This window comes from Falco punctatus (genome assembly GCF_963210335.1).
Source record: "Falco punctatus genome assembly, chromosome: 3".
Taxonomy (NCBI): domain Eukaryota; kingdom Metazoa; phylum Chordata; class Aves; order Falconiformes; family Falconidae; genus Falco; species Falco punctatus.
Genome location: NC_137582.1, coordinates 20734070 through 20989617, shown reverse-complemented (window position 1 = coordinate 20989617; position 255548 = coordinate 20734070). Strand labels below are relative to the sequence as shown.

The window sequence follows — 255548 nt, the reverse complement described above, 5'->3', positions numbered from 1 at the left end:
CCAGGCAGGGCATCCTGGCTTTGGGGGCAGCACTGCTGCTCACAGGTGGCAGGGCTCTTCATATCCAGGATGTTACTGTGGTCTTTTCCCAGCACTTTTTGTGGCATGCACACACAGCCCAAAGCTGACAGGATGTAACCACATGCACACTTGGTGCTTTAGACTTTTCAGACACACATCCTGGTTTCTGCTCTGGTGGGGCTCACTGCTGCCCGTGTGCAGCTGCTTCCTACTGCCTCCCCATCACTCCAAAAGCTGATGCCCCTGCTCCTCTCCCAGCAGCCCTGCACCTGTTAAGCCTCCCTCCCAGACTCCTTTTGATTAGCCTAAATGCTTTTGGGCAGTAGATGCTTCCTTGCTTAAATCAGTCGGAAGACGGGGAATGCTTGTTTCACTAAGCTACCCCTTAATCCTTTAACAGGAAGCTTTTATCTGGCATAACCGGGGAGTGAAACACACAGGACAAAGGCTTGTTAGCAGAAAATATTGCACCGTTGTGTTTTCTTTGGCAGCTCAGCGGCAGACTGCAACACTTTATAGACATGCGTATGTCAAAGCAAGCCATGCCGCGAGGCTGGATGCAGCCTGCTGGGAGTAGGGAAGGGAGGGAAACTGGAGATGGATCTGGGATGAGATGTTGCAATCTGCAACTGCCCCACATGCATTATTAAATCTGCACTTTTAGATATAAAAACAGTGTGGGACTGTCAACACTGAAGATGTCAGTCACAGGTAGAAATTGCCTGGCGTCCTGCAGTTCTTATTTGCATGAAATCAAATATAGTAGGAGGAAATCTGCCTGCAGCAGACTTTCAATTTACGTCAGTCTGCCAAACTCTTCAGCAAAAGCAAGCTGCTGTGTGAACACTTAGTCATCGCCTTCATTTAACATCCAGTGGGTGTAATGTTTGGCAGCCTAGTCCTCTGAAAAGACAGCCCTGGCATCTCATTTTAGCACATTATGCCATTATATTGTGTGCTGTAGTTTCCCGCTGTAAGGAAAGCAAGGAAAACACATAACTGTATGTGCACAAGGGGCACACAGTCAAAGCTGGCTTGTCTGAGGCAAGCAGAGTGCCTGTGACTAAAAAGCTGGAGGGTGGGACATACAGCAGGTAAAGCCAGGGTAGAGCTGGGACTGCCTGAGCGGGCTCGGGCTCAGAGACTAACACCCCCTCCAGCTGAGGAGCCTGTTTCCAACCCTGATCCTGGAAGGAAGCAAAAAAGACTGTCCACATGGCTTGATCAGAGAAAGAAATACGAGCGGCATTGCTCTGCTGCACTCAGCACAACTTGGAAAGTTGTTCTTCATTCTTGCTTGTTTTGGTGCTCTGTGTCTTCTCTCCTTGGTGGTGTTCAGACCATTGGTGCTGCAGCTACAGGGAGCACGGCCAGTCCCTTGGGCTTTGCTGGCCCTCCCCAGGGGCGCTGGCTGAGCCACACCACGGCTCACAAACGGTCTGACTGGTGGAGACTGGAGGTTGCCCAGTGCCTGAGCTGGAGGATCTTGGGAATGTCCTCAGAATGGACTTAGTTATCTTTTCAGACACCAAAACTCATTCCAAATCTGATCCTACTGGGAACCAAAGATGGGTTTTCAAGGATACCTGGGTAGATGTATGACACCAAGTGCAAGTTTAGAAAGTACCAAAGTGCGCAACATTGATGTTTGCTAAATCTTCATCAGCAATTTTTCAATAAATGCTGTGATGTTGCATTTATATCTGCAAGTGCTAAATATCTGTTTAGGTCCTTAGGTGCTTAATATCTGTGCAATCTAAAATCCAAGGCCCAGATGGATCTTCAAGGGTGCCAAGCTTTCAGTGATATTCATGTATTTGCCAATTAAGAGCAAGACTCATGCAACGACAACTGAGGCACCACAACACCTAGCTTTTAGACCTCCCTGGTGCAGAACTCAAAATAAGAGTGGGAATACAGAGATCACAGCCATCCTGGTAAATTAAACATATCCAGAAGCATGCTGGCACAAGGGCTGGCTGGCAATGAAGCTTTTGCAGAGGCAGGAAGCCACATGCAGACTGCCTCATCGGAGAGGCTCTGGACCATTCCTGCTCCCAGGTTGTGACTAGATGCACTTTGGCAGACCGAGAGATGGCACGAGCCAAAAAAGTTTCCAGGAAACATTTGGATGATTTAAAAGTGCACACAACTGAATTACAGTTTCCCTAGAGGATCCCTGGCACTCCGTAGTCGACCAGCACAGAGAGAGTATTGGACCATCTTTACAGCCCTTGGCAGGGACCAACAGTGGTGGGAAGAAGAGACCTTTCATCCACCTTCACTAGGTGCCCTGACTGCTAGGCTGCAGCACAGCAGACTTACTTGTGTTGTCTTCTCAATGCCTCAGGAACCTCGATTTTTTTTGTGCATGCAGCTGCTTTCTTGCTATTCTTTTCAACCCCAGGCAGCTCCCTGCTTGGCTGGCCAGCCACTGTCTGTCTTAGATGTTTATCTGCCTCTGGGCAGTTTATGCGGAACCTGAATAGCACAGAATATGAGGCGGAAAATCCTGTGAGATCTTCTCTGTTGTGTGCTCAGCTAAGAGACAGCAAAAGCCCTCGCTTACGTTTTGTGCCATTTAAAATGTTATCCCTAGAAAAACTGGATGGAGCTAATGTGATGCCTATGAAACCTTATAATGGCCTGTGATGACATGAGCATCCCTGAAATTTCACTAGTGCTGAGGGTGAGGAGGTGGCCGTTTTTATTTACAGCTAGCCTGTGACCTGATCCTGTGAAAGTATGCTTGTTAATAGGCTTGATATGAGTGGGATTATTCTCATTACTCCAGTAAAGAGAGCCCACCAACCGAATAAACATTGGCAGGATCAAGTAGCAGATGAGTCATCTTTTCCAAACACAAAAAGCCAGTGAGCCAGTAAATAAACATGTTAGTCAAATTAACTATCACACACAAATGCCGTATATATTTAAAACAAACTTGGGACAGCCACCACTGCATACTAAAATACTGTTTAGATCTCTGTCCTAACACAAGCGTCTCCAGCTAACACTGTCCCAACGCACAGCAATCCCCCGTCCACAGCTGTCCCCAGCCAGGGGAACGCTCCTCCTAATCCAAACCATGTGCCATCTGAGCGCCAGCAGATAAACTAATGGAGTCCAGCAAGACAAACATCTGTGGGGTTAACTTCTGCTCTCCTTTGCATCCTCTACAACCTGTTTGAAGTCTGTGGGGTCATACTAAGTAAACTAGAGGGGAATTGTGTTCACAATGTCTCTGCTGTAAAAATAACACTACCAGATTCCCCCATGGACATTTCAAATAACTTCCAAGAATCAGTAAATCATTAAATTAATAAAATAATGTTTAAGCCGGTAACTCTTCCCTGAGGGTTTAAAACCTTTTTGTTTTAAAAAACAAAACCTAAAATTAAGTAGGTGAACATCTCCTGAGTAACTTCCAGAGGACCAAACAGGAACTGTCTGATAAGGTCATGCCACGGTTAATTAGACCTCACCTATGGGAAAGTTTTACCAACATTCAGTCCACATTTTTCTTGCTAGGTTTTACCCTACAGCTCCTTGCTGGCTCCATCGCTGGCATCCTTTACAGTAAGGAACTGATCACATCAAGAGTCTTTGAAGGCCTGATTCAGTGCCCACTGGAGCAGTGGGAGCACTCCCAGTTACTACAACATGGTTACTGGTCTGGGTATCCTGGCCCTGCCCTCTAGTCAAAGCAGAAAGATGTGTTGTCACAGGTAGGTACGAGGTCTAGTCCTCCAGCAGGAAGCTGGTGGACTTATGTCCAAGAACTTTGATTTAGGATCATTCTGGGCAACAGCTAGTGCCTGTTTTTCAGTGAGGCTGAGAAAGTCAATATGTGTAACGTGCTCATTGTCTGTAAAAGTCAGACACATGTAGGGATAAACACATGCTCAGCACTGGGGAAAACAGAGCTGTTTGGGCAGTTTTGATGAATATGCATACCATCACTCCATATGGATATTGCGCCTTCCAAAAGAGAGCGCTGTGTGGTTTGTATGGACTTTTGTCGCCAGAGCTGTCAACTTCTAAATCATAATGAATCCATTTTTTGGGGTCTTTTTTTCCTCTCATCACTGGCTTAATCCACTAAGACAAATTTTTCACATTGTATTTCATTCTTAGAAGAAAACTGCAGGTAACAATGATGCTTGTTGAGATTCCTTTATCTCAAACCTTATTTTGACAGCACTGTAAATTAATTACAGGACCGGGTTTGGCTGTACTGTTAGCCATTGGTCCCATTTTCATGGTGATTTTGACACTATCTCTAGTACCGTCTTCAAAGCTCCGTATGGGCTGGATGCCATGTGGTTTAACAGTGAGCTTTCTCATTGAAATCCATACAAGTCTAGCACATGGGCAATTTCACAGCATGGAAATGATGTTTCCAAAAATGTACAGTGTCGATATCTTTTCCTTGGGCATGGGGCCCACTCGCTGCCTTCTGAGCTGAAAAACACTCCAGTTGTAGCAGTGGCTTTGCGCAACTTATTTAAGGAGCAGTCTCAGCTGCTGCAGACTTAATAGCTCCACTGATTTCTGTTTCCACCTGATAAAATTACAGCTCGTTTGTTTGCTTGTTGGTTTCATTTAAGGTTTGAATTGTGCTGATGATCCTCACAAGATCCATTTCCTTCTGCATCTTTCATTGAGACATCGGTGCTGAATTGGGTTGAGCTGCGATGCGGGAACTCTTCGTCTTAAAACAAATGTTGGGTGAAATTGTGATGCAGGCTCTGGCAAGGAGAGGAGGGTGATGGCCTTTGGTGGGGCTCCAGCTCTGAGACCTGGTCATTTGTCCCTCAGCCCTCTTACCTGTGCCACAGGAGAGCTGACAAGATAATGAATTTTTTTGATCTGGGAATAAAATCACAGTATTGGAACCCAACACAGTCACAGCACTGAATTCTTCCTGATCATTTAGTAAGGCAAAACACACCAGAACAAAGCAAATGTAAAATGTTACTGTTCTTACTTTGTAGAGCTACTTCGTAGCCGTATAGAATTTTTCTCCACATGGTTTGATTTCAGCAGTCCAAGGGCACAGCATGCATGGCAATGGAGTATCAGACTGTGTCATTTTAATATGGAGTTTTAGCTGTGTTTCATTTCAGTAATATTTCACAGGAGGCCTCTATGACTGACAGGTACCATATAAATAAAATATATGATCATTTCAAAAGCATAACCCGTGGGTTGCTCTCTTGTGCTGACTACAACATTTGCTACTAACATTCTTCCTCAGCCATAAATACAATGAATCAATGAAGCTGCTGGACAAGGTGGGTTTTAAACCAGTCTATAAACTAAACATGTAAAAGAAGTATATAAACCATAAGGTAGAGTACATATATATATGCACCAGTTACTCACTCACTGTCACTTATTCACATGGTGCAAGATACCAAGTTCTTCCTTCTCAATCATATACTTTTAACAAATGTAAAAATAAATCACCAGTAAAAATAAATCAAGTGACTCAGTTGCCCACATACTGTGAACTGTGATATGCCCTACTTGTCAGTAGGTGTCATGCAACACCACAGTTTTTAAACCCCAGGCTTGCATAAATATGTTCCTTAAACTGGATATTCATCTCCAAATGGGTTTTGCTCTTTTTTTAAGGTCATAAATATTCTCATCTGGGTGATGAACAAGTGTAAAGTGAGTATCCGGTAATGACGAACTTCAATTAATTCCCCTCTTTTTGGTTATGCAGTTGGTTGTGTTTGGAAAGGCAGCAGTAGCCAACACAGCAGTGAGCTGTGTAGGCAGGGTAGCAGAGAAGAAGGGAGCCCTTGCTGGAGAGACTAAGCACGAAGGCACAAAGCCTAATACCTTCTCACCTTTGTATTACCTTTTCTTTCCCCTTTTCTCTCCATGCCCCCAATAGTCCAATAAAAAACTTTTTTCTCTCATAGCTGCAAACACAACTCAAGAATGTCATCATACAGATTAGCCAGCTCAATTTTTCTCTAATCCAATCAATAAAATGACCATGCTGTCTCCCTGCTCCAATTTAAGATCGAGGGTGATAACCTGAAAGAAGTAAATCCCAGCCCGCTGCTGATCAGACCTTAGGGTATCATTTTGTTTGGTTGCTGCTTCCACAGCTAGGTCATATGCACATCAAACCTACAAACACAGCAATGAAGCTAAATGGGGGGTGGGAATAAAAGTTGATTTTTACAGATTTTAGGCTGATTGGAGCCCTCAAAAAGCTCATCAGATGCCCCGTGGTTAAGAAAGTGGCTGGGTGACTGGTAGGAAGGAGGAGGGTTCAGTCACATGCCCAACATTACATGTGCAAGTGACATGACAGATCACAGTGATTTATGTTTCTGTGCCCCAAAACCTAGGTCAGTCCACAGCCCTGAGAGGTTCAGACTGCCCTGAGACAAGGCGTTAGATACAGCAGTTGAGATCAGCCTGGCATTTCCATTCCAGTTCCCTCTGGCTTATTCCTGATAACACTTTGAATGTCTATTGATCAAACAGAATTTTTTCTATTTGCTCCTGCAATCGAAATCTCATTTGATTTGTTGGCATGAAGCCATCACCAGTCTTTATTATGAAGAAAAAATTTGTTTCCAACATCTATAAAGAAGAAAATTGTTGCAACTTTTTTTTTTTTTTTTTTTTTTTTTTTTTTTAAAACAGCTTTAATGCCAAAGCAGCTGGGGGAAGCAAGTCTGAATTTGTCAGACAGATAGATAGCCCTCATTGTAGAGAAGTGTCTTGGAGTGTTCCGGTTAAAATTGGTTTTGATTTGCCAGAGTTAAGAGCTGTTGAGAATTGCACATGCAGTAAATGTTTTAACACTGATAATGCTGAGTTGGGAACTGGCAGAAGCTCGCTGCTGCCGTAGCTGCGGTCTGGCCAAGTTTGCTGAGGCATAGGATGTAGGAGGCCCCCAGAGGCTATAAACCAAAGGGGCCAGGTGGAGGGATCCTGACCACTAAATGAAGTGAACAGGAGCCAAAAAAGTGCCAAAGCCCCCAGGGGGATCTGACCTCTCAGACCTCTATTAAATCCAGCCCTAAGACAGGCTGATTTTTTTTTTTTCTTCTCCTGCATAGAGTCACACTCTCTAGGGAAGATGTCATGCTGGTGTTGCCAGTAAGGCAGCAAAGCACTCTGACAGCATATTGATTTTGTGCAATGTAAGATACTTCATGGAAAGAGAAAGATTTACCATGTGACTGATAGACAGAAAGGCAGGTAGCTGTGTAATCAGAGAAAATGGAGTCTACTAGAAGCATCTTATTTATGGTTGTTTATTGTGAAAACACAGAGCACCCAAGAAGGACTGTTATTTTGTCTTTAAAAGCTCTTGGAACAGCTTCCCAGCACCGCATGCCGTATTGCAGTTAGTGAACTATTGGACTAAGTAACTTGAACCAATGTTTTGTTAACAGATTATGTATTACTAGTAGCATATTTATTGATCTATCACTTGAACTGTGGCCAAATCTTGATTCCAGTCAGAACATCTGGGGTAGCTATAAACTGTACAATGTACAGCACCAGTACAGCATCACCCTCTTCCCCAAAGAGCACATCACCACCTATTTATGTCATTGTTTCTGCATCCTGTATATGGCTACAGGATACCCCTCTATAGGTCCAACACTGGTTGGACCTCCAACATGCTGGTGAGGAGAGAGAAGGCATGGATGGTGGTAACATAGTTGTCTGTAAGGTTGTCAGTAAAATCTGTAGATTGAGAAAAGGATGTAAAAGTGGAGCATTCAAACAACTGAAATATACAGAGATGCAGAAATACGGAGACTGAAAGACAGAACTTAATTCATGAGATGTATTCAAATGAATGTCTGCAGATACACAATTTCCAGACATATTACAAGGCAGCAGAAAGAGGAGGGTGGATATGCATTTGCAGAGATATCCAGTTCTCTAAGCATGAGAAAATATGTAAATATAACAAATAGCTCAGAGCAGCAGAACTAATGCAGGCTGCTTTCTTATGGATTTGTGTCCTTGCTTGACTATACAGCATATAATAACGTGTGAGCTCCAAATGACTGTTGCCCATGTCTAGGAACCTGACAGGGTTTTCTAGCATCTGACAAAGGGTTAGACAAAGCTTGTGCTGCAACCTTTCCTTCAGTGGAGATGACAGCACAGCTCTTTCCTCTACTTGGCTGCCAATTTAAGATAAATCTGTAGGGATACAGTACCTCTGAGATTGTCAAATATGGTTGAAATTAGTCCAGAGGTTGAAAATTTATTAGTAACACATATACATATATACATACACACGTGCAGTGTGTGCTTGCAGAAGCATGGGCTCATAGGAAGACAAACTAAGAGGTCTCTGATCTCGAAGCTCCTCATTCCCAGTGTGAAGCAAAACAGCAGAATGTAGTTTACTAAAATATTCATCGGTGCCTTCTTAATTTTAAATCTGGTTCTTTCTATAGAAGAAAAAAAGAGGTGCCCCTCTCAAGAGCTGAACAAGAGTCAAATGTGCAACTGATCATAGATTTGAAAGCTGGAGGACAATTACACTCCTGTAGTCCCATGTCCTGTATCACTCATGACAAAGAGTGTACAGGTGAGGTAGTTCCCACATGCACAAAGCACAGTTAGTGCCGTAAGCTGAATAAGAATTTGGCAAGACTATATCTGGGAGTCCCACACCCAGTTCTACTGTCATGTGATAACGAAGAAGGATTCAACCTGGAACGGGGTAGAGCAGGCCTCATGAGATGCTCAGGGATTTTGGCATTTATTTTTTGAGAGGAGACTTGTTTAGCTTAGCAAAATAGAGGTTGAGAGAGAATATGGTAATTCTCCATAAAAATATCAGAGAGGTAAGTGTGAGCACAGCAGAAGTACTGGTTAAATGTAGAGATTGTTGCTAGCGTTAGACGTCACAGTTGTAAGATAATCTTCCAAAATTAGACTAAAAGTGGAAAGAAGCTACTTAGTGAGCAGAAAAGTCAATTCCTGGATCTGCATTTTAACACAAGTAGAAGTAAACAACAAACTCAGGTTAAGATGTAGCTTAATAACAGATTTTCAGGAGGGTGTTTGACACAGTGATATGTGACTAGTAAAACCTGCAACCCAAGATGTTCTCGATCATCATGAGGTTCTAAAGGACTTCATTCTCCAGTTCGGAGGATGGAAATTTGGAGTTGAGCTTTACATTATGTTGGAAAAACAATGTGACATAGGGTAGCTCTGCAGTGCAAAGTCACATTCAGCATTGAAGGAGGATTGGGATCTACCCAGGAATGAAGGGGAATTTAGGCCCCTTCCCCTACACACCACACCAAGTGGCATACCATGCAAGCTTCCAAGTGATGTGGTTGCAGCCCTATCACTGCCCCCACTTAGCCTAGCACCATGTCAACTCCTGTTAAAGGCTATCCCATTAGCAAGAAGCACAGTGCTCTAACCTGTTTCATTACTCTATCCTTGTGTTTGCTCATGCCCCTTTACTGGGTTTGTAAAATGTGTATAGGCTACAAGTGGCAGAAAGAGTTTGACTAAAAATATAATTAAGAGAATTCTGTACAAAGCAGATACGATTACTGTGGAAGGCCATAATGACAATGCTGTTGGACACGCATAATTGAATGTCACTAAGCCACCCAACAGCATTCCATGTTATGTGGATTTGATTTCTTTTTCCTGGATACTGCTGAACAGATTGGTGGGAGTTTGAGGGGAAGAAAAGAGAAAGAATTATATTCTGACTTGCACTCTAGATGCTAAGCCCCACCTTTCAACAGCTTTCTACCCTGAGATTGTTTCTCCTGGTGTGTAGTTGTAGGAGAAACCTCATTCCTAGTGTGGCATATAGGCTGTATTTCGGTCTCTCTTTGTGTTTATCAGTAACATAAATCTCTCTTCTTACAGTGCAGAACATCTCTCGGAGGCAGGAACTCATTGCCCACATGCTGCAGCAGTTGGAGAGGCATGCCTACTAATTACTGGCACTCTGCAGCACTTACATCAACATTTGCTGTTGCAAGTAATAATAATGAGCTACAGCATGGTTTGGATCACACAACCAATAGCCTCCTTCCTACTTCTTGGTTTTCACCCTAGTTTGTTCCTTTTACTTTCCACCCTGATCACCTCTCTCATCCCTGGGCCATGAACAGGCTCCAGGTCTGACAAAGCTTCCAAGTTGGAATGAAGGAAAATAAAGGCACTAACCCTGTCTGGAAATTTGTCTGAGATGGAGATTTCCCCTGAGCCACTATCGCTTATTTCAAAAAGTATGTTCAGGTTAATGTTTCTCCAAGGTATGGCAACCCTGGCTGTGACAGCATGGGCTGGTCTTACAGAACAGTTTTCCTATATCAGGTGAGCAGGAAACCTTTGTAGATCATAGGCAGAGAAAACTTGTTTTATGTCCATCCAGTTCTGAGGTGTTTGCCATCTTCATTCAGACTAAAAAGGTATCATGGGAGCTGATGGTGCACTGAGTTACCGGAGTGAATCAGCAAGGTCTGTTTAAATGAATGGAGATCTAATGCTTTAAAATACATGTGAATGTTAGGAGAACGGAGATTTTATATGGTTAGCTCTTCGTGGTGGCCTTTTCATCTTGGCAGGTTCCTCATAAGCATGTAGTATCAGCAAAAGCTGGACGACTTACAGACAGCTGTGGTGGATACTTCAGGACACCGCAGCAGCCTTGACTGTCCTTGTAACAGACATTTACTTCCAGGTGCTTCATAGGTTATTTCACAGAAACTGATGTCTGTAGTCTGAGAGCTACTGCTAATGTGCTGGACTCACTCGTGTGTTGCTCTGGTTTGTGACAACGCCACCCTGCCTGAAGCAGGACACTGCACCAGCAAGAAGAGCAGAGCATGGTGGGTGCCTTCCTCCTTTTCTGTCCCTGCTCACCTTTCCACCCAAGTGATCTCGGAGAAGTCAGCTTTCTCTGCATGCCAGTGGGAGCAATTGCCAATCCATCTGAGGCAAAGCCCAGCTAGCATCAGCTCAGGAACTCCCCACCTTTTCCTGCAGTACATCAAGAAATTAGATGTAACATCAGCAACTCCAGGTCACATTGTCTTCTCAGGCTGGGCTACACAAAGAATGACTGCCAAAAGATGCCTAAGCCCTCACCCCAGATCGCCCCTCACAAGAAAGTTACTTCCTTATTGCTTTTCTACCTGGTAGACCAAATCACCTTCTTCTTTCTATCCACAGGCCCCCTTAGTCCCTCTTTAGTCAAATTAAAGTACACTAGCAGTCTGGAGACTCACAGAGACAATTTCAGCAACATGTGCTTGGCTCCTGCGGCAAGTCCATGGAGGGCACTCACATGCAGCTACACAAAGCGAAGCAAAGTATGTCCTATGCAGCATGTGAAGCCTAAAGTTTAGCACTTTATTTTCTATTCTCTTTTCTTTCTTATTTTGATTAATACTTAAAAAAACCACTTCCAGACTGAAATAATTGCCAGTATCTTGACTAGCAACTTACATTTTCAGGTTTAAGAAGCTAACGTTAATCATAACAGCAGTCCAAAGGGGCGTGTTGCCCAATATGCTATTTCTGAGAAAAAGCAAGGGAAGAGCACAGCCACATGTACTGGTACTGCCACAAAATAACCTCCCTGCCTCCAGCAGCCTGGGGACTACACAGGATGTGCAGGCAGGTTTTCTATGAATGTTAATGTGATATATGCTCTTTATTTTTAGTCAGCCAGCACATATAAGAAGCTCCTAGGATTTTAGTTTACTCAAGTAGGAGGCAAAAAGATTTTCAGACATTATTTATTTCTATATATAAAGAGAAAAGTACTGTTTATTTCCCCCAATGAATTCCTATTTTCCTCTTATTCTTAAGGTTCTCCATGCTGGAAAAGCAAATATACCTGTGAGTTAAACACATGTCTTTAGTTGAAACTGATATGATAAAGACTTACTGGGAGGAAAAAAAAAAAGAAGAGGTAAAATGCTGTCTCAGTTGAGCCTGATTTTTCCAAAATAAAAATCCATACTGACAAATACTTGTTGAATCAGAAGATGAATGTTTAAACAGCCAGGTAAGCAGTGTTAGTTTGCTAGCTGTTTGCCCAAATCAGACCCAAGATTTTTAATAGTGCCAAAGGTGAGTGTTCATAGGTACGAAAGAAAGTCTGTACAATGCATAACAGGAAATTTTAGTGGTCCTAAATTATGCCACATTCTCTGAGTGTCCTTTCTTGGCACTTGTATATTGATCTGCTACAGACATATGTGCTATAACATAGTTAAGTTTCCTAATTTGAAATATTACTGAGTCTTCAGCTCCCACTGATCTCAGTGTTTAGGTTTCTGGGGAAAAAAAAAACAACAAAACAAAACAAGAAAAAGATTTGGCTGTCTTTTCAGGAGTCTAGATATGGAGACAGAAAAATGGATACTCAAATCCTGGCACCAGATGTCTGATGGCATGTTTGGAGAATTAGTAAGACTGGATAGACAAGAAAAATCGAGAGAAAGGCTTCACCCAGTATAATAGGAATGTATCTGCAAGCAATTATTATGTCATTATAATTTCACAAACAATACGTATTAACCAGTACGCAAATCTCAGTAAGTGCTAAATGAAATGTTAGCCGTTATATTCCAAATGCTTTATCACATGAGACGTTTTGTGACATCAGAAACTAGTTTTCCTTCCACTCAATTATCTCTATTAACTGGTAATGTATACTGAATCCCTGCCATGCGTTTTGTAATGCTGATCCTCATTAACTGAGTAAACAGAAATACAGCCTCATTGGCAAGGCGACTCAAGTGACCAGAAAGCAGAGATCACTCTGGCCAGAGATCATCCATCATCCGTCCCTGTGCCAGGGTATGAAGTTAGCATGCAATTAATAGGCACTTAGGGAGAGCTGGACTACAGATGGGGTCCAGAGCAAGCACAACACTTCCACAAAAGCCCACAGCTATGGCAGGGTGCAAGACTTTGCTTTATAGGAAGCATTTGACAGTATCAGGTGATTTCAATCCCCCCAAAATCTGAAGCAATTTGTAAAGCAAAATGACATAAACCCAAAAAGCACAGAGCACACAAACGCGTAACTCACTTTTGTTTTCTCCTAGTCTCCCAGCAGTACAAAATTGGACAATTATCCTTCTCTTGAGATATTTGAATTATAAATGACATTTCTAGATCTCTGTAAATGTGTAATTCTCACACTGTCATGTAGCAGGCCTGATGCTTATTAACTTTGACCTCATGTATAAAATTCTATCAAACCAAGGACCTGCTTCAGCAAAACATTTAAACACGTGCTTAAGCTTAAGTGCTGCAATGAAGTTGGTGGGAGTAAAGCTCATATTTAAATACTTTGCAAAGTGGGGTGTCATTATGAGTTGAAAAGCAGTCCTGGACTGCAACTGCTCTGACTCCAGAGTGTCTGCGTCTGCTTTGTCTCACTCTGGAGTGTTTTGAATGACCAAGCAGGGAGCACAGCTGTGCAGAAACAGCCCCTGCCCCAAAATCCACCAACTTCAGTTCTGCTGGCCTCTCTCCTTCGTTCAGTATAATTGCATGAGCACAGCTTGATTCTCTTCTCACTTCTGTAAGTGTAAATCACAAGTAAATCCTCTGAGGAGAGGACTGCATAGTGGAAACAGGGAGAGACTGAGGCCAGCTCTTCTCTCTGTAGGTACTCAGTAAAATCTCACCAGCGCTGGAAAAACAATCCCTAGAAAAAAAAGAAAAAAGGAAAAAGGTTTCTGTAAAACTGTCACGCACAACAGCTCAAGATTTCCTACTGTGCTTCTGTCATCACCTTCTGATCACCCTTTAACTTTGTAGCTTATCTAATTCTTCCTGAGTTTGCTGAGCCTGCTTGTCCCCTGACAACACTTTAGTGTAAATCCACCGACTGCAGTTACACACAATTTACACCAGCAGGAGCGGGTGAGTGGAGAAACGGCCCTGGTGGCCCTTACCTTCCCACCACTGAGCATTTTTAACACACAAAGACTAAGGATCACACCCGGCAGCTTGTCCCTTGTGGGTTGGGTTGTACAGGCATGGAGTCCATTATGGGATTTATTAACAGAGAAGGTGGTGATGGCAGTGCTGTTCTTCCTGAAATTTGCATAAAATCTGTGCAGAAAGAGGGAGAAAAATTGTGAACATCTGGCTATACCCATAGCAGGTACAGAATTCCATTATCGTGTTGGCACAAGCCTGTGAGCATGGCACTGCTAAATAATTCATTAAATTAGCAGAAGTTGCACGCGGAAGATGTACACTAATTTAACGCAGAGGAACACTGTTCTCTATGGCAGAACAAGCTTTACAAGAATGAGGTATTTACCACCTGATGTCGAACCAAAGCCTAGAAGGATGTTGCTCTTCTTCCAGTGTATTTAGTAAGTGATAGAAGCTCCGAGGATACTCATTGCCCAGTCCTGTCGATGTTCATTCTGCATCATAGGGAAGAAGGATGGCTGCTTTCCCTTCCCATGGCAGTTGTGTTACTGGGCTACAGAGAGACCCTGCCCAAGCACCGTCAAGACAGAAAGTGTGATACAGTCAGGACTGACACTGTGTCACTCACTTGGCATAGCAGCTCTCCCAGCATCACTCTCTAGATGAAGCTGATGAACAGCTCTCAGCTAGGCAAGACACGTGGCTTCTGCCCACCTTGAATTCTTCCATTGTGTGGGTGTTGCGTCTCCCAGTCTCTGGACAAGAACCACAAGGCCAGCATGGTGAAACTTGAGCAGGAGGCTCAGTAGGGAGCACAGAGCTCCCCAGGGCCAGATCCAGAACACAAGAGCGCAGGCTGAGGTTCTTCATGGTCACAGAAGAGCTGCGAGCAAGTTCCGGGGCCAGAACTTCTGCTGCAGTTCAATACATCTCCCCATGCAGGAAAAGCCTTTCCTCTCTCTGTGTAATGAGATGTCTTGATGTCTTTGGTGTCTGCAAGCAGTTCAGGTACTCACAAGATTAAGCCATAGAAGAATCTGCTTAAACAGCAACAAGAGCATAACCAGAAATCAGCATCAGCTGGAGAACCCAGACAGAAGCACAATGTTGGCCATTTATTCATGATTAATTCAACCATCTCTAATTTGCCTAACATACAGAATTTGCATTTATCTGAATTTGCTATAATAGCTTTCATGCAGCATGATATCTGCTCCATGCAAAACCCATTTCTCATCTCTTCATAATCTAAGTATTTCCAGCCTTTTTCTTTCCTTTTTTTTTCTGTCTCTCTTTATTTTTAAGGCAATGAAATCAAGTACAGTTCCTCTCTATTGTTTCGCAAACAACTGTTGAGTAAAAGAGCAAAACCGTGTCAGATCTCCATATCACCTGAATGAATGCCATTCTCAGAAAGGACAGTGCTTTCATCTTAATTGCTAGATAGCAACAAAAGTGTTGGAGTTCAGCACTTCAATATAAATCAATGATGGAAAAAAATCATAACCATTTACTAGAAAAGAGAGTATCTTTTATTGTGGGTATTTTATAATGCTGCAAAGAAGGGAGAATTACACAGCCTACTTGCTCTGCTAACACAGTATTTATAAATCCCTATTATGCCAGTTTCCAGAATTTAAAACTTTTTTTCTATTCTTGAGCAATTTTCAAAGTGGTATGTGTTCTGATAAACACTTGAAATGCAGATACCTTGCAATACCCAGCACTTGTGAGTTTACAAATGAGCTGTACAAAGCACTTGTAATTTAAATCTTATTTTTTAAAAAACATACGCAGCTCTGAGACTGCAGAGCTATAAAATAGCAGTCTGAATAGGCATGTGACTCACTGAAATGCATTTAATGTCAGGGCTTTCATTATTTAACATGAAACCTGGCCAGCATGGCTGGCCCCACTCCAGTGGGCACTACAATTCCCCAAATGAACCCCCCATAATCATGTAGCCTGATCTAGTGGTTGCTTAGCCTGGTGTAGTGGTTGCAACGCTAAAAAGGGGACTAGTGATCTGAAATATCCTGCCTTACCTGAGAGCTTCACCTCAGAGATGGGGGAAGCAACTAAAAGTCTATTGAGTATCCAGAAGCAGAGGTGCCTAAGACCACGGACACCAGTGGGTATCACCCTTCCCAAGAGAGAACTTTCTATCAGAGAACATTAAACTGAGATTTGCTTTTAAAAAGACCAGTCTCTAATTAAATAGGATTAGTATATCTTGTGAGTCAAGATTAATCTTTCTGGCTAAAATGCCAAGACTTTATTATAAACAAAACCAGGCTTTTCCATATGTCTGTGGTGATCTTCACTGTGAGGGTGTTGAAGCAGTGGCACAGGCTGCCCAGAGAAGCTGCGGGTGCTCCATCCCTAGAATTGTTCAGAGCCAGGCTGGATGGGGCTTTGAGCAACCTGGTCTGGTGGAAGGTGTCCCTGCCCATGGCAGGGGGGTTGGAACCAGATGATCTTTAAGGTCCCCTCCAACCCAAACCATTCTATGATTCTATGTATGTTTTATATACATATATACACCTATAAAAGTGTTTTAAATGTGTACCCACAAGCCAGTGTGAACCACTTTCCTTAGTATTTGAAGTTGATATCCAAACTTCTCCAGCAGCTGGTCTCTGTATCCAATTAGTTTTCTTGACAGGACCTGAATATTAAGTTGTTGTGGGTTTTAATTAAATATTGAAGAATTATGGTGACATGGCATGACAGCCTACTGCAAAATAATTTACAATATCCTGTTACATTGTTATTTTAAAACAATTTTCCTAGCATGTTTAATCTTCTTAAAACCTGCTGCTAAATGAAATTACTGTATTTTGCTATATATCAAATAATGATAAATGGCATCTTGCATTTACTTGTGCCTTCCACATCTAAGAAGCAGAGTACTCACTCCTTACCTGCCTCCCTCCTTCTCTTAAAAAGAAAAACATTGCTTTCAGATCAGTACAGATCCTCAAGGGTGTCACTTATATTTTAAAAACCAGGCTTACACTGAATATGTGCTATTACTGTCAAAGGCAGAGAGGTCAAAAAGGATATTACAAATCTGTACAAACGTTCTTTTGTCTAGCAGGTCGGGTCAAAAAGTGCCCATTCATGTGTCTGACATTTTGATGCAGTTTGTGCATTGGCTGATAAATGAATCACAAAATCCACCATTCAACAACAATTAGGTGTGTAATAAAATGGGTTGGATCCTGTCCTCCCTTTCAGCTGCAAAACCCCACAGAGCATGATGAAATTCCTTGGGTAAGTGCAACCCAGAGAAGGATTTACCTGGTGAGTACCAGTATCCGCAGTTACTGTGTCAACCTAGTTGGAAATATATAGAGAGCTGGGCTGATCTTTCTTTTCAGTTTTTTTTGCAGTGTGCATCACCTCATTAGCCAAGCAGTGATCCACTGTGCTTATCCTTCCACACATCCTGAGATCCTGTGTTTAAAATAGACCTTCATGATACCAGTATTTGAGTATCACTGGCCACCTGAATGATGGTAGAATTGAATTTTTTGATCAGCTTTGTTTGAACTAAACCAGAAGAGGAACATTAGATCTCTGAGCACACAGCATATTTTTCAAAGGTTAGAATGATCTTTTTTCCTGCACAAGCAGGAAAAAATGCAGAGTTAATTTTGACAGCGCAGACACTGCTGCCATTGTGCAGGCAGAAACTCGAACTTCCCAGCTGTCTTGCTGGCTCAACACTCCATTAGATGTTTGAAAGGGAAGAATACATGCTGGAAATTTTGTTGGGAGGAATAGCTCAAGGGCAGAATGTTAGACTGCTTTCACAAACAGCATTCTGGAAGCCACATTACTACTACTACTACTACTACTACTACTACGACGACGACTACTAAGATGACGATGACGACAATAACGACAACTACTACCGTTATTATTATTATTGTTACTGTTATAGTCATAATTTCTGTTTGCCCCTTTATAATCTCCAGCTTCCAGGGACATGATGACACACTGCTATTTCTCAAAACCATAACCGTAAGCATGGCAAATGAAACTTGTGCCAGCATCATCAACAGAAGCAGCTAAAAGCATGCAGCACTGGTGCCGTTTTTTAGCTTTATGAGGGCTATAGCATACAGATGGTTCGGCTTGCTCCCTCCTCCTCAGACCACAAGGAGCAGGGACTGCCCAGGCAATGTCAGCCTGCTCCACCTCTGGAGGAAAAACATCTCAGCAACAAATGCAGGGCGGGCAGGAACTATTTGTGGGCACTGTGATCTTCTCTTCCCCACCTGCAAACCCCCATTCAATCTCTACAGTGATATTTTGTGCCTGCCTCGGTAGATGATTCCCACAGCTCATGTGCTGCCCACAGAGCTGGGGACGCACGAGTCCATATCTAGTGCCTGGCTGACACCCTCCTCCCAGCTGGTGTCGTCTCAGGCATGGACTTGAGCAGAGCTCTGGTACTTCTAAGGAGATCCCCATAGAGTGACATACCTTTGTGCAACCCTACCATCACACAGTGTTTGGCCAGGCTGTCCATAGACAAGTCCAAAAGTTTCCTCTCCAGAAGGTACCCCCAGCTCAGTTTTTGGGACTAAGTAGTGAAGTGGATAATATGAAGGCAAGCTATCTGCAGGTTTTAATAGCTTTGCTGAGCACACAGGTCATGAAGAGCGTCAGAATTCAATTTACTGTATAATTTTGGATTATCAAGACAGACGTTGCTTGCTACAGCAAGAAATGCCAAACCGAGCGATGCCATGCTAACCTGCAGCTGGAAAACAGGCAAGGTAGAGGTGCCTGTGAGCCAGCCTGCACGTCACTGCAGAAATCCTGCTCAGTGTCAGTCTTATCTGGTACGATGTAAGGGGCATCTGTCTTCTAAAGCCAAAATAGACAGAAAACTGAATTATTTCAATCCAGCTGCAAACACAGCAACAGAGAGAAGGATCAGGAAACAACGGCATGGATTAAACATCTTCCCACAACGGGGCTGTTTCTCCATGGCACTGCATGGCCCTGCAGAGAGGCGATCCATGCTAATGACAGCCCTGTGCACAGCACAGGTGACATCTTCGTGCTGGAACAGAGGAAAGAAGTTTTACTCTCCCTACTTTCCCCTTAATGTATACTCATCTTTCAAACTAAGTGACTCGGATTGGTGCCATGGAAGTGCTTTGGGGAGCCCATGTGACGAAAGCTTTAAAAGCATAAAGGGAACTATTAGTTTTTATGAATCCCAAAAGGCTATTCTGAGAGTTGCCCAAAGGGAACACGAGTAATACTTGAGAAGAAGAAATATTATTTTTCAATAAGGTAAAAAATATTTACTATCTGCCAGTGATGGGCACTGAATGATTTGTGGATATCACTTTGACAGCACAGTATTTAAGGATGCATTTCACCCTACGTAGGTAATCATCAGAGCAGTATATCAAAACCTAAAAATCTCCTGCTGGTATAGATATTGACTGCATCTGAAAACAAATACATGTATAACTCACCATATATAACTTACCTTAAATCTGTGTGATTTTTAAGTATGTGCATACATACTGTTGGACAAAACTCACAGCTGATATGTTTTGTTTCTCAAGAAAGAAAAATCAAGGCTCTACTTCACATCAGATGTGGAAAATTTAGATGCCTTTCTCATTATTTACTTAGGTAGGGTGGCTGTACTCCATCCTGCCAACTGATGAATAAAAGCTTCCTCCATAGTCAGAGCAGAGCAAAAGGTAGCCCTAGGGATAATTCATCTTCTCTATCTTAGATCTTGTTTTCGGATGGGAGGGGTTGCTCTCTGGAGGTGCCTACCTCTCACCACTTGATGCTGATGAGTTGCTTAGCCCAGAGACCACAGAAGGGAAGTAAAAATAATGTCTACTGGTAAAACAGATGTATTAATATTTTGCATTTATTTAAAAAATATTTTCTCAATGTTCTGGAGCAGCATCCTTATAGCTTGTAGATCTGTGCAAAACACCCATGAACAGTTTTTTCCTCCACTGGTTTTAATCCACTTACACTCCAGCCCAGTGGACTGCATTTCTAATTCTGGCTTCCACTGAACTCAAACGGATCAGGAAGGCTGTGGGTATCACTTTTCAGTATACAAGAGTATTCAAAGCCCCAAGTTTTTAATGGTTCCACAGCAAGCAACTTAAATCCCTTCAGCTCCTCACTTTTTTTCTCCCAAATGTTACGTTTCTTTTCAAATTGGTTTGAAATAGCAAATTTAAACAAAGACTTCACATTTGCAGCGAAGATGTTGTGTAGATGTGCATGTAAAACTCTAGGCCACTTGAGTGATGTTATTCTTCTGAGTGCATTGCCCAGTAGTAGCACTGGACCTCTGGAAACCTAATTACACACTTCTGGATTATTCACAGGAGTGAAGCCTAAAAGATCAGTCTCCCATAATGAGAGATCACTTCACCCAAACCTGACATGTAGCCACCTCTGATATGGATTTTGGTAGCATTTAATAGCGCACAGGAAGATAACCCAACTAAATTAGGACAAGAAGTGGAAAAAGAATAATGCTGCCAACAGGAACTCCAGGGAGACTGTAAGGCAGATTGCAGCTACCCAAGCTGTAATGGGGCCAAGGGGCCAGGGGGACTGCTGTCGGTAGCACAATAGTGGCTGCACTGTTACAGTGACCTGAAGGTACTAAAACCTGGTTTCTCTCTTACACCTTGCATTAAACTGCACACCCCCCTTTATAACTGGCACAGGTGGGAGTCAAGAGCAATACCTCTGAGTCAGTTCTCTAGTTTGCAAAAGGGCCAGTGTAGGCTGCTGCCTGGGTGCATCCTATGCAGCAGGTGACCCAGCTGACCTTGTCTGGCTGTGTGCTCAGAAGGGAGGACTTCAAGCTCTAGGAAGTAATCTGCAGCTATTACATTTGCTATTACTTTTCCAGTGCTTGCTTGCTTTATGGAGCTGTCTGGGGCCATTAGGAAGTTTCTGGATTGTACGAGACTTTTAAACACTTTGGGTACCTATGAATAAACTGAGCCACATGAAATCATAGCCTAAAGGAAATTAAGAGTCAGAGTCTAATACTGCATGCATGCCTGAAAAAATCTGTGAGTACACCAGCAAGCTTAGATGCCCTCTCTTCATACCAAATTCCTAGTGAGCCCTTGGTTGCTTTTATCATTTTCTGTTGCTCAGCTTCAACCTGAGAGTATTTAAAATGACCACAGCACAGGCACCTGAGCTGGCAGGGCTAGAAAGCATCAGTTTCAGCCTCTTAAATATGAAAAGACTTCAAGCTCTTCTGAAATAAGCCTTTTGTTGGCTGCTCAGAGCAACACAGAAAGTGCTAGCAGGAACATGAAGTTGGCTCCTTAACACCAGGAATGCAATTGTTCAGGCATCCCATGACACACCAGAATACAAATTAATATTAATGAGAAAGCTCCCTCTGCTGTACTTCTCTTCAGCATTAATTTCTCAGCCATGTTCTGTGAGCCTGAAACCACAAGTGGAGTCCATGCAAAGAGAAAGTCTGGCATTTCACAGGGGTGAGAAGCTTGGAGCCCAAATCCACCCCCGCTGGGAGGGTTCCCTTGCTCTTTGTTGATGGAACAGTTATTCCCTGTCAATGCTAACTTGTTGCATGAGGACTTGCATATGGTTTCTGCAGTTGTCTGAGATGTGCTGCATACCTAGCAGTGACCCACTTCACTTATTTACTCCTTCACCAGTAGTGTGATACATCTGGTGTAAGGCATTTGAATTGTAGCCCAGAGGTTCATACAGTGCTTCAAATAACAGAGCTGACCGTGAGAAAACAGATTTTTTTCTCCAGGTCTGGGGCTGGCTTCCCAAAGACTACCAAACAAAGTTCACAATGTGATGGATCATTCAAATGATTCACATCTTTGGCCCAAAAATATCTTAATAACTGCTTAAAGCCCTCAATAAAATATGTACTCAGTAACTGTACTCTTCTGCTGGAACTGGACCTCTCTAAAACTAGGGCAAAGCTTATCTGTGGAGGAGACAGAGCTGGTCAGCCTGCAACTGTGGAATGAGCTCCCTCAAGACTTAAGGTCCCCATTTCTCTAACCTTGCCTTCTCTAAAATAAATACAGAGCAATGTGTGCATTTTTCAAAGAAAACAAAGCCAAACAAAACCAAACCAATTAAGCTGTACCTAAATAAGGGCACACACTTCCCTCCAGAGGAGGGGAGAAGAGTGAACATCACATGAAAGATATTAATCTCATCACTTAAGGCATCAGTGCAAGGCATTCAGATACTGTCAAGATGAACTTACGCATATTCAAAATCTGAGCTATTCAGCCAATTTTTTGAATGGTCAGCTGTGATACTTTAACTTCTCCCTTAAAACCACTTTGGAACTGGAAAACTGAAATGTCCTCCCTTTTGGTAGGGGAGATCAAGGGAGTTATTGACATCTAAAACTGACACAAATTAGTAGGAACTGTAGTAAAAATAGAAAAAGGTGATGCCTGAAATACCTATGATGTATTTTTTGGAAGCCAGCACAGCTTTTATAAAGGTAAGTCCTGCCTTAGAATTCCATGATAGGCCTTTGAACAAGGTGGAAATAGGTGGGTGAAGGGGCTGCAGTCAATAAAGGCTTCTCCTTTGCCAGAGGGTTTTGTGCGTGTAATTTTTCTGGACGGTTTCACTGAACACCCAACAAGTTAATGGGAGGGGAAGTAATAATAATGTCTTGTACAGAAAACCTCTGAGCTGAAAACAGTTGAAAGCTGTTCTCAGTATCGTGTATGTTTGTCTTATCCTTACATCTTCATTATACAAGCATCTTCACTCTTTCTTACACATACAAGGGTACCAAACTACATAAGCCTTTGATTTGTCTGTTTGCCATTTTATTGGGCTGTTGATCATTTCAGCACCTTTCATGAATTGGCAATAAAGGATCATCATCAGAGTAAGAAACGAAGTGGGGAATTAGGTTGTGAATGAGTTTGAATCTTTCTTTTCCCAATTTTCTTCCCACTGGACTTTAAATGGCAGTCACTCTACTTCTCTACTTCAATGATGTGATGTGAAAGACTGAGAGGTGCCTTGACTTTGCAGTAATGAGCAACAGTAGACACCCTATTTATAGAGAAGGCAGGAAAAAATGCATTGTAGGAATACAGACATGGTCTGTCCTTGGTTTTATGAAAGATAAAGAACAGAATTTACTTCAGCAGAGTGTTTTAATGACTCCCAGGTTGAAAGCAGGGTAAAGAAATGCTACCTGGAAGCATAGCAGTGCGCAATAACACAGTGACAATGAATCTCTTTCTTTTAATACGATCATCTGTGGTTCTGTTGACATAGCCCTGTAAGCCGTGTTCCTGTGAAGTAATGGAAGAAAAACCTGGGTTACAATTTCCAGGCTCTCAGAGAAATCCAGTTATAGCTTGATATGACTTCTATCATGCCCCTACTAGCATTAGTAGCCTGCAAGAAAAAAAAACTTAGAGCCCTTCAAAAAGCTATTTAAGAGAGATCTGCAGTGAAAACAAACCCATGTGAGCTCTAGTCTAGGTTAAGGACTATCTCTGTTAGCAGGGGTTAAACAATTTTCTTCAGAAGTATAAGGTAGACAAATCCTGCTGCAATTCCTTTAGCTGCAAATAGACATCTACTATCTTTGAGATGTTTTTGGGTACCCAGGACAACCACATGAGACTGCCAGATGAGACTCCAAGTTTCCAAGGGGCCCATCACTTTCGAAGGGTCGGCCACGGAGAAAGGTGTACCGAGGGCATCTGCGGTGGCTCAATGAACTTACTTTGTTTTTTACAGCCACAGAATGATTCAAGCTAGATTGAGCTGCTTTGGGTTTTGACTCCTGAGGACCAGAATGAGAGCAGAGGCCTGCCCCACCAGTCAGTATAGATAGGAGCTCTGGCCTTTGCAGTGATAGAAGAAAGCTGTTCTGCTAGCTGTGAATCACTGCCCACTGACAAGGCCCTTCAGCTTCACGAAGCTGATGATCTTTTCTTCTCAAAGCTGTGCTGTGAGCCACTCTTCTGTGCAGTAAATCAGATGCCTTTTATCTCAAGCCCAGTGCCTGTGTGAAAAAGTAACAATATACATGGCTCTACTTTGGGCTACAGCAACCGTGAGATGCAGCCACATTGCAAGGAGCAGGTTCCAGAAACTAAGGCAGAATCAATGTCAAGCTGCAAACAGTGCAAGAGCCATTTCTGTTGGACCGCCTTCAGCATTGATTCGATTTTCTTCTATTTTTACCCGTTTTATTGTGGTTTTATGTAAAGGGCTCAGAAAATCACTAGTAGATAAGTGCCCTGGAAATACAAATATAAAAATATACTTATGTTCCTATTTTTCAAATCACTTCTTAGAAGCCAAGTCTTGTGGCCACAAGAAAGGTACATTGCACATGTTAGTAAGTGCGTACAGGAGACACTGAAGTGAAGCTGGGGTCTGCTAAGGAAAGCCCATGATAAAATGAGAAAGGCTAAGAACCTCTGGGAAAGCTTTAAATATAATTAAAACATGGAAAGGAGAATGTCAAATGGATTAAGGTTAATGGTTCATGAACTGTCACAGCTTGTTCATGAAGAGCATTAATGGTTTTATCAGAAAAGAGTGGAAAAGGGGAGTGTGCAGCAATCTCTTCTGAGGCAATCTGCAGAGTGCTAGCTACCGACCTCAAAGGCATTTCTTGACCAGGTCAAGAGTGGCCACCTAAAGACTACAGTATATTAAGATGAGGAGGAAAAAAGTCTTAGAAACATGGTTCTGCATCCTGAAATCTGATTGAACCTCACTTGGCTTTCAGTTTGATCCAAAAGAAACTGTAGCCGGAAGCTTGGACAGACTTGAAATATTATCTCAGAGCATCTCTTTCAGCTCCCTCCTGCATTATTTGACACTGTCTTTTGATACCACTGTTCTTGTCTCAGTGATTTCAGACACAGCTGGCTTTCCTCCAGGCAAATGCTGGCTGGGGAGCTGGGGGAGAGGCCACTGAGGCCTCTGAGGAAAAGCCCTTGTACATTCTGTGCATGGAGAGGAAATCCTAACGGTGTCCACATCATGTGGAGGGGTGGGAAAGAGGGTGCAGGGGCCATACTGGGGAGCCAGATAAGAAATGGAAATCCCAAATCTGGCATAAAATGTGAAATAAAACCCCAAAACAGTAATACGTTAAGAAATTATTCAGAAATTTAAAGGTTCTGGTTTCTTCAGGGAATTAGTAACACAAAAGTCAGCCTGATTTTGCTTAGCAGAAGAGAAACAATACCTAGCTGACAAGATAGCTCCAAGTACAGGAGATGACTAGTTAGATTACTCTGAACAAAGGCGCTGTGGTGACAGCAAAGTTTCCTTTCCTGTGTCTCAGGGTCTTAACAGATGTTTACTGAGAGCAGTTTTTTTCCACTTGGTCTTTTCAAAAATTTAGTTCAAAGGAGTTAGGAATTTGCGACCATCAACATAACAAAAGAAGCAATAAACTTATGCATATCAAGGCTGATGTGTCAAAAGCTCCAAAGACCCAAGCAAGCAATACAGTGATGTGCTATGATACAAATAAGATGCTGTAATCCATCTCAATAAATTCTTTTTATTACATAGTCAGTGTCTCCAAAAAACACACCTTCTGAAGAGAAAGCTTCTCTAATAGAGAAAGGTTTCCCTTATGAAAAGATGTATCTGTTTTACAGGTATTCCAAGTGCTTTTTGTTAATTGGACTTTTTTGCATTAGCAATACCATTCCTATCCTAGTTTCATTTGCCATGGTGTCATTTCTATCATAATAATTAAGCAGACTGGGGTTTATTTATTTATTTATTTATTTATTTATTTATTTGCACTCAGATGTAGAACCACCCTGTAAATTACAGGCAGGCCCTTTCATCTTGACTTTTCAGTTGTGGAAACAGAGACACCTTCACCTTCATGGAGATAAGACCAATATTTTCAAAGTGATCACTGCTAGTCCACATCTCTCGCTGATATGAATTCACTGAGCTTGTTTATTTCTGTTTCCACATTTTGGCCTAATTTAGCTGCTTTACTATCACAGACTAGCTTCACATTAAAGACGGCAGCAAAGCGTGTGCTTCCTGATTTGTTACCCTCCAAAAATGTTCTCTATTTTTAAAGGAGTGGGATCAAGCAAAGACAGGAGTTACAGTAAGGGTAGGGTGAATATGTTTGAAGATGCATTGTGCTGTAATGAGCCAGAGCTGCCACTGCACACTTTAAAACCTGAACAGCAATTAGTAGGAATGTCATCCACCTGTGACAGCTGCAGTGTGGGTGAGGGTCACCCTAGTGAGGGTCACAGATTTCCTCAGGTTTGGTATGAGAAATCAAATTATTTTTATAGATTTACTGTTGCACTGGGAGCTGTTTATGGCAGTCAATGGGTGAAACAGAAGACCCCATATTTTTGGTGAATTATTATAAAAAATGACAATTGTATTTCAAGAAAAGAAGTAATCCCTCTGGTACTGTCACCCAAGCTTTTGAATTCAGTCTACAAGCTCATGGGCAAGCAATGCAACTTTTGTCTGTGCTACAAGCGTAACAATTGCCATAGCCAGTAGTGTTCTGCATCATGGACTTGCTTCAACTTCTGAAACATCACAAGGCTAATGCCAAGGAACCACCTGAGAGGTACAGTTGTGAGGCAGCCAGAATATCATTAAAGCAAGGTCCACAATCATAAGAAAGAAGATGCTTCTCTCATCATATTTCATAGAAAAACATATTAGTTGGACAGCGGCCACTTATGTCCAGTAAGGGCCATCTGCCTCATTACCCAATATCACACACCAGCTGCTGTGCGTACAACTTGAGCAAAAAAGGGTAAAAATCAGCCTCTCCCTCTTCAGTGCTCTGTAAAAGAGACATGATCGTGTCCGTTGGTATACCCTCATAGCAAGAGGCGAGGATGATTTGACCCAGCCTTCTTACATGGATTTTAGTGTTAAAGCAGTGAAGCTAATCTCCAGCAGTGTTCTTCCATCCATCCAGACACTAAGGTACTTAACTGACTCTAGTTGCCATGATTAGTTTAGCTGTGAACACTAAGGCATGCAGACAGAAATATGATACTACCGAGACTTTGGACTTAGGCCAGTCAGTCATAAAGGCAGGGGAGTTAGAAAGTATTTTCCAAGCGAGGAGGCACACATACATCTGGGTAAGTTAGTGCGAGCAGTAAAGGATGGGCAGATAGCCACAACTTCTGAGGCACACATGTATTATTTTAAAACAGTTTTCCTTCAGTATGTCTGTCACACCCAAATTTATTATCTTCACATAAAACTCATTCCTTTCACAGAACTGGCTTCTAGTCATCTCTTTCTAAATTATATGGGTTTCTCTAGCACAGTTTTGCTGTTTGGGAGAGGCACTGTAATCATCTGGAGTTACAAGGCCAATTCACAGAGAAATAATTCTTGCAGAAGCTCAGTATTAGGGTGGTAATATGCCTTAGGCTCAGTATTCCTACGTCTGGAAGATTCTGAATTTCACTGGAGAGGCGTACTCTCAAGAGCTAAAGAAATGTCTGTCTCTATGGGAGGTTCACTTGCCACGAACTTGGTAAGTTATGGCCCGTCTGTGCTACTGGTCTTGTGCCATGCTGTTATCAGCAAACAGCATTTATCCACCTTTGTGCATGCTTTGGGATCTCAGGATACAAACTGGTGATCACAGAAGAAAATCAAAAAGGCAATTTGATATCATTGTGAACAGGGCTGTTAAATTCCTCTGGGCGGTGGCCTCTCTCGGCACAGACTAAGTTCTTGCACATTGTTTGAGTATGATCCATGTCTGTTTTGGTCCAAATGCCTGAAAAATTACATGAGAAGGAGAAACAGGGGATAAAAGGCTAAAGGAAAAGCTCATGAGAATAGACCATCTCTTTTAGTATTGCAGCTGCTTAGCTAGAGACCCTTCTCAGCTGGCCACCCTCTCCCAGGGTGCCACCAGACATGTCCTGTGGGTCCAGAGTCATAGTAGTGACCCACAGCCTGTCTGAAGAGGCACAGCCCAGGCTCAGCTTCTGGAATACTTGTCCTGAGAGGAAGATAACAGTTTAATGTGACAAACTGGTTCTGGAGACCCCCGTTTCCCTCTGCCTGTACATGAACCCCTTTCCCTCCAGCTCTCTTAAAGGTAACCCAAGCCAGTACTTCCAGCTTGCTTTTCCACTTACTTTTTGAGTTGCCCTTGACTGAACCAACTACACATGTAGAGAAATGTCAGGTTTGATACTGCTGAACACTTCTTCATGGGTTACGGAAACCTGCTGAACCAACTAGAGGCCAAATTGTCCCGTTAACATATGGGCCTCTTGTGCTTCAGGCGGGTGAGTAATCACTTCGGGCATGTTTCTGTCACTTGGAAAGAGCAGCGTGCCCAGAAGCCGGGACCGTGCTGGGCCTGGCCTCCCACCCTGCCACCAGCACCTGGAAGAAGGCAGCTCTCCCAGTGCCTCCCACGCCGCCGCCAGCACCTGGAGGAAGGATTCTCTCCTGATGCCTCAGCGAGAGGCCCCAGCGCTGCCTCAGCCTGCGCTTGCAGGCGCACGAGGAGTGGGGCTGGCAGCGAGGCCGCGCTGGGCCACCATTAGCCCACAGAGCGGGCAGCTCCACTAGCCAGCCAGCCCGCTGGCTTCCCGGCTCCGACACGCTTCGGAGAGTACAGCTGGAAAGTAAGGACTGGCAGAACAACTGCCAACAGTTTTTAGCTTGTCGTGAGCATGCTGTGTTCTCCTCTGGTTTGGAAATCACGTCGAATCAAGCTATCTTTCATGAAGCTCGTATGTGTGCCAGAACGGTGTACCTGCAGATGCTCTCTGCAGCAGGTGCATCCCCCGTATGGCGTTTGAAATTGCGGAGTGAAATAATGGGAAGGCAAAGCTCCTGTTCTGATCTTTCCTAGCAAGCCCAGAAGACAAAGGGATAACTAGCAATAAAATCCCAAGCTTCCCTCTGACGGTCTTAACAACAGAGGAAAACGCCTGTATTGAAACACCCGAGGAGAGCCGAAGGGAGGAGGAAAGCTGTGCTGGAACAGGCAGCAAAGAGTCCCAGAGCAGCTCCTGGCACCCGTCTGGGCTGCACTGGGCTCACCAGCCACACTCAGAGCCTTCACCCCCAGCACAGCTATGCCACTGCGTCCAGCTTCCTACTTTTTGTCCCTGGCAAATAAGTTGAGGAAGCATTGTATTCAGTCTCATCATGGGGCAAGCAAAAGGGTCAATCCATCACTGCCACGCAGTATCACCAGCTTTCTGATGTTGCCTCGTTTTTAAACAGGACTTGAAACATTTCTGACCCAGACCATCAATTATTACCATGTGCTGCTCAGTGGCCTTCCTCAAACATGTCTGCAGCACTGCAGCACCTGTAGATGGTTTCGATATACCGCAGCCACTACTTAGCCACAGGTTAACTCAGATGGTCTCCTTCCCTCTTTGCAGTCAGTTTGCTTGCTTTCCAACTGGTAGCTCAGCAATTGCATTTTTTCCCCTTTGACTTAACAACCCCTGTCCTTTCCCACCTAGTAGATCTGTGTGCTTGTCTGAGGGTTTCGATAATAAGAATAGTAGGAATCCTAACCAGCCCTAAACATTCTCTCAAGCCATACAATTTGTAAAGCTCTCAGCTCCTTCACTGAGAAGCTTTCATGGTCAATTAAAGCAAGGATTGTCAAGATGTCTGCTTTCAAAGTCCAGAAATTTCTTTGGTTTGGCACTTTTTAAAGAATATGATTTTTAGAAAGACTACAACTGTTGAACAGCCGAAAAAGTTGACTCTCTTCAGATTTACTCGTAATGATAGGGAACTTGGTTTTCTGTCACATTGTTCTCTATTCAGACAATTGGTGGATATTTATGATAACTCCCAAGTTTCATACATTGTGGGAGGGATGGCTATCCATCTGAGAACACCCACTGAGTGTGTATTTTCTGCAGTTATTATTTGAATTGTCCAAACTCCCTACAACCCCCAGTACGTCTATATAAACCAGACAGGGGCTGCCAGAGGAGGCTGCTTCTGATTTATCAGATGGCTATCTCTGCAATCTGGAAGACTACATAAACTCAGAGAATTGCAGTGATTTCCCAAGATCATTTATAGCATGTGTAGTAAAAGCTCCTTCTGACGCCCAGCCCAGTACCCTAATGAGAGAAATCAAAGCATTTCTTGGTTTAGGTGGTGGGGGAATGTTGGTTACTGATATTCAGTGTTCATCTTTTCAATCAACAGAAATAATATCTTGAGATAGAGATGACCAACAATTTTCAAAGTAACAGAGAAGTGTAGATATCATCAATAGATGAGATTAGAGAGATGTTGTCTGTATTGCATTTATAACTGGCCTGCATTACAATGAACATATGCAGTTTAATGCAGTTAAAGATAATCTGTATCGCTTGCTAAACACATTCCATCAGTTTTACATTTATGCAGCTAAAGGCAAATGTTTAAACATTTGGTTAATGCACCATATGTCTAAAATGTTTTAGTTCCATCTGACATTTAAAAAATATTTTTATTTCAGTGGTAGCTCACTGAGTAAATTCATTTTTTCTAAAGCTGAGTATCCCATACTCCCTTTTGCCACAGCATTCCTGGACCTGTCTGCCATGATGTCTTAATTTTTTGGCTCACTAATCTAATTCAATCTAATGTAATTGGTTTGGCAGCTCTATTAACATATTTTTTTTTTTTTTTTTTTTTTTTTGCATGTAGGTGCTAAATGAGGCAGAATGTGTGCATGGTATGTGAAGCTGCCTTTTTCCACTTGCCCATTTTAAAGCATGATTGCAATTTTATGGACAGGGGCAAGAAAAGTGGGACAACACAGCCCCTCTGTGCAACCCACCTGGCAGCAAATGAAGCATCCTTCATGGTAGATTAGCAGTGAAGCCTGCTGGCAAGCAATGGCACAGTGCAGATCAGGATCAACTTGGTGCAGGCTGCTCAGGGTGACTAATGTGCATGAAAACTGGACCTCAATAAGACGACGTTATGCAGGCAAATATAGAGACAAGAGAGACAATGCAGAGCAAGAGACCATCTTACCTCATCCAAGGGAATTGAGATAATGGCTGGGAACCTTCATGACTGCAGGCTGTGCTTTGGACTCCTCATAAAAACATTAGGCAAAAATATCCAAGCAGGTATTATTAGTTCAGTGTTTTCATTTGATGACTGCTTTTTCACACGTAACTAACATTCTACTTCCCAAAAAGCTGTAGCTCTCTGAGAAGTGCTGTACTGAGGGCAACAGTGCAATGAGTTTTTCACTAGGACACCAAAGCCATTATAACAAATATCAAAACAGCAAGTCAGCCTAAACGTTTAATGAAGCGAGATTCAAACATAGCTTAATAGATTTTCTTCAAAACTTCACAGAAACATCCTTCTTGGTTCTGAAAGAAAATCTTCTAGTTTTCTGTCTGGATCAATTTTGTAAATTAAAATTTACTGCTGAAACCTCATCACGCAACATTGCAAGGAAGATTTATTAGTGTGGTACTAAAATCAGAGTTGGTGCTCTGACTGCAGTGATAGCAAAACAAACTCTCTGCTAATGTTACTTCGTTTAGATCCTGGGTGCCATGCAGAAAGGATACTTCGCCTGACGCCACAATCAGGCTGCTCCAAGAGGTAGATTAATTTAGATTCAATGGATTTATGCCATGAGAGAATTTAGCCCAATATTCCTCACTCTGGCTTCTACCTAGGGAAATATTCTAAGATTAATTTTAAGTGGGTTTTGACTGATTTTATTTATTAAATTTCAATAGAAGACCTTGCTGGAGAAAGGAGGAGATCAGCTTTTCTCAGCACAATCCAATTTAGATGATTGTCAGAACAAGAGCAGGTGGGTTTGAAAAAAAAAAAAAGGTAAATATTTTTCAGAACTTAGGGACAATTCCTTCTTCACAGATAGCAAGGCACCGCTTGGTCATGATGGAGTGCAATTTCCACAGGTATGTCTTTGCCTCTGTGGACATCAACATTGGTTTCCCCAACGTCAGTGGAAGGAGGCATTAAGCAAGAAGTTTGCACGGCTGCAGGTTCAAGCCACAAAGGATGAGCAGGACTTTAAGATCAATTTACACAAATGCTTGACAGAGAAGGCAAACGGTGGGTTTAATCAGATCTGCCTTGGACTCAGGGAGAGACTGGGCAACTTCTTGGTTTCAGCTCCCCTGCCGACCTCTGTGCAGCACAGGCTGCTTTGCTGTCACCTCCTCTAATACAGATCCTGCCCTCTTGGCAAAGGAGTAAAGTCCCTCTGCAAGACACTGCTTTATACAAATGCTGGCAAGTGAATCCTGATAAAGTAATCAATCAGTCTAACAGAATGAAAGCCCTGTGTACTAAAAGGTGATGTGAAATTATTGCCTAACCTATTAAAGGAATAAGCCTGCTGTAGCCCAATTACACCTTCACTATATACAATGAAATAGCTTTCAAGCAATTCCTCAACAAAGGAATAAACCTGTCATGAAAGAAAAATTTATTGTTCATCAAGGCTATGTATTCAGGAAGTAAGACTTCCCTCAGGGTCACGTTGGTAGTAACTCAGCATGAGATTAAAGGAAATTAGAGGGAGTCTTCATTGCATTTTACATTTTCCCTTTGTGAGCTACGAAATGTCTATCTGAATCCCTAAATTCCAACCAGCAAATGATTATTCAGTGGAAAACAAAAGTTTAAATTGATAAATACAAAGAAAAAAGTTTATATATGTACAACTTTTTACTTTGTAAGAACCTGCTTCCTAAAAATAATCTTCTTAATAGTTACAGCAGCTAAAAAACTGAAGTAACTACACTGACTTTTGAAAAAATATTCTCCTGATTTGCACTGGTGTAGCTGAGAGTTTAGTCTGGTCTGTTTTCAATATGAAGTTTTCAGACTCCAGGTTCCTGTAGCCATCTATAATTCTGTTTGTAGCCTAACAAAGAAATTGTGAGGTTAAATAGTTCTAATGATTTTCAGCATTAAGTATAATTCCTCTATCAATCTGTGCAAAAAAAGATATACTAAAATAGAAAGGGTCATATCACAGGCTCTTGGTTAGCTGAGCAGCATCTAAAAGTCACAGGTAGAAAAGGTTGTGAAATAGGCTTAAATACTGATTGGATGCCTGGTCTCATTCCGAAAAGTTTAAACTGTATATTCCCCGTGAGCTTCAATCGCTAAAATCTTTTCTAACAGCTTTTCCAGTCTATGCAGGCAACTGTATCTCTCACTAACTGCTTATCTAATCAAGTTGTAATTAGCATGGTTTTCTTTAGAGAAAAATAAAAAATGACCCAATGCTATGTTATAGAAGATGCACATTTGGCGAAAGGAAGAAATGCAAGAGATTTGAGAACTGTCATTTACAAAATGAGTGATGCTTTTCCCATCATGGGTTTTTGTGAAGATCAGTGGAACAATTGCTCCAGATAAATATGATTCCTGAATCATTTAACAATCATTTTAAGGAGAGCAGGTTCTGCTTCTGAGCAATTAGAGGTATGATTAGAAATCACAGAGCTGCTGAGCAGGGAAAGTGAAGCTAGTTATAATTCTGCTCTTCCACAATGGGGTGAAGAATTGCCATATAATTAAGCTTCTTCAAGCTTTTATGGAAATATTTATGAAATTAGAACATCTTTTAAATAAATTACTGGCCTATTTATTATTCAAAAAATGTCGCATTGACAAAATATTCACCCTGGCTTGATTGTTAAACTTGTTCGTGAGTCAGGCTCAGCAAACAGTCAGAAGCTAAAATGCTGAACATTACAACCACAGGACATTTTCAGTCTGTGCTGACTACATGACCCTATCAACTCAGGCAGAAGAGACAAAACATACTGGGATCACAGCAAGTGGAATGGGGAAAATGTGCCTCCCCAGCATTGTCTTCCCTTACCCTGACTACACAAAGGCTGTCAAACAAACACTATGTGAATTACGGGTCCCCTTAGTTCAGAGAGAATATTGCAGAGCTGCAGGGCTACAGGAAAGCAAGGCAGGTCAATAGACACAATAAAAGTACTTGAAACATTCTCCTAGGAGAAGATATTGCAATGATTGGAGTTATTTATCTGAAAGTCCCAGTTCATGAATAGGAACCAGTTAGCTTAGGATGGCTGAAGTGGTTCAGACCTCCAGACATTGGCTCTGCCTTCTTGGAAGACGTATTTGTGTAGCAGTACTATCAGAGAAGTTTGTAGAGCTACTGCTGAGCACCATGGTGCAGGTCAGCTGGAGTGGGGACCACTAGGGCCAGCTCCCTTCTGGGCTGTGACATAAAGACCTTAGAGAAGGCAGAAAGGACATTTGTGCTCTTTCTGTCTCAAGGCACAAGCTGTAGGCAGGATTGGAGGTGGTAGGAAGGCAAACACTGAAACAACTCAAATACAAGAGCAAATTTCTTCCTGACAAGTGCACGTGTGCTACAGAGGATCATTGAAAGTGAGAAGGTGAAAGAATTAGGTGTGAATACTGCTCTGTTAAAGATAGCGTCAGTGAAAATTACTACAGTTTTGACTTTCACTGAAACCAGTAATAATCTTTCTTATGCTTACTTTGCAGTCTTACTCCATTGCTGGAGCCAATCTGTAATGAATAGCAGGCAGACAACTCCTAAAGCAGTAGCTCTCATACACGGAAGTCTTCTGGCACCTTCCTTTAAAAGGAGGATGATGGGACACTTCTAGATGTCCTGTCAGAGCTGGCCGACTGTACTGCCCCTTGTGCCCATTGCCAGCCCCAGGATGGTCTGCAGAGCCCCTCTGCTCAGGGTCACAGTGAAAGGATGAAGCAATGGTCACAGGTTGCAGCAAGAGAAACTCCAACCCAGCACAAGGAAAGAAGACCTCGTAGCAGGAGCAGGGGCCTAGAGGCACAGTGCCACCTCCCTCTTTGTAGGTATTCAAAACCAGCCTGGACAGGGCTTTGAGCAACCTGGAGTAAGTTAGTCCAGCTTTGAGCAGGAGACTAGAGCAGCTGGTTCCTCCTGTCACATACTCGCACATACTTTACCACAGATCCAGATTAAACATTGATACCTCAATATTAGTGAGACTTCTCCTGTGAGATGCTGGAAGGAAAGATGGAAGATTGACTCAACACAGGAATGACAGTGTGGACTAGTCCTGGACTCTACAAGGTTTTATGTGTGGGAGAAGAGCTGACGCTGGACACCACCTGCTCTATAGACTGTGGATGGAGGGGAAGGAAAGCAATGTGTGACAGCACTGCAGGTGTCTATCACGATAGCTTGATTCTTGATTTGCTAATGGATCTACTTTAGAGAGAAGGGAGTTAAATAAAGATTAATCTTTGTATTCTTAGGGAACTGAGAAAGAAATGTAGAACAACCTTTTGCCAATTCACTGATACACTTTCCTCACTATGCCTGGTAAAAGGCAATAATAATCACCCTACAGAGACTCAAGGAAAGTCATCAGTGTGCATTGTTCCCATTTGATTTTTCATCATTTCTGTCTATCTCCTGCCACAAATCATCTGAAATTGTCTCCATTCATTAGAAAAGAATATAATTAGGGATCATATGAAAACATTTCTTTTTATAAAGAGCACTAACTCTGCAAATGTCTGGTAGATCAAGAACATTTTCCAGATTCCCAGGCCCCACTGGAATGAAACTGAACCTGAATTATTTTTCAGAGATCCACAAACCTCCAACATTTTCATTTTATTTCAGTATTTTTTTGCTGTCCCTACTGATCTCAGAAACTCATGCCCCCAAGGCATGGAACAATCAACTTTTCTGTTATTATTTGAAAAGAGATATATGTTCCATATTTTTAAATAGCAATGTGATAATAAGGCGGAGGTTTATTTGACTCACAGATAGCAGAAGCTGCAGTTCCCCTCAGCAGAATAACCACAGCTTCCCAGGCTGCAAAGTTTACATGACATCCTTGCACATCCTATGCAGATTTATGGGCAAGGCCATCTGCAAGACTATTTTAGAAAAATGATTGTGTAATTCTAGAAATCGGGGCTCCCAAAAAGCAATCTAGTATGTATTACAAAAAAAAAAAAATATTGAAAGAGTTTATGCTCTGAAAAAAGATTAAAATTCATCTGATCACAAGGAACTTGTCTAACAGTGTCTGTATGAGTACTCACACGGCTTGTGTAGTGCACAAGACATTACAATGGCTTCATGCACTGGTGCTAAATGCAGGCAGACTTGACTGCTGTTTATCACTCCACTGCTTTCATTCAAGTCTCCAAACATGCAGCAGTCATACTTGGATGCAGCATTTCTTTATATCTTTTTGGCCACTTAGTCTCCTTTTAAAAACACCATCACATCCTCAGCAGATGCAGTTCTTTGCTCTTCCCTGTAGTTTCATGATATACTACCAAAGTGTAAGCCCTCGGCTTTTCAGACTATTAAAACTCCCTTTTATATTCTGTGGGCATCAGGTGTTCAGTGTGAATGAGATCAGGACACCTACACGTTACGCAAGCACAAATACAAAGTGCAGCACAGTTATTTTCTGACTTAAGAACTGTAGTGTAGCCACTGACTTTTTCTCCCTCCATTCCCGTTATTTTTGTGAGCAGCATATGAAGGCACTAGTTCTGCACATACTCCAGTGAAGACAGCAGGATATCTTTTTCTCCTTTGACTTCAGTAAGGATGAGATTTATTCCATGAAATCTAAATGATTTTGAGAAAATAATATTAATTTTAAAGATAGCTGCATAAATCTGATCAACAGCAAATTTCAGATCAATCTATTTTAAAATGTCCCATTTCTGACCGAGTCTCATACTCCAGAGCTGCTCATCCAGAGTTGTTTACCACTGTTGATGTCAGCAAAACTTGCCATTTTACACCAATTAAGGATCTGTGTCAATTTACAAAGCAAAATCATATAAAAGTGATTCTCATTTATTCTGTGACCTTCCCTTACAAAATTAGTCACCCAGTGTGAGTTATTTCCATTTAATACGTTTTCCCCATTATGATCAATAATAGAAGCAGAGAGCAGATGAGAAGATATTGTAGCTATACTGGCAAATTTTCCCAAGAGATTTGAACGACTGGTTTCTCACAAATACTACATTTTTAAAGCAGTCTTACATGTTTTAACTGTGATGGGTAACGTAGCTCGCTAGACCATCACTGCAAAGCAGAGCCTGAAGCTCTAAAACTTTGAAACTAATGATCTAAAATTTCACAGAGAGAACCACAGGCTACATAGTGGGTCTGTGTTTCTGTTACAGTAAAATATTTTTATGTAAACCAAAATGACACATATAATTTCATGAATAGATCATAGACCACGGGAAAAGCGGTGTAGCCAGTATGTATTTATACAAAACATCTCTTGCAAGATGCAGTGTGACTGCTGGGAGTCTATCTTTCCCTGTCATGTCAGTCTAAGTGTATGCATCACATTGGATGGGCTAAATTCATTTTACTTATTTTCTCATCCCAAGAAATTCAGCCTGATGATGAAAAAAAAAAATGTCCTTTTTGTTTTCATACCAATTCTTATAAACATTTGATAATTTTTTGTTATTGTTTTTAAATGTCTTCACTGACTTTTGACAGGCTAGAAAGGTCACCAAACAATTTCAAAAGAGTTGTCTGATGATTTTCCTATTGTGTTGGTGAGCAACATCTTTATTTTGAATTCATGAACAGCAAAACACGTTTTATTTTTCTTTCCCCACAGGCAGCCTCAACACCATGAGTACTTGGGATTTCTGTTTCACATTGGAAACTTAAGTAAATCATTTCAAGCTCACTATTTACACATTTTACTCTGCTTCAGAAATGAAATAGAAGTTTACTGAGCTGGTCACAATGTTCCTTCATATAAAAATAGTTAAGGGTTGTACGTTAAGGAAGTACAGGCTGGGATAACAGTTATGACACAGACCAGCAACAGAGTACAGCAGGTTATCCAAAGCTTCTGGCCAAAAGTCCACTGGGGCAACATTTCTAGTGGTAGAATAAGGATAAGTTCTGGGTTTGGTTCTGCATCTTGTAACATGCACGCTAGGGATGTGCAAGGGATGTCTCTGCCCAGTGTAGGCTGGGGTGGGATGGAATAACTCCCTCCCTGAAACTCACCAACACCCATTTACATTGCTCAGTGCAAAAGCAGAGACTCCATCCCAGACTAAACCAGTACACCTGGCTAGAGGCAGGAGACAGGCTACTCTCAAAAAATCTCACATGAGCATGAATTTGGAAGCAAAAATGCTTGCAGCTGGAGTGAGGAAGGGGACATCTGTCCTGCTTACTGCATGCTGCTGAAGAGGCCACCCACCTGGGAGACTGAGCTCATCAGCCATGTGGCCCATGCACTAGTAGCTCTGCCAGCAGGTATCACCAGCACATGCTGTCCTTCAACCCCTGGCTGGACCCCAATACCTACAAAGTAGTTGTGTCACCTCGTACGGCCACCCAAATTACACTGCAAGCAATGCACAGTGAGGGAGCCAGAGTCACAGCATGGGCAGGCATGAGGCGTGCCAGGCTTGGGCATCTTCTCACAGCTGCCCATTGACTGCTGTGGAGCCACAGACAAAAATCTCCACTGTCTGAGTGGCAGACAATGTCCTTCACTGGAGGCTTTATTCTGTGATCTTCATGGGCGGTAAAGAGATGGAGAGGGAAATGCTTGTCACCCGCCAGGAATTATTAATGCTTTCCTTTATGAAATGAGAAAGGCATGTATGAGCAATCACTAAACACAAACTAGATGGCTAGATCAAGGGGCTGCTGGTCTGGCAGGGTGCCATTTCCTATTTTGCTATGAGTTTTCAAGGGGGCCCTCCAACAGTTCCATGAATCCTCAGATTTTCTTCCCTAGTTAGCACGGGCCGTCTGGGTAAGGGCAGCAACTGCCCCTCTTACAAGCTATGAGCTCTTCCAAGCAGTGAAGAAGTAGCTACTGACACTTTGCTTTTCCAGAAATCATGTCAAGTACAGGGATATGGAGCTGAGGTTAAAGTCATCAGCCTGCTTTTAGAAAACTGGATCTCTGTAAATATTATATGTACATATTATACATATTACATGCATGTATCCATTTGCAAAAAGAATAAAGATGCACAATAAAGTAACAGTCTGGAATACTTAAAGTTGTTTTGCCTTATTTTTTAATCACTATTCTTCTCTAGAGAAAACCAAACTGGGAAGGGTGGGGGGAGCTCTTGAAAGAGAACAAGAGGCAAACTAGATATCCAAAGGCAGGATAGGTTTCTGATTAGACTGCGAGAAGGAGCAGGTTACAGCTGTGTCTTTAATTTATGACTAGGTACTTTTTTTTTTTTTTTAACACTCTGTCCAATTATCCTGATATTTTTTAAAAAAATCTATAAATCCACAGGTATTCAGTAAAATATTCCATGAAATATGGGGGTGTTGGGGGGTTATAAAATGCTTTGAAATACTCCAACAGGGAAAATTTCTGTGCTGAAGCAAAGGAGCAGCCTTCTACACTGTAACCAGAACTTCTAAGAATGAAAGTCCTGAGTGAAACAAACATCGCACAGAGCTGAGACCCTAAATAACTTAAGTGCAAGTATTAAGGAAGTGAAAAGCATACCAGAAATTTCTTTAAAAAAACAACAAGCAATAAACAACAAACGCAAGAGCAAATCTGTCTGTGATTCTTCTCTAGGAAAGGCATTGTACTTTATACTTGAAAATCCCATGTAAAATTCAAGGAAACAAGACTACTCCCACCCTTTAAAAAAATGCGCACCAGCTCTTCTGGACATCTATAACCCAGGAGTGACAACTGGCCTTTGTTTTGCCAGTTGTTCAATTCTGGCAAGTACTTCATTGTATATGATCTAAGATTTTGTTATGGGAAGAAACCAGTGGATTCAGGAACATTGTGCAACCCCCAAAAGAGCCAGTCAGTGTGGTTCTATGATTCTGTGTCTCCCATGGCCTAGATATGTTATTTAGCCTTCTCTTCCTCAGACCCTTGCTTGTGAAATGGGTGAAAGGATGCTGTCCTCCTCGAAGAGCTTTTGTGTGAGAAAGACATTGAACAGATAGTACCACACCCATGCTTTTTGGTAACTCAGATACTATATGCATACAACATGAATAGCAAAGCTGCACAGCAGGGAAGCTGTGGATGCAGCCCGCGTGGCAGAAGGACTTCTGGGTTGCTCCATTGCTCCTATATTCCCCAAACAGATGAGAGGAGCAGGATTTAAAAGAAAATGGAGTCTTGGGTATTTGCAGGTTTCCTAGCATGGGTATCAGACTTCCAGTAGTCAGCATTTTAGAGAACAGCAATATTAGAAAGCAATTTAGGAAAGAAAAAAAGAAAAGGAGAATGTGATACTAGAAATAACAAAGAAGTCAAATGTTCTTGTGCTCCTGCTAGATGAAATGCAGCAAATTCAGATTTAACAAAAAGTAATCAAAGATAAGACTATAAGTCATAAAACCCAGCAGGTACTGTACTAAGACAGACACAAATCTTGCTGCATGGGGTGGCTGCTGTAACAAAAGAAAACCACACCAAAGAGGAAAAAGCCAAGGAAAGGGTGAAATTAAGAGTACACAAGAACTTGAGGTAAACAATAGAACTTTTTTCAAATATATAAAGAAGAGGACAGCAAAGGAATCATTAGGGCCTCCCAGAGACAGAAGAGGTAAGCATTACAGAAAAATTAAATGAACTTTTTGATTCCCTGTTCATGAGGGAGGAGAATGAACTGTTACCAAAGAGAGAAATGCACTTTCCCAAGTGAGAAAAATGAAACACAAAAAAAAGAACTCAAGGTCAAAGAATAAAAAGTGATAAAGCAATTGATTCTGAGAATGTTTCTGAGACTCTGAGGCTGAACAGGTCCCATTCCACTCATTGGGAAGAGCACAGCAAGGAGTCCCTTAAACTGAGTTAGCCTGGATTTACGAAGGTATATAACTCCTGATCAAACTGATTGCTTTCTATGACAAAATAACTGGATTTGCGGACAAGGAGAGATCAGTGGACATCACTTATGTCAACATTAGCAAGGCTTTTGGCAGTGTCTCCAACAACATTCTTGTAGGAGTTGGGAGCTATGGTCTGGATGGGTGGACAACCAGATGGGTAAAAATTGTTGGGAGGGTTAGACTCAGAGGAGAGTGGTTAATGGGTTGTACTCAGAGTCACGCTGGGGCTCGCTGGCTTTACTGCAGAGGCTCTGGAGAGTCCTGGTGGACATCATGCTGCCCATGCATCAGGAGCGTGCCCTGGCAGCAAAGGCAGCTAATGGCATCCTGGGCTGTGCTACGGGGACCATAGCCAGGAACCTGAAGGAAGTTCCTGTTCAGCACCTGTTGGACCACACCTAGACACTGTGTTCTTTTGAGCCCCCTCAGTACAAGAAAGGCATTAAAAAACTGAAGAACAAATTCTCAGGAGCTGGAGCACTAGGATTGTTCAGCCTGGAGAAGAGGTGGCTTCAGGTAGACCTGACAGGAGGACCTGTGAGAATGTCATCAAGAAGATCAGCAAGCTCTTCACAGCAATGCATGGTGGGCAGATGAGAGACACCAGGCATAAATTAGAACAAGAAAGGTTGAAATTGGGTATTAGGAAAAACCTTTTCCCCATGAGGACAATCGGGTATTGGAGCAGGTTACCCAGAGAACTTGTGTAGTCTCCCTCCTGGGAGGTTTTCAAGCCTAAACCAGATAAAGCCCTGAGCAACCTGATCTGATTTTACATGTGGCCTTTCTTTGAGCTGAGTTTGAACCCGAGACCTCTTGAGGTCCCTTTCAGTCTGAATTACCCTGTCATCCTATGACCTGTGGGGTTCAAAGAGGAGCCAGCTGAGAAAAGAGCAATGGAAGGCTCCATTAGACCTTGGAAACTCAGACGTGAGAAATAGCATCAGTGCCAATTAAAGACAAGATTAGGAACAGAGATTAACCAGCAAGATAGGAAAAAAGGAGCATATAGGATCAAGGGTAGAGTCTACAGTTCAAGGCAGAAAAGTTGTTTCTACGAGACTGTCCTTGGCTTGTGGAGATATGGAGAAGTCTCAGCGAAAGTTCTCCCCTGTGGTTAAAACCATACTATTCCCTGCCCAGCTGCTGTAAAAATACAGACAACCAACAACCCAGCAACAAGGGCGCTTACCAAAGCAGGGGCAGCCTTCTAGGAGCTAAGGGCATGATGATGGCGACTGTGTTGAAGATACACAGATAGGTCCATGTGCATGTTCTCTCCAGCAAACACCTGTGGTCCAGGCCTGGACCTGTCTGAGACAAATTTTCTACCTCTGGTGAAACCACCCACCAGAGAAGCTCACCAGCTGGAGCAGCCACCACAGCAGGAACCATGCGGAAACCTTCCACCATTTTTACCAGTTTTCTTCATCTTGAGTTAAATGTCTACTTGCCATGGTGGGCTAGTAAACGCAAACACACTGATTCTGCCTGGAGAAATCCCTGGGAAACCCCAGCTGCTAAAGGCTGGAAAAGTATCCTAAAGTATTGCTGCTGTTCTGTCCTATTCCTATGAGGGACTGGGCTGGGTAGACCTTTTTCCTGTTATCTTTTGTAATCTTTTGTCCCAGGTGATTTTGATTTCTATCCATAATACTGGGGGGGGGGGAGACGGGATGGGACGGGGGGACACACGAGGACGGACGGAAATTATTCCAGTAATGCAGGGACTTTGTCAGACTATATTCACAGTAATAAGGGGCTGTTAGATCTTCAGATAAATGCAGATCACGAAAAACCATGTGTTCTTAAGCTTGTAAATAATTACATTTTAAAATGCCATAAAGAGAAGTCAATAAACCCATTCCCAGGAGATCAGCAAAGAGCATTGTCCAAAGATTATAACCCAAGACTGGGGTCATTCTCAATAGATGGCTGTCTCATTTCCCTTTCAAAGAAGCGGCCGTATATCACACTGCAACTCGTCGCAGAAGTGTAATAAACAATACACATTCATTAACCTGCAGAAAAGAAATGAGAAGGGATAAAACATGCTGATGAAACAAAAATAAGTCAGCCTAGCCAAGACAGGAGGTTGTAAGGAGCTCCAAATGGACTAAACCAAACTAGGTAATTGAACAGTAGCATACTAGATGAAACTCAGCCTAGACATGTGGTTTGCGGGAAACAGTTTAAAACTACTTGTAAACATTTATGTTCTCTGAATTAGTTGTAACCTCCAAGGAAAAAGATAAACGCATTATTGTGGGCAGCTTAATGAAGACATGTATTCAATGTGCAGCAGCAGCAATCAAAAAAAAAAAAAAAAAAGTAAAAAGCTAGGGGATATTGAGCTGGAACAGACAGAGAATAATACAGAGAACATTGGAATCAATGAGACATCCTCAGCCTTGCCAAGTCAATAGACATTTGTTTTGTATGCCACCTCTCCTGAAATCCACAGCCCAAAGCAACCTAATTGCAGAATTAAATAATAACAAGGGGAGATAAATTTGATTCTCTGTTCACAAATTGAGTAAAGAGCAAAGGGTTGAAGTGAAGTCTGGATGAGGGCTGCAGTCCTTCACAACTGGTGGACAATTTCTGCCTAGAGATGATCAGAGACAGAGGAACAGATAAGCAAGGAAGCAAAGAAAAATACAGTCCTGCTCTGACTGTTGAGTGGGAAGCAGTGTGAGTAGATGGCTAGGTTGGTTTGTGGGTATGTATTCCCATACATAGTAAAAAAAAAAAATAATATATAACGGATTATCAGAGGTGAACCCCAAGGGAATCATAGTCACTGGTTCAGTGGTTGCAGTGGTGGACCTCAAGCGAGGCAGCCAGGGTTGAAAGTCAGCTGTTTCAACTTTCTGTGCCCATTCATCATATCCCCTTTTTTGCCTGTTTTTTCCCCTTTGGCTATATATTTTGTAGGTTACAAACCATTTCTTTATGTTTTCTGTATGTTTGTGCAGAATGGGAAAAACACAGGGTATTAACCATGAAACAAATACACAGAACAATGCTGACAGGCTCAGAGCAAGACAGCTGAACATCTGATCTGTCAAGGCCATGTCATATATGTGCAGTTTTACAGTGGTAGTAATAAGGTATATGTGCAGACTCAAAAGGAGGAAAAAAAAATGCAAGGATACTACCGAGATAACAAACAGCAAAACTAATGGGAAGCCTGAGTTAAGGAGGCTTCATGAAACCTAGGCAATAGTAGGTAAACCTCAGATGAATGCAGTCGAAGGCAAAGTAATGATGCTGAATTCTACTCGAGTGGTTCACATTCACACTTTTAAAGGTGGAAAGGAATCACTATCCTCATGGTACAGATGAGAAAAATAAGAAAGCAGTTAAAGATCATCCACAAAGTCATAGAGTCAGGCATTAGTACATAGGGGAATGAAACAGCTTTGCAGTGACCTACCAACAGACTACACTGCAGAAAAGTCACTGAAATGTTCTATTATGAGAAACACCATTAATGTGCTCAGAAAAAATCCAGTTAGAGGTGAGCTGCAAAAAGTGAAAAGGTGAATAAGGGAAAAAAAAAAAAAAAAAAAAAAAAAAAAAAAAAAAAGTGTCCTGAAAATGGCACTAACTTGGGTCACCTCATTTCAAGAGCGATGTAGCAGAAACAGAACTGATCAAGAAAGAATAAAGAGGTTGAATTGGCACTTCTCAGCTTTTGGGTTGTAACCCCAAGAAAGGGTACAAAAGTCGAAGCAAGAGGGCAAGCTGAAGGAGGACTGGCAGCGTAATACGCTGCGAGTTTAACTTCAGTCTAAGGCAATCTCACTCGCCCTTTGCCTACACATCCCACCTTTGGCATCAATCTTGCACAGCACACACTTGGGTCCACTGTATAAGTTTGGCATTAGTATCACGGATATATATTTTATTCTTACATGCAGAGTAAATTTAAATGTTTCAGGAACTTTTATTTTTCTATTCTAAGTAAAGGAATTTAAATCTGAAAAGGTTGCATGGAATTAAATTAGAGAAAAGATCAGCACGGGCAGATATTTGGAAGGAAAAATAAATCAGATATTGAAGGTGGATCTATTTTGTACCTGTTTGTAACTGAAAATATACAGAAAAATAAAAAGGAAAATCTTACTAAGATAAAAAATATTTTAAATTTGGAACTGGATCCAAAAAAACCCTACAGTTTTTATTTACTAAAATTCTCTTTTGAAAGAGTGGAAGAAGGGGGGGTGGGGAAGGAGGAGAAGAAAGACGTTGGAAAGAAGAATGAACATTATTTCTTAAAGAAAGAAGCTCCAGTTTAAATTTGACTTTGTCTAATACAGAGATGATGACCTGTTAAAACAAGTTAAAAAGGAAAATTCAAAAGTGGTCCTCTTAAAGTAAACACTTAATATTGTTTGCTTCTATCTGCCTTCCTGTCAAAAGGGAGAAAAGGAAAAGGGTAGAAACTGAAGTAAGATTAATTCTTTTTCCTCTCACTTAAAAAAAGGCAACTTTACAATCTAATTTTGAAATTAAAAATGGCATAAAGTAATTTGAGCAGATCCTATGTGATCAAAGAGAAAGTGTCACCTTGGTCACAGCCACACAGGTCACTGTCTGGGGTAAGAGTTGAGGAAAGACACATAGGATCTTTTCCTACAGTCATAATCCCATTTGTACAATGAAGTGGTAAAGCATTATGTGGTAGAAATCCAGAAATTTCAGAAAACTGAAATGGAAACCATGTCCCCTGTCACAGCACTCCCCAAACTATCAAGCTACAACGAGGTCTTTTACCATCTCATACCAGCACACTCTTCATGCCAGTCCCTCTGCTGCCTTCTCCTCATCTCACCTCATCCAGGACGCATATCCTGTCTTCTCTTGCTTTTTCCTCTCTCTCTTCTTCCTTGGCTGCCTAACATCGTAACAGAACAGCCACAGCTGCACCTTATCTACATCAGCCAACCCACCGCCCCTGAAGCCAGCCCACAGCTGTATGTTATCAATATTAATTAACCCAGCTTCGTTCCTCTGCAGTTCTCCCTGCAGGACCTACTGCTTCCATGTTTAAACCTATTCCTTCCTTTCAGTGCTGTCTTGGCTTCCATCTCAGTGCTCCCTCCTCCGAGCACTTCTCAAAGTAAAACAGTTGACTAGATTAATTTAACCTGAAACTGTCATCCAACTATAAAATCTATATTATTCCCAAGGTGGTAAGTTCTTTTCTTTCACTGTCCTAATGGTACTTGAAGACAAGAGTGAATCTGGATTGTAATAAACATAAAATATTCCCAAACCCTTTTTTCCATACACAGCTGTCCTGAATACACGCCACATCCAGGTCTTACATGACAGAGAAGTGCTTGAGCAGTCATGGCCTCTGACCACCTGCACGTCAGTTTGACTTGCTGAGCAACTGAAAGACCTTTGCTTGTGTTGCTTTGCTTGTGCTGTTGATGTTGAATGGCTCTTTCTCGTTTGCTAAAAGATATTAAAGTCAAGAAGCTTCTGCAAAACTCCACCATCATCCTCTGTTGTCTGAAGGCACTATCCTCACTGCTGCTGGTACCGTTTAAATACAGTGGGTTTAGCTTTTTTTCCACTTTTCTTCCACATCACTGTCTGTGATCTCCTGTTATATCATATTGTTGGGACGAATTTGCTTATTGACTCCTCCTTAATGGTCTTACTTTTTCATCTAAAAAACCCTTTTTAGATGTGTTTCTCTAAAATATTGGGAGATTGAGGAAATTCCTTTCTGCCTCAGTCAGGTAAGTAAAAAAAGCCACGGCTATGCTAACGGAAGGAAGACACAGCAGCTCTCCTCAAATTGACATTCACCTCCCACAATGAAGTGACCTTGCAAGAGGCTCCATCCATCTGGGCAGAGCAGAGTGCTGAGCCCTCCATGCAGACTGTCCACAGGGCAGAAATGGGGCAGTCAACAGCAGCAAAGGCAGGCAGGACATTTGGGACATACTGCACTTCTTTAGCAACGTGACTGCTGACTTCCTGATCCAGCAGTGCAAAGCTGTTGCAGGCTCCCAGGTCACTATATCCACCCTCTGGAGCACACCAGCCAGGTCCACCTTCCATACTGGTTGAACACCAGCAAGATCCACACCTCCTTTGAGTCCCATGCAATGCACCTTAGACCCTAAGACAGAATTAGTATTTTTGGTGTTGTCTCAGAGACACACAGTGGGGCCTGTGCTGCAGCCACCAAAGCTCCACTTCGTAGTGTGAAAAAGAAGGCGCGTGTTGCCTCTGCTGCACCATGGCACGAGAGCACCTGGTATGTTTTTGGGTGAAGACTCCATTATCCAGCTTAATATATGTCAGTAACTATTGTCATGGGTGACTTGCCATCTTCCACACTGAGAGAAGTGAGTCAGTCCCAGAAAGAGCACCCAGTTCCCCCACTTATTTTTCAAAATAAGTTTCAGGCAACTGAACTCCTTTAGATGCTATGGACTGACAATATCTATCTTACTTTCATATTGAAAATGCCACATCTGGTCCCAAGCCTTCCCTAAACAGTTGCCTCATATTAGCTGTAACACATTTCTTGGTTAAAAAGAAGAAATAAAAGAATAGTTTTTTAGCCTTGTTAGTCAATTGAGCAAGGGATTTGGAGTCTGTAATACACTATTGCCCAAGAATCTTTTCAGAAACCAGAAATATAAAACTGAAGCATAAACCAAACCCAACCCTTAGAACCATGGATCCTAATGTTTCCTGGTGCTGTGTTTTCATAATGTCTGTGTATCGTAGCCAGGACAAACAATATGTCATCGCAGTTTCTTTCTCCCTCTCTGCCCTGTTGTTTTTCAGTGGAAGATGCCCTGCCCTACATTTACACTGCTCCAGCAGTTGTTCAGTTATAACTTGCTGCAGGAAGCATCCTGGCAAGATGCTCATCCCCAAGAGAAGGGGATGTTACTTCTCTGAAGCACCTAGAAATTAATCGGCTGCTCTGAGTATGCCTGTGCAGGCAGGATGAGCAAATCAAGTCCCTTTTGCTCTTGTCTGGGCTTGTATTATATATTTTATCCCTCAGGGACTCATGTAAAGGATACAGACAATAAATGGATGACTTTTAAGCAGATTCCAGACCAGAGGGAGTTAATGCAACTGTACATAACTGCCCCCAGTCAAGAAGACATCCTCCTGGGAGAGAAATGCACTCCTGGTACAGCAGCTTATCATTACTGTTCCTGGAATATATACACTCCTCTTGTATCAGTTCTTGGTAGCTTCCTTCTATTGTACTCCACTCCCATTTCAGAAATGGAATAGCACTCCAAAGAACTGATTGCTTAGGATCGTCATAGAGGTAAGAAATATTTCTGGAAATCAGTTTCCCCAAATATACAAGATTTTGATGCAGAAGTCTGGGTTTGGTAAAGTCTTGCTGCTTCTCAATTATGCAGTAAAGCGGTACTAAACACAAGGAGGTTGAAAGAATGCCCAAGGTCACAACGGGAATCAGTATCTCAGGTTGAGTGAAGTGTACAAACATGTGAGCTCTGATTTTCGTCATCTAGCTATTGGACAACGCTTTATTTCCAGCTACTATTGATTTACACCCTTCTACCCTCAGAATCCATCTGGCATTTTGTTAATTCAATACCCAATAGCTCATAATGATCCTGCTAAAGATAGACTGCTACGGGGCAGTCAAATTCCATGAAATGATTGTGTAGAAGTGTGATCAGGAAGTCATTTTTCTTACATAGTCTGATATATAATTCCTCAGCCCAAAGAAACTTTTTGCTCAGCTAAGTTTTATGTTGAGCTGGTAAAAAAAAAATTCAGTGGAAGAGCTTTCTGGCAGAAATAGCTGACTACATTCAAACAGAATGGTTTTCAGGAAAGATTTTTTACTTTTTTTTTTTAAAAAAAAAATTTCAGTAGGATCCTGTTGAGATTTTCCATTTTGATAAGATGGATTTTTTTTTCCCTAAAATGGGAAAGAAAGAAGGAAGGAAGGAAGAAAAGAAAAAAAAAAAAGAAAGAGAGAAAGAGAGAAAGAGAAAGAAAGAAAGAAAGAAAGAAAGAAAAAGAGAGAGAAGGAGAGACGGGGAGAGAGAGAAAGAAGGAAGGAAGGAAAGAAAGAAAGAAAGAAGGAAAGAAAGAAAGAAAGAAAAAGGGAGAGAAAGAAGGAAGGAAAGAAAGAAAAAGAAAGAAAGAGAGAACGAGAAAGAAAGAAAGAAGGAAAGAAGCAAAGAAGGAAGGAAGAAAGGAAAAAAAGAAGGAAGGAAGCAAAGAAGCAAACAAACTGCTCAAGAGGCATGACTATTGGGAAGATATCCTTAAAAGAGATGCTGATCAAAAAAAAGATGGAATTTTATCACACTGTTCATTTTCCAGGTTCCTTGGATGACACAACATGTCAACCAGCACCACTCACATTATTTGCCACGACAGACCCAGCCTGACGCAGTGAATCACAGTCACCCAGGGCACGTGACTGGCAGTCATTAATATAGCGGGGCTGGTAAATCACTGGTTTTCATTTACACCGACATACCGTGCACAGGCAAAAGCTGGGGTTGCACACGCAGCCAGCTGCTCTTGGTTTGTTTGCAGATTCAGAGACCGCAATAGCAAGGGACAGAAAGCCCCTTTCAGCACTCCTATTTCTTTCCAATTCTCCATGCAAAATGACTAGAGATTTCCATTAAAACATCAAAATATCTTTCTGGGTGTAAGACCAACTCTGCATAAGATAAAGAAATAAGAACTGTATAAACAGTCTTAGCATTCAAAAGCCTTTCCAAGCCAATTGCAGTATAATGAATTCAGTGCAAATTTGTGCTGACCTTGGATACAAAATGATCTCTTTCTGCCAATAATTTGCATAGTGGATATTGCTTTTGAGTCAGGAATACTGTAAATTGCAGTGTGAAGGTTTTAAAGGATGAAAAGAAAGCAGAGACTGAGTCTCAGCTCAGAGAGACCTACATGAGCAGGAGGGACACCAACAGAATCAGCAGAATTTTCTTCCTCAAGTGACGAGAGAATTGCATTGTTTTTGAGGAGCAAACGCCTTTGTGTTTATTCATGTATGTTAATCCATCTGCATGATCTGGCTGGAAGATCATAAAGTAAATTGTACATAGCGCAGAGAAGACAGAAAATGGCTGTTCTAGCTACACCTGCTGCGCTGACAGCCAAATGCTTTCTCATCAACCTGGGTGCACCTTTGTGCTTAGGGCAGGGGCTGGTGTGGATCTGGGCATCTCATTCCACACACTTGTGATCCAGCTGGATCCAGAACCAGCCTGCATGAAAGCAGAATGGAAAGGAGAAGGAATATGTAGAGCATAAATTGTGGTTGCTATTTCTCTGTCTCTTTTAAACACATATAACTGTTCAGAGAGCTATTCATACTACATGATCTTAATCTAGTTCAGTCATAATAAACATCATCTCGTGTTTGTAGAACACCTTTGTCCCATAGGATCTGAAAGTACTTAACAGAATTGTACTGTTTTCCTGGATAGATTCATTTTTATTCAATAACATCATAATAAGCCTTGTACAGCCAGAGACTTTTTAAGTGAATCTTTAGATGTGTCAGCCCTTGCCCAAGAGAATTTCACTAAATATGCCTAGATCATTGATTCATGCAATTCTGGACCTCTTCCACTTTATTCTGAAAAGCCAATATTTTTGAAGGGTTTGGTATAGGAATGTTAGAACAGTATGTTGGTAAAGACAGCTCTTCTGAGGGGATATGAATGCTAGCACCAGCATAACACTGTAAATATTAGGAGGCTATTGCTCATGACAGAGGGGTAGATGACGTAAAATGAGGGCCTGACTAAGCACATGCATTGTTTAATGGGTGGGCACTTCTAACAGCACGGAAGGGTTTCCTGCTACACGGCATGACACAAGAGATGTCAACAAACACAACGTGGTTTACAAACCATGCTTGACTGGCTGCCTGAAGGCATATTCCACCACCTTCCCCAAATCCTGAGTGACGAAAGCACGGGAGCACACAGCACTGTGGAGCACCACAGGGGAAAGGATTGGGTAAGGTTTCAGAGGAGACATGGCAATGGAGCCCCACCTCTGTCCATGGCATGTGGCACTGTGGATGTCACAGAGGCCAATGGGACCCCTCATACTTGATGGTGCTTTTGTCACCCTGTAGGCTCAGAAAGGAGCCACGTTCAGATGTCTAGCGCCTCTACTGCCAAGGGCTTTCCCTGTCATCCCTGTCCTCCTCATCTGCACAGTGGTGAAAAAACACCCTGCTTACGATGGTGACATGATGGGCTTTGAGAGGATGCGGTGCAAAGCACTGGGTAAATGTAAATGACAGCCAGGTCACCAAGAGTAAAGAGCATTTGACCTTTCTTCCTCTGTTTGCACAGGGGAGGGAAGAGAAGGGGGCTGGCTTCAAAATAGAGATGAGCTATTTCTGTTTATATTATTGGTGCTGATGATTCTTCCAGATGAGCTGAGAACAAAGGACTCAGACATACACTTCTGCCCAAACTATAGTAATAGGTCACTTCACAATGTCTTTGCAGTCACAGAACAGTGGCCAAGTGACACCCTGCCTTCTGACGCCTTGGCCTTTAACTGATACTGGCAGTGTAGGCAGACTGCAGACACTTTGCCTGTGAATAGTCTAGGCAGTATAGACAGGCTGCCAACACCCTGCCCCTGCCTGACATCAGTAGTGTAGGCAGGATAGTGCCCACATGATTCATGTTAGGTACGCTTCTCTCAAGTTGCACTGCATCACTGGCTGCTGCTGACGCACAAGAGCCATGGCATTGCCTACGACCCTGTGTTTGATATCAGTGATTGGTTGAATCACTGTATTGGTGCGCTGTTGCTCATCTTTCCTACTACCTCAATAAAGCTTTGTTTTATAAAGTGTTGTCAGGCTCCAGTACTGTTTGGACCACACCAAGTTAGGTGGAAACAGTTAGCAATCTTAGAGCACAGCAAGGGTTTTGAATGAAGATGCAAAAACAAGGGTTAGAAGGTTTATGTGCAAGGAAGATTTAGTACTTCCAAGCACCCAGTCAATGTTGCAAAATTATCTCAGCAACATGTGTTAGGCTCATGACAGGGTCAGAATGGTTCAGCTTCCTTCCATAGTTTAAAAACAAGCAAACAAACAAACAAAAGCCCCTTTCTCTAGTACCCCGCAGCCTCATTCTTCAAAATATCCCTGGAAAATGGTACCCTAGAGCTGTCCCTTGACAGAATAAATCTTACAGTGCATCTCATAACAGGGGACATTTATTGGGAAGTCCCTGGACCTGAACTTTCTAATCCTGCAGCATGTGATCCTTATAACTTGTTGGGCCTGAGAAAATGTTCTCTAAGTTAGTTGGATTTCCCTAATTAATTACAGTGGAGTTTGCAGGTTGCTTTTACTGGGAACTCCTTGGAAATCCTTAGAGAACAAGAGGCTTTAAGCCCTCAGTGGTAGAAAGGAGGGATGACTTTTGGGGGTGCTTGTGAATGCCAAGCTCCAAAAGAAACAAGTTTTGAGGTAGGTCGTGGGGGAGACCAGACACAACCATTCAAACCCACATACTTTCTTACAGAAAACATCTTCATTTATTTCACCTAAGGACAGAACAAAAGAGAAAAGCAAAGGGAGACAGAGACTCACACAGATCTGCTACAGGACTGCCGAGTTCTTGAGCAAGACCAGTGAGCCCTCTGGCCTCTTTCTTGCATATTCTTTGTCCCAGTCATACAAGATGGATAACTACACATGCTGCAGGGTAGGTGCTGAAAGGAGAACTACACAAGTCTTTGTTCTGTGCTTTGGAGCCAAAATCTATGCTACAAATGGCGGAGATTAATATTATTATTTCCAAGATAAAGTCCTGTATGGAGCTAATAGAACTATTTTTTATCAGGACACTCTTTCCTCTAACCCCAAGGTTACTGCTGAAAGCTTTGTATTTTTTTCATTTCTTGCTGGCGTACAGCAATGGAGAAGGAAAATTACTGCTATACACACAGGTGGTCTGAAAGTTCAGAGAGCAGAGGTAGATGGTCAAGGATGTTAAATAGACATGGTATCTTGCAAGCAGATGGCCAAATTTGTAAGATAGAAGCAGTCACCGTAAGAGCCACACAATCTTGGTCCAATGTCACTCGCAGCGTGCCTTCATCAATAGCTGAGAAAGGGCTGCTTGTCCAACACCCTGATGGCATCCCATCCGACACCACAGGCTGGTTAACTAACAGCACGTTGCAGTGGGTGATGTGGAGCAGCAAAAGGAAGCAGCTGCAATACGGGATGTGCAAACTAGGCCAGAACTTGCTGAGTATGAGGTTATTTGCTCCTAGCCTCCTAGAGAAAAAGTAATAGTTGCCCGATACAACCACATGGGTTGGATGAACTGGGACAGCTACCAGGAACCAGATGATACTCCCATGCTGGGCAAGAAGCTGACCCAACCTGACAATTTTTGTGTTGCAACCACCATGCCAGGCTTGAGAGGGGTGATTTTTCAATCGGATTCATCTCTGAAGACCTTTCTAAGCTTAATTTTACTGCTTTTGCCTAAGGGAGGGTAACAAACATGACTGCTGAAATTTCTGCCTTCTGAAGGCTAAAAATATAGGTGAAAGAAAACTTCATTTCAAACACTTAAAGCTGCTCTGTTTTCAGAAAGGAATCCAAGTATTCATGTTCCTACCATGGTGTGCACGGAATAAATTAAGCACTCATGCTCACTTCTTGCTCTCAGTGCTTAGAGGAGAACTCAGGTACTAAACCTATTAGTAAATGGAGAGGAGGACAAAAGACGGTGAACCCAAATTTGACAGTGCTAAAGCTGAAAGTACTGCTGCTAGTCATTGCAGCCAAAAATCACATTTTACAGATGAGTGTTACCAGACTCTTGTTCAGCAGTGCCCGGTGATTCGGCACACCGTGTCCATGCTGCTGGCTAGACCACTGCGCAGCACAAGTGGGACTTACAGTGAGGGTGAAAAGACCTGAAAGCTGCTTGCTTGAAACAGCCCCTGTGACGCTGACATTGCAGCTAGTTAATTGCTTACCTTCAACGTTACTATTGATGGCAGACTGACAAGAAGCCTGGGAACAGCCTAGGATGGAGTCTTCCCTTGTTAGCCCCCATGCCACCCACAAAAAGGGATGTTCTTCAGCTGCACAAGCATTCTGGTTTGCCTTCGTGGCCAGACAAGTAGGAGGGCTGGCCATAAGCAGCAGCGTGCCCAGGGCCAGAGATCAGCAGGGCTGCTTGAGGGAGAGGAATGCTGATGAAAAGAGATGTCACTTGGCCACTGAGTGATCTTTGCCAACCTGAGCTTAGCAGGAAGGTTGTTGCTTCTCTTTAAGACCAGAGAGAGGGCTTGAATGGCTGAGAACTTGCCTGCTTTCTTCTAGATATATTAATTGGTCTGATAGAAAAACACCTCTCCCTATGACCTTCATTTCATGCAGAATGTAAACAACCCTTAACATAAACAGCAAACTCCATCTACATGATGATTATTTAGTATTAAGTGAAAATGGAATATGCTGCTTTATATTAGCTGCACAGGAAGGCAATGACAGCTATTAATGGTCTACACAGACTCAACACAGAACAATACCAGCAGACACAAAACCATGGTGGAGCTGGCCTTATGGACACGTGGCTTCAGTTCCCAGTCAGGTGCAGGCAAATTCCTCACTCCTGGATGTAAAATAGGGGTAATATTGCTTCTCACATCCCAGGAGTTTCAAGGGGACCAATGGCCTGATGCTTGCAGAGTCTTCGGCAGCCACAGGCACAGAACTTTTGCTGCTGGTGGTCTGTATTTTTGAAAGCAGCAGACACAGGGACATTTCAGAGAACCTGTATTGAGCTGGTGCACATATGTCACAGCACTCTCCAAACTATCAAGCTGCAACAAGGTCTTTTACCATCTCATACCAGCACACTCTTCATGCCAGTCCCTCTGCTGCCTTCACCTCATCCAAGGCCCACTCTCTCTTCTCTTGCTTCTTCCTCTCTCGCTTCTTCCTCAGCTGCTCTCTTCATTGGCTGCCCAACCACTTCACAGAACAGCCACAGCTGCACCTTATCTACATCAGCCAACCCGCCGCCCCTGAAGCCAGCCCACAGCTGTATGTTATCAATGTTAATTAACCCAGCTTCATTCCTCTACACACATGGAGTGGTTCTCTGTTCAGATGTCTGGAGACTGGGGCTTCAGATGGTCCATCTCACAGGAGTGAGCACCAGGGTGTCCCTTGCACTCACCATTGGGGAAGGCTACCAGGAGCAATGGGTCAAGGCAACAGCTTCTGTCGTCCCCAGGCACTGGGTTTGAGGCAGGTCTGGAGTGGACCCACAGCTGCTGGCCACCTGCACCACATGCAATAGCAACCTGGAACTGCTGTCAGCACAAGCTGAACCCAAATTCAGCAAACATCTACTTATCTCAGTCCTTGCACACCCTCTTTATCACAGTCTAGAGGTAAAGAAACTGTATACTTGAGATAAGGAGGGTATCCACCGCTGGGACCCAGGAGGTCAAGAGTTTCACTGTGGTAGGTGCCAACCAGGAATTCCCCTGCCTGATGAACTTCCTGACAGGGCAGCACCAAAGGAGAGCTGGCAGCTACTAAGGTCAGAGAGAGCACAAACCAAGTATTCCCAACCATAAATAATAACTTTATTCTTGTTCTTTGCACAACATCAATAAAATTGTATAAACCTACTCTTTGCACACAGCAATAGCTGATCAACAGTAAAAGCAACTTCTTACCACAAGCAGGCATTTTTATGGCACCAGTTAAAGTGCAAGATGAACTAAAAGGGGACACCCCCACAATAATTTCAGCATGTTTGTATGTTTAAAAGCTGAGTGGTACTCTTTGTTTCTAGTCTTGATCTTCAGAGCCACACCACAAGCACTGGAGCCTGAGAAGCCTCCTGCCACCCTGCATGCAGCACCAGGCTGTGTGGAAACATCCACCTATTCACCCTGGTGCCAACCCTGCCTTCCCGAGCATGCTCCCTGTGTGGCTGCATCCGATGAGCAAGGAAGGGGTGATGCCAGGTAGGCAGAGCTGGCTGCTGGGATAAACAAGCCCCATGATGAACATGGCAAAGGAGCTCAGGAAACTATTTCAAAGCAGAGGCTTCATGGAGTAAGTGGTAAGGCACTTCATCCCCTCCTCAGGCCATCAGCAGCAGCTGAATTTGGGAGAACAATGCATCCAGAGCAAGGGCTTTGGCTCAGCACTCACTCCTTCTTGGCTGGAGAGAGCCCTTTTCCATCGACTGTCATGGATCCGGGCAGTCTTTACTCAGGTTTCCACAGATGGCAACAAGTCAAGGGGCCCAGGCAGAGAAAGTAATTAACTTTTCCATGCAAGCTGGATCTACCATTTATGGAGCCGACTGGTGCGCTCAATGTATATCACAGGCCTGGCCTTTGGAGGGATTTCAGGAAGGCAGAGGGACATATTTTATCCATCAGTCTTCTGATTTCTGTGCTGGTACAGCCAGAGTTGCAGCAGTAGATCTGCAGGCTTTAAGGCCAGTGGGATTGTTACGGTCGTCTCATCTGCCCGCCTGTGCAAGGGAGCCCATCAGTTTTCCCTGGCGATGCCCTCATCCAGCCCAACGCCGTGCAGTTTGGTGAGACTGTACTCCTTGGAAAGACAGCCAGGCCTGATTTACAGGCTCTGAGTGATGGAGATTCCCTCCCATCCCTGGGTAACCTGTTCCAATAATGAATTATGAGAAGGAAGGGAGCCATTTAGTCGATGGTATTTGTGTACGATGATTTTACATGTTGCAACAGTGCCCACTGCAGTAAGTAAATTGCCCCCTGGCTTTCATAAACATCATCTGTACACAAACATTATCCAGAGCAACTGTATGGCAGAGAAATTCTCCAGTGTAAGATAATGTCATCTCCACAGCAATAAGAAAGGTAAAACAGTACATACCAGCTGGGAAAGAGGGAGAGGCGACAAACAGCAGCCAGCTGTAAAATGACCGTGTCAGGGCTACAGCTGCTTGGGTCTGCCTGATTTAAAGCACCAGCCCTGCAAAGGCATGCTGAGGAAACTAATTCTGTAAGAGAGTAAATTCATACCCAGAAAAATTACGAGGCACCCGGAGGTCAAGCTTGTTCTGTGGGGTGCCTTTATAAGACAGCCACCAGCAGAAAAAATGTCAGAAATTAAGTTCTATCTAATCAGATGGAATTGGCAATAAAGCCAGGACTGCTCCATTTATTTATTTATTACATTAGGTCCAAGGCAACAAGAGCCCTTTTTCTTTCTAAATTTGGATGTATTTATAGCCCGTTCTTCATTAGTGCTTTCTAACCTCCATCTTGGAGCGCTTTGCAGAGGAAGCTGATGGCATCGTTCCGGTTTTACTGGCGGAGAAACTGATGCTCAGAAATCGAGAAGTGATTTTGCCAAATTCTTGCAACATCCCAGTAATAGAACAGAGAAGGGAACATGGCCCCACTGCATCATATCCCTTCCTTGTGTCCTCTCAAGCTGTGCCCAGCAGGAGAAAAGCCCTGTCATTTCAGCGTAAATCTATCACTACAAACCAGGCACAGTCAGACTGAATGGTCCATTTCGACCATAGCCAACTCCTGCCTACATCTCTGAAGACTGCAACACCCTTCTCCACCAGACAATGAAGGGGATCAATATTTTTGCTCATGCAATGTAGACTGATCTAATCGTGCTGTAGGAAGTTATGCAGCGCTCAAGCGTCTCTAGGTTAGGTTATGTGATCTCTCAGTTGAGAGATGGGACAGAACTGCTGTAGGCCATTTAGTCATTTCTCTAGTCATTGAATGTTACTTTCCAGGACAGAAAAACTTGTCATTTTGTGGCTGAGAGCAGGGCACCAGGTCGGACTGCTTCCAGACCTCAGCATCCACCCCACCACCCTACTCTGACCAAAGGAATACTGCTTCCAGCAGCCACACTTTTCCACTGAAAAGCAAAAAAGGGAAATAAATAAATCCTCAGTCTGCAAGCCAAGATTTCATAACCACTAGTAGTAAGGGCTTTTAAAACACCGACTTGCTGAGGAACCATAGGCCCTTGCCCACAGGTGCCCAGCTGTGAGCCTGTCCCTGCACAGGCAGGACGTTAGCCAAAGCAGACCTCAAGGCAGAGCGGGCAGCAAGACTGCGGCAAGGCTGCCCTTCACTTCCAGAGGTTTTTCCAGCTGCCCATTAGCCAGCCGAACTGGAACATCTGTTCTCAGCAGCCCAGCTCTTGGAACTTCTGCTTTTATTACCCTGATAGGAAACTGCCCAGGAGAAAATTTTAATCTGCCTTTAAAACATAAATGGGTCTGTCCTACGTGGGCTTCTGACTTCTTCAGATATGTTTAAAAATTAACACTTCTTCCTCCAGCATACACCCATTAACACAGAGCAAAATGAGAATTTCATTTCTACCTGATGGTGTCAACAGAGCAAGCAGCCTCGTCACGCACCAGGAGAGAGCAGGAATCTGAAGCCTTTATCTTCCATCAGCATCTTCAGCTTCCAAAGAAAACACTAAGCAAATTGCTATCAGTTCCTCCAAGGTGGGGACTAAAGAGTTAATTTTAGATGAATCATCAGGGCATAAGCCCAACACCAATCCTTGTGGTACTAGGCAAAGCATAAAATAAACAACAGTTATTGCTCCCAAGGGCTTACAAATGGCTGGATCTTTCTGAACAGTTCAGCATGGCTTTTTTTTTTTTTCCCCTTTTTTTAAAAAAAATATCTATGATTAAGTGTCCCAGGGGAGGCAGCTGCCTGATGAGCACTTCAGGAAATTTGGCCCTTATCTGCAGGTGCTTAAATGGGAGCTGAGCCCCGGGGAAAAATCATGCCTCTGAATAGCCCAGTAAGTGGCAGTGAGGATGGCAGGGAGCTTATTCCCTTGCCAGGAGAGCATGGATGTGATTCAGTCTGGACCAAGGCAGGAGCAGGGAGAGCAGCCTAACCTCGTGGAGCACTCCCCAGCCCAGGAGCTGAGACGATACAGGCAGCCAGAAATGAGTGGGAGGAGAAGGAAGGGCAAGGATCCAACAGCCCCAGTACCACACCAGCACCCCTCTGCCTGCGGGCACGGACACGCTGCTTGATCTCAGCCAATGTCAACACACACACTCAATGCAAAAGCAGGATCTACCAAATTAAAGCACTGCACTAAGCTGCCTGAAGGATGTGTGCTCTGCTTTGGTGGATCTTATGGCTGTTTGAGCCTGTCAGGCACCACCAAGCACTGGCTTTGTATTGTAGGTCCCCCTCCTCGGTCCATGAGCAGCTTGGTAGTATTTCTGCAAGTAAATACAGCGGGGCCAGGGCACCCAGCTGCCTGTGCTGTTCCCCATCAACACACCTCCTGGTGCAGTTTTGGCTTGTGCCACCTTCTTGTCTCCCGGACATCTCCCATGCACCATTTTGGGGATGGCACAGGCTGGGGACTGTCTCTACCAGTATCTGACCATATTCACATTGGATTTGAAGGCAGAAAGAGAGAGAAGGGAAAAACCCAAGGTGAGTGGATGCAAGTCAGGCCATGACACTCAGCTCCAGGGCTGCAGAACAGACCCTGTGCTGTTTTAGCTGCATAGTTGGAGCCGCTTTCCAGCCTTTCCCCATTTCCAGTCCATGGGTGTCAGCAAGCTCTCCCCTGCTCTCTCCTGTACCCTCTGTCCCCTTTCTTTACACCAAAGTCACAGGTCTGGGTCTAGCACGCCTTACTGCAGCAGCAGGAACTTGATGCCTTCATTTACATGTTACAGAACATTGACAGCGGAAGCCACGCAAGCCAGTCAAATTTCCGTGCCTCAGAGACAGCTCTCATCTTCTGTTTCTGTTCTTTTTGCTAAACAATCATTTTCCAATACAACTCGGCTCAGGCTTCCAGCCAGACATTTTTCTCCCACTCTTCAAATCCTCAGCTTGTTCCATCTCACTTTTGTCTCCAGGGATCGCTTGCAAAAGAAACTAGGGAAATAACATGTGAGCTTCTCTCTCTGCTCACTTCATTCTCACCTCCTTCTCCCTTGTACCAGCAGGTCACAGCTTTGTCTCCCTCTAGTTGCTGAAGTCCCCCAGGACAGAACACCCTCTGTTCTCTCACGGCTATACGAACACAATCTTGATTCTTTTGCTCTTTACAAAAAATCTGGCCCAGTCTTATCTTCCCCTTCCTTGTCAGTCTGGAAACCTTTGCCACTGCCCCTGGTTGCTCTGGTATCTTTTTGATGGCTCCTCTGGGATTTTCTTTACCTTCTTTACAACTTTCAGGGAGAAATTATATGGATCTCTGCTCCCACTTGTTTTATCTTCCTTTTCCAAAGTTTATTCCCAGCCTATTCTGCTCATAAACTGACTGTTCCTGGATCTCGCTTCTCACTTCACATTTGCAGGGACCAAGCACATTGCATTCCTCCATATATTCTACCACATCTTTCTGTTTGCTTGCTCTCTAGCCAAACTAATTGTTAATTAGTCATAAAAAGTGAACATTTCCAAAGGAAACAGGAAAAAAAAAAAAGGGTGAAGATGAAGAAGGAGGCAAAGAAATAGGCTCTGCAGCAGAGCAAGGAGAGTGGTCATGGGGGGCCAAACCCTGGAAAACTCCTTTCCCTTAGCTCTCACCTCTGGAAGCACCCAAGCTACTGACAGCTCCCTGGAAAGGGAACAGCCTTTGTCACTCCCCTTTTCCTCCTCCTCTGTGGAAATGGCTGCACAGAAATCTCCCCTGAAGATGCTGGGAAGCAGGTTTGGCTTCCCAAAATGCACAACACCTGTGAGCCTGCCAGTGCCCCGTCACACTCCATTGCCAAGGGGATGGTCCAGGTTGGCCTCGTCTTGCATCCCAGACTCCCTCCCCAGCCAGTGCCGGGGCATTCCTCACTCTTCTGCTGGTCAGTGGCAGGTTTATGTTTTTATCAGTACCTTCAGCATAATCTGGTTGTCCCCTTCTTTCCCTTAAGTATTTTTAAAAATACTAGACACCTAGCGAGGAGCAGGCAAATCCCACTCCTGTCAATAGCAAAAGCAGCAGTGTATCGCTGCCCCTAATGGGTTGTTTCCAGATGCCTTCATTGAATATACGATCACAACATCTATAGATGAAAGACTTGTGCTATACGTCTTGCAAGGGCAAGCTCTATACCCCAGACAGAGGACATATACTAGATAATAAACATTGAGGACCCCATTTTCTGCTATGCTGCAGCTGCTGAGAGCCACTCTCATGCAGCAGAGTAAACAAACCCAGTTAAACTGGGTTTACAGCTGCTATGTGCCAGTTTACTGGCACAAGGCAGCTGGAGTTTGCCAGGAGAACCGGCCCCTACAATATTCCTGAGGCCATGTCAGACCTCATTTTATCAGCACACTTCAGAAGGCATGGGTGGGAAGTGTAGATCATGAACGGAAATACAATTAAATCAGTTAAAGACAGTGATGCACTCTCTCTGTAAAATTACACCATAGCAAGTATTTTATAGGAAACCCTTCGAAGTTGGCTGCTTTGGAGCACAGAGGAGAGAACTGAGGCTCCCAGAAGCAGCAGTGCTTCAATGATCTTACCCAGCATCCTCTTCCTCACTCCTCAACCCATGTTTGAATGTTGAAATTAGTTGTGCTGGGGGGTGAAGAAAAGCTGATGCATTGCCTACTTCTAAGTATTCATATAGTAACTTTCTGCCATGGAGTCAAAGAGATTCTTTTAGCCTGGAGTTACGTGTGGAAAGGTCATTGTTCACACAAGGTTTGCAAAACCCCTTAATGTGATGTGATTTAAAATTGGAGTAGTATAAATTTGTAACCAGATAAAAAGGGGTAATTGCAAAAAAGGGCAAGGCAGAGCACACTTAAACCAGCGTTTTGGAAATTTGAAGTAAAAAAATGAAAGACTCAGCACTCTTTAGCAAAGAAGAAGGTTGTGTAAGCACTCAAGAGGAAAAATGGGAGAAAGAAAAAGCTCTTTTCTACATGGAGAATTAATCTGGGCACTGTCCTTCAACCTGCTCTGGCACTTACACAGTGGTACAAGGGGAAATGCGGACATAGTGCAAATGACATAAACAAATTCCTGCAGAGGAAACTCTTCTGATGAAAACATCCATTCTCCAGGCTCCAACCCACCATGCTAATACACTTGCCTCTTGCACTGCGCACAGCTCCCGCTCTGCTAATGGAAAACCTCCCGCACAAAGTGTAGCTTGCAAGTGAAAAAAAAAAATCAGTGCAGGCAGGTTTGAATTTCTCAAGAGCAAGAGCTGCCATGCTTTGGCAGTGAGAAAAGCCTTTGGCTTTGCGGGCTCACCTAGCCCACGCTGAGCCCGAGCGGGTTGCCAGCCTGGAACATCTACAGCCCCCTGATCTATTGCATTGCTTGAGGCAGGACTGATGACAGTGGGCTTGGGTTATCAGCTAGACTGAGTTACGCTGTCGGGTAAGAAAATGGATGCTATTGCCTGCTCGGCAGTAAAAAGAAAAGGGAAACGGCAATAAGGGATAGAGACAGTTATAAGTTTGACTAGGGACAGAATAAAATTGATGCAGTAAATGGCACTTAATGCACTTTAGTGACCCAGTGCATTTACTTCATCATACTGTGCCGTGCGGCTGATCACATTTGATGCATAGCGTATGAAAAGCACTAGAGGCCATTGCTGGAAAATCTCAGGATGCAAAATGAATTGTCTGGGCACCTCAGGTTTTCAGCATTTCTGCGTGCACAGGCACAGTCTCTCTTGTGTGGCACAATGGATTTGATAGCCCCTTTCAGAGGTCATCTTGGCACCGACTTCACACGGCCACTGAGTTTGCCTTGTTGGGATCAGCAGTCAGGGCTCCAGCCCTGCATAAATTCTGACAGTTTCCCTGGTTTTGTTTGATTGAAATAGCATAGCTGCATTTTTTTTGTTTGTTTGTTTTCAGACCAAAAATCCAAGAAAACTTGGTACAATCTTGGAAAAATTAAACAAGCAGTCAAGTTTTTCAGCTGCAGAATACAGTGGAACTTCACTCATTCGCATGGCATTGGTCCATACACACAAACCAGGCAGGCTGTCCTCACAGAGTTCAGCTCTGAGGGCTACCTGAAAGCTCAGATTTCTTCATTTACATGACACCCTGGGGGAATATCCGATGCCAGAGCAGTGGAGATGTAAGAAAAGCAACACAGTCCTAGGAAGATGCTGGTTGTTGAGAAAGCTGGATTCTTGTCTGGGCATTGATTTGCCTTTTTTTTTTTTTTTTTCTTTTTCTTCTCTGTTGCCACCTTAGTCAGGGAAGTTGCTAAAGACTCTTTGAGACACTCTGAATCTCCTTGAGACACAACACTGGGCACCCCAACACCTCCCCCCTGCCCAACTCTGCAAATTCCTGTACCACGAACCAGGCAGCGGGGAGGTTTCTCTGCTACTCTGCACCCAGCTCCAGAGCTGAAGTTGTGAGCGTCTCTAGCCTAGCTGGCTATCAGTGAATTGGGTTAGGAAGAACCCCCATGGGTGCTTTGGTCAGGAGGTCTGCAGGGTTCCATAAACTCTGTGCATGCATGCTGTGGACTTGCCCACTGCTACTTCCACCCCCATAGTCATTCTCCTTCGGGACAGCATGCTGAGAGTCTGCAAGCAGATGGAGAAATAGCACATGAAAGCCAGACATCTCCTAAATCGATGCTGAGGACACAGGTAACCTCCACAGCAGCTGGAGCTTCAGACAATGTATATCGATAATTGTGATGAACTGGGACTCAACAGAGGTTGAGGTAGCCATGCCTTACAAGACTGGACCTCAAAAGTCTGTCCCCCGGTTATACAAGGATAATGATTTTGAACCATTCTTGTAAGTGCTTGTGACTGTGATATTGTTATTGCTGTGTGTCACCATAAATCATTATGGTTTTCCAAGCCCTCTCTTCATTTAGAAGTTAAATAGAATAAATGAGTGGAGACTGCAACCCATTACATATGCAACAAAATGAGGGGTTGGAAGCAGCCACCTCCAGCACTCCCACCTACTCGTATCAGTTCCAGAGCTTCTTCCACATGATGTAATAAAAATTTACTTTAAAACCGAGTGCTTCACCTGAGGACCAGAAAGCACTGGCATGAATCCCTAAAGCTCATATTCTTCCTTACAAAATGAGGGTGTTTATGAATATCCACTTGCTGTTTAGGAACAGTGAGGGGCAGAGAGGTTAAATGGGTTTTTACCTCAGAATAAATCATTAGAAGAATTTGGAACAGGACCAAGAATCCTATCAGCGAGCCCTCGGTCTCATTACAGGAAAGCTGTCTTCCTGGGCACTTTACTGAGTCCTGACATTATTCCTCTAAATGTATCTGGCTTGACTTCTGTTACTAGGCTCATAAAAAGCAATTCAGGGAGGCTAAGCCCCATCCCCGCCCTGTCCAACACGTCGCACGTTTGGACTTGTATTGCACAGCAGCGCAAAGCGCCGAGCAAAGCCACCGCTCCCCCTCGAGGGACTTGGAGGGGAAGAGTCAGTCCCAAGGTGACCTCAGGCCATGCTCACCCCCGGACCACACAGCTAAGGAAGCTCACTGATATCCCGTGGGACCACAGCTTGGGGCTCGGGGGAAGCGTGAGGAAGACTGCAATAACTCTGCATTTACTCCAGTGTTGCTGAGAGCAGAATTTGGCCCTGCTCTATGAGAGGGAGAGAAAAATATATATTGGATTTATTTGCCTTTGGAGTGAACTAGACAGATTTCAATACTTAAGGGGATTGCATTTAAATCATCTGTGGATTTTGAAAACAACATTATTGCTTGGTATCACAAGCAATTCCCAATTTTTAGATCTTCCTGAGCTAGATTCAGTTTTAGTCCTAATAGCAACAATTCTATTACTGCTGCGAGGGAAATGGAATTGCAATGAACTGGTATACATTTTCCTTAAAAAGTATAAAGTGACAAATGTTTTATTTCAACTTCTTTTGAGGATTTGCTGGATATTAAAAATAATCTTAATGTAGTCGCTGGTTGGCATTAACACAGTACTCTAACTGTCTGTTTCAGGGAAAGCAGAGGATTGTGTGTTTTCTCAGCAGACTCTCACAAGGTGCTGCTCACATTATAAATGCGCTTTGTTATCTATCAGCATCAAGACATCAATGAATAAAAACGTATTGTAACTTCATGTTTTGAAAGTCTAATTCCACCCTTTTTCAGGCTCAGAACAATCCATTGTCTTTACCACAAACAAGAAGGAAAATCCATTTCCTCTTGCCGTATTGCCCTTCATCGCCGTGTTTTAAATTCTTGGTTTCCAAACCCAATTTCAGCTATTCTTAACTTGTCCATTTTCATATTGTCTTCCCAGCTCCCTGATGCCCCATCAGTGGTAGCAATAGCATGTACATGGCAATCAGGCCACCGGTACATTATCTACTGCATCACGCAACTCCACGGCAGGTTTAGGTGGTGAGATGGTAAGACGGGGCAGATTTTCAGAAAAACCCTGGTATTCATATAGCAAATCATGGCAGAACTAAAAACCGAACATTTTTAATGTCTGACTAGTCCATTTCAGACTTATATTTTCTAAAGAACAGAGCTGCTGCAGATGCCTCTGTTTCTCCATCTCCCAGTCAAGATGCTATAAAACGTCCTAAACTCTTCCTGAAAATGTAGGACCTTCTCAGTCTTCTAAGGGGCTACTGAATGAAAACCTCATTGGGGCTGCCACAGACCTCAGGGTGCTTAATACTAGCAGGAACTGAACGTGGATCCCTTTTAGAAAAAAAGAAACCCCAAAATGTATCCCTGTTGCCACCAGGTGGTCTGCCTTCTGGCTGTTTTGTGATCCTGAATAGGAGCTGCTTCTACGCAGAGGGGAAGGGAGAAATTTGAGGAAAAATATTTTACAGACTCAAAATTCTCATTTCTGCTGCAAGTTCAAGAGTGTTGTGTTGCTTTTTTTGCAGTCACTGCCTCAGCAGTTATCATTAGTGTTACATTTTTCTTCTTGTGAAATCTCAGGGATGGCTTTATCTTATGTTTTCTGGAAAGAAAACCAGCTCTTTCTTCATTTGCTTCAGCACCACCAGCAAAACAATAGTTAATTACAGAAAGGAAACGGGGAGGAGCCCAAGCTGCACAGAGGAGCCACTGCAGCATGGAGCACCCATCCATCCTTAATGCGCAATAGAAATGCAGGTAATGTGCAAAACGAGCTACCCAGCGCCAGCAGTACCTGGAGCAGGCAGCTCATAAAATCCGCATACAGCCCTGAATGCCACGGAGAGGAACGCAAGCGTGGAAGAAAGCGTATGGTGCAGCTCCTAGAATGTCACCATCATACTGCTCAAAATCTCGAGCAGAATCTGTTTCTCCCTGATAACATTGTAGGTACAATTAGCAAACAGCTTTAGAAAGGGAAAGCAGAGGCTTGTTTCTTTTCTTTCTGCTAATCATGTAAAAGAGAAAATAAAATAAGAGTTGATCAGTGCCAACTCTTATCTATCTCCATTCAACTGATAGCACAATGAGTTTCAGTGAGATTGTTCAGAAAAGTCCTCAAAAGGGCATTTAAAGTTGACCTGATTATTAAATATTTTGGGTCAGATCCTCTGTTCATGTAAGCAAGGTCCCAAGGCCTTCACGGACCTGGCTTTGGTTTATTCCAGCTAAGAGTTGGTGTCTGTTCCCAGTGTGGCAGATGAGCAAGCAAAACTGACGCTCGGTGTGGGATTCCCCTCACCTAACAGCAGCACACAGAGCTCTCCGATGGAGCTGGTTCCTCCTTTACAGACCGCTGTTCTATACAACAGAGGGGCAGCAGGCACAAGTCTCAGAGGACAACATCCATCTGATTTAGTCTGGATTTGATCTCCACTGGCAACAGAGGCTGTGAGGGCTGCACAGCGATAGCAGTGGTTTGGTTCAGCCCAGCCCGGCACTTCTGAGGTGACCATCCCGACTTTCCCCACTTACCTCATTTTGATTCACACCATAGGGCAGCGCTGGAGCACACAAACTGGATCTTTTCCAGATGGAACTGAGCTGGCAGGTGCAGATGTAGATGTGGTGCACTACATCCCCACATCCAAGTCACCCCCTCCAAGACGCGTCTAGCACCAAAGGTCTCATGCTACAGCTCCACACCAGCTAGCCCACGCTAACTGCTAATGTCCACAACAGCCTTCTGGTACCTCCTGCAGGTGTAACTATCTGCATTTAATCGAATGAATTCCACCTCAAGTTGTTTTGCACGAATAACATGGCAACAACCCAAGAATTCAGGTGTTGAAGGAGTAGGAACACTGTTCTCAGATAGTTTTCAGAGTAAAATTTTTTGTTCATTTTCTGGCAGAAAGAAGCCCGTAGCCAAGATCAAACACCAACAGCTGCTGGGATGCTCTCTTTTGGAGGAACCTGCAGCAAACCTCAGAAAACCATGAGCAGAGCAGGCTCGGCCACATCTGTCAGCCTCTTCCCAAGATACAGCAGTCGTCTATGACTGGCAGATCAGGTGGGATGCTGATATAAGGACCTCTGAATCCCAGAAGGGATGAAGCCAGTCTGGACATCTCCGATGGGAACAAACCAGTGGCTAATCCCTCAAATTTACAGGCCATGACTCAAGCCCTTTGGTGTCATCAGGAACTTTCCCAGCGTGAGATACATCTGAGCAGATGTTGGTATCTATGCTGCAGGACCTGCAATCGGCGTGCTTGTACTGCCAGCAGGGAGAAACCAGCACACTCGAGGTGCAATTTACCTCGTGCTAAAGCCCATGTGTGAAACAGGAGAGGAGGATGATCCCCAGCAGAACTTTGCTCTATCCATTGACAACGCAGGGAGACAGTGAGGTCTGGCTCTGACAGGAGTGCTTTGTAAGCACCTAGAGATAGGTGGGATGAACGTGACCCCCCATAACTGCGACAGGCTTCCGATAACCCCCTAACAATAATTATGGGTCAATAAATGACTATATTCTCAGCCTGCAGGGATGAGCCCTCACAGCTTTCCAGGCTGCTGAGCGATCATTTTGGCACACACACATTTACAGCGACTCCTACAAGTCACCATTCCCTACCAATGACCACGTCACAACACAGGGACACTGTCCTGCCGCACACAAGTGACACAGACTGAATGTATTTTCTGCCCTCAGTAAGACAGTAAATACCCATCAGTGTCGCTGGACTAGTCACCACTGTGCATAGATGCTATACCACATGTATTACCTATGTAACAGAGCCCGAGGATATATATCTAGCCATTGCTCAGGTCAAGCTGAGGAGAAAGCAGATAAAGAGCCATTCATTTAATGACCCTGAACTACCCATGGCAATCATGCTCCCAAGTTTGCGTTATTCTACCTTAAAAATAAAAAACACACTGCAACAGAAATGTATGTCCTTTATTAACAACTTTTCAAAATAAATCTGAAGAAAAAAAGTCTTTGGTGACACTATCTATAAAAACAACCTATCTTAGATGGTAAACCTATGATGTTATACAGGTTAATGAAGTAAACCAAATTATATGGCTTTTAAATTTCTCATTCTCTCTTTTTCTCTCACTCACACACTTGCTTTAGGTTTAATTGCACCATGTTGTCAATAGTCAAACAAAGAGGGAGAAACACTTTAAAAAAGATGTGGCAGCACTATGAAAACATTGGTAATGCATTAGAAAATTTTTCTCAAAAATGTACATTTTATACAAAATAAGATTGTATTTTTGTTTGCTTTTTTGCTTTACATTTGCCCACCTAAGAATTCCCATTTCAGGTTTCCATTCTCATCATCCAAACACTATACATATTTTCTCTCAAAATAAATATACAGAATTATGTACAAGGTTGCAAGGCCCGTTGGATCATCACTAATCCACTGTGAAATAGTCACTAAAAACATCATGGAAGAGTGGGAGGGAGCATCTCAAAGCATCTGATGAGTCCCATACCTCCCCCACCCCACCCCGCCCCCACAATTTAACTCCTCCTAATTTAACTCCCAACTTAAAAAACGTATGTGAAGACAGTTAAAATGGTATAAAGGCCAGCTTGACTTAGTTTTAAACAAGGGTGAGATGTACAATATTTTGGAAGATGCAGTTTTATTTCCAGCAGACAACGGCTAAGACCCTGCGTGGGGCATGTCCCTTCTTGGAAGACCAGAGGCCCATCCCCGTGGAATCCCGCTAAAGCCCAGGGAAATGGCTCTGTCAGGCTGACACCCTTGAAGGGCACATTTCTGCAACAGACAGCAGAGCCAGCCTGGAAAAAAACACAAAGGAGCAGACCACCAACCCACCCCTTGCTGCAAGAGGATGTTTAACTGGAGGAATTAATCAAGCTGTTGTCAATCAATACAGCGTTACGACAAACACTGAGTAGTCTAGTTTCAGTATGGGGGGAGTGAGAAAGAGGGGGACACAGCATTTTACACTGGGAACGTAACGATTTAAAAAAAAACCCTAGTCTATGTCTAGTTCTTTCATTGCTTCAGTGTCAAATGACGACTTCCATTCTCCAAATGACATCTTTTGGTAAATGAGCTTTTTTAAAAGGCGCTCATTGGTGAAAGATTAATTTCTTTGTCAAAGTTGGCTCTAAAAAAGAAATTGCAATCTGAAATTGATCAACTCCATGATGTCTTCCAATGGAAAAGATCAAAGCGCTCAATAGCCATGCATTAGCACGCCAGTGTGTTCACTATGGAGTTGTTAAAAAGCTTAAACATTCACATCTAGAAAAAGTTATGGTAACAATTAGTGTTTTCACAAAATAGGAAGAGGGCAAATAAAATCTTCTACAGGCCCAAGGGACTGCAAGGAGAGCCAGGCACTTTCTATCTTGGAAGTCTGCCCCTATTTTTGTGTCATGTTTTTCTCCTGAAACCCTCCTCCAGCGATAGATCTTACTCAAATTGTAACTGGGAAGGGTTTCTTTCCCTATTTCCCCCCCCCCCTTTAATAAATTCGATTAAAAATTCATCAGTTCTCCCAAACTCTAATCCCTACTTTTATTCTGTTTTAATGGCATGGATCTATTCACATTCATCCATCCATCTCACCCCTGATTAAATTAAGGTCAGTAACCTTTACAAAAGGCCACATGCGTAACACTCAGTCAAGTCATCAGGCATTCAAGTACCTGTAAAGTAAAGGCTAACATAGCCTGCTGTTAATGAAAAATAATAAAAAAAAAATCAACCTACAAAAGGAGCAACAAGGAGTGAACCTTGTTTCAGCACCATCTGATTTAAGGAGGGGGGAGGGGAGAAAAAAAAAAAAAGAAGAACCATTAACTCATACATAGGACACGACAAAAGGGTGATTTCATTCATTAAGGAAACAACACAGCTCTATCCAACAGGGATACACCCGGGAGGCTCGGAAGCATGCCTGCTGTCCTTAGGAGCACTGGCTGGTAACATCTGCATTGAGCGTAACACACCAAATGTCTAAGCTGGATCTGCATCCCGCTCTTCCCCTGGATCCCTGGCCCTGGACACGGAGACCGAGGGCCATTCTCGGGACTGGCTGCTAGGCACATTCTTTCCTAGAGAGACGGCTATGCCCCGGTAACTTGCTGCAAAGGGAAACGCTCCTACCTATCCACATCCCTTCTGGAGCTAAGCCTTTCATTGTTACTTGTTTAATTAGCGATCTGTAAACAGAAAGGGCCTCGAATCACATTGAGAGCGAGCTTCAGCACAGTCTCTTTCAGCCACCCCTAAAAGTGATGGCAACAGAATGTCAAACAGCTTAAAAGTTTGGCCTCGCTTGCTGCACTCCAAAAATGGTTAGCTACTCCCTATTTTACTAAAAACCCAACCCACGTGCCCCAAAATGGCATTAACTAAAATCTAAGCAGAATTTTAATTCTTGTTTTTGTAGGGTCCCCTCTTTCCCTCTCCCTGGCCCCTCTTCCTGGCTACGGACCATTAACTGCTTCCCAGAGCTGCAGATGCTCTTTGTGGACACATTCACACACATGCCTGCAAACCAGGACACGAGCAAAGTGTGAGCCCTGCCAACCTCATCCAGGGTTTCGACACATTGTCCAAAACCCGAGACCTAGGAGAAGGTCTATTCCAGTCCCTGAAAGAGCTGCCTGATCTCCCAGAGGCAAAAGTGGCACAAGAGCCCCTGAGGCATTCACTCTGAAAAATCAAACCACCAGACTTCACCTTCGCCTGCAGATCAGCAAGCGCAGACCCAAGAACACAAGGAAGTGAGGTTCAGGTTTTTATGGGATGTGGGGAGCTGAATTAGCAGCTCACCCTACAAAGGCAGGATCATATCCCGCTCCCCTTCCCTCCCTGGCCCTGCCTACCTACTCTTGCCTCTTTATATGTCTCTCCACATGCTGATTTAACTCTCTAAAATAGCATTTAAAAAATCCAATAAATCACCAGACACTCTTGTGCAATTTTAGAGCTGAATGGGCTCACAGAAGCATCTGGTGGGCACCAGCGTGGCAGAAGGTGACAGGCAAGGCTACGTGGCCAGGGGCTGGGAGACCAACGGGAGTGGAGGGAAAAGTGGCACCTCCTTCTCTCACCAACTCGCTAGCTGCAGTCTCACACATGTTTTGGCAGATTCCTTTACAGATTTGGTTCAGATTTACAAGGGCGTGTAAATAGGGCAAGGGGTAATGGCTTTAAACTGAAAGAGTATCTATGTAGATTAGATGTAAGGAAGAAATTCTTCACCGTGAGAGTGGTGAGACACTGGCACAGGTTGCCCAGAGAAGCTGTGGATGCCCCATCCCTGGCCGTGTTCAAGGCCAGGCTGGATGGGGCTTTGAGCAACCTGGTCTGGTGGAAGGTGTCCCTGCCCATGGCAGGGGCGTTGGAACTACATGAACTTTAAGGTCCCTTCCAACCCAAACCATTCTATGATTCCATGATTTTAACACAAAATGTCAGGAACCTGATGTTCCTGCCCTAACTCGCTGTGCTCTGTTCAAATATTGCAATACATACACAAAGCAAAGCATTCTTTGCAAGTCTTTACATGTCAGGTTGCACACAAACATTTAGCAATATGTACTTCGCACTTTTAAAGCAACTTTCCATTTAGGGATTCTGATCTTACCAGCATAAGAAATTATTTAGGCTTCACAGCATTCCCTCTACAACCAGTAGACAACCCTCTACAACCAACAGACAAAATTACTTTTACAAATGAGGAAACTGAGGCATGCCTCAGTTGTGGGAGTTGCTTAAAGCTGCATAATAAATCAGTGCCTGAGCCTGAATTAAACTGGTGATAATGCTGGTCCACCCTTCCTAGCACTCCAGCTACTCTTCAAACCTGCTACCGGACCGCCTGTTTACAAAGGAATGAGGTATAGAAAGGCTTGCTGGTCTTCTGGGCATCGGCAGCAAACCCTCTCGCTGTGACCTTAACAGAGCTCTTGAGGGTGATGATTGTTACAGAGCACCCCAAATGCACCTCATCAAATGTGAGAGTTCAAAACAGTTTTAAAGTGCTTATTTTCTTAGCAAATTGGAACGGCATCTTCTGGCCCAAATCACTGCTTTTGTTTTCATTCTTCAATGTAAAGAAACACATAAATAAGCAAAGCACTACAGAGAAATAAACAACTTGAATATTTCAATTTAAAAATACTTCCATTTGAAATGCTAAAACCATTTTGGAGCAACACCAGTACTTCAGGGGAAGGATTTTTTGTCCAAGTTATACTGCCTCAAGTATGCCTGGGAGCACCTACTGCTGCCAGTACCCGGTGTCTGACCACACACTTTACTTCAGGTGTCAGACCTCCAGGAGGGAATTTCTCCACCTATTTGCACTTCCAAAAAAAAAAAAAAAAAAAAAAAAAAAAAAAAGAAAAGGAAAAAAAAGAGAAGCCCATGCTTTGATTTCAAATAAACCAATTTGTTACAGGCCAAATTCCTGTGTTGCAAGCACTAACATGCTTTCTTTTTTTGCCAACACCCCTCCTGCCCTCGGACAAAGTTGTTTCTAGAAATCTAGCTGCTGTGCGTGGCTAAGCAGCACCGCTGCCCCTGGGCAGCAGGGACTTACTCAGGCTTTGCTGGCCGTGCTGACTGCCCCTGTGGCGCTCACCCAGGGGCAGGGCCATTCGGGATGCACCTCTCCTACCAGAACACACAACTGGCACGGCATCCCTGCTGTGCATGGAGCCCTCCCTGTGCTCCATGTCACTGGTTTGCTCCTCTCTCCCTTCAAGGCAAGGCTGATGGCCTTTACAAGTGGTTTCCCCAACAAGAAGGATCTACACTCCCGTCTGGCTCGTTGGGGGTTCTCCAGTTTTCCATTCGTCCCAAGGAGTTTTGCCACAGTGGCTGCTACTGGCGTGGGGAAAACAGGAAAAAAATATTAAAAAGTCAGCAATAAATGAGAAACGTTAATACTTCGGTTCTGTCCTGTTTGTGCTCAGTTTGTTTCTGAACCTGCTGCATTTTCTCCCCATGAGATTCAAGTGTTTAACTTTGCATGGGAAAATGAATGAAAATTGCATTGACAATCAAATGCATGAAAGAAAGAAACGGCAGCTTTGAAATATTCACAACCAACACAATTTTGATTAAAGAAAGAACTCTGTTTTTAATAGTTTTTTTTTTGATCATTAAAAAAGTTTAAACCTGCATAGCAATCATTTCAAAAATAATTATTTAATGTTCCATAATGAAACTGTACACGACCTAGTCTTGAGCGACAGAAGCCTGCCGGGTGGTGGGGCGCAGTCTGGGCCAGGGCAGCCCCGGCGCTGGGACGCTGCTCGCCAGGTCGGGCGCTTGCCGGTGGCGGCACAGTCTGGCTCCCCGTGTTGGTGGCCGCGCAGGGCCGGGGGCGGCTTGGCCCCCTGGGCAGCGCTCCTCAGAGTCGTTCAATGTCTCGGTACTTCTTCCTCAGGATGGAGACCTGGTCTTTAAAGAGGACAGGGTCGAGCCTCATCTGAGAGTGGATCAGCGGCATATAGCCAAACCAGCTGGCAAAAGTGTTCATGCAGCTCTGCCGCTGGGCGAAGTGGTCGGGGTCGGCCCAGCGCGAGGCCCGGGATGTCTGTGTGGAGAGGAGAGCAGAAATCAGACATCAGTGTGGCACAGCAGAACGGCAGGACAGGGCCGGCGCCGCGGCTGGGCTGACGCCATGCTGCACAGCAGCCCCGGGGCTTGACAGCGGTGTGGCCCCCAGTAGCTGTGTGAGGGGTTTCAAACCCAGGGGAAGACGCCGGGCCCGCGGCAGGAGCTGGCGATGGCGAGCTGGCCACCCTGACTTTGCAAACAGTGCTGAGGGCAGTCTGGTGTGGTGACCCCGTGTGTGACCATAAGCCAGCCTGACCCTGAGCACAACACCTGTGAGCAGACCCCAAAAAGCTTCCCAGCAACTACTTCACCCCAGCTCTCACTATTTTTTTTCCTCCCCCAAAACCCTCAAGCTACTCCAGAGATAGAACAAATCCATAAAAAAACCCCAGGAAAGACAAGGCCATGGCCTTCCCTTAGAGGTGCACATCCAAGCACGGGCCAGCTGCTGCCCATGGCCTTCAGCCATAGAAGGAAACCACGTTACAATTATTACAGTTTCACAGGTGAAAAATGCACTTTTGCAGTCTAGATCTGCAGAAATTTATACACAAGCAATTTCAGCTGGCTTGTAACTGAGCTCAGAAGTTCTTATGTGCTTGGCATTACTCATGCGTGTAGATGTCCTGCCGGGAAAAGCAGGGTGCTTCCAGGAATCCCACCGGCTGAGGCCAGTGCCTAAGACAATGCTGTCTTATGGATAGAGAAAATTAACTGAAGTTCCACATTAGATCACAATGCACGCTGACCCAAGGAAAAGACCATGGTCTTTGCATGCATACACGCAAAATACTGTGGCCCGATTTTCCAAAATTTCGGGCAGCTGTAATTTCTATGGAAGTCAGTATCTCTGGATAAGGCTCTAACAGCTCTGAATATATAATTATAAACTACCTTTATAAACATAATAAAACTATTATTTAAGATAAAGTATGAATGCTGAGAACCTACAGGAATTCTTTGTGCCACTGCTCACGCATATCTCTTCTTTCCTTATGTTTCCACTACACTTTAAAAACCAACTACAAATTCCTAAACTCCAAGTATGTTAATTAAAACATGAAGAAACTGATAAAGTCAGGGACATGCCAAATGAATGTGGAATCGGACTTGATCTCTGTCCAAGGCCTGTCCAGTTTAGCTCAAGTGGTAGGTTATAATGTGCATTGATTACAGATCCTTGATTATTACTGAGCTGCTAAAGACCAAGCAAAAGCTTGTTGCTAGAGGATTATAGCAGACATTCTGACCATTAACAGTGCATTTCCATATGACTATTAATCTCTGTCACACACTGAGGTTATGTTAATTTTTTATTTGTCTTTCAAGGAATTATGAACATGGTCCATTACATTTCCCAAAGCTGCGGGAACAACTTGTCTTTTGAAGAGAGTTATAGTTCATGGCTGACTCAAGTCACCCGTGCTACAAGAAGAAAAATGAATGTTTAGACTTTGCCAAACAGCCAAAGCACAGCCCTGTGGAGAGGTGAAGTGCAAATTGGAAGCAATAGGTACTTTCTGGATGGCACCTTCTTGCCCATGTGTCTTCTGGGTACCCAGATGAGTCAGAACTGCTGAATGCTACCCACACCTCAGATGAAAGTGCAGTGGCGTACAGATAAAGGAGTCTACCAACTGGCATTGCCACTCCCCAGTCAAAGATCCAAGTGATGCTAATAGGAGAAAATGTGAGGGGAAAATAGAGGGCCCCTTCATTCTCCTGCCCCCTTGTAATCACCGCACTGTTTGTAGTGAGGATCACAGACACTGTGGCAGCACAGATGGGAGGTTATTTAGGACTTGCAGGTCTTGCAGGACTTGCTGTTCCTCCCATGGCTCTCTCACACAGGGCAGGAGGAAAAGTGCCCCCAGGCTACCATGTATCCCTGTTACTAGAAGGTATATCCATTTCTGCAACAACGAGTGCTTATCCAGTAGCTGGAAGGGGATCTAAGGCAAGTATTTCATGGCTGCTAGTGAGTGATGTCATCACTGTGGGACAAAATGTTCCTCACTGGGGAAAACGCTTGAACATCACAAATTACCTCTGTTGTGACAGTCCAATGTCAGTGCTCGAATCACACTATAGACTTCAAAATAGCACAGGGATAGCCTGGTACATTATATTAATTAATAATAATTAAAAATAGAAAACCTTTCTAGAATTTACTTCTGTTTCTAGCATTCCATGACTAGGTCTTAGTTCTAGAATATTTAATTAGAAGACTAGAGTTTAACTGAAATTTGGTCACCACAATCATTAGTTCCATAAGTTTGGGATCACCATGAGAGAAAACTATGAAGAGAAGCTGTCATCCACAGTAAATGTTTGCCATTTCACCCTTTCCTTCATTAAAATAAGCATATCTAAATCTATTTACATTCCTGATAAACTAAAAACTGAAAAAAAAAAAAGACAGACAGAAGTGTATCATTCTGTAAGCCTAACCTAGAAATAAAACTGCCATATTATCAATACATCCCAACTGGTAAAACGTGCTGTGGATACATACCTGTCCCATCATGGTCTCCTTATACTGTTTTTTCTGTGTTACTTTGATTGGAGGCAATTTTGTCACAGCTGACACCAAAAAATTCATTAGAATGTCCTCACAATTGGCCAGTTGGTCCACCATATTCTTTAGGCTGGCAGGCAGGTAATGAGTGTACAGGTAGTGATAATATCTGGAAATCAACAGCAGCATTATTAATACAAGTCACTGGGCTTTCAGGGACTTCCGAGACTTCAGGAAATTTCTGCCTCAGCTGAGAAACAAGTTCCGTACTCAACTCTGGATATACCATTTCTTTTCTTTGGTCTCATCCTCCAAAAGGAAGGGAGAGCAAATGAGCATCTCATCAAGACAGTAAACAGCGCAAATGGAGAAACAAAACATACGTCTTTTTTGTAACTGCATTGAAAGAAATAATGCGGATCTAAGTATCAAGATAATGGAGTAGCAGGAAAGAGAGCACTACGCTGCTGTAATGTGATAGACAACACTGATGAATCCATCCTCCCCCTCTTCTTTCAAAACTGTTCAGCTGGAGAGTATTCTATTAAACTGGCCTACTCCTGTGCTTAGATTATCCTTACATATCCCTTTTTGGGGATGTGGATTAGATACTCCAGAATTTGCTGACCTTCTCCTAAGATCTAGAGAGGTCTTTGGTCTGCTGAAGTCCTAACAACAAGGGCTTTCTCTAACGTGCTGCAATATGTTGATCTGTGACATGTCCACTGTGCTACATTTCTAGAGTAGCAGGAAGACTTTGCAGTTTGCAGCTGTCAGCCAACACATACCCAGAGCTGGTCTGGAAGTAACCTCCTTTCTGCTATGCTACAGGCCATTCAGCCAAGCAGCTTAATGAATTCGGGAACTCTTTGAAGTGTGTAATTCCTGATGTTAAAAAGAGCAGTCTGACTGCCTCAAAATACAAGTGACTTCAAAGAGACCCAACAAGCGCAATAATGATTACCAGATCCCCAGAGCTAAACCAAGAACTTAAATTATTACCCCATAAAAATAAACCCATTTATTATCTTTCCATTTTTTCCCCTCCCCGGAAGAATGTTCTTCACACACACACACCCACCCCCATTTACTATTTTGTTTCATACAGAAGGAGGACAACAGATGCTCTAGGTTCTTACTTGTGGTAAATAGCAGCTCCTGTCAATACCATGGAATAGTCATTAGTCCATTTGGAGGTATACCCCCACCTCTCCTTAGTGTTGTCCCAGAAGTGACTGCGAGCAGGGTACCCTACAATCCTCTCTGGAAAACTCTGCCAAACTGTAAAGGCAAAATCCACCTGCAGACAAAGGCACAGGCCAAATGAACACTGAAACTGTTTCAACAAATGTCAACAAAACAAAATATTACCTTGCCAGTAATTCGTAATTCAAAATCTTGGAACTGTTGCAAAACATTAATTCTATGTATTCATCAGTAAATTAAGCTGACTGCTTGACATTTTGCCCTATAATTATGCACATTTTAATGGTTCCTGTTAAAGGGAGTCTAGAGCATCACAGCATTACATTAACATTTTCAAGCTTGCCCTTTACATATCAAACCTCTTCCAGTTACAGAAAGAATGGGTGTAGGTGCACGTATCTATACTTAGATGCAACATAGAGTGGAAACAGCTATGCAATAAACTGAAACGCTGGCACATCTTTGTGCATCTCACCTATGATTTCAGTACTCTTAAAACTTGGAAAATCAGGAGTCAAATGCCTGAAATTATAAGGGTGACTCAGCGAGATTAAAACAGGCAATCAGTGCAGAGTCCTTTTATATCTTCCATCCACTTTGTGCCTTTGAGGATCACGCAGGTCATATTTTTAAGACTGTCTATACATCCAAGAGGGTTAAACATATAGCTTAATAAAGAGGAAGGTAAGATTCCCATGTAGTTAAATGGCTTTAGGAGCCTATACTTTAAGAAAAATGACTGATAGTGAATGAGCCACAAGAAGATATCAAATGCTGCCGAGTGTTTTTTTACTTTATTGTCTTGCCATAACTATTTTAATAACTCAGATCTCTGAGAATTGAAAAGGTGACAGTCCATTGCTTCCCCAGGATCCCACCAAACAATTCCTGGTGACACTAGTAAAGGGAAGATTGTGGTTGTCTGCAGAAGGCTTCTCAGCACTAGATTTGAAAGGAGTAGGGTAAAAATATGTATGGAAAGATTTTTAGTGCTGTAAATTTCATTGGCAGTCCCTCCACTTCAACTTAGATTTTGGAGCTCAAGCTAGACCAACATTTTCGAAAGAGCTAAAGACAAGTGTAGTTGTCCTGGTCAGACCCAAAAAAAGGAGCGCTTTGTTTCTGCACTACACACCAAGTTCCTTCCAGGACCAGAGGGACCTAAAAATGTGTTCAAAAATGCTTGAAAAACCTTCCAAGCACCTACCCAAAGTCAAGGGTGTAGAGGTTAGATAAAGAATAGCTGCTCTGAGAACAGTCACATTTGGTGTGATTACTGTCAGACTTCTCGCATTTACAAGTGTTTTTATGAAACAGAAGAGTCGCACATGTACTGGAACACAAAGTTAGGGACTAGTTATTTTCTTTCAAGTTGTTTCAAGGAATCTGAGGCCAACTAGACAGACAATATGCAAAAGCCAGTTACCGTTGTGATAGTTCTGATCTCATCCAAATCAATACCACATGAAAGAACTAAAGGGTTTTTTCCCCCGTAAAGGCCTTTCCCATAAAACGTGACATCTGTTTTCTTTAGAGAAGTCTGTGAATCTCAAACTAAATAAATAATAAAGCAGCTGCACTCAGTGCCCTCACTTACGCTTTCAAGTATCTCTCCTTGCACCAGGGAGATACGCTAAAGCAACTACCCTAAAAGAAAACTCTCTTTATTACCCTCCCCCCCGCCTTCCCTGCCCCAGCCCTCATCCTGTATAAATTCCAGCAGCATTACCACTCAGCTGATCAGCAGGAAAAGCCAACCAGGCTGCCAGTCTCTGAAACCCCTGTATCACTTCTGACCCGAGCTGATTTCTAATTACTTCCCACGCAAACATCCCTCTGCGCATGTGAAACAGCTCCTCTCAAAAGAGCAATGATGTGCTGTTCTGTTGTGAACAGAAAATCTTTTACTACTTTAAGAGCCGGACAGTGCCGAGGATGTGCCTGGTGACTGCTCCTCTCAACAGGAACGTGATTGTGTTTGACCACATTTCTAAATTGCCTTTTCTGGGCCCTGAGGCTTTGCCACAACGACCACCCATGTGCAGCTAGTTTCAAGGGAAGCTTCACACCACACGCTCCATGTCAGTGTTTCAACACGCTGCTCCTTTGCGTAAGTTGTATGATGGGGGAAGTGAAGCAACAGAAAGGCCACAGTTCTTCACAGAGAGCCACCAAAGAGAGCTGCTGACTCTGGCACCCCAGAAGCTGCGAGGCAGATCCTAGGAGGAGCTGGACAGCTGGTTCTCTCTGCAGCACTGGGGCCATGGGTCTCATAGAGCTTATACCCACCACGCAAACATGCAATATCAGCTGCAAGCTGCTCACAGGAGGGAAGAAGCCAGAAAAAAAATGTGTATGTTGTCTCACACAACAACAAATATTTGCATTTCAGAATCTTTGGGGTAAAACATGGCCAAGCTGAATGAGAAACACTTTATTTCATACGCGTTCCAGAGAAGCCTGAATGACTCCAAAGTTTGGATGATGACTAAATACCAGTCAAAACAAAACAAAGCCCCTAATCCTCATGGAATCCACAGGCTAGATTGCTGTAAATAGCACCTCAGTGCAATGAAGTCCCTGAGACATCTTACCATGGCCCCCAGGGCAGCTGAGACAGGACCCTTCATCCTGAGCCACAACCTGCTTAGGAACTCCAGCTCTAGGATAAATGCCTTTTATTGGTTTGGGGGCATTCTGGCTATGCAGGGCTTTGCACACATGTGCTTTGGCAGCAGCTGTAATTCCTCCTCATCTAGCAGAAACTACCAAGGTATAATCTTTGGATCAAATAGGTTCAATGCCAACTACTTATTCCATCTGTGCAGGAAAAGAGGGCTACCGTGGCTCCTTCTGGAGCAGTCTGACTCCATACTGAGGAGAAGAGCAGTTGCAATCTCATCCATTTAGAAGAAATTCAGTGACGTCTTAGGGTATATAGCAGTGACTGGTGACTAATGTTAGGCATTTCTTCACTGACACATAAGCAGTGGTAGCATCAGTGAAAGATCCCCACCGCTGACAAAAAGACATTTTTATAAAGGTGAAGTGGGGAGAAGGGAATGGCCATGAACATGGGGAAAAAAAGGGAAAAAGAAAAGAAAAATCGAGTTTTTCAAGCTGTTCCCTGGACATCATTAATAATGTATTTCCCAAATATTGCACTCTATATAAACTGTCATCTGTTTCCCCTGTGATTCTCAGGAAGAGGTTCCAGAAATCAATACTCATCCCAGTTGTAAAAATTGGTTTTCTACAGTATTTTTCTTTTCTTAGAGCTATCTTGCTCTTGGCACAAACACTCCAACACCTAAACTAGCAAAGACCTCCAATTTTATGGGGCAACACAATGGTGAAAGAGCATTCCTCAGTGAAATCCTGCATTAGGGTGATAATGCTGTCTTTTGGAGCGACAGCAGTCCCCTGCTACTGACACCCCTCCCTTCCCCACCTACACCCTACTGATAATGTGGAGGGAAAAAAACCTACCCCAATCAGAAAAGTGAGAACAGAGTATTAAAGCTGACTGCTCTTGGCTGCCTACACCCGCCTGCAGCTATGTTACTAAAATAATAAGGAATGGAAGAACCATATGCTAATGATGAGCCAATTAACCAGGGCGAAAAGCTCCTCTGATGGCAGGCAGTGGCAGGGTTGCTGAAACAAGTGCAACACATTAAATCTGAGGAGCGTAGCAGAAAATCTTATAACATTTGCTCACTGGCAAAGCCATGAGAAGAGCCTGTCTGCTATGCTCAGGCTGAGCTGAGGAACCAAGCAAAGCCCCAGGCCGACAGGGACCCTTACCTCAGTGGTTGAAAGCACGGTGTCCTCATCCAGGCTTAGCACTGCATCTGTCACTATGTTGTCGTAGGGTAGGAAGCGACTGCTCATAACCTGTGGGTATCCAAGGCAGGAAAGGGAGGAAAAAAAATCACTTGAAGGACTCTTTCCAAGGGAAATACTTTATTTCATTCCTCACTCTTATTTCCTCTTGTCTGAGGTACACTGCATATCTCTGTCTGATGGAAAGGACACTTCAGCTCAAGAGTGAAAGACTGTCATTTTTGTCACCCCAGCAGTCAGCCTACACGTTCTACCTGAGGAGTAATTTCTGAACAGACCTCCCTCTTTGGAGCAGGCTGCTTTCCTTTTGCAACAAACTGCAATGGTCTGTACTGAGAATTACATATACCTACAGCTTCTTCAGGGACGACACTTTCCTGGTAGCTAGGACTGTCCCTCTGCTCTCCTACAGAGTGTGAGGATCAAAGATAATGAATGCTGAGAAGGACTTTGCAGCATTCATAAGGGTACACAGCTGGGAAGCCAAGCAGTCCAGGCTGTGTGTGAAGGACGTTATGCTGCCAGGATGGTTCTCCTGTAAAGTGGTACAGCTCCAACCCTGTGCATTGCTGTTGTATCCATAGGGAGCTGCTGCCAAATGGTGCAACATTCTCTATCAGGAAAGGAGAATATGATAAAGAACATGTGTATCAGTTGAGCTTCACATGCATCAAGGATTATATTGGTATTGTAGCATTTTAGAATGTCACATTCTTAAGTGATATAGCTATATATAAAAATCTGTATGGAGAATAAGCTTTTAAAAACTATGGTAGCACAGTGCTCAAAGTAAAAGGAAATAGATGGGAAAGCAGGATCAAAAAGATAACAACAGCAAGAAATGAGAATCCATATGGTTTCTTTAGCAGACTAATTAGCACCTCTTGAGAACTGATGAACAGTAACAAGGACACAACACAATTTGTTTCCCTCATTTTCTAGGAAAATAGCCCGGCTAGTTAATAGACTTCTTTTCCAATTTATTATGCCAAGAAAACACTACAAAGATCAGGCCCAGTAGGAGGAAATCACTGTATGGAAACAGGGACATGGAGAAGTTTTACACATCCCTCATAATGGACATGGTCACTTTTGAGTCCCCTGTAATCAGTTTGGAAGCAACTCTTTGGAATCTACACCTTGATTCAGGGAAAGCTCTGCCTCCATAATCACGATGTTCACAGTGCCTGTCTGGAGAGCATCCCTTCATTGCTACGATGGCCTTGGCCCAGGGAGGCAGGGGCTGTGAGGAAGAGGTAATCTGGCAGCGGCTGATCGTTTTGCTTTGCTTACACTAAGGCAAAGCAGAGCAAGTAGTCAGCGGGAGACCCAAATTCTCACCCCAGCTCTTTTACAGACCGTGTGAAATTGTCAAATAGTACAACAGTCGGGAATACTCATGCATTTGTTTTCGTAGCTAAAGCTCCCTTTTGTAAAATGGGTGTGACAATGTATCGTGATTTCAGGGGAAGAGTGAAGGTTAGGTAAAGGCAGACCTCTGTGATCACCTGCACGGAGTAACTGCCTGCCAGTACGCTTCAGTTAAGTCTGAAGATGAAAAGGAGTCCCTCTGTGCAGCCTTTGAATTGCACTGCTCTGGCTCTGCAAGCTTTGTCCAAACAAACAGCTTTTCCATGCAAGAAACCATTTGGCCTGTGTTGGGATATTAGAGGTAAGAGACTGTCCACTATAAACACACCTTTGTGTACTCAGGAGACTCATTTGTAATCTAAACAGTGCCTGGGGCCAATTTCTACAAACACTGTAGAACTGGTCAGAGATTTTCTCCTCTATCTCACCTCTGAAAGTTTTCCAAAAAGAAAAAAAAAACAACCCACAATGTTCAAAAGACTCAGAAATCACCACAGCCTTTCTTGGCCCTGCAGCAACTCTCCTGATACTGTTTACATGGCTAGCTAATGCAAGAACCGTTAGCTGCCAACTTCACAGGGCTCTCACCTTCCCCTTGTTAAGGTGACCGGGGGAAAAGACCAAAGACGGGACTATAAATTCAAAACAGCATTGTACAGCCAAAGCAACTAAAAGTTCCCTTTGCAAATGCAGAGCTTGGTCTAGAGCTCGATCAAATGCAAGGCCTGCGTTTGGAAAGGAATCGTCTACTTCAGCATGGATTTAAAAAAAAAACCACCTCTTTTCTTATCTGGGTGGTGTCTGTTTCAGCTTTGTGGAAGTATAAACAAAGTGTTGCACAGCAAGAGATGACACAATGACTTTGTTCTCAGGCAAGTGTCCCTTGCCTCTTCTTTTTTTTTGGTGGTGGGATCCCATCACCAGCAGCAGTACCCTACAAGGCCATGAGAGAAGGTACTTTTCAAAGGGAAGTTAACACCATTAATTCTCATCTCTTCCTCTGCTTTTGAGTCCACAGCTGACCCCCAAGTCTTGCATCTGACTGCTCAGACTCAATGAACCCAGCTGCATCACTGCTTTCATGCACCTGCAGACAGAAATCTCCAAAGACGCGGTCAGCGCTACCTACTCTCGGGGCCACAATTCAAAACTAGGTCCCACCTGTGAATCTCAGATTCATGGCATTATTTGCCGTGCTGATGATTTCTGAGAACATGGGCCTCATGCATGAAACACAGATCCGTGACCAAGCTGGTACAAAAGGCCAAGGAATAGAAAGGAGCTCTCATACTGCTGGGAACTACAAAGCTTTCACCAAAGCGGCTAGAAAAATAAATTCTGGTCCCATTGGAGAATACAGGCAATCTTTCACCATGCTTCTCTCCACCTACCTTGCTCTCTCCTTCAATGACTATGACAGGCACAGAAGTGGCAGGCCAGCGGTGTTTGGCTGGGAGGGGTTTATCACAATTCCATAAAACAATAATCTGAAAGACAGTATCGGACCATGATCAGAGACCTTTGTGGCAATGCAGTTCAAACCCTAAGGATCTCCAGACAGAAATGTTAAATTCCAGTTAGGAATTTCAAAATCAACAGCTAAAAATAACACTTCCTACAGTAATTTCACCCATCCTGACTATTTACAATATACATCCTCACAGGCAAGTATAGGCTGGACAGGAACTCAGGAAGTCTATCTCAGCCAGGTCATACGGTTGTCACTGATTTACTTTGGCTCTCATTAAAGGCTAAACCACTTGTAACACTTCACTGCAAGAGGGTGCTCCTCCTGAACTCCCCAGGGTTTCTTTTAGACAAGCCAAAATTCTGGCACTGCTGAGACAAAGAGCCACCGGCAGCAGGAAGGAAGATCACATCGGGGCTCTTAAGGCACAGACATCCTTTTGCAATTTGCAGCGCACACAATCCTGATCTTTAAAGTGCATTCATTGTTCAACCTGCTTTGTGAAACAAAGGGGTTTAATTACTGTCTCTATTCCACTCCCACTACACTCAGAATTTTTGTTTGCCGTGCATGCAGGTCACAGACAGTAGAAATCTCAGAGAAAAGAAACATCAGAATCAAAAACAGGGTTAAAACAGGACTGAGAAGATTTGACATCAGTAGGCTCTTCACTCCTGGGTTAATAGTTTTGTCTCCCTTGTGACTGACAGTCAAACAGCGCTGCTTACCTGTGCACAGTACTGGGACTTGGCTACAGCAACCAGGAGTTTCAGCACAGGCTGAGACTGGGAAACCAGGGGAGTTACTGCGTGGATAACAGCAGTGAATGTGGAAAGAGGCTTCAGACCTGAAGTGAAGAGATATGTGTTCAGTAAAGACAAAATTGCCCCGGTTAGTACAGATTAAAGGACTCTGGAGATGGAAAAATAATCTGCACTTAATGCAAACCTTGACATGTTTTTTTAGACCACCTCCTTTCGTCTCAGATAGTAGGATACCAGATGCTTCAGAGGAGATCACACTTCCCTTTAACTCCCGTGCCCTCTGAAATCCCTGACTCCAACACAATTACTGCCTTTTCTTACTCAGTATTTCCACAGATGTCCTGCAATCTCTTTCTTTCATTCAGTTTGTCCCACAGATCATATTGATATCTCGTTTGTTCAACTAAATGTCTTTCTTGACGTGGGCTCTGTTTTGCTGCCTGGCTCTGGATGCTTGATGTTTTCTACAGATTATCTCTACAGCTTCCAGAAGCTTGTTCAGTTTCTTCCGTTCCATTATAGACTCAGATTTTTGCTCTTTCTGGGTTGATCCCTGTCCACATGCATCTTCAATTACCTCCTGAACTGTTAATTCTGCTTGCATCCTTGCCTTCCATTCTGACGTTTTTGTCTCACTACGATTTCCTTTTCTGCCTGAAGTAACAGATCCTACTGCCATCTACCCTTCATTACTGCTCTCAATCTCATCTAAATTCATCTGTGTGGGGTCACAGTCATTTTTCATCAAAATTCCCACAGAAAACTTCTCCTCCCTTTTTAACGTGGCAACTGTGCATTTTTAGCAGGTAAGCAGTACAGATCCACACAAGTGGGATGGCACAGGCTGAGCCAAAAGTAGCAGCAGTCTGGTAAGCAGGATCACTTCAGCATGCAGGCACACTCCCCTGCAGAAGTCATTGTTTAAGTTCCACTTCAGGAAAAAGCCACGGACCTAAGCCCTATTCATTCCTGCTAGTGGGATCCATATGAAGACACATAGTATGGAGAATAAATCCATACCAGCTATGCACTCCAATAACAAGTGTCATGGGTAAATTACCAGTTTTCCAATTTGCCAAGCACAAATAAACAAAGAAAGCAAAAAGCTATTCCTCTTATGTCCCCTTGGGCCATGAATGGGTCAGCAACTCAGACATTAATTACTGGCAACTGAAAAGTATGAAAAGACATAGATTTTTTTAAAACAATCTTTGCAAGTGAGAGGCACGTGATGCATGTTGATGAGTCAGAGACATTCCAGTCTACAGTGGGCAGGCAAGATTGAGACAGGATAAACAAAAGGCACCATTAACTAGAAATGAATGGTAAGTCACTTGGCCCAAGCTACTCAAATATCAAATTCCAAATTTCCACTAGACATTCCAAATACCTCTAGATTATAGCAAGGATTCACTCACCAAGATTAGCATAGTAGTAAGGAAAATCTCCCAGATATGAGGAATACTGTGGCAGTACAAATAACCCTCCAGGATGTTTGTTCCATATTAAGCTGTTACGTGATATGTGCTTAAATATTCTGTCCTGAATAATCTGGAAAACAAGAGAGGTAATGATTTTTAAATAGACTGTAATAGTCACCGGTAGAAGCTTCAGGGACTCCAGCTGACTGGAATCATCACCCATTCTGCAAAAAGCTGAGGCACACAAATTACTAGACATTCCTGCTTAATCTCTCTTAAAATGACACCGAACTTGCACACTTTGACACCACTTCAGCACCTCAGGCTTTGTGCAATAGGTTTCAGAACACCTCATTAGCCTCTCTGGACATGGGGACCTTGCAATTCATTGCATTTTGTATTTCAAGTCAAATATTTTGTCTATTAGAGTATCTTAGCAGTTGTAAGCCTGATTAGTTCAATGTCAGTTTTACTATCCAGAACTAACAGAAGATAATTATTTGAGGATAGCATTACAAAGCTAGGTATTATTTTGAGATAATGAGAGCATTCAAAACCACAAAGACTTTCAGCAAATCAGGCTGCACTAATTATTCATTTTTGCTTAATTATAAAGGGATATTAGCATTCAGATACATCATCTCAGTTCTATAACAGCTCCTTGTTGGATGAAACAGAAAAAGATCTTTTGGCAACTACTGTCTCTGTAGAAGGCTGCAAACGCAGATTTCTAGATTTCTAAAGGTCAAAACGGATTGCTAAGTCATCTACTTTACCACCTAGAATACCGCAAGCCACAAAAAAAGTTAGAAAGCTATACAATTGATATGTGTTTTACAAACTAATGACAGTTAATTCACATCAGATGCCTGTACGCAAGAGCCATAGTGGTTCTTATACCAATGGGAGCTTTTTCAAACTTGCTGCAAAGACATAACAAGACTCAGGAACTGGACAAATTCAGCCTCCAAATAAGATGTAGCTTTCTAAGTGCAATACGCTGTTGGGCATATGTTCTTATAGATTTGCCTTCCCTCAGAGCATCAGAGGTTGGCAGGTCTGGAGATGGGACATTGCAAAGGGCCAGAGGGTGGTGAGGAAAGAACTTTGCCTACGTCAGCTAAGCAGGATCACCTTGCCGCCTTCTGCAGCTCATGTTCTGTCATCAGCTAAGGAGATTTCACATCAATGGCGGTTCATGTATTGCACAGGGCTCAAGTGCCAAGAACACGTTGGCTCTCCTAACCTAATGTCTCTGGCCTTAACACAAGCATATCTGGGTGAAAATCTAAGGCTCTGAAGTTGGACTAAATCTGATCCCTTGTCATTCATTCTGCCTTAAAATCTATGCAACTAAAGAATGTATATACCCACAGCACAGGAAAACTAAAAGCAAGCAAAAAGACCCAACACAAGCTGAACAGAAGCAGCTGTTGGAGTCTAAACAAGCTAAAATCTCTGTAAGCAGCTGAGTTCAGGGACATTTGGTCAATACAGAACATGAATAAGTGTTGCCACAAGCAGTGGTTGTCCTGTAATTTTTGATTGCCATGACAAAAAACCATTATAACACCAGTTACATTGCGCTAGACCATCCACTGCTGGTGGCAACACATACACTGCTAAACAGGGGCAAATGTTAGGTGTTTGCATGCTTGTCTACAATTTAATTTTGCCTACAGCCAATTACCATAAATAATATGCAATAACTCACTCACAGGAGTAAGTTAATTTAACTTTTTTTTTTTTTTCTGTGTGCATCTGAATTTTTCTGTTTGGAAAATTAGGTGCATCAGTTGTCAGATCTTGTGCATGGTGGTGGGGAGAGGAAAAAAAGATGCTGACTGCTGTTTCTCCACCTGCAGTTTATGCCACTAAACAAAGACAGAACCTAGAAAGTATGTATTTTCGAGTGTTTACCACAACGCCTAAATATTACAGCTCCTTCATCCTGTTTTCTCAGAACTGGGGCATAATCAGATAAGGAGAAGTCTGCAAATTTACATGGTCAGGAGGTTTTCACAGATGATGGAGTTTTCCACCGTGCTGGTAGCCAGCAAGGCTGCAGGGGAAACACATGGCTCGCATTCAACGCTGCCTCGGTGCACCCAGAGCTAGCGCAGCTCTAACACAGAGCAGGCCCCGGGTGCCACGCAGCCTTCAGTGCATGTCAGGCACACAAATCTCACCAGCACAGTTCCGCACCAGGCTGGGGAGCTGGCCTCGGTGATTTATCACAGTTAACAAACGGAAGATTAATTTGTCACACTCCTGGTCTACATAAGAAATCTAGCTGTCCATCATGATAGAGAGGAGAAAAGACCACTTGGCAGAAAGAGAACAGAAAAGTACACAAAAAGATAACATGGAGGACCAATCAATTAAAATGCAGAGTGTATAGTGTTGCACATATTGCAGAGACAGACAGCAGCTACACGGCCTCTCCAATGATGAGGCATGAGAGGAAGTTTAATAAGAGAAGGAAGGGGTTAGGATCTCTGGCAAGATCTCCCTTTTCTTTTTGGAATTCATTACTAGTCCAATATTTTTGTCCACCTCATCCTCACACTTCAAGAAGTTCACATATTGCCTTAATCATTGATGCTTCTCAACATGCCTCAGCCAAGAAGCAAACACTTCTTGTCTGTACTTTATGCCGCCCCTCTCCCCTCCTCTTCCCAAGCAGTGGACTGAGCATGCTTCACAGAGATTTAGGGAAGTTTTAGGTTTGTTTTCAGAGAAGACCAAGCTAAAAAAGTGCAGATACACTGCAGTGTGCATCTGGATGGTGTTTGCAGCAGTTCACTGCTGCGCTGCCAGCGTACCCACTCACCAGCCTGCAGCAGACACTCGTGAACAGTTTCCTGACCCACACGATGGCCACGGCACTGGGCACTCCCTCTGTGCCTGCAGTAAGCGCTGATGGCCAAGTGATACAAACCTCTTCTTTTGGCTATGAGCTGCCTGGCTTAGGCCACCAGATGCCATGAGAAGATCAAGGACCTTAAAACGTGACTTGTTGCTTTCAGAGGTGTGCAGGATAAAGGGCAGAGAGAGCTGTGATGTCCTTGCAGACATCTGAGTGGGTGAATACTTTTTCTATACCAATACCCTCATATGTGGACATGTACCAGCACTGCAGTCAGCAGGCAAGTGATTATCTTGATGATACCTAGCATCATCAGAGCATTCTGACACAACAGTGTCACAACAGAATACGGATAACATCCACCAGAAAAAAATAATCGTGCTAGGAATTTATTTGCAGGCATCAGATTTTAAGAAGAGATTATCTGCTTGTAGATTTCAGATACTAAAAATCACTCTCAACTGTTTTTTTTTATTTTCTGTCTATTTTTATTTCTGTAACTGTTTATTACTTTCCTAAGGAAAGTTAACTCAGGAATTTACTCAGGCAAGTTGAAACGTTCATAAATCTGTTCATACAACCAGAATCCCTCTTAGCTGTCTCAAAAATTTCTGAGAGTCCTGTATTAAAAAATAAACAAAAACCACCTCAAACCAAAACCACCCCCACAAACAAATGAAAAATCCCAGAACATAACTTCAACACCAGGCATGCATTACTCAGTTTCATTAAATTAAACCTTCTAGGAAGATTTTTGTTTTCACTTTAGTTTTTCCCCTCCAAGCAGAAACTCCAGATCGCTGGTTGCTCAGCTGCTTCAGCTTTATTAAGGGTTTTGCTGTTCCCTGTGTACCTGTGGCCACATGGGCCAACGTGTCCCAAAGCAGCACTGAAGACACATCTGTGAGCGTTGGAGCTTGATGTGATGGACACCAAGGCTGTGGGGACTGCAGGTTATGTCCCCTCAAGATCAGCCCCAGCACAGGCAGGAGAGGTGCAGTGAGGAGAGCCGTGCGTCTCTCTCCTTTTAGCAATCCCTCACAATAACAGGGTGCACGCAGGGAAGGGGCAGATGGTCCAAGAGGCACCCTGACTGTCCCTGGGAATACAGGTAAATAAGGCTGTGAGCAATGGCACACGGTCTTCCAGCTTTGTGAGTTCGATCCTGGCATGGGCCGTGATAATTATAACTATCTCATCAGCACTTATGGGGAGTTTTGAGGATGCAGAGCAGTTCCCAACAGGCAGCACAGATGAAGACAAGCTCCTCCAAGGGCAAGGAGAGCATTGCGAGGATAGCTACGCCAGGAGCTCTGAGAATGTTCCCTGGTTGGTTTTCTTTACTGGCACAGAAAAGCCTAAGGGACTGTCCTGCAGCAGCTGGAGTCAGATCCGCCACAGGCAACCTGTACTGCAGGCAGCAGCACTCATTTGCAGTTTTCAGGGGAAAGCAGGCACAGCGAAGAATGTGGAGCCTTACTACTGTGCACAAGAAAGGATGCAATTGCAGAAGCATTAGCATAAAACAAATGCATTCGCACCTACAAAGTGAACCACTTCCAGTGGTAAAAGTGTGTCAAAAATTTATGTGCAAAATTGCAAAACAATTAGAAGAGAAATCTGCTTTTGAAACTGTAGCCTGGGCCCTACTTCTAAAGAGCCTTTCATCTCTCCTCTGTCTCTGAATTCAGAAAGGATTCTCTCCACACTTGAGATCATCTGTCTCCCTGTTTAACAGAAGTCTAATTATGATTATTTATTAATATTTTATATGGATGATCAGGCCCATCCCTTACCCTGTGTGTGAAGATAGGACACAGTGATTTACAAGCCCCCGCTTTTCCTTGAGCCAGACCAACAACCCCATCACAAGGCATCAAAATGCTAAGGGATGGTCAAGGAAGAGCACTACTGTAGCGTTTTTACCAAAATGAATTCCAGCAAGGTTTCTTAAAGAAACACATTCACTACCAATGACAAGGATAGTGATTCATAAGCCACAAAGCCTTGCGAAGGCAAGATCACACATGACAGCTTTTTCATGTGTTGTAGCTCCCATTTTTCACTGTGTCAGTTTTCTCATGTGGATTCTGATAATGAAGAAAGTATTTCCTTAGGGGAGAAAATTTATCTAGATGACAAACTTTTTTCCCATTGACCAACTGTGTGTCATGAAAACCAAGGTCTGAAGCCAGCAAGGACAGGAGCGACTGGACAGGTATGGAAACCTCGCTGTTCAGCAAGGTCCCAGACAATTTTTACTTACCTCTAGTGTAGTCAATACAATCTTCTCAACTGAAGAAAAATAAGCCTCCCACAAGAACTGTGTCTGCTGTCTAAGTGCTAGGATTTTATCCTGATGGATAGACCTGATTGTAGAAGGAATCTGTAATACAAGATGTAATATAGTCAGAAGCTTCAGAAAACAACGGAGTCTCATCAAATTAATATGCTGCTGACAAGCCCTCTCCTCTATTAGCAAGCTGCGCAGCTTCAGCACTCCTGTCTGACAGAGATGCGTGTGTCAACAGTTAAAGCTTCGATGTAAAACGAATGAGACACAACCCTTTATAACCTTTGGTACTGAATATATGAATTTTCTTTTTTATCTGTTTTCTTTTAGGTTTTGGTTGGTTTATGGAAACAAAAGCTCCCTCTCCCCAGCCAGCACTGTGCCATGGCACAGCAAGGAACTCCTCCTTACATCCCTTATGCACAAAGCTTTTCATGGATTAGTATTTTAACAAACTAGTACCTGCAGGTCTTGAGAGTCCAACAATAATCGCCACTTTCAAAGTGTATTAAAAGGATCTGGAACTGCATTTACCTCAGCATGGTAACACTAAGTGCCCTAAGGAAAACATAGCAATGTCTTAAGCAAGACTCCACTTTTTGGGAGCCTGTGGATCAAATTGCGTTTTACTAATTGCTGGGGGTCAAAAGAATAACGCCTCCCACAACACCTGTTATTCACAAGGGAAAACACTGCTTCTTTTTCCCTCCTTTTCATTAAATCAACACATTAATTCTGGTATAAGTTGCCTTGCAAATAAAACCCAAATTGCCCTGCTGCAATGCTTTCCCATCAAAAAATTTAACTGCACACTGGATCTGATGGGCAGGGTTCACTTCTACATCTTTCCCCGTTCCCATGTCCCTCATCCAGACTGGAAGGAAACTAACATATGTACATGTCGTTAACTTAGGACATTGACCAAGGCCTCCAGTACACTGGTTTGACAATGTAAACTGACATTATCAAGGGAATGTAATTGCAGTTTTCTTCAATTACAAGGGCTACTCACAGCACCAGAAAGGCATCTATGATGTTGCTGATTTATGTTCATTTTTAGTAGGAAAGAAGAGTTGTGGTTTTGCGCCTACCTTTTTGTGATTTCAAATTAGGCCACCTTGTTCTCAGACACTCGTTTCTCATAAATCTTTTACCTAAGTCGTTAGTTGTAAAAGCATATACCTGAGCAGTGTGTTGCTTTTTGCAGATCCCATCTTATTCTGAGTTTGCTTGCACCCCACCACATCCTGCCCTTTCCTGACCAGAACACACGTTGCTTATTCCTAAAGTATTCTGAGACGTTGCAGTGATCATTATTTGCTTTTACATGCTCCCAAAACAAGTTTTCCTGAAACATTTTCCTGAAGAAAATTAGATATTTTAAGAATTGATACAAAAAGAAATTTCCACGAGCATCATCAAATTCCCTGTAAAACTAGTAAGAAAGATAGAAGCTAAAAACATGTATTAATACATGTTTTTCTAATCAATTACATTACTATTCATGACGTGATGCAGTAAATAATTCCATCAGATTTCATCTTTTGGGGTGAACTTTCTTTGTTTTCATTACTTATCCAGTAAGTTCCAATAAGCAGAGGGATAATGAACATTATCTGTACTGGCTGTACATAAATGTGTATTAATAATCTTATCATTATCAGCAGCAAATGAAAGATCAAAGTCACTTCACAGTGTTGATATTGCATTTTTTCTATAAACGTAAAAATTTCATTGCGTTATGTGCAACCTTGCGCCTGTGTGCGTACGTGTGTGAGCACCTAATAAAAGCAATACTCATTGCCAACTACACCTTTAGAAAGGGAAGGCTGCTCTGACTGTGAAGGTTTACTGAAAGAAGTTATATGATTTTACAGCGCACACCATGCTTGTGAGTGCCTGCAAACACAGTGCCGAGGCTAAAAAGCAGCCTTGGTGCCTCCTCCGTTACAACAACCAGAAAGAAAAATCAGAGACTCCTTTTTAACTGCATTTGCCTTTTAGTTATTAACCGATCTGTCCAGAAAGACAGGTGGGAAAAATGATGCATTAATACTAATCTGACAGAATTACACTGGAATTATTAGAATGGGTGACGTCTTAATAAAAGGTCATTTCAGTAATAAGTAGGGGGAAGGGAAAAACCACCCTGCACAAATAAATGCAGGAAGGCTGGATTAAGCTCTCCTAGCACTGTGACGAGGAGAATATGCAAATAAAAACATCCGAGCTGCTCTCAAACAGGAAATGAAAAACTGTAACATAACAAAAACATTTCCCAGAGCAGACATTCAGGCCCTCTGCCAGCTCTTTAAAAACACTGTTAATAACGGTGCAGTAGCTGTTCAATATGGAAGCAGCTGTGAAGAGAACGAACAGCATGTTACCGGAAAGCACGAAGATCAGCAAATTATTATTATTTAAAGAGAGAAATAATTTTGCTCAGAAAAATGTGCTGTCCACCGAAGCAAAAATCAAATGGCCCTTTTATATTTGCACATATATATCACATTAAGGAGAACAGGCAGCACTTTGCAAGGCTTGCTAGGCCAGCTCTTCACAAATATTTACATCTTCCAACATGTAAATAGGCATCTAACAAGATTTTCAAAGGTACTTCGTTTTTGGGGTGCCAAGACACCTGTACTTTTGAAGGCTTCTCTCTGTGGATGACTATAGCTTGCCACTTTGGAAATTAGTTAAATTTAACCATAAAAAAACTCCCGCTTAGTGGCTACTTAGTGCCTACGCCAGATCTCGTGGATCTCAGCTTCATGCTGGGCAATGGCATTTTATCAAATGCTATTTTGGGGAAATGAATTTTTCAAGAGTTTTTCCTAACATCAACTTCTTCACGTACTTTACAGAATGTTTTTATACTATAAAACCCACTAGGAAAACAGAAAAAAAAAATCTAGTGAATTTAAAACCAAGGTAGATGCTGAAGGTGGCATGGTATTTCTAACTTCTCAACTTGCTTTTGTTCCACGATCTCAAGGAGATTAACAATAAGTGACATGAACGCTGCTTCAGAAAGCCATGTGACACGGTCTAGACAACTGAAAAGGGACAGATGATGCTTCCCACAAAACTGTTAGGTGGTAACTCCTGCCTGAGAAAGTACCTGCTTTTCTGAGGAATCCCTTCAGTACCTGCCAGCCAGAGACACAACGCTGGTGGGACAGATGCCTGAGGATAAACTATTTCTGAAGGACTAGAGCAGACGCTGCCTTCAAGTGTTTTCTCTCATCAAAGCACACAGTCCAGGAGAGCTCTGCTTCAGAGAGGCATCCAGGTGCTCCACACCAGAAGAGATTTCATGCTCTTAGGAAAAATCAGAGTCTCATGCACTTAAGAATGTGGCCTGGTGGCTGCAATGACCTTCAGGTCAAAAAATGAATGATGTCATATTAAATGAGTTCATAGCCGATGTGACACAGACAATCCCTTCATGATAAAAATTCTTATACAGCCCTGACCTTTTGGATTCATCTTCCCCGTCCATTTAGATGGCAGCAGCAATAATCAACTGATCCGCTGAAGGCTGCGGTCTTTTCCTTACCTGTAATAACAATCTCTCATCGCCTATGACGGCAGCTTGGTTCCAATCAATCACTTCCGAGAATGGCAACTCCCATCCGTTGCTGAGCATAACCGGGACACAGGCAGCCTGCACGCACACAGAGGCATCACAGTTGTCAGCGGTACCCGATGGTTAGGGCAAGCTTTGAGGTTTGCACCAACACCACGATCACTGTTTTCTGTACAAGCTCAGGAAAGGCAACAGGGCAAAGAACAGCAGAAGCTAGAGGCCACAGGAGGGTAGCCCAAATGTTGATGGTTTTCCATTTTGTGCTTATGCACGTTCACTGAAAGGTGGGGTTTGCATGGAAAGTGGCGTTTGAAATCTGGTGCTTATGCTGCCAGATGAGGGCTGGACTGTTAAAATGCTGCAGATGTAACACCAGAGAATTTAATACAAAATGATGGCCACCTCTGCTGCTTTGTGAACCATTCAGCCAGGAGGTAACTCCCTCAGTTTTTATACATTGCAAGACAACCCTACCGAAAATATAGATCATATTTAATTCCAGAGCACTTTTCCCACAGAGTGAATTCCCTATCGTGTTTGATATGAACTCTCCAAACACAGGCAAATGCACAAACACAACTCATCTGTCATCACCTGTCTACAAAAATAAGAATTGTTTTCTGTCTTAAAACAAACAAAAAGCATACACATTTAGTATCTCTTTCATACCAGTATGATCTGTCTACATTATTTAATCTTTTACGAGTTGCACATGTTCCTTTGCACAGCAGCAAGTTTGGGAATATTCAGTAAATAGGGCAGTATTTCTGTAAACAAATGATCACCACTACGTTCCAGTCAGCTGGATCACAACATAAGAACCAAACAAAAAAACCTCCTGATGTGATGAAAGAACCTATTACCAGAGAATATGCAATGAGCCTGTACTCTGGTTCAGTCTCCTTTGCATCAAGTCAAGCTTAAGTGCTCTGAATTTGGTTCAGACTAGAGTTTGGATCTCCCCATACCTCCAAAACGATGGTATAAAGGGGATCCTTTCAGACTGCTGTACCTTCCTTGGTAACATGTATGACACACAGGATCTTAGACTGGTCAAGTCTCTGCATTATAGCAGTGCTTATAATGTCTAAAGAACTGTGATCTTTCATAAGGAAATTACATTAGTGCATGAAAAAAGCCAACCAGAAAACACTTAGCAATGTGTTTTATGTTTAAAATATTCCACTAATGTGGATTATGTCTTTCAACATACCCTGGAGCCAGGCAGAAATTGGGAATTCATCATAATTGGTGAATTCTACTACCAGGCCGCTAAGAAAAAACTCAGTGCCTGTATTTTATCATCATCAGCCTGGAGCCTCCAAGTTCTGTACAGTGAGGTACGCTCCCTGCTTTCTTTTTCTGAGATGATGTATCTAACAGAAGCTGCATGACTTGTGTCCCAGATAAGAGAATAGCTAAGCAGTGTTCTTCAGAAGGATCTGAAGTGACTCGTCATCCTAAATAAGCCAGTCTCACTTCTTCCTCTGAAGAGGCTGGAGAGGGAACAGCACTTTGCAGGCTATCAATCTGAGTAGGAGCACAGAGGTAAGAGACTGTCCAGAACCTGGATCTCAAATCTGACAGCAGGTGTGGGGTTCAGTTGTTAAACCTAAGTGTCCAGCACATTTGGGATTCTCTAGGCTACCCAAGAAACCCATCAAAGGCTGGTGGACATGACACAGGATCTACTGGAGGCCTTCTGGAAAAGCAGCAGGAAGCCAGAAAGGCACCCCTGGGCTTCTAAAATGACATTTATTATACACCTGCACTTATGTACCTGAATCCTGTTCTGCGCAAAACAATACTCTTTAATAGCGGCTGGGACATTTTACGGTTGATGAAGAAAAGTGATGCGATGGTATTCATTAACAGCTTTACTGCCAGTGCTGGAATGCTTCCCAAATGGCAAAAGGACAGCAGGAGGCAGGACCCAGTGAGGTGTTCTCATTTGCCATCTTACTGACACTAAGAAGCACCTCAGCCTCCCCTTCACTCCAGCCCCCATGGAAATCCAGATGCCAGTCCTAGAGAGGGGCTGCAGCCTCTCTCAGGATGCTCTGTACGCCTGACTGAACATCCAGGACCCCAGGGCTGAGCTGATGCTTGCCAAAAAACAAAGTCATGTTGACTGCAGCCAGAGCAGGTCAGTGTCAGGCTCCATCACTGCGCTGCCAAACCCCGCTGCCACAGTGACTCAGGAGCCCCTCTGCGTTGCCCTCTGCTGCTGGCCAACAGCCCTGGCCAACCAGGGAGGTCCCAGAGACAAGAGGTTAGCCGACGCGTTGCCCATCTACAAGAAGGGCAGGAAGGAGGATCTGGGGAACTACGGGCCTGTCAGCCTGACCTCCGTGCTGGGGAAGGTTATGGAGCAGGTCATCCTCAGTGCCATCACACGGCATGTGCAGGAAAGCTGGGGATCAGGCCCAGCCAGCGTGGGTTTATGAAAGAGAGGTCCTGCTTGATGAACCTGATCTCCTATGACAAGGCGATCTGCTTAGTGGATGAGGGAAAGGCTGTTGTCTGCCTAGACTTTAGTATAGCACTTGATACCATTTCCCACAGCATTCTCCTGGAGAAACTGGCTGCTCATGGCTTGGACAAGTCTACTCTTCACTGGATAAAAAACTGGCTGGATGATCAAGCCCAAAGAGTTGTGGCGACTGGAGTTAGATCCAGCTGGTGGCTCGTCACAAGTGGTGTTCCCCAGAGTGTGGTACCGGGGCCAGTCCTGTTTCATACCTTTATTGATGATCTGGATGAGGGGATCTAATGCACCTTTAGTAAGTTTGCAGATGACACCAAGTTGGGCAGGAATGTTGATCTGCTTGAGGGTAGGAGGCTCTGCAGAGGGATCTGGGCAGGTTGGGACCGATGGGCCGAGGCCAATTGTGTGAGGTTCAATAAGGCTCAGTGCCAGGTCCTGCCCTTGGGTCACACCAGCCCCACACAGCGCTACAGGCTCGGGCAGAGCGGCTGGAAAGTGCCTGGGGGGAAAGGGCCTGGGGGTGCTGGTGACAGCCAGCTGGGCGTGAGCCAGCTGTGTGCCCAGGTGGCCCAGAAGGCCAACAGCATCCTGGCTTGTATCAGCAGTCGTGTGGCCAGCAGGACCAGGGCAGTGACTGTCCCCCGGCACTGGGCACTGGTGAGGCGGCACCTGGAACCCTGTGTTCAGTGTCGGGCCCCTCACTGCAGGGGGGACACGGAGGGGCTGGAGCGTGTCCAGAGACGGGCAACGGGGCTGGGGAAGGGGCTGGGGCACAAGTCTGATGGGGAGCGGCTGAGGGAGCTGGGGGTGTTCAGCCTGGAGAAAAGGAGGCTGAGGGGGGACCTTGTCACTCTCTGCAGCTCCCTGGCAGGGGGCTGTAGGCAGGGGGGGGTCGGTCTCTTCTCCCAAATAACAAGCAACAAGACAAGAGGAATTAGCCTCAAGTTATGCCAGGGGAGGTTTAGCTTGGATATCAGGAAAAATTTCTTCACTGATGGGGTGGTCAAGCATTGAAACAGGCTGCCCGGGGAAGTGGTGGAACCACCATTCCTGGAAGTATTTAAAACACGTGTAGATATGCTGCTCAGGGATGTGGTTTATTGGTGAACTTGGCAGTCCTGGGTTAATGGTTGGACTTGATGATCTTAAAGGTCTTTTTCAACCTAAATGTTTCTATGATTCTATGAAAAAAGGGAGATCATTAACCAAAGGTTAAGGGGATTCAGGTGCTGTCCCAAACCCACTGTGAGCTCCCTGAGATCAGCCTATATCCACCTTCATGTGAAGCTTCCATCTGGGGCTTTACAGCCTCCAGGCCACCTTCTGCATGTTCAGCAAGCACCACCTCAAGACAGGCAAGGCATAAGCAGGTCTGTTTTGGCTAAGTAAAAATAAAAAACTATTTTTACTGCCCCGGGACTTACTTGTAGTAGAGGCCAGTGTCTCATGGAAAGTCTTGCAGCTTGATAAAATACTGCTCTAAACCGGTCCAAGCCCCACCTCACCCAGGGAGACCCTTTTCCTGGAGGTAATGCAATTCAACCTTCCAATGAGCTCAGTGCTCAACCCCTCCTGGGAAGAAGCTGCCAATTGCTCCAGAAGTATGAATAGAGGCTTTCGCAAAGTGGATTACTGTCCACTAGGGAAATGAAACGCATTTCCCTCCTCCCCACCTCCTTGCTATTGCATGCTGAATTGCAGCCAGCATAGCCAATGCTTTAAACTGCAGCTCTTACCTGCAAGGCTTCCAGAAACCTGAAAGAGCCAAGCCTGCGGCCACGGGGAACCAGACAGAAAGTGGCATTGTGCAGCATTTCACGGTAATCATACCTAACAAGAACAGGGGAGAAAAGAGAAAATTCAATTAGCGGTGAGTCCTAGAGTAACTGGGCGTGAAAATGCAAACAGCTGCTGAGACACATCTGGATAAAATCACCCCCAACCAAGACTGCTCACCACCAGGTTAACTAGCTCCCTCCGTGCACACGTGTGCTAGCCATCTCCCTGGCTCCTTTTTGTTCATCCTTAGGAGCAACCACCATGGGAGAGAGCTGGGGAGGGTGGTAATGAAACTGAGAAGGAAATAATTTTGCCTTTGCAATAATCAGCCATTTCTAAATAAACAGGTATGCATGAGTTCTAACAACTGTGGTTGTTAGAAGTGGTACTTCTGTGACCCTAATTTCCATTCAGATTTAGTCAAAGTCAGGCACAACTGTGTTCATTTCTGTGCAAGAGGTTTGTACAAAGAAAAAAAGCATTCAAGCTATGCCAAAGAAACCTTCCCTTATCAAGCAGGCACTCAAAAAGGGACAGAGGGGTTACAATGACTCACTTGGTGGTTATTGTCAAGTGTGGCGAGAGGGATAACTGCCAAATTTTGGCAATTAACTACATAGCTGCAATGGCCCCTGCTACTCCGAATTAAAATTTTAAGCACCTACAGACACTCCTGAGCTTTATTCTGATTCCATCAATCACCTCAAAAACACACATGCAAAAATCCTCACAGTTTCCAGCCTCTTATTAGCTAATTGTACTTCTGGCAAACCCATGAACTGTGAATGGCATCAACCCTGACTGAGACAAAAGGATCCAGATTAAACACCCTCTGTTCTCCAGAGTGTCCTGGACTCTGCAGACAAATGTTATTTTCACAGTAACTTGTGGCATTTACGTTTTCTAGAAGTAATAATCAAATTTAACTGTAACCTGCAGGCAGAGCAATTTTTTTGTATGTGTGTTTACATGTATGTATACACATACATATATGATTGTATTTTATATACAAAAAAGTCCGGATCTACGTTTGTATTCTCAAACAGGCCAGACAGATGGGAGTAAGCCAATTTTCAATTATAAGCTCTGTCTTTAGGAAGAGACATCTTGCAAAGGCCCATTTGCTTAAACAAGCGTGTACAGCTAATTTGCACAAGAAAAGGTCACTGTGAATGGATTAAGATTATCTCCACAGAGAGTAAAATAAAAAGCCTCGTTGCATTAATTAAAACTACAAAACAGACTTCAAAGTACTTTTTTTTTTTTTAAACCGTATCTCAACTTTGGTTGAAATACATATATACATATTCCATTTAAGTGGCAGCCATTTCTTTTTCTCCATGTGGGATATTGATTGGCAGCCATGTCCCAGCTCACCAGCCAGCAGTGACACAACACACAGGGGAAAACGTCAGGAAACTAGAATACAAAAAAATAATAATAAAAAAAATCTGCCATTTTTAAGCATTCCGTTTTTTACATATTGAGAGGTCTGAGGTTCACCACTTCTGCTGTATATGACAGAAAATGTTAATAAATACCAAAAATAGAATACCCCGTAGGGCTAGAATACGCCAGTCAGAAGTCCCCCATCATTAGCTAGCTAAAAATGTAAAATCCTGTTAATACCCCAGAATGTAACAATATCCGCAAAACACTGGTGGCAGAACCAGAACACAAAGAGAACAAGGCCAGCACAAGTGACTTCTCCATATGCCAGTGATATCTTACACTGGGCACCTTTTCTTTCGTAACTGATTTGTTGATATTAGGATAGATGTACAAAGGAATAAAAAAAAAAGGATTTTGTTGACCATTTCCCACCTGGAAACCACTTAGCGTCTTCCTCCCATTTGTGTGTTTTAAAGCCTAACGTGTGATTTATTGCTGAGCTCTGGAATAGCATGGTTCATGGTCATCAAGCAATTTATCTACATAATACAGACACAGAAACCTCACCCTAACCTTGATGTATGGCCACAAAATTTCCACTCACTTCAGGGAGAACGTGCAAATACAACAGGAGCAGATCCAGAGTAAAGTAATATCCATTGAGAGCTGCTGCAGAGAATGACATGCAGCAGAGATTCTTCTCATGAACAAATGTCTTTACGATTTCAACCCAAGTGTTTTCAGGTGACTCAACAAGATCTTTGAGCTCAGTGCTAAGGGGCTGATTTCCAGTTTAATCCCCCTCAGCGACCACTCTAGGATCCAGCATTTATTTGAAATCCTTAAATACAAGGTGCTAATTTTACTCCTACTGGTTCGTGGGTAGCATGCAAAGCAACAGAGGCACCCTGCCTTAGCTGAAAGACAGAAGATAGCCCAGTATGTTTAAATACAAATTTGGAAACGCTTTTCACACAACACATGTAGCCAGCCACAAATACATAAACATCTCTGTCAAACTGCAAGCATAGCTTTGTAATTTGAAGCATCACTTATGGAGGAAATTGTTTACATGTACTTCAGTCAGCCTGCAGCAGAGGCCATTTCACTTTTTTTTTCAGACTGCCAGGCAGCATTTGGAGGAGATCTTGGCCACAAAACATCACCTGGTGAATGAAGCTCCAGTCCACAGGCCATGGTGGGGGACAGAAGGTGTCAGAGCAAGCCCCAGTTTCAGATTCCTTCCCATTCAGCCATGTAGGAATCACACATGCAGCAGGAGGTTTGAGCTTTGCCAGTGTTTTGTCAGGGCAAGAAAATAACTTCTGTATCATTGGCATTTTTTTCCACATAGAAAGCATACACACATCTCACCTGAAAGCATCTCTGCATTTCCCTTAACTCTGACTTGAAATACTTCCAGTGAAGTCAGTGAGATAACGTCTATGATTAAAGGTAGGTATCTGAGTTAAATCTTTGCTGTACTTGAAATTTCTCCTTCACTTTTTCAGGAGAGAAACCGAAGCTGGCACAGACATCCAGGAACACTCTCTCAGCCAGAGCAGGACACTTGTACATTAAGTACTGATCTGGCACCTACTGCAAATACCAGTATAGCATCAACGACGGGCTTGATTTCCCCACCACCTTCACTGACTAATCTCAACAAGACCTCAGGGAGGCAATGAAGTATTATAATCCCGCTCACAACTGGCAGAGGGGCCTTAAGCTACAGAGAAGCAAGTCAAGTGTTTAGAAGAGGTTCTTCCAGAGCCTCCTCTTCTTCTCCCCTGGCAATGGGGGTTATATCTGTTTTCAGAACTACTTACTGCCATTAGGCGGTAATGGCTGAAGATGGCAGGGAGATTTGTTACGGTCTTCCATCGCTGTGGTTTCTGCAAACCTGGAACTGACGGCTTGTGGGGACAGCTCTGCATTACCTGCCTATCCGGATGCACTGGTTTTACCCGGCTGCAGAGGTTTTTCAGGCTTCACTTGCAGCTGAGGAATTGGAGCTCAGACCAGCGTCGTGGGGCACCACGCAGGCGGCTGGCCAGGCACTTCTTCCTTACTTGTGCTGCTTCGGTGTCGCACTCCTTCTGGTGCTTTCCTTTACTGCTGGCAGTTAATCTTTCCGAGTATTTACTGTAAGAAAGCTTTAAGAGGAGTCCTCTGCTTTGCTTGGAGGGTATTTATTTCCAGAATAATCCTGGTTTCTGTGTTAGAAGACTGCTGGGAGAGGGGGCACGTGCTTATTGCTCATATTCCCATACTCCTTCATTCTGCACGCTTGCATGGAAGTAACATTTTACTGCCAATTTTAGGGTCGGCTTGGCCTGGGCCTCAGCTGCATCATTCAAAGACGCTAAAATCCAAAATGCATATGCTTTTAAAATGACAGTTGGGGCTTTAGAACTAAAATAGCTACAGATTTAACCCAAAGCTGGCATCCCTCTGTAAGGATCAGCAGTGTGTTTTATTAACTTTCATGCTTCCTTCTGTAATGATTAAGTGCACCTTGTTCACAGCTAATACCTTTTTAGGCAGCATAAACAAATAGCTCTATTTGTAATCAATTCTAATTTATTCACACTTTAATTGAAATATCCCCTCCCTGCTACCACCCATAGCTGAGAAAACATGTTCGGCCCCATCTATCACGCAGGTGTAAACACTGCAACGCCATGCGGGCAATTATATGAAGGAGAAACGCTGCTCAGCCAAATGCTCTTACCATCTTAACTTCTTGATCCAACACATTGCTTCTGTCTTTCTCCACCACCCTCCCCCCACCTTTTTTTTCCTTCTGATGTGCCGACCTTGTCAATCAGCAAACGGATTAGAGGGCTGCTTGGGATTCCTGGTTCACCATTATCCCAAGGAGCCCAGGCAGGCTGCAGAGGCTCTGCAGTAACTAATCAGCCATGCCATACATTCCTTCTTGCAGCTTAAGCATTTCCCCATGTCACTACACTTAAGAGATTATAAACTAGCCTGGGAAACATTTTCACTACCAATTTTAACATAAACTATTTTTGCCCAAGCCACATTGTCATCACTATTGATTGAAGAGAGGTCTAAAAAGACGTTGCTGTTTAGATCAGCAGATATGTCCAGCTACCTAGATGTGATGATATCATACTTTATCCAGCTATATGTCACCTGTCACGCAGGACATCATAAAGCAGTGTACATATTTTCTTATCTAATCCTTTCAACACTGATATGGGACACCATCACCATTCCCATTTCATAGACAGAAAACCTGAGATACAGATGACTGGTGGCTTCTACCGCAGCTAGACAGACCTTGGGAATGCTAACCCCGGCGTCCTCATCTGCCTCCTTCCTCTCTGGTGATAACAGCACTCACCGAAAAGCAGCTGTATGTTATGGCTATCAAAATTCAGATGGAGATACAGGAGCAGAAACCAAACCAAATACAATGGGTTTAACCCAGGAGTACATATTTTAATAGCGTCACATATAATCCATCTTCTGGAAGATGCTGGAGCTCATCTTTGGCAGGAAGTATCAGCACGTAATGCCATAGATATCAGATGGGACTAGAGCTGTTTTTTTCCTTTCCCAAGCCAAAAATTGCGATGGCACTTAATCAACTATGTCCAGGGCTCCCTCCCTGAATCTACACACTACATCTACCAGAAATCTCTGCATCAGTTCAAGTGCTACAACAAAGACAGATATAAGACATGTGTAACACAAGGCTAAGCGGTGGAGTGTTTCCCAGTTTTCCAGTATATTCAGTTTCAGCTACTAACCGGCCAGTTTTCTGTGCGTGAATGCTTAATGCAGATGGCTCTGAACTAGTGGCTGGAGAGCCTGAAAAGAAACCCACTCTGTCACACAGAGCATCTTGTTGCTTGGCTTCCATTAAGGTATGCTGGCTTTTAAATAAACTGTCAAGTAAAACTTGGCATTGAAAACACCAAGTGAGTAACTGTCTTTGTAGAAAAGCGGACGGCTCAGCTGTGCATCAAATAGATAGCTGCCCAAGACTGAGCTCGAAAGACTAACGCATCCTACTTGGAAGGGTGCCGTCGCTGCAAACTGCTTGCTTTTGGATTTACGGCTGCACAATGCTTTGGGGTGATCTTAATGCCGGTTAACAGGCTACTGGCTGGCAGTTCATCTCCCTCTCTGCAAGCACTGGTTCTGGAATTAGAAAGTTTGGAGGTGCAAAAACATAATTGGAAAACTTTTTTTTTTTTTCCTGCTTAAAGGGCTAATTGATTTCACAGGTGTTTAATTATCATTTGCTGTGAGATAATACCTTGTAGTGCCATAAAAAATGGATTTAATTTTCGAGTGCTTGCAAAACCACTGCCAAAGCCAAGTTAGAGCTAAAGCTAGATAATTGTTCTATAAATCAAACACACTGCCTCCTTTCTTTGAAATTTTTAATACTTGGCTATAATGATATCTGACGACCTTGAAACTAACATAAAAAGGATTTTCTTGCCAAGTGCTGAAAGGCAGCCATTGGAGTATTTCTTTCAGCCTGGTTCATTACTGCAGCCGCCACAGACATGTGCCCTGGCTGCAGGACTCCAAGAGATGCTATGGTGTAAGTACAGCAGCAGCATGCGTGAAAAGTGATTTCAGCACAAGGTAACAGCGAAGTACAGGTATGAGTATGAGCACAATCTGAAAATACTCCTAAATTAATGAAAATACTGCAGTTCTAGACATGGCAATGGAAATTAAACTCAGCAAACATTCAGCAAATAATGTCAAGGTACAACTGTTTCCTCCTTTCCATGCCAGCATCTTCTTCTAGTTCACAAGGTTGGAATAATAAAGAAAACCTGGGAAGCAGAGTTTTCACTTTAATGTACTGCTAAAGCAACTTTGTCACAGTTAAGATGGACAGTAAGCATTGAGATTTAAATAATATTTAAAATCTTCAGTGACATCACAGTTGGATTCAGTTCGCTTTGGTATTACGCACAGAAACATTTCGATACGCAAGTCATTAAAGTCAATATACATTCTAACAAATAAAAATGCTCTAATGACTTTTGTCTAACTATTTACACAGAATGCCCTGTATACCTATATGGTGCATACAAAGCACACAGAATATTTGGACTGCCAAATACTATCCAGCTGGCTCCCAGCATGGCGGTTACACCATCTATAATAAGTAGTCTTATACAGTAGCAAATGTGGTCCCACCAACCCGATTTGATATTTAAAGATAACCGCTTATTTAACAAACGCGCCACAGAGGGTTCCTAAGCAGTGTGTCAGAGCTAAGCCTTGCTGAGGTGCCTCTCTAGGCAGTGTTATGCCCCAGTTACCAGCAACCTGCTAATAGCATGGTGTAGCTTTTCTTCTAAAACCAAATGCCATCTCCTAGGCTTTGAAGTCCTCTAAGAGTGCCTGTTTCACAACAGCACCTTGCTGTGCTGGCAGCAAGAAAACTCAAAACATGCCTGAATAAGAAAAGTCCATGAGGAAGCAAATGTTCTGCTTGCTTGTATCTTCCAAGGAATGTAAATGCAGCACCACATATTGTGAATTCAATACCCCCTAGGTCGGTGGAAAAGCAGTGAAGATGCTGATGCTTACATGCGTGGATGCATGCACAGGAACACACACAGAGCCACAGCGTAAGACTATGGACCCACCTCCCCTGTCAGCCCCTCTCAAGTGACATGGATGTGTATGAATCCTCTTTGCCTGAAACGTGCCCATCTAGCAATTACTGCTTGTCAAGCTGCTGAACCCTTACAAGGTAAAGACAAGACCAACCTGTTAAGATGATCCAGTGGTGCAAGCAGGCTCTTTCTGACAGGATTCTTCTAACAATAAATTATGCCAACGCTTTGCATCATTATGGTACCTCTACCTTGCCATTATCTGGAGATCACAGACTCCTTTTTGAATATTTTAATATAAAGAACCCCAGCCTGCCAGCAGGAGAACAAAGCAGCATCTCCATTTCACTGATGGGGAAACCACCACGCAGCCTGAACTTGGGCTTCATCTACTCATCCTTGTTCCCCAGTACTCTGTACAGAAAAATATGAGTAAGTTGAAAGTAGCATCTAACTCTTGACAGTGTGCTTTGGCATTTCAACAGAGAACTAATATCCTGGGCTGCATCAAAAGAAGCCTGGCCAGCAGGTTGAGGGAGGTGATGCTCCCTTTCAGCTCCGCTCTTGTGAGACGCCACCTGCAGTGCTGCATCCAGCTCTATAGCCCCCAACACAAGAAAGACAGGGACCTGCTGGAGTGAGTCCAGAGGAGGGCTATGAGAACGCTCAGAAGGCTGGAGTACCTCTCTGATGAAGAAAGGCTGAGAGAGTTGGATACAAGGCTCCAGGCAGACCTTATAGCAGCCTTCCAATATATAAAGGGGGCTTATAAGAAAGATGGAAAGAGACTTTTTATCAAGGCCTGTAATGACAGGACAAGAGTAATGGTTTTAAAACTAAAAAAGGGTAGATTTAGATTAGACATAAGGAAGAATTTTTTTACAATGAGAATGGTGAGGCACTGGCACAGGTTGCCCAGAGAAGCTGTGGATGCCCCATCCCTGGAAGTGTTCAAGGCCAGGCTGGATGGGGCTTTGAGCAACCTGGTCTATTGGAAGATGACCCTGCCCGTGGCAGGGGGGTTGGAACCAGACGATCTTTAAGGGTCTCTCCCAATCCAAATCATTCTATGACTCTGTGTGTCTAGTTTTTAAAATTGGGGATATTATATTGTGTCCTTCACAGAGTAACTTTGTTTGGATTTTAGCCTTTTCCTAGCAGTGAGGCAGTGTCAAACACTTGTCCTAAATAGCCCAATCTGGTCCCATTAACCAGCCTCACATGCTGTGATGGTCCAGCTGTGAACATCTTTGGGGCAATTTCCCACTGCAAAGCCCGTTTCCTTATTCATAGAACCATAGAATCATAGAATGGTTCGGGTTAGAAGGGTCCTTAAAGATCATCTAGTTCCAACCCCCCTGTCATGGGCAGGGACACCTTCCACCAAACCAGGTTGCTCAAAGCCCCATCCAGCCTGGCCTTGAATACCTGCAGGGACGGGGCATCCACAGCTTCTTTGGGTAACCTGTGCCAGTATATCACCACTCTCACAGTAAAGAATTTCTTCCCTCTATCTAATCTAAATCTACCCCTGTTTAGTTTAAAACCATCACTCCTATTGCTACAGACCCTACTAAAAAGTCTGTCCCCATCTTTCTTATAAGCCCCCTTTAAGGACTGAAAGGCTGCTATAAGGTCTCCCCGGAACTTCTCTTCTCGAGGCTGAACAACCCCGACTCTCCCAGCCTGTCACAGGAGAGGTGCTCCAGCCCTCTGATCATCTTCACAACCCTCCTCTGGACCCGCTCCAACAGGTCCATGTCTTTTCTGCGCTGATGGCTCCAGAGCTGGACACAGCATTCCAGGTGGGGTCTCACCAGAGCCAAGTACAGGGGCAGAATCACCTCCCTTGACCTGCTGGCCATCCTTTTTTTCAGAGAATAGATCTATTAATTTATTCTCTAACTTTAAAGAAGTAAAAAAAAAAAAAAAAAAAAGCCTACTATTGGAATTTCAGTTATTAAAGCATCAGTTTGAATTAAAGACCCAAACAAAGAAAAATCCATACTGCATTTTCTGAACAAAGAAACAAATTCTAGCTCATCTGCCACACACTCTAATTCTGAGATTACAGGGCATACCTGAAAGCCTCAGAGTGCAGAGAAATAAAAGACTTATTGTGAGATCTCTCACCTGTCAGCACCTGCTGGCTCTGAATCTGGTGATTCCTGCCTGAGGGTCAAAAAAAAAAAAAAAAAAAAAAAGGGCTCCAAATTTTTCCTAATAGCTCTTTATTGAAAACCTGAGGTTAAAAAATGCTGAAGAGGAAAAGTTTTCTAGGGTTTCATGCTTCAGTATCTTGGCCTACTGAATGTTTTAACTAACCTAGAAAGAGAAGTGGTTGATTACAAGCCCTGGATAGTAAAACATGAATAAAGCATCTGTTTATGCCACAGTCCAGTAACTGGACCCAGCAGAGTCCAGAGGACGCTGGTGTAAAGAACACTGGCCTCTCCATTAAGCTGCCTGTAGGACTGGGACTTCAGCAGGACAGTAGAGAAAGCACAAACCCCTGCAGATTGAATTAGAAGGGGTTATCATTTCTATTCTTGCTTTGAATGTCTGGCTGAGCTCTTTACCAAACGATTTAGAATAGTCATTATGAAGCTTATCATTTTCTATTCAGCTCCACAGATTTTCCCATTACGGCTATCGAGCTCCTAAGTGGCTTGTTGGCATCTTTAAAAGTTATAGTCCTCCAGACGCAACATCTAAAAATGGAAAGCAAAGATGATGTGCAATACTGGCTCTAATTATGCAGGAGTTCATTTCTATGAATGACTGGATTTGTTTCCAAGGAAAAAAGAGGGACTTTACACAGGAACTGCTGGCAGAGCCCCATGTTGTCTAGGCACGCTGACCCAAAATGTGACCATTCTTGGAGGAAAAATTAGTTCAGCAAATCTATGGAACAACTTTGAATGAAATAGAGAAGTGATTTATTTTTACTCATAAGAAGTCAGCTGCAGCTTAGTCCCCAGGAGGGGTAACACCACAAGATACCTAGATACTTCAATATTTTGATTCTTTATTAGTTCTCATATTTGCTTTCATCTGTGGATCTCAAAGTATTTTCTTTCTCCCTTCTATAAATGAGATAAAGCTACCTCAAAAACAGGAGTAGGACACAAAGAAGGGGAAAAATAAAAAGAACCCTAATTCAGTGTATTTTGATCTTGTAGCACTGAACTTTAGGGTGAAACCCCAGCGCTGTTAGTCCAGGGCAGGCTTCCACTGACAGCGGGTGCTGATATTCTGGACCTAATGAGGACTAACTAACTTCTGCAACAAAGCAGTGCAGGAGCATGAACTGTGGAAGGGCAGGAAACCGCAGATTTTTTCCCTATTGCAGTGAACAGTGAGCATTCAATTAATTTTCATCTAAGCGAGAAAAGAGGAGACAGCAGGAAGAAATATAAAAATGCACTGATAATTGTTTTTCAGTGACACCTCCCATTCCTGTCCTCAGTTTTGTTAACAGAAAGCTAAATCAGGCCACTTCATGTAAGACTGTGCTTCAGAGTGGCCTGATAAAAAGGGATCTGTCACTCAAAGATCTGCTCCTTCTCTGTGCTTGCTCACTTCTGCTGACTACAGTAAAATAAAAGTTTTCTATTATTTGCTTTTCTCAGCAAAAAAGGCAGCTAGAAAAAAAGTATGACTCTTCTGCATCTCTGCATCACCAAGTCCCCTTCGGAACTGGACTCTCTTCTCCTCTTGACCCAGAGGAAAACATGAGCTGCACACCGTTAAGTGCAAGCTTAGAATTGTAGCTTCCTTTTTTTAGCCAGTTTGTACCTTTTCTAGGGTTGTTTAGGCAACTCCAGCGGTCTTCAGCTGACATTACACCAGAACAGGGTGACTGAGCTGGAGAGTGTCTTATCTTACCCACTTTCAACAGGACAAGAGGTAATGGTTTCAAACCAAGAGGGTAGGTTTAGATTGGATACTAGGAAGAAATATTTTATGTTGAGGGTGGTGAGGCACTGGAAGAGGTTGCCCAGAGACGTTCTGGATGCCCCATCATTGGAAGCATTCAAGGTCAGGTTGGTTTGGGCTCAGAGTGACCTTATATATTGAAAGATGTCCCTGCCCATAGCAGGGGGGGTTGGACTAGATGATATTTGAAGGCCCCTTCCAATCCAAAACTTTCTATGGTTCTACGATTGCCCATGGTGGCACATGGGACTTTTAGGTCCCAGCTTGAGCCGTGCAAAACTGCTGTCTAAAAAACCCCACAAGCACGTTTGCATCCATGCATACTTAGACATACACACTTCCACACTATTTAAAAAGGACTTTCATCTGGAAACCACTGATGCATGCGCATAACCTTCTTCTCTTGGCTGACCCTGCCCTGACACACAAAGAATGTCACACATGATTTTTGCAAAATTACTTTTTTGAAAATTCAAGGCCCATTTTGAGAACAAAGTTAGAGGAATAGCCAACCAAAGCAAACTGAAACCTCGTTTTGAAGGAGACGTCTTCTCAAGCATTCAAAGCAAGTCTTTTGAAAACCAGTCTGCAAACATGAGTGCCAAACGCTATCTAAACCAGACCATATCGTAATTCTGAGAGCTGCTTATCGTTCTGCTCCTAAGAGTCCCAGGGAAAACACATACCTGCTGATGGTGAATGCCTGACTGCTCGCATCTGTAGCCTTAATGCATCACTGCAGTGTCAGGCACCTGAGCTACGTTGGGACCAATCCTAAGAGATGCAGACAGTGTTTCTCGGTCCCTATTGATGACCACTCTCACTCATGGTGTTCAGCACCACACAGAATCATCTGTTTCACTTTTTTTAGCATTCCTGCCCTGCTGGGCAGTGTCTGCCTGGAACATGCTATGTCTGTTTGTGAGCTAATACATTATTTACACAAACTATTCAGGCATAGAAGCAAGGATATAAAACATTTATCAACAAAGGGACCTGTTTGTCATTTTAAAATAATTATGTTTCTTTAAAGAAACCAACAAATTCAGTTGTCTCAGAATTATTTATTAGGTTGCACAGGCTTGAAAGGACTCTCTCCTTCGGAGGGAGGAGCCTCCACTCCACATAAAGCTTTAACCATAAGACATTTTATACCTCAGCAATGAAATCTCAAGCTTGCAAGTTTTGTAAGTCAGAACTCTAATGAGAAGCACAGGTCAGGTTAGGTGTATAGCGGCACCTTCTCCTGTAATCTGCCAGACACTGAAACACCTGAAATGAACTGTGGGGTTGCAGGGCAAGGAATTCCCGAGGGTATTTACAATTCTGCTCTACTGTCAGTAGCTGGAACACACCTACACTACACTTATACCTGGAAGCAGCATTATCAGCCCCAGCCCTAGTGGGATACAGCCAGGCATCTCCTCCAGCCCCGCTGAGAAGTGTGTGGGGCCACCCTGGCACTGCCTGGCAAAAAAGCCTGTTGCTCTCTACCTGCTCCGGGCCCTGCCCTGCGTTTTTATACCTCCTCCAGCAATTCAGGCGCAAGGACAAATGGAAAGGGAAAGGCATAGTCATGTAAGTGTTCAGATCTGAGAGGGATCTGTGATCTGGTGTGCTTTGCAGATTGCTAAGGAAAACATGACTGTCCATACAAAAGGGCTTATGAGGGGATGCCAGCGGTGATCAGACTAGTTGGAGGAACAACAGCTCTTTGACCAAGAGCTAACAGCCAACAGATGGAGGGGAATGATGTTCACTGTAAGAGAGGCCATGTGATGACACACTGCAACATGCAACTGGACTGTTTTTTTATACAGGTGTGTTAATTTTGATACTAATTTTAAAGTACTTAATGTTATTTTTTAACCTTCCAGTGATAAGCACACAGCAGGTACAAAGACATCCCTAAAGGAGTCTTCTGCATCAGAGTAACTTCAGCTTCCTACCTCTTATAAACTATAACCGCAGCACCCTGCGCTGGCAGGAGAACAGGCTGCACCGTTTCCAGCTGAGTCTGGGTTTTGTGTGCTGTGTCCCCACGGGGCATACATGAGACCATGAGCTCTCTCTGCAAACTTCCAAGCAGCTTTTCTCCCTGAGCTCCTCCCCTCAGAATCCAGATGGGCTGCGATACAGGCATTTTCGTACAGCAGCGCCTCAAATCATGTGTTAGACATGTCAGCAGTTTTTGCCAACATTGGAGGCTAAAAAGGTGCAGACCTCGAGCAGGTTTTCTGGAGCATCCTCATGCAGCGCAGACATCTTTTACATACTGTTTAAGAGACTATAAAATGCAGTAAACCAAAATCCTCTGTAATGCTTGGTATCTGAAACAAGACTTTTTACCTCTGAAAGGAGCAACTCTGTAAAGGATTAGAGGGTCACCGTGGACAAGCAGCTCAAGGCTGTTACAAGGAAATGAATCCTTTGACACATCAACCACACTGTACACACAAAGAGGAAACAGCCCCTAGGTACCCAGAGCTGGTGTGGCAGACACCAGAAAATATCCAGTGCTAATACCTCCACATTTTAGAAAGATGCTGAATAACTCAAGACAGTGAAAAGGGACAGGAAAGTTATTTAAGGGACTGTAGTAAATACCCTTCTGATAGAGGTTTAAAGAGCTCAGTGTATTCAGCTTATCAGAGAGAAGAGGAAGAAGTGGCTTGATTACGGCATGTAAGTGGCTCCACAGGGACAAAAAGAAAAGGAACTGAGAGTTCTTTAAGCTGCTGAAAAAGGACACAAGAATCAAGAGGTGGAAGTTAAAAGTGAAACAAACATCAATAGAAATCTGTACTAACGCCCCGGCACCAAAGGTATTTTAACCACTGAACCAAACTGTCATGAAGGATGGTGGCTCCTCCATTAAGCCATCTCTGGAAATCAGAAGCAAGTGCTTTGCTGGAGGATACGCTTTAACTCATCATGGTTCACTGCAGCACAGGGGTAAAGCCGGTGACACAGAATGGGCTGCAGCGTGCAGGAGATCAGACGGAGTAATCTCCTGGTCCATCTGGCCTTCCGTTTTCTGTAAAACCTACTAGTTCTGGTGCTTTCTGATAGTCCTGAGCATAAAACCTCTATCTCCAATATGCTGCCGTGCAAACTTCATCCAATTAGATTTGTATTGAAATGCAGGGGGACATGAAAAGGGATGGTATCTTCCGATAAGCAACCCATAGCACTACTTAGATCACTTTACGATACAATAAATTCTGTAAGACTGAACAATAACAGACTACACTTAATAACAAATAACCTTCAGGATTTTTGCTACTTCTGACCAACATATTCAACTTACTCGAGAATCATTTATTTGATGAATGGGGCAGTTTAAAAAGTACCTATCGTTGTACAGAGATCAGTATTGTATTTCTGTAGATCTCAATTGGTTTCATTCCTATAAAACTCTTAAGACTTTTCCATAAGGATGATCACTCCAATCAAAGCACCAAGTGAAAAGGTTCACTCTTTGATTATCATTCGGGTAAACTTAATAGAGGCATCCATAAATTAGTAGGGAAGAAGGAAGGGAAAAAACCCAAATCAACAAATGATTATGCCTGGGTGGAAATTTTTAAATCTTTTTCAATGGATTACTGAAACCCTCCCGAGTTCATCTGCAGATACTGGAAACATGAATGGATAAAACTGGAAGCCTAGGGATTAGCAAAGTCATTACCATAATCACATTTTCCTTATGTGAAATATTTTGCTTTCTCCTCCCTCCACCTTTCAAAGGTTTATGATCTCTGTCTAGTAATGCAGTCAGTTTTTCCATGAAATGTACCAAGTCCTCCGTAATTTAGTTGGGAACATCGGTGTTTACTATCTTTTGCAGCGAGCAGTCCTGTTTAAAACCAGTTTCTCGTCACACATTAATATTCTGGTATGGGAGGTTTGCAGACATGGAGAAGGAACAATAAATAAGTTTGAAGGCAGCTCCTTGCCTGTTTTATCGTCTCACAGGTTAGTCTGCGTTCAGAGGGGAGGAAGGTCTGCGTACTGCAGTCACACCTCACAAATACAGTTTTCTTGGTTTATACCATCCTCTGCTTTGAGTTTTCTCGCTCTGCTGAGTAAATACATCTTTGGCAGAAGCCCAATGAGGCGAGGAGACATGTGGTTTGTGCCTTGCCCACACCTCAGCGTCTCGAGATGGCTGTGGTTTCCACAGGTGTCTCCCAGCTCCGCTCAGCTGCTCAGCTGGCACCAAGAGCAGCATCGGACCGCGCCTTGCTCACAGCGTCTCTCACCCCCTTCTCCCTTTTCAGCCTGACAGGTTCAGTGTGGTTCTGCGGCGACCTTTTCCATGGAGTTTTGAAGGATAACGTAATTGCTGCCTCAGCATATTCCCCAAGAAATTCACGAGAGAGCTTTCAGCTCCAGTTTTGTGAAGAATTTGGAAAAAATTAAGCCTTTAAAGTGACACACGACCTTACTGTCTGTCCCAGCGCTGCCACAAATGTCAAAAGCCTCAGCAAACACTGCTTGAATGAGAGATCTGACAAAAGCCCCATAGAGAAGTTATGGCAGATAATGTTAACCCGTTACTCTGTGAATTTTATTATAGCCGCTGATTTTTGGGTCTCTCCTCAACCCCCAAACTCCTGATGAATGTGTAAATTAGTTTTGCCTAAGGACACCAGCACACAGTTACTGAATCGCTGTGTGTTTAGACGAATGCTGCAGGGAAATGTCCATGTACATCCTGTAGCTGTTTATATTCATCACAGCTGCGAACTAGCAGCCTCTTGGCCTTGGGTCCTAATGCACCTACAGTCTCACTCATTTGCAGGAACGTAACTCATCTGCATGTGCTGCACGTGGAGAGAAGGGCGGCTTTAGCTGGACTGCAGGTTATGGTGCTCCACAGCAGCCCAGGTGCAGTGGTGCAGTGCTGCTTCTCCAGTAATACAAACCAGATTCCACTAAAAGCCGGTACCCGTCTCATCCAATTTAATTTCCAAGCAGCAGAGAACTCAGTAACCCCTGCTGCACAGACCAGGTCAGAAGGGAGCAGGCTCAGGAGACAGTCAAATGCTGCGTGGTAGCAGGAGCCGCCTGCCTGCAAAAGGAGAGCTGGGATCTGGGGTTAACCAGGACTGAAAGGCCAAGCACCCAGCAGAGACATCCCCGCAGGCTGGCTGGGACCCAGCAGTGGCTGGGTCCCCAAAGGAGAGGGCAGAGCCTGCAGGCATGACTCTACTGCAAAAGGCTCTTACCCACGTACTGCCAAGACATGCTGCCCTCAGGGGACAGCCCAGACGCTCTCATAAATTAGTGCATCGAGGTCACCACAGCCAGGTTTTCACACGTCCTGGGCTGCAACAGCCCCACTAAAAGCTGTGCTCTTTTCCCAAAGTCACGAGGCTGCTGACAGCAGTCCTGGGCCAAGGACAGATGGTGCCTGTGCCCATGTGGCCCCATGGGCTGCTTCAGTGCCATCTGCCTGGGGACACGGTGCAGCAGTAGGCATCCTCTGTAACCTCATCCCCTGAACTTCAGCCTCTGGAGTTTGAAAATCTGGCTGTAGTTCTCATACATTGACAGCAACGCAGCCTTTACTTTGCTCTGTCCGCTGCTTAGAAAAACACACCAAGGTCAAAGAAAGAACATGACTTGAAGGCTCCTCCCAGCAGCATCAGGGTCTTGGTGCCTAACAGAGGTTACACCATCAGGAAAAATGCTTCTGCCTCTGACGTCTGTATTGTGACCCCAAACAGCCAGTACCGGGTGATTTTTATGCTTAGCCCGAGGAATGTTTGCAAAATGATCAATGACGCACACAAATGGGCTCTTGTTTGCCTTACTGTACACACTGCAAATACTGTTGTTGATGAGGAGGTTTTTGCCAAATGGTTCTGAACACACCCAAAATGGGATCCCAGAGATAAAACTGCAAAAGCAAAGTAATGTGATCACCAGATGTCTTCTAAAAGGGACGGACTAGTGTCTTCTGATTTGGGCTTAGCCTGCAGGACTGTTTCAGCAGAAGTGAAAAACAGAAGCAAGTAATGTCACCTACTCACCTCTGCTGCTCTTAGGACCAGCCTGGATTGCAGGGAGCTGTTGTACTGCTTTTAAGCTGAAAATCCTTTCCCACTCAGCTTCTGGAGCAACTCTACTCTTTAAAATTTGAATTCCCTCAATTTCCAAGCAACACTTAATCGGAACTTGTTTCTGAAGGGGTCTAAACTGCGGGCTGGAACGAGATGATCTTTAAGGTGCCTTCCAACCCAAACCATTCTTTGATTCTAAGTTAATGACAACTATACAAGTGCAGGTTTTGGTAGCAGAATCTCTAATTACTTTTACCAATCATTAAAAGTAAATAGGTGGTTACTGTATGATTGTACCGTGTCCCCAAACCAAGTAAAATTGAATTCACACCTCTCTGAAAATCAGATGTGAAAGACTTGTTAAGAGGAAGGTAAGCAAGCTATTCCCCATCCGAGCCCTCTCCTGAGGTCAGGTGGATGATGTTGGTCAGATTCTGCTCTCAGTTACTCTGGTGTGAATCTCAGTGGAGTTGCTCTGGATTTACACCGATGTAGCTGAGAAAAAAACCTGCCCTGTCAGTTTTCCTTCTTCGGTGACCATTCTTCTAAATCTTGGGCTCCATCTTAGATCTGCTGCTTCTTACGAGTTGCCTGACTTCACCATGATGCCAGCTGGCACCGCTCTGCTGATCTGCCTGTATTTAGTTCAGAGGATTTCCAGACGGCTTCACGGATACTTTTAGTTGTTAGAAAAACCCCAGCAGCTCAAGAGGTACCTCTCCTATTCTGAGTGCAGTCATTCGGCTAACAGGTCCAAATGGCTCTGCCCGTGCCCCAGAAAAAAAATAAGCAGCACCACGGAAATTGGAGTTTAATGTTCTGCATTTAAAGCTGAGGGTTTTTTAATCTTTGGCACCCATGAAAGGCTGTTTTTCACAAAACTGAGTGATAAAACCCTACAAGAAACACTCATCCTCAAACTATCTGTGTGGCTTTAGCACACATCTGTTTCTCTCCTGTCCTCAAGAGATGTCTAAAATCTAATTAACCAATTAATTTGCAAATATATTCTAATTTATTCAAGGCAGATTTTCTTAGTGTTAAATTATCTGACAGTGAACCATACGCTGTACACAGGAACAGGACTTCATTAAAATACCAAAGGTTACACAAATGGAATAAAAATTATATTCGTACTACAGTCAGCACATACTTATATCCCCTAATGAGAAAATGTGTTTGTATTTCCCTATTTCTAATTTGTTTTTTCATGTTTGGTGTAAACCTGCAGTTAATACATTTGCAACACCAAACTACTACACCTAGTATGGAAACACAAATACCCTGAGAGGTTTCCACCTCCATCTAACTTGCAACAGAATTTAAATACACCAATAATCCACCATCAGCACCGGTAAAACTCTTCTCTAAGCCCAAGCAATGCCACAGCTCATTTGTTATTGAGAATTAGATCCAAGTCCCCAGCCAGCCCCACTCCTCCTGCCTCCCTCTGCAGGTAGCACTGCTGGCTGGGAAATCTCAAGTTCTAATTGACGGCACTTCTGCAAAGCGAGTCTAAAGGGAAAAGCTGATGCCTTGTTCTTGATTGTTGCATTGAACTGCTTGCTTCCCTCCCACCACCACCCCCACCCCCCCAGCTCAATAGCTGTGTGGGTACAAAATATGACAGCTGGTTTCAATTCTGCCAGCTACTGGAGAGATTTTATCATTCACCATCATGTAGCATCAGTCACAGCTCCGCTCAACTTTCTCGAAAGCACAGGAGGTGCACTGTTGTGCTCAGTAAAAACCACCCAACAACATCAACAAACACCCCCCACCCCCACCCCAGTTACTAACTCTCCAAGTGTGTTATTATACAGTGTTAGCACAAACAAAAATACTTTGTCTGTATACACTGGGCACAGAATTATTTCTTGAAGACATTAATACCGAAGTTGTTTTCTTTGCTTCACAAGCAACTTAGTATTTTTATTATAGTTCATCACATTCCACTTGCGCCACGGTCAATTAAGACAAGTTACAGTTCTAGGTGTATGTAGGCTCCTATACTGAAAGGCAGTCTATCATTAATGCATTAAAAATAAGGGACTTCCCCCACATCACACACCAGATCAGTGGCTCAGCTAGGAACGGCAGCCAGACCTCTCTGCGCTGCAAACCCCGGGCTGCCGAGATGCACCCAAGCCTGTTTTTGTGCCACCAGGGCCACGTGCTCACAGCAGGCTCCCTAAATCAAGCGCTGCTCCTGGCCGCGGGTGCCGGAGCGGCAGGAATCCATCAGTGGCAGTGCCGAGCCCCCAGGAAAAGGGCCGGGGGCTGTGGGGGGCACAGCAGCTCCCGCGGGGTTTGACAGCCCAGTGGGATGGTCTCAGCAGCAACTGAAAGCGCTGGCAGCACTTCTCTTGATTAAAGAAAAGGTGTAGGACCAGCTAGCTATTCTGGGGGTGGGTGAATTAGGTTGGAAGACCGGTAAAGCTGGGGGGAGAGTGAAACTCCTACCTTCTGGGGCCCACTAGCAATTTTAAAATTCTTCTCACATTTTTCTCCACTTACTTTTAGCAGCAATATTTAAGGCAAGTACATAAGGAGGAAGAAGTGCCCTACCTGCCCCTAACTCCTTATATTTAATTTTTAAAGTGTTTTCTTTGAGCAGGCACTGACCTGGAAGAGGAGATGACCTGCAAAGCAACTGACTCTGCAGGTGACTAGATGTATAGCTAGATGTATAGCAACTGTCAGAAGGGCAAGAAAAATATGAAAGCAATGGAATGAAGGAGGAGGAAAGGCCCATTAGAGCACAGTGGTAGGATATGAACGGCACTGCTCAGGCAGCCCCGAATGCTCCCACAAGAACATCTGGTCTGAGTCCAAAGATGGTTAATGAGAGAAAACAGAAACAGTTTCCTAAAAAGAAAGCAAGTGTTTAAGTTCAGGGAGGAGACCAGAGCCAGATCGACAGGGAATGCAAAACAACGAGCAATACAAAGCAGGGAGACTTGGCACTCCCATTTGTTTTTAGCTGTACAAAAAGAACAGCCAATAAAAAGAAGATGGATTTAAAGCGCTACAACATCTTATTTTTTTTAAAGCCACAATTTATAATTAAGACGTGGAACTAATTGTCTCTAAATATAATTGAGGCCAGGAACTTCTGGGAGATGAGAGAAAGGACGAGCAATAGATAACATGACTACCGCGTCTGTGTTCTATTCCATGTCAAATGGGTGAGGGATGCTTAAGCTCCACAGATCTGTGGTGCACCCTGGACCGGAGGTGAGGCAGAAGCCAAACCTTGGGGGAGTTATTTTATAATTTTCCCTTAGGGACTGTAGCATCTTCCTCACACATCGGTACTGACCTCAGCCATAGGCTGGAGGACACTGCCCACAGATGCCAGCTGGCAAGGGAACAGCCCCATCAGGAGAACAGCTTCAGGAGAAGCAGGAGAGACTCCCTCCGATGCCCCCAGGAGAAGAAGGGATAAGGAGGAGAATGGATTGAAAACAAGTTCTGGATGACTGAGGAGCAGAGACAGGGTCTGAAACTAGTTTTAACTCCTTTTCATATGTTTCCTTTACAGCTGTAGGTGAAGTGTGGAGAATGCAAACACCCAGGTACAGGGCCAGGAGCACAAGAGGCAGCTTTGGTAGTGAGGTGAACTGTTTTGAGTTTCTTATCATGGCCCATGATGTCAGGAGGAGTTGTCCACATGGCTTGATGTGGATGATCGCTCCTCCAAAAACCTTTCAAATTCATTTATTTTTGCTCATACCCGAACTGAAGGATTAAGTAGCTATTTGCTTGCTGCAGTGGTCGCTGACAGAGCTACCTAACAACCACTGAGGTCTGAAAACAAAGCTCTTACAACTTCACAAATGAACCACAAAAATAATCTCATAGATGCTCTCAATTATTTCTAGCCTTTGACTTGAAACCCCGCCCGTTCCAGCTCCTGCTGACTGAATCATGAAATGCAGACAGCCGCACACCAGTGCCTCGGTAAGTGTGTGTGGGGGCACTGGGTTCATGTTGGTCGCCTTGTGGGTCAGTGTGGTTGTCAGTGTACATGGGTGCAATCTTGTTCCCTCATGGAAAATTGATCAAATTTAAGTATCTGAGAATCTTTCCCGCTTGTGCTGCTCCTGACCCTTTTTCTGCCCTCAGCCTTTGGTTGAAGACCTTCAAATCCTTGAGTAACAACAGGGTATTGCCTCCTTTCCCCCACTTTGAAGTCTTCTTGTCCTACAGGCTATACATCTTTACATACTTAGCTATAATGTACCACTTCGAAACTCTGCAATCAGACAACACTTTAGTTATTAATACATTATATTATACATACATATGTACATTAATACAACTGCTTGTTATTAATAAAATGCAGATGCATCCACCACTGACCAAAGAAACGAAGGTTGTGAAACATGAGAAAGTTTGACCAAAACCCAGCTCCTGTTTTAGTGACAGCTTAAGCTATTAAAAAATACTCAGTATCATTTGCCTTAATGTCAACCATAGTAAATACTACTGTTCTGATACAGAGCATTGCTGGAGCAAGAGCACATTTTCTTCTACATTTCTCATATGAAGCAGATGACACTTTTTACCTTGCTCAAGCAAGGTCTGCTACCACTGACAATACATTTCGTATGCATACTGCTTTTGGCTTACATCTGAAATGGCAGTATATGCTCTCAGATCTTCCCAACAAGCTTCAGCTTATTTAAGACCCGCTCAATATTTTCATTTCAGCTGTTGGGAGAGGAAAATAAGGTGGGGAAATGTCTGAAATTGTCACACCACCAAAGGGCATTGCCTATAATCACGCAGCTGTGATTTAAAGCTAAGTGACAGTCTATAATTGAATTGTCTGGGGCTGCCGATGGTTTACTTACTGAAATCAGACGTACTGCGAGGGGCCAGGGGGAGGGGGGCACGGGGAAGAGCACAGCTCTTTACTTATTCCTAGTGAAAGCAAGAGGGGGGCCCTGGTGATCCAGGTACATCTGGTGTTGAGGAGCCTTCTACATGTGTTGTGGCTTTTACACCAGCTTCAGCAGAGCAGCAGCAAAACATTGCCATGTTGAGCAGAGGGGAAATGCACCCATCAGCATGGGACTTCTCACCTGAGGAGAGGATGCAATTCCTTGCAGAAAACTGCTTAAGTCTCTCTAGACAAGGGCTTCATCAGGCTGAGAGGACAGAGACATTTTTCAAGCTCTCACCTCCACACCCTCCTTTTCTCCTGGGTCTTTCTTGCATGGGTCTCAAGGTGGCCTTCTGGAAGCAGGCACAACTCCTTCTTTAGCATACTTAGAGGTATCACCAGGGTAAAACCAAATAGCTGTGATAAAGCATCCAGATGAACCCTCCTGCTGTCCCAGCATGGGGCTGCACAAGGCTGCAGGATTCATGCTAGCCCAGGCTCCCAGCAGTACAGTCTTGTTTGCAACAGCCTCCAAACCCAAGTGGATGAATGAATGGACATGGTGGAAGTGAAAGACTGCTGATGCCTTCGCTGCAGGGAGCTGATGCTCCAGCCCTGACCCCAGCCTCTCCATCAGGGCCATCAAGAACAATGTGGACATCTGTCCGTGGAAAAATAGGAAAACAGGTTCTGAACCACCACATTTAACACCGAAGAGCTAGCACAGTCTGTTAATCTGCACCACCACAATGTGTTAACCATCAGCCCCTGCCAGCTAAGGTCTCTGCTTCTCAGGAATCACAGACTAAAAGAACCACAACAGGTACCGCACGTTTGTCCCAGCGAGCATGCACTGATACTTTGGATATCTCTGCAATACTTACACTCAAAACTACAGACATACAGAAATGCTTTTGCAAATCTATGGGAATGGCTTTCGTGTGCTTTGCCACGTGAGCTTCTAGGGACACCCTGTTGTGCGCTCTGTTTGCCCTACCAGTGAGTTAACAGCACGCGGGTGTAAGGAGGGACAAGAAGATCTCCCCTCATACCAACTAAAGGAGTAGGTGAGGAGAATCAACATACATATACACACACCCACACACTCAGATCCAGCCTACTCCCTTCAACTTCAAACTGGCCTCGGGTCCACTTGTGGCTGAGAAGCCCCATCCCTTCCTGGCATGGCAGATGTACTGCACTGTTTGCTAGGAAAGAAGATGGGAGTGACACTGGTTTAGGCTATTCTGCCTGGGTAAGTCCTTGCCACTAGCAAAAAGCTTTTCAGAGCCTTTGACAACACTGTCCTTACATTTCTGTGCACTTTAGCTAAGTCTAAAACAATCTGATCACATACTGGACATTCCCCAGTGCTGATCTAATGAGTGCTTTGAAACCCCGTATGTTAACTATAGCATTTCTCTTGCCACTTTTTCAGTTAAGGACACTTTACCTTTGCACAGTATAGATATTCAGACTCATTGTACTAACCTGGGGCCATCCAGCTGAACCAGCTGACATTTCCTGGTGAAATGAAGGGTGTAGAATTAATGGGGTGATCAACTCTGGGACTTTTGGGATGGCATTCTCTACTCTGATTCTCTGCTCTCTAAGCCCTAAGGAGTAGAAGGAGAACACCAGGTTGTAAGTGGATGAAGCCCAAGTGTTACGGATCTGCTGTTCACACTGTGGCAAAACTATGGCTGTGACTGAGAAAAAATAATTAGGTCCCAAATCTGCGTTAAAACATTTTTGCAGAATTTTGCTCTTCGAGTGGAAAACTGTATCCATGACATCTATTTTTAGGTATTTTATATTAAAGAGATTGGAAAAAGTCTTCAAGTTTCAATTTCTCAGTGGGAAGTTTTAACAGCGAAGATACTTGGAACCAAGATAGTGGTGACAGAAGAGGGGAATGGGTGAAGACCGTTGCCTCTGAAAATAGAAACGAATGTCTGGAGCCAGTGCAGGGGTGGTGAGGGACACGCTCGTGTCAGTTGCTCTAGCAGCCAGTGTGCACCCTCATTAGCCACAGCTCATTCGCACCTTATGATTACTTGCAGAATAATTTCATGTATATTGCTATAATAAACCACCCAAAGTACTGCTTATCCGTATCATTCCCACAGCGTAAGACCCAGCACCAATTCCTTTGACCCAGCTTCACTGAGACAAGCATCATGCTTTCGAGCCAAAGTCCAGAGCAGGGTCGGGGATGTCCCCACACACTGAACAGGATGCGCCGGTCCCTCCAGCACTGCAAGGTGGGGAGAGCAGAGGGTGAGGAGAAGAGAAATACAAGGCTTCAGAGAGTGAGGAGGCTTGAACAGAGAAAGGGATGAGGGAGGGCTTTTTTTGCCTTTGAGATTGAAAACAAGGCAGGAGCTGCTCCAACCGCTTTGTGAAGCTAGCAGAAGGATTTTCTGCATCAGTCCTTTGGTAGCAGATGCTTGATTTTTTTTTTTTTTAAATTGCTTTTGAACAGACTGCAAGGTCACATTCCAGCAGAGCCTCAGCACCCTGGATACAGTTCTCGGGCCAATGCCCAAAACTCTGAGATTTTGGTTTCTTACAAGCATGTTTTGTGAATCCCCCTGAGTCCAGCATTGCACATCCACTGCACATCTCTTTGGGAGGAAATTATCTGTCAGCACAAGAAGCAGCTTCTGCAGCATCCACCGCATGTTTCCCCTTTCACACAGAAGGAAAATCTCATCCTAATTCTTTCCAACCCACCCAAAACCATGTCTTCAGCCCTGCAAATTCACATCCTGCATGTTCCCACACACCAACAGGCAGAAAATCCCCGCCTTTGAAAATGTGCTCTTCAGTGCCTAGCCGACTGCACTTTGCTTGCGACTTGATGGCTCTTTGGAGACACATGTGACATTTCGTCCAGCTTAGGGGGTGATGAGCTCCCATGGTAACTACTGAGACAGGATGCCTCCCAATGCCATGCAAATCTAGGCATGAGGGACTTGCTTCCATGCCGCTGGCTGGAAAACACCAGAATATCATCTGACATCCACCTATTTGCTTAACACAATGGGATTTAAAGGCCTAATCCTGAGAACCACTTACCAAAACCAGTGTTTCCCATTACATTAAAGAACAGGGAGAGCCCAAGTGAGGTGGAAAGCTGTATGTTCACTTAATTCCTGTCACAATAAATATGCAAATGGTGCCTATGCGCTCATGCATATCTAGCCTGGAGTGTCTGTTCAGCTGTGGGACATGGACACCGAGAGCACTGGAAAGGGGTTGCATCCCTCTAGATCCCCGGGGAGAACGAAGCCATTAGGAGCATTTGCAGTACGGCCCTGAGCCGTCTCTTGCCTCGCTGCCGTCACTCACCTCTGTGCCATGTCTGCCTCAAACCTCAGAATTCAGGTATTTTACCACACAAAAGGTGTGGGAGGGAGGGTGCAAGCAAACATGGTGCTGAGAAATGAACCAAAGCAGCAACTTTTTTCATGTTGACACAGTCTGCTGCAAGTAATGGGAAAACTTTTTATTTATTTGGACTTTGGAAGGTAAGTAAATTGGACACAAAGGGTGCTATGGATGGTGTATCACATGTCCTGTTTCAGGCAGGAACCTCTGAATTAGCTCACCTGACAGCATCTGACAGCCACAAGCACTGCTATGGGGCAGTCCCACATGAGCAGGAGTCTTGTGCGCCCCCAGCCATGGCCATTTCACATCACTATGGGGGTAGATGGGACAGACAGCAGCCATAACGGTCACCTTGAGCCGGTCACCTTGAACTGGTCCAGGGAGACCTTTGGCACAAGTGTCCACCTGGGTGAGAGGAGATCCATTCATCTCCTGCAGCCCTCTGGTCCAGGGCAGTGCTGGACAAGGACACGACACTAACCTGACCAGAGCTTCCACACAGCTCTCTCTTCTCAGAAAGGAAACACAAAGCCTGAAACCCGTTAAATAAGAACTTAACATCACCCCTTATAATAAAGAGATACAAATAATAAATTTCTGACATCATCCAGTTAGAGCATTGCATCTTGTCCAATTTTAGATTTAGTGCTCCTAATTATTTAGGCTCCAGAGCTTCCAGATTAACATCGGAGCATGCAGTCACTGCTGCGCGCCAGCATCTCTCTCTGCAAGACCAGTCCCACTGCGATCCCAGGGAGCCGCCTCACAAGCGCACAGCCAACTGTCTGGCTCCAGGCTCCAGGCAATAACCAGCAGCAGACACGAGGCATGTCGTTGCATTCTTGCAATGCTTATGGTTATTCTAGGAGTAAATAAGAGGCTCTGTCATGTCACCAATCATTTGAAGCAGCTCCTGATGATTTGAGCAGTTTTCTCTATAAAGATGAGGACATCGTGCAACTCAAGAGCAGAAGTAACAAATGCCTGAAGGACCAAAGCAAATCCTGGCCCAGGCTAATTTTTAAACCGGCCAATTTTCGAAAGGTTATTTGGCAGGGTTTGCTGTGTGTTCAGAGGCCTGGGCTTTCTTCTACTGTGCTGATGAACTCCAATTTTGAATTTTCTGTGCTTTAAGCCATTGTCCATTACCACTCATTATGCTACAGATTTTCAAACACTGCCAGAAAATAAACCTGTATTTCAAGCAGGTTGCTGGAAAACAGAAAGCAAAGGGGAAGGAAGGTTGTGCGAATGGGAGCCGCACTCCTTGGCTAAGCCCTGTTACAGGCTGGATGATGATCTACCTGGTTTGGTACCCCGTTAGCCAACAACCCGTACTGCACAGCGATGTCCCCCTGTGAAACAGCTGACCCTCAACTGCTCATCCAAAGCACTGGGGCAACAGAGCTGGATTTTGTTTCTGCAGTGCAGGGAGCGGAAACCAAACACAAAGGAGGTATAATGACATGTCCCTTTAGGGACTATGAATCAACCAGAGACACGAGTCAACCAGAGACACAAGTCAACCACAGCCCCAAGCCAACCAAGAGCTTTTGATCAGCTTTAGGTGACAGGCTATAGTCCAGAAACATTCCCCAGGTTTCACATGGGCAGGTTTTGGTTTTCTGCCTAAATCGTTGTCACTTCTGCCATGGAAGCACCTGAAGCACTCTTCTTGGGAGGGCAAAAATGTGCAGCAGGGAGTGGAGACTCCAAAGGAGTCATTTTTCTTTCAGAAATATGCTTCTCTCTCATTTTGTGTCAAGCTTGAAAATAGCATCTCAGTAGGCTTCTGCTTACTCGAACAGAGGTTAATAAATTACTCTGCTTGAAAAACGTCCATATGTTTCAGACAGTGAGCTTCTGCTCAGAAGTTTCTTTAAAATCTGTTTTCACACTGACAGAATAAACCCAACTATTTTTCAACTTCCCCCCACCCCCACCCTCCCATGGCAACACCTCTCAGACACCAAATAAGCACCCAAACCCAAACATGGGTGCAGGTTCACTTTGGGTGAAGCCCTCAGGGCAGTGGGCATGTTTCCACCGCGGCACGTGCCCAGCAAAAGGATGCAAGAGTGCTCGGAGCACCGTGTCCTGTGTCCTGCTCCTGCTACCTGCTCCTGGCATGGCCACCCACTGTCCCCTGCTGTGCTCTGGGTGTAGTTATGGAGATGAGCATCCCTGGGCTGATTAGAAGGAAATATGTCTTACATTCACTAAAAACGTGTTCCACAGCTGAAAGTAAAAGCGAGGAGAAAGTCTTCGTTAAAGATGATTATGAAAAAAACCACCCTTCATTGATTAATTCCTTTTCAGCAAGCAATGCCCACTCACGGAAATCAACATTTTTAGTTAAAACTTGATTTAACATTTTTTAATGCAAAATCAAATTATCATTATATTTGGTGTTGGTATTTTAAGTAGTGGAAAAAGTCTCGATTTCTGTTTAAAAACACTTTTGATTTAAAAATGAAATGAAGTTTAAAAGAAAAGCAAGAGCTTAAAATCCATATGAGGCCAATTCTCCTTTCATTTCCTGTTTTCTTCCATTTGAATTTTATCTCTGTCTCAGACTCTTCCCATATTTTCATGATTTCATAACCATATTTTCCCATTAAAAATAAGTTTCTTGTTACTGGAAGAACATCCACAAAATCACAAGAGAGCAAATTACTGCCAAACGTTACTGGAAAAATAATTATCCTGACTACCCAAGGCACTGTCACACAGAGTCAAGGTGAAACTCCTTCCCATGAAGAGGTTCAACAGAAGATTTAGGGAATTCATCGCCTTAATAAAATAGAAAAAATAGTTTTGCTACTTTTCCTCCTAATCTTTCTCTTAACCTATGTGTCGGTTGTACCGCGCCTTTGTAAAATACTGTGAGGCTTCAACTGCATGTCCCTACAAGTTTTCGTTTCTGAAACTGAAGAGTCAGAGTCCTTTAAAAGAATTATATGCTGAATATAATGCACAAAGCATGTGACTTATGTGCAAACCATCATGGACCAAAAAGGAGATACTGCTGCTAATAATCAGTAAATAAAGGGAAAGTGGCTTTTTCGATTTCCCAATTAAGCAAGATAATACTTTCATCAATTATATATTTGTGTGACATATTCCCAATATGGATATAATAAATGGTATTATGACTCTTGGTTAACAGCTCAAAGAAAATCCATTTAATTGTCCCTGCCCTTGCAGAAAGTAGCACCCGTTGCCTGTAAACCACTGTCTAACTCATACACACAACTGGTGCATTTCTGGAAGCCCAGCTCAGCTTTACATACCATTACTCACTAATTAGCAACTTCTAAATCCCAGTCTGACACCATTCCATTGCTCAGAGAATATTCTTCCCTCCAAAGCAAAGGCAGGATTATCCCAGTCCCATGGAAGTCCCCAGGGAAGACAGACCCTTTGCGGTCCCTGTGCCAGCAGCCCTGGGATTGCTGATTGACGTTCACGAGGCTGCCGTGAATGAGAGTCATCAGGTCTTGGATTGTTTCCCCCTGGGAGAGCTCCAGTGCCAAGTGGAGAAGCAGCAGGGAGAGGGTTGGTGAGGTTCACCCTTTGGGGACAGTTGATGGTGGTTTGGGTAAAACAGGGTAGAAAAGACAAAGTGCTGCTGCTGAAGGGCTGCAGTGGGATCCAAGCATCTCATGCATAGTAACTAAATAAATGTAGGTGATTTATGGGAAGGCCAGCACAAAACACTGCCCCAGCTCAACTGAAAACTTCAACTGCAGAGGAGAAAAGCAGAAATGAAGAAGATCCTGCCCTGCCAGCCCCTCTCAAGGGCGGAAGAGGAGAAAGGTCTGTCCACTTGTGGCTATAACCTCAGCTGAGGCCTCCTCCTCATCCTTCACTCTGTTTCAGGGCACCACAGCAGAAACACATTCGTCACATGTTTTTCCCAGAGCCGTTTGTCTTCCAGTCACTCATTCTGTTCTGTGTAAGCAACATGGCTTATGGACTCAGTGCTTAGCAGCTATTTGTAGAGCTTCCCCATATGTCATGAAACACTTTATCCCTAAATTTCATCCTGCATATACCTATTTCATTTAGGTTGCTGCTTTGCATCAAAGCATGTAGTAGTGGCAGGCAGCGAGCTGCAACCTCACCCATCTCCCCCACCTGTGCTCTGAGCACGTTGGCTGAACACGCTCGTGCGTTTGATGATTATACCTTTATTTTACTGCAGGATGAATGGACTGAATATCCCAGTTAGACTCCAAATCCTTGAGAAAATTCTGTTAGATTTTTCTGAAGCCAGGTGTTTATGTAGCCTGGCCAGGAGAGCTGCTGAGCTTTTGGATGCTCTACTGAATGGCTGCATGTCCAGCCAACAGCAGCAAGGCATCTCAGCACATACCCCACCAGAGGCCAAGTGTCCCAAGGGAACAGGTGGTCACCACCAGCCAGCTTGTAAGACCTGTAAAGCCCCTGCTAAAAGACTCTGGATGCTGCTGAGGATCCCACCGCCTGCTTTCAGACCTCACAGCTGTAATCTCATCAGTTAAAAACCCACGAAACATGATGAGATAAAATCTTGGTAGTTTCTTCATTCTTCTCCAACAGCGATGTCTGAAGACCAAATGTGATGGGAGCTGGGACTGCGCTAGAGGCTACACTGTTTGACTGCAGACACCTCCTCAAGAACACCACCGCTGCCTGATGCTTTAAAGCCCAGCAGGCAACTATTTCCCCCCATGTGGAATATACTGTGCCAGGCTTATGGAAAATAAGCCAACGCTTACCTGTCTCTAGGTCTTAATTTCAATTGGGTGGGCGGTGAGATAATGGCTTAGAAACAGAGCCAAGACACAGAGTCACCAACAACTTCTATTACTCAAAGCTTTGTGAAGGGGTAAAAAAAGAAAAAGAATAATCTATTATTTCCAAGGCAGGTTGCTTCCCCTAATTAGTGAGTCAGCTCCACTAATAAAGATTACAACAGGGCATGAAAGCAGTGCTGAAGATGGGAGTATTTATGCAGGTCAGTGGGGGTTTTCCTAAACATTTTGATTACAACTTTAACTGCACTAAAACACATGCAAAAACCCTATCATTAAATTTAAACAGCCTGATGATATGCGGTACCAGTACTATGAGAACTGCAAATAAATTGTTGTAATCTGCCATACTGTCACTTACTCCTGTTCCTCAGCAGCCATAACTGACTAATAGGATAATAAGGTGGCAGCTACGAATCTGAAGGCTCGACTCCGTTGTTTTAAATGCCCTTGAGGAGAAAATACTCCAAGTCAAGAAGACAAAGTGGCCTAATTACAATCATCTCCCTTGATTCAACATATTTAAATGTTCATCTGGACTCCTCAATTACTCGATGTAAAATGTGATGCCATCCTGGTCTGTCCTGCAGGGTGACAAATGTCCAAGCAATGCCCTTGTTCCACTGAGCCCCCAGCTTCCTCCCTGCCCTTCGCTGCACAAGCCTGTGAAGCAACAGCAAGAAGGATGCTCTTGGGCTGAGGAGCTCAGCAAGAGACCCCAAGCTTGTGCAGTCCTACTCTGCTGCAACCTGGAGAAAATGTCCTTTTACCCCCAGAGGCCAGCTTCACCTGCCTGTGGGACCAGAGTACCAGCAGCTATCCCATCCCATGCAAGGGCTACCGAGGAGCCACCTCATACCCGTTTCAAGCGAGTGGACCATCACCATGTGAAAATGGTCCTGGTGAGCTAGGACATGGTGTATCAATGACTGGGGCAGATCAGAAGGATCTACTCTTCAGTGCTGTTTACAGAATATTTAAGGGACTAAGATCAAACAAGGGATTTTCCAAGCAGAGCAGAGGCCAATCTGGGTTAAATGCTATCACAGCACTCCAACCCATTCTGTAGCCATCCCATGGCTGGACTCAAAGCTCACACACAGACCTCCTACTATGTGTGTGTACACACACAGGAGAGCTGGACCACAGGAAACATCCTCACTAGCACTCAAATCCTTAGAGACTAAATCCTGGGGCAAGATAAGCCAATGTGATATGGCTACATGGGTACCAGAGCAATCCCTCACGCCAGCGAAGTCTTTCAGAGAGATGAACTGCTCCCTGGTGTAAATGGAAAGTCAGCGATGAGAAATGAATAAGCAAACTGACCTCCAGGGTGGATCAGCATCTGTACTTCTGCAGTCATATGTGCTCCTCAATGCAGCTCAGCGAGGAGGGAAGGCTGGAATCGGTGCCAGCCCTCCAACTCCCACATCTTGCCTCCCCACTGCTGCAGCCTGCATCCCAGACAAATGCTTTATTGCTTTTTCCCCTGCCCTTTGCCTTTCTCAGACATCAACAACTCGTTCTTCCTCTTCCTTACTGGGAATAAAAAGGAACAGCAGGGCTGCTCTGCTGTGCTTCCCGTGGCAGGGCTTCCCCACTGCCAGCCCGCACAGTGCTGTGGGGTGGCCGCTGCCACCACTTTGTTTCACCCTGAACCCATGTCACTTTGACCGTCCTCTGACTGGGTAAGAAAACCACAACAGAAAGCTCTCCGATCTTCTCACAGTAATTTCTTTTAAAAATCTGAGGCACTGCTACCACTTTTGGGAATCAGTCTCACAGACCCCCATTGCCTCCCACCCTTTGCCCTCAGCAGCTACAGGGCTCCTACTGTGACCCAGAGCATCACTTCTCCATGGAGAGCACCCAGCTTGCTCCAGCTCTTTCCAGCAGAGCAAGTTTTCCAGCAGTGCCAGAGGAGAGGAGAGCCCTGCTCCATCAGGGCATCCCCAGCCCATCAAAGAGAGGAAGTCACAGGGTCTGTGCAAGAATGGATTTTCAGAAAAAGGCAAAAAGGCACGGCAAGCCTCAAAGCAGCAATGTGGGTCCACGATCAACAGGGATAGAGACAAACCTGCATGACAGGAATAAACAGCCAGAAATACGATTCCAGAATCGGGGACGGGATTGCTCTAGAAGCACTCAGGGCTAAAAATTTGGATTAAGAACTACTAAACGGGCTTTTTTTCTTTTAAGGACTTAGATTTAAGAATAAGGATTAACTCTTAATTTGAGCCAGGGACTTTAACCCTACCTAAGGACAGAGCTGGAAAGACTGCTGTTTATCCCTGATTCAGTCTGTTTACAGCACAGAGTGTTAAAGCAATTAAGGGTCCTTAAAGATAAAATACTCCTGAACAGTACACCATTAAGTCCATTTGAGCATGCAGTGTCAGCAAGCAAAACAGTATCTTTGACTCAGTGCTCTAAGAAAGTTTGAGCCTGGGTAATAACTTTTCTTTAATAATGCAAATTACAGAAAATAAAGAGAACATTTGCATGCTTCCTCGACAAAGAGGGGCATTTCAAAGTCTCGGGGAACAGCCTAGGCAATAAGAAATGTTCTTGTTCTCATGTGTCAAACTGCTTTGCTTTTCCTCTTTCCTGCTGACCGAAGGGTTTCATGCTGGAAATGCTAATCACGCTTGCATTTGCCATAGCTCACCCTCTTGTTCTTATTGTCTATAGAAACCTGCAATTCAACCAAATCACCGTCAACTGTGGTATTCACTACAGCACATCTATATGCCCACACATGCTTTACTCAGGAACCCCTCTGCACATCCACATGCATGAATCATCGCAGAATTCAAGGCGACAGGCAAGGGCTGAAACCTCCTAAGTGTTAAGCTAAAGAAGATGAATCCTCTCGTTTTTCTCTCTGCTGCCAAGTTCCTAGCTTTATGCTCCCATCCAATCATAAGATTACAAAGCTTGGTTTCCACAAACTTTGAAATTGAGCTTATTTGAGAGTCAGAAGATTAGAAGCCAAGGGTGCCTTCTGCTGAGGCACAGGCACTGCTTGGACAAGCTAGACAGTCATTTAGAAAACTTGAAAACAAAGAAGCAAAATATTTTCCAAGGCCTCGACAGGAATGTAAAACAACTGGAATAATAATATGTAAGTAAGAGATTTAGGGGCCCCAAACCAGTCCAACAATACTGCTCTGGGCTAGCACAAGGCATTTGAAACAAAGCTTTTTCAACTAGCATATACAGGAAAATCAAGGTGCAAGACGCAAAGTTGTACTACAAAATAAAATCCGGCATGAGTTTTCCCAGTACCATAACCCACACTCCACGCCCATACACCATGAAGGTCCCACTCAGCGCACATTCAAATTTGCTCAAAAAATTTCTAATAGGCCAAGTTTGACTGGCATAGACCCCAGGAGAGCAACTCATACATCCAAATGCAGATGTCTGCTAGGTTTTCAGGTGTCCCAGGGTCTTCTGCCCAGCCTCCAGCTCCTGCTTCAATAGGGTGCAGATGTCCATTGTGTCCTGAACCACATCTGCCTGGGCAGATGCCTTTGATGCATCTCAGCTGCTTGGGATGCTTGGATCCCTCCCTGTCCTGGGGTCCTCACGGTGCTGATACAGAAGCAAGACAGTGCAGGAACCTTCCAACCCAGCTGGTGCTGTGCTTTGGCTGTCCAGAGGGTAACGGCTCAGCCGTGATTGACACATGATACCCTCACTAAAACAGCACAGGGCCTCTGAGATACCTTCCCTTTCAATTATATTTGTGGAAACCAGAATGATGTTGGGATGCTGAATGCCTGAAGAAAACAAATCTGGGATCATTTTCAAGTCCCAACACCCCACCACTGTCTCAGGGTTTACAAGCCAGGTAGTTCATTCACACTTACGCTACTTACATGCAACAAGACCTTTAAAAAATTTCTGTTTGTTTTTCAGCCATCTCGCTGTATTTTTCCCTGTGACTCTTCTGATAAGGTTGGATGTGAGGCTTCTTGAAAGTGCTGTTGAAAAACTTAAAATTTCATTTGTAAACTGAAAAGAAGCAAACAAGTAAAAAATAAAGACTCCAGTTTTTCCATTTCACCTGTGCTATTTATTTCCAATAGAAAGCTCTGAATTACCTGCTAACTCTGGCTGTATCACAGGGAAGAAAAAATGAATGAATAGCAGTTTCTAGACCTAAGATAATGACAGTGATCAGCTCAGAAGACAGTGTGGGAAATGACTTCTAGGCAAAGTCCTGATTTGCTTTGTTACATGGGGAAAAAACCCACTGAAAACCTAAAACTCTATTACATTTTCCCTAATCTACACAAAACTTTATGATGGATAATAGGGTCTTCAAAACGATCCTAAACCATCTTTTGAATGAAAGGTCACTTGTCTGTATACAGAGTTATCTGAATGCATTTATGCTGATGTAATATGCACTCTCCCACTACAGAGGAAAGGTTGCATTCAGGGAAAGCACTTAGCAAGATTAAATTTACATTTTCTGAGATTGTCAAAAAGTGCTTTTCATGAAGAACAACTGCAGAAGCCATGCTCACATTTAGAAATGCTGCAAAAAGCACTTTCTGAAATAGGCTTTACTACTACAGAACCTGATGGACGGAGCTAGAAAACCCACAAAGGAGCTGATTTATTGTTTTTAAAGAAATGTGTGGATGTCTCAGAGATTAAAACCAATATCAAAATTAATTCCTAATATAACTTAAATGAGAGCTTCATAGACTGAACTGCATGCTTAGCTACATCTCTGACTCAGGACCTTTATATACACTTGTACATATATCAGCATGCACAAAACACCTTTATTGTATTTATGTAGGTATCGACCCAGTAAAAATATATTTCATGTATGTGAGCCTGCACTTTCACATTAGAAATGTGTGCATTTTATACACTGGGGACACACATCCAAGAAATTCCTGAGACTGTGGGAAAAAGGGTTTCCAAGTTACATGAACAACAGTTTTCTCTTAGCACAAAGGACCAAAAAACAAACCAATTCCAGCAAGGCTCAGCACCCAATCTCTGCTGTTTCAAGAATCTGCACTTTGGACTAGAAGCAAACCCCATGAAGCCTGATAAACCGACAGCCCTGAACGATTTAACGCACCAACAGCTCTGCTCCTCTCTCCTTCAGCACACACATCTGTGATGAGGGTTATGTTCTCATTTCTACTACTGGGGAAATCCATACCTACAGCAGCACTCATCAACAAAAAAAATACACTCTCAAGTTTAACGAGTGAAGTTGGATTTTGCAGACAACATTAGCAAAGTCATTTGCCAAATGGGTTGTTGCAGCTCAGAATTCCTGACCACATGAAAAGAGTTATTGGAGAAATTAATCCTTCCTGGTCTGTGCTCTGAAATATCAACAATTTTTCTGAGTTACAGTCTGCATTGAACCCTTTCCGGTGTCCTATGAGAAATGAGTCTGGTATGTTTAGTCCAGTTGCCAGAGAGCTAATATTTTTGCACCACAAAAATTATAACCTCAGTTATTGTTCCCCTCGCTGGCAATTCTCAACAGAAACCTCAAAGGCTGAATATGCCTCAAAACAGAAATGACTAAATGCTGGAAACAGCTTATTTTCAATCACAGGGAGCACTGCTGTTGCCATCAAAAGACCCAAGATAGATTTTTTTTTATCCAAGAGGAGGAACCCCACGCTCAAGTCAAAAGACTGAAGAAGTTTGCTGTATTACTGCTACCTGTTCTGGGACTACTTCTGCTTCCTAGAAATGTCAATAATTACCTATTATTGAAAAGAAGAAGCTAAAAGACGTGACTTAAAAACATTCTCATTTTGATTAATTTTTGCCACTTGTGGGCAGTTACTCGTTGAACACTCAGACTTGAAATCGGTAGTTTGGGGAGATCAGTAACACATTTGCAGAGGCCCAACAAGCAAAGAGCTGCTTCATTTTTAGTAGATACTTTTTTGGCTAGAAATGTTCTCAGAAAGTATAAAAAATCAGTGTGCTAGATCACCAGCATCTTAGTTCACTGAGATGGTTTTATTCTTTTCCTCTGATTTCTGAATGCATTGAAGATATTCTCCTGTGTCACTTCAAGAATTACATCACTTCAGTGCCAAAACCAACAGTAATAAACCAAGCTTGTGTATTTTTTTCTATGCATATGCATGTGTGTGTATATCTCTCTCTCTTTCAAGCAAGAATATAGCACAGCATTCTCATCAGATAGTTCCCTTTAGCTCTAAAAAAAATTGAACCCCAAACACTCTTTCTTGGCCAAATTTGATTTACCTTGATGTATATTGTATAAAGGTGTTGGTTTCCGCCCCCCCCCCCCCCCCCCCCTTTCCTCTCAAGGCAGAAAAGAATCAAAGTAATTAAAAAACAAGAATAGCCTCCTCCTGACTCGCAGTAAAAGCTGATCATTCCCACAAGCTTTCCTACTCGCAAACAGCATGTTTGCTCTTTCTAGCTTGTGTGAAACTCCACCTTCTTTTTCAGGAACCAACAGCGACCTCCAGTAACAGTTGGTGGATTGTAACACTTGAAAGCAATGGAAGAGGAAAGGCGAGCATTAGTAAGGAAGAAGATGAAACCTACTGCACTTGGTGGCCCAGGGCTGGAAGCGTGATGTGTTGGAGTACGGATGCCGAGGTTGCTTTTATAGCCCTGGGACCATATCCCTGCAGCATCACCTGGTAGCAAGGCTGCCTGTGAACTCGCAACAGCTACCTCCTGAGCACTTCTACTGCTCAGCTACTAACACAGCTAGAAGGTATTTAAGATCAACCATATTGTTGTGCTGCTATCAGCTATTTAATACCATTGCCTTGCTGAAATCTGGCAGGGGTATTCTGTGCAAAGGGTGATAACATCTGCTCCTTTCCATGGTGGTCTGACCTCTCCAGATGATGAATCTGACTCCTCATCTTCCTTCTTCCTCGAAGAGCCAGCATGCCACAGAAATCAAGGCTGACCAGCTCAGGTTTATTCTGCTATTAATCAAATAAAACCTTTATCAGCGTCCAAAACAATAGTAAATTCAGGAAGGACAGAAGTGGTATTTTCTCAAAAGTTGCTCATCTGGTGAGCACATACAAAAACAAACGAGGAAAAAACCAGCGCTTGTGGGACAGTGCTGTATCCTTCCTCCAGGGTTACGACTACACACTGTGGAAGCAACTCAAACTCATACCCAGACGATGTTTGATGCCAAACTCATACCAAGGTGATGTCTGGTGCCAAACACTGACTACTACAGACCCGCTCATCATCCAAAACTGCTTGCACACATGACCTTCTCAGAATATAGTCTATCTTGTATTAGTATCATCTTGCCTTTGCATAAACATAGAAAATTAAGGTTCCCAGCATACTGCACAAGCCTGAAAACAGTTAGTAATTCCAGGAAGAATTATCCTCATTAACGTTCATAACTATGGAAGAGGAGAAATGTAAAGACTGAGCCTGACCAATTTAACTGCTCTGCAGGCTGCAACACTGCATGGAGCCAAGAAGTCAGACCCTAAACCTCTGCCACAAATTCAAAATAAAAATTCTTTCCCTGTTATGGAAATAATGATTGATCTATAGCAAGAGAAAATAAAGTTGGCAGGTTTAGCAACCCATCCACAGTTGCCAAGAATCAGTGGCTGGTCAGGAACTGGCTGGTGGAACCCAAACCTCTCCCTGCTCCGAGTCAACAATGAGTTCATCTACGCCGGTGAGCACACACAGGACTAGAAAGGCTGTACTCCCAAAGCCAGCTAGTTATATCATTTTCCCCTCTAAGAAAAAAAAAAAAAATACACATTTTGGACAATTTCTGATGACAAACTCCTTCCTACAAGCTCAGTATGATAACTGCAAAAGAGCAAAAGCTGGGGGGAAAAAACCCTCTCCAAAACCAGTGTTAAAGATGAAGGTTGGTACACTTAATCCCAGGATGTTTTAAAGCTTATATGTGTGGACCTACAACGATTTCCAAAAGAAATTTGGAAACACTCTTGGCAAAGGGCAATTCCCTTGTCTCTTATTTGTGCCCATCCAAAAGAACGAGACAGAAAATAATAGCTGCCTCCCTGCAAATAAGTGCTGCTGGAAGTGCTGGAAAGAGCCAGTGACCAGAGGTTAATTTTTTATTAATTACAGCACAAAGCATCCTGACTTGTCCCTCATTAGGGCATCTCCAGGCAGTTTGGCTTGGCTAAACAGGGAGCTGAGGGAGGCGGCAGGCACCCTGCGACAAGGCTGTCGTGGGGAAAGCTGATCGCTCCCGCTCCAGGAAAGGTTCTTCAACCGGGACATGGCAAGTCTGATCAACAACAGTTTCTCAGGCTGAATAAAGGCAATCCCAGGGCATTGCTGGCTCTGGTTGCCTGACAAGGATCCTGAAATCTGAGCCTGCAGCAACAAACCCCGTCCTTTTTAGCCAGGCTGGGTTTTTTAAATAGTCGGGGAGGGAGAGAGCGTGCCAGGGATGGCTGGCAGGGAAAATCATCAGAAAAGTAAGCAAAGGGAGAAGAAAAGAGAGTGAGAGTGGGTATTACAGATTCATATATTTAAATATAACCCTACTACGTCTGATATGGCAGCACACAGGGTCTCAATATGAAGATTAAAAATAGCTCAGACTGAGGAAATTAACCTCATGGGGGAAGCATGTCTTGAAATACATAGCACCAGGAGTGACCAAACTTGATTTTTTTTTTTTCTTGCTGCAAAACAGACTTCCAGCACTGAAAATTTAACCCCTGTAGATCATCCCCAAATCCTGGGAAGTCAGCTGAACATCTCCAGACGTGACTGAGAAGAGAAAGAACATACAGTGCCTGTAAAAACATCGCTATGTATTCTTTCCCTACATCAGTATGTATCCTTTCGCTGCAGATAAGGAAGGCTGCTTTCCCCAGGACAAGCTGTGAGGAGGTGTGTGTCCATCCCCACACGCACGCTCATGCGCCTGAATTTCCTCTTTTTTTCATTTCTTCTTCTCATTTTTCATTTCTTGTTCTCCTGGGAAGACAGCTCAGACAGTGTCTGGCCTTACCCGGAGATAAACCTCCTTGTTCTTGTCAAAAGCGGTGCTGGAAGAATGGCAGCACAGGCAGCACAGTATTTTAACTCTTCCTTTTAAAAAAGGATTAAAGAATGGCAGCATAGCATTAGTCCTGGCACAGGTTACACATAACTCAGTGACAATATCCATGTCTTACCAAATCATCTGGTATTTCATTTAAGTGTCAGCTGAAACATTCTTATTTGCAATTCCTAACAGGAGAATATCAAACAATAATTGCAACGTGGTAACACATCGCATCAAATTAAGGAAAGTTTAAAAATTGAAATTAATCACCAATTTTAAATTGACTCCTTGGTAAGCCCAATGTTGCTGCCTATTGCTGTTTCTGCCAGGCAAAGGCAGCTTCGTTCCTCAGCTGTCCTTTTTAAATACCATGTTTTAGATTCAGCTGCATTGCATCTGCCTGAAGATCAAAACATGCTTTTCAAAAAATTACAAAACCCTGAATTAAGTAAATAAATGCATCAGCTGAGGCTAGAAGTATCTAGGAAATATACCCCAGAGTGAAGTTAACAAGCAGCAGAATTAGAAATAAAGCTGATCTCTAGATTCAGATTTCTTCTAAATTGGAAGTATTTTCAAAGTTGTGAAGACGCTGAGCCACTGGGATGCAAACCCAAGTATCTATTTCTTTAAATGACTTTAAAAGGCAACTTTATACATCAGAGCCCATGACTGTTCAAGTATTTTCAGAAAATTTGCTGAAAACTCATCAGTATGCTTTTTATACACTATACTGTAGCCCAATACGGAGGCAATAGCCATAGGTACCACATTTGCATTTTTATGCAGACATTTACATGAATAAATGAAGTGTTTTGTACGTCTGGATTCCCATTTAGACACAAATCCCTGTTTCCGAGAGCACATTTTCAGGAGCATGCTGAAAACAGAGCCCTTAAACAATGTCTTGCTGCAGCAGCCTTCCCCCCATGTGGCAGTGAGCTTGCAATTTTAAACTCATTTTCCCTCTGTATCTCTGGAGCTGTGCAAGACCCTTTGGGTATTTTAAGCCCCTATGAGTGTGCCTGTTTACCCATGGCAACACTACAGCTTACAGCAAATTCATTCCTTGCAAATGATCCTCTTGGCACCATGTTTTAGAATTTGCTTCACCATCATTTCCAGAAAAGGTACAGAGAGACCTAAAGATGCATCTATGCATGTGCATCCTGTGCCTTTTTAGCTCACTGGCAACCCAAACAATGGAAATGGGGAAAAAACACCCTGGACCATGGGGGAAAAAAAGTGATTAACCAAAATACTCAGATTCCCTGCAGGAAGGCTCACTTCAGCCGCAGCTTTTCCCAGATAGATGGTGATGAAGAATTGCCAGGGACTTCACGCCCTAATCTGTCTCTGAGGAAGCCTGCTCCAACAGCGACAGACAAGGGCTCTGGTCCTGGGTCTGCTCTGAATTTCCGGTGGGACTGGGAGAGTTATTTAAAACTTGTAGTGCTTCAGCATTTCATTAATTCATCAGTGGGTCAAATCACAGCTTAACACCAGTTCCAGTTTCTAAAAGGAATGTATTCGGTTCAGAAGTCAGTTGTATGCGCTCTACTTGCTAAGAGACAAAAGAAAAAAGAAATCCCCCATGCCATTATCTAAAAAAAAAAAATAAATCCAAACTGTCCCTTGCTGCAGCACTGCCTTTTGCTAAATCCTGTGAAATGCTATGACGAGCTATTCGTTTCCATCCCCAAAGAATTCCCCTTAAAACCTCAACATCCCAGTTGCAAAGTCTTTATTTCAAGCCTTCAGAAAGCTGGATATTCTGAAGGACACTGCAACCTTCACTCCCCTTGAGTCCTGCAGTACACACGCACCTGGGAAGCATGGCAGGGGAAGCACGGGACCCATGAAAGCCAAGCATGGCTTGGAAAGAACCCCCAAACTCCACAATTCCCTTAGCACGCGTGTTTTTATCTTCAAGTCGAATTCCCTGCTTGCTGTCTCTGAGGCTAAAGCTAAAAAAAAACCTATAAAGTGTCTAAGTTATCCATTTTTTTAAAGGCTCAGACATTAAACTATTTGGTGAACAACTGGTTTTAGGCATAAGAACAGCAAATGAATCATTATTTTTATCAAGTTCTGTATTTAAGGCAAAAATCCTCTATCAGAAAAGAAGACTGCAGAGAGCCTGGCTTTGCAAACACAGCAGCAGACAGTAATACTACTTCTCTGCCATGAAAATACACCCAAAAATACTTAACACTTATATCTTAAAATCCTTCTCTGTGATAGCTCCTTACCTGGAGACAGTGCTTGAGGTGTGCTGGACCACTCTGAATCTATGATTGAACACCGTGCTGCCCTGATATCAGTTAAAAACTTGCTGGATCATCTGCCAGCCCCACCAACCCTCCTTTCTCCTTACAGCCACCACCACAGAGCACGTACCAAAAGGTCCTGCTCTACCACTGGAGCTTAGAGCCCCCCATAAAATTAGCCAAAGTTGAAGTTTCCAAAATTGTTCAATGTCTAAGGCCTTGTTTTTTCCCCCAAAGAGACTGGTAGGATGCTTCACCTCCAGCCTGGTCTGCTTGCAGCTCATTGTTAGCTTTTTCTTTTTTTCTTCCTCTCACTGTGCTCTGAGCTGGACAGAGGCTAATTGAAAAAACAGTCCACACATTGCTTGCATGGTACAACGCTATCGTCAAAACATCACACCTCCTCTGTCAGGTATGGCAGAGCACACCTTCAAGCTCAGCCTCAGATGGTGCGATGAAGGACAAGCTGCCAATGGCCCCCAACAGGCTCCAGTGCTGTAACAGCAGAAACAGACAGGACCACGTCCCTGCAGCGATGAAGGGAGCATTTTCAGTCTTGTTAGTATGTTACGCTCAATGAAAATGAAAAACATGCCTTTTGTCCATTCAGAGAAAGGCATCGGATCAGCCACTGTCTCATCTATTTTAGTTATTTTTCTTAGTACGTGTGTACATTAAGTCTGGACTCCTTTCTTTACACCCTCAGTGTCTACATCTGGTACCTGAAGCACCTTTCTTTTTGCTGTCTTTCAAGTGGGCAGAGGACCCTGCCCTCACTTTTCTGGGCCATGATGCAATTCAGCTGCTGTTTGCAACATGCGATGAATTTCTGGAGGAACGCAGCGCTTTCGTTAACTGCTCTGTAACTGAAAGCTGCCTGACTCGAAAGCTGTTTTCCTGCTTGGCTCTTCCATGGAGTGGAAATTTCTACAACAAAGGTAAAATCATCAAGCATACCAGGAGCTACTGTAACAGTGAGACTCATGCTCTGGCTTTTCAAGTCTGTAATTCCACTGGGCTTTGCGCAGGGTGCCAGGACAAAATCAGCGTGGCAGGGAGAGAGACCCAGAACGGCAGACAGGAGCCTGTGACCCTGCACCCACTGCCTTCCAGTCTGCTTCACGCCTGGTCTATGCAAAAAGGCTCAGACTCTTACTTCCCTGCAAAGTACCTGGAAGAAACATCAGAGTTGGGTGCGCACCCACCCGAGGCAGCAGGGATGTGGGTTTCCCAGCCAGAGAAGTCCACGTGAGCAGCTCACATTTTTCCCCAAAGACTGGATGGAGTGTTTCACCTGGCTGAAGACTACGGTTGGTACAAGGTTGCGCAGCACTACACTGCTAACGCAAAAAATACTGCTGCTATTAAACATGCCAGTAGTGTGTTGATGTGCTGGAAAACAACTAAGGCTGCCAAAATGCTCCAACGGAGAAGGACGATGGGGTTTGCAGGTCCGGTAACGCCAAGCACTTTTAAGCTCTTACTTAAAAAACACCTCCTCTCACACAGTCAAAAAAGAAAAAGTGCCTCCAGATATTTGGTGTTAGCCACCAGGAGGCAGGCAAATCTAAACAAGTTCACGTAGATGCAAAATCGAACCTGACAGCCGTACTGCTCCTTGGCAGGCAAACAATATGACCAAAGGGAAGCGGCAAAACGGTCCCTCGTTTGTAAGGCCAAGCTTAATTGTAAGCAAAAATCCTTCCCTAAAAAAGGTATTGAGAACTGATGGAAACCGATGACATGGCCTGTCACCCTGGGGGGCATCATGTGCTTTGCCTAATGCTTCTGCTCCTTGGGCAGTTTGTGGCTGGTGGCCCTTGGACCCTGCATGAACTTGCTGAGCAAAGCCCCAGCAGCTGAGGACACACCGGCTCCGCTGTCCCAGCCCAGCCTGGAAAGCAGAGGAGGAAGATGCCAACGTGCCCCTTGTCCTCCAGGTCCTCCTGCAGAAAGGGGCTACCACTAAGGACTGACCTGCAAGCGTGAACACCCAAAAAATCCTTTAAAATGTCTGTATGTAATTAGGAAAATGCTGTGAACTACAGTGCATAACTCACAGGTATCTATAGACTGTGAGAAGGCACTTCAAGGTAGCTGAATTATCTTGACACAAAGGAGTTATTTATACATAAATTACAGTAACTTTAGCCATGCTAACAAGGCTGTCATCCCCCCCTGTGATTTACCATGATCTTGTAATGGAAAAGCTTCATTCCCTGACACCAGAGTGGTAATGGGACCGGTAATTCCTGCACTGTAAGTGTTTCCCAGAGGCGGTGGCAAATCCCGGGTGCGTTTGCAGGTCAGGGGGGGTCCCGCTGGCTGTCCCCAGCCCGGGGGGGCCATCCCCACATGCCTGCATCGGGCCCCGACCCACGGGCTGCTGGGGCAGTCACAGCTGGAGGATGCCTGCCCTTGCCTAGCAACCGGCTCAGAGAAAATGGCATCAATATACGAGTAATTAAAATGAGAGAGACCAGGTTGAAAGCTGAAAGCTGAGCAGGAAAATTAAAATGAGGCTGAAGTGAAATCTTTCCCAATAAAGGCATGAAGAATTAGCCTCGTTAGGGCATTTGCTTTAATAAACAAGGTGCGTTTTTATCCACCCTCTAGATCAGTCATGACCCACAGGCTCTCCCACCAGGCTGGCTCTGGCTGCAAACTGGGGCTGCCCATGGTGGCAGCCCCCAAGCTAAGCAAGGGGGGGGTTGGCGAGAAGTCCCCATCACAGGGCACAGCTCAGCAATGATTCAGAGGTGCAACCACAGCTCCAGGCCTGAGAGGGGGTCTCCAGTAGGTACCCTTCCTTTCATCCCTGCAAAAACATTCCAGCTTTCCTTTCCAGACCAGCTCCTACTCAAGACATGAATCTGCACGAATGCGACCTTGGTCATTCTGCTTCCCGCCCCGCCCCCCCCCCCCCCATTTATGAGGCAGTAAAAAAGATATTTATCTCAATTCCAAAGCAGCAGTCATCCTGTGCGAGCCTAAAATTTCCAACGTGGCAATGTGCTGGCCCTTGGTGAAGGGTACACAGCCAAAATGACGGGAATCTGTGTGAAGTCTGCATTTATGCTAAACTGGAACTCAAACTTGCTTAATTAAAATACCTGATGGCAACGTACTGGGACCAAGTAACAGCAATTAGTCGAAGTACTGAGGTTTTTGCAGCTAGACTTTGACACAGAGCAAAACTTGGCCAAAGGATTGCAATAATCTAATTATGCACTTGCAGCTAAAGACCAGCCTCACACTTGCCCAGCCTGGGTCACCCCTCTGCCAACACTGTGACCCTATCTACCTCACTTAGCACTGACAGACACAGATCTGGGGGAGCCCGGATCCATCCCATAGTGCAGGATTGGCTCCAACAGCAGCAGCCCTTTTGGGAGAGAAGGCTACAGCATCTGTGGCCACCATGCTGCTCGGCCAGCAGCCCCCGCTGGGTGAAGGCCACCCATTCAGCAGCGAAACAAGGAGCAAGACCCCCCAAAATCAAAGACTTTTCTTGAATCTGTGGAAATAAAGCACACAGTGCCTCCCTAACCATCTATGTGAACTATTCAGTTTCCAATCTTTCCCCATATTTAATACAAAAAATAGTTTGCTGCTATATTGGCAATTAAAAAGGTCCCTTAACTCTCTGTAAGAACAGAAAATGCTCCCTCATGCTCAGCAGGGCTGTCCTGCAGAAGAAGATAATCCATTTAGTTATGACTGTAACTGTTCTTGGAAAGAAAACAGAAATCTCCTTCAGAGACTTCAACCTCATTCTCAGAACTCCTAAGTTTTAGCAACAAGGCTGCTACCCCTCCTCTTTGCAGCAGGACCCAGGAATCTTGCTTTAAAATTAAGAAAAAGGAGAGGGAAATGCAAAGTGAAAAAACTGCCCCTCCTCCAGTTTGAAAAGAACTACTAATTTTGATTTTCTGTGAATGAGTGTAAGAGAAACCAGGAAAATTATTTTACATTTTTTTTATTTATTCGAACCATGACCAGGCAGTGTAAATGCTAAGGCCAGCTACTAGCAACAAACGTGGACGTGAAAAAGGAGTAATTTTCCCTAAGAAGGCTGGCTGGTTTTCTAGTGATACTTAGGAAGCCACTCTTGACCAGAAGCTCACCAGGGTATTTCTTGGCTGGCAAGGCTGCTGCAAAGTGAACTGGAATAATGCTAAATGAGGGGGAATCCCTTTGGTTGCATTGCTAACAGAAGCTAAAAGAAAATTGTCTATTTACACCTTCATGAAACGTCCTCTCAAATCATCTGAGCACAAAGGTAATCAGCATTTGCCAGTGATTGCTGCGTTGCATGGCTCATGGCAACCTCACGTTGGCCTCATGGGTCATATCATACGCTTCAGAGAAAAAATAATTATCACCACAAGCCTAAACAAGCTGAATAAATAGGAGATCTGACCAAGTGGCTGCAGTGCTGTCCAGCAGGTTTATGAAAACAGAGTAATTGCTACTGCCATACCTTGAAGACATAGAAGAAGAGGACAAAAACACAGAGGTAATTTGGTGCACGAGATTTCATACGCAAAGTTGAGTGACCATGAGTGACTCAAAAGCAAACTGCAAACCACACATTTTCCTATTTTGCTGATTTGCACCCTTTTTTGAGCTATTGTGACAAGAACTTCTCAGAGCTGGCTCTCCAAAGCAAAAAGTGTGGTAGGAAGCCTACATGAATCTGGGACTAACACTTACCTTTCTGATGGATGCATCATATCTACATGGCTGCAGAAACAAGAACTCCCATCCCACAGCACTGAAGTGCTTGAGAGACAAGAATTAATGGGGAAATAATGCAAAGAAGTGGGCCAGATAAGAGGTGAGAAGAGCACAGCACACATTTCATGTCGCAGAGCAGGCACAGGACAGGGCAAGAGCGCCGGACTGCTTGGCTCCTTTCCAGCTCTGCCCTTCCAGCTCACTTTGGGGTGGTGAAAAGCCCAGCAGCTAGCTTCCACAACCAGAAAACAGAAACAGGAGTACTCATCTCCTTTGTAAAACTCCTCAAACTTTATGTCTAAAAAGTATTCTGTAAGGTTTTACTACGCCATGCATATGTGACACACGCGCACTTTACAAAGGATTTTCTGAAATGAACTGTTCCTGATGTTATTAATACACTCCATGTGGGATGGGGAGCGACTAATTAGATTACAGCTTTCAGAAAAGGACCCGGTGATTACAGTGAATCACAAATAGAGCATGAGCCAGGATATATCCTCCTGTTGAAAAAAAACAACAACCCAACAACAAAAAGAGAACCCTAAACGCTGCCCAGCCTGGAAAGCAGAGACAGAAGCACAGGCTGCAAGACACATGAAGTCATCTTTCCACTGCTGTCAACAGTCCATGCGGCCCCAGCTGACAAGAGCAGAGGTGACGTGCCTTCAGAAATATGTAGGGCAATTGAGTTTCTAGAGAAAGCCCAAGTGAGGCCACGCTGTACACCAGGGGAACAGGAAAAGTCCTTGAACCGGAGAGCCCTGCTGCTCCATGCTGCCAGGCTGGCTGTGGGTTTTACCACTGAGGTGGCCAAGAGGCTGCGGTTGGGATTAGCCAGTCCAGTGTACTGCTGCACAACCGACACGGAGGACGTTTAGCTGTCCCTGTGGTGCACAGCCAGGGAAACACCTGATGCTACAGATAGCAGCTCAAGACAGCCACCATAGGTCTGGAAATAAAGCTGTGTGCTGGGGATGGCACGCTCCTGCTGGGCACCACAGCAGCTGCGATAGCAAGAAGAAGGAACCGTGAAAGGCAAGGCTGTGAGCTCTCTCCTACCCCTTCACATCTCCTGCTTGGCCCTAGCACGGATCCCATTTCCAGCAAGTTAATAGAGCAGCCTTGAAGGCTCTGCAGGTAAAACACTCTGGGTCAAAACACTTCCCTCCCCTTCTAGGAGGCCTGCTGTATAATGCAATGAAGAGAAGATCACAGAACCGCAGAATCATACAGGGACACCTTCCACCAGACCAGGTTGCTCAGAGCCCCATCCAGCCTGGCCTTGAACACTTCCAGGGATGGGGCATCCACAGCTGCTCTGGGCAACCTGTGCCAGTGCCTCACTACTCTCATGGTGAATAATTTCTTCCTAGCATCTAATCTAAATCTACCCTCTTCCAGTTTAAGAATGTGGTTTGAGTTTAAGATGTGGTTCTCTCTCCTCCTTCCTTCTCTAACTTGGTCTGTGCTTCAGCCTCTTCCCTCCCCTGCTCCCAGCAGCATTTCCTTGGGCTCAGCTGGAAGGGTTGTAAACAGAAACGGGTCAGGATATGCAAGCTATCCAATATTTGCACCAAAAGAGGTCAGGTGCCTAGGGAACCAAAAAGCCCATTTTCTTCCCAGACAAGAAGCATTAGCACTTTCTTAACAGGACTGTACCCAGTTAAATTTAGTGACTCGGCACACACGTTGCACAAGGTCAAACCGGCTTTTCAGAAGCCTATCTAGCTTTGAGATCGTCGCACCTCATTTCTTTTTCGTATATTTGCGATAAACCAATTTGTCATTCATGCTTGAACATCTATCCTCTGAGTCATGTCTAGGCACAAGGGTTTTTTAAGACCAGCGTCTGGGGGCATGAACAAAAAGGCCATTAATGGCAGTGGAGGCTACAGACAGTCAGAGGTTTAATTCACCCAGTTTATGAAAGTAATTTGTATTCAGGTTATCGGTGATGATGGTAGATATCAGATTCACATTGCAAATATGAAGAAAGAAAAAAATCAGAGACTCAAGAACCAGGCTAAAAACAAAGCTGCAAATGAATAACTGAGGAAAACATTACTGGAAAATATTATATATTCTCTTTCCTAGAACAGATAAACCTGTGAAAAAGCGGCAAGATCTGGAGACTGGTTCCCCTATAGTCTCTTTTTCTCATTTCCCCATTGTTTCTTAATACTTCATATTCACCAAGTGCAATATTAGATTATGACTGGCATTTCTCTATGTGGCTTATATTAGAGAGGGGCCCAAGCAAGCGCCAGCTGGAAGGAAAAAGGGAAAACCTTTCCCAAAATTTTTCATTAAAGAAGTATCTGCTGTGAAATCCACATCTGGATTTTGCTGCTGAGACTTATCTCTACCTTACTTATTTCAATCTCTTTATAATTTTTGCATATCTATTATTGAGTTTTCCCTATGCATATACCATTATGTATACGCTTGCATAATCTTGCAGCCAATAAAATCCTTTTCCATCTAAAATCAAATTACTGTCCCCAGTCACCTCCAGTCCCGCTCTGGGTATAATGCCTACCCAGTTTTCAAGTCATCAATTAAGTTGGATACTGCATTACACTCTGCTTGGGTTTTCTAAGTTGAATGATGCCTTTCCATACATTGTTAAGCAGATAACCTGTTTCTTAGAGACTGTGTAATTTTACTAACAAGCAAAAAGATATAAAACATGTTTGTATACAAGTTTAATCTCTTCCCAAATTTCAAGGTCCTTTATATTAGGTTACATAACCTAACACTTTAGAATGGAAGGTACTGTATGAGCCATTACTCATACACACAAGAATAATATGTATCCGTACACACTTATATATAAATATATTATTTATGTGGGCATAAATATCTCAAATGAAATTAATGACTTTCAGTGCTATCACTTAAACAATATTACCAGTTATTTGTGCATTTTTTTCCTTTGAATTTTCCATGAGACTCACAGTGATTGAAAACAACTGCACTACCAAGGTCTCCTTGTTAATGGATGTGTCAAAATCCCAGAGGTAAAAGTAGTGACCGCAGCTCTGCACATTACACTGCATTTCTCATCCATTTCACAGCACAGAGCTGAAGTTATTTTTTAAGCCATATGGTTTTGCTATACTTGCAACCTACAGCTAACACTATACTTTTAAGTGCATGAGTAGGCATTTACATACAGACAGAATACAAAACTCAACCCCCCAGTACTCATTTACATATATATCTTTGCACACACATGCAAGATTTATGTAAATGGATGCACTTAAGAAGCCCCTTCTGATCCTTAAGGTATTGCCACCTCCAGTAATATGCTCCATGTTTAAGTGGAGGCAGGTATCTCTCCATTCCCTACTCCTTCCACATACTACTGGAAGGCATAAACCGGTCTCTATAAGCATTATGTATTTATAATATATGGTATATTTATACCCAGAGAAGTACTCCCCATGTATCCATTTTGAGCAACCTGTGCACAGATTGCTGCATACATCACTGGTGCAATCTCATAAATCAGTCACCCCTAAATTGAATCTCCACTGCCACAAGCGTATCTTGTATGAAGATGCTATAACTCAGCAAGAGTACAATAACCACCTCTCATGACCTACTAAAAATTGCATGCCCCCATTTGTGACCCTTCTGCCTTAAAAGTCAATGGTGCACAAAGTTGCTGTGCTCATTTGTATGCTTATGTTTGGAGATGAGCAGCAACCAAAACTAGCCTATGCTCAGACACAGTCAGCACCGGCATCTCCCTGGATGATCTTCCATTACATGAGGAACAAAACCCATGGAAATCTCCAGCCGTCTTAGCCAGGGGGCTGAGCTGGGGGCTGCCCTCGCTACCCACTGATGTGGCTGCTGCCTCCATCCCCGTTCCTGCACGCTGCCTGATGCTTATGCTTGGCACTTGATGAAGAGGAAACAAGGCTTTGAAGCCACTGTGGATTCCATCAAGAGAAAGCCAAGCAAGGCTTCTCAGCTGCTCCACATCACACATTGCCCAGTGCACTTTTATTTGTTCTATACGAGCCAGGGACAAACAGAAAGATAAATAAATAACGAGAGCTGGTGAGATGCTACCTTTTATTCAGATTGTTCATTCGCGAGGATAAAATATCATCGCCTCTACAGACCAGTTCAGCTCTCCTGAGTTACAGCAATACAATCAGCAAGAAAAATTATGAGGGGACCCTTCCCAAGACTAAGTGCTATGCAGACAGGGCATGGACGATGGGTTTGAGTTTGGCTGGGCATTTGTCTTCAGCAGGCCAGGGAGCAGGGTCACGCCGCACTGATGTATACAGAGAATATAAACTGGGGAGGAGAATTTACAAGGCTGTAAAACACATTGTGGGGTCCAGCCAGCACCACATAAACTAGGATAACGGAGCTCAAAGGGTTTGCAATGCCAAAGGAAAGCTGTGAAGTGTTTACCACCGCAGTCAATGTCACTGTCACTTCTCTTTTGTACAGTTCTGTTATTCAGGTGCTGCAACATGGGCCATTTTTACATGTCACGGCTTTTGTGAGACATATTCCTATTTCACCACCTTTTCCCTGAACTACATCAACATGAATTTCAGCATTAATTCCCACCCATTACCTGATCTACAGACATTTATGCACACAAATATTTGTGCGTGCCAATCATGTTGATTCAAGAGAATTACTCAAATATATACAGATGAGCAGAAAGGTAACAGCAAACAGGATAATAGCAAATAACAAAAGATGTATCGCGTTCAATATTCTTTAAAAAATAAATACATGTAAAAAGATAGTGTCAGAAACATTCTTGAGATTATTAATGAAGTATGATGCTGCATGATATTTTATTTCTTACTGTTACTTACCTGACTTAATTAAGGGAATAAGTTAATTAAATAAATGAGTGGCACACAAAAAAATTATAAAAAGCCTGAGGTACTGGTGTTCATATCTTGCCTCCAATGTCATCCATAAAACTACTTCCCTGCGAGTCCTCCTTGAACACCTTGAGGCTAATTTACCTATAAAGCCAAGGAGACTTATTTTCCCCATGAGAAAGAGTAATTTCATTCTGGAAGCAATGTGCTACACAATCAAGCCCAGGACCAGGCGACGGTGAGGCCGCACATGTATGTGGGGTGGGAGCACAGATGCTGCAGAGGTCAAGGAGATGAGGCAGCCACTGCTGCTTCCCTCCAAACACCGAAGTCTGAGCAAGATATAACTGGAGGCCTGTGTCAGCAGACAACTCGCATCATTTGACAGGCATGCCAGCATTTCAAACAATTATGCCCCAGCACCTAGAGCCCAAAACCAGAATCTGGGCCAGAAAACATATTTATTGTGTTTTTAAAACATGCATGGATGCAAGGAGGCACTGCGATGAAAGATAGGGGAGAGAGTTTTCCTTCTGCCACCCATCACTCCCAAAATAACGTGAAGAGCTGTAGAACTACAAAAATGAGGGGGGAGAAAGTGGTGGTGTCAGTAAGGTCTGCTGGCATGGCACTGGCGGGCAGCGTAAGAGCAGCACAGAGACAGCCATCTGCCTCAGCTGAGCACAGCCCTGTGTGGTAAAAGGCTCTGCACAGTCTGGGATATACTGGCCCAGGCAGGAGTGAGTGGGTAAAATCTGTTTAAGGATGCAACCTTTTCCATGCCTAGCATGCAGCTCAGAAATTAGGTTCCTTTTTTTTTTTTTTTTTTTTAAGAGTAATTCTAGCTGACTCCATGGGAGTGATTCCTGTTGCAAATGAAAGGCTGAGGAAGGAGGGAAAAGGTTTAACATGTATATTAAATTTAAATACAGACATTTGACATTTGTAAAAAATTAATCTGCAGTATTTAACCGCAGAGCTGTACAAATTGGTGCTTTCTGGTTACATAGGAGGTTTATGCAGTCAATTCTCATAGTTCAGTGGATACTGTATTTTAGCTTTTAACTCTGTTAAGCTTATTTTTCTGTGACAGAGCAGAGGGGTCCAGGGTGCACGGTGTAGATTACACTCAGAGAAGATATCCTATGAACACATCTGGAATGGTTTAACAAACTCTTAAACTGACAGCCAGGACGTGATAGCTTTCACGGAGAAAGGGCTGGAATTAAAAAAAAAAAAAAAAAAAAAAGAAGAAGGAAACAAAAAAGGTCATTTTAAGAACATTTTTGTGCCTCCCAGACGATAAGCTGTTGCAGAGCTGCTGGCTAAACTGGGGTTGCTTCACAAGCGAAGGACTCAGAAGCCACACACCCCCTCATCCCACCGGCTGGTCCGACACCAGCAGGGCCTCCAGAAGCAGCTTTGCGCCACCCAGCACAGAGCCCAGGCAGGGGACAGACAGATCCTGACCCTGACCCACTGCCCTGTGCTGGCCCTGCAGGAGCCCAACCCAGTCCCACAGAAGGAGTGAGCAGAGTCTGTCTGCTCATTCAGATTTAAAACAAAAGAAAGAAGAGACGTAACTCTCAACAATCAAGAAACAAACCCTGATTTTGCCTTCCTTGCTCTGTAACCGAAGGCAGATTATCTATATGCTGGCGGAAACAGAAAGGCAGCTGCATGCCCCGTATCTCCCAAACAACAGCGCAGGGTGTCATTTATTGCCGGTCCTGCACGATGATCAATGAAGCCCTGTTTTGGCTGCTTATAAATTTACCTCTGTAGATAACGTACTGTGTAAGAGAGAGATGAAGGGAGGGAAGGAGAGGGAAAGAAAGCAAAACAACACTACCACCACTTATCCCCAAGGCAATCTTAACAGCTTTTGGCAATCTGATACAAATTGGATTTTAAAACCTCAACAAGCATCTCAAAAAAATTGAGATGGCAACATATAAAGGTATTCATGTGCTGAAGATTCATGTCCCTTCTCCTTTTCCTTAAATAAATAAAAGTTGGAATGCTAACATCTAAACCCCCCAAACTTGTCCTGTGAAACACTCGTTTCAAGGAGGTGCTCTATAATACCCTGCAAACAACCAGGCTTGCACAGTACTGATGTCAAGTTGTCAGATGCACAGATCTCCACCATCAGTCAGGCTGATTAATATTTGAATAAAGCCCCTATCTCTACGTACACACGAAAATATGTGCAAATGAGATACAGCAATGTAAGGGAGATTAAGAATCCAGTACAACATGAGATTAAAGATACTGCTTCTGCCTGGGGTCTGAGGTCAACATCATTTGCTCTTCCTGAGATGCGAAAGCATCTCTTTCAACAGTACGCTAAGGGCCCTCCAAGGCTTTTTGGTCAACTTCAGTTGCAGGAGGAAGGTAACACAGGTCCCTTGGTCTGGTGGTGGGTGCATTTGGATTTCCTTTGGCTCTTATCCAATGCAAGCCAAATATCAGATGAAGATGAGATGCACGAGTACCCTCCTGCCGGGAAATGCAAGGTCTGGAGAAAGGTGCCAAGGAGCCTGGGGCAGGGCTGCACGTCCCAGCACCTGCATGGGGACTGCACCAGTCAGCAGTGCTCAAGGGGCACTCGGACACACTCCTCCGATCCGATACCTCCATGATGTGGCTTCATGATCTCAATGTAGACGGGGTTCTCATCTCTAAGATTACACGTGGCGCTAGTTCACAGCTGCCTGTGAAACACACAGAGGCTGCCAATGCATGTGCCAGCCCTGCTGTAGGTGGCGAAGGAGCGAGACAGCCCAAAATGGCCTGGAGCCATCCAGTAGCCAACAGCTGGCAGCAGCTCTGGGTCACTGTCAAGCCCCAGGACTGCCAGGGAAGTGCTTCTATTGATTGACCTTTCTAATCCTGCTGCATCTTATACACACTATGGTGGACTGAGCCAAAGTGCTAAAGTTAGGCTTGTGAGTCCCGTTCCTCGAAAGCCTTATCCCTCTGACACAGATCATCATCTAAAAAAGAGATTTTCTTAGTCAACTGGATCTGCTCTGAGTGCCTCTCTCTGAAAGAAGGCCAAGAACAGGGATTCAGGGGAGATGAGGCCAAATACCCTGCCCTTCATGCCAAAAACCATCAGCTACTGGTATTAGGTGCTGGTGCCAGCTGTTCACAGGACAAGAGCTGAAGCTCATCAGCCCAGATGAGTGGATCTGGATGTGCAGCCACAGCAGTCAGAGGCAGTTTGGTGGCGCAAAACCAGGCAGTGGCAGCCCTGCAGAGAGCCATGGCACTCCCCAAGGCGGGCAGCGTGGCTGAAGCTGGGGCACCGGGTGTGGGTCCTGCCAGGGGCAGCAGCGGTACGCCAGCACTGCTGCTTCCCTTTCCCTCCCTGCCTGTCCAGGCGAAGTGCTGGCATGCCTGCTTTGTAACAGAAAGGGTTTTAAAACAACAAAAAAACCCAGACAGCTCTGCTTTCTGCCGCTTTGTTAATGAGACGCTGGCCTCTAGTCAATATGTCAATACAATAAGATCCAAAGGAGGATACAAAGGTCACGTTAGGAGAACACAAGTCCCCCAACTTCAAGAGAAATGCAAAACCACTGGCAGCAGATTATGCCTTAAGATTGCCTGTAGGTCTTCGGGTGACACTTAGCACTCACATCCCTGTATGGACCTGGCCCCTGCACACAAGTCAGCATTGCCACTCTGCTCTGCAGCTCCCTTCTGTCATTCTTCCAGTGCCTATCTATCCATAAAGATATTTTTTTTCTTTCTGTGTTTTGTTTTGTTTTGTTTTTAAATTTAATTGCTTTCATTTACTGGCATATGCTGTGCATCGGACATACAAGAACCTTTCCAGACCAAGAAGGAACCACCTTGCCTGTTTCCTGACATGAACAAGCTCATGGAAACATCCAAGGTCAGGCTGGACAGGGCTCTGAGCAGCCTGATCTAATTGAAGATTCCCTGCTTATTGCAGGGGGGGTGGACTAGATGATCATTAAAAGTCCCTTCCAATCCAACTATTCTGTGATTCTTTGATTTAAAACAAAATATACACTTGAGGCAGGGCAACCTGTGCTGAAGGGCTGAGGCACAGCAATCATTTCCTTCCTGAAGAAAGCAGCGAAGATTAAAACCACTCTGACATCAAACTGTCTGACAAGGACCCTGTTTGTTCCAACACATGAACAATCAGGCACACATGCATTCATCCTACTGCAGCTGTAAACCATGTTACAGCCATGACTGGCAAATAAAAAGCAATCAAAACCAGGTCATTATCAGCACGGATAATGGCCTCATATAGCTAATCATACAGAAAAAGTCAATTTTCAATTATTTTGCATGCAAACTATTTATCACGCTCAATTCCAGTGAGTAATTGATGAGTAATGGATGCAAAGCAAAATTCTGAAAGCACTGAAATGTCTGGCAAGCCACCTCAACCCCACTGACTTCAGTGAAACCTAAGCCAATTCCGTCACATCTAAATACACCTTAAAATACTTTTTACATAGTCTCAAGACTGTACTTTAAGTGGAAGCACAGTCCCATAGTTTGAACACTGGCTGTCAGTCCTGAACTGGCCCTGACAGCAACCCTGCAGAAGGGCTTTAGCAATTCACTTTGCTTCTCTGCCTGTAAATTTTGCCTATGTGCAGAGGATAATAATAACAGGGTTTTACTGAGTATAAAGGGGTTCTGTTGGGATTAACATTTAAGAAGCACAGCGCGATCTAAGTGTTACGTTTGATTAGGAGCAAGGCTCAAACTCTGACACGGAGAGTATCTAAGAAAATGAGGATGTATAAAAATCACCATATGAAAAGCAGCTATGTAACACAGGAATCGTTCTACCCTGCCCTGCAAGACCATCCCGACTGGAAACCTTTAAGCTATGATCTGGCATTTCTACATAAGATTTTCTCCTCTCTCTCTCTTCCCCCCCACCCCCATGTGATTAACAGCTTTATTAATTTAACAGCTCCTTACTTAAGAGGATTCCACCAGCTTACTGGTAGGATCCTGGACAGACAGCGCAGACTGCACTGTATACAGGAAGGCAATATAAGCTCATCCCAATGTAACAACTTCACATAATACTTCATATAATCAAAGACACATAAGAAAAGTATTCTTCCTAAACTACTCAAACCATTAAAACGTCAGCTTCAGCCCTGATGCATGATGTATTGTGTTCAACTGGTGGGGAGACAATTTGAACAGCATCTCTCTGAATCTCCCTGATTTATTGAGTCTGACCACCATGCTTCCCCTCCGTACCCCTCCTCGGCTTTCAGCACTGCCTGTCCGTGTAAAGCCTGAGCGAGCAGATACCCTGGCGCACCGCCAGGCACCAAAGCACAAAGATGAGGCTTCTCAAACCCTTCCCCTGTGGGGCTCTCGCAAACACTAGTAATAATAGTTGCAAAGGAAAAATTAATAAAATAATCCACCTCAGGATGCAACATGCTTTGGTGTGCTTTGCTCCAAGCCACTGCTCATCAAACCAAACCATAAATAAATACAACGAAAAAACTAAAGAAAACAACCCATACATAACATGCGGCGAAGCGGGAATGGGCTGGGGTGTGCCAGCAAAGCAGCACATACCACAAGTCGGATACAGACTGATTACTCAGCAAGCAGGAAGCCGGTGTCATGATCTGACTCACATTTCTGAAGTCACTCTGTGATGACTACAGTATCCACAGCCAGAGATGGCTCAGATTGCTCCTAAAGAGGTAATGCCAAAACTATGAAAAGCTAGTTTACAAGTTCATGGGAATTGTGTGACTTTTTTTTTTTTTTTACTTGAAAAACATTCAGTCTAACTCAGACAGCAACCTTCTTACCCCCTCTGAAAAATGCTCATCTCTCCCAGAGCCAGCTCCAAGGACACTGCACCCAATGTGACACAGAGGTTAGTTGCTACAGGCCCTGTGAATGCTTTTCTTGGTAATTGCATTCACACAATACAAAGTTTTTGTATTTTCTTCAAAGCAAGGTTTTCATATAACTTTCGCACTTCTTTAAAGCATTAATGGTATTTCTAGTATCTGTTCCTCTTCCCTCCATTCTGTTTTTTTCTGCAGTGCTGTATTACCTTCTAGCAAAAGCAGTGAACGTGGCACAAGACAAGGTATCCAAGAGCCCAGCTCGTGCCCCAGCCCCTACATCCCCAGCTCCTCCACACTCCTCAGGCAGGGCTGGTCTCACCCACTGCCTACGACAGTCCATTTTATCCATCCTCCCCTAACGCACAATTAATTCACAGCTCTCCTCCAGCCCAGTTTCAACAGTACAGACACAGGGAGTACAACCGTTGAGCTTGCAAGAGCCTTCTCCCCACTTTTTAGAATTAAGAAGGAGCAAAGCTCAAGGGTAGGCTTCCTGGTGGCTCGGCTTTCCACCCCCTTATGCCAAAAGAGTTGGCTGACGTCCGCTCTGCTCTCCCTTAGGGCTGCAGCCCAATGTGCAATGTGCAATACTGCATCTGGCTGGGAGCACAGACACGCTCACACGGTCCAGGGAGGTCCCTCCTGGACCACAAAGGATGTCAGCCATCACGCCAAGAAGAAAACTCCCAAACTTCCCATTCCCTGGAGAAGCTGTGGAGAGGAAATGAATGCACTTCTCTTACCATAAAATACAGAGGAAACAGGGTAGAGTAACATCTTTTCAATGCATACTAGTGAGGGCAGCTCACACCAGCAGTCTCCCATGGTCTGTGTGTGTATCTCTGTTTTGCCCCTTTCTGGGGGTCTGGTCTATCAGGCTTCACCTTCCCTATAAGTCTTTCTCTGTACTTTGCGTCTGAGTCTCAGCATCATGGTACTCCCCTCCAGGGTGTACATCCTCACCCAGACCCCCTTAGCCCTCCAGACACGCTAGCTGGTGTCACAGTTTAACCCCAGCTGGCAACTAAGTACCACTAAGAACCACTGATACATCCTGGACTGGTTCATTGTCCTGATGCAGAAATTTTTTATTTCCCTGGTCCAATTTCCATAGCAATGCTCCTGCAACCAGAGCTTCCAGCCTCAGTGCCACACATTTATTCTGGTGACAGTGATCCTTCCTGCACCCACCAGCCCCTGAATGCTCAGCCTTCTGCAGGAAGCTCTGAAATAGGCTCTCACATACAGCAGTCTCCTCCAGATTTTACTCTTTCCTTCTTGGGACAGCACTGGCCTGTAATGATCTTTCCTTTGTCCTTCCAACTCTTCTAGCATTATTCACACGCAAGCTGAAGGACACCTACAACCTCTACCACATAAGCATCCTGCAGTCCTTGTGTAACAGTTTCCTCCAATCAATTTTAACCACAATGATTTCTTGCTCCTGAGGAAGTGTGAATTTATAAAGAACATACCAGAATGTCTCCCTGGGGTATAATTTTGCTTATTAACTAGCTAAGGGTTAGAAATAGCACCAATGAGGTTCAACTGAAATCTCCCTGTCCTGTAACGGGAAATCCTCCCCTGGCTGATGGCTGAAGCTATTGCTGAAGTCAGATAAGATGGTATCACTCTTTTCTGCTCCTTTTGGTAGGAACTGATATAAAGATGTGAGCAAAAGGATCCTTTTCCCATGTGCAGCAAGACAAATATGCTACATACTCTGAAGAAGTATTTGGTGAAGGTGTTTATGGAGTAAACTGTTCACCTACTTGCAAGTAGAAAGCACTCGAGGGATGTTCCCATTGCCCACCATATCCCCAGGGAAAATCTTCCTTTTCCACCCTATTCCTTATTTGAAAAGATACACAGAGTGGAAGTTGCCAGATGGGAAAACACAAGGGAAACACAAGGCATACAACAGCACGTAAGACTAATGAATAGGAGAAAGAAAACACATTTTTTCCATGGTATGGTGTGATCTTGGCCAAATAAACATAGCAGGATTTGTGCAGGTTCATAACCTGCTTCGATAAACAACATACTTTGCTCCAGAAGATAAAATGTCCCTAATAATTAACTTTCAAGTTGCTCTGTGGGATTTTCTGATGATCCCTTGCTGCCATTTGGCATCTCTGCATGGGACTTTCTGGGCCTGACTCACATCTCATTATACACTGTTTCCTTATGCCACTATAATTTAATCAACTCCAATAAACTTACTCATGATTTACATCACCCCCAGCAAGAAAAGAGTTGAACCCTCCATCAGTTCCTCATTCTTAAGCAAAGCTTATTTTTTAATTTGGCTAAATTGTGCTCAGCACAGTTTCTCTGTTAGAAACTTAGACATAAGGAAAGCTAACACAAAGTTGTTGTTTTTTTTTTTTTTTAGGGAAAGGAACAGGTTGACTAAAGACATTTATAGGATGTCCTCTGCAATATGAACACCTCCAACACTATACAAGAGAGACATGCACAAATCCAGGTCAGAAATTATCTACATACATGCACAAAAACCTGCATTTCCACACCTACAGAACCTTCCAAAGCCGCCTGTGCTTTTTATGTTACAATGTAACCTTAAATATCCCGTTCTCCTTTATTTTTAACCCAGGGTTCACACAAAACTGTTTTTCTCCTTCTTGTATTTAACACTTTTTTTCAAAGAAGCTAAAAACCAAAGAAGATAATTTAAAAGAAAGCCTTGACCTTTCTGCAGTGTAAGGGAGAACAGCAGGAATGCCGCAACAGCACTAGCAGGCAGAGATGCTCTGTCCGCTCCACAGCATGTCTGCACACCCCCACGGTAACAGTCTCTCCAGCTAGGCAGGACCCTTCCCTAAGTGTCATTCCCCATCCCAGATTTCCCTGGGAAGGGGCCAGCCAAGCTCGCACTGAGCTGGGGGGCTGCAGACCCAGCAGTGTGACCTATGCCTGAAGCTGGCCCAGCAGGGACTCCACGCCTCCAGTCCCTCCGGAGCACAGCTCCTCCTGCCTCGGGAGGATTAAAATCCTAAAGACTGCCAAGTATTCAGAAAAACGTGCATTCAGTCTCCAGAAGACCAGGTGCTCATTTCTGCTACAAATTTGACCTGACCTCTGAGAAGACAGCTACCGAGCGGCGCTGCCACGTGGCCCCCAACGACAGCATCCCTCAGGGGGCAGGCACCCTCCACGAATTAGATTTAAACTTGTTCGTTTTTGCAGCAATCAGACTTGAACTTAAACCAAGAGACTGAGAACAAGCTCCCTGATTTTCTCCCTGGCTCAGTTGTTTATGCATTTTCTGCCTCGTGTCTCCAAAAAGAATAACCAACTTCAAGTGCACTTGCACAGGCATTATGAATAGGAATAACGCCTTAAGCAGCTGTTAGTCATTCAATTCTTCGAGGATTATGAGACTCGCTTCAGTGATCTCTGCTTTAACCTACCCATATAAACCAGCTGTGCGTTAGCCTTCCCCATTTATGGTCACTGACACTTCTCGGGTAGTGTTTAGATCTAAACCCAGGTTGTATAAACAGCACAAGGCAAGGCTGCATTGTGATTTCTTTCAGGCACACAAGCCCTGGCTTCTTTCTTTTTTTAATTAAAAAAAAGGCCCTCCATTATTTGGTCCTTATTTGCTTTTCAAATAAGAAGGCAAGGCGCTTTAAATAAGGAGATCTGCACTCGAAAAGATTAAGAGGGATAATTACAAAAGCACAAAGGCCACTTATGCACCCAAGGCCCACGGTAAACGGACAACAGTGGGGAGAGGAAGAAACCAGGAAAATTCAGGAGCTGAATTTTCCTTAATTTTCAGGAGCTTAAAGCTGCTGCTGCTGGTCCTGCCTCCCTCCATCTCGGCTGCTGTTCCCCTTCACTGCATCTGCTGAAACAGCACTTGAGAGCCATCTGATGCAAGTATTGCAGCCTGCATTCAAGCCCATTGTCCTCCGGCGGCAGAGCTCGATCCCGATCCGCTGCTGGGGACCTCCCAGAGTCTTCTTTTTAGCTTGAGAAATAGAAACCAGTAGTTTGCAGCTGAAAATTTTGGATTCTCTAGCTATTTTGGTTATGATGTTCCCAACAGTTTATCCTCTAGTGTATTTTGAAGCTCGACAATGTCCTCCAAAAGGCTCAGATAAACAAATGTTTAAGGGCATGACATGGTGCCATACTGGGATGGTGAATATTGCCATTTATTTTTGGGTCCTTAGTTTTGGCCTAAGATTCCCTCCTTCTGTCCTATTAGTTTAGAGTGCTCCAGCCCAGAAGCATCTACTTCTCAGGAAGGTTGGATGTGAAGTGCTCTTAAGTGTTCTCTATTATAGTCTGACATACAAGTATTAAGCAATGACAAAAAGGTAAAAAAAACAAAACAAAACAAAACATACCCAAAGAGAACAAAGCTCTGGAACGCACAAAAAGCTCTATTAAAAAAAAAAAAAAAAACCAACAAAAAAAAAAAAAACCAACAGAAAAACAAACACTACAACCAGCAAACTACAATCTGAAAAAATGGTGTCAGGTGCATGTTTCTGAAAGCCACGTGGCTGAAGAGGCATGAAACCGCAAGCCTTACAAAGTGACTGCCAGGCTCTCACAGCTAACTTCAGGAAGGAATTCATGTCCTGCTCTGCTTGGACAGAAAGAGCCAGCAATAATTTTATACTAAAGAATGCAGCCTCATCTTACACTCCTCAGGAAAAAAAAAAAGAAACAACCAACCCTAAACCAAACCAAAACAGAACATGCCTAAAATGCTTCTGCTCCTGTCTAGACTTAGGCAGCAGAAGGGATTAATCAGCTCCTTTTGCCCAAGCTGTGAACCATCCCGGCCAGCCAAGCGATGCTGATGGTGGAGGGGGATGCAGAGCCCACAGATGTATGGTCCCCACAGGGGCAAGAGCCCTGTTTAGAGCAGCGAACGGTGCTGCATGGCTTTGTATCTGCTCTCTGAGGACATTCAGCAAGCCTTCCTTCCCCACTGCTGTAATTCTTTCCTTGGCACGAAACTACAGCAGCGGTGCTTTGGTACAGAAAAAGTCAAAACTGGCACTAAGAGAAGCAAGCTGGCCATCCCTCCTGGCAGGGTCCATGCATCTCATTTGATCAGGGCAGATCCCCACCCCAATTCCACGTAATCTTCAGAGCTGCTGGCTTCCTCTCCAGCTTAAGTGGCTCCTGCACTCTCAGGGGATGGCGAGGGGCACGGAACCACTGGCCATTTCCATGCTGACCCCAAGAAGGTTCCCACTCAGGGCCTAAAGCATCTGAGCTGTTTAACACGCTTAACCACCTTTTCATTGAAACGTGTTTCGTTATAATTGCAAACTGGTCTCAGTAAAATAAGGCTATTGGGATTAGATTACCAAAGTGATCTTATCCATTTAACCAGCTATTAGCAACGGCTTTACGAAAGGCACTGCCAGGAAGCAGCCAGGCCAGCCCAGAGCACGGCAGCCTCTCCATCAGACCTCACCATCCACAGCGACAGCCCCAAAATGGCTATTCCTGCAGATGCTTGTCCCCTTCCAGCATGGCACACTGAGTGGTGAGAATTCATTGGGGCAGAAGGGGAAAGCACACATCTAAAGAAAAGCCCTTACTATAAAATCTTACCAGTAACTTTTTCAATAGGTATTGAGAGCTCTCAAGCTTGTTTTAAGATCTAGGAAGCAGTGGGCGAGGAGGAGGGTTGGGGAAGCTCAGCAGCATATTACAAAGCTTCTGTATGAAAGCCTCTTGGAGGGTGGCTGGGGATTTTTTATGATTTTACAAGAATCCCTTGTAAACAGAAAAACTCAGAATGATTCAGATACCTGACTTACGAAATTGTGTTAGCTTCAGCCCATAATGGAAATTTCTGTTCAGGAAAACATCTGTGTTGGTTTAGGTATCACTGAAACTGAACGTGTTCTCTAAGTAGTGGCACTCCAGTAACAAAAACCACAAAAAAGGGCAAAAAAAGCTCCCGTCACCTTGTACCGGATTCGGATCTCAGTTGCACAGACACAAATGTAGAGGAAACACCATGACTTCAAGGGGAACACCACTCCAGATTTACACTGGGCTCACAGCACCTGCCCTTTTACCTCCAGCCCAATGTGCAAGCAAAACGTGAAAAAGAAAGCTCCAGTCCCAGAGGGTGCCCAGCTAGTTGTAAGCCAGTAGGGCAGCTGTAGATGGACAGGAGATGGAGTAGCACAGTTAGCAGAGCCAAGTGTGATGCGGAAATGGCCAAGCCTGCTGTCCTCACCAAAGCCTTTTCTCCTGATACCTGTACCTGAAATATCAGCTCCCATACTTGACAAATTTTAAGCATGGCACATCAAACATTTCAGATCCAGTCCAACCGTCCTCCCAGTCGGTAAATGTCCAACATGAAACTACACCGTTCAATTAATTAAATAACCTGAAGGAAGTTTCTAAGAGACTGTCATGCATATTCAGTCAAAGCAGCAGAGGAACTTGAAAGGCTAATATCCCTGATCATTTGATGCTTAGGTTAACATTCCCGAACTTTTTGCTCATTAAAAATTGGCTGTTCCCAACAAAAAGATCTTTTATAGATGGGTACAATTCAAACACCACAAATGCCAGGCAGTAAAGGATACATTAGGAAGTTTCAGGAGCATCGAGTATTGAAGACTCAAAGCTAAGTTTTAATATCAAGCATATCAAAAGGATAATACTCACTCCTTACACAATGCTAATGGGGAGGGAAACAAAGAGGAACCTCCACAGAAGGGACAGGGCTCCTCACTGGGCTCAGCAGAAGCCATCTCCAAGTTCACGTGCTGAGAAGCCTATCTCAGCACGGCTAAAACTGTGACTTGAATTTGAAATGAAAAAAATTTAATTAAAATGGTCTCTCTCAGCTGACAGCTGTAGACAGCCACCTTCCTGATGTGACAGCCTCTGTGACAGCAACAGTCCAGAAGCCAAGAGCAAGACGGAGAAGAGCAGTATATAAAAGTAACAGTAATTATATAACACTCTCTGGTGAAAAAAAAAAAAAAAAAAAAGCTTTTTGTGATCAATCATTAATCCTGGAAGAGAAGGGAGGGTTGTTGTATCTGTGTGCTAAACAAAGGGGTCAGATAGAGATCTGACTCTGATCTCAGCTACACTGAGGTAAACCGACATCAATTCTGGAGATTTTGGCCAAGTCAAGCCCAAGTCACAGTAGAAATGTGGTAACACACCCAGAAGTCCATGCAGGGATGCACAGGGATTCTGAACTGGGAGTTTCTGGCCCTGATATTTAGTACATTAGCTCACGCTGCACCCCTGTGTCATGGAGTTGCACAGAGTCACTCTCCACTTCAGATGGCACATCTCTCATTGGGTACCTGGAGGTTAACCAGTGCAGGGATGGAAATATTTCCAGCTGCCCCCCATGAAGGATGCCAGCTTCCTCACGGGTGAGCCACCGCTGGACTCTGGCCACACACAACATTTCCCCAGGCAAGATCAGCAGCAGCAGCTCGGCAAACTGATGATGACCATGCTGATGGTGATCATGATGATGAGCAGCAGACTCCCCTAAGGGCCCAGACAATCAAATACAGAGGACGTCTGCTGTGTCATAAGACCTCTGAGCTGTGAACAAGCTCGGTCCTTTGCCCTCTTCCCCTTCTCCTCCTCATTTAGCAGTTACCAAGCATTTTCTACATGCTGCTTTCATCACTCAAGGTATCGTAGGGCGCTTTTTCCATGCGTTGCAGTTTACAACAGCAGCCAAAGTGACTTTGGACTATTTGCATACTAATTTATAATTAAAAATGGAAAAATATTCCCGACAGGGTAATTTTAGATTCCGGCAATCTTTTCCCCCCTGTAAATTTAACAGGTAATGCTATAAATCCTCATTTCCTTTTACACTGATGAGCAATGACAGAGCCTTGCTCTACGTAACAGGAGTGTCTGGAAATCAGTTCATTTCCTGTCCGCATCCCCCCAGAATAAGCATGGGGGCTGGCAACACCTCTCTTCTGCATCAGCAATCCAGCAAAAAGTGTCCTTGAGCCCAGCAGCCACCGGCACACAACGGAGAGCACAAGGAGCTATGCATCATGTCTGGCTGGTTGTGGATCTCCAGCCAGGCTGACACTTTTACAGCTAGGTCAGCCCAGAAGGCAAAAGGGCAGGGGGAGAGGAGGCAGTGTTCAAAGCAAGCCCCCAGTGAGCCTCAAACTCCTGCCTCCAGATGCAAAGTTGCCTTCAAGATGTAAACAGAAGGAATTGCTGTCGTGTCTGGCTTGTCTGGTGATTTAGATGCATTATTTGACTTCAGAGCATTGCAACAGCATTGTCTGGCAACAGGTAAATCTTATTCACCATGGGAAAGTCTGAAAAACTGAAAAGGCGGGGGTGTGTGTGTGTGTGGTGGGGGGAGTGTGTGTGTGGAGGGGGTGTGGGGGAGTGTTAACATTTGCTGCCGCTGTTAGTAACACAAGGGTGCTTTAAAATTCCTGACTTAACTACTCTCTTCTTGTGTTTGCATCAGAAACTCTGCAAAGACAGACACTAATTAGCTTTGACTAATTAATGAAGAAAAAAGCTAATTAGCAATCCTCCAAACTTTGGATGACCTCCCTCCCTGACGCTTGCTGTTGCAGCCCATAAGTATTCACAAATTCTCTGCTCGCTGCAGAGCGAAAGGATGAAGGGTAAGAAAAGGGTAAATAGCAACGGCGGCTAAGGGTCAAAACTCAAGCTTTGTTTGGTAGCCCTCCACCACCAGCATAAAAAGGCAAAGACTGGTTGAAAACCCAGGAAGTAAGGTACCAGATTCCCGAACACTGGCTCCTGCTCCATCCCCTCCAACCTGAAGCCAGCCAGCCCTACGTGCCGTACTTACAAACCTTTTACACCACAGCTCACCTCCAGCAATGGCTCTGCCAAGCCCATGAAGGGCTACCAGCTGCCCATGGTTGTGGGTCACTGTGTGTCCTCTTACATCTTGCTAAACCTTGGGCTCAGCCCAGTGCCTCGGGTGGGTAGAGAAAAAGGAATTAAGACTAGGCAAGTAAAAGCTCACACTCAAGATGTCCTGCTCTCCTCCTGCCAGGGTGGGGAGAGGCGTTGGGTTCATTCTGCTTTGTAAAGCAGGATCCTTTCTGGTGGGACCTCAGAAAGACAAATGCTCCCAAACACAAGCACTCCACCCCACCTGATGGCCATACCAGGTTTGCATTTTGAGAGGAGAGTTCAGCAGTTTGATAGCAGCACCTATGAGCAGCACAAACATTCTCATTACAAATTTAGGATAAAGTGAAACATTTACCTTGGCCTGAAAGCCTGAGCTATTCTTTCCTAAAATTTTCCCAGAAAAAGGAATTTATTTGCATTACAGGATGTTTGAAGAGCTTACATTGGCCAATAACACTGACACTGCAGTATCAGACAGTGCAAACTGAGGGCTTACCATCCATTTGATGAATTCCAAACATTTGGACTGGAATCAGCTCATCCCACCCCAGTTTTTCCCTTCCCAATAAAATATTAGCAATCCACTTTAACTCCCCATTTCCCAGCTGAATTAAAACCCCCTGAGAAATGTGTATGTTTACAAGGCTTCAGCTTCGTGATTCCCAGTTAAAATAAATTTGAAGACACGATTAACATTGAATGCATTGATCTATCTATTTATCCAGTAAGATGATGTTTTAATATACCCAGGACAAATGGTAATTCATGTGCAAACATATTTGAATTGAAAAATGAAAGTCAACCATGAATTATTCCACTATCCATCATATTTGCAAAAGCTGCTATGGTCATTTCTAGCTGGCTAAATCATAACATCATCCCTAGAAATACTAAGCAATCTATCTAATATTTCCTTCTATCTTGTTGTGGCTCATTTTTTACTTCTTTTTTTAAAATGTGCTCTCTCAATTTACCCTTCATTTCTTTAAAATTCTGTTTCTCCTGCCATTCCTGTGAATGTAGTTAGTTACCACCACTGAAAAAGAAAAATAATTTTCTCTTTTTTCACCTTGTTTATTTTGTATATTCTCAGCTTCTCCATTTCTTCTGAATATCTGGCAGTTTCTCTGTTTTTTGTGTGTTGTCTCTCACATAGCAACAGAAGAATGAGCAAGAATAAAGGGGGAAAATAAACCTTCACACGGGAAAATATGAGCTCCTTTATAATCCAAAGAACTTAGTACACTCAGAAGACCTAATTAACAAACTAAATAATATACTTTGGAAGCAAACACTGACGCACAAATGCAAAACAAGGAATGAGAATCTGAGGGTCATGGCAAATCACAACATAAACATGAGTCAACAAAGTAACGCTGTTACAAAAAAACACAAAATCTTGATTTTTAGGAAGAGGAGTGGCATACATAAGAAATGAGAGATAATTACTCTGTTTGTTCAGCCCTTGTGAGACCTAAGCCACATTCCTGTGTCCAGGCTCAGACAATGCACTTTAAGACAGATAGAGCAGCAGACGAATTTAAAACAGCCCAGCCCTTGAATAGAGGAACACAAGTCAAAGAGGTTTAAGAAATGCAACCAATGACTAAAGGGTAATAGAACTAGATGTACAAAGTCTGAAATAAAAGAGGATTATAAAGTAAAAACTTGAATAGTGAAACTGGAAAAAATTTGAATTTAAAATATAAAAAATACAGTTGAAGATGATTATGTCCAATGGCAGAAGGATCAAAAAATCTCCAGTTGCAACAAAATACTTTTTAGTTGGGTGCCAAATGAAAAAAAAAAAACAAACAACAAATCAATATTAAGGATCGTTAAACACTGGAACAAAGGCTTCCTAAACCTGCTGTGATACTAACTTCATGGAAGTTTTCAACAGCAGCTTAGACACATGAGATCAGGGCAAAACTTCTTCTTGTCCCAGTGCCAGAAACTAGATCATTTCTTGCAAATGTGTCATTGCTTCAAGATTCTTATGGAGTCCTGATCCATTCCTGAGGCTGAGGATGGAAGGGTAATACAGGTAGCAACAACCTAGGTCAGGACAAACAAACAAACAGAAATTATTCACAACCATCCGGCACCTCTTCAGATCACAGGAAGGCTAATAGTTTGACAACAGACATTCATTGCCTCTGCATTTCACTGACATCAGTGCCAAGATCCTTGATGTTCATCTGTCCAGCACAGAAATGTATTCATATATTTAACTAAACATCCAACCCTGACAAATGAATGTTTCCTCAGCAATATTGATTAGCGAGGATGGAAGAGTACAGATCTCCACTGCAGTTACATTCCTGTTCCCGAAAATATTCCCCCATCACACCCAGGCTTTCTTTATGGACCAGAAGCAAAGTCACAGGTTCCCACCCTGGCTGCACCGTGCTGCCAGCCAGCAGCACTGGACCCACGGGCACGGGCTCGGAGCGCTGCTTCACTGGTGCCTAATATCACTTCTGGCTACACCTGATTCCCCCATGCAGCCCATATGAAATACCCAATCCATTATGTCCACTCCATTCCCGGAGGTGACTGAAATAAAAAGCTGTTCTGGCAGAAAAGCTTAGGAAATGAAACACGAGAGAGACGGGGAAAGAGAAGGAGAAAAATAGAAATCAAGAATAGAAAAAAGCACTCAACCAGGTGGATGGAATGAGTCCAGAATTACTTACAGCTCTAGAGCTGAAAGAAAAAGAAGAAAATGAACACCTGGGCATATTGTGAGATTAAAAGTGTATTTAGTATGTGTGTCCCAAAAAGGGCAAGTCATAGATCTGAACCATGGGCTGAGAAAAGAAACTCTTTCCCACAAAGATGGAATCTCAGTATTTAAGTTCAGGAAAGAAGTATTTATTCAGAGATAGTTTTCTCCTTTCCTGCCAGAAGTAATGAAAATCATACACAAAATCTACCACCTGCACATGATTACCAGTTATTTAACCACAATCAAAATATTTTAAAAAATGTAAATGAAGTACGCTGATGGACAAGAATGCCAGTTGCAGCCAAACTTCCCCATGAAATTCCTTCCGTAAAGCTGGAATTGCCATGGGCTATAATTAAAAAAAATGTCAATGTCTGAGGTCCCAAGTATTTTCTCACAGAAAATCCACAGAGAGATCCAAGATTTGTATGCTCTGTGGCAAACATTAGCATAGGCACCAGCAGTGGGAAGGTACAACTTGGGAATAGCAAAATGGAGGCTGGTTCCTCGGTACTTCTTGTAGTATTTCAGCACCTCTCGTTCTTATTCTGTTTCTTCTTTGTCCTCTTTTGTTCATGAAGGAGAAGTATTCAAGACTACTGATCCTACATGGTTAGTTTGAACAGCAAATTAGCAAACTACACCTAAACTGAATTTACTAAATCGAGTCAAGTCTCTTCCTCTCCCTGTCTATTGGGAGACCTTCTGCTGCAACTCATGCTGACTTACTGTAACGCTTTAACCCTTACAAAATGCCTTCCAGTTTTCAAAGGGAAAAAACCCCACACAACCACAAGGCATTCATTCTGGTGCTCCACACAGGCAGGTAGAAAAGCCTAGCCACACCAAAACACCAGGGCACTGCCTCCCAAGGTCTCCAACCCAAAAGCTTTTCCACATGGCTGCGCTTCAGCTCTGCAGCCAGCACCCAGCAGGTGGGTTTGTTGGGTCCTCCCGGGCTGCACGCACCAGCTCGCATGCAACCTGACATGGAGACCACTGAGCCACCCCAAGGAGCACGATACATGCCCTTCTGCACCACCTTTCACTGAGGAGGGATTTTGTGCCAGTTCGTGGCGGTTATGTTATAAAAGGAGTTTGGAGTGATTTGGTTTAGACAGTTAGATACGGGTGGTTGCAGAGGTAAATGGGCCACTCCCTCACCTAAGCCAGGAACTTGAAAACACCTCTTAAAAAGAGTATAATCTGTTATTAATAAATCTTCAAAGGCCTGCTGACATGCCCAAACACACACAGAAAATGCGGTTTTGCAAATGACACAGCATTCAAGGCTAGTGCCTGCTTACCATCCAGTCAAGAACCAATACAGAGAGCAACAGAGGACAGCTCTTGTACAAATGCAGACACTGGAAACCTTAAAATCTCGCTAGTGTCCCCTGCCCACTCATTAGCTACCCTGCCTGTTTTTTTGCTGGTTTAACACCACATTTTCCTATTTTTACGAACCTGTTTCCTGTAGCTATAGGAAAGTGCCATGCAAACAACAAGGGGAAGCTGAAGACACCGGGGAAAAGAGTGAAGCTGCCTAACAAATGTGAAATAAATCATCTGGAAAACCCCAATCTCTTTCCTCTAAACTCACGTAGTTACAACAAATTCCTGTAAAAGGAACAGAGAAAAACAGATTTCATGCAAAATAACACAAGGGCTTTTTTTTATTCCCCTCCTTTGTTAGGTTGGCAGGGCTCCTTGAAAAATGTATTCCTTCCATGATGGCAGCCTTAATCTCAGTCTTCAGAAAGGGCGCTGGCAAAGTTAAAACATGTTTCATTCAAAACCAAAACAAACTTCTCTTTCTGGCTTGCAAATATTACATCACTGAGGTAAGGGACTGGCAATACTATTAATTAACTAGTGCATTTAAGGTTCTTTAATCCTGGAGGCTGCTTGCATGTAAGCTTGGCGATGGTCCTCAAGGGACAACTCACCATGGTAGCTTATTCCAAGCTGATATTCCTCGGTATATCATTTATGCCAACTATTACAAACCACACTTGTACCAGAGTCCAGGACTAGTACCAACTAGCGACAGTCATACTGGGGAGAGACAGTTTAGACCGCATGTGCTTTGGTGTTGGGACTGCTCTTTTGGAGAGGCTGTCCTCTGCCAGGACAAGGGACCAACTAATGGAGTTACTGTTTGACAGGAACTGGCTGGTCTGGCGGCCCCATGACAGCAAAGCCTGCTATCACCACGAAAATTATGAAAAATCAAGCTGGTCCCATTCACCGTGGGTGGTCCAGGGCAGGAGCTGGGCCATGGTCAAGGGAATCTATAGGTGTGACTTCACTATTGGTAGACACCTTTAGGCACAGTGATGCTGTTTGAAACACTTCCTTTTTTCTCCCAGATCTCTCAGCAGGGTTCATGGAAGGATTATTTATAAAGCCCTCTCTGGTGCACTGTTTTAATCAGATATAGTTTGAATATCCCAAGATATATTAATTACCATTGCCGCACAAGTGCAACTGAAGAAGCAAAATGTTTTTCATTTGCACGGGCTGAGTATTTGTTTAAAATGCTCTTGGTATCATTAGGATCTAATCAAAACAGAGTGCATGATAGTTATGCAGGAAATACAAAAAAAAATTACCTGCTGCTTAAGTATCCAGTTTTCTAATAATATTGCAATAATGTCTTGACAGATAATTGGCTTCCCAGTTATAATGGAATTGCTTATCTAAGTTGGTAAAATTACCTATTGGTATTTTCAAAAGACAAGGGAAGGTTGGGAAGGAAATGATAATTCTCTCCAGTATGGAGAGATTTAATCAGAAAGATAAGTAAAGATATATCACCTGACTTCTTTTGAAAAATAAAAATAAAAATGATTGAAGTAAGTTTTACAAAGGCTCCAACCCTTTTGGAAAATTATGCAAGTGCAATTTTAAATTAAAATTTAGAATAAATTGTTTCATAACTGCTGGGTTGTTTTTAATGACCTGTTTGAAGGTCCCTGCAGGTAGAATACCTGATTTGAATTTTAAGAATAGACATAGGAAAAGTACAAAATATTTAAAATAGTTTTACTTCAAACTGTTACTAATTGTGACTTCTCCTTTCCTGTCTACCATAACAAATGGATAAAGGGCTACATTTTCACATACTTTATGACTGCCTTTTTTTATTTTTGGTTGTCACAATTCCAGGGAAGTTTAAAGTGACTCTTTTTCCCAAATCCTGCAAACACAACTTTAGAAAAGCGAAATCTTTTAAAACTTCCCAAAGTAGTCTTCCAAGAATCGTAATGCTGCTTTTGAATTCAAAGAAAAGGATTTTAGGAACTATCAAATGTTCTCAAACTGTGAAAAACACAAAAATCTGAAAGCTTTCATTCATTCAGCCCGCACTGCTGTGGACATCCACTCAGGCAAACCCACCTTTCCAGCCTTTGCGGCTTCAGTTCTGCAGCAACTTCTGCAGCCTTTGATTCCAGTTTGTCAGTTCACATGCAGAAGTGTATCACTGAAATCATGAGCTGGACTGCAAGTTATTTTCAAGAAGATCTTAGTCTTCATAGTGTGTCCTGTGAATTATAATTGCCTAGGAATACAGCTAAAAGATGTTGCCCCTAACTAACTGAACACCCTAAGCTAGATTTAAAATTTCCCCAGGCTTTTAAAAAAAGTTTTTTCAAAGCTTTGGGGGTTTAATAAACCAATATATCACTTTTTTTGGTTTAGGCAAAGAACTTCTTTAAATGATAGCTCTTTTAATATTATGACATTAATACTTTAATACTAAAGCTAAGCCATGATTTTAACATCTATCATTAAAAGTGCATCAAATTCTGCACGCCTTTTTCCAAAAGTGTTCAGGCCTTCCTCTCCAATCTTTTCTTGACTGTTCTGCATTTTACCTTACCTGGGACATTAACATCTCAGAAGCATGAGCATCTGTTGATAAAACGTCTTTCTGAGGAGGCATCCCTCAGTAAGGTCTTATTTTTCCTAACGGTTAGCAAAGTATGAGAAAGCATAGAGCAAACATAAAACAGACACTTTAATGTGACCGTAAGAGGGGCTGGAGGTGTGGGGTGGGTAGACAACAAACCTACAGTGTTAGCATTTCTAGATAATACTCTCTGTACTACGAGTCAGCTAAAACCACTAGCTACTAGCAGTACAGATGGTATCAATAGAAAGTACATAATTTACTAGTTGTGAGAGTTGTGCCCTTTTGCAGAAAGAAAACTAAAAGAGACATGCAGAGATGGTAATTTCTAAGCAGTGGAATTTGTTTAATGCTCTTTATCATGCTTTGATAGTTCTTATGCTTTGACAGAAACAGGTTCTAGCCACAAAATCTCATGTCCTATCTGGGCTCTGATGTCAGGCTCCAAAATGAAGTTTTTTTAATCGCTGTGCAGCTGACAATAACATCCAAAATTCCACTTCAGATCTAAGTTTGGATAGAGAAAACAGCCACTCTTTGTCCCACAGGTGAATACTTGAGGGTTTGAATCCAAATGTCTCGTTCAGGTCTATTCTCCTCACAAAGAGGATAAACCAAATATGTCTCAATAGAGTATGTATTTGCAAGGGATCTAAGAAAAAAAACCCACAACTTCGCTATTCAGTACTGTACAAACTTATAACAACTCAGTATTTGTTCTTCTGGAGGACTTCCTATCTGATGACTTCTGGGTACTTTATTAACACTCAAGTTTCAGAACATGTATGAGGCATTATCTTCATTTTGCAGATAAGAAACAGAGATATTTATTCAGATAAGGCACAGAAAGGTGGAGTGATTTGCCTGAGGTCACATGAAGGTTTCTGGCAGAGGCATGATCTTTCCAAATCTCCTGAACTCTAGGCCTCTGCTTTAAATTACGAGACTTCATCAGGTTTATAGCATCTCACCCTCCCCTCCCACCAATCGTTTGCAGTGCTGAATTTGCTCTGAGCAAAATGCATTCATTGATGAACTCTATTACTTGTTCCTAAACATTACTTATGGACTGCAACTTCAAATGAAAAATCTCTGCACCGCAGTCATATTTTACCTACATGGTTATTCTAATCGAGTATTGAGCAAAGTGGCTAATTAGAAGTCTTCAAGGGACTGTTTGTTTAATTTTGTTTTGGAATGTGTGCTTGCAAAATGCCATACATGAAAAAGTCTGGAGGCCACAGTCATCTGCAATGTAAAAATATTTCAGTTTCTGTGAAGTTTTCCCTCCCCCAAGGGTTCTAATTCATCTCTACTAGTTGATAAATCAAGTCAGAAACACCCTCCCCCCCTCGCTTTGGTGTCTAGCAGAAATATGACCCTTTTCTTGTCCAGGCATGCAGACAAGTGATGAATCAGACTTTCCCCAAGAAAATGCTGCAGCTCTTTTCCTAAGGCACATTGCTGCCTGAATAACTCAGGTTTTCCTACAGTGGGCCTGCTTTAACAGCCTTTATTTACATGAACGAAGAGAACACAAGCAGTACGGTCTGGGTCTGGTCTGGAGAAGGTTATCAAGTGCCACCCAGACAATGCCTACAGAAAACCAAGAGGTCTTTCACAACACACTGCTTCAGTGCCTGCCCTGGTCCTGTGTGACTGCTGAGATAGTGCCAGAGGTTTCAGTTGCTCACAGCAATCCCAGCTTATTCTCTACCATTAACGAAGGAGCATTTAGGCACTCTGGGCACACCAAAAATACCCATGAAGACTGTCAAACACAACCTACCACTACCTGCAACACATACGAATAACCCTACCTCCTTAAAGCATTAAAAGAAGTTTTAACTTGAAACATTAGTTGCATCATTATGATCTAAATCACAAGTATTTCAAGCTATTTTCAACTCATTAGAGCCCTACGGCAAGTGGATTTCCCCAGAAAAGTGTTTCTTCCCCTTCAAAGTGGAACAGGGCCAATTTCTTTTCTGCCCTATAGAGAAAAGATAGAAGCTGATCCAAAGAACAGAAGAGATGCAGGCTATTTAGAAATGTGAAAGTATGTCTACTATAACTTCAAGTATGCAGCTGCTCCCCTGATTATCCAGGCTTTCTATTTATCCACTGGCTTAGCCCATCCTCTTTCTTAGCATCACATTCAACATTGTGGTTAATGAAACTTTTGCTCACATTGTTAGGCACCAACATGACTGAACCAAGAAAATACAAGTTTGGTCAATGTTCAGGCAATAATGAATTAATTTGTCCTCACAGTACTCATGCAACATTTATGAACGCTCCCATTTTACAGAAGAAGAAAAAAAAGACTGCTGTAGAAAGACAAAGGGTAGTGCCTCGTTTGCTACAGGTCAAAAACAGACCAGGTCAGAATTTTGGGGTCTGCTAACTTTTATTTCTTGTACCCTGGAGCATACAACTAAGTGCAGTGATTCAGGTTTCCCTACCCATGTTCATCTCTGTAATCTTTAACTGCAGAGACAAACATGGCTCTACTGAAATCACCAGCAACTTTCACAGTATTATTTAATCAGGCCAGGATCTCACCTTATCTTATATGATGAGCCACTGGTCACAGGGAAAGAGAAGCACTTGCTCACAACAAACCGAACAGCCAGTATACGGCATGGCAAGGACTCAGTCCAGCTAGGAGGGAGCTGAAAGTCAAACACAGCTCAAGCAGTGTATTATTCTTGCACTAAAAGCAGAGAGAACACTGGTGGTGATCTTTCATCTTCCAATTACTGTTAGTTAGGGGGTTCTTTTATTTTTTGTTTTACTTAGGAATAACATACAAATTGGCAAATGTGCCAACTACTTGGAAGTGTAAGGAGAAAGCAAAGCATAGAGAACCCGTTCCTGTCCATACTGCCTTGCAAGTACTTTGCCCTTTGCCTGCAGCATATGGTTTGCTACAGTATATGCTCTATAGCATACTAAAACCAGAAGGGGAGCAAGAGGGTAAAAGTAAAAAAAAGTCTTCCCGAGGCAATAAGCTTGTGTATGTTGGACCCTCCTGTAAGTGCTTTCAATTGTTCCCAAATCTCTCCTTACCTGATCACGCATATTTGGATATGTGTGGTTTTACAAACAGCTTTAAAACACTGTCCTTTAAGAACAGGTAAAAGTAAAGTGCATCCCATGGCTTTACAGTTGGTAATTGCTAATCAGCTGTGTATGGGCACTAGTATTTAAGAAATTTTGTATCAAATTTGGCAAGCCACTGTAACATGAAACAGACTCCCAGTCTTGAATGTTTTTTCCACAGCCCTGCTCCCATTTCTTCCCTTTGAGTAGATACTAAACAGACTTTTTTCATCTCCGAGGAGCTGTGCAATAGAAAGAAAGTGCTGCAGGATGTATGCATCCAAATGATTGTTTATTTGGATCACTATAAGCCAGACCGATTTACAGAAGAAGAAGGGTCCCTATTTAAGTGAGCTTGTTTCGTTTCATTTCATTCCTACTGCACACTTACACAAGGACTCCCCAAGCCCCACGAGTTAACACAGATGTTTGAGAGATTAATCGGGAACAGAGACTTAATATAAAGTTTGCAGACACCAAGCAAAAAGAAGCACAGCTGTAATGCACAGACCCCCACTGTGCAAATGACTCCAGCTTCCTCTCTAAAATAGCTCCAAGTATTTTATTATTTCAGAGAAGGTCAGACTTACACATCAACATCCATTAGTTTCAAGATGGTCTATGTTGCATGTTGTGAGATCTCTGGGTACAGTAACTAGCTATTCAGATATCTGTTTGAGGAATGAATACCCTCCACATGGCCGAGACCAGAATTCAATTCCTCAAAAGATAAACTGAGCCTGCACAACACAATGAACTGAAAGCTTTTGGTAAAGGCAGGGAGCTCACATTTAGGATGCTCACTGGGAAAGATCAGCTTTAAACTAGGAAGTGTATGTGAGCAGTGCGTTACCTCACCTCTGTGAGTCTTCTGTCACCTCTATTCTCAAACTGCTGCTCCATAACCTTGGGAATCATATACTCCACACAATTTCAGGGAGATGACTGAACTTGTGCATTCACTGTGCCACTCTGAACACAGCACAGACAGTGTGACCAAAGCTGTGCTCTACAGACTCCCCCCCCTGCCAGCATCAGGGTGTAAAAACTCCATGACACTCATGGATTTGGGCATTCATGCTGCTTCTAAGTGCTATGCCCCACACATGATGGGACTGCGCCTCGCAGCTCAGGGATTTACACTGTCCTGTATTGTATGGGGTGAGTGCAAATGACTGGAAAGACCAAGATCCAAAGTGCTTATTAAAGTTGTTGAGTTAATGAAATAACACTGATTGTGCTGAGCTTCACCCTCTCTCTGCTAACTGAGCCAGGCTGACAGAGGAGGTCTAGGGGGATGTTAAACTTCCTACCTACTTAATACCAACTAACTTGCAAAATTAATCAAGGAAATTCACATTAATACAACTGACAGGCAAATGTAATTACAGTGTGCATAACATTTAATTCAATATGGTTACTGAGCCTAAAAAGCACATTACTTTCTTTATGAGATTGCTTTGCTATTTATTAGGGAAAAGGTCTTTGTAAAATGACTCTTTATCCAGCTGCTGGGAAGAAAGAGAGATCTGGGAGCTACTCCCATGGCATGGAAATTGCTTTATTCACTTCAGCTAGATTTGCTTTTTAAAAATGAGACACAAATCAAGGCCAGAATTGAATTGCTGGTCTTCCACTTCTTTAGAGCAACTTCTGGGTGACCACTGTGGAAATCCAGGTTGAGCTGCAACCCTCCTATTCCTCTGACCCTTCACACAGCTCCTACAAATACACAGCTCCTACAAATGTTCCAATAAGACAACTTTTTTTTTTTTTTTTTTTTTTTTGCTTGCCCAATAAATGTCCTGTTCAATTCTAGGTTTCAAAGCTGTATCAAATGGCAGTTTTATCAGTTTAGCTTTCTTGCTTCTTGGGAAAGGAATGAGTAGCAGTGGTGACAGAAGAGTCACCTACTTGTAGACCTCAGCAGAACACACTAATTCCTTTTAAATTAATTTGAAAGGCTGTCTTGGCAAAGAAAGGCCAGACCTTCCTCTTTTTAATTAAAACTTAAAATAAAAAAAAAGCAGGGTGAATTTATGCCTTAATCTCCCTCTCTGGTCAAACAACGCAGTTTCACTCACCGCTAGCAAGTGGACTTTTTTTTTTTTTTTTCCCAAGCCCTGCCCTTCACTCATAAACAAAACCAGCCAGAGTTCCATCTCATTATAGCCTGCACAGACACATGGTCCTGCTGCGAGGGCAGCCCCATGCAGAGAGGCGCACAACGGCAGAAGGAGCAGTTGTCTGCTAGTTTCTTATTATAACAGAGCCGCCGTTCATACAGCGCTGGGGCTGTTTAGAAATTCCATTTTAAGCCCTGTTCTAAGGGTTTGCAAACCTGGATGGGAAAATTCGTTACGGATTGAATCACCACACGCCAGCCCTGCTTGTGCTGCAACATGTGGTCCCCTGTCAAGGGATGCTTACGGATCCAGGGTGCTGGCTCCCCGAGCCCCATCCCCTCTGACCTCTCACCTCTGCTCTCATACAAACTGACTTTTGGTCACCAGCTGCAACAGCAAACTGTGGTGTTCATATTTATGCGTTACAAGAAATACGGCATGAGGAAACAGTGGAAGTGTAGATTTTCTCATTTGCTCTTCAATTTTGGGTTTGGGCAAAACGTGCCAAATTTGGCAAGCACTGTGAACAGAAAGAGATACATCGGTAAATAAATCCATTTCTTTTGTGAGCCCAAGCAGTGCTAGCCATAGCTACACTTTTACAGTTGTCTTAATGAAGTTTACAGCTGTCTCAATACAACTAAAAGAAGCAGCATTTTTGAACCCTGCAGTAACAATTATAAAATTAATGTAATCCTGACAGATATGCCAAAACATGCACCAGGACAAGCATGATTTCTTGATCCACAGATCAAATGTTACAGCAGGCTTGTCAGTCAGCTACCGATGAGCGCAACAGCCCTGAGGTTTGTACGGCAGTGAAGACAGATTAATAACTGGAATAAAAGCATGGATTGCTAATACCTAGAACAAGGGAGGTGCTCAGCACATGTGCTGGTTTTGCTGATGGCCCCTGCGCTCCTGTGGCTGGGATGTAGGCAGGGATGGGGGCAGTGGCACGGGCAGGCGAACTGCCTGGGTGCAGGCAGCACCCCAGTGCCTCCAAATGTCAGCGCTTACGGTGAGGGGCCATCTGCCTGAACACCGCTCCACACGCCAGCTGCTGACCACCAGCAAAAGCCACATACGTTTTAAACCCAATCCCCTGGATTGCCCCAACCTTACCAGCTGGCGGCTCCTCCCATCTGATGGCTAGGAGAGAAACATGGGCTTCCTTTCTCTCTCCTTCCTTCAGATGCACATGCACGCACTGTCTGGCTTTGCCGCCACCGCTCCGCCATGCCCGCTCCTCGCCCGCCCTGGGCAGTGCTCAGCAGGCTGTGCCCCGGGGTGCGTGGCCGGGCCTGGCAGCCAGCTGCTCGCCCGCAGCCGGACCAGGCTCTCCGCCCTGGCAACGGCGGGCTCCAGTGGCCCTCCGTGACAGATCTGTGTCATCGATTATCAACAAGAAGCTGTAAAAAACAAGAGCCAGGCGAAGGACGTCCAAGACACCCCTTGTTTTCCAGGGCTGGGGGGTGTCGCCTGCCCACAGCAAGGGGCCTTCTGGCCTTCCCCTCGCCTGGAGGCCACGCTCCTGCATTCATCCCATACGGCTCCATTGTAGCACCAGACTTCTCTTAAAATTGCCTTTGTCAGGCAGAGCAGCCCAGGGAATCATGGCAGCAGGAGGCGGCCACCAGCCCCGAGCGAGAGCAGGGAGGGAAGGCCGCTGGACATGGACACGGCACTGCCCGGCTGCTTGGCCACAGCCCGGCCGCCGCCAGGAGCCAAAGGCATGCGGCGGGCAGGCGCTGCTCACAACGTGATACTGATACACGAGTATTTGGTAACCTACAGATATAACCAGCAGGGTTTGTATTTGGGAAATACAAAGTGACCCAACTTTCAGAAAATAGAAAAAAAAAACAAAACTAAAAATCTACTGTAAGTAGAAGCCTTTCACTTCCACACTCCAGGCCATTTTTCAGATAGCTGTCACTTTTCACTTCAAAGGTTATTCCTTAAAGCTAAATAAAATATTTATGTTATCCAGTACCAGGCATGAAAAATTTCCGTTTTGCTCATTTCTGCACATGGATTTGAAACCTGCCTACAATTTCCTTTCTGTTGTTTGCAGGTTTAGCTGTGAATATTAAGTGCTCATCATTACTAAAACTGAAAAATCAACAACTAATCCCAAGGTCAAACCCGGATATTAAGTGCTGGGTCATTTCCTGCCTCACTGACAGACCTTCCCCAAAACGCTTGCTATCACATCAAATCAATTAGATTTTTTTCTCTCTGTATCAGAGGTTATCAAGAGCTTATTTAATCAGTTGGCACAAAGTGGACTTCGGCCCCACAGGGAACCCTGCACAGGTTATAGACAGCCAGACCCCTACTTACACGTGTGCAATAGATGTAAATACCATTGCTCAACTTATCAAACAGATTTGGTTTTATTTATTTATATCAATACATCAAACACAACCAATTTTATTTTCTTCAACCAACTTGGTTAACAGCTCACTGCATATACTGTGCAAATAAATCTCATAGTATTGCCACTGCATTTTCGTTTGTTTGTTTAAACCCCCAGCTTCAGAGCTAGCAGCTCGCAAATCACAAATAAAAGAACAGGTTTAGTCAACCCTGAACAAATTTAACTCCTGCTAGATTCAACGTTATTTTGTTACTAATTTCATTTAGGGTAAGAGAAAGTCCAAGTCTTTCTATGTACCAAGTTAAATACTAAAACTATAGTTTTCACCAAACATTGGAAGTGAAAAGCACCATAAAAATGATATTGTTATCCACCTATTCCCTGTACATTTGCTAGCAAAAACTAACCTTTGTAAAGGCCAGCTTTTCCTGTTTTGCATGAGCAAACCTAATGCTGTTCTACTGACCTCACTCCTATTTTTCTGTCGTAACTCAGCTTAGGCAGGTTTGAGTCGTGTGGACAAGAGCACGGTATCTTCAGAGACACAGGATTTACTTTTTGCAAACACTGGCCTTATCAGAGTAGGTGCTAGAATCCACCATTGAAGAGGTTTTACTAAAGCATTACAAATATTAAAAAAATAAAGATTAATGAAGCACTTCATTACCTTCAGTATAAAGGGCCACAACACACCTCCAATCTGTATTGGGTGAGAGGGAAATCCCTCCCTGTACACGGGAATTGTCATCCCTGCCAAAGCAAGCATGAAAGTAAGATGCTTATCAAAGCAGAAGAACCAATCTAACCTACAAAGGAAAATGAAACGTCCATTTTGAGGGAGCGTAATCAAATATACCTCAGATGCAACACACAACATTAGGAAGCCAACTTAAAGATGAAGGCTGCATTCACAGGAGCTATGGCCACAAGGTGTGCCTGTGTCTTCTCAGATCCTATGAACACAAATGAGTTTCACTGCAGGCACAGAGACCCATCCATCCAAACGCATCTGGGAGCATCATCCGGAGCTGACATACACCATCATGTTAAAAATAACCCACTTGGTGTGATGATACATGTGTGTGGCCATCATTGCTTAACACTTGCCCAACAGGCAGAAGAATAGCCCCATCTAAAGAAAACTTTGAAAAGAGGGCCTGTTGTCACAAACCATGAAATAAAGTTGTCCTCATCTTGACAGCATAAGAAACACAAATGAAGAATAATCCAATAAGTAAACTGTTACCACTTGGGGGATTCATGTATTAGAAAGAAGCTACTTAAAGCCAATTGGGAGATCAAATATTAAATAATAATGTATTAGAACTAATAAATTAAAGATGAAACGTGCTTTACAATTTGAGTCAGAAGTACCACTGGCTTTAATCTGAAAAAATGCAACACAACTAAGAAGAACTGAGACAGCACTAATCTCTGAATTCAGCACTGTGACGGGGAAAAATAAAACGGAAGGACTTTAATTCCACATGAGGTTTTATCTTGCACTGTTTTGATCTGGCAAACTTACTTTGAGGTTTGCTTGTTTTCACAGCACTTACTAGATAATGACGACAAGGGGCCAAGGTCCCCTCTTCAGCCAAAGCTTCCCAGTAGCCACCAGTCCTGCCATCCCTGCTCTGCAGATGAAGTGGTACAGTGTCCAAGCTCTGCTGGCTGCACCTCCATATTAGAAGATAAGCATGCCTGCAATCTGTTCCACTTCAGGCTTATTACAGACAAATCCTGTTTAGACTACTCATGAAAGTAAATTGATTTGCATGGGATTATTTACAGGGGTAAACGGGATCTAGACTGGCCCTAAGGATTTGGGGCTTTTGGATGAGATATCAATGAAGTCTCCAGTTGGATGAATTTTGAGTGTCTTTTACATTGTGTTAATACAGGTCACCAAATGTGATAGAGAGATATCCTCCTTCCACCAGCCCTACACAATAAAACTATTTTTTTTTTAAATAACAGCGTTGGTTTACTATTGTAAATCTTAAGCATTGCTTTGAATAGCCAAAGGTCTGGTAATAGTAGATAAATCTAATTTTTTTAAAAAAAAATTTAAGGTATTCCCAAAGGGACTACCTTCTTTGGACCAGTTTGCATTTTTCAAGGAGACAGATAAAGCAATACAAAACCTTGGCCCAAACCTTCGCTTTGCCCAGTTTACTCCACTCCTCAGGGCCCTACGTATCCTTTTTAAACAAGGCATAGCTTATACGCCTCACACATTATTAGCACAGCATTTTCTCCCCAGGCTTTCCAAGCTCTCAGCTCCCTGCGCAGTCACTGTTGACACTTCACATGCACCTGCTTTGTAGACCCTTTGACTTAAGACAAGATAATCAGCAAGGCAGCTAACTATAACGTTCTTCCATGTAGTGGCTAGGGTGGCTTTAGCACAGAGTAGCCTACCTTCAACAGCAACAAGACTGAAGATGACATCAGGAGAGACAGCTACAGACCTCCAATCTCTGAATTTCAACTTTCTGGAATTTCCCCATAACATGACAGCACCAGCGCGGGCAGAGAGGGAAAGGGGGAAAGCCTCTCTCCGGTCATGCTGTGAAGCTCAAAACTTCACATCTACAGCAGCTTCATCTTTCAGCAACTGCTGCATTGGCTGGGGGTGAGCACACCACAGCTTGTTGGATCCTTGCATACATACATACCTACACACGTAAGTGCACTTGCTGTCTTGACAGCAAAATCTTTCATGCCTGGGTGGGTCTTCCAGTGCCTGAGGTCTCCCAGGTCCAGCACAGCTCTAGGGCTCTTCCATCACAAAACAGGTGTCACGGATTAAACTGTTCCCCCAAAGACCACTGTGTTTCTGCGCTGACTGTAGTAGATTCATGGATATTAACATGGATGTTTCTCTCTTGGATACCTAAACTGAGGCGAGATTAGCCCGGTCTTGCTGTGACCCACCACCTCCCTCAGGCCAGGCCAGGCCAGGAGTACACCACTTTCTGGCCTTACTGCCAGACAGAACCAAGGTCACCTTACTGCATCCAGCAGAATGGGTGGGATTTTTTTAAACCCTTTGCAGGTTGGCAACATTTTTAAATGCCCTAAATGTTGCACCAGGTCAAAAAAACTTCTCTTTGCTCCAGCTCTCATAGCTGGGTGGCTCCATGAGTAGGCTGTTTTGTTGTTTTTTTTTTTTTTCCAAGAGGCAGATAACCTTTCCCTTTAAAGCTCAGCAAATGTCAGGTATTCACAGTGTCATTGCTCCTCTCAGGTTTCTAAAGCCTCTCTGATACAGATACTCAACCATAATCAGGGCTTGTACACAAGAAGGTTGCTTTTTTTTTTTGCTTTTTTTTTTTTTTTTTCTCCTAGTTTGCCTGCCGTAACAGTGCTTCAAAGCTTTTTAAGCAGTAAATTCTAAGTCAGCTACAGGACAAGAGACAGAATTGCCTTAACCTAGCTCCTCTGCTCTCCCTGTGATCCTTGCTCACTCTTCCCATCAGCGACCTCATGTTAACATGACAGTTTGCCCGGTTTACTGCTTGTATCCACCACAGCCACTCCTCTGCTGCTTAGGACAGCAGCATCTCTTTGGTTAACAATTGCAGGGAAGCAGAAGGGCGAACCCCAACTCCCTGCAAGACCCCAGGTCTGATAACACACAAAAGCAGCAGCCGCAGGGCAACATCCTACAGTCCAGATACGTGCACGGTTCCCACTCCTGGGAATCAGCTGGCACTATGAAGAATTATATATGACCCTACAATAAACCCAGCAGGCACCCCGGCCTTCAGCAGCTTAGGCATGGCAGGCGGTCAGTCACAGATCTCCCTGCCCATACCCGTGGGCAGTTTATCTGCAAACCAGCAAGCCTTCAGGTGATGAGCCAGACCCTCTGTCAGTCATGCAACGTGTTCCTGACTCAACAGCAGCTCAGTTCATGACAGCTCGGGATTTGGCCCAGGAAACAAGCTCGGTCAGTCATTTCATCCAGCATCCCCCACTTTCAGAGAGGCTTATCTTCACTGGTTCAGTCTAGCTAAGAAATACCACAAGAGGTTTGGCTCTGTTTAATGGAGGGTGTATCTAGAACTGATATCACAGGCAGCAATGACAATAAAAGCCTGCAATTCCCAAACTTAACTAATTAGAAGAATAAGGCAAATTCAGACTGGATAAGGAGATCTCCTCTGCTAACTCAGTTTATTGTCTTATTGACCAGCACAATCTGGCCAAATCCCCAGTGCAAACAAGCAGTTCTAGCCAATATCATCACAAAGCCAAAAAGTCTTAATTTGCTACAGGAAATGCTCATTTTACTGTATCTTGTACATCTGGCAATGGCTAAAATGCATCTAACTTAGTCAACAGTCAGATGTGATGAATCACAGCCAGCATTTTTCCACTGGTATAACGCAGAGCTCAGCAGACAAGCTGAATCCAAAATTTGAACACCACTGAACATCAGATGTTTCTACATTCATTTTCAATTAAATGTTTTTTTGCAGGGCTCAGAGAGAGAGGCTGTCTAGAAATACACTATATGACAGAACATACATAAAGGAAAAATAAATAGAAGCACCTACACAACGTGCAAGCCTGTGCCAGCAGCACGGCAGAGATCTCTTCACCATCTTGCACATAAGGTTTTCTCCCCATCTACTGAAAGCTGCTTCATTTTCTAAAGTTCACAGAGGGTTGGGGTGGTATTTTTTGACAGTTGCCCAATAGTAATAATTAAGTTCAACAGTTCATTCCCATCTGAAGCATACGTAAGCCTTCTGACCCACATTAGATCAAATTCCCAATATTTGTTTTGCATTTGGGCAACATTTTATAATGTTAATATATATTATATATAATAATATATATGTTATAACACAGTTTCCTTCTAGCCCTTTGGTCAGAAGGGAGCATCATCTCTCTAGATGTCAGTGCCCCCTATGAAATGATGCAGCAGCTGATTCTCCCGTCCACCTTCTCCCGCTCCTCCCTCCAAACACACACACTCTCCACGCTGATTTCACGTTTTCCAGGATGGAAAACTTCTCCACACAGTTGCATAGAGTCACGGGGAGCAGACTGGGAAAATTTTCCTCCACTGCTGGAAAACATGACTAACCAGCATCTGAGATAGCTCCAAAACTGACTTGTCCTCCCAGCAGAACACAGGCATTAGTTGGCAATGTGGAAAGCCCAAACTCCCAGCAATTATGCTTAATTTCTGACTCATTCCTGTTGGCATAATTTGTTTCTCCCTCTCCCCTTTGATTTGATCTTCCTGCAACCCCCACCTTTCGAAAAAGTAATGCCGTAGCAATTGCATTATATCTTACATTCACTTTTGAGAAATGGTCTGTATTTTCCTTATTGATCAAACGGAAAGAGGAGGTGATGATCTCCACACCTGAAAGTAACAGTTTGAGGATAATTCACTGATTACACCAGTTTAGAAATACTTAAAACTTTGATACCAATTGGCTGGGTGGACTTTGTTTATCTGAAGTAACACTTCCCTTCTCTTCGACCTGTTTCTCCTAGAACAGCAGATAGAACAACAACCACAACAGAAACATCCCCCACTTAATTCTTTGTTATTTGTAGTTTTCCATCGCACTAAAGCCATGTTTAATACCAAAGCACTGCAGTTCATAAGAAGAAATATATTACTGCAAATGAAAGAAAGTACAGGCAAAAAATTAAGTCACTTGATCAACAGCACAGACATTCATGGCCAGAGCAGGGGCAAGAAACTGGGTCTCCAGTGAAAGCTGACATCTATTGCCCTCCAAGCAAGCTAAGCTTCATATGGAAGTCGGGGGATTTCTTGCTCGCTCCCTTCTTCATGCTATCACTCACTTTGGGAGTCTTTATTTTGGTCTGACACTTTTAACAGGGTTGGGATCAGCTCTGAGATTTGCCAGTTTTCTTGTGGGAGGGATCTGTTTGGTTTAAGAGGGAGTGGGAGAAGAAGTGTTAGATTTTGCAAAGAAAACCTGCACACAAAGATATTTTTATTCCCTTGCCTTCCTATCAAAAGGTCTAGGCTCAATACCACTAAGCAAAAGGTGGATTTAAAATAGTGAGATTAAACTGAAGGCTGCAGGTGGGAGGACCTTCAGTTTTCAGTGGGGGGTTTAATCCTACCACCCCCGATTGCTTTGCTACCAGCCAGGGAATCAGACAGACACCCTGGATGTAGCGCGTTTTAATCCTGCTACACTGCTGCTGGCATCCTAGGAGCTTGGTCTGATTTTTTCTGTCATTTTTACCTGTCAGGCAGCAGCTGGAGTTAAGAGACAAGCAGTGAGTGTGGAGAAGTCAGGGCCTCCCTTCCTAGGGCTGCCAGAGGGGATCCTCACGGTCCAGCCGCTCATCCCTCCAGAAGCCAGGCAGCTGAACAGGGATGGCCATCAGCTGGGACCAAGGTAGCTGGGGCTTGGTCCCAACTCTCATCCTGCACTTGTCCAGCAGCACACAGCACAAAATAATCTTTCCAAATCATGTTTTTTCATCTCTAAAGGCACAGCCCGTCTAATGCTGAAATCATCCCAACCTCCTCTCCCCCCTGCCTGGGGGAGGGAGCCGTAAGTCTCTTGCACTCAGTGACTGGAACGCAGGACCCCCTCCCAAAACCTCCAGGGAGAGACAAAACAAGCTTATCCCAGGGCTTAACAAAAGGAGGTTTCCTGTCAGCCTCCTCTAATGAGATGCATCACACGGGCATTTTGCATTAAATCAGAGCAAGTCTTTACTGCTTTTCCCACCCCCTCACCAGCAGAACTCTTTGGCCCTGCAAAGCTCTGCACCTCTCATGGGCTCACTCAATGGCGCCAAACACCCTTTGGCTGCTCGCACGGCAGGAGCACCCCAAAGTAGCTGCCCAAATGAGCTTCAGCTGCCCAAGGTCTCCAAAACACCAGGCCACCTTTCTTTGGCCTCCACAAGTGCCTTGCAGAGCAGGGCTATTTGCTAAAATTATGCAAATAAGTCAAAAAACTCGAAAACCAGTGCTAAAGATGAAGTACAAATGGGATTAACTGCCAAACCTGCAGACCATTGGAGTGCTACTGAAGTCAGCAGCAGCATCTAAAAGTATTCATCACATTTGAAGAATCCATCAATAACCCGATGGATTTTTATTATTTTTTTCTGTGTGGAAATGTTACTTTAATGTGATTTCCCTAATGTATTCAAAAAGACAGGATGTGTATCTTTCTTCTGATCCAAAGTAAAAATATTTTTTTATATCTCAGTCAGCTATAAATACCTATAACCTGTGAATGCAAAAAATCCCTAGGAAACAGATGTAAAATCTCCCTATCTCTATACTCACTTTTTTTCATGCAACAGATCAGGACGGACAGAGTGCTCTGGAGATGGAACAGGTTTTTGACTGTGGCAAAAATTGTGACAATTCTTCACCACACATAGGAGAATCCAAAACATCAAGCTTTTTTTTGCCTGCTTCTAGTGCTCCACACATAGCGCTCTCCTTTCAAGCAGTCTTAGGAGTGAGCTGTGAAGGAGCATCTGTTGTTTCATGGTACAATAAAAGTTTCAGTTGTTTAAGTAATGCCCCCCCACCAACTGAAAAAAAAACCCAAAAAAACAAAAACAAAGATGGAGGAGGGAGAATGGGACAGACCCACATTCGTATCTGGAGGGAAGAAAGCCAAAAGCATTCCTCATTAAATTCCAGTTAAACATTCCCTGTGTAAAATGGTTACATGCTGCAAGAAAGCAGCAAGATAAGCTTCATTTCCAGGGAAAAGAAATACCTGGTTTGAAAAAGTAGTTGAAATGAACTGGTGTAGATCATGTGAATGTAATCCTCAAAGCTATTTCCAGTTAGGCAACAGTAATGAGAAAAACTCTTCAGCTGAAGAAGTGGGTTATTTTCAAGCTGCATTCCTTTCCCTCTGGATTTACCCCCTTCTCCTCTTCCCCAAAATACACTATACTTACGGAGCAAAGTTGTAGAAGCTGGAGTTTTTTGTTTCATTTTGTGGGTTTTTTTGTTTCAGAGCAACCATTTCATAACCAAAATATTCACAAGCACTGTTTGCTTTTCAGACAGATGTTAAATTACAATTCTGTCCAAATGAGTTGGTTTAGGTTTTTTTGTTTGATTAGGGAGCAAAGCTGATAAGAGCAAAACCACTGGAGCTACACGAAATTTGTAGAGTTTCAATGAATTAACTTGTGAGATTGCCTGAAAGCAACAAGACTGACCACTTGCACTTCCAAGATAAATTCATCAACAGCTGCTTTCTATGTCCCTCCCTAGTATGTATCTCAAAAGAAGCCTCAGGCAGAACCTCTCTCCTAATCCATCAGAGGGCTGAAGTCTAACAAGCTCCTGGGGATGGAGGTGAGAAGAGAGGAGCAGGACACGGGGGATGTGCACACGCACAGGCAGAAGGGCACTGCATAAGCCCTCTCCCCGCGAGCCCACACTCATCCAGATTGTGCAAAACCAGACCAACGTGGCAGAACGTTGCAAAAGGACCTAAAAGCACAGCCTGAAATGAGGCTTGTTAAAGAAGAGATAAGGGAAAAAACCCCACCCACACATGCCAGCGGAAAATGATGGCCCCAGAAGGTCAAATACTGCACAAAGGAAAAAAAATGTTGGCTATTATGCAATATGAGATAAATTAATCATGGCCAGAGAAACAGCAGCTGCTATGCAGATGGCACTTTCCACATCTTGACTGCCAAACCGGACAACTCAGGACTCTCTATTTCCGTTAATCTTCTTGGGCAATGACAGGCCAGAGCAAGCAATTTAAACAGTCACGTCCAAGCATCCTAAGAGTCTATGGAGAGCCTGTGGAAAACGATGGCTCTGGGGTTAACCAAGCCACGATTCTGATGAAAAGCAGATGCCATTTAATTATTAGGGGGGGCTTCCACTAATTATAACCCGTGGAAGTATATTTTATAGTACACCAAAGATCAGAATTAACAAGAGCCCAAGGCTACTGGTACACACAGTTCCTCCCATGCCATTAAAATTGTATGTGTGGGAAGAGCAATGGGCCACTTCAACAAAAAGAGCGATCTCTTCTGTTGTTACAGGGAGTCCTGCATCTAAAGAGCAGTACAGACTTAGTTCAGGCTCCTGTCCTACTTGTTTGAGAGACTTCCTTTGGCAAAAAGAAAATTCATAAATTACATCTGTGTTAATTCAAAGGTTTCTTCCCTAGCCTTCACCTTCGCCAACAGAGTACCATTCATGACTAAACTACAATAGTCTTTGGCAGCTGACTATTTTTCTTTAACACACTGTTTTACATTTTCTGTATGTAGGAGCCCCGAATTATGCAACAGGATCTTGGTCAAAAACTAAGACACATTTTTTCTCGCCTGTCTGCATGATGTGGTGATTGTAAAGGCATCTAAACCATGAGGTCTTTCAAGCTATGAGTTCCCATTCTGCTATGTTTGGAAGAAAATGCTTTCTATGAAGAGTGAGGTAGGAGGCTGTGGCAAATATCCAGACAAATTCCTCGCTTTGGTGCATATGCAATCATTTCTCAGTACAAAGAAATCCTAATGACCTCAATTTTTGTGCCTAAGGTTCACTTTTCACAGTATTTTAAACACTCCACCACCCCAAATGCTCTTCAGATCTAATACATGCAACAATCCCAGGAAATTCCTTTTGGTTTACCCTTTACTTACAAAGAAAGCCTCACAGATGAAATTCATTTCTCTTAAATTCTTTAAACAATATGCAAGCAGCATGGGCTTTGAATACAGTGCTAATTATGGGTAGCAGACATTTTCTATTTAAATGGTCAGGTTAAAATTTATGGTGTGGTTTACAGACTACGAAAATTCCTGGTTTAGTAGGTAATGTTTGTAGTCCTTCCTCATGAGGATCCTATCTACAAGCAGGGGAACGTAACAGCATTAAAATGTACATCAAGACAAAAAGAGCAGTATTTTACATCATGTGTAGCAAAGGCTAAGGTAATCTCACCTCTACGTTAAAAGATGCCATGGGCACAATTCTCCCAGTGTTTTTATTTTCACACAAGAGGGTTTACTACATGAAAGCTATACATAGGTATCAAAGAGGAAGGAGGTACAGAAACAAGATGTTTGTGTAGAAAGGTGACTTGCCATCCTTCATTGGAAGAAAAGTCAGCCTGACTCCTTCAGCATCAGCCCATGGCACAAACTCACAACTTTCCAGGTTAGTGGTGGCTTACACATCCCTTACAGTATTCAACACATCTTTCTAGTCAAGGGAAAAAAGCCTGGAGAATGCCTGTACAAGTCCCTTGCCACAAAGAACTCTCCCTTTGGGGTCAGGCAAGAAATGACACCATTTCGCATTTACAGCTGAAACTACACTCCTTCATTGCCTCTGCACCTTTAACTTCGCCCAAGAAGCTGCTTTTCTGCTATTCCATAAAGACATCAAGCCTTGCATCTCCTTACATCTCAGCACTGCTCCTCTGGCAGGCAGGAGATGCCAGCAGACAGCAAGTGTAAGGCTGGAGGAGCAGACTGCATGCCTGCTTTCCTGCAAACCCTCATCCCCAGCAGCAAGTAGCCTGGAGACCGACCGTCCCGTTAATTTTAAATCCCCCAGGAAAGACAAAATCGGATGTGCCAGGTTGCAAAGAAAGCTTTTTTTTTGTACCACAGCTTCCTCACTTTGCATGGTTAGGGCTTACTTAAAAGGACTGGAGGGCTGGTTTGAATTCTTAGACCACTTCTCCCCCTTCCTGAGGAAGCTCTGGCATTCTGACCAGATGCTGGGAGCAATTCCAGCTCCATCTGTTTGAGAGTTTTGAGTTGTGCAACATAAATTTTACTTTAATGTGTGGTAATAATGACCTCCAAAACCCCATCTTGCCTCATTCAAATGTGCTAGCTGAAAGCCAGTTTTCATATATGTTAACACATTAAGTATTGCAGGGTGCATGTTAATGCTGTTTATGAAGATTAAGGCACACAAATTCCCATTAGTGCTAATGGCGGTTTCATGACCTAATCCCCGAGAAACACAAAAAACATTGTATCTTTGAGAAGCTCAAATCTCACCCCTACACTCCCTACCTGTGCTTGTCTGATCACTCCCACGTTTAAACATCCTATGTGCATCCATTCTCATTAGGTCTCACAAGCTCCACAGGTTCAGGATAGGTCAAGCCTTCAGACTGAAAAGGCTTTCACAGAAGTTACAAAGTGCTACAGGAAACTGCACCCCTGCTTCATTAAAGTGCATTTTCCCTCCTAAGGTAATATCAAATCAGTGCTAGGGTTTGTCAGAAAGTTTGAAAATCTTCAACTTTGCTGAGAGTTAGTCTTTTGGCATTCTTGCGCAGACATCTGCACAGGCTGTTTTAACAAACCAGAAACAAACGCTGGCTGTGCTCCCTTTCTGTAGTCCTGCTTTTTCACAGCCAACCTATCCCATTTCACCTACTTTTTCAACGGCAAAATGAAGACACAAAAGCTGATGAACCGAATGTTTTCAAATGTAAATCTCAAATCTCTTGTGAAATGGCAGAAAGCACTGTATTTTCCTCCCACAGGATGCTCCCCCTAATCTTTGTGTTGCTTCACTTTAATTCACGTCCTAGGAGATACAGAGAAGCACTGAAGTGTTGCTTTCTGGGTGATGTATTTTTATCATAATATATGTTATTTGTGTTCACCAGCACATACTTAGAGAGAGAGAAAAAAACTATCTGTTCTTTTCCAGGTGGCACATGTTATTCAACACTTTTGCAAGCAAGCAAACATCCAGCTTTGGCAAGAATCAGCATGATGGTTATTTCTTTTCATTCTGCAAAAATCTTTGCAGAGGTGAAGGTCACAGAAGAAGGAGCTGTGCAAGCAGCAACTTTTGTCAGAAACCAAGGAGGGGGCACAGTCAGGTTTTGAGGCAGGTTCACGCTCAAACAGCCTGAGTTGGGATTCCCAAAGGAGCAAGTCTCCTCTTCATGCTCTCTGACCTCCTCTGTCCCAAGATAGATACTAAAATCAGCCAGTTCCTTCCTCTCCCCACTTCAACCCCCCTTACTCTCACAGCACCCTTAAACCTGATGGCTGGATCTTCCACAGCTGTTTGCTCTGCACTGCCAGGCACAAAGCAGCTCGGGGCTCCATCTCGGTGGATGCAGGACTCTCACCTAGAGACTGAGATAACAACGTGTTTCATACCATTCATGCTCTTTTCACAAACTAGGGTCAAGGCAGTAAGCTACACACCAGACAACAGAGTAAAGCAATGATAAGCATCATTTAGCAAAATTATTCAGCTCTTAAGATCGCAATAGTGTCTGTGTATCTAGTTACCACAGAAAAATGTTGTCCCAAGGCACACAGAATGAAGTCACACATTTGGCCTTTGAGCTAAAGGGATTTTTTGTGTGAACTGTCACTGGTAATAGATTAACAACAAAGTGGTCATTTACTCTTTGTTGATGATACTACATAACACTGGGTTATATGCACTGCACCAAAGCTTGCCTTTTAGTTTAATCTAAATGGCAGTGAAGAAGACTAATAGATAGAGAGACTTCAAATGCATGCTCTCCTGAAAAAGAATCAAAGGAACTGATGTTAAAAAAAAAACCTGTCGTAATTATGTGAAACACAATTATGTGCATACTGAAACCTAAACAAATTTATCAATTAACTTGTCTTGCATTCAGCAAACAGGCACAAACATTTGTCTGTGCTGAAACCACTCTCAGCAGCGAGTGGTTTTTTGATGGACACAAAATCCTACATCTGCAGTGGACCCAAAAGATTACCATACTTCTGATTTCGTGTTGTCTATAATTATTGTTCCTAGCATCTTACAATAACAACAAAGGAGGCAAAAATTCAAATGAAAAAATAGGAGATTCTTGCTTAAGTAACCTACAAAGACAGAAGTTCAAGAGGAACTAAGCAAGTAGGGAAATTGAATGAACTTTGATACAGAGCAGCAGATAATATACATTGAAATAAGCCCTAAGCCACGTTTGCAAAGCTCCAGTTGGATGCAGTGAAAGAGGAGAACCAACAGCCAGGACAGATTTGAATGCCTGCGATGAATAAAGGACAACAGAGATAAGGCCAAAACATGATGAAATCACAATTTATTTTGTTTAGGGTGAGGAGCCCAGCCTTTTCCCACTGGCCCTTTTCTAAAATAAATAGGAAAAACTAATAGTCACTAACTACAGAAAGTTCAACAAGCAAAAGGATTTAGCCATGAGTTCCAGACAACAAATTCTAATAGCTGGCACTGGCATCCTTCATCGTGTTCTGGCTTGCCTTTCACCAATATTTCAGTGCTCTAAACAGTCAAAGAGCATCATATTTTGGGCTGAAGAGTTTTGGAGCAGGGGAGAATCCCGACCCTCTCTTCCTTCCCACATAACGTAACAAAAAGACTTAATCTAGTTTCCTCAGTAGGGCTCACTGCCAAAATACTTAGTCACTTTTAGTCTGTTTGCTTTTGATACAGTTATACGTTTCTGGTTTGTCATACCCTTATCTGATTCAGTTTGGTATTTGTTCAACAAGAGTGTTTGGGAATGGGGTACACAGTTTGTGTGCACATTCACATACACCTCCGACCATCGTTCCCTGAAACACACACACGCAGGGACTGTCCCATGTTCCCACACACAAATATGGGCAGATTTAGTTAATTGCCATATGGAAAAACAAATATGCTCAAGACATCCCGTGAAAGAAAACAAGGAGATTGGTAAACTCCCAAGCAGTACATAAAGAGGGGTTTCAAGGCTTTCATTTGAGGAAGGGATCAGATCATCTAGCATTCTGTTTTGGCGAATTTGTGTCAAATTGACATTCCAATTTCGGCAGCATACATAACACTGCACAATTATTTAGCACTGTACAGATTTTACATAACTCTTGAAGTTACTGACTAGATTCATTTTCCTTCTGACTATAAGACAGATTAATCTGAAATGAATTAAGACAGGCAACCAGAAGTAATGTTACTATAGCTGGTAAACATTCTTTAAACTGCTATATCAGTAAGCCGCTTAAAAGCCTCACTATCACTGTATGCTACATCTGCTTGATAATTACTACCTCTCAGACCAAAGCTTATGACTACATACTGTGTATTGCAACACAACAGGCAAAGCAGTACAGGTAGCCAGCAATCCCAGAAGTAGAATTTGGTGAAGTACTTAATTATTCACACACAAAATGTTAGGCCCTGGAAAATCAGGCAGTGCAGTGCCCACTCCCTCATACAGGCAGATGCTCTAAGCCTTGAAATGAGAAATCCTGTCTCACCTTAAAAAAAAATCAAAATCAAGCCACCATGTGCTTCATTATACGAGGCAGAAATAATTCAGAGAAAGACATAAAACCTGCATTATTAAGGGCAGGAGAGTATACTGTAATTATACCTTAGAAAGGTTAACAGAAAAAAAACCACCAAAACCCCAGCACCCAGACCAGGGTGAAGGAGGAAGGAAAGATTCCTCTCAATAAATAAAAGGCTTTAAATTTTGAGACTGAGACAAGTAGCACTTTGGGAAAAGGTCTGTTAATTCCTATAGGACTGTGGTTCTGTGGTGGTTTAGTCCTTTACACCTAAAGGAAATGCAAGTGTTTAACAACTCCACAACTCCAGACAAGTCCAGGATAAAACATAACCTCCGCCCACAAGCACTTCCATATAGAAAAGGTTTCAGATTGCACACAAAATGTGGCAATTGTGCACTTAAAAGAGTTTGGGCTGGTAGAAAGGAAATCATCACCACTGAGTGTGAAGCACTTGCTAAATAAGGCCGGATTCTGGTTGTACGCAAAACTGGTATTACACAGCTGCAGCAGCTGCATGAACTGCAAAAATAAAAATACCCTCAAAACAAAAATCATGCTATTCAAAAGACAGGCATAGACCACAGTGTGGAATAAGAATAAAGAGAAATATGTATAATAAGAATGTTTCAGTTGTACGTTTAAAATTAATTTCTCTAAACTTGCCAAAGAAATATTTATCTCAGTGATCTTAATTCAGTGATGTCTCGGTCTACACAGTGAGACACAGAAAAGAATCAAAGGAAGAGTTAATTGGCAATGCAACAGTTTCCAGTCTTGATTTGGTTTGTCTCCTCCAACAGTATCTTGCACATACATGTTCTAATACCTGACATTGGAGGCATCTGAATTTTGCTCTCAATCCCCAAGAATGCAAGAACACAAGAAAATAGCTGTCTTCCACCTGGGCACTTGTTTATACTCTGCTTATCAGATTTTTTTCCTTTAAAAGTGAAAAAAAAATCAGTTATTCACACAGAAATTTTAATTACTGCAGCTAACTCCTAGGCTACTGGGAAGTTTTCAATCTCTTGTCAGAACTGATTAAGCAAAATTCATCCAAATACCCAAAGATACTTAAGTTTAGAGGGAAACAGAGCTGTACTGTTAACCCTTTAGTTTCAGGATGTTCGGTAGCACATGGAGCCTCTCCTCACCGAAAGGCTTTTGAACACAAATGTCACGGAGTTAAAATTTCAGGTAGGACCAGAAATGTGTTTAAACTGTAGTTCTGGAATAAACTCAAAAGAAACACAGAGAACACAATCCTACAAGCTGCTTTCTTTCAAAGCCATCTTGTACAATTTAATATCAAGTAACATTATGGCTGGCTAGCGCAGCTTTCCTGAACGGGTGTGCTTCATAGGACTTCAAATGTGCTATTTAACAGATCAAAAGCAATGGACCATGCAAATGTTTCAACAAAATAGGATCAATGCTTGATATAAAGTTACTTAGACAGTGCTGAAAGTAAAAGAAAATTACACTCTACAATGAGAATATTTAAGATGATGATAACTCCTATATAAAATAAGCCCTGTCTTACTCTTGCCCCTTCTTTCACATCAATAATTAATTTGGGCTAGAGGACAAAACAATGCGAGGACTCCCATGTGTCATTACCCACTATAAAGGGTATCTATTAAATTCAAGCCTGGAAATAGTTCAGCCTCAAGCTTTTGATCAAGTCCTCTAGCATATTTACACCTTCACTGCTGCTACATGGCTTAAAAATTTTCAAAAAGAGGGCCAGCATGGAAACGGAGGGATCAACTCAAAGGACAGCTAAGGAAATTACCCAGTTACTATTTCCAGGCTGTTTTCTGTCCCAGTCGCGTGCCCCTGTGTAGTCAAAAGGGAAGACACCAAGTCCAGAGGGCCAAATTCTGCAGCATATAGAGACAGTCCAACAGGGTTTAAATTGTTCAGGGATCATGCAACCACCCTGGGGCCAGAGCTGGTCAGTGACCACCAGCTGGTCTGACATGCTCCTGCCAGCCGGCTGCTGCGTGCCCAAACTCTCCCGGGGACACAAACGAGGATTTAAGCATCTAAATGCTTAATTATCAAAACCACACAGGGGACCCACACGGGTGTCCGTGGGTGTTACACTCACTAGCAGTGCTGCAATACTGATGCTCTGAACAGAAACACCTGCACAGGCTCCCCAGCTACACACCTCTGCTCCATATTGTACAAAACACACAGGAAGCATTTGTAAAAGCTGAGAATAAACACCCACTGGCAGTTCTAACAGCAGCTCCTCCTATACTGATAACCTTACCCATCTGCCCACATCTGTTTTGGAAAAAATAATTACCCCTACATCCCCAGAACACGGCTTTGCAGGCGCATATCCTCCAACCCAGTAATCCGTTTTACATACGTAAATGGAGTTTCCGTGGTCACTCCTGATGGCTTGCTATCTACTGGTCCAACAGTTAGGAGACTGGTGCTGGTTTTCTACCCAAGAGAGCACCGCCTGATTGCTCTACTGCATGCCAGACTTACTATTTCAGGGTGACATATCTCTCTGTGACAAAAGGGATGAGGACTTCAAATGACCTGGTGGGGGGAAGCTTCTCCTTTATCTGTGTTTCATTAGGAAACACTATGGTTCCAAAATCCAGTAAGAAAATTTCACTGTATTATCTGAGCAGGCAGAAAATGCGAACCTTTTTTTTTAAATCTATAACTGCGAAGCATTAGACAAAAGACAAGTAACTAATCTTTGTTTAAAATAGCTTGCTTTGTTTAAAATACAACATATGCCCCCTGGCATTAACTACTTCACATCTCAGGGGCTTGAGGTTATTTCAGGATTCAGTAACTAATGGAATAATTATATTACTAGGGGGTTAAGCAACAATGTCTACATAGTTTAAATATCTTCTTGTAACTGCTTGGTGATAAACTACATTACACATCCTCCAGAAGGCAATATATTCTGAATGCTCAGACAGTATTTATGAGTTTGTTTCAAAGGTTTCTGATTTTATTTAGAGTGTTCAAAGTGTGTAGGCATAGTCAAAGCAATACATTTTAAACCCTGCCATAAATCATTCACTGTGCAAAAGCAAACTTTCATTAAAAAGAAAGCCCTTAATTGGTGAGAACTTCCTGAATGTAAACCGTCACTCTGGATACCACCTCTTGAGCCTTTCTTGTAGCAGATGGTCATTAACTTGCGGCAGGATGGGCACACAGCCTGCCCAAATCATCCGGCCCTGCTGTCCTGCCTCGGCGATCCTTGACGGGCCAGAGACCCCCAGCCAGCTCCCGATCCAGCAGCGCAGAGACCCTCACCACCCAGGGGACCCAGCCCATGGCTGTAGCTCCCAGCCCAAAATTCAGCATTTCAGCACTTGAAGACATGGCTGTGAGCTGAACCACCAAATAAGCATCAGCAGAGAGACCCCAAGTCCTCTTTTGCCATTATTCAGATTTTTCTCTAGTGCAAGTTCTTCAGATCATACATTTAGCTTGGTGATGTTAATACGCATTTATTAAGCTTATGGACGTTAACGATGGTCTGTTAAGATTTCAACTGTCTTCATGTTACACAAGATCCAAGAGAGATTTCTAAAAGGCACATGCAGACAGTGCTACAAAATGTGAAACCAAATTACCATTTCCTTCCCTGCCAGTACTTCTAAAGGCCATTTCACACCTGGATGACACCATTCACATGTTTATGTGTGTGCTTTGACTTCACTGAGGGATGTTGATTTGCCTCTGCTTTGGAGGCTGCTCCACCGGGAGAAGTCCTAAGGCACACTGACACTGCCCAGCAAGGGACCCAGCAAGGATCCTTTCACATGCAAGGATCCCCGGGCCATATCCAGGTGACACCATCCGGTTAGCCAGGAGGAGTTCCCAAGTGAGAGTCAAAAGACAGAGGTGTTGAAAACCACATGGAAGGCCAGAATTCAGAACTTGTTCTGAAGACAAGACAATGTCACTTTAACAGACCTCATCAACATATGCAGGAATGAAAAAAAAAAAAAACCAACCAAAAAAACAAACCTTTAGTGAAAAAGAAATCCAAAAGATTCCTTCAAGCCAGGTGAACAAAAAACAGGAGAGCAAAATATTACTTTCTGAACCCAACAGTTGTTCAAAATATAGACACCGAGTTGTGTGCATCACAGCTTTTACATCAGCCCTCTACCCCTGCACACAGGTAACTCAGAGACCACAGAAGGTGAGGGAAGGAGAGGAACTATAATTATCGATAAAACCCTGATATCATTTACAAGCGTTCTTAGAAGAAGGTACCTCACCCCTTCAAGCTTGGCTCCCAGCAAAGAATGCAACGATGTCACACAGAAGAGCACAGCACCGGTCTCTTAGTCTCTTATCCTTCTTCGCATCCCACCTCTGATCACATCCCTTAACTGGAGGCATTGGTGCCATGGCCCAGTCACAGCTGCTCCAATTACCGGGAAAATGGAGCAAGGCTCCTATGCAATGCCGATTAATAGCATTTAGGAAGCTGATTTTGTAAGCATTAGAAAAATCAAATTAATTTCATCTACATGACAAAAATCTGATTTATTTCTTTCATAAGCACTAACTGGCTTTGCTCATCCAGATTTTCCAGCAACAAACCTTGCTCTTAAAAGCTGATCACTGACTTCTTTGTGATCGACATTCTTCTTGTACTGGCCTGAAATTTCACTTCACTTTAATCTCACTTTGTATCACATAATTGAGAAAAAGAACATTCTGTAACAGCCCTACCCTTCACAATGCTATCATCTTCACAAAATTTTACACAGTGTGTTAATGACGGGCAAAAAAAAAAGCTGTGTGAGGGTTTTATCAGCCGCTGCGGTGGTCGTGACAGGCAAAACCATGCTCCAGGGCCAACTTCACCATTATAAATGTTCAGGGAAACTTCCAGCTTCCCGTATGGTCACGGCACATAATGCAACGCTTGCCAACGTAAAGCACATAGGTATTTTAATATACACTGCAATTCACGTAATACAAGATCAAACTCAGTAAGGAATGGCAGTAGAACAGGGACAGCCTAGCGGAGTAACAGCTGTAGATTAAACACCATCCACGGCGCTTTGCTGAAGGGAGGACAATAAATAGACACAGAACTGCTGATCTCAGCTCAGCCCTTAAGGAGCTGTAAGGTCCAGGCCACAGAACAGGTACCAGCATAAAAATGCAAAAGCTACACAGACAAATTTGGTAGTGTCTGTTCAAGACAGAAATCTAGGCTTGAGCACAGAAGGATCACAGATGTGGCACTGCTGAGAAGGAAAACCCAGTCAGGTAAAAAGATTTAGGTCACCTGCCTAGCAGGACTAGGAAAATCCACACTGTCTGTCTGCCCTGCATGTGACCCACCAGAAAAAAGGCTCCAATTTACCCTCCAGACAGACAGTTCCGTACAAAGGAAACTGGAGACTAAGCCTCCACTGGAAATTACCACTTCGGTGATTTAATATGTGCACACACATACGTGCACACACACAAACGCATCGGAAAGGCACTGCCGGCAACACGGCTGAAGCAGGTGGAAATGCAGCGCGGAGAGCAGAGCGGGCAGGCTGCTTCAGGCTGCGGGGTTTAATGCAGCCGTAAATATTACCAGTCTCAGCTATTCCAGCTCGACGCAAGCGTCGCTCGTCAATATTACTGTCAGCTCTGCGTTAGCAACAAGCCACATGACAGCCACGGGTCACCCGTCCCCCCCGGCCAGGAGAGAGCGGCTGCAGACAAGCTCAGCGTGCCCGCAGCCCTGGACACCTTCACGCAGGGGCAGAAAGAGGCAATGCAGATGGGAACCCAACACAGGGTGTCACTCAGGAATTCGGTTGAGAGCAGCTCTGTGATCAATTGCTCAGGGCAGTGGGCTTTTTAGGACTTACCCAGGAATGCAGAGGCAACCAGAAAGCTCCCTCTGAAGTTTCGCTGCAGCGAGTGACCTGCCTAAATGCCAAGGTGACAGATGCCTGTGTCAGGCAGCCTGTCCTTGCCTCCTGGCCTTGGGGGGGCTCACAGGCAGGGAAGAACAGAAAAGCTTTGATGCAGTGCATGGGTATGCATGTCAGTGGGTGTCTATTGATGGTTACAGAGCTGTCAGACCACTTTGTTAATACAGCCAAGCCTTTAAATAGAAAAATGAGAAAATCTCTTTAATTTTATTCTTTTAATTTTATTTCAAATTCTTCTCAAACCACTTCTGATGCTGAACTCACCTACAGGGAGGGGGCTTTGCTTCTTCCTTTGCTAAAATGACAGCTTTTAAAATGGCATCTGCAGTAAGGTGCATCAAAAGCAAGGTTCAGTCTATGGGTTTTTAGAAAGCTTTTACTATTTGTTCATTAGTATTTGCTTTGCATTCTTTAAAAAACTCCCCATTCCTCTTCACTTTTACATTATGTCTCCTATAATGTCGTATCTACAACTGGGTCAGTTTTCAGAAGGAGCCAGCTCCGGCACAAATTCATCCCTGCTTAAACCGACAGTAAAAATATCAAAGCCTTTGATCAGCAGTCATCTAGTAACAGCAGTGCTGAGGAACTTCCACTATGAACATTAATTTTCAAATTTCACAGAATCACAGAATGGTCAGGGCTGGAAGGGACCTCTGGAGATCATCTAGTCCAAACCCAGGTTCACCTAGAACAGGTTGTAGAGAGACACATCCAGGCAGGTTCTGAATGTCTATAGAGGAGACCCCACAGCCTCTCTGGGCAGCTTGTTCCAGTGTTCTGTCACCCTCAGGGTAAAGAAGTTCTTCCTCATACTCTTGTGTTGCAGTTTGTGCCCGTTGTCCCTTGTCCTGTCACTGGGCACTACTGAAAAGTGCCTGGCCCTATCCTTCATTCTAAGTACTGCATTCTGAGTATTCATTTTCAAAGTTTTAAAAACATTTTAGTGCCCCTTCTCCACAAAGCAAGCAACTTTGCCACAAGATTGATGGGCTTTGGTGGGTCTAGACTTCAAAGGTGCCAACATCCAGTGTTCTTTGGGGAAAAAGATGCTGAGAAGCAGGTTAAACTTTGCAGAGAGAGAGAACTAATGGAGACGCCCAGTAGAAGAAATATTTTCTCTCCTTCAGAAAAGGTTTTAATGCGTCTCACCATCGCAACCTTCCTGCAAATGGACTGGCATAATTACACACTGGCCTTTGCATGGGCCAGGGGGAAAGCCTGGAAGACTATACCACATCAGATATACTGAGCTGCGACACTTTGAAGAGACAAGAAAATGAGCTTTCTAGTTATTTATGTAAGCAATTCAGAAAGCACATCCACCGGTTTCTCATCTCAGAGAGATTTTATTTTTGTGGGGACTTCTCAAGGACAAAGGCTTCAATTCCAAAACTTTATTCAGGAAAAGAAAAAGCAAAAGAGATGAAAACCCCATAGCACTACTTGAGTGACAAGCAATGCTGCACCAATTGCTAACATCAGTAACGTCTTGGCATCCCTGGCACATACAAAGGCCCAGGTCAAACACGTTAGGACGGCAGCATTTACTGCTCGGTCTCACTTCCACAGCACTCCTGATGGATGCTGCACTGCCTGCGCTGTGTGGCATCCTCCCCCCAGCACCCAGAGCTGCTGCCTCCAGAAGATAAAACGCTCCTGCTGCAACAAGGAGTTAATAATGAGATACAAAAATAGTGGACTCTCATTTCCTTCAGGCAAATTAAAGGGAGGATTCAAGTTCACAGAAAGGTTTGAAATGGAAGGTAGGATGGAAAAAGACTGATAAAATACACCCCAGAGCCTTACAGGGTGCAGTCTGTGTATTCTCCCCTCAAACGCAAGTTGTGTATCAAACAGGGATCTCTAAATATCTGCCCGTAGGAGCTCTGAGTGACAACCTGGTTAAGGCACAGCAGATGTCAGAGCCAGGCAGAGGGGCATGATGGCCCCTGCTCACCCAGCACCGGGGAGGGACACCCGGGGCTACCCGGCAGGCACGCCTGGACAGCCCTGGGGACAAAGCAGATAAACTGGATCCCTCTGCCTTTTGGGGGGTATTCCAGCATTCTCAGAAGGGGCTGAGCTTAAGAAATAGACATGGAGGTTTCTAGACCTCTGAGCAGAGGCAGGAGTGAGCCCTGCACTGCTGGCACCAGCCGGGGCTCTCCTCTCCCTGGAGCTGGCCAGGCCAACCCTGCTGTGCCCTCTCTGCACTGCCCCAGAGTGCGGGAGACCCAAAGCGGGGCCGCAAGGCTCCTTCGCATTTTCCCTTCTTTCCCGGTTTCCTGCATTGCAATTACCGCTGGCCACAGCAGACATCTAAGCGGCAGGGGGGAGCGAGAGCAGCAGTGAGGTGCTGGCCCTGCTGCCTGTAATGGTGGGGTCCTTCCCCGGCTCCGTGCCGTGCGGGCAGAGGTTGGCCATTATGGGCCTCATCAGTCGTGAAGCCAGAAATTACAGAATTGCAGATTTTAAAGAATTATAAAAGGCACCATAAACAACTCCATCTCTCTGGTGACAGGAAGGACGTACTTGACCAGTCTCTACAGCATCCACACTAATGATGGGGACAGCAAGGCAATGAGATGCACACTGACCCAGGAGGACAAGGGCATCTGAAAGGGTTGTGCGTAGGGGAAAGAAACCACTTTTATCCGCATTTCTCCAGAAAGCCCAAATGATAGAACACGGGATGGAAAATACCAGTGTGACATTCTCAGCAGCACAGTGTCTCACTACCAAAACCGTCCCGTTAAGTACAACTGGAGCATTCCTGCAATAAGGTATTACCGCCCCCAACTCAAGAACAGCACAGCTGTTCACTAAAGAACAGGCAAACAACGCATGAATCTGGGATAGAATTAACCCAAGCAAAACGAGAGGTTTGCAAAAGGCTACTAGACGCAGTAAATCAAAGAGAACTGAAAAAATGAGTGGCTGTAGAGAAAAACTGGGAGGTAGAGCTGACTTCCCCTTCTCAATATTTCTAAGGAATACCAGTGCAAAGTTTTGACAATTACAAAGCACGTTAGCTAATCATGAAAATTCATCAAATATGTCATAAGTGACAAGGCAAGAGTACTTGACTGCTAAAATTGGATGAGCCACAAAACCTCCTGACAATCACTTACATAAATCACAGGAACATATCCATCATTTGACACAGAAGGTGTTTCCAGAGAGTAATATTTTCATGCCAAGAACAAGAAAGTTTGTATACCTCATTTGGAATCACACCATATTTTGATCATTACCATATCAAAGCATTTCAGTGAACAAAATGGGGTTTGCTTTTGTGGTTTAAAACTGAAATATTTGCAACTGAAGCTGAGGACCTTCCCATCCACACCAAGGCAGCATGATCAAGGCAGAGCTGCATGCCAGCACCTCAGGACTGCCACTTCCATGTAAGTAATGGGGACTGAACAGTAAATGCACATGTACACTACGCCATGACACTTCGATCCAGGGAGTAGCACCAGATTACAAATGTTAATCCTAAATGGTTTGTGACATCATTGGAACAAAAGAAACAAAGAAGAAGGTTTGTTCCATTTCGTTTCAAGGACTGTACACATGGCATTACAACGTATCAAAAGTTAAGAGCATTTAAGCGAGCGCAATTGTGATTCTTTTTTTTTCCAAATCTTAGGTTCTGGGTTTGCATCTGTAACTACAAGTGTCCTAGTTTATTTTGTTGTTGTTTTTTTAACTTGTTTCTTCCCCACCCTCCCATCCCAAGTATTCCAAATATGAATTTATAATGTCATTAATATGAAATTTCACTGCTACTTAGTACAAATACAAATCCAAGGAAATAACTTGCAATTGACTTGATGATAAAGTGTTCTTTGCTTTTTTTTTTTTTTAAAGGAAGCCCTGCTCACGCCCTGTACACTCTTCAGAGCTGATCTAGTCATCAGCCAGAACTGCTCTGCTCTTTAGACATTTGGTTGCATTCACCCCACACTGGGTACTCTCTGCATGCTTCCTATTACAGCAATAAATGCCTTCTTTTTCCATAAATCCCAAGTGTAGAGCAGGAAACAGCACATGGACTTACATGGGTTAGCAGCTTACCGGCTTTAGCAGCTGAGCTTCACAGAAGGCATGGGTTTCCCTTCAGGAAGGGGTAACAGACAAAATACAGTATGTAGTTCTGCATGCAAAGTAAGAAGAGGATGCAAAGAGCAGCAATGAAATATATATTTCTTGACACATTATTCCCAGAAGAAATAACCTGCCATCCACAACTTCTTACCTTCCTTCTGCAATTTTTTTTTTCTTATTCTGAGTCTCGATAGTAGCTCTCAATATCCACCCGTGGAATTTTATATAATATTATGCATCGTCAACATCCTATAGACTTTGAAGATGTCAATGATAGCTTAAAAAATAGCACACTTGTTCTGTTCTCTACCATACTTGAAATGCTGTCAAGAGATATATTGATAATTAAATCTCTGTGTACATCAAAAGACACTGCTCAGCCAGGTAAAATGCATCCAATCCAGCAGTACAATTAGTCTGACAGGACATTCTAGATTTTCTAGCTAACAAGGTCAAAAGAGAAAAGATGGGAAATAACACCTATTCAACTGCAATCATTACTGGCATATGCCTGTGAATACATTTGCTGTACTCCTTTTTTAAATTTAAAACTTGTCTTGCTAGCAAAAGGAGAAAAAAGATCGATTTTATAGTCCATACACTAAAATACAGCATGCTGAAAAACAGATTTTAGAACAATGTTCCACACACCCCCGCAAGACCAGTAATTGTACAGAGGTGCTCTACTTCTTCATGTAAAAATTTCTGCACAGTTGCCACCTATTTGACAATGAAATAAAAAGTAGCTTGTCCCAATAAAAATAAGGCATCTCCATATAATAGCATGGGCAAGATACCTTGGTTACCAGAATCACAGGCAGGTGGACAGTTGAAAAACAATTCATCTTCAATTACTTTAAAACAATATTTGCCACCAAATGTACTCAACTAAATTACTGACAGTATATCTGTGCTTGAGCATGCGGAAACATGGTAAGCAGCTATAACTCTCTGACAACCACAGCACTGGTTATGGCCACACAAAGGAAACAAAGAAGTCACTGATATTTGTACTTTACTCTGTTTATGTGACATTATTCCACAAAAGTGGATAAATCTGAAACCTCAGTTCTTTAGATGACCTGCAGGGTATGCAATATAATACAGCTCAGTAATTTTGCTCTTTACCTCTCCACGGAAAGAGAATTACATTTCTCTGCACATGCTGTGATTTATAGCGTTCTGTTTTGTTTGTGCTCATAAATTCCTATTAAGACCATTAAATCATATAGCCACTGATGGACCTCAATTAGCACTGAAAACACACAAGAAAAGCTTTGTTACAAATAGTTAGCTGACAAAAGACATCTTCGAATCCAAGTTTTCTCATACAACAAAACAAATAACCTGATGATACAAAATACAATGGGAAACTAGTTGCAACCTTAACTATGGAGAAACACCCCACCAGTCCATAATGAGCACGGAACTGTCATTTATCCTGAAGCTCAGAACAAGGCTTTGTTCATCCGCTCCACCAGTTCTTTGTTACTATCCCCATGATTGTTTGCAAGCATATTCCATCCAATTAACAGCTTTTAGGAACAAGTATCTGGCCCTTGCTAGGATCTGGCCCTTGCTAGGAAATGTAACAAACCCTTTGGAGAGAAATCGGAACCTCTCACTGAATTCCTTCCCATTGCACAAGGAGTCCAGGCTCCTTCCCACCCCCAGCCCCAGAGGACGGATTTTGTCACAGTCACTTCACTCAGGGCTGAACCCTCAGAAAGCCAGAAGACTCAAATGGATGGCCTAGAAAAATTTATGTTCCAGAAATTCATTTGAAACAAGGATATATGGCACAGTTTGAGTAATAAATTCAAATCCATCAAGGGCTAAGGGGTGACAAGAACGTTAAACTTCCATCAGCTTTGGCATTTGGCACCACTGTAATCAGAAAACCAAACGAGCCACAGAGCAAAAAAAATTATCCAGTCCTATTTAACAGCCTATCTGCAATCTACTGCCAATACTATAAAATTGGGTGTTTTTTTTTTAAATGTATCAAAATGGTACATTAAAATCCATTTAAACGTACCAACGGAAGATAAAGAATTAAGGTTAAATTAATGACCATGAAAACAAGTTAAAAGGCACCAGAGAACCCTCACTACTGTCTTTATTTTCTAGAAGATGTGGAACAAGAAAAATTCCTTTCCAGCATCTCCAAACAGATTATCTCACAGGTTAACATCTTCACTGGTCACACTTCTGGCTAATAATTACAATAGACTAATCTTTTGTAGCAAGACAAACCAAGATTTTTTTTCTTTAAAAAAAAAACAACTTGAGAATGTCCAGTGAAAATTATGAGAGGACGAAAAAAAAACAACAACAAAAGAACAGTTCCTTTTTACCCATTTCACTTCCTGAAAACAGCTGAAAATCATTTTTCAAAATATTCAATTTAAAAAAGCTTGCATCAGTTGGCTTGGTCTGAACCCGTGTAATATGTTTTTAATTAGCATAAGAGAAATTCTTCATGTGTTTTTAAGAATAATAGAGGGATTCAAATAGTAAAATATGAAGTGCAATAACGTACAAAAGGAACTGTCAAACCTTTGCACTGACAGCGAAGTACCAACCCTATAAACCCTAACCACTGAGCACAGCACTTTCACTCTTTGTGCAGCCCTGGAAGGAATGGCTACTTAATGTTTTAAGCAACGCATCCCAAATCAGACAATACTGGTCCTTAAGAGGTCATAGGAAATTTGTAACACAGCTAAGGACCATATAACATGAACACCTTTAATAGCAAGAACATCCTTAATAGCGGGCTACTTTCTGAACAGCAGGCAGTGGGAGGAAGGAACATTGCGGAATGCCAAGGAATTAAATTTGCCTGTCGGCAAGAATGCACCAATTTTTGCTTTAGACGTAGGGGTAAAAATAGAGTGAGAGAATGTAGCCAGACCATGGCCCCTGGTCCACAGCTTATAAAGAGCAAGCTAAAGACTGTAAGTTTTCTTTTCCCATCTGATCTGATGAAGCCATGGCCAGTTTAGGCCTTGGGGGAAAAACGAAAACTCCAGTATAAAGCAGATAAATTCTTAACTGCAGGAAGAGTCAATCCTGCAGTTATCCTGGTGATCCAGGGATTTAAAATTAGTGGCAAAGAGCTATGAAGAAGGAAAAACTATAGATATATTTGCACTGAACTAGCCATGGGGAACTTTTACAGAAGAGGCTCTGCATTTTCTAATATAAAAGGAAAAGCAAAACAATAAGCATTCTAATTGGAATCATCTCTTACAAATTAAATATCCAGCCTCTCTCTGACTGAAAGCAATGATCCGCATTCCATTCACAAACACTTGCAAGCTTGTGAATCTTTTAATTTCCAATTTTCTCCACCTGACTTCTGGCATTCATCAAAAGTAACACAAGTTTCTACAAAGGGAACTGGCATGCATCACATCGCCTTGTAAAAATACAATCAGGAATCAGGAAAGAACAATACTTGACTCAGAACTGCCATCTTGTTGCAGGGAGATGGCCATGCCTTCTTTCATAAGTATGCACTTTAACAAATTTCTATAGTTCAAATAAACCAACTGACCTAATTAGCAGACCACAAACCACAGGACAAACAAGGGAAAAGTCTCCTCGGCAAGCGTGTTTGCCTTTCCATCAGTGTCTAGGACCATACTAAGTTTATTCCTTCAAAAATATTCTACACAGACCATACTTCGACTTAGTGTCTAGAAATACAACTATTCCCTTTCTGGGGACTTTAACAACGTTTTAGGGGTGTTAATGAAAACGGTTCTGATGGCAGCTTTTTGAAGAGGAAAGGATCTGGGTGAGACACTGTCAGTGGCAGGTAGGCTCCCGCGCCTTCCTCCTACTTCTTTCCACCGATTTAGCACATCCACATTAGCAGATGGAAAGACGACAAAGATTTATTTGCTCATAAACACCTCTCAAGTCAGCAGCAGACAGCTGCCCTCTATCTCAGGGAGAAGACTGACAGGTACATCAAATGCATTTGTCAGTATATATTTGGGCATATTGATACCCGCTGCCTCTCATCCCCAAGCATCACCTCTTCCCCACTCCATGCCATGTAACATGGAATCTGACTTCTCCTCAGGAGAAAATGAAGAACACGTACACTCACATACATACATGCGTTTGATCCATATAAGCTCAAGACACAATAGTTTCACCTGACATTTGACAGCTGCAGAAGACAGCCCAGCCACTCCAAAGTGAGATCAATCTCGAACAAATCAACAACATTGGAGGAAAAAAGACAGACACGCTTTCAAATAAGCAAAACACCTTGATCAGATGTGTGCCCAGACTCCTGTAATTTCAGAGGTGCAAGAGATCTGGTTCTGAATTTCGCAATTTGGAGCTCACGCCAGGCCACCTCTTCCATCTTCTTCCACCAGCTGTAGCCTTCAATCGAGGCTGACTACAGCTAACAAAGTCATACAATTTAGCTGATCCAATAAAATAATCCAGATGGGAAAGATCCTTCCTCAAATGCCTTGTTATCTTAATTAGATAATAGAGTTTTAAAAGTTCTTTTGTTCGGGCTGCTAGGAGGCAGACACATACACATGACTCATAGAAATTATTATCTGGGCAAAGTTCAGCTATCTCCTTGCACCTGCATCTGATTTAGCGTGACTGTTTCTGGCTTCTTTGCTACCTGCTCCATCAGCTCCTTGAGATTCTGCAATTTCCCAAAGCGGGGCAAAACTGTCTCACATGATTTCTTTGTGAAACTGATCTTTGGAAAAGGTCTCCTTTGCCTTCTCTGGAATAAGCCTTTTCTTTCAGCCCCCATGCTTTTCACTCCAAATAAAAGAGGCTACACATACTAACCAAGCCAAGAAATGAAAAAAGGTCCAGATGGTTTAGTAAGGAGTCTGACATGATTACAAGAAGTTTCCAAAAACTAATAACTTTCATGGGCTAAGCTGTGTCCTACATTAGCAGAATGATTTGTTTTCCATGATCTCCTTTGGCCTTTTGAAACCTCCCAAAATCTGCACATTTCAGATTGTAATTTGCTTTGGGTCCATTAATTTCTGCTACGTTCTTCACAGAAAATGCTTCTCCTCCCCTTCACAACAGACGTTTCAGGAATCTCCTTCTGTTTGTTTTCTGAGAAGCTCCACACGTTCTAGATGTGCTTCTCTAAGAAAAGCTCTGCTGAACAGGGCAACCACATGTAGACACAACTAGGCTGGGCAAGAGGAATGGTACTTAAAACTGCCTCAAAATAAAACACAGTAACAACCACAATATCCACAGCTTATACATGAAAATAATGTGATGAGAGAGAAATTTGTTAATTAAAGTTCTGGAACTTTATTAGGCATCCACTGATGGAGTGAGAGGTTTAGGATGGGTCTCCTTTTTATCTGAAAGCCAGGCACTGTAAGTCAGCTATACAGGCTGAGTCAAGAGAAAGGGATGTGTTTCCCCAAAAGCCAGTTTATTCCATCTGTCCATGGCCACAGTGACATGGGTGTAAACCACGTGGATACCACCAACCTGAGCATAACCAGCCCCTGGCACTGCCCTCACTTTTCATTGCCTAGAACAGGACCCTGATTGCCCATCCTGGACAAGGTGTTCATGTTTCAGAAGACTAATTCAGAGCAATACAAACTCTCTTTAATAGCAGGTACTTTATACATCTCAGAGATGCTATGCACTTTCATGTACAGATCTCAGCAGGTGTTGTATACAGATACTGAAAGACATTACTGATGGAAGTAGCACACACCAGGGCAGCCTACTTTTGTGATGTGCCAGTGGCACACAACCAACACTCACCCAGGTCTGTCGGTCAGATGCAACAGCCTTAAGACTACTTTATGCACCAGAACAGGCACATATGGGCATGTTCTATAACATTCTGTACAGCTCACCCCTGCGCTGTTTGGCACATCTGAACACAGACTGTATAAGCAAAACAGGAGCTATCTAGTGATAGAAGTGTAGTAGCAGGAAACAGAAACACTGAAAGCCGCTTCTTTAAGCACGGAAAGACACCTCCCAAAGCGAGTAATTCACTTTCTTCTTCACAGAGCAAAAATGATGTGGCAGTCATGTATGAGTAAAAGGGAGAGGAAATAACACCGAAAGAACTAAGCACAGCCTAAAGCCCATTGTGCAAACCATGGACTTTCAAGTTGAGTGCTGTCTTGAAGAACTACTGCCACTGGGCCAACTAAGCTGAAACAACCTGTTGTTTCCAGTCCTCAAGGTGACATCTCACAATAAATGGCTCTAAAGTATTATGAAACAAGATTAGCCGCACACACCGTGCATGTAAAATCCAACATGCAACATCAGGTCTCCTCTTCTGCAAAGGAACAGCAGTAAGACAGAGTGCCTGAATTTACTCAGAATATAATCACTCATTTTATTCATCAATCTAGGGCATGCAAATCTTAAGGCACTATGCGAACAGCCTACAACAACAATTTATGACCCACAATGATATTTTAATACATGCTCAAAAGCTAGATACCCATGTCCTCCCAAGTGGAACTGAAATATATAAGGCCCTTATGCAAATACTGAAGCAGTGTTATTAATCTAGAGATCCCAGCACAACTACTGTAGGCACTCAAAAAAAACAAACCCAAAACCAGCCCTGGCATAAACCAGATCAAAACTAAAGTTTAGTAAGATAAACAATATCTGGATATAACCAAACAGGGAAAATACAGAAGGTTGCTTCAAAGTTAAGGCTGTCTGGATCTAGATAACACTGGGTCCATTCTGTGCTTCAAGATATTGTCATTATTATTTTAGCCTTTGAATTTTTTGTAGCTACAAATAAGGATCAGGCTCAAGCATGTCTTCCATCCAGTGACCTTGCTGCCTGCCATACTCCAGCTGCAGATCAAGTCCATACCCACCCACATTGCTTAGGAAGAGCTCAGTCCGATCACCTGAGCTGCTCAGAAAGGCTGCAGCTTGCTCCATCTTACTTCTGACCCCATGAAGACCTACAAGGCAGCTGGACCTCTTTTTCTAGGAGCTTCAGAGCTGAGCCAAACTCCATGCCTGAACACGTGAGCACTCCCAGCAGAAAGGAGGGCGTGCTATGCCTTAGCCTCTCCATCCTACTGTCTGGATTTGTGGGCAAACCTATTTTCACTGTCAGGTTACACTAATATTTAGGGCAATAACCCAGAAGCTCAGCTGACATCCAGGTGCACACAAGGGGTTCACCAGCTCTACTACAAGCCAATCTTCCAGCAGAGCTATAAACAGCTGACAGCAGTAGCATCTTAAAAGGCTGCAACAAGATGCACGAAGTCTCAGTGGCACACAAAAGCCAAACGAGGGAGGAAATTCTAACCTCCAGCATGCCTTCAGCCAGACAGAACCAATGATAAGCCACAAGAGAAGCCAGATTTTGCAGACATTAACCTGCCAGATCGCATTAAGGTGTGTGAACACAGGTGCCAACAGCTAGAAATTCAGCTCAATAGCCTGACTTCTGAAGGTCTGTAGATAACGTGAACAGAACTGTCAGAGCAATGCAAGGAGCTAGAGGGAAAGGGTCACTGGTGGCCGTGACAGTGGATCATTGCTGCCTCTGTGTGGGACTCAGAACTGTTCCCAAATTTCCTCTTTGCAGGGGATGGGAAGGAAGGTAAGGGCTGCTGCTTTGGTTTGGATGGCCAAAAAGCTGTGCACTGAAAAAGGATAAACCAATATAAAGATGCTGATTTTACAATGCTCAAGGATGCCTGTTAATCTGAGCACCCTCATTACAAAGGGGAGCACTCAAGGGAGAGCTGAAAAACAGAAGGCATCCACTGAGGCTGCCCACCTCTGCCAGAGCCTTTCTGAATGATGTCCTTATGCTTACTGAGGCTGTTCAGAAGCATTATGTGAAAGTGCAGTTACTGTAAAAGAGAAGTCAAGGCAAGAAGGGAAATCTCTCTTACCCACTGCTACATGGTTTTGACAACTTTCATATTCAAATTTCCACAGCGTAAAAGACTTCAGCTTAAAAGCTTCCCTTCACATCACCAGGGAGAATGAGCTTGCGCTTGCAAACACCCAAGTCAGAACTCAACCACAAAGCAAGACTAGAGCAAACCCATGCCCCGGGTATCCCACCGACATCGTGTGGCTGCAGCCCTTTAAACCAACGCTTCCCTTCAGAGCTGTCCCCACCGCAGAGGCACCACGTCTTTGTAGGTGTGACCAGTCTTCCACGCCACTCCACGCTTTGCCTTTGCCCCTCTGAATGGTTTCTTGTCCACATAACCCATGCAGGCGACAACTGCTCTGGGACACTCCCAGGTAAAAATGATGCGTGATTTTATAAGCTGTCTTATGAGAGAGGTTGGTGGGAAGGGAGGAAGCATTATAGGGAATTTAATAAAAAGATGAACACACAGGGGCAAAGTTAATGCCATCTGAAATCGTTGGGTTTGCCTTTCAGGTAATAATCTTAAAAAAACCAAACGAATATACTAGAGATATCAAGACAAACAGACACAGAGAGTCAGAGGAAACGACAAAACAAACACATAAACAGAGCAATTTTGGAAAGGGAATTAGCTCTCATAAAACGTTAAGCATGCTAAACTTTAACATGTTGATTTTCTAATACAAATGTAAATTTTACTTAAAACTTAATTTTCTTTGCGTTTTTCCAACACACACATTACAAGCAAGTTGTTGCTGGTGGGCTTACTCAGCTATGAACACTACACTACTGCTATCACTAAGATCAATCATGCACTAAATTGCTACTGAAAATATACTCTCTCTTCTCGCTTTATTTCTCCACATGGTTAAGCTGCTATTTTCCGCTGTACATTTTTTATGCAGGGAGTAACTGCATTTTGAAGTCGCCTGCAACTTAACCACTAGTTTTGCACGAGGGTCAATATGAAATACTTTTTTCCTATACTCTGATGATACCAAAAGCCGTGGCCAATATAAACACAGGTTGTGGCCAGGTTTTGTTTGGGACTGTGCTGGTTAACCAAGGAGTTAGCAGGCTCTTAAAGGGAACTGCATCCACTTTCGTTGGTTTTCACTGGCAGGTGAAACCACGGTATTTTCCCTCTTCTCTTCACAACAGGCAGATTTCACCTACTTCTCTCATGAAGAAACTAATCAAACAACGATTACGCTTAAAAAAAAAATCGGCAAAAACTATCAACCATCTAGCATCACCACTCAAAAATTAAAAGATGCTTAAACAGAAGGTTCACAAAGCCTCTGCTTGACTTTGATTTATCAACAGCGAAAACTCCAGGAGGAACCTGGGCACCCTTTAAAGGTTTCCAGCCTGTTAAGCAGATACGCATGAGTGAATGGGGGGCTGTAGGGTCAGGGGTAACCCTGTGTCAGGTGCTTCTGATGCTAAAAACACCGGTGGACCTAATGACCACCTTAAGGCTATCTGGAAAGGAGGTTTATTTTTCTAACAATTGTTTGGTTGTTTGGTTTGGGGTTTTTCTTCCCAATAGATTGCTTATACTTCTCTGCTCTTTTAGGAGATTTAAAATAGGCCTGGAAGACTGAGGAGGTAGGGAAGCAGTGCTGGGTTTCTCAGTTAACTTTTACATTACTGTAGTGCTCTAAGACATACGAAATCTGGGTTTCCCCTGTGGGATACTGAAATGTGAGTTGTAAAGACACCTTCGTTTTAAGGTTTTGAAGGCTTTGAGGCGTTACATTTCTTTGGGCTCACTCCTTGTGAAAATTCATTAGGTGCTGAATTTAAATCGGCTTCAAGAAAGCTTAGACACTCTCATTCAATTGTTTCTATCCTCCCACAGTTTACGCTTGTGGTAACAAGTCTGGTCCACCAGTTTGTGCTTGGCCTATTGCTAACATGTTCTCCGCTGCATCTCCCAACATTGCCATGGACTTCAAGGATTTGTACCCATGACACTGTCAGCATGCAGATACCTGCCACTGCTGTGTCTTAACACCGTAGCTGTTCTGCTATACAGAAAACACTGCATAGCAGAAAAAGAGGAAACAAAGACTGCAGCATTGTATTGAAAACTCAAATACAAGAAAGGATGCTAGTCATCCCTTTGGGTTTGGTTCAGCACTGGGTTAGCAAGTCTAGGTTTTGTAACACCCAGCACATAGGATTTTGTTCTCTGTGGTCTTGAAGACACCTGATTCAGAAAGTAAAGCCTCAGTACCTCTTCTAATTCTCCAGCTCTTTGAAAACACTTATTCTAATGCTGACCCAGCCCTTATGGGTTGGGTTTGGTAGTGTGAAATACATTAAACCTCACGCTCAGACAGAGTAAGGAATACCAGAGAGTGGGTTCAGGGTTGTAACTGGATATGCACATGGCTGTATCATCCTGAGCATGCCAGTCCACCTCCTCATGCTTCATTCGCCACCCGAAAAGCTGGGATAATGCTCCAAAAGTCTACTACAAGGCTTATTAATTAGCACCTGGGCCTTGGCTCAAACATACTGAAATGACCAAAATAGTCGCTTGGTTCCTCTGAAGCTGGGGGTGAGAAGGGGAGGTCTTTTACACTGTACAGGCGTCTGAAAGCATTGACACTGATTGGTAACAACAGCTGCCTTAAGGGAGAGTTTTTTCTCCTTAAGAAAAACAAAGTGGTTATCTCAGCCAGGACATGAAAGCGAGCAGGACAACCTGTCATGCACAACTGCAACCCCAGATCCTGAGTATCTGCATAGGTGGGTACTAGCACTGAACCATACCAGGGGGGCACACAAGCACCTCGTCTTTACTCTGAACAGTTCTCAGAGGACAGACTGTATTATCTTTTCTGTGTAAAAAGAAATTACAATGGCACAAACTGACAGGTCTAAGTTGACAAAAATTCTCCAGCAGAGCTGGGATTTGAACCCGCTTCCAGTCCAGGGCCTTATCTATTAGGCAAAGCTGCCCAAAAAGATAAGCTCTGTTTCCACGTCCTTGCTAACGAAGATTTTCTGTGTGTTTTTTTCCCCCCAGTGACGTAACTCATTCTCACTACTGTTTCCCTTGGAAACAAAAATGGTTTTTGCAGTTTCCTTTGCAGTGCCTTTTTTTTGTTTTTTGAGAATAATAGCTCCTAAAATTAAGGAATTCTTTTTTTGTTTACTCAGTTCTATATGGCTCTTTCTGATAAATGCAGAATGAAAGGCAAATGGAGTTCAACAACCATGTTACTGAACAAACTTGATTTATGGATCCCATCACCACTCTGTACAGACCTGACCCAGTAGCTGAGAAATCTTGGCTTTGTGCTTGGGCAAGGCGGCTCCTAGACCAGCAGCATGTTGGGGTGGTTTTCAGGCTTTCCGAGCTACACTTTTACTCTTTTTCCTCACACTAAGGAAATATTTCCAAAATATGGCAAGTAAAATGGATAGCATACTATCTCCTAGACATTAGTCAATAGCCCCATGTCTGTGCCAGTAAAGAGTGCATCTTTGTATTTGTGCTGATGTCCTTATTTTGGTGAGCAAATTATGATACATTATATCAGAAGAAAACACATTTTTTTTTAGAAAATATCCACAATAACTGTTTTGTCAAGTGGCTTAAAGTCCCAAAGTCATCTAGTTTGGCAATGCAAAGGCCTGGCCACGCTGCATGAGACACCTTACCTGTATGACAGGACCAGATGTAAAATCTCAGGTAGTTTCCGACAAGGAAAACTTTTGATGAACACAGATACACAGAGCAGAGTATACGTTCTGTTTGTCTGAGAACAGCACACTTAACGCTTACCCACAAAGGGACCTTTTTTGTAGGGTGAGCTTCACCTCTGTCTGAAGGACCCTGTGACCTTATTAGTGCAAGGGTTCTCTGCTATCGCTTCTCTCATCAGAACTGTGGCTGGCCCTTGCATCTCCACTGTAAGGTCAAAAGTTATTCAGAGGTGAACATCAATAAAGAAAAAAGATTCAAAATTTAAGAATCAAATGTGCTACACAAGCATGTCTTCAATACTTGGTTACCAAATACAGCAAAAGAGGGCAGTGGAAAACCAACAATCAACTCTGCAAAACCAGCAGAGGTAAAAGGAGAAAATGAAAACCCAGCTGACTCTGAATATACAGCTCCTAAACTATAGCTTCAGGTTTACAGAGCAGGTAAGGTGGTGTTCCATGACCACCGAGCTTACCTGCTAAGTTCACAGTAGAAAATATTAATATTCTTGACTGTTCGCCTCTTCATAAGCAATTACAACATGAATACAGTATGGTCACAAGCAGATGAGGAATTAGGAATGGCCTATGGCAAAGTTTTGTTCAGACTGCAGCATCTGTGAAAAGTACATCTTGCAGTATCGCTTATCTTCTGCAAAAGTCATAGAGCAGATCCTGTTATGCCTCACGCAAGTTTATTTCTTTTTGGAACCACTAACAGTTACAAAACCATTTATAAAATTCAGTAAGAAACAGTCAATTATCTTCCTTTCTTTTTTTAAATTATATTAAAAATAGAATGTGATAAAAGTCTAATTTCGCTATGTCAAGAGTGCTACTCAAAATCAAGTGCTAAATTATTATTCACTTTCAATTCATCACTTTTGCACAATTTACATACATCAAAATCTCAATAAAAACAACCTCACAAGGGTTGTAGACAAGGAGAGACGCGAGACCTGGACAAGTCTGAAAAATAAAACATGACCATCCAAGCCAAGCTTCTACCTTTTTCAGGCTGTAAACCTGAGTCCTAGCACCTCAAACCAAAACTGAAAAGTGGAAAAGTAAATACAAAAAATTTCATCAGTTGCAATTAACTGCAGGAGCAAATGTTTTCCATTCTGTAAGCTTAAGTTCTTTTGAATTAATTTTTACTCATATGCCCCTAAATAGCTAGGAAGCCAAAATTTATTTCAGCATACATTACCCTGCTCTTCTTGGAGGTGAAGAAAAGAAAGAAGGGATTGGCAAGACACATTTAAACTCTAAAATAATCCTTTAAAATGACATTTTGCCAGGACATTCCTTTCAGTGTAACACAAAAGAATTAATGCAAATAGACCATACTTGTAAAAAGAATTGAAACGTTCCTATTTTCTCTCTGGTGCTAAAACCTTTTAGCAGAACCACTGTAAAATAGTTTCATTCAGGAATGTGACCACAATACACCAGACTCCTTCTTTTCTCATTTCAGAGATACGGAAGCCCTTATTGCTCTAATCCTCCCGCAAGCATCGCACCACTCGTAGCCCACCCCATTCCAAACAGGGATGACACAACACGCTGGCCTGCCTCCCTCTCCCACCCCACTCCCCTGTTCACAGCCCTCTCCTCTCCCACACCCAAACTTTCCCCAAAATGAAACTCCTGCAGCTGGTTTCAGATCACTTCTGCAGACCCTTTTCAAGCAGATGGGCACCTTGAGCCTGCTTCCCCAACGGAGAGCCAAGAGGAGACACATGCCCGGGGTTGCTGCGACGTGCCCACGTGCCAGCTATGCCACCCAGGCTCGGGAGAGCCATCCCGTCCCCGGCAGAGCACTCCTGTCCCTGGCAGAGCCGTCCTGTCCCCGCAGAGGTCTGTGCGTGCGGCCAGCTGCAGGCTCCACGCCACGCTTGCTGAGCAAACCCCGGCTCCATACCTAACTGCTCACACCTCGCGTCACCCCGCTGCCCCCCAGCTACTTTGGGCCATCCTGCCCAAGGGGGTTTAGCTCCTGTCACACAGAAAAGATGGAGAGTAATGGGTACAAGTTACTCCTGGGAAGGCTCTGATTGAATACAAGAGGGAAATTTTTCAGAATGAGAACCATCAGCCGTTGGAATAATCTCCCCAGGGAAGTGGTAGATTCCCCACCATGGGACACCTGGAAGATTCCAGCTGGACACGGTGCTGGGCTAGCTTGTGCAGACCATGCTTTTGCCAAGAAAGATTGGACCAGATGATCCTTGAGGTCCCTTCCAACCTGGTATTCTATGACTCCATGATTCCTACACACACAGGCTCTACATGGGACCAGCCTGTGAGACACCAGCTGAAAACTGATATTTTTTTTTAATTTTTTTTTTACCTGATCTATGGCAGAGACCTGGAAAAAAGATGCTACTGAAAGACAAGTGACCGATCAATTGAAATGAAGACCGTTGACATTTCTGCTCCCTCAGGTTTTCTTTGTGATGTTTCCAGGGAGCAAACCCTCCCTAGCACAGGGGGTCACCGCAAAGCCAAGATGCTACTTTGATCCACCTATGAAGTAATTTGGCAGATACATGGGATTTAAGTGACAGCTAGGTCTCACACAACACGGTGGAAATTCAGCTTCCCACAGATTAAAACCTTTATTGGATGTTTCTCTGCATGGCCCAGAAGCATTGCTCTCCAAAATGAAGACCTGTATCTGTCTGACAAGACTTGGCTACTGAACAACACACCGCAGTTCATCCTTAAGGCTCTGCAATATTATTCCCATTAAACGGCATTGTTTTCCAAGCAGCCTATGCAGCCACAGGAAGCTACAATTTTCTCTGGGTCTGTCAGCAAGATACTTTCTAAAATCTGTAGCCCAATGCAGGAGGGCTGCACTGGGGACCACGATAAGGTTCCCATGTTCATCCTTTTCATCAGGTTTCAGAATCCAAAGGAACCTTGCAGAGAAGAAACATAGAAAAGAGCATGCTAATAACTGCCTCCTCCCATGCCCTCTTAAAGATCTTTTTCTTTAAGCTGTCCTGATTTTCTAAGCTTTAAGATTCCTCTTTAAGCTGCCCTGTTTTGGGGGTTTTTAATTATTGTTATTTACTTATATATTTAGATTTCGCAATCCCTGCTCTGTGTAGTATGGAGCTGGCTCCCAGGCAGTCTATCAGCCATGGCCCAGAGCAACCAGCAAAATCAGTGTTCACCACTGCCTCGAGAAGAATAATGAGCCACACACTACAGAAACCAACAGTGAAAACCACCACTCTGTAGTAAAATCCTCAAAGACAAGAGTTTCACCCAATTTGTCTGCTTCTCTTTTTCTGTAAAAAAGAAACCTTGCTTGCCAACCAATCACTTGATAAAACCTCCCCCTTATTTTAGCTGTTCTATCTATTTGTAATATTTGAAGTGCTAGAGAGGTGAAGGAAAAGGGTAACAGATATTGCACTTCTTTAAAAAGTGAAAGAAAGACAGCCAAATTCTGTTTTCATAGTAAACTGGCATAAGTAGAATAATGTGGAATAAACCCCACTTTTGAATTTTGTGTATTCTGGTTTTACTGAAAACACAATCTGCACGTTTACATGGCGGTCGTGCAATATCTATACTGTCTATAAGATTCAGAAGTTAGAGGCCCACTGGAAAAAAATAAATAGATGGTGATTGTTTGATTCAGTGACAGCACTAACTATGCATTTACATTTTAACTCATTTCTGTCTGAAAGGTGAAAGAGGAGATCTGTGTTTGTATCAGTTCACAAAAAAAAAAGGGGGATAAAAATGCTTCATTTCCTTCTTCCCACTTGACAGTGTTGGGAGTTTATGGACTTTTGAACTCCTCAGGTAAAAAGCTGCCAAAGTTTTCCAAAACCCTGCACGCAGCTGCAGCAGCCTCTGAACAGCTGGGTCAGCCCATCAGTCCCTCTCCAAACTGCGCATCTCTATGAGGAGCACATGGACACCCGTAAAATATCAGCTTACAAAGTCAGGTATGTACGCAAAAGCTCATAGGCACTGCCTTGCACAGAAAAGGGGCTTTTAATAAGCACTTTCAGTATTAAAGCAGGGCAGTCACATTATAGTTATCCTAACTAACTCTGGTGCACACTTTGGTGGTACCTGAACCCATGTACAACAGCACAAAGCGAAATTCTTTCCTCTTCTTGGGAAGATAGAGGAGGGAAGTGGGACCAAAGGCTCTGCTCAGCAATCTGGATATTGGGGGCAAACGAGATTAAAAGAAGACCTGGCTTATGAAAAGATTTCCTCCTCCTATCTCCAGTTACCGTAGCATAGATCTTCCACACAGCATTCAAACCCTACTAAAAAAAGGCAGACTCATTTCATAAGCTGTAATTTCATGGGTCCTGTACTGTACTCCTCACTGTGGACCACAAGCACCGCTCGTAACAGTATGCAGTACACAACCACAGTGATCAGCAATTTTTAGAGATCAGCTCTGCAAATCAACATGCTCACAGAACCTGTGACTTACAACAGATTGATGGCCCCGCTCTTATTCCTATAGACCATCTGCCACAAAACCAAGGGCACCAGGAAAATTCTAAGGGAGATGGGAAACAGGGGATCAGTTCTACATGCCAATGGGTATGCTTGCCTGCCTGCGAGGGTAGGACAAAGGCAAAAACACTGGGGGAAATTTCCGATGCCAAAAGAACACAGAATGGCACCTCTGAACTTTGTCCCTGTACAACATCCAAAAAAAGCAATGGGGAAAGCTGTTCATTTTCCAGATAAATTCAGCATGTAGCTTTTCCACAGGTATTGGAAACAGAAATATTTGTTCTGCCATGAAAGCACCACCTCTGCTTAGGCTGGGTTTAAGCACAAACCCAAACCCATATTCATCTAATCCAGGTACAAGTAACTGCAACCTGAGCTAGCAGTCACCTAGTCTCTCTGCAGAGGTCATGGTCAAGCTTTAGGGCCTGAGTCATCTGACCTATTTTTTAATGCCACATCAGGATGAAAAGATTTGCACTCTGGAGTGCACTTTTCTCTCCAGCAACTATCACACAAATCCAGACAACCCACCTTGAACAAAACACATCCATATTTCATGTGTCCAGCTTATTCAGTCTGCAGAACTAATACTCAAAAGGCCGTAATTCCAACCATGCTAAGCCTTAACACTGGTCACAGTAAATACCAACTTGGGGTATGACTGGTAGGGATATAACTGGCATCATCCCCTGCCTGGCATCAGTCCCTCAGACACACTAGTCCTGCACCCCCCTCTCAGTGCTCTGGGAAGGGGCTGGCAGGATAGCTGAGCTCTGATGGGCTGCAAACAGTGTGAATACGCCACACTCAATGCACAGCTGTCCCAGGGCTACCTCAAGGCATGCACACAGGATGGATTACCAAGAACACCATACTTTTGCATGTTTCCTCACTTGTAGACGCTGAGAAGGGCTTCGTTGGGGCAGAAGATAACCCCTTTCCTCTGCCTCCACTTTGCTGGATTAGATAGATTCACTCGCACACCAGTTACATCTTCAAGTTCAAGAGAGATTTCCCTTTCTCTTGACTGTTTCTTGTTACAGGAGATTGAGGGAGCAGGACACCTGGGGATCAGATCTAATGGATTCCAGCACAGAATCAGAGCCTCAAAACCAAATCCCGCTGTCGCTGAAGTGTTGCTAGGTGTCTTTGTTATTCTTTCCACTATCTGTTTCCCTGTTTTGATGCTGTCAGAATGATCGCGTCCCTTAGCATGCGAATGCCCCAGGTGCCACTGTTACCAGGCTCTGAGAGCTCATGTGGCATTTCCAGCGCCTAGGATGTAACAGGGATTACTGCAGCACATGCTCCTGCCTGGAAACTTGCAGGGTACAAGGACTAAACAGCGAAATAAAGCAATAGGTAAATTGCGACAGTAATTAGATTATACAGTCATCATGAATATAAAAGTGTTTGGTTGCGGCCTGCATTCATTAAAAGAAGCATAACCAGACAATTGTTTAAGAAAGATTTTTTTATTAGCATGCACATATGTTTTGCTATTAGCAACAGCACAAAGATTACTGGTGATTGCACCTGCGCGTCCCAAGGACTCATTAGCTCTAGCTATTGATCCACAAACTAAATGTATTTTTCTGGGAACGTCTGGACAGAAATGTCCATACTGACCCAAACTACTGCAAATTTAAGAGGTCGCTTGCAGGCTGTAACAACACTCTCCGTGTTCATCAGGTTCATGCTTCCAAACACATTATTACCCACCAGTCTCTACCACTAAGTAGCAAACTGCTGGGATTTGATTCTCTCTTTGTTTGAGGGTACTGATTTGGAGGGGGTGATGGGCTACTAACATCAGGGTTTAACTCAAGTACACAAAAGCCAGGAAATTCACAGCTAGGGGTGAAAATGTGTGCTGACACAGCAGCATTATCTCCTGCCATTAAGCCTTTTCTGGATCTTTTGGCACAACTGCCTGGGTTAAAGCCTGCGTCTCAGCAGAGATCTTTCAGGCTTCGCCACAAATTTCTTTGCTTAAGTCAAGCTGCTAACATCACTCGGATATATTCTTCTTAACATTTTATGAACACCTCATGAAAATGAAGCACATGTGTGCACACACCCCCACACCCCGTGCCTTCCCAAGTGCGGTTTCACCTTCGCTCTCCCACAGCACGAACCAACTTGCAAAATCCCAGCTGTTGTTCCAAAGTGGACACAAAGGGGGATTAAGCAGCACTGAATAGTGCTGACAAACAGACCTGGCTAACCGTAGCAATTGGTATTTCAGAGCAGCCTCACATCCCAAGGATTCAGCTTTGGTCGTCGTCCCCCCCCATTCCCACCCTGAACCCAGGAAGGTGGGTGGCAGGACGACCCTGGGGATTAGCCACGGTATAGCTCTCCTCGGGGGGGGGGGGGGGGGGAAGAGATGCCAAAAACGGAGCAAGGGGAACTGAGTCTTAGCTCTTTCAGCCTCCTCACTGAATTTAGTTGCTCTTTAAATAGGAGAGTGAGGATAGGAAGCTTTGAGGCAGTTTACTGGGAAGTGACTTCCCAGAAAGAGGAAAATCTCCATGCGGATGGCAGCTTTGGCTGCTGCCCTTCCCTCTCTCCCTTGCTGTCCCAGCCCCTTGAGGGACTTCTCTGACCTAAAAATACCACAGGGCAGGGGAAAAAAAAACAACAGAGCAATGAAGAGTGAGGTTTTCACCCATTTCTGCTTGTGTGACTAGCGAATACACAACGAGGGGTGGTTTAAATCGAGTTAAATAGTGAAACAGCCCTAGTAGGTGAGGCCACTTTCCTGCAGGATGGCTCACCTGGGCACAGGCGTGACAGGCAGCACTAGGGCTCTTCCCCTCCCTGGCTTCGCTGCGTCTCCCACCGCAGCGAGCATATGCCCAGCGCTGGGAATTACAGCTCCGGTGTGTCCCCAGGGCCTGGCACACCAATCACACACACACACGGGCACCACGCACGCACAGCTTGCGCCAGGACCTGCTGTCTCGGAAGTGCTGAAGCAGGTGAACTCTTGGTCATGCCAGCTGGAAAAGAGAAAAGGGGACCTGGGTGGAAGCGGGGAGCTGGAGGAGGCTGCCCGGGTTAAACAGGTGACAGCGTGGCAGCTCTGAACCAAAACCTGCTTCTTTCCGCACGACTTAAATGTCCTGTCGAGCAATGCCAGCTACAGCTGCCCTTGGGCCCGAGAGCCCGGAAGGGGTCTGGTACAGCCCACACCCGCACTTTCTCCATCCACTTTTAAAATCCAGACCAAGGCTCTTTGCAAATTTAAGAAATTACTTAAATGTCAGTGAATAAACAAGAGATCCTATCTCATCAGAAACAAAACTTGCTAACTTGGCTTTCTAAACAGGCACTTTAGAAATTACAAACTCATCTAATTAGACTTTATCTTATCAGTTAACAAGGCACTTGTTATAGATTTACCAATAAATTAGAAAAATGGGAGATTACTTACACTCGCCCCAAATTTACCAGCTTTATACAAAGGAGTTGTCAGAATGACTCAACATCAAATAAAAGGGCAGGGTTGGATTTTACAGTTTTAAAGACATGTAGTTAATATAATCTATAAATAACTGAAATTGTGTTTCTGAGTGAAAGGGCCATTGTTCATTTTTATCACAGGTATGAAGGGAAGTGCTATGGGGAATGCAAAGGAGGCTTTCCAAAGGAACGTTATAGATAGATTTTATTAAAAAAAACCAACCCAACAATACAGAACGATACCTTTGGGGCAGCAGTTTCAGGTGTGCTTCAGTACAGGGGCAGGAGCTTTGACAATATGGATGCCAAAGGGATGAACCTAACCAACATACACTGGAAAAAGAAAGGAGACACCGGTGACAGATAAATTTGCGTTTTATTGGGACTCTAAAAACCTACAGAATTAAAGTTACTGTTAATATAATATAGCTACTTAGGAGGATTTTTGCAGATGAATGTGAGCCATTTTGGACAATGGCACTTAAGCAGTTTCATAGTCATGCAAAGCCTAAACCTAAACCAGTCCTTAGTTTTAAACCAGACCAGTTCCCAGTTCTGGTTCACTGGGCAACCATAGAAACATTTGTCTTACCACAGGGGAGGCAGAGGTACAGTCAGAGGCAGATGCGCTCCTTCTGATGGCAGTGACATCATTTTGACGTTAAAGCAACAGTAAAAATTTGGCAGGTGATAAATTCCTCTCCGACAATGCCACTGCAACAGTAATAGCTGTCAGGAGCATGCCATGTCTTGGGCTGCAGAGTCTTAACCGAACGAGCCTGCATCTTTGCCCATTAATCTGACTGGAAACCAGCAAGTCCCATCCTGCTTCCCATGGGGTCCATGCAGAATCCACAGCACTGTCAATTGTTGAGGAGAGCAGAGCTCCCCAGATTGATGGGGCTGGCAGGAGAGCAGGAGCCCGCCCAATTAGTCTGCCCCGCAAGGCTGGCCAGCTGATGTTAGCCCTGCAGGGTAACCAACCCCTGGCTCCAAACACACAAGGGATTAAAAACCTCAGGTCGAGAGCGCTAAGTCTTCCTTGCAATTAACTGAAATAAAAAGATGAACATCAGGGTGGAGGGCGTTGCTTAAAGGAGGCAGCCTTAAAGCCGTGTAGTACACAGGAAAACAAGCTACCAAAAAAAAAAAAAAAAAAAAAAAGCAAAGCCATGCTACATCACCCTTCCCCCCATACATATTTTATTCCATCAATGACAGAGGACTGAGTCAGTCAAGATCTGCAAATTGGTAGGCAGTACATTCTGTGCTGTCTGTCAGTATTACACATCCTAAAGGGCTGAATAAATAATTGAAGAATAAATAATTGTGCCAGGGCTTTGTCTCATGGGCCATTTTTATAGATTGCTGTCTAATGATAGCACCATCTGCGACACTCTGCATTAATACGGGATAAAATTACACAGTGCTTTGTTTGCTCTGACACTGTGATGTTATGATGTCTCTTAATATTATCTTGAATAAAAGGCTAGAGCAATGATGGAAGTGTCCCAATTGCTTGTAAACTTTCGTTTAGGGAAAACCAAGTTAAAGCAGTCGGAGATGTTTTTCCGTCAGGGATAGGACAGGGAAAAGTGGGGAAGCCTCACTGTTTCCAGTGCATGTCATATCAAGGTAATTAAAAAGAGAGGAGCTTGTTAGTACATTTTTGTTATGCATGTCCAATTCAGAGACTGCAGGTTAAAACCCCAGTGCTGGCAAGGAGGCAGCCAGGCTCACCTCCAGCAAAACCACACCCCAGCTCCAACCCCTTCCTCAGCACCGAGGGAGACAGATCAATCGCAGATTCTCACTCCCTAAATCCAAAGGAAATAAAACAATAAAACGAGTTACACCAGTTTAATCTGGCACAGAAGCACACCATGGGTGATGGGGGCGTTCCTGCAAGGAGACAAAGGCTTTTTGCATGGGAAAGCCAGCAAGCTTTAGCTCTATGATACAACCACCGCTTGCTTTCCAGTAACGCTTAACACTTCTTACCAATTCTCCACACAAGAAACATTTTCTTCCTTATTCTTAGAAAAAAAAACACCTGAAGCGATGATTAAATATTCACCAACAATACAGCTTACACTCCTTCGTCTTCTGTGCACTTCTCCATGCCTGCAGGACACCAGCAGCATTTCCCTTCCCTCCAAAAGCGTCTTGTGGACACTGTCCCTCCCTCCCTCCCCAGCCAAAGGTGCAGGGGGCACGCCAGGAGCCCTGTTTCCTCACTCCTACCCGTCTGCAGCTGCTGCAATGAGCAGCTACTGGCCTGGTAGGTCTTGCACAGACAGGAGCTAATTTGGATCCCAGGGAGTTAGAACAAATGCATTTTCTGCCTCGTAGCTATTACCTACTTGTGGAGCAAATGGTGAAATTTTAAGAAGGTTTCGCAGAGACCTGTCTCACTGCCATGATGATCCAGCATCACCCCAGGGAGGCTGCGGTAAGACGAGCTTTGGCCTCTCAAGCCCCAGCCCTCTGCCCTCAACCCCCAACCACCGCTTGACACCTGCATCCAGAACTGAAAATAACAATTTTCACATCCCAGAAAAGCAGCCCAGGAGAGACACCGGGCAGATGAGGCCCCCGCAGTTATAATACCCGTAATGCCATGACTGCAATTCGCAGGCTTCGGGAACCAATTTGCAAAGCAAGAGTTTTCAGACTCTCCATGGATCAGGTTGAGCTTGGCCTCAGAAGTACAAGGACCAAAGGAAGAGGGTTTGCAGAAGGCATTGGACAACAAAGCACCGCAGCTACTCCAGTCACGCGAATGATGGTGAAGGAAAAGCCTCTTGCCTTCAAATCTTCCTCCTACCATCAGATAAATATTCTTCACTCACCCAATCCCACCGTAACACTAACAGCTGACATACAAACCGCCCAGCACATATGGTTATAACTTGGCTGACCAGAGGCCAAATTACACCTACATTAACAATCAGAAAGAGAGACCTGCTGATACAATCCCCACCAGGAAGATGCCTTCAACCAGCACAAGGCTTCTGCAGACAATGGGTGCAGCATCCTACTTGTGTTCTCACCAGCGTGGACCACGGCTGAGATAACTCCATGTACTCATTGGTTACAGTGTGCAGTCTGTTTTCTCTCAAACCTCAAAAACCCAAACACATGGCAGGCTCCTAAAGCACACCAGCACAGCACCACAGTGGTGGGAACCGGCTTCTGCAAAAAGAGCTCGTGGAAGTTTTCAGACAGATTTGGCCACCTACACATTAACCAGCAGCAGCCCACACGCAGCCAGAAATCAATTAATCAGTGACCACGGTTCACATAAAATGAACTCAAGGGCTTCACCCCCAAAACTTGCATTAAAGGAAATATGCACCAGGAGCCAAAACCAACGGCGGCAGTTTTGCTTTTCGTCTGTAGCAGTACACAGCTTTGCTCTGTTTCCAGGGCTCTCTGTCACAGGCTGCTCGCACTCGAGGCACCACATAGGCTCAACAATGAGGCTGCCTGATTTAGGGGAGGTGGTACCTCCGTCTACGAATCACTTAAGCTCAAACACAACAAGATACAACTGAGCTGTGTGTTCACCACAAATAATGCATTGATAAGTTTCCACTTTATTAGTTGTAGAGGTTCTGCCTAAAAAGCCCTCCTAAAACAGTTTTAACTCTGGGGGCATACTCTTCTTGATGGCTGATGGCAACTTAAAACCAGGAAAAACTCCATGAGTGGTATTAGAAGCAACTAAAAAACTGAAAGTGGAGCCATTTGGGGAAAACTAAAAGGGGAACAGACGATCAATGATCCCGCCACTGCAAAGGAAACATTCGTAACTTCGGGTAGAACAGGCATTGACTTCAATTGAGCTTACGTATGTTTTGGTATGGTTTTGTTTTTCAGGTAGAAATGCCACCAAATAAGAACAAGTAGGTCTCCCGCAAGCTGTACAGATCATTACTGCTCCTCCCTCCAGAGGAGGACACAGCAGTAGCTTTCTGAAGCAGTCAGCACAGACGTGGAAAACTGAAACCAACTGATGACTTTTTGGCATGACTGGGCACAACACCAGCAGAAATCCCTGGTCTGTAGCTCATCCTGCCAGTGGTCACGAGCCCCATTCAAAGGCAACACCTGGGAAAAGCACATGTTGGATGGCCGTTGAGGAGCTCCACGTCCGGTCTTCAGCTCTGACACAGAGATGTCGTGCAGTTCGGACAAATTCCATCATCTACCCTGCAACAACATCTGGCCAGCAGGGAATGTAAATCCCTACCCTACAGCAACGGCAGGCCTGCTCTGCATTAGTGATAAGGCATATTCAAGCATACCCACGCAGGCCTACAAACAATTTAGCAAAACTTATTCTAATGCTCAACCATCACCACCTTTGCCCCATGCAGCTGGTTATTCTGGGCATGCCTTCTTCTTCCTCCTGGAAGAAGTCAGAGTCTTCCTTAAAAGCAAAAGGTGGAACACAACCTGTGGGTGTGCGCAAGTAGGGGACAGGAGGCAACGCAGACACCAAAAAATGACAAGGGAAAAAATATTTATCAAATATATTACCAACAAAGAGCACTTGGGCTACAAATTGGAAAAACGGGTTTTCTACAGCAAAGAAATAAAATGCTCAGGGTGTGCCCCAGACATGGCACATCTGCATGCGCCCTCAGAGCTGGCTCTGCCTTGCAGGCATTCCTCCATTTCTGCTGCAGGTAAAGAGGGGCCAGAGGCCCATGAAGCATGAGGAATTCATTCCACAGCACCCAGGCGCAGCACGGACAGCCACTGTGCTCCAGTGAAGCTCATCTGCACATCTCATCGGAAATGACACCACTCCCTGGGGGTTGCAGAGGAGGGCCAGGAGGAGGAGGAGGAGACGTTTAGGCCCTTGCCAAACTGCAGATAAAAAGCTGGGGCGGGTGGAGGGGGCAGAAACAAAAAAAAAAGTATCAAGGCCACTGGCATTAGGGCAAACTTTCTCATAGCTACAGCTGAAAAAAGGGAGAGGGTGAAGAGGAAGGTGCAAGTAGGGTGTGCAGGGCATGCTGGCCACCGCCTGGTCTAGAGGGTGAATATCCACTTTTTTTGAAGCAGAGCAGCCAAAAAAAGAATAATAGTAATAAAAAGTACTGCTCTTGACATGAAATATTCATGGCAACAGCTACAGCGTGGCTAATGGAAAGTGTCCGTAAAACCTTTAAGAAGTTTGTTAATGCACAGAGACCGGCAGAGGTCACAGCACACTTGGCACAAATGGGGAGCAATCTAACAAAAATAGTTTGTCTCTTTTCAAACCAGCACTAAAAAGGTGTCCATTTATTGCACCAAAACCACTGAAGGCACCAGGAAGGATCATAAACACTCATTAACACTGTTCCTGGTAGCTGGCCGCTCAGCTGCGCAGCCATTAAAACCTCCCTCACAAACCTGACAGCAGGTTTTGGTCGCTGGCAGAGAGGAGGCTCCCAGACCCAAGGACAGTGCTGCACACCCAGTGCCACCTTCCCTTGTCCCATGCTAAGAAGTAAGGGCCAAAATCCACATAGTCCAGTAGTCTCCACCCTGCAGTGAGGCTCAGATGTGGTTAGTGAGCAACACATGTCTACAGAAACACCATGCAGGCCACTTTGCTATCTCAATTCCGTAACAAACCCACATACAGACTTCGATACCCCTGTGCTTTTAGGAGAGAGAACAAAACATCTGATGCTCCAAGGCCAGATCAGCACAACTGCAATTTGCCAAAGCACCCAGTTCTGTTCTTTGCCCTCGTACTCCAATAAATCAGTTACCCCAAATCGATAGTCACAAACTCAGATTTTTGCAGTTTCCATCACTATTTTATTCTGAACAGCAAAGAAGTTCCCTTTCCCATCCCACCCCACCCGAGGCCATGCAGAGGGATATTTGGGCTTCCTGGGCAGAGCAGGAGCTGCAGCAGTGCCAGCGAAGCTCCAGCTTCTTCCATCACACATCCGACGCTCCGCCAGCAGCACAGGCGGAGGCAGTGGGTATTTCCAGACAACTGATCTTGGCAGTATGGTTCACTCCCTGTTGACGACCCAGGAGAGCACCATTTAAAACCACCTCCGGCTATTTTAATGGAGAGGTCCTGCAGGATTATGGCAGCCAGAATAAAGAGCACCAGTTTTAAACCGCACATTGACTCTTGCCTCTCTTTTTTCCAAGCAGAACCACAGATGCAGGTGATGACAGCAGTTTTCTGCTAGGAGCCCCACCTTGTACCATCTGTATACATCCACGAGCCCCAGCACAACAGCATTTCAAGTTCTGATGCCAGTCTTCCAGCATTAATGCCATGCAAATAGTAAGTATGATAAATCACAGAGCCCTGTCACCAATTCAGACATAAAAGCAATTAAAAACCTGTAACATGTACGTGATGAATACTAACTGCATGGACAACTTCAAGGCTGCCTTGCAGCCTAAAGATCACACAGACAAGCATGCCCAGCTGTTTTAAATGCTGGAAGACGTTAAAGTATAAAAAAAATGCCCAGATCTCTCTTGGTCCCTGTTTGCCTATAATTTTAATCCATATGCAGCTTTGCTACAATCAGCATTGCACTTCTAATACCACTCCTAATGGCAAAGATCAAGACACCAGTTGCTTTGTTTTATTCTGGACTTCAGAAAGCATAGTGCCCATGTAAAACTGATTACAATGCAAGAGTAGATTACATTAGGAAACCAACATATTAGTCGTATTAATACATTTTTGTCAAGGATCTGAAGGCACAAGTATCTGTCACTTCTATTGCTTGGTTCAGTTAATCCATGCAGGTTTATTTATCTCCTATGGCTTGCTCAGCTTTACCACCACTTGTTTAAAAAGGTTTCCTGTCTTTTACTTTTTAATTAAAAACAGAGTGGGGAAAAAAATAAATTGTGATTCACTCCCAGGACACAGAAAAATCCATTTGTGATGGAAAAGAAACCACCAACATATGCAAACATTTCCTAGAAAGCCAACAACTGCTAGTGGGCCTTTAGGTTAATACCCACAGCATTCCTTGGCTTTATTTTACATAGAAAAGGTTGCCATTAATCGCATTTTCCTCCTGAACATTATTAATGCTCCATATTCTGCAGGTCCAAACACTATAGACTTTCACCGTGGCAGAGCTTTCCAACGTATCATGGTCATTTATGAACCACAAGCTCTCCTGTGGAGCATGAGTGCTGGCTAAACCCTGCCCAGCACAGAAAGGGAAGCAGGACTCTCGGCTTGGGCAGCGCTGCTCTTCTCGCTGCTACGGCTAGGTCAGATGAACAGATTTATAAAACGGTTGTGAACAAAGCCTGCAAAACCCACCGTGTTCCATGTGCTGGGCTTTCCGTTTGTGGAACCTGTGCTCTGTAAAGCCAACTCTTTGATCTCTGTGGATAGGTTTGGTTTTCACACCTAACGTATGTGGGGAATGTTATTTCAGAGAGTTTGCTGTGGCCAAATTGTAAAGATGATTAAATGCGAAGAAAGGAGGGTGAGTTGGTGGGATGGCAACAAGCGAAACAGAGGAAGTCACAGCGCATTCAATTCCATTAAAAATGTGTGTATGCATGCACATAAATGAAAAACATCAGTTCTGAACATGCACAGAGACACCCACACCACACACACCTCCATAACGGAGCAAAATCTGGGCAACACCAGACATAACATGCTCAACAGACTCAGAGCATTCCTATTCCCACAGAGAACACAGCTTTGCAAATTTAACTTTCATGCAAGAAATTTCAGTTTGAGTGAAAGCTTTTATTTTTAAGAGCATTTGTTTTTAAGAGCATCCATTTAGCTTTCCGAAGCGATGCCCACTCAAGGTGAGAAAGGCACACCAGAAGACCATGTAGCTTTACGCTCATATTACATCAACACGCACCCCTCACCCATTCCATGTGTGCTCCCAGTCATTGTTTGGCCACCAATTTCCTTCCTGGTTTTTTCATTTTTAGATTATCTCCCAACAAACTACTAATGTATTTAGACACACTTCCCATATACAAACACTGCATAGATACTAAATAGCAGAACCTTTCACACGGCAAGCATTGAGCCTGGTGTTAAACCAGGGAAAAAAGAGAGAGCAGGTGAATTAATCAAAGCCACAAACACAGCACAGAGAATTTGTATTCAAGACCTTCCCGGATTCAAGTTCAGCATATTAGATCACTCTTTCCTGCAACAGTGTTTTTCTTTATCTAGACTTTGCCACAACAACAAATCAAACCCATCCAAAGCCAGAAAGCATCAGAGATGCCATTATCTACAATAGACTTACATCAGGGATGAACATGACTTGCAGTACCCAGAGGAAATAAAGTGCTGAAAATAAGATATTAAGAGCCAAATTAATTGGTGACATAAGCAGGTACAAGTACATCGAGTGAAATGGAGTAGCTTATGCCTGCAATGAATATAACCGTAAGCATTTAGCAGGTTCTTCCTCGAGTCTTTGTTTAAACAGATCTGAATTTATTAGTCTGCTGCTGAATAGATATGATAAATTCTTGTTGAAATTATCCTCTGGTGAGCAGCAATAAATACTAGGCAATATTCTTTCAAGTGATCCATTATTTTAATCTGGCTAAGAGCAACTCCAGGTTTTCTGCATGGACAGACAGAAGTTATCTTCAATACAGTAAGTGAGTGTAAAATAGTGTGATGCTTCAAGTTTTGGGAGGAACAGGGAAAGGTTCCCAAGCTTGGTACCAAATCGAGCAACTCTGACACCCCATCTCCGTGGAGTTCATGCGGTAACAATACAGAACATTTCCATACATAATTTACAAGCTACTATGAAATGCTAGAGGTCAAAACTTCCAGGGCATAATTTAACAGGGGAAACGTGCATGGCATGTCAGATCAGCTTTTGTGATGTCACAAAAAAAAAAAAAGTGGAGTAAAAACGTAGGCAGCGTTTGTGATTAGAAAGAAAAAAGTCATCGTTTGTCAGATGTGGCATCCATTTGTTTCAGTAACAAGTACTTACACACACACACACTGGCCCCAGAAAGGGAAGGAGGAGAAAAAAAAAGACCATTTATAAAGCATCCTATTTATGCTCCATTACCCAAACGCACACTCAGGGTCACCTCAGCTCTTCCCAGTGCCCCCCAGTTGCGGCATTTAACAAACTGTGGTGTTGCAAGACACTTCCAAGCACTGCACTTCAATACCATAGAAGATGACATCCTTTGGATGCTTCAGTCTCCAGAAGCTGAAGCTCGGGCTGCTGCCTGACTTGATGCCTTGCACAGGGACCAAAAGCAGGCAACGCCTCATCTTTTACATCTGTTCCTCCAAGACCTCATTTATAGCAAAGCTTCCACCACCACTCAACTTGGTGCAGCAGCGCTGAGCGGGTGCACTGAGGACCTCCCCCAGACAGGCTACAAAAGCCCCCAGCAGCGACCCTGCCCATCAGGGGCACCCTGCCGCCACTGGCACCAGCTCTGTCCCCACTCCGCAGCTTGCTGCCAGCATTCTCCCACGCCACGTAGCAGCAAAGCATCTCAAATGCCACTGCCACACCTGCTTCCCAATGCAACCATGCCTGAGCCTTTGTACAGAAAAGATCCTAATACATGTAAGCACATAATATAAAATTTGCATTAACGGGAGAGAGACAGCAAATAAAACAAATTCGACGTCAGTGAGTACATAGACAAGAACTCTTTGCCAAAGTGACACGAGGCAAACATACTCTATTTAAAAACACACCTCACACACCACTGTTACCACATTCAAAGGAAAATCACGCTCTTTAAGCCAGAGTCATTTACTAAAGTTCGGGGCCCTCTCAGCCCCGGGCTTTCCCCAAGGCCTGGCTGCAACGCCCAGGAGCCTGCGGTGGTGAAGGCATCTCTGTCAGCTGCAGCACCTGGTTTCACACCAGTTTCAGGTGAAACGGCACCTGATCTGAGGTAGGATACCCCAGTGAATAGCTAGCTCAGCAGAGACCCTGCCAGATCTACATCACATCATCACACTTTGGTGTTTTGTTTTGGATTCTAAGGAAATTTGGATGTGGAATGAGTTCGCATCAGGTTTATGCTTTGAAATCACATGCTTGTGGTGCACCATCCGGCACTGGCAGCTCTCAGATTTGGTTTGTTTTTGAACCAAGGTGCCAGACACAAATGCCCTCGCACGAGAAGCCCTGCAGGTCAGCATGGATGTGTTTCAAGCCATAGTGAGTATCTCTGCTGCAGGTGTGTTTGTTTCAACTGCGTGGTTGCCCATGTGGCTTACCTTTTATATCTCACATTAAAAATTGAGAGTAACCTTTTCACCTCCTCGCTACCCAAACCAGAACAGTGTAACCCTACTTCTATCAAATACAGGAAGAACAGAGCTGAGAGAGAAGAAAAAGCTGTTACACTGAAAGATGCAGTGCTGCTTTGCAAATTCTTAATTCTCCCCCTCCTTCCATCCTTGGGCTTTCACAAACTATGCTTATCTCCTTGAATTTCTTGATGCCCAGCAGATGTCCCATCCAGTACACATCCAGCCCTGGAGTTGAGCCAGCCTTGCAGGGCAGAGGCCATCTCATACATCCCAGCACAGCTCAACCAGAGACACTTTTTTTTACAGTTGGAACCGTAGACCTTCACATCTTTGGTCATGAATATACACCCTACTACAGGGGTGTATTTTACTGTTTAAAAGAAAATGTGTGTTGGGTTTTTTTTCCTAAGCCACTCCTGCTACCATTTTCTAACAGCAGGCTGCTTTAGGGTCTTCTTATCTTCCCCTAACCCCCAAAATTTCAAGATCCAGTAACAGACAAATTCCTAACAAAGATACTGATAATCATAAATCGAAATGGGTTGGACAACAGCTCTGTCTATCCTTCAGGAAATATTGCAGCACCTGCAGCCTACAACTCTTCACTTTGGCTTTCCTTTGAAAGCCCAAAGATGGCATCTTTGTCTATGCATTTTTCTACCTCAAATGCCCCTGCAGTTTACTGCTATTTGCCTGTGAAAACACCAGCAACTGACACTATCCTCTGCCAAAGGACACCCATTGCCTAGATGCAGTCCCTTTGCACAGAAGCCTCCACCTGACAGAAGTAATTCCATCCTTTCCTGCATTTCTTTCCAACCCACCAAATAAGATGCACAGAAACAGCATCTACATTGATATGTTCCCTCAGCAGTACATTGCTTTGACAGGGAACTGCCAGGTTTCCATAAAACCCATCTGGGAAACGGCTGCATTTCAGATGACTCAGGGAACAGAGGATTAAAGAAAGTCACTGCATCTGCACCAGAGCTTCAAAGTCTTCTTTCCTCCTCCCTTGTTCCCACTGGTCTTAATTCCCTGAGTATCTTCACCCAGTAGTTGTAAGGGAAAGCAGATACAAGAATACATCATTGCTATTAATGAATTGGCTCCATCATGCCGTTAACAGTCCCACTTAATTGTACAGTAGTATTCGCCAGGCAGCTTCTCCCACCGTAATGTAACACAACAACCCACCGCACTGTCCCAAGTGAACTACCAGGGCTCAGTTTACCATGTCGCTTTATTCTCCGCACCAGCTACCCGAAATGCTATCTGCTTGACTCTTCCTGCCCTGTAATTAAGCATATAGTCAAAATCAGAGTAGTCAATATCCATTGCAGCTTTCATGACTAACTGTGCTGGGTTTGGCTGGGATACAGATAATTTTCTTTACAGTAGCTGGTATGGGGCTATGTTTTAGATTTGTGCTGGAAACAGTGTTGATAATTCAGGGATGTTTCAGTTACTGCTGAGCAGAGCCAAGGCCTTTTCTGCTTCTCCCACCACCCCACCAGTGGGTAGCTGGGGCTGCACAAGAAGCTGGGAGGGGACACAGCCAGGACAGCTGACCCCAACTGACCAAAGGGACATTCCATACTGTATGACAACATGCTCAGCATATCAGGCTGGGGGAAGAAGGAAGAGGAGGCAACGTTTGGAGCAATGGCGTTCATCTTCCCAAGTAACCAATACACATGATGGAGCCCCGCTTTCCCGGGGATGGCTGAACACCTGCCTGCCCATGGGAAGCGGTGAATGAATTCCCTGTTTTGCTTTGCTTGCGTGCACAGCTTTTGCTTTACCTATTAAACCGTCTTTATCTCAACCCATGAGTTTTCTCACTTTTACTTTTCCAATTGTCTCCTGCCTCTCACTGTGCGGGTGTGAGCGAGCAGCTGTGTGGGGCTTACTTGCTGGCTGGGGTTAAACCACAACACCAACCCACAGACATGAGGTCAAATGAAGAAATATCACTGCATGGGGATACTTACCAGCAGCGTCCTCGTTACAGACAAATCTGTCATTAATCATTAGGTCCAAGATGGTGGTTTTAGCTTTTTGTAGTAGAGAAATGAAGTCGAGATTATATATACAGCTGAACTATCAATAATAAGACAAAAAAACAACAATGCAAATCAACTTCTGGCTACAAACATAATTTTCTTGCCTCGCGACAGGAAGCTTTCATTTACCGCCCAAAGCATTCAAACACAGTAATCTGGTTTCTTCCTCCCCACACTTTAATTATTTGTCTAGGCCATTCCCAGCTTTTCCCTTTCAGCATTCCCTAAGAAACGGTAACAGGCATGGCCTCTCTATCTAAAAGCAATGGCAATGCTTTCTCTTGCAACGGGTTTGGCCCAAAGATTCAAAGTAAAAAACTTTACATGAAACTAAATTAATTGCAATTAATTGATCATAAGGTATGCAGGCAATTATCCTGGCTGCACCTGCTCATCGACACTAAGGTTAATTTTTCCTAAAACCTCCCCTCTACTGCTAGAGACCAAGGTCCAGCTCTGCTACACCTGCATGACAGACCCACAACAGCCTTAACTGGCCTCTGTTGCAGATACCCAGGTAATGTCCCCTGTCCTCCACAACTGCCCCATCCAAGCATTCCCACCTTCTTCCTTGCACTCGCTGGTGTTCATCCAGACACATCACCCCATGCCAGTGAGCCAGCTGAGCTTATGGACCTGGCACAACATCCCAGCAGTGGGATCGAAGCAGTATCAGTGACAGTGCAAGAGGGACAGTAACTGTCCACCCACACCAAAGGTCAGGGACATGTCTTGCCCCATTCCCAAGGGATAAATGAGATAACCAAGCCCCACTGCTGTCGAACCACAGCTGAACAGGGTTAAGCAAAAAAGTATGAGTTTTCTGATCAAGCCACAGGCCAACTACACTGACCTACACCACCAATGTGCTACTTAATACCATGCATATGCTGCTGATCATCTGGCAGCCCCAGTTCAATTAGTATTAAGCACAAGGAGCCAAATCATATTTCTGCCAAACTAGCCGGAGCATGTGGTGTGGTGTTTACACTGGTATTGCCTCCCGCCTGAAGGATGCTTGCTTGATCTAACAAAGCCAGAACTGCTCTAAGAGATGACACCTAGCTTGCCACGAAGTCTGGGGCCACATCACTCCCTGTGTAGCATATCAGAGTAGTTTTGGCTTCAGAGACCAATAATCAGAGATCATGCTGTTGCAGTAGTGATGCCTGCTCCATCTGATCTGTTGGTGGGTCACAGTCACACCTAACCCCACAGAACCGCCTTTATTCAAAAAATCTCCTCTGAGTCATCTTTATTTCTTCCTTGGGGGGTGGGAGTTGAAAGCAGATTAACAGAGCAATGGTGGCTTCCTCTTCAAGTCTATCAAGCCTCCCATGCAGCTTGTTTTCTGGGAAGCAAAGCTGAACTCAAAAGCTTTCTGAACACACATACCTCCCAGGGCTGCAGCTGAAGACATTTTGGAGCACCCATCCTCCTGAGCCTGGAGTGGAGAACCACACAAGGAAGTCCACCACTTGGTGCTGGACTGTAGAAGCCCTGAAATCCCCCTTTCCTGGCAGCTCTACTGTCAGCTCCAGCAGAGCCAGGAGATCCTCTACCTGCTCAAGCTCAAAGGAAAAACATAGAACAGTTTGAAGTAGAGGGTTTAAGCATATGGGAACAGAGATCTCCAGTGTATTGTACTTCCTACAAAGAGTCTCACAAGTGACTCAAGCTGCCCAAAGTGAGTTCAAGCCACCTCTTTCTTCCCTCCCTTTATCACCCTACTTCTCTTCACAGGACCACGCTCATAATGATGGAAGAGTTTGAGTTAAAAGTGTCATCTACATAAAGGTTGCCTAGATACTTTGAAGATGAGTACCACAGAATGTGTGCAAATAACAGGATTTCACTTTATGTCACATTCAAAAGAAAATGCACCCAATGCCACCACTCTACACACAACGGGAAAGAGAACAAATAATGAGTCCACATCACACTGATAGTGTGACTGAAGCTAATGGCTTGGAGGTGGTTGTTTCCCCCCCTACATTTACCTGGTAAAATGAAACCCATTTATTCTGGCAAAACAAGAAGTCTGAATCAGAAGCTACCCAAACTTTTAATTACAGTTCTGTTGTTGTGAATGCAAAGCAACACTGGTCTCGGAACATTTTCCAGACATTTAATTAATTAAGGACCAGTAGACTTTCCAGGGAGATATCTCCCAACTCCACATGAGAGAAGCAATACCCCAGCAAACAAAAAATAAAGATGCATTCCAGAGCTTGCATTAAAAACTAGAGGGAACATGACATAGTGTATGGGGGTGTCAAACATCTTGGATCACTTGACTTGTAGCTGCACTCTGCAGCCTCTGACATACATAACACATTGAGCTCATGTGTGTCATGAGACTCTGCTGCAAAAGGACATGTTTACACATCAGCCTGCAATCTGGTACCTGTTCTCTGCTTCTCTGGAGGACTGCAGGCTTCTATTTGAATAGATCAAAGACTTCTGGCCATGGAAAGTAATCTAAGTTCACGCAAGGCAACTGGTTGCTCCTAACACCTTACCTGCTGCTGTTGGCCATCCTCTGGCTAAAGACCCAGAGCAGCCACAACAGAACCATTAAATAACTAAAGCCAGCAATGGGCAGGTTACACTAGTACCCCCAGACAAGGTGACAAGAAAAGCGTATTTCAAGGAAAATGTATGTCGAGGATATGACTCCAACACAGGGCAGCTCAGCACAAGGCTGTGCCTGGGCACCGCTGCCGCCCAGGGAACAGCACCTCCCAGCCCCAGCAGCAGGTTGCTGTGCCCGGGGCTGCATCATCGCAGCCTCTTTGTGGAGTTAAAGATGCAGGGAGCGAGGTGCTTCAAGAGAGGGAGATTTCTTTCTCTGCAAGGGTATCATTTAGCAATTTGTTATGTGCTCCCAACCCCATTGTTTCTGAGACTCACGGAAGAACAAAAGCAGCTGCTAATCAAGATTCAAAATTACAAGGCTCGCCCTGCAGAGAGAAAGAAATACCTAACTCATACCTGCTTTTGAGGCTACGATTCACACAGAAGCTGAGCAAAGTTGCATTTCCTTTTCTGTCATTTTAATTAATTCTGCAAAGAACAGGGTCGAAGCAAACATTCCAAAGCACGCTGCAGTTGAAGGTGCCTTGCAGACCCGCAGCTTTTAGTTTCATTACAAAAAAAAGTGGAATTTTGCTTATTGCTACTTTAAAGAAAAATAAACAACAGGCTTAGAATGAGTTTTCTAAAAGGATTTGGTTTTCACGCTTTGCCTTTCGAACAGCCATAAGCCACTCACACATCTCACTTTAATATCTAATTGGTTTAAATGATCTAGTTTCACTTTTTACCAGAAAAAAAACATGTGGTGGCGGGAAGCGCTTTTGCAGGGTTACAGCAAGCCAAAGGAAGCAAAACTGCATACTGCCCTACAAACAAATAGCAAACAGTAAATCTAAGGTGAAATGAGTATCATTAGCTCTTCAAAACTGCTGAATCCTGTGCTGGGTGTCCTGACAATCGGACTGGAAGTGGATCAAGCCAGCAATGCTCCAAGGAGACAAAGATACTGCAGCAGTTGAGGGCTGTCAGAAAAGCAACAAGGGCCAAATCAGAGGCCTCTCATACACCCAAGCATGAGCACGGAAGCACGTCACTGTCCTTCACGCTGCCAAGGATAAGCCACATGCAGAAAGGGCTCAAACCCAGCTTTAAGTCCTGCAGCTCAGAAACACTGGCCTTGTTCGTGTAGCCCACAGATTCTCCTCCCTCTTAACTTTACCAAAGCTTTAACATAAAACCCATTGTTTGGAAGGGAAAATTTTCCAAAAGTCTCTTCCCCATCCCTAGAGATCCACCAGTGCCATCCTGTATGTACCCTCACAGTACCTTACACACCAGGGTTTAAAACACCGTAATAACTTACTCTCTATTAATCTGGAGAGGGGCTGAAACCATACAAAGGCATCCTTTATCTTACAAAAAGACCAAAACAAGGCAGCAACAAGCTCATTCTTAGGCTTATAAAACAAGCCTTTACAGATAATTATGTTTTATTACTCTTCATTTTATGAGGATTGTGTTATACAAAACAAATACCAGATGCCTATTTGTTGAGTTGGGCGGGGGGGCAGGGAGGAGAAGGAATCTTTGTGAGCACTGCTGTAAGCAGCCCTGCTTTTAACTAAACACAATAAATGCATAAAAATTAATACTGTTTGAAACCAGCAGGTAGGAAGCAAATGCATCAACTGTAGCTGTTGCTAGACCTCTCCATCCGAGCTCCTGCTGCAAGAGCACTCATAAGCCTATTCCTCAGGGATGGTGCTCTCTGAGCAAGGCTCCTTACATATGCATTTCCCTGAAAAATTATTATGAAACTTTGCAGATAACCAAAAGCTTAAAAAAAAAGGTGGGGAGGTGGCAGGATTTAATGCTACGTCTGTTACAGAGATACACATAGACTCAGCCAGGAAATCCTGTAATTAACAGTCATAGCTTAAAGATGGGGGGAAAAGGGGAGAGAAGACAAGACGGTGTAAAGGATGTTTTGGCAACCTTGAGATAAAGCAACCACCCAAAATGGGCCAGATCCTTCAACTGCTAACTTGCCAGACTCACACAACATGCTCCCAAATGGCCTGACAGAGTGTGCAGGACCAGCCCCCATGCCTGAGCCAAGGGACATGCATCTGAAACACAGGGACACAGACAGAGGGAGGCATGCAAAGCATGCCTGATACAACAGCAAAAGTGGGACAAGGTTCCTCAATGACAGTAAAACACAGCCAGCCATCCACCCCGCCAAGAGGCACCATGAGGAAATCTATTTCCCATTTTCAATGGTGGTTTCCTTTTCATTTTAATTGCATTAAAATCCAATCACAGGGTGACAACAGACACTTCTTACTTAAGGCTGATACTAGCCCTATATCGTAAATCCAGTTTTCAACATCATGCCTGATAATGCTTTAATGTTCTGCAAATGAGACTGAAATTCTGTACACCGGGTCTCATTGCAGTGGGGAGCCTTCTTCTAGACAGACTTTTTTTAAAAGGCACAGTGCAGCAGCAAATGCAAGGTAAGCAGCAGTGGGATGGTTTCCACACCTTGCTGTTCATTTCCAGGTTTCCATCTGTTGTAATTGTTAAAACTGAGGACGGGTCTCATCTATTATCCTCCACCAGTACGTACTCTCAACCTACTTCCTAATGAAGTTTGTTTACAAATATTCATTAGATTCCATGCTTTATTAGCCCATCAGTTAATTGTAAGACCACTGTACCACAAAATGCAATTACAGTAATCAGTGCATTGATTATTGTGAAACACTGTTACCCTGAGACTAAAGCTAAAGGAAGAAAGAACTATTGCTATATCTAGTAACCACACCAACAGGGCAACCTGGGATCACATCAGTATCTCTAAACCCTTAGATCTCCAGTTTTATACCCAAACAACACAGACAACCTCACCGTTAATTATCTTACTATGACCTGTGTCAGAAAGATTTTTCATTAAAAATGAAAGAAGAGCAAAAAACCTTTTTTTGCTAGAAAATACTATTACAGGCCACCAGAAACAACTAACAGAACAAAAGCTGAGAAGCAGATTTCACTGCAGTTCACTGATGTTTCAGTGCACAAAGCCAAGAGACACACGTCCTAATGGCTCCACTGGTTCTTCTGGCTCTCAGCAGCTGACTGGGGCAGTGAAGAAGAGTCCTGCAAAAGATGGCAGGTGCAAAGTGCAATGACTTTTTGATACCTTCAGAGAAATGTTAAGACAAGGACCAGGATCCCCTTGCCCAAAACACAGAGCAAGAATCCGTCCAGACCGTGCGGTGCTCAGCCTCCGATGGCACAGCAAAGAGAAAGCAGGGTTTGGAGAGAGGGCAAGGCAGGCAGAGGTGGCAGCTGAGAAAATGGCCAGCCCCATGGTTAGCTCCACATCAGGAGACATGCACAGAGGGTTTAGAGTTGGGTGAGGACTGGAGGCTCCCCCTGAGCTGAGGGCACCTGAAGCCCTCACACTGGATGCAGAGCCTGCGGAGCAGCACCTGCACGCGGCTGGGCCAGGGGAGGCTGCCTGGGCAGGCCATGGGTGCTCAGGCCAGAGCAGGACACACAGGGATGCTGCCCGTGACAGGCCCAGCCACAGGCAACCAGGCACTGCTCAGATCTTCTGGTTCTCCTCAGCCTACCTACAGCAAGCTAGAAACAGCGCCGACGGGCAGAGGGGACAATAAGGTGCTGGGTTGTTCTTAGCTGAAGGTGAACAATCACCATCAACAACGCATCAAGCCATCTTCCAAGGAACAAAGCTAAGAATTTATTGCCATTCTCTGCAATTACATTTTGGAAAAGGCGTAGAAAAGCAATTGCATTTGTGTACATGTGAGCTCACCAATTAAGCCCAGCAACTCTGTTTACAGCAGGGGGATCATTTATGAGGAGAGAGCAGCAAGCGCCTGTACCAACCAGCTTTGATGTGTCACCCACCTGCCTTCACACAGCTCCAGCCGCTTGCACACTTTGATTATCCGAGCTTTCGCCGCCACTGCTTCACTCAGTTGCTTTAATCTTGCCACAACAACAGCACCGTGAAAAGAAAGGGGGAGAGGGAAGAGGACGAGAAGGAGAAATAAAGAGAAAGAGAGAAAAGAGATCTGCGGCTGGAAAAGTCAACCTGATGGAGGAATCTGGAAAGAAAGAATGGGCCATCAGCCAGAGATGAAAGCACTAGAAATAAGGGATGTGTCACATGTTTATTAAAATGGTGGCATGATTCGCATAAGGAAAGCACATCTTTGACACTTGCTCAAATCCATTCCCATGACAGAGCCACCCAGCAATCTAGGACTGCTAAATTTAGCACCGGTTTTATCTTCTGTCAAATATGCATAAAAGCTCCTCAAGACACACATCCAATCCAAAACTAAAACAAAATATATTTTAAAATCTTGCTTAAACTGATCCACATGCCAGACCGACCATCAAGACAGAGACAATGCCAAGCAATGAAGGGAAACCTAACATCAGTTTGAATTAAAACCTGCAGAGCTGTAGTTAAAAAAAACAGGCAGGGAAAGAGGGGAGAGCAGTTACGAAAATGCACGATCACTTAAAATATTTCCCCACATTCAAAAAATGTTGCCTTGAAATGCCTACCTGCTTCATTCACCTTGCTGCTAACAGATTTTTTTATTACCCTCACTTTTGAGAATTTCTCTGGCAGTTAGTATGCAGGAGTGGTGCTCAGGAATAGATCCCACTGCCATAGATAATGCGGTTCTAAGGGAAACCCATCAATTGTTAATGGCCATGCAAATTGTTGAAACTAGAGAGTTATTCACAGTTATCTCGCTGTGATTTGGTAAGTGTCCATGCCTGATGTGATCACTCACTTGATATATTATTCCATTACAATTCAAGAAGTAGCCTTACCTTTTGGGTTTAGGAAAAAAAAGCATGAGAGAGCGTGGGAGGGTGAAGGGATGTTATTTTGTTTTAAATTATTTTCAACAGTCATACATACCTTCTCGTGCGAAGGTTTTACAGTACAATAAATCCCTCCCTGTGACTACAGTCATGCCTTACTGGAACGTTTAAATCCCTCCGATCAGAAACTAAAGGGGTTTAGCATACAATTTCAGATCCCGATCTTGCAAAGCACTTTCTTAGGTTTCAACCGTACACATGGTTCCCATATCCTTTGTGGCACTGGATCTTCAAAACTTAGGTTGCACTGTTTTACATTTTCTGATCAGGGTTCTCTACTGCTTATGCTAAAATTTGCTGACATTTAATAAGCTATAGGCATCTCCTCAAATCCATAATGCATTCACTCTCTTCCAGCACCAACTTACTGATCATTAATTTTCAGCTTTATTGCAGCGCCAGCATATCAGATGCTTTTTTTTTCTTCTTCTCTGAGATTTATTATATTTAGCAAAGTGTACTTTGTTTTTTTATTTTGTTTGCTCGTTTTTAAACAGCCCTTAAGGGGGAAATGTTACTCTTCTTTATAAAGTAGTTCTGAAATCACAGTATTGAAAAATAAATCCTATAATTATGTTTCCCATTAGGATTAGATAAATTATATTTAATTGAAAGAAAAATCTGCTAGCACCCAGCACAATGGTTGGTGGCAAATCAAGGAGATGAAACATTTATGTGTTTATCTTCCTGAAGGCAGCTGATTGAGTCTATGAGCAGACACACCCAAACAAGCCTTCAGAGGTACAAATTCAGATATTATAAACAAAGATTTGTCCTTCCCTTCAGATAAAGGTTCTGATTTTTAGAAGCAGAGTGATTTTATTTTTTGCAGACTACAGCAACTACAGTTTTGATGGGCTTTCTGGCAGTTATACACTGAACTACCTGATTGCACCAGGAATCCCAGTATTGCGATAAAACGTCTGCAATTATTCACGGGGCAAGAAGCAGTATCAGAAGTCAAGATCTTCCGGGAGAATGAAGAAAATCAGGATTCCTAACCAAACTCTGCCACGCTCACCCCTCTCCCACACCACTGTTGGGCAGGTGATGTTCCCCATCAGCCTGACGGCTGTAGAGGTCATGACACATACTGCAGTTGCAGGAAACTATTTATATCATGTTCCTTTTTACAGCCCCGGAGAACTAATTATTAACAGGACTGGGTCCCCCACGTACACTTTGCAAACATTATAGTATGCATTTTCCATTTAGGAATCACTGCCAGTATTGCTACGCACAGCCCGTCAGCATCGCGCTCTCAATTTTGTTTAGGAGCTAAAGAATGATTGATCTTATTGATTTGTGTCAACGGTCTGACATGGCCATATCGACTGGCGGTAATTTTGTGGGAGGAGCTGGGAGGAGAACTGGAGATAGCATTTTCTGTAACACACCAGCCTGCCTGAAGAGAAAATGTTAGAGATGCTGGTACAGCCATCGACAGGACCGCACTGGGACTCGAACCTGACAAGACCAAGCAACGAAACATTTCCCATGACCGTGTTTACAGCAAATCCACTGCTGAACACCCGACTGTATAATTATAATCTATTACAATTATGCAAAGAAGTAACATTTCAGAAAGGCCTTCTCATTTCCCATTCTTAGCATTGAATACTTTTGTTTTGCAGCCAATCAACTAAATTAGCCCTAATTCTGTTTCATTCACAAACACAAAGAGTTTATTAGAGGGAAAAAAGTGAACGAAGGGGAAATTCACTTTGAAACCCAGGAATTATTTCATTTTCATGTATTCCCGGACTAGAAACCATCATGGGGAAAAAAGTCAACTTAAGGCAGAAATGCTTTACTAAATTTGCTAACTGTGTTGCGAGAGCCCTTGGAGGAACGATCAGAAACAGCAGCGCCTCCCTTGGCGCCTGGAACAGCAGTAGCCTCTGGTAGCATCTGAGTGAAGCAAGGAGGGTTAAAAGGCTCATATACCAAACCTGACCGCGTACCCTGACCTAGGACAAGTGTCAAACCCCAAAAAAACTTTTGTGGGGGCTTCTGCCACCATACAACCACAAGAAGAGCTGCTTTATGCTGCTTCTGATGGCCACCACCTTTTATCAGAAAGTCACAATTTAGACCTACACTCACTGATGCTCCCCGAGAAAAGGATACAGAAAATATCAGTGAATAATATTTCAGCTTTACATAGCACTTTCTATAAAACATTATAAAGCACTAAAAAAAAGTATCGCTATGCATTTTGGGGGGTAAGCAAAGCATTCCTCCCTATTTTAAAGGCATACGGAAACATAACCATGGTGGCCAGCAGCAATCCCAGCCATCGGACTGCAGTCCTGAGACCACATGTGCTACAGGCAGGAGAAGGCAGGAGCTCCTGTGACAGCCCTGCCAGCACCACACTCCACCCAGGGACTGCAGGAGCACGGAGAAGTCTGCCTTACTGGAATACGAAATGGGAGCCTGATTGAGCCAACACAAACAAAGCAATTCTTACCACCTTTCAGGGAACACCCACTTAGCATCCTATCTGCATCCTTGCTGGGGAGACAGCACTACACCACCTGAAACACTGAGGCAAAATCTCTGCAAGAGGCAGTGGGAGAAACAAGCAGGGAAAAAAGATATTTAAAGAAAATTACATCTTCCTCCTCTTGTTATTGAGGAGACCTAACCCTCCTGACTGGCTTAAAGTTGCATTTTCTTATTCTAAGAAACGGTAACATTTTAGGAAGTCAGATTGCATTTGGAAAGCCATCAGCCTGGCAACACTCACACCAGCTCAGCAGTTAGGCACAACGTTTTGCTGAGATAGGGCCTTTATTTCTTAAAACATTACTTCCCTCTTCTCATGTGAAACAAATCTCTTCTCTTTTGTTCTCATTCGGAATTCATTCTTTAAACTAGTTCCTCCTGCACCACCACAGCGTGCTGATCTCCCACCTCTCTGCTTCCAAACCACCTCCCCAGCCCACACTGCAACAATCAGGACAGGGGCTGCTCTAAGCACGCTTTTCGGTTTCTCCCAGTGCATGGGCGTCAATTATAATTTGCTCCGTAAGTGGAAAAAACTGACTCCCACCATCCTCTGGCCTGGATCTTTAATCGCCCCTGTGCACAGCTGGTGCCACAGGCCCCTCCTGCCCAAGCTCCCTCCCTGCCTGCTCCAGGGATGCAGGGATGAGTTGTATCAGCATTACGTAGCATTGATGCTACCTCCAGTTGACTGAGGAGGCTCCTAAATTAAGAGCAAGACAGGGATGATAAATGTCCTGTTTCCTCCTGAAATTTGGATGAAAAAAAGAGCAACACAAAGCTTTACGCAAAAGCACAGCATAGCTGGATGAACAGAAGAGAAGGAACAAACCTTGCTGCTCAGTGTAAGCCACGAGAAGGTTTTGAAACCTGTATGTCCCAAAATACTTGGCAATGTGGAAAGCCACAGAACCTTAAATATAACCTGAAGTTATACTCACACATTGTCACATGTTGAACTAATCTCCATACGACATAGGACAGGAGTATATATCTTCCATCATCACCTAGATATAGCCAAGTCCTTGAGAACTTCAGTCACCTTGGCAGTACGGAACACAGCATTTAACTCCCTTCACAGGCCAGACAGTTATCTACGTACCTACCGATTATTTTTCTCTGGTTAGCAAAATGGTTTGTTTACTCAAGACCACAAAACTCTGTGGATTTTCTGAAAGAAACCCTGCAGAGAGAAAGGGAAAACAATCACAGATAATACTCCAGAAATCATCAGATTACAGCACATTCTCTTGACTCACATCTGTTGAGTAAATAAGTGCTTCATGCCGACCAGTTTCATTTACCTCCCTCTCCCACAAGCGGCTGTCGGTTTACTTTCCAATGGGCTGTTCCAGGCTGTATGTGGGGCAAAAGGATTATTTCCAGCAGAATGAAACCAGTAGCCTTTTTCACTCGGGTTTGTCTTCAGCTGAAACTCACTCTCATTCAATCTCATCCTCCTAGGGAGATGCACCGCTTCAGAGCTGCATGGATGCAAAGAGGTCCACAGCTGGGAACAGCCTGAATGCAGCAGGGGAGCAGCAGGCAGCAGCATGCAAGCCTCCAAGAGAACCCCAAATTCGGCCACCCCTCTCCCTTAGGAGCAGTTTCAGCGAAGCTCATCTTAGGCTGGTACAAAAAGTCCTGCACAAGTCAGGGTCTGCTCTGTGAAACACCCAGCCAGGGAGGGCGAGAAGGTAGGGGCACCATGGGATGCTCTGCAGCACCTTCTAGCTGAGGGCACCTCGCTGGGGACTTGGTAGGGCTTTGTCTTGCCCAAATAGGTAGCTGGAAACACTACTTTTAGCTCAATTCTGATCTGGGTTCAACAAACCTTTCAAACTACCAATTTCAGGATTCATTCTGCTCAATATTAATATTAAAATGATGACATATCATTTTTTGGTCTGAATTCTGTTCTATTGCCAAGTGTCTTTTCAGTGATAATTAGTTGCCAATAAATTATCTTCGATCAATTCTCCTAGGCAGGAAAAAAAAAGCTGACCCCCTCCGGCCATGAAAGCAGTGTTTACCTACGTTTCTGCATACAGAAAAACGCCTGCTCCGGACCAGATCAGCCATCTACTGTAATGCTTTGTCACCACAGAGCCTCATATAAGATGCTTCACAAAAAGATGCAGAAAAGCCTGAGGCAAGCAATTATAATAATAACTTGCCCCACAAGAAAACTTAATTACTTGGGGTTAGGAGGGTGCCTGGTTTAAGGCCCACGGGCAGGGTGGGCTCCTCTGCTCTGCTAGTGCCTGACCCTACACACCCGGCCACACAAGCTGCAGTGCTCAGCACCACTCACACAAGGAAACAGGCTCATGCACACCCATCCAGCCTCTTCCATCCATTTTCCGAGAGGGAAGAGCCTGGTGCAAACAATCAGGCTGAGGATTGCACCACCAGCCATGAGCTCAGGGATGCTCCTGTCACCCCTGCTTCCAGCTCCTGCCAGGGCATCAGCCCAGAGCCTCCCAGGTGGAAGTTCCAACATCCCCCTGAACACTAGTTGCATTAAATCTGCATCGATAGGCACAAAAGGACACTCTGCAAAACATACAGAGAGCAGAGGAGGAACACGACAGAGAAAATCTCATATTTCTCAGACATACGTTAAAGCTTTGTTATTTACCTGCTTACTGCATTTTGGAATAAACACATTGTAAACCAGGCAGATCTCCAGTTTCTTGAAAATTGATATTAAAATAAAAAAGCAGTCTGGTGGGGATAGGTCTCTGCAGGAGCCAAGATACTCTGGGAAAATGCCCAAGCTCTCTCAGTAGTTTTTGAGTTTCATCCAAGCTCCCGAAGAAGCCTGGTAATATACAAGATGCATGGGCTGGTTCCCATCTCGGTTCAGATGCCTCAGACAACAGCCACCCTGGACCTGGGTGATTTCTCAGCCCTGTCCTAAATAGCTGCAAGGGAGCTGACTTGTGAAGACCTTTAAGCAATTCCAAAAATAATCCAGTACGTGATTAAGTATACCATTTATATTTGTATTTTAATACAATACACTGAGGCTCAGTACGTTGAAAATGCAAGAATTTCACCTTTGCTCTAAACGTGCACATACATGCGTATGCAGCATCTAGATTATCATCACATGTTGGACGGGCATGCCTAAGCCTTACTGCACATTTTCATGCAGTCTTGTGAGTGGCAAAGTCATTCCCGGTGTCTTTTTTTTTTTTTTAATGTATATTTTATTCCTAGTGGGAAGGAAACTAAACTAAAAGTTGCTTTTCTTCCCATTCAGTGCTTATTGCATGACTGTAACCTTTGCTCAGGGCAGCATTTTTATGGGCAGGAGGTTCAGCCATGACTGACACACTTTCCACCAGCAGAGTGCACACCAGGTAAACCTACAGAGTACCAGGGATCAATGAATATGTTCAGCTGGCTATTTCCACCTGTAAAAGTACATACACAACCCTGCTCAGCGCCATCATGTGCCCTGCAGAGATGGCTCACAGGCACAAGCAGCTGGTGCGCTGTTGCTGTCTCCCTCTTCTGCCAGCGCACAGCAGCCCCAGGTAGATCTGTGCACAGCTCATTCTGTAGGCTCCTCCTCAACCACATGCCTCCAACCTCCTCTTGCAGAACTAGTCCCACCTCGTGAGGTCCTGCGTGTTTCGTCTGCCTTTCTCAGTTCAGTCTTGATCACATTGGCTTTGTGAGCACTGGCTAGTCGAAAAACTAGCTGTCTATGAAGAACACCTCACCACACTAGTCGTCCTCGACCATAAGTTTGCATTTCTCCAAAAATACATTTTTCGCTCATTTTCCCTTCTCCATCCTACTGTCATCAACCCTGCTTATTGTTCAATTTCTCCCCTTTGTTTCATTACCACCACTAACTTCAGCTGACCTGCACAGATATGAGGAAAAATCCTCCTCAAACAAGCTTTTGATGAGACCGTACGGTTTTGGATACCACCACTGCTACTCTTCTCCATCTTCCAAGGGCAGAGTTGTTGCAGATCAGGGGATACACCACAGACATTATTTACTTTCCTAGAAAGATCCCCATTTTGGTGCAGATCTCCTCTGCATTTGGCTTTACTAGAATAGAACATCACATTCCTCCATTTCTTTTGGTACTCACAGTCATTTATATTACCTTCCAAAAAGTAATTATTTGGAACCAGTTAAGCCTGTACATGAATTCTGCCTTTGTTTAAAACACATTGTACATATGTATATATTTAGACTGTCATTAAATATTTAAGAGGCTGTCTTCAAACTTCAGCAGCAGCACTGTTTATTCGCTTAACCCTTTGTGAAACAGAAAGCTTTTGATGCCGAAGTCTTAACCATGGAGGAATTCAGAAAGCCCAGCTGCCCTAGCACTGGGTGACAAAGGCCAACTTTAACAGGCAAGGACATTGTAAAGAAACCAGGAGTTTTCTTTGTTTTCCTTTATATCCTGTTTGACAGTAATCCAATCATAATAATGCAATTCAGTTTAGCCCGCATCAGTTTTATCTGTTAAGATGCATAACTGGGATGCAAATTAATTAGCTGTAACATCAGACAGATCTTTCAATACAATTCAGGGAGACATGCCTGTCTCTGCTTCCCCCAGATGAAATAAGACACTTTACGCATTCTTCCACAGGTCAAGAAGTCACCTTTGTTGGCTTTTTCAGTCCCCTAGAGAGGAAACAACGCATTGGGTTGACAGGTGGACCTCGATCAAACCCAACACAGAATGTTGCACCATAGCTGAAACCTCATTGCAAGTAACTTGCAACACGCACCAGCACCAAGTGCAACACAACATAACACTTCCACCCTGCTGACATGAGATTACCATGGTTTAAAGTCTGGTCACCCAATTTACCCAGTTTGGCAAGGGCTCTACCTAGAGCCAACCATTCATATTTCACCCTGGCAAGGACCGCTGTCTTGGGGCCAGCTCTCCATGGCCTGGGGAGTCACGCTCCCGTCCTTCACACTGAGTGACACAGCACAGGATGGGAAAATGGACACAGAAGAGTGTATTATGTGACTTTCTCAACTCTATATGGATACACAAGTATATGTATCCTGGAAAATATGTTTTTCTTCTTTTTGATTAAAACCCTGAGGAGGCATTGTTAAATCCAAGCCCTAAAAGCCCCACAAGAGCAGCTCTGCATGCAGTTTTCAAGGCCCAGCTGTATTTAGAGACGTTTTTACTGAGCTGTAAAGCTCAGCTTATGCCACAGCCCTGTTCGTGATCAGATGCTGCTTTAGGTGGGGTGAATAGCGGAGTCCCTCCTACACCTTTCACACCCAGGTTACACATCGGCACAGAAGCATCTCAACCAGCTGACTGCTGTTACGCTACCCGGGGGACATGACCTTGTCAGATTTTATAAAGGGAGCAGAGCGCCAGGCGTGGTCCCTATTTGCATGGAGAGACAGAACGCAGGCCACCGCAGGACGCAGTGCTGGGAGATCGGCAGATGGCATACTTTGCTGTGAATCAGCACCGAAGCAGGAGTGTGAAGGGGCAGCAGCAGGCTCCGGCAGGTGCGTTCGCTCAGATAAGGTGCTGGGTTAAAGAGCTTCAGCATTTGCAGTTGTTCACCAGAGTGAGCCTGTCCATCTCAGTGGCCCAACCACAGATTCAGCCTGCCTCAGTTCTTGGGAGTAATCTTAGTCTCTGGTAATCATCTTTTTTAACTTACTGTCTTTCCAACAGCAGCGTTGGTACAAACATTGACAGTCCCCATACGCCACGCCACATATGGCCACCTTTTAGCAGCAAGCACAGGTTTCGTGTGAAAGCATGGTGTAACAGTTGGGTTCGTGCTTCCATATCCCCGAGCGTTGTTACGTACACCCCTTGCTATAAAAAGTAAGTGGCAAAGACACTTCAGAAGGGGCAGAACTTATGGAGGAAAGGTCTACCTTTTATTAGACTAAATGGCATAGCTGTAAAAAAACTGAATATGGCCTTACTCACATCGAACCACAAGCGGGTGTGTTTGTGTTTATGACAAGTCAACTACACACATGCTCTAGAACGCAGCAAATAACCAGGACTTCTCCTATCCGTAAATTAGCTCCAAATGCTGAGATCTATGCCAAAAATCAGCACAGCCCACAAGGCTACAGTTGTCAGGTATCCCTTTCCCCCACCCCCCAAAAAAATATTCCCTAAAGGAGGTCGCAAGCCAAAGGGACTCCCAGGTTACAAATAACACGAATAACACGAGCTTAGCTTAGTGTCTCTCCACTGCTCACTCGCTACTGCCGCTGCATCGCTTCCACGTGTGCACCATTTCACCACTCGCCCGCTGGTTTTCTGAAAGCGCACGGGATTAAAAGTCCACCAAGTATTTGCACTGCTGCTTCCACCCCCTCTGCGGCAGATTTACACTAACTGGAGGGTGAGCAGAGTTCACCCAGGCACACGTAGGCTTCCCGGCGCTGCGGTGGTGACCTTCCCAGTCTCTCCCAACCCCCTGCGGACAGTTTCGGTGGAGAAACGGGCAGCCAGCTGGAAATTTTGATCGGCATTAATGCCACCGTAGTTTCTTCCTGACTGCTCTCCAGGAGTATTTTTTCACCCACGTTCCTCTGTGCATCGCAAACCCCTCCAGCCGTTGGTAGCTCTCCGTGCTGCTCCGCTGCACGCTACTCAGCGCTATACGGCTGGTCTGTTTAAACTCTGTGTCTAATTCCTGCTACACGGGAACATTCTCATGCGAAAAACTTCACATACAGACACCTACTCTGCAGCAAATGTAGAGGTGATCGGCATTTAAATGAACTAATCAGTCGCAAATGCCTTAGTCAGCATCGCAGTCCTGGAGGTAATTCCCAGGAAGCGATTTTCCCGGCAGCTATATACACAAACCTGAAAAGCAGACTGGAAGGCAAGGGCAGCACCACAGCGACACAAAACCTGACTACACGGTGACATTCCCCAACGAATAAAAATAAAAACTAGGGAAAGCCAAAAAAACAAGCATTCACAGAAGGCACAATGCTGTGCTTGCGCTGCCGGCGTGTCCTCTCACATAGAAAAATCAGAAACTCGGACAGGACGTGAACACAGCGTTCCTTTTTCCTCCTCCTTTCTTTACTGATGCTGTGCCGGTTTGAACCGAAAGGAGAAGGACGGCAAGGTAAGTTACTGCCTCGTCTGAGGAGACAGGCAGGCACCCGCCAGACACCAGGCAGTGCTTTTTGGAGAAAGCATCCCAGCAGTCACCCTCGGCGACCCAACCACCGCCGGAGCCAGGCTCACACACACACACACAGAAGAGGGCTGAGGACTTGCACAAACTTTGTCTCGGGGCGAGGAAGGCACGGGGCACCGGTCCTGGGAGGCGCTGGGGGGGCGCTGGGCAGCGCCAAACGCCAGAGCATCCTCCAGCAGCACCTTCGCCGCTGGCCGCGTTGGCAAAGGCGAAGGTCCCCGGGCAAGCGACGCTGCGGCTGCGGGACGCCGCGCCGCCCTCCAGTGCCTCCCTGCCGGCTCCCCCGGCCACGGCAGCGCCGAGGCAGCCCGGCGGGAGGCAGGAGCGCCCGACCCGCCCAGAGGAGAGACCGGGGCTTTCCTCAGCGCGCATCGGCACACATCTGCTCACATCTGGCCGGCGGCCGGGGCCGCCTGCGGTGGGCCATGCCCCTGGCGACGCGCGCAGGGGAAGGGGACGGGGAAGACGGGGCACCGCTCACTTACTTTTCGTATTCGGCGTTGTCTCGATCGCAGCGCGAATCCTTGTGCTTTTGCCAGTCTTTGCCATGCTTGCAGGTGGTCAGGAGGACAACATCCTCTCCGTTATGGACGTGATATAAGGCATTCCTGGTGTCTGACCCTATCCCCGTCAGGTACCTTTTCCCCTTGAATACCAACATGTACTTCCTGAGAGGAGGGATGGTGTTAAACCTCAAAAATCCCTTCTCCCCTCCTGTCCTAGGATGATCCTTAGAAAAGAGCGGGATAGAAACGTCAAAGTTGGGTCTGAAGTTTTCAGTACTGATGCTGGCTTTGGCCAGCATGGCCTGGCCGATGTCGAACCCCACATCCTCGGTGTAGTCGGGCCAGGTGCCGGAGTATAAATTAAAAATCAGGTGGTTTCTGCCGTTGTTCCACAGGTGGAGGCTCTGCACCTTGGAGCGGAGGTTGTGCACGTACTGGGGGGACAGCTGGTCCCGGTCCAGCGTGTCCAAGCTGAGGACGAAGAGGCAGGCCTGCCCGGGGTCGGAGGTGTAGAAGCGGGAGCCCTCGATGGCGGCCAGGACGTTCTGGTAGCTCTCGGCGATCTTCTCCCCCTTCTGCTGCGGGTAGACGTAGACCTTGAAGCCGTTTTTCCGGCACTGGGCGAAGTCGAAGCAGGACTCCATGCGGCAGCGGCGCCCGCGGTAGAGGCCGGCGCTGGCGTCCCGCCGCTGCCGGGGGGAGACGCGCCCGCCGCCGCCCTCGGGGCCCGGCCGCTCGGCGGGCGCGAAGGGCCGCAGGGCGTCGGGGAAGCGGGGCCAGGGCCGCTCGGCGCCGGGGCGCGGGGGCGGGCCATGCCGGCTACCGGGCGGCGAGTGCCGGGCCGCCCGCAGCCGCACGCCTCCCAGGTAGAGCAGCAGGGCGAGACAGGTGCCGGCGGAGAGCAGCGTCAGGTAGCGTTTTTTGGCCTGCATGTGTCCGGCGGGGGTCCGGGGGGCTGCGGAGGAAGGCGGGGGCGGCCCGAGCTCGCCGGGCGCCGCTCTCAGCTCCGCTCCGCCATCTTCCCGCCGGCGAGCGCTTCAAACTCTCTTCGCCCACCTCCGCTCGGCGCCGTTCCCCAAGCCGCCGGCCGGGGCCGCGCATGTGGGCGACCGCCGCAACTTTCTCCCCGCCGGTCTCTCAGGGGCGGCGGGTGGCGGCGGGCCGGCGGCGGCCCGGCGGGGCGCCCCGCATGCACTCAGGGGCCGGCCCCCCGCGCGGGGCGGGCACCGGGGCAGCCCCGCTCCCGCCTTCCCGCCGCTGCCTGCCCTCTCCTCCGCCACGCTCCCGCCCGCCCCTCCCCGCCCCGCGCCGCCAGCCCAGCCCAGCCCGGCCCGGCCCGGCCCAGCCCAGCCCAGCCCAGCCCGGCCCGGCCCCGCCGGCTCACAGCCCGCGGCCGCCGCGCCGCAGCCTGACGAAGCCCTGCATCGCCCGGCGCCCCCCCGCTCGGCCCCGGCGCCGCTCACTCCTCGCCGCGCTCCCACTGAATGGCCCCCGGGACGGAGCGGCGGCGGCGGCGGCGAGGACCCTCCTCCCTCTCCTTCTCCTCCTCCCCCTTCTCCTCCTCGCCCCTCCCCCCTTCCCCGCCTCCCCCGGGCCGGCGGCGGCAGCGGCCGGCGAGCCGCAGAGCCCCGCGCGCTGCCCTGCCCTGCCCGCCCGCGGGCTGCGACCCCCGCCTCACCCGGCCCCCCGCGCGCCGCCCCCGCCCCGGCACCGCCGCGC

At 44.0% G+C, this 255548-nt stretch overlaps 1 protein-coding gene across 1 annotated transcript; it reads right to left on the bottom strand.

The window, feature by feature from the left end:
- Window positions 1-73587: 73587 nt before the first annotated feature.
- Window positions 73588-255072, bottom strand: EXT1 (exostosin glycosyltransferase 1). Its single transcript, XM_080380249.1, has 11 exons — window positions 253809-255072; window positions 99594-99687; window positions 95340-95447; window positions 91751-91870; window positions 86613-86745; window positions 85159-85277; window positions 84354-84449; window positions 81553-81642; window positions 77679-77839; window positions 76537-76708; window positions 73588-73998 (listed from the first exon to the last, which is right to left on the bottom strand). Exons 1-11 carry the CDS (start codon window positions 254759-254761, stop codon window positions 73813-73815), a joined length of 2232 nt encoding a protein of 743 aa, XP_080236375.1. The 5' UTR covers window positions 254762-255072; the 3' UTR covers window positions 73588-73812.
- Window positions 255073-255548: the final 476 nt, after the last annotated feature.

What these genes read in the sequence shown, in the direction of transcription:
- EXT1 (XM_080380249.1), bottom strand. Translation starts at nt 254,761, where the DNA reads ATGCAGGCCAAAAAACGCTACCTGACGCTGCTCTCCGCCGGCACCTGT. An exon ending in GACAACGCCGAATACGAAAA is followed by an intron (nt 99,688 to 253,808) that starts GTAAGTGAGCGG and finishes TGTTCTTGTTAG; the next exon opens with GTATGATTACCGTGAAATGC. An exon ending in ATGAGAGATTGTTATTACAG is followed by an intron (nt 91,871 to 95,339) that starts GTAAGGAAAAGA and finishes CTTGTATTACAG; the next exon opens with ATTCCTTCTACAATCAGGTC.